The sequence below is a fragment of the Tamandua tetradactyla genome, chromosome 18 (assembly GCF_023851605.1).
Source record: "Tamandua tetradactyla isolate mTamTet1 chromosome 18, mTamTet1.pri, whole genome shotgun sequence".
Lineage (NCBI taxonomy): Eukaryota > Metazoa > Chordata > Mammalia > Pilosa > Myrmecophagidae > Tamandua > Tamandua tetradactyla.
The window spans coordinates 15,591,287-15,879,644 of NC_135344.1; the positions used below are offsets into that span (position 1 = coordinate 15,591,287).

Genomic DNA, 288,358 nt, shown 5'->3' on the forward strand with positions numbered 1-288,358 from the left:
TCATTTACTAATATAAGGCATAAATGTCTATCCCTTCAGGGAGACTTTCAATAAATTTTGGTAATAATTGTGCTGGTTTGAAACTCTTAGGTACCCCAGAAAAGCCATGTTCTTCTAATCCAATCTTGTGGGTACAGACTTACTGTGCGTGGGACCTTTTGATTAGGTTGTTTCGGTGGAGATGTGACTCACCCAATTCAAGGTAGGTCTTAATCCTTTACTGGAGTCCTTTCTTTTTGTATGCTGTATAGTGACCTCACATTTCATTATTTTTCCATGTGAGTATCCTGTTATTGCAGCTCCATTTGTTGAATTTTTTTGTTTTTTTATGTTTGTTTGTTTTGCTTTTTCATTTGTTTTTTTGGGAAGTATGGATCAGGAATCGAACCCAGATCTACCACATGGAAGATGAGAATGTGACCACTGAACTACACTTGCACCCCTTTCCTGGAGTCCTTTTAAGAGAGGTCACAGAGAGAAAGCACTCATAAAGAAGACACAAAAGGAGAGGTCGAAAGGACACAGGAGCTGAGAGAACCATTTGGAAAACAACCCAGGAGAGAAGGACAAGCAGACTTTGCCATGTGCCTTCCCCTGGATGTGATCGGCCTTACTTGAGTGAAGGTATCCTCTTGTTGATACATTAGTTTGAACCTATTTATGACCTTAGAACTGTAAATTTGTAACCTAATAAACCTCCTGTGACAGAGCCAACTCATTTCTGGTATATTGCATTTTGATAGCTTTAGAAAACTGAAACAATAATTTTGACTCTAACCATATGGTTTGATGGATGATGCTAATCATAGGCCACAACTGTGGAGATGAGCACATGATATAAGGTAAGCTAATCAAACTTTAGAGTCCCCACTCTCTACCACCACCTGTACATAAATCTAGAAATGGGCATGTGGCAGTGGGCTTTTTTTCTCTAGAATTTCTGACTTGATATCCCTGAAAAAGGTCTTATTATCTTTCTTGAAATGGCACTGCAGGGTTAAGTAGAAGTTATTTGTGACAACATTGACTCAACTCTTCATACACCGATGTAAATAAGAATACACTAAGCCTAACTGCAGAAAAAGAAAATGAGGTGACGTACACAGAAAGATGAGATAAAGAGAGGCATAACTTTGTTCACTTCCCGGAATAAAGCCAACTTCACTCCTGTCCTCCCTTTATGACAAATAAACTTCTAAATCTTGTACAAGTTGAGTTCCATTCACTTTCAATGGAAATCCTGATTAGTATCTTTCTATATAAGAAATTCTGCTGGATGCTTGAAAAGAGCCTGACTTCTCGGTGTTATGTGGTAATTAGAGAAATATTTTATGTAAAAATTAGCTCTTAATTGTGTTCTTGTGCAAGAAATAAAGAGAAGAAATTCCATAATGGTTCAGAGGAATTAGAGAAAAACTTGAAAGAGTCAGGACCCTCCCTGGAAAATCTGATTTAATTTGGGATGATGGAGTAATACTCCAAATTGGGTAGAAAGAAGAGAGTCATCAAATGCTCAGCATCATGACCCTTAGGTCTGATATATTCTGATAATAGCATAGAGGGATTACGGACACTTTACCCAGAAGTCATGATAACCAGGGTTTCTAAAGATGAGGCAAAGGAAACCAAACACTTTTATACAAATTTAAGGTCTTTAGAAGACCTGGGCCTCCGTGGAATCCTGAGCTTCTTTGCATAACCAGAGAGCTGCAGCATTCACTTTGTTCCCAAAAGAAAAGGAAAGAAGGGATATCCTCTGGAAGGCAATTGATTTAATAAGGCATCTGGATAATGTCAGTTCTCCCAGCATATGAATATATAGCCCAATTTGCTTGTATGAAGAATATTCAGGGTCACTGTGGTACAAGGCCAGAGCAAAGGCAGAACACAATGTCGCCTGATTAGACCTGACTAATCAGGATAGAAGGATCTTATGGTACCACACTCACAGTATGTGTGTGTGGGACACCAGGAAAAGGTGAGCCGTCTTTCTGTGGTACAGGCAGAATGGCTTAGCTGGAAGTTGTATTAATATTGACCTTATCCTTATTAATGTTTCCTCCACTAAATTGTGAATTATCTTAAATACATCACTTAAGCTCATGTCCCACATATCAAATGGAGATTTTGGATGGGATGTGCATTATAATATTAAACTGTATAAGTAGTGTATTATGAATATACTTGTGAATATGTTCATGTGTACTTACTGGCATGACATGTAAACACATGCACATTATTTGTGAAATACATAGACAAAATTTGGGAGTCTTTACAAAAATTAATAAGTTATCTTGAATACTAGTATTATGGCTTATTAGCACTGTGTTTTTGTACTTTTCTGATTCAGTTTAATTTTTATAGGAAATATATATTATGCATGTAATCAGAAAACATGTTTCTTTTACAAATCAAGAAATGCAATTAATGTTTATGTAATATAGCCATGATTAGTATTATACAATATGGTACCTTGAGTTTGCATGCATACATAGCTGTTTTCCACATCATTTTAGAATAGGGATTTTCTGGTATCTCTCAATAACTATATATGTGAAAACTCTAGCATGCTATCTAACACATACTAGGTTTGCAATAAATATCAGTTCACTCTAAATCCAAATCAAACATATTTTCAGATATAACTGTATTTTTTCAACCATAGTTTCATAGCTTGAAATTGCATAATAAAAATTGATATGTCCAAAAATCATGGAATCCATTTATCTTTTCTGTGATGCTTCAGGCAAAATCATTGCTCCCAGCCCTCTCTGTAGCAGCCACTGACATCTGGAATAGACTTTATCTTTTTACATTACTGAAGCTACCATTTCAAAACTCATCTAAAAACCTGCCTTTTCTACTTCCTGCTTCTATTATTGCATTCCATAATTACATTATTTAACTCTGTCAAATGTACTGGGATATAGCTTTCTATGAAAATGGCTTGTACAAAAATGTAATGTAATAGCATACTATTTTGAAATTAATTTCCTAGAGTGACTACCCCCAGGTTAGAGACACTATTTTGTTTATTGATATTCAAAAACCAGATATATACACCATGACAACTATTTTAAAAGATGGACAAAAAAGAATAATGTTGAAAGAGTGAAAAATTAAGATACTTTCCTTAATTCTAAAATGCTTTAAACATTGTTTTATGTTGATGTGTCTGTGCTTCTGGCCACGGACAACAAAAAATTATTTTGGTACTTAAAGATAGATGATCTAATTCTGGAGAGAGAGTTCTGAGTTCTGAAAGAATAGCATAGAGATAATAGGATTTCTCTGTATCCTTTTATTATTATTTCTATTATACAGGATGACTTTGGTCCAAGATAAAGAAATTATTTTCAACTCATTAAGTTAGTAATGTGGAAATAAACAAAAATGACTCAAATGAAAACAAAACAAACAAAAAACCAAGCAATTTAGTCAAAGCCTGCTATAGCAAGGGAGTCAGCCACTATCACTTGTGTTTCTCAGGGTCTCAAGGGCAGGCAGGCAGAGGAGTCGGAACACTATATGACAAAATGGAAGACTCCAGCAATGCTTTCACTTGATGTCATTAGCCTGGAGAAGCTGGAGGAAGGTAAGTAAGTGAGGAGCATCTTTTGTGGTTGCTTGGGTGAGCATACTTGGCTTTCTCTGGTGGGTCTTGAGTTAGAAGTGGGGACAAAAATCAAGGAAACTGGAAGTCACTGACCAAGTTCTAATCATTCAGGAATAAAAGTGCTTTGGATTTCTGGACTGGTTGCTGCAGGCTGTGGGTCAAATACATAGTCTGACTGTTGTCCATTTATATGTTCAGTACCTCAGTAAAAAGAATACATTCTAGGAACATCTAAACTTTTTAAAATAAAATGTCATATGATAAATGATAATGCTTAAGGAAGATTTCCCTAAAGAGGAGATATTTTAGCTCATATCTGAAGGGAAAGCAGAAACTAGCAAAGTGAAGAGAATTTGGGTCAGTGATTGGGGAAGACCTCCATTTGAGGCAAAGAGAAAAGTGTTTGCAAAGCTTGTGAAACAAGAAAAACTAGGCACATGGTTTGACAGAAAGGTACCAGTGTCATAATTACATCAATTCAGATTTGTACAAGATGAGTCAGCTGAGTTTCAATGGAACTGGATATCATAAGGCCTCTTGTTAATAGGACCACCCTGTTTTGGTTTGCTGATGCCACCAGAATGCAATATGCTAGAAAAGGTTGGTGCTTTCAAAGAGAATTTATTAGCTTACAAATTTATAGTTCTAAGGCCATGAAAATGTCCAAATTAAAGCATCAACAATAAGATATCATCATTCAAGAAAGGACCATTGCATCCAGGGTTTCTCTGTCATATGGGAAGGCATTTGGCAATGTCTACTGGCCCTTCTCTACTGGGTTGGTTTCAAAATGGCTCTCTCAGCTCCTGTGGGTCCTTCCTGCTTCTTTCCAGAGTGTTTCTTTCTTTAAGTGTGTCTGTGGGTCCTCTCTTAGCTCTCTGGGGCAAAAGTCCAGATTTCATCTCTTAACTTAACATCTCCCAGGACATTTTCTGTCTCCAAGCATTTGTGCTTTCTCCAAATTGCCTCCCTCTTAAAGGACTCCAGTAAGTGGATTAAGACCCGCCTTGGATATGTGGGGTCACTGCACCATGGAAATAATCTAATGAAAAGGTCCCACTCAAGAATATGTCTGCCCCCACAAGATTGGATTAAATGAACATGGCTTTTTGGGGGTATGGATTCAAACCAGTATGGGTACTATGTAGTTGGTGTGTGAATGTTTTTCCTAAGAACACGGGGAAGCCATTTAAGTGATGGGACACAATTAGAACTATCTTTTCAAGAGATAATTCTTTCTCCTTCTCAAAACATGGGATTGATGGAGGAGCATGAATAGAATGCACTTAAACTCTTGCAGAAATTCTGTAAAATATAAAGAACATTAGCAGTGGAAAAGGATGGTTTAGAATAGTGCTTTCCAAATACCAAGGTGAATATGAATCCTTGGGGGATCTTGTTAAAAAGTCAATTCTTATTCAGCAGGTCTAGGGAAATGGCCTGAGATTTTGCATTTCTAATATGCTCCCAGTTGAGGCCTCTGCTGCTTGCCCAGAAACTAAATTTTCATCTTCTAGAAGCAAGGGATAAGAGAAATAGTTTTCATCTGTGTGATATTTGACTATATAAACAAAAATTTTGCAACAAAATCCATATCCTGAAATATAATTAACCAATAAAATGATCTATCAAAACATGCAAAAATTTGAGTGTCAAAAAATGCCCAAAAAATTTTTATAAAAAGTAGAAATTAATTATAATAAAATAATGTGAATTTTTTAATATGAATATGAAAATATTCAGATATGACCATACTAGAAGGCATATAATCATTCCACAACATTAGTTAAACTCAGTGTGAATATCAGCTAGAAATGTACACTAAAGCAAATATATTGTTTTAGCAATAATAAAATTTGTGTTTACCATTGGTGATATATTTCTGCACAATGTTAAACGTATTTTGGAAAAGTTCTAGAGAAAACAAATTACCATCTCCCTCAGTTAAATTAGGATTTATATTTCTGGAGTATACAAATTCAATATGTATAAAATTATGCAAGCATTTTTATGTGTTTTTGTGTAAAATGGAGTATGATTCTATTATAAACACATATGCCCTATGCAGCATTCTAAGTTTTGTGCAAGAGGACAGAAAATCTTCATTATTTGTATTGCAGCCTTGGAATATCCATGGCCTTAGTAAAATATTTCATTCTTAAAAATCATCCTATTGATGGGTGCTTATTTGAGTTTCAGGTTTTTTGCAAGTACAAATAATACTGCAGTGAAAATCTGCCTGCACATGTTTTCTTGTGGCATAAATTGCTATGTACATGTGATGAACCCTACCAGGTGATTGCTACAAAACCAGCGTCATTTTACATTTTCATTATCACACTCCTGAATCTGAATCAACATTTTGAAGAGATCTTATTTATAATGGGTCCACATCTATAGAAAGGATTAAGTTTAAGAAAACATGTTTTTCTGAGGTACACAGCTCCATTTGAAATTCAAATAACAAAACAGCAGAAGACAATTCTGCATTTCAGTCATTACTTTTAAATGTAAATAGCTTCACCAATGAATTCACACCAATCTTGCTCAAAGGCTTCCAAAAAAATTAAAGAGGAAGGCTAACTTCCTGACTTGTTCTATGACATTATAACCTAATACAAAAGCCAGATAAAAAATACCACAAGAAAAGAAAATTACAGACCAATATCTCTTATGAATATAGAAGTAAAATTCCTCAAAAAAAAAAAAATAGTAGCAATTCTAATTCAACAGTACATTAAGAGAATTATAGGCCATGATCTAGGGGGATTTATCCCAGGTATGCAAGACTGGTTGACTACAAGACAATTAGCTAAGGTAATAAGCTATACTAATAGAATGAAGCAAAAAAAGCACACTTATTGTTAAGATGCCAATTCTACTCAAAGTGATTTAAAAATTCAAAGAGGGCGGGCCGCGGTGGCTCAGCGGGCAAAGTGCTTGCCTGCCATGCCGGAGGACCTCGGTTCGATTCCCGGCCCCAGCCCATGTAAAAAAAACAAACAAAACAAACAAAATACAATAAAACAAGAAAATGTTTAAAGATGTTTCCCTTTCTTCCTCCCTTCCTTCCTTCCTTCCTTCTCTCTGTCTTTCCTTCCCTTCCTCCCTAAAAAAAAAAAAAAAAAAAAAAAAAAAATTCAAAGAAATCCCGATCAAAATCTCAATAGCTTTCTTTGCAGAAATAGAGAGACCAATCATTAAATTTACATGGAAAGGTAAGGGGCCTTGGACAGCTAAAACCGCCTTGAAAAAGAATAGTGGAGTTAGAAGACTCAAACGTCCTTAGTTTAAAGCTTATTACAAAACTACAGCCATTAAAACAGGATGATACTGACACAAGGGCAGACATATAGACTAATGGAAACTTACTGAGAGTTTGGAAATGACCAGTTGATTTTGGTTATGTCCCATTGATTTTGACAATGGTGCCAAGTCCACTCAATGGGCAAGGGGTAGTCTCTTTTAACATATTGTGCTAAGGAAACTGGATATCCATGCGCAAAAGAATGAAAATGAACCCCTACCTCAACTCACACCGTTAAAAAAATCAACTCAAAATATGGATCAAAGACCTAAATATAAGAACCAAAACTATTAAATTTCCATAAGAAAATGTAGAGAAACATCTTCAAAAGAACTTTTATAGGCAATGGTTTCTTAAACTTTATATCAGAAGCATGAACAACAAAAGAAAAAATAGATAAAAGGGACCTTATCAAAATTAAGAGCTTTTATGCATTACAAAGCTTCATCATGAAAGTAGAATGATACCCACTAGAATGGCTACTATTTAAAAAAAAAATGAAAAATAGCAAGAAATAGGAACACTCATTCTTTGTTGTTGGAAATGTGCAATGGTACATCTTCTCTGGAAAACAAATTGGTGGCTCCTCAGAAAGTTAAATATTGACTTAACATATAACCTGGCAATCCAACTTTAGGAATAATCATCCCCCTCCAAATTGAAAGCAAACTCAAACAGATATTTGCTCACTGATATTCATAGTGGCATTATTCACAAAATACCAAATATGAAAGCAACCCAAGTGTCTGTCAGCTGATGAATGGATAGACACAATGTGGAATATACTTAAAATGGAAAAATAACTCAGTTATATAAAGGATACATGCAAATATATGGATAAACCCTGAAGACATAATATTGAGTAAAAATAAGCTAAATGAGAAATATTGCATGATCTCAATAATATGAAATAATTAGAATAAACAAAGCCATAGTATTGGAAACCAGAAAATGGGTTGCCAGGGGCTGAGATAGGGATAGAGAATGGGAAATTAATTAATTGTTAATGGCACAACAATTTATGCCAACAGAGTTTCTGTTTGGGTTGATGGACAAATTTTGATAATAGAAGATGGTGATGGTCGTACAACATGGTATATGTAATTGACCAGTGAACTATATATTTGAATGTGGTTAATGGGGAAATTTTAGGTTGTATATATGTTACTAGCATAAAAAATTGTTAGAAAGCCTATGTGGTAGCTAGAAGCTGGCCCCAGTAAAGGTCATGTTCTTTTAATCCATTCCTGTGTTGCAGAATCTTTTGTAGATGGGACCTTTGATCAAGTTATTTCAATTGAGATGTGACCTCCCTTACTCAGGGTGGGCCTTGATCCTCTTGCTGGAGCCCTTTTTAAGAGGATAAAACCATACAGAAGGGATGAGATTAAGAGTTCACACAAAAAGCCCCAGAGACACTGAGAAGAAGTCACTGAAGCCAGAAGCTGAAGCAACAACACCCGGGAGGGCAGGACCAGCAGACTTTGCCATGCAACTTGCTATCTGACAGAAGAGCCCAAGCTTTGGGCAAAAGGTCTTCAGAGAAGTCGTGGTCCTGTTGATGCCTTAATTTGGACATTTTCATGGCTACACTAATGCAAGTTGTTACTAATAGGGAAAACTGTGTGTGAAAGGGGATAGACGGGACCCATGTATATTCTACATGATTTCTCTCTAAACCCATAAATTCTCTACTGTAAAATTAATGAATCAATTATTTAAGTCTCAAAGAATGCTCTTTTTGGGATATAGTTGTGGATTTAATATGAGACCAGTCAGCATAATTATGTATTTTTTCCATACTTGTTTGGACATTTATCACAGACTTGGCATAGTTAGAATTAAATAGTGTTGGAGTTTGGCAAGTGAGTATGGGTATAACACATTTTCTAATGCTGAATAACTTCATAAGACTGAAGAAGGGATTTAGGAAATAGGGATTGACGAACAAAGGGGTAATGGCAGTGAGGTACATAGATACAGTGGGGTTGAGAGTACAGGTGAAGAAATATAAAAATTCAAGTTTTCCTATGTTGGCAAAAACAGGGAATTAAGTGCAAGATGCATTGGTTCACATTACCTCGAAGAAGAAAGTTCTAATGTTTAGCCTGGACACTGCCTTTGCAAAACCTTCTGTAGATCAGACTTAACCTCTCTTACAAAGAAATAGACCACCCTCCTTTCTGGAGGCCATATATAAAAATTCTGGAGTGTACTGGTCAGAAATGCAAGGCAGGGCAAAGCAGAATTCCAGAAACTTCAATCCCAATCATAGTGTTTGTAAAATTAATTTTCTTTTAAACTGCTCACCAAAGTTTTCTTTTTTATTGTGGGTTTTATTGTACATATCATATCTTTAGGTTTGGAAAAGTGTAATTAAAAAAATAAAGAAAGCAGTAATTCACTGACATAAGTAACTTTGAAATCATGGAAACTTCAGGACTAAGTGCAAAAGATTGAGCTCCAAGTAATTTCAAAACCCTTCTGTATAGAATTGAGTGCTCTTAATTTTTGTCTTTGAAATACATTGAAAGCCCCATTGTGGCCTGCATTTCAATTACTCCTTGTCAAGTTGAGAGCTTGTCCATAGGAAAGCCAGGGACAGCACTTGATTCTGAATACAAATGTGCTTGTGACCCAGAGGCAACCTGACCTTTGCTGATTCTTAATGTTTGAATTACTCTTTATAAACAAGTAAATTTACTATAGCCCTCTGTGAGGTTACAACTAAGCAGGGTTCAGCCTTTCCAAATGTATAAAAGCATTATCACTGCAGAGAAAAGGGAACTAGTTACTCAGAAGTTTCAGAGGAACAGAGTATTGTATGGGCTCACCTGAATGTTTTTCAGGTATTTTTCAAATTGAACCCAATTTCATCTTTATGTTGTCCTGCTCTTCAGTCAACATTTTATAGAGGTGGTTTCCTCCATTTAATGTTGAATGTTAAAAATCATAATTAATTACATAAAAAAATAAATATTTTTTCTTATTTGTAAGAAAGTAATCTCCTGTGGATTTTGTTTGTTTGTTTATTTTGCTTAGTTTTGTTTTGCTTTGGATAGAGTAATAAAGTTCTTTTCAGGAACCATAAATTTTAAATAGTTAATTATGCTTTTTTTCACTGGACTCATGGCTTCTTCTCCTATAACCTACCTCCAAAATCCCATCAAGTACAAATTTTCATTTACAGTAGTTGCTCAATACATGCTAGAATAGTAGATTAATGGGTACATGGTTGCCAAAAATGGTTTATTTAAAAGACTAGAATAGTTATAATGGAACAAATTTTAATTAATTTTTCACAGGGGACCAGAAATTCGTGTTCCATCCCCCCACAAAAATACATAAATAAATAAATAAATAAATAAATAAAAACATCCACTCGCAAACACATAAATAACTATGGGATTTGCATATTCTACATATAAACACCTTTAAAGGACGCATATGCCTTTGGAAACTCATAGGTGTTTGGGTTTCATCTAGTCCACAAGCTTTATTTTCAAAAATTCAACTAAGGCATAAGTAAAGATGCCCAGCTTCTTCGCCTTGATAGTTTCCAGTATCCAATATTCCCAGTATTATCCCATTCTCTCTATGTTCTCCTTCATTCTTGCATCTGAAAAATAAAGGGCTGCAGTGAAAAAAAGAAATTCAGGAAATTAAGTAGAAAGAAGAAAAGCAAAATTTTTTTAAAATTCCCCAATTTCTCCTAGATCTATGATATATTCCACTCTCTTCCTAATCAATAACAAAACAAATGCATCACCTACTAATTTTTAATTTTTTTTTTTGCATTTTCAGAACCAAACTGCAACTTTCAGGTCAAGCAGTCAACTTAAATTGACTTTCAATTACATTTTCCCTGGATTCCAAACCCTGCTTTCAGCACTTGATTATAGTGGTGAAAATTTAAGATTATTTTTCTAGTGTTATCATTTAGAATCTAATGAAAAAGCATAATTTTTTTTTTCACGAGCACATCTCTGTCAACCGTTATCTCGAGTGCAATGAAAGATTGAACACAGCTCTTTTTGTAAATCAAAGCGAAAGAAAGGTAGACACTATACAGGAGAGGCCACACACTTGTCTCTGTGTGACAAGTAGCATTTAAGGTGAAGCTTTCCCATGAGGTCAGAACGAGCATTAAGAATGTGTGGGTTAGAGGCTGATAATGGGAAAGAAGGGCAGCGGTATAAGAAACCAATGTTCTAGGTTAATCTAACGGAAAATAAAAACATTCTGAAGTGGGACAGAGTTTGACTCAGATAAAACATAAAAGGCATAATGAGAGGCATGGTGAGCAGCTAGAGGACGGCAGCTTCTGGGGAAGCAGGTGTGTGTGGTCTTAAGATGTAGGGTTAAGGATGGGATGTTATTTTGCTTTTAGTCCCAAGGAAGAAGTTAAAGATTGGAATCACAGTGACTTGGTTGGAGATCGTGGCAGCAGAATTGCACAGGTGTGGTGGGCAGGTTGAAAGTTCCATGCCCTTTAAAATGGTACTGTGAACTTTTTGTTCAATGTTAATTGTTGTGGGTTAAAAGAAACAGCCTCTAGTAATCTAGTTATATTACTTCTGTATATTCAAAAATGAGAGATACTTTCCATGTACTGTGCCAACACAATTTCACCCACTTGAAATTGATATTTTATTTTACTTCAGAGTTTCTTGTTTCTCATACATAGGGTTAGTCATTCTACTCACCAAGATCAGAGTGACTTAGATGAATCTAATCATAAAGCTTGTTTGAAACAGGTTTATGAATTATTTTATCTGGCTTGTCAGGTCCACAAAATATGCTCTGTAATTTGTAGTGGTTTTTTGCTCCAGTTTTAGTTGGAATTACTAAATAAGATACACTTGAGAAGTATTTTAAAGTATTTAAAATTTAGTCAATAAAATAAATTACCACTTATAGGTGTACATCACCTCCCATGGATGGCACTTTTCAGTTTAGAATTCCAAATAATTTTATTTATATAGGCATTTATAAAGATCCTGTAGAGCATTATTGAAGTTGAAAATTAGAACAAAAACAGTTCTGTAAAAAACAGTTACCAGTTTAGAGTTTGGTTAAATTATCCAGTTGCACTTTAAAATCCAACTTGGAGAAGTACTATGGAGAACTTGGTCAGTTCAGATAATGAATTTGCCTTTATTTTTTTTATATATCTCTGTCTGTGGTGGTTATGTTTTAATACCCCTTGAGCAAAGAATCTTCATGTTTCCCCACAGCTCCTGCCCTATTTAATTTGTCTCTGAGTGGTGGCACTAGTCATAAAGGTGAGTCTAAGAATTTGAGATATAACTTGGAGGAAATATTGCTTGTATTCTTCAGGATTTTCTCTGTGGATGTGGATAAGATAGAGTTTTCCTTAAGAAGATGAAGATTGCTTTAAATGATGTACATGTACCTTGTGAGTTAGATATAAAGTTTTGGAAAACTACATGCACATTTTAATTTCCAAATATATAATTTCTTATGAAGTTGTATAAGTTTGACCAATTAATAACTTTAGGGCAACCAAAAGCAATAATTTTACTTATATGGATGGAGAATCATTCCAGTGAACATGTTAAAATAAAAAACAAAACTATCAAAATGAACAAAAATATTTTGTAAATCATCCTTTGAGGTCACAATTAGTAATATGCCACAATTTCTGGTTAAGTTACCTGGTTTTAAAATGTTATATTTTATAAAATATTGTCAAATAAATTTTCCTACTGAAATAATAAGAATATAAATCTCCTATTACATAGACTTTTAAAAATTTCATTTATTTAAACTTGGCTTAAGTATTGAGAAAATCTTGACAATTTATGAGACATTGGAAATATAATTATATCAAGGTAAAATTTCTTGCCAAATTTATCAAAGAAGAGTTATTGAAAAAAAAGAAGAGCTTGGACATAAAGAATGCAGCTTGCTATGTTCTTTGGCAAATTGTTCACCATGTTATCACAGTTACTGGAGCGTTAAAAGTGTTTTCCATTGGTATATGCAATATGTTGTTTGGTCCATAGTCTTCTGCAATGAATCTTTGGTTAAAAAAAAGGAATGTCAATGCATCGCTCTGTCATGTAAGCCTATCATTTAATATTCTATATGATTTTGTTGTTTTATCAAATGGGAGAATAATTAGGTTTTATATTGACAAATACTCAGGAACATGAAAAGACTTAAGTTAAATCCAGGAAGTTGAGTTCAAGATTAGCAAATCAAGAGTTTGTTTTAAAATTCAAACGAAAGAGCCATACCTTGTCTTTGCAACAGAGTGAGAGGAGCACTTTTGAATAGGAAAAAAACTCAGAAGAGAGACCTAAAGATCTGGGAAGGTATAAACCAAAATGCAAGGGCACCCCAAGAATGTGGGTGGAAGCCAATAAAGGAGACCAAAAAATAGTGTCAGTATAAGCAAAAGGTCTAGAGAATCAGCCTCCACAGACATCCTTGCCAAAGGACGATTATGGTGAAAAACCTGTTCTTCTCTCCTCCCTTTCTTCGAGTCTAATTCAATTCATGGGAAAGTTTCTACCCTGAACCACCTTTCCATACTTGCTTCTGTGTATTTTCCATTCGGTTTGCTGCCCATGCTTGAAATTCAGTTTTCTTTTGTCTTATTTTCTTTTTAATTGATCCTTTTCTTCAGCTGTATAAAACCCATTATTATCTATTTCAATTTTTAATTTCAATTATTGTATTTTTCCATTATACAATTTCCAATTGATTCTCTCTCTCTCTCTCTCTCTCTCTCTCTCTCTCTCTCTCTCTCCTTCTCTCTCTCTCTCTCTCTCTCTTTTTTTTTTTTACATGGATTCTAGTTTTCTGGTGCAGATCTCTATCTTGTCATCTATTTTCTTCAGTATTATTAATCACAGCTATTTGAAGTCTGTTTTGGTAACCTTAATACACAGGTTAGCTCTGGGTTTGTTCTATTGTCTTTTTCTTAAACAGTCTTGCTTCTGGTTTTACTGAGTATTTTATTAAATGGCAGATTTATTTTATGGAAATTATATAATGATTCTAGATGTAGTTTTGTTCCTTCAAATGAGTGGATTTGTCTCATCCTCTGAAGGATGTCTGTAGTGGGGATAAGTCTTCTCAATCTCTTCCAGGATTGAACTATTTCCAGGATATGAGGCAGTCTTTGTCCATTTAAAAGACCTTTGATTCACTTCTGCTTCAGTGTAAAAGCCCTTCAGGAGTATCAGCTGAGAATGTGATCTAATTATTAGAGTTCTAAATTCAAACTTGAGGAATAATTTTCCTTTAATTTCCAGCTTACTTTCTACTTTGTATTTTAGACCTTCACCATACACAGTAGAAATCTCAAATAAATGTTGGGTGTATTTGTATGTATACATTCTGTATTTGTGTGTATACATTCTGTATTTGTGTGTATGCATTCTGCATTTGCATGCATGCATTCTATATTTGCACATATGCATTCTGTATTTACATGCATGCATTCTGTATTTGCATGCATGCATGCATTCTACCAAATGCAGAAATCAATCTGTGGACCTCTCACTTTTCCATGATCTTGGCCTTTCAAGTCATCCTCATCTTGGAAGCCACGAATTCCAGCATCAATCACCATGCTGGACTGCTAAGGCCTTGGCTGGTTTCTCTGCCTCTTATAAACCACTATCTCCCTGGCTTCTCAGACTCTCTCCTTAGCCCAAGTATTAGAAAATGCCCTGAGGAAAAGAGAATTATGCAGAATGGTGGGCTCACCTCCAGGAGCTTAACCTCTCTCACGAATCTCAATCCTGATGTCTGGCATCCAAACTGACTTCCACTGGATGTATTTTATTTAACTTCTCTAATGGCTACAGCCCTGGTCTGCTACAAGCTTCCCCATCATGCCCAGTGTCAAATTAGACTTATGTAATTATTTGCCTGTGTTTCTACTAAGAGATGCATTAGCAAATTCCTTTCTTTCAATTGCATTTGAAGCAAACTAAATAGAATTAGAGAAATCAAATAACTGAATCAAGTTGCAAAATCAAGTCACTGAGAAGAATCTTTTCAACAGATTTAGCATCTATATATGAACACATCACCAATATCTTATGCCTCCAAACTAACAGGCATAAGGTTTCAAAGGTGAACATACTGGGCTGTTTGCCTCATACACAATAGAGTTTATAAACACACAATATGCAGTAGGTTGACATACTATTAAGTCTTTCCACCGACAAGAAAGTTTTCACACGTACATCAGCAAATTTCAGTAATAGCAAATTATTAATACCATATTTGTCCATTTTATACAACTCTTGCTTATTTTAGATGGTCTGCAAATACCAAAACATCCATCAATCAAAAAGCTCCTTTGTAATGTCTTATTAAAATGAAGGAAGGCACATCTGCATATGTGAGGGGGACTGTAATTTTAACTTTCATTCAATGTCAATTTAATTTCAGTATCCTCCCCACGCCCAGTTTATGGTTTGTACAAATTACAGCATTGATGTGTTTGCTAGGGAAATGGTGATGATATGTCATTAATTCCCCAGAGCGTATCATATTTTCCGAACACATGGTGTAGGGAAGGTCACATTGAATACATTTATTTTCCACTATTGAAAATAAGCCATCATCACTAAGCTGCTGTGATAGAGGAAGGATACAGAGCAAAACAGAGAACACACTGTCATTGTGAATATACTTTAAACCCCCCATAACCTACAACAATTAGTTTGTGCTTGCATAATAATTTCATAAAGTATGACTATTAAATTTTCATAACTAAAAATGTAGGGGAAAGAACAAAGAACATTGGCTAAAAAATTTTTCTCAATCTATTACATAATCCCTATATGCTTTGATAAGGAAAAGAGGAAGTTATTTGTCACTTGGGCTTTGAATTGCAACAATGACAGATCTCCTACTGTTTTCATAGGCCTGTCAAAGTTCTCTACTGATCAGAGTCTGAATAGCATACTCATTGGATATATCTAAAAGGTTGCAACTTGAGGATCTTTTAGGTCTTCACTACCTTAAGCATAAGATCAATCTAAGCTCAATAAAGAGGGTTTGTAATGTCTTAATCAGCATTGCAATATCCCAATGACATGGGTCAAAATGATTTTTGCTAGGGGTATAGAAGTGTCCTTATTTCTCCTATTGACTAAGTTATGAAATTCTTGCTCAGATTTGCTGCCCTCAACTGAGGTGTAACATTAGAATTACATTGTTCATGACATTAGAAGCAGCAGTTTTGGCCTTCAAGTTACTCTTCCCTCTCAATTTCAGGCATCAAAGATTTTCCAAAAATGATGATGAAATTAATTATTCCAGAAAAATAGAGTTTACTAGCTCTAAGCAAATGAAAGCACAATAGAAGGCCTATTTTGGTTATTGTGATGTTGCTTATTAGATCTAAACAAAGGAAAACACAATAGAAGGTCTATTTTGGTTATGTGTGATGTTTCTTAAAGCTGTACTTACCCATAACTCTGCCGGGATGGGTTGGTGAACACACTGCATCAGTGGCCATTAATATTCCATTTGGCCTTATGGGACTTCACTAGTCAGTATTTGATTTATGTTTCCTTAATATGAAAAATCCTAAGTAGTCATGTCAGTTCTGCCTTTTTCTGCCATTATCAATGCAGTGTCACCATGGATAAATACTTCTGAGGATAAGGCCTTTGATGAAGCATGGGTACCGAAAGCCTGAACCATCCTTGGACACCTGCTTTATGATGGAAAAGCTTTGGTCTTATTCTCAGGCTGTAGTCTGTGACATTTCAAACATGTCCTATCTCCACTTCAACACCTCTTTCAACACCCAGCATTAGAAAGCCTGCCATTGTTCAGATCAAAGGCACTTTTACAGACAGAAACACTTGAGCTAATGTGTCGTTGACTGCCAAGGAGAGCTCCAACATATCACAGTGGCAAGGTGTCAGTGTTTTATAAGCCAATATGGGCCAGGCAGATTTTTTATTTTTTTAATGATTGAAATGGCATCTGATATTTGGTACAAAATACAGCAATTCAAGTAGAAATCCAATTTATGTGAGAAGACACTAGAGGGCAAGTAGCATGGTTCCGACTTCAAGTCTGAGGTCAAGGGTAGAGAATCAGGCTCCAAAAGGATTGGTCATAGAAAATCAGTGCTTCCATTTGGGGGTTACTAGGTAGACTCAGGGCACAATCAAGGGATCAACACTGCTAGTTAGCCATTCTTGCTGTGGTCCATCAATTACAAGTGCCCCACTCTCACTGGTGGGACAAAATATACCCCTGACCCAGTGCAAGACCTGTTCTCCTTCAGGTGATTAGTTTTCTGGCTCTAGATAGTTTCTACCCAAGGATACTATCATCAGTCCTCACCTGAAGATATGCAGAACCCTTTAGGGACAGGACAATCACAGGGCTCCGCTCATTTTCTCTCTTCTCTCAGAAATCACTGTGCTCTGCTACATGATGTCCAAAATTAGAGGAAAAAAAAAAAACTCATGGATTTTTTCCTGTAATTTTAGTTTTGACTGTCAGAATAAATCCAGTTCCCATAACTTCATCTTGGAAAATGCTCTAGAACACAGCTTAACTTTGGTTCTAAAAAACATTCAAATCTTACATTTCCTAAAATTTAATTACTTATTTTATAAATATACCCAAAATCAAGATATATAGTTCCTTTGGAAAAATAAAGGAATGTTTTGTCTGAAAAATAATTGCTTTCTAAAACCTGCTTTTCAACCAATATAGTTTCCAGTTACTTCATGTTTATTGAAGGTTAATTCCTTCTAATTTACTTTTTGAAGTATATAAATGACAACAGGTAATTTTGGACGATTGTTATTTTCTTCTTTGTATTATACAAAAAAAAATGTTAAAATGTTCAATATGAAGAGACTGAGTAACTCAAGAGTGGTATGGATGGTGATAGTACATGAGCCAGGAGATGCACTAAATATCTGTACCAACAGATGGGCTGTTTACAAAAGCCTTATGACCTGGACACAGGAGCAATACACAGTTATAGGTTGCCTTTTCTGGGGACAAGAATTGTGGAAAGACATTTGGGGCACCTGCCAACAATGAGAGATGACCATTTATCATATCCTTGCCCATACTCCCAACATGTTACCTGGCAATGTGCAAGCAGATGCACTCAAACACATTCAGAGCAGCATAGCTAAAGCCAGGGAAGCATGGAGTGGCTTCATTGGAAAAGTGGATACTCGGAGTATCAAACTCTGTGACATCTATCCCAGGAGTTCCAGCTGCCAATCATGTACCAGCAACAACTGGACATCAATAGAGACCACCTTTCATGCTCCCTGCATCAACCACATGGGCTACCACATCAGTTGGGCCATATTGGCAGGTCACAAATTCTGGCGACCTGGTGGCAAGTGGACTGTATTGGCCCCCTTCTGCTCTGAGATGGGGTGAGGTATGCTTTTACTGCTGCAGACATGGCTGTAGGACTTTTGTTAGCCCCATCCAGGACCATCATCAGGACAGCATGTGAATGTTCCACCAACCCCACAGGTGTGGACCTTATTGAAAGAATTAATGGTTTCTTAAAGGAACACCTAAAGGAGGTAGAGGTCCTTGCAGCAGTGGACTGAAAGGCTCTATCAGGCTTTAACTCCAGGGGCTGCAGCCCCAGCTCCTGTTGAAATGTTAACAGAAGGACCAATGCAGGCTCTGAAAGTACAAATGAAAGGGCCTCCTGCTTACAGCCTAAAAGGAAGAATAATAATAATTTGTTGTTGCCTGTGCCTCAGACCATACAAAATGGGGAAGCAAGGTCAATTGGCCTTGGTGCTGGCCTATGCAATTATGTTGCTTAAGAATCTTAAGTTCCTGGGGAATAGGAGTTACCAAATTATTGTAATAAGTCCGCAATTTATTCAGAAAGTACCAATTGAAATCTTTATCAATAATCTGGGGTCTCCTATTCCCATGAGATCTTTATGTATGACTATGTGGACCCTTCTTATGCCTAGATTAACAATTGATGTAACAGTGGAGGACTCTGTTTAAAATTTCCCCATGATGTGCTTCTGCCTTGTCACACAGTGGAACTCCAGTGTGTATAAGGTAAGACCCTTTATTATTCCCCATAAGCATCTTTCTTTTCACCCATACCACTCTAGCAAATGCCTTTCTGCAGTGGGCTGCAGCAATAACTCAGGCCCCAAAGCGTACTCAACATTGGGTTTGCAGAGACTTGCCATCTTCAGGTGCTACCAGCCTTTGTTGAACTGTGCCCCCACAAATTGGACTGCATGGAATACCCTCCTGGCCTGGAAGAATTCAATACATCAGAAAATCTGAAAAAGAATCTTCTCCTTTATAGGGCATTGTAAGTGGAGACAGCCCTATGTCCCTGCTGCCTTATATAACTCTGTACCCCATACTCCTAGTAATTAGGAAATGGTTTGATTCCCATTCTTGGCCATGGTGGCATCTCTTTGTGGGGTTGTTATCTCTATGCGGGGGTATTCCTCTAGTTCTGTTGTATATTGTTGTGGAATATGGATGCCATGTCTATCCTGTTGTCAATATCATCTGCTGCGTGGGTGTAGATTGTTAGAATTCAGGACCAAGTCTTCCCATCCACATTGAGAGCAGGTCATTGCACATAGCCACCTACATGACCAAGACAGACATCAAAGGTCATCAGACTTTCTCAGGGGAGAAAGGATGTACAAATGGTAACATAAACCATGCTTTGAAACTCCCATCCCTGATCACAGCTAACAGAAATTTCTTTGAAATTTCTTTGTCCTGAACTCTTATAATCTGCTCTCTGGCACCCCCTGGCTTTTGTGGAGCACTAACCTTCATTTTCCACCACCTGCTGCCACCATGGAAGAGTTTCTCCTGTTTGTAAGTCCTAATAAAATTCATGCCTAACTCTGTGCCTGATGTGTCCTTTGATCTTTGGGCTGCCTTGACCCTAGCCCTCCAAGGTTGGAATAGCACCTAAATTAATATGGCAACTAAAACAATAAGAGAGAGGTTAGAACATGCATTTATGAACTTCTTAAATTGTTGTAACATGGTATATCAAGAAATGGTGCCCAATATTTAATATTTTATGTTGTTTCAATGAATTTTACTTCTATGTGCATCACACTAATGTGTCCATGTCAATGTATATACTTAGAAACCTGCTCCTTTATTTTAGCGATACAATATCAATATTGACTTCTGTTTCTTTAATTATTATTATCCTGAATTTTCTTCCTTAACTACACTCTTCAACAATATTTTATCTTTCATTAATTATTCAACTTTCTCCTTGAAATTTTTCTATTAAAATTTTATTTAATGCATATATTTCTAAGGACAATAGAACATTGATATTTCTAATATTTAACTCTTTAAAAAATCTAAAAAGTAACTTTTATCTTTAATATGATATATAAATACATTCTTTTAAAAAATCTTTATGTTCACACATTTGAATTTAGAATATAACTCTTTTTATAAATAGAGTTTTTGAATTGTCGTTGTACCTTCATATTGATTTTTGATTGTTTAAGAAGTTAGGTTAAATAGAAAAATAATAAATGTCTTATCTATTTGCACATGCTTATACTATGAAGGGAGATGTTGCGTCTCATCCTTTAGAACAGTGGCAATTTCGGTGCAGAGGGCATTGGGTAATGTTTGGAGTCCTATTTGGTTTTCATGAATGGATGATAGGAGTTGCTACTGGCATCTAGTTGGCAGAGGACAGGGATGCTATACATCCTACAATGCATGGACAGGTCCAACAACAAATAATTATCCAGTCCAAAATATCAATAGAGCCAACATTGTAAAACACTGACTTACAACACGTGATAAGTAGTTCCAGTCAGATACAGATTCCAGATTACTAAAACGGGTACTGCTTTTAATATTCATTATAGTCATCAATTTATTAATTTAACTTAGCCTTGTGAAGTATCATTTTATTCTTTTAATATCAAAATCTATTATTCAAACCTTGATGTCAATAATTAAACATAGTAAAAAGATAATTCATGAATAACATGAATTACTAAAACTAAAGAGAAAATTAGTAACTGGAAAAGTTTTATATCTATTAAAGAAATTCAATTCTTAGTTTAAAATTTTCCAGTGAAAAAAATTCCAGAACCAGAGATTTCACAGGCAAATTCCACCAATCAAATAATAAAGAAGTAATACTAATTACATACATTGTCTTGAAGACTTTTGAAGTGCAGAGATATCTTTCACACTCACTTTGAGTACTAAACATTCAGACACTATTTTATCTGAGTAAATACATTATAACATTATATTCAATGGTATTTTTTCAAATTTTCTTTAATCTTTCTTCCATTTATTATATAAAATAAAGTGTCAATCTTCTAAATAAATATAGGGTTCATTAAGAAGCATCCAGGTAACAAGGTTTAAGACCTAAAGTCACATCTAATCAAAACCTGAAACAAAATAGAGAATTTAAACATAGCCATAAGAGAATATTGAAATAAATATTTTATGTGTTCAATATTTTCACCATTTTTGTTCTCATATTGTTACCTATTTGACTGACATTAAAACTCTTCAGCATCTGGCTTAATATAAAATTATATGATAGTCTTACAGAAAACATGCTCAAAAATTCTCTACCTTTCCCAATTTTCTATCTGGTCACATAGTAATTAACAGCAGTAATGTTAAAGATGAAAAACTGAAGTTCAGTACTGTAAGACTCTGCCTTATGATCAAATAGCTAATTGCAGAAAATCTCTTACTAGAAACTTTTATCTTTATACAATCCCAAAACCAATTTTGACAAAATTGGTAAATCAAGAGCAACATCAGCAATTCTGCCTTCCTAATTTGTGAAAATCTCTATCTCCTAGTGTATTCAGCCTGCATTAGATTATTGTATTGTTTTCCAGTAGTAGACACATTCAACTCTTGAATTCCATTTATATAAATGTATTTGATTTTATCCAATGCAACTATGTTCCTATGTATTTAAATTTTACTATTATCTGCAAAAATCTTTTTAGAATTCTTCCTACTATATCATGTGCCCATTAGGGCTGGAGTAGGGGAGCTGAAGCAATGATACTACAACTTTAGGAAGTAGATTTATAAAATAACTATAAGTGTAGCTATTTACACATAAAGCTGACTGAATAGAATAGAAACCAAAGAGGTTTTTGAGAGAGTTGTACAGCCAAATTATCCACCTGCCTATGTCTCAATAAATTGTGATTATTCAAGACTTAAAATGACTCTTTCATTTCCTGAGAAAGTTGCATAGTCCTGTTGGGGGTGTGATCTCCAATCCAATTTAGACACAGCCAGGAAGAATGGTGGAGGAGGGTGGGGCAGGACGTGGAAAGAAACTGCCAGAAGTGGGGCCAACATCCACAGAGAAAAATGAGTGGGAAGCCTCTACTACAGAGCAGAATTAAGGCTTATCCTAGGAGTATTTTGTACCTTTAGGGTAAGCGCCTTTGCAATGCCTACAAGAGTTAAGAATTTCTACATTATCAGTGACTCCTCTATATCACCCTTTTAGAAGATTGACTTATGTACCCCCAAAAGACATAATTAAATCTTAATCTGTGCTTCTGTGGGTGTGAACTCATTGTAAATAGTACCTTGGAACAGTGATTTGGGACAGAATTCCTAGAATGAGCTGCAACTCAGCATCAAGGAATTGAGAAAACCTTTTGACCAAAAGGGGAAAGTGAGAAATAAGACAAAATAAAGTGTCAGTGACAGAGAGATTTCAAACAAAGTCGAGAGTTTATCCTGGGAGTTATTCTTTTTAATATAGATACCCTATTTTTAGTTTAAGGTGTATTAGAGAGACTAGAGGGAAGTGCCTGAAACTATAGAGTTGTGTTCCAGTAGCCATGTTTCTTGAAGATGAATGTATAATAATATAGCTTTTGCAATGTGACTATGTGATTGTAAAACCTTTTGTCTGATGCTCCTTTTATCTATGGTATGAACAGATGAGTAAAAAATATGGATTAAAAATGAATAAATAATAGAGGGAACAAATGTTAAAAAACAAATAAAAATGGGAGAGCTGGGGCTAGAACCCAGCTCCCTGTGACTCCAGGATAAGTGCTCTTAGCCATGACACTGCACTGACTCCATATGATACATATTTGTGAGATGTTTTGATTATCCCTGTGGCAAACATAATTATATGTAAACTTTAAGAACAAAATATGTTGTATAAATGGTATATACAATGGCTTGCTATATGAGAACTCCAGGTAATATTGAACTACTTGTAGTTCCTCAATGCCTGCCTTACCTGCTTTCCCAAACCTTTAAGGTTTTCTTTCTATTAGCCCGTTTCATGGAATCACCTAAAAAAAACAAAAGAAGGGAAATGCAAAGTAAGTAAGAAAATGTCACAGGAAGAAATGAGATTCTGGAAGTGAGCAGAAACCAGAAGAGCATACACAGTGAAAGAGAGAGATTTCCATGTGATAAGAGTCAGAGATGCAAGCCAAGGAACCCCGAGGGTTATAGCAAGCCAGTACCAGAATTCTACTGGCTTTGGGGAGAATGGGTAGTCCTGACAGTGTCTTGAATTTAGGCTTCTAGCCTCCCAAACTTGGGACAGTCAAATTCCTGTTATTAAGACAACCATTTTTGTGGTATTTGTCATAGCAGCCTGGCAAACTAAAGCAAAGCTATCATTCTTTTCTAACTTATCGTGGTTTCTATCACTGTTCTATCATTGCATGTGGCTGGTTTGAGCTTTGAGAAGAGCAGATTTCTAATATGCAGATTTCTAGATGAGAAGACCCACATCTGGACATGACAAAAACAATGTCATTTAGAGTCCCCAGAACGTGAGTTGAATCACTGAATAGAATTTTGTATTGTCCCAGAGGCGAGAGTGTGTCTGGAAGTAAAGAAAGGAAGAGTGAACTGAATATTTAAAGTATAGCCAGATAGCCAGGGGCTGCCTCCCTAATATTGCTGGTTCTTCTTCTAGGAACCTAAAACTATTTCTCTGACCCAATCCATTGAAGCGCCATGACATGAGAACAGAAGTGCCATTTGCCAGGTCCAGATTGAGGTGGAAATGTGAAGAATCAGAGCATAAACCATCACTCTTTCTCTCTCTAGGGCCTGACCGAAGGCATCATTCAATGCAGTTATAACTGTTTTGGTTTATGCATCATTCAACATAGTTTTAACTGGAGTGAGAAGACATGAGACAAAGTACCAGCCTATTTTTCATAACCTGTAGGAGAAATAATCATTTGCTTTTCTTAAATCATTAGTTTCTAAGCTTCTATGATTTTGGGTGTCTGTTTTTTTTTTGACTACAGTCTAATTTTATCTGTCCTTATGGATATAATCATTTACTGAAAATTACTCACATAGTGCGGAGATTTAAAAAAGATGTATATTTTTATTCAGCATGATTTTCTTTGTTAATTAATTCAGGCATGATTTGTAAGATTCATAATAATTTTATACTTAGCATATGCCTCTATCACTGCATATAGAAGAAACTATCATAGAAATTAATTTTTATAGTCAATACTAAGGAAAAATACATTCATTAAAGGGAAAAAATTTGTTATAAAAGAGGCAATGAGTAGTGAATTGTGCTCTTGATAATAAGTGCAAACAAGCATTGATGATGCCCACTAGCCAGTGCAACTTTGCAAAATGTCAAATTCATTCGTTTTACAGAAGTTTTTTCCCCCAGTGACAATGTGATTTTTAGACACAGAAACTATCTCATAAGGTATATTTCCCACTTAAGAGTGTTTCTCAGTGAGATGCAATCAGTGAAGCAATTGTTATCTTGCTGCAACAACTCCTACTGAGAGAATATAGGAACAAAAAATATAGCTTATATAGTAGCTATCAATTTTACTGGTGAAGAAAACAACTACTATTCATTGGTTTAGGTTAGAAATACTTTTACTACAGATTTCCTTAACCTGAAAATGTTCTTCTTGGGATTTTCTGGAAGATGCATTGAAATGGAAAAAAGTAAGTGTTTGGATATGAATCAAGGTTTGTTGCTTCCGAGGAACTGAATTTATTTTTTATAATATATAGCAAAAGAAAAAAATTACTAAGAAAGATCAAAACAGTTTGTACAGTGAAATTAGATTTAGTTTATCAAAAGACTAAGAGCATTTCAAATAAAATGATTTCATCTGTGTCTCCAATAAAATTTTATGCCAAATAATAGTTGAATTGACCAGGAATTTAACATTAAGAACTTCTCAAATACCTTATGATTTAGCATGCATTTATAATGGTTACACATAAAAAAAGGTTGATATTCAGTTGCATTAGGTAAATTCACTCATACATGAATGTAGTTATATTTCAAATTTTAGTTTGCTGAATAGTAGAAAATATCAATTTCATTTTGAACATGAATGAAAAATGTGCTACAGTATTTCCTTGTCTCTGCAAGGAGACATACAAATATAAATAATTTTGAAGAATAATTTTATTTCTAACCTTGAATATTTATAGTAAGTGAATGCTTATATGGAAATACTCAAAAACAAGTCCAGGAAGCTAGGAAACTTGACAAGAAATCATGTTAGATAACCTATTAATGTTTCCCAGTGGGATTGTTCAAATGGCCCATTGCCAACCTTATAAAGTATAGTGTCGCAGCTTATACAGAACTGCCTTTATCATGTCCTATAAACTTTCATAGTTTTGATACTTTATTGAGTATCCTGGATGCCACTAAAGCAATTTAATTCTTTGCACTATCCAACTAAGTCAAGTGTCTTTTATTTAGTTGTAGAGTTCAAGTACAAATATCCAAACTAATGAATTAAGATGTGTGTGGAAACTCTGGTTATGTATGCTTTCTGAAGTGCACTGTGATCATTTTAATATGAAGTGCAAGTTAAGCTGGTAAAAGCACCGTTGACTGTAGTGAGAGTGCTTTTGACAATATTAGATATCAAGCTGAATTATAATCACGTACAATTGACAACTATAAACCTTGGCGATAAAAGAGCAAGATCAGAACTGAAAGAAGCATGCATCTTCAATTTAGGCAAATGGAAATGCTTGCCTTCCAGAGGTTTAAGGAAAAGCCCCAAGTTTTGAGATTCTTAATGCTTACCTTTCCTAAGTTTCAATTTGACACTAGAATTTCCTTTTAAATAAAGTGATGTTCATAGTCTATCTTTTATTTTAGCTTTAATTAGGCTTAAGGGGCACCAAAGCCTCTACTGTGCAATCCTCTCCGGCTTCAGCTGAAACAAGTGTCACTCCAGAGGATGTTATCAGAAAACACAGTCCTAAATAGTCAGGCCCGCCTGACCCTGTATCAAACAGAGAAATGATTCTCCTTATTTTGCTGAGAAGGTGAGTATATTAAAGATTGATCATCAAGGAACTGGAGGAAAGACTTTCCAAGACCAGTTTGGCGTGGGCAGGGTGGTTTGGGCTTTTATAATCCCAAACACACAAAGATATGGCAAAGATCCAGAAAAAGCAGAAAATAAATAAATAAATAAATAAACCTAAATAAAAGTCACAGGATTAATTAAAATTGGGTAACGGTCTCTTGCTTCGTTTTGTTTGGTCAGCATAGTCTGTTGTCTGGTTGGCCCTTCTTTCTTCGTTGCCCACTCACTCAGCCTTTAATCTTGTCCTTCAAGAGGAAGCTGCGGATATTAGTCCGTATGCTTCACTCTTGCAGCCAGAGCAAGCGAGGGCTTCCGGGAATAGAGTGTATTGAGATTAGACCAACAGTAAACTATTTCAACAAGGGCTTTTTATGCTGAAAATAACTCACAGCTCCTTGAGTGAAGTGATGATACTAAAGGATTATATATAGTATTTTTTATTTGCCTGGCCATCAACCTCCCCCCCCTTTTTTTTTTTTTTTTATTAATTAAAAAAAGAATTAACAAAACAATTAGAAATCATTCCAATCTACATGTACAATCAGTAATTCTTAATAACATCACATAGTTGCATATTCATCATTTCTTAGTACATTTGCATCGATTTAGAAAAAGAAATAAAAAGACAACAGAATAAGAATTAAAACAATAATAGAAAGAAAAAAAAAAAAAACCTATACCTCACATGCAGCTTCATTCAGTATTTTAACTTAATTGCATTACAATTGGGTAGTATTGTGCTGTCCATTTCTGAGTTTTTATATCCAGTCCCGTTGTACAGTCTGTATCCCTTCAGCTCCAATTATCCCTTATCTTTTTTTTTTTTTAATTAACGGAAAAAAAGAAATTAACCCAACATTTAGAGATCATACCATTCTACATATGCAATCATTAATTCTTAACATCATCACATAGATGCATGATCATCATTTCTTAGTACATATGCATTGGTTTAGAAGAACTAGCAACATAACCGAAAAAGATATAGAATGTTAGTATAGAGAAAAAAATAAAAGTAATAATAGTAAAATCAAAACAAAACAAAACAAAACAAAACAAAAACCTATAGCTCAGATGCAGCTTCATTCAGTGTTTTAACATGATTACTTTACGATTAGGTATTATTGTGCTGTCCATTTTTGAGTTTTTTTATCTAGTCCTGTTACACCGTCTGTATCCCTTCAACTCCAATTGGCCATTATCTTACCCTGTTTCTACCTCCTGCTGGACTCTGTTATCAAGGACATATTCCAAATTTATTCTCGAATGTCTGTTCACATCAGTGGGACCATACAGTATTTGTCCTTTAGTTTTTGGCTAGACTCACTCAGCATAATGTTCTCTAGGTCCATCCATGTTATTACATGCTTCATAAGTTTATCCTGTCTTAAAGCTGCATAGTATTCCATCGTATGTATATACCACAGTTTGTTTAGCCACTCTTCTGTTGATGGAGATTTCGGCTGTTTCCATCTCTTTGCAATTGTAAATAACGCTGCTATAAACATTGGTGTGCAAATGTCCGTTTGTGTCTTTGCTCTTAAGTCCTTTGAGTATATTCCCAGCAATGGTATTACTGGGTCGTATGGCAATTCTATATTCAGCTTTTTGAGGAACCGCCAAACTGCCTTCCACAGTGGTTGCACCCTTTGACATCCCCACCAACAGTGGATAAATGTGCCTCTTCGCATCCTCTCCAGCACTTGTCATTTTCTGTTTTGTTGATAATGGCCATTCTGGTGGGTGTGAGATGATATCTCATTGTGGTTTTGATTTGCATTTCTCTAATGGCCAGGGACATTGAGCATCTCTTCATGTGCCTTTTGGCCATTTGTATTTCCTCTTCTGATAGGTGTCTGTTTAAGTCTTTTTCCCATTTTGTAATTGGGTTGGCTGTCTTTTTGTTGTTGAGTTGAATAATCTCTTTATAAATTCTGGATACTAGACCTTTGTCTGATATATCATTTCCAAATATTGTCTCCCATTGTGAAGGCTGTCTTTCTACTTTCTTGATGAAGTTCTTTGATGCACAAAAGTGTTTAATTTTGAGGAGTTCCCATTTATTTATTTCCTTCTTCAGTGCTCTTGCTTTAGGTTTAAGGTCCATAAAACCGCCTCCAGTTGTAAGATCCATAAGATATCTCCCAACATTTTCCTCTAACTGTTTTATGGTCTTAGACCTAATGTTTAGATCTTTGATCCATTTTGAGTTAACTTTTGTATAGGGTGTGAGAGATGGGTCTTCTTTCATTCTTTTGCATATGGATATCCAGTTCTCTAGGCACCATTTATTGAAGAGACTGTTCTGTCCCAGGTGAGTTGGCTTGACTGCCTTATCAAAGATCAAATGTCCATAGATGAGAGGGTCTATATCTGAGCACTCTATTCGATTCCATTGGTCGATATATCTATCTTTATGCCAATACCATGCTGTTTTGACCACTGTGGCTTCATAATATGCCTTAAAGTCAGGCAGCGCGAGACCTCCAGCTTCGTTTTTTTTCCTCAAGATGCTTTTAGCAATTCGGGGCACCCTGCCCTTCCAGATAAATTTGCTTATTGGTTTTTCTATTTCTGAAAAATAAGTTGTTGGGATTTTGATTGGTATTGCATTGAATCTGTAAATCAATTTAGGTAGGATTGACATCTTAACTATATTTAGTCTTCCAATCCATGAACACGGTATGCCCTTCCATCTATTTAGGTCTTCTGTGATTTCTTTTAGCAGTTTTTTGTAGTTTTCTTTATATAGGTTTTTTGTCTCTTTAGTTAAGTTTATTCCTAGGTATTTTATTCTTTTAGTTGCAATTGTAAATGGGATTCGTTTCTGATTTCCCCCTCAGTTTGTTCATTACTAGTGTATAGAAATGCTACAGATTTTTTTTTTTATTATTTTTTTATTTTTTTATTTTTTTTTATTTTTTAATTTTTTTTATTAACGGAAAGAAAAAAAAAAAAGAAATTAACACAACATTTAGAAATCATACCATTCTACATATGCACTCAGTAATTCTTAACATCATCACATAGATGCATGATCATTGTTTCTTAGTACATTTGCATCGGTTTAGAGGAACTAGCAACACAACAGAAAAAGATATAAAATGTTAATATAAAGAAAAGAAATAAAAGTAGTAGTAATAGTAAAAAACAACAACAACGAACAAACCAACAAGCAAACAAAAACAAAAAAAACCCTATAGCTCAGATGCAGCTTCATTCAGTATTTTAACATGATTACTTTACAATTAGGTATTATTGTGCTGTCCATTTTTGAGTTTTTGTATCTAGTCCTGTTGCACAGTCTGTATCCCTTCAGCTTCAATTACCCATTGTCTTACCCTGTTTCTAACTCCTGCTGAACTCTGTTACCAATGACATATTTCAAGTTTATTCTCGAATGTCCGTTCACATCAGTGGGACCATACAGTATTTGTCCTTTAGTTTTTGGCTGGATTCACTCAGCATAATATTCTCTAGGTCCATCCATGTTATTACATGGTTCATAAGTTTATCTTGTCTTAAAGCTGCATAATATTCCATCGTATGTATATACCACAGTTTGTTTAGCCACTCTTCTGTTGATGGAGATTTTGGCTGTTTCCATCTCTTTGCAATTGTAAATAACGCTGCTATAAACATTGGTGTGCAAATGTCCGTTTGTGTCTTTGCCCTTAAGTCCTTTGAGTAGATACCTAGCAATGGTATTGCTGGGTCGTATGGCAATTCTATATTCAGCTTTTTGAGGAACCGCCAAACTGCCTTCCACAGTGGTTGCACCCTTTGACATTCCCACCAACAGTGGATAAGTGTGCCTCTTTCTCCGCATCCTCTCCAGCACTTGTCATTTTCTGTTTTGTTGATAATGGCCATTCTGGTGGGTGTGAGATGATATCTCATTGTGGTTTTGATTTGCATTTCTCTAATGGCCAGGGACATTGAGCATCTCTTCATGTGCCTCTTGGCCATCCGTATTTCTTCTTCTGGTAGGTGTCTGTTTAAGTCTTTTTCCCATTTTGTAATTGGGTTGGCTGTCTTTTTGTTGTTGAGTTGAATAATCTCTTTATAAATTCTGGATACTAGACCTTTGTCTGATATGTCGTTTCCAAATATTGTCTCCCATTGTGTAGGCTGTCTTTCTACTTTCTTGATGAAGTTCTTTGATGCACAAAAGTGTTTAATTTTGAGGAGTTCCCATTTATTTATTTCCTTCTTCAGTGCTCTTGCTTTAGGTTTAAGGTCCATAAAACCACCTCCAGTTGTAAGATCCATAAGATATCTCCCAACATTTTCCTCTATCTGTTTTATGGTCTTAGACCTAATGTTTAGATCTTTGATCCATTTTGAGTTAACTTTTGTATAGGGTGTGAGAGATGGGTCTTCTTTCATTCTTTTTCATATGGATATCCAGTTCTCTAGGCACCATTTATTGAAGAGACTGCTCTGTCCCAGGTGAGTTGGCTTGACTGCCTTATCAAAGATCAAATGTCCATAGATGAGAGGGTCTATATCTGAGCACTCTATTCGATTCCATTGGTCGATATATCTATCTTTATGCCAATACCATGCTGTTTTGACCACTGTGGCTTCATAATATGCCTTAAAGTCAGGCAGCGCGAGACCTCCAGCTTCGTTTTTTTTCCTCAAGATGCTTTTAGCAATTCGGGGCACCCTGCCCTTCCAGATAAATTTGCTTATTGGTTTTTCTATTTCTGAAAAATAAGTTGTTGGGATTTTGATTGGTATTGCATTGAATCTGTAAATCAATTTAGGTAGGATTGACATCTTAACTATATTTAGTCTTCCAATCCATGAACACGGTATGCCCTTCCATCTATTTAGGTCTTCTGTGATTTCTTTTAGCAGTTTTTTGTAGTTTTCTTTATATAGGTTTTTTGTCTCTTTAGTTAAGTTTATTCCTAGGTATTTTATTCTTTTAGTTGCAATTGTAAATGGGATTCGTTTCTTGATTTCCCCCTCAGTTTGTTCATTACTAGTGTATAGAAATGCTACAGATTTTTGAATGTTGATCTTGTAACCTGCTACTTTGCTGTACTCATTTATTAGCTCTAGTAGTTTTGTTGTGGATTTTTCCGGGTTTTCGACGTATAGTATCATATCGTCTGCAAACAGTGATAGTTTTACTTCTTCCTTTCCAATTTTGATGCCTTGTATTTCTTTTTGTTGTCTAATTGCTCTGGCTAGAACCTCCAACACAATGTTGAATAATAGTGGTGATAGTGGACATCCTTGTCTTGTTCCTGATCTTAGGGGGAAAGTTTTCAAATTTTCCCCATTGAACCTCCCCCCCTTTTAAGTGAAATTTTCTTATTCTTAAGAAACAGCGTTTTGTGAGCATTTCTTATAAAGGGAGAATGGGTGAGGGTCAAATTTTTCTGTAATTAATTCCTGCTGACCAAGGATGAAGAAGTTCTTATATTAATCTAGAAGATCCTCTGGACGTAAATTTACACACACAATACAGGCACCAGTAAGACAAACAGAAAAAAAGCCACACTAATAAAAGATATCCTCTATTTCATAGGTGAACTCATTAACCACTTAGGCAATAAGTCCAGTTTACTATAATCTTTAATATGATCCATATTATTTTGCAAATGACTTAGTGTTGTAGAGATATTGTTAAATTTATTCAGTATATATGTGCAACATTTAATACTAATTCGTGCACAAGTTTGTTTATTTCCTGAGTTCCGTTGGGTGTTAAGCTTATGATATTGCCTATGCTGGCCTCTCATAGAAGTAGGCTTTAGCATTAATTGTGTCTTTTTAGTTTGAACCACATCACTCTGGCAATCGTAGCTCTGGGAGGAACGTTCTTTGTACAGTTGTTGTATTTCAGCATCGTTGGTCTTCAGAGAAACAGGATGGTGGGCTCCAGGGTTCCATACACCTGTCTGACCGCACGCTCCAGCGTGATGCAACAGAGCAAGTCTGGAGGCAGTGTCCACTGAAGAGCTAAAACCAGTGAGCTTTTCCTGGCAGGCAGAGCTAAAGCTGTCTATGGTGGAAAGGTGTTTGCAGTTTCAGCATGTTGTCTTCTGCTTCTGGAACACACTCATGTAATGCAGCCAATACCTTTATAATTTTAGGGGCCACAGTAACAGGTCTAGCCAATAACTCAGGATGGTTCACACCATGCACAGCCCTAGGAGCCTAATCCACACATGGAAGCACTTCAGTTAAAAGCAAGATCTAATTTTTTCCCCTCATATCTTTACTAGCATTATGTTAGTTACTGGGTAGAACGTAATTTATATACTTGTCATGCTTTTTTCTCAAAATCTCTTTTTGGTTTGCAAGATAACCTGCAGCTGACTGCAAACACTTTTAGGGAAGCAGAGTAAAACAATGTGTCTGACAAGAAAATCTGGGCTTGATATTTTAAAAAAATCATGGATATGATAAAGTCAACATAAAGTATAAGAAGTTATTGTGATAAATACATATTTTTAAGTCTTTACACTGATTATTTAAGAAAAAACTTTTATAACATTTTTACCAAAACAGAACAATACTTTAAGAACACTTTGTCTCTGTGATAAAGAGAAAACTAAATAGTAGTTTGTATCAATATATATGATTTGATACTAAGGCTTTAAGAATATTTATAGATAAACCCATCAAATCTTTTCTAACTTTGACCATAGTTTCCTTTTCTGCAAACTTTTTGTGACTTACAACATTCTTTCAGGTTTTGCTTTACACTTTTTTTTTTAATTCTGCAACAATCAAGTATTTAGGACAAAATTATTTTTTTTCTCCTCTTATAAAAACACAACCATTATACTTTAAATGCTACAGTTATTTAAAAATTCTGGAAACTTTCTTCAAACAGACATCTTATAACATACAATTACTGTTAAGATCAAACTTTTGGCAGAATAATGCTAAATACTTAAAATCTTTCAATGTATTTTGAAAAAGTAATATATAATCTTTTGACAAGGATTAATGCAACATATAGGTATTACATTATTCTCCAAAAAAAAACTATGATTTAATTTTGCGTGAATTTTAAAATTCATGAAAGCATTTTGTCTTCACAGTTTTGTTCTTCGAGACATAACAGGCTTTCTGTATAAGTTCACTGCTATGAGGTACAGAACCAGGGTGATCCTGGAAACAAGCTTCATAATCTTGTATAACAGTTTTTACATCAGAGTTTTTGAGAAGGATTCCTAATATAACCCTGTGGCTGCTCCTCTATGCCCACTTTTTTATGTATTATATGGACTAAAGTATTTGCTTCTTGGTTACTCAGAGGAGAATTTTTTCCAATTTAATTAACTCGCCAGCAGAGTATTCCCTTATAACCATAGTTTTATTTACTGGCTAAACAGAGCTGTGAAAGGGACTTTTGCTGGTCTGACAATTTGCACTTTTGCAACTTTTTAATTATATCAATTATTTCTTGATGTCTTCCCCGGAACTCCAGGTTTTGTATCCCAGTCCTTTTTTAGCTAAGGTAGATTTAACTTATGGCTGGCTTTTTTTTTTACGACCTCCTCATTTTGAAATGGACAGACCGGCACTTATATTATTATTTCTTTTATTTAATTGCTGTGGAAGGAATGTCACTAAAGCAGGGCTGACGTCTGCATATTTCTTTATAACTGTAACTTTTTCTTCAACTTGTAGATTTCTCTGTCTTTCTTGAGGAGTCTGCCATAGCTAGCCATACTTCATGTAATAGTCAGCCAACTGCAGCAGCAGCACATTTGTTATTTTTGCTAAATTTCATTCTTTTATTCTCATAATACATTTTCATTGAATAATTACTTGCAGGTCAGAAGTCCCATCTCTGGCCATTCCGCCCCTTTCTTTAATTTATATTGTGGCCACACAGAGTTGCAATAATGTATTAATTTTTTTTTTCTTTAAATAAAAGTCTCTAAATTTAGACCAGTCATTAAGAATAGTTCCAAAGGGAGATGCAGCCAGAAAAAATTGAGAGTTTCCCATGGCTGGGCAATACCAACAGAAATCATGAAGATGGAACATCAGAGTAGGAGCTCCTTAAACACACAAATGCAAGCTGCACAACTGTGCAAAATCAAAAAGAGAACCACAGATCTGGGGTCTTGCAGAGTGGGACTCAAACCCACTGAGCCCACATGCATGACTCTATCAACTCAGTAACCTTTTATACAATAGGCTAATGGAGAACAAGGAAAGCAAAGTAAACACGACAGACAAAAGGTCACACACTTACCCAGCACAGGGTAAGTCTTTATTGAAAAGTCACCTTCACAGATACGCCTGGTGTCTCCACCTGGACCCTCCAGTCCTAGTCGTCCAAGAGAAATTCCCAGGCAGCTGCCAGGCACAAGCCTGGAGGTCCGGGAGAGCCCTGTGGCCTATGAGACATGGATCAGGGCTGTACTAAAAGCAGCAGGGGTCCTGCCTCGGTCACCAACTATTATCATCAGAAAGCATGGTCCTAAATAGTCAGCCCTGCCTGACCCTGCATCAAACAGAGAAACAAGTCTTTATGTTAGTGGGAAGGTGAGCTTATTGAAGACGTATCATCAAGAAAATGGAGGAAAAACTTTCCAAGGCCAGTTTGGAGTAGGAAGGATGATTTGGGCCTTTATAACCCCAAACAGACAAAGGAATGGCAAAGGTGCAGGAGAAAGTAGATAAAAAAAACAAACAAACAAAAACCTAAGTAAAAGTCACAGGATTCATTAAAATTGAGTAACAGTTGCTTGTTTCATTTTGTTTGGTCAGAATATCCTGTTGTCTGATAAACCCTTCTTTCTTTGTTGACCAACCAGACCTTTGATCTTGTCCTTCAAAATGAGAAAGGTGCGGATATTCGTTCATATATTCCTTTTCTGCAAGCAAAACAAGGGAAACAAAGAGTATTGCGATTAGATCAACAGCAAACTATTTCAGCAAGGGCTCTTTATGTTTGAAATAACTCAAGGCTCCTTGAGTGAAGTGATTATACCAAACAGTCTTTTAGCTACTGAAGACTACACTAAGTATTTCCCAGCTAAAAGATTATATTGAGTATTTTTTTTTTTTTATCCAACTATCAGTGATACACTAGACCTCTGGGTGAATAAATCCAACAATGGTGGGGAGTCCCAGTCTACTGGTGGAGTTTCAGGAGAAGATGTATAGAAGGTAGAAAGTAATGAAGTTACATTAGAATTAAACTCTGTTTAAACCATGCTATCTGTATAATGTGTAATGGTGATCAAGGAAATGACTTGATTTTTAAAAAATACTAAAAGCCATACTTGCTATTTAATATTCAATTTCACTATACTTTTTTTTTATCAAAAGGTAAAAAATAGGGCGGGCCGCGGTGGCTCAGCGGGCAAAGTGCTTGCCTGCTATGCCGGAGGACCTCGGTTCGATTCCCGGCCCCAGCCCATGTAACAAAAACGGAGAAACAGAATACAATAAAACAAGAAAATGTTTAAAAATGTTTCCCTTTCTTCCTTCCTTCCTTCCTTCTATCCTTCCTTCCTTCTCTCTGTCTAAAAAAAAAAAAAAAAAAAAAAAGGTAAAAAATAAAATCAGTGCTTCCTGCCAACTCTTTTGGTTATGGTCATTCTTTTAGCCACGGAAATGCCCTATGGAAACATGGACAACCATGCTTGTGTTAAGTCTCTGATTCCTCCAGGTTGCTCTTAGTCAATGATTGATCGTGAGAAGTCTTCTAGTTCTGTCCCGTTCTTGTCAGAAATGAGACTCTCCTAACAAGCTAGTTGGACTCAAAGTCCTTCCATGAGCCCACCAAACTCAATTGGAACTCTGCTGTCGTCTGATTTTTCTCCTATCAATTCCACTCTCCGTTCACAAGTATCAGATCTGCATTAGGGGCTGAAGGATCTCCTGCCTACTTCTGATTTCTCACATTTATCCTTCCCAGGGATTTCTTCCAATAAGCTGCTTGCAAGCCTAGTCCCATCTTGCTGTCTCCCTCTTAGAGGAGCCAAAGCAACACAGTCATATGTATCTTTAGCAAAATTCCGATAGGTGACACTTCTTTTGCCTTCTCATTGGCTATTGAGGATTATAAGTAATACCAGAATAAGTCAAAGTAAACTGACCATTACATAGTTGGTTTATTAACCGCAAAATATTTCATTATATACAATGTGATCTATATGTGTTAGTTGTTTTATCTGTACCTTAGTACTGTTTAGTTAACTTTAGAAATACTCCTACAGAAATCTATGCTTCAAACATGGTTAATATCTAACATCCTATAAAAGGGCTCATTCTCTAGAAGTGGCCAGAAAGGGTGCTTTAAATACTGCTATCTGTTTCAGGATGAGAGGACCTAAGCACCAACGTGGCAAAATTCAAACAGTGTTTAATGATAAAAGTTGGAAATGAATGGCACTCAAGAAATTGGTTTGTAAAAGGAATATGCAGGTGTGTCTACCCTCATGTGGACAAAATGTAAGAGTGTGGTAAATCCAAAACCTTAAAGCCTTCTGAGTCCTACCCCAATTTAGAATAATGTTCAGTCCAGCACACACCACCACTGCTCCCCCACCCCCCACTGCAAACAATCTTAATGAGGAATCTCCCTCTTTATTTTACTAGAGGGTTTTCTGATTTTGCATTAAACATGGTTGCAATTACTTAGATGTGAAACTTTTTGTAAGCTGCTTGGTTGCTTTCTAGGGGAAGAACATTCTATACATGTGGCATAGCAGTTCAAATGCTAGGAAGTAGCAGCATGCCTGCAGTGTGACTAAGAGCAAGAGGACAGCGGGGTTGGAACCCAGTAAGCAAACAGGAATGTAGTAGTGTATGAGGGCAAGTACTTTCTTGGAGTGGATGATATATCCCTCTGTGGTCAAAAGGCTTACCTAATTTTTTTGGAATTCCTGTTAGAATTAAGTAATCATGGGTGATGAGTAAGAAGAATAAAAATGTGAAGTTTTGAGAATGCAATTTTTAAATAAGATCATGAAAAGATGATAATTATTGGTAATGGCTAATTCTAGGGTATGGAAAATGCTGACATAAAGTGGAGAAGAAGACCATGAGAGGAGAGGATTTCAAGGTACTCTGTGGAGAAATTAGTAAGAGTAACAAAAAAGATCTTGTTGGGGGAATGGCAGTCTGATCAAGTTAAAATTCTCATGGTTTGAGAGAAGGTGACCAGAAAGGACTCACACATGGTCAGTCTGGGGTTGTGGGGTTAGAGTAGTGCTGAAAAACAATGAGGGACTCTTCCCTTCTTTGAAACATATTTTTTGAGGTATAAGGAGAAAAATGAAATTTGAGGAACTGCTAGGGAAGCAATTTCGTTAAAGCAGAATACTGAAGCTAGTGTTCACAAATGAGCATTTGGAGATTTTACTGACAATTGACTATGAGCTCCAGGAAGGATAAGGGATGGCAGAGCTGTGCAGTAACTAAAGTTGAGGGATAGGGACAATTCAGTAGTGTTTGTGTTCTTGTGACATAACCAGCGCTGGGCATGGTAGGAATTAGACTTAATGGCCTCCAAGCAGACAGAAAATGGTGGTGAGGCTGTCGGTGGGGTAGGAGGGAAATGGAGTGGGCAGGCAGATACCTGGTTCTCTTCTCTCCTGACGACGGCACTGAGGAGGCTGAAGGAAGGTGCCTTCATTCCGAGCATGAGGCAGTCCAGGGCTTACCCTTCAATACTGTTACTTGAGGCCCAGAGTCCAGGGGTGGAAGGGGCTTATCCATGAATCTCAGCCCTCCTCCTGTCACTGAGGATACCCATTTTTATACAAGATTACCCCACACAGTTCAGAAACAAATTGGCTTAGGTTAATTTGCACATCCATCCAATCTATCATAGCATGGGTAGCCAAAACATTTGCTTTTAGCCAGGCAAAAGTGGCAGTTTGTAAGCATGAGCAAGGTGCCTTTAACTATTTTATGTAAAATATGTAGCAGACTATTCACAGAAACACTGTAAAGAAGACTTTATTTCAATTTTACAGAGCACAAAAAAACCATGAGTCGCTCTTAGGAACCTAAAATATGACAGAGCCAGAGGTGAAATCTAATCATAACAAAACGAAACAAATGATAGGGCTAGAGGAGTGATAGGAATAATAATTTTAACACCTAAAAACCTCTCTTTTATTGGAAAACAAATGAAGGGAACTAGTGCCTGTGATTGCATAGAAATATCATGACATTGTTTTTAGCTAGATAATAAGAATAATTTACTAAGTAAGGTACTGGTCTCATGAGACCATCATTTCAAATTTCATACAATGTTCAACGGCAATACCAAGGTGGCTAGAAGAGGAGACGTGGGGTTAGGTGCTATAACCACCACAAATATACATCTCTGTTTAGTAAAAAGATTCCTTGGCAGTCAAATTCCTTTTTAAGTTCCACAGCACCATTCAGACCACCTTCTAAAGAGACTGCCACCTTGAAGCTCTATTTTTCAGAGGAGATCTGGAGCCTCCACAAACTCTGCAAATGAAGGCAATGGGCTGTTCTGTTTGGCCAGCCTTCTAAAAACTGTAGTTAAAGAAGGGAACATGTTTTCCTATTTATATGCATTTTCAATTCAGTGATATGCATATGCCAGGGTGAACTATTTGCCTCTTTATTGCCTTAAACATATATTAAACATCTGAACCACCTAAATTAAAAAAAATGATTTATTAAAAACATGAAAGATCAACTTCAATCAAATCAGAAAGAACAAATGCTACTTTCATCAGTTAGCAACATGGAATAGGTTAATTCTAGTAGAATATATTGATGTAGAGTATGTTGGCTGGCTTGATTCAATAGTCACATTTTCAGTTGGAGCTTTAAGAATGCTGAAATTAGAATACGTAGCAATGCCAAATCTAGCTAAAAAAGTAGATTTCATAGAAGCATGACTTGTTATAAAAATTATTCAGGTTTTAATACTAGCAGTGTTTTGGCTGTGTATCCAAGAACCTGATCCACCTTTGATTTGCATAACTTATTCTGGGCTGTGATACAAGCCTGGTTGCACCTTGTATGAATTATATGTGCGACATCAAATAAGTTACTGTGAACAATTCTTGTGTCAGAGATTGTTCATCACAGTCTCCCATTTTCTTATACTTCTTATGACAGACTTTCAGTTCCTTGGGCATTTAGGATTCTCCCAAAACAATCCCACCCTTAAGCTCGGTGGGTAGGGGCTACATCCAGCAATGTTCAGAGTCCATAACAGTCCCTCTTATGACAGGCAGCCCAATGGGGGGTTAGAGAAGAATAGGGATTTTGACAACTGAGGACAGTTGCAAATCTTCGGAGTCAGAAGACAAGGTTTGAATTTTGTTGCTTCAGTGTACCAGTTGTGTGATCTTGGGCAAATTATTAACAAATAAAATTTCTTTGTCCCCCTATAAAAAACGGGGAAAAAGAGGTGTGAATATTTAGTGAAATAACGTACTGATTCTAAAGCAGTTCGTGTGGGGATAGCGCCAGAGTCATGATTTAAAACTACTATGGCTTCGGTGGCTTTGATGTTGTTGAATCCTGTAAATATTACACATGGCACCAATAATGTCTCCCATTTAAACTGTCTTTCCTACAATGTGACTTTGACACTCTTCCCATCAAGAGCCGGGGTCTCTATCTAACCCCTTTAAACTTGGACAGGTTTTTGATGAAGCAAAACTGATGATACATGACTACTGATGCTGCATTATAAAAAAATGATACAACTTTGCCTTGTTCTCCTGGGAATGCTTTATTCTTGAAAGTTTTCCATGTTGTGAGCTTGCCCAAACCAGACCTTACGGAGAGACCACATGGAGAGGCCATATATGGGTGTTAGGGCAAACAGTCTCAGAGTCCCTCGCTGAGAGTCAGAAGGACCATCAGGCATGTGAGTGAGCGAGGCTTTAAATAATTTGAGCCCCAGTCATTCAGTTATCCTCAACCTTCCTCTCTATGCTCATTCTGAATTCCTGACCTACAGAATCTGTGAGCATAATAAAAAGGTTGTTTTCTGCCTCTGAGATTGGATTGGTTTGTTATGCAACAAAAATAACTGGAAAACTAGGGTAGTATTTCATTTATATCCCTGACTGGAGAGAGTGGATACAGTTAATAATTTTAAGAATTATTTATTCATACTATCCAGGCTGTTGATTGCAGTGGCACATAGAAATGTATAAACAAAGACACTTCTGTAATTTGAGGTGTTCACAATAGTACATAACTAACAATGTTAGAAGGATAGGGACAGCCTCACTTTGGCCAATTCACACTTATTCTCCATTACTGAGTTTTTATTTCAGCAGTGTTGGCTCTTTCATTATCAGGCACAGAGTGATATGGGACCAGAAAAATTAATATGTCTGGCCATATGCCCTGTTTGATCTCATATGAAGTCTGTGAATTTAGGCACTGTGGGGAGAGTTGCTACATGGTGCATTCTAGGAACACAGGATCAGACACAACAGAGATTCTCAAGAAATGACCACTTTATTACTTACACAGCACAAAGGATCTGGAAGAGCAGGGGAAGATGTCCCATTGTGGCCGGCCCCCCAGAGAGATCAACCACTTGAATTAGAATTGTTGGTTCATGGCTCCACATGCCCTGCTTCATATCAGAAATGAGGGTCCCTGTAACCCATGTGCTGGGTTTTTATACACCCCTCCCTTCTGCCACCAAGCTAAAAGCATGTATCAAGCAACTGTGAGCAGAGTCCACCCTGGCAAGCAGCTAGAGCTATCTATTCCCAGTTTTGGGGTTCAAGGGACATTCAAGCTGTTTCATTTCTGGGTAACTTCCTTTTCCAAACTGAGACTTAATATCTTCCTGGGGTTGCAAAATGGAAATATACTGAAATATCTGCATGCAAGTAAGCAAGAGAGGAAAAGAGGTGGATAGGTGGGCTCTGGGAGAGGACCATAGGTTGTGTCTGTGGCTTTTCCAGCAGGTATTTCACACAAAATGTTAGGCAGCAGACTAGACAGGCATCAGAAGCAACCACAAGGAAGAACGATTTTTGCTCAAGAGCAACATATCTTTTGGGATCTTGAAAACATTGAAGATGAGTAAAGTATTTTCTCTCACATCACGAGAAGGGACTATGAACTTCAAAGAAAGGAAAAAGAAAAGTGATGTACTTGGCCTGGGCATACTGGATTGCATATGCCTCATCTACCTTCTAAGGGTCCCACCTCTAGAACACATCATATTTATAGGGAACGTCCACATGACTATGAAACAAGAAAGTTCCTCAATCAGTTAGTGATCTTATTAGAAAGATAGACATCTAGAACTAAGGGGCTGAGATCGGTGTGCTCTTCAGCTGATATCAATCAGACCTTTTGAACTAGAACTCTCTTGAGTGAACAAGATGGGGAACAAAACAACCTTAAGTGGCCCAGGATATGTTTCATTCAACCAAGAATGAATGAAATATTTTCTTTCATATAGAGATTTTTAAAAGAAAGCCCTGCAATAGAGTAGATATCCTTCTAAATTTTTCAGTAAGTGGTAGTCAGTGATTTAATTTCTGTCAGTAATTCTCAAACATTTCCATTATAAGTATACTTTTCTAATACCAAAACCTATAAGGCACCACACCTTCAGTTCTGTCTGTTCTATCCTCTAACAATATCAGTTGAGTGACATCCTCTATCCCCCAACCTCCCTTCAAGCTACTACCCAACTCCTTCATTATCTCTAAGCAAAATTTCTCAAAAGACATATTTATGTCTCTCTTTTCTGGAACTGACTTCAACTAGGCTGTCATACCCCACCATTCCATTGGAAAATCTCTTGACATCATCAGAAATGCTTCTGATATACTTATCAACAATATTTGACACATTTTGTTTCTCATTTGACATTTGGGACCCCTCTCTTTTTTTTTTTTCCTTAACTTCTTATAACTCGTTGGACACTCTCATTTTTTCTGCACTTAATAGTATTGCTAAGTTTACTTTACACTTAACAGGAAATTATTTAATTAATTTATTTTTACTTTTCAAACAAATCAAAGTCCCTTTGTTCTGAAGCAGTTCTCTTAAAAATACAAGAATAAATTGGCTTGGGTAAATGATAGATTTCCCAAGGTAGCATAACATAAGGGTGTATACTTGGCAGCCATCTCTATTATTTCCTTTCTGATAGAGTCAATTTTATATTCATGATTACCTAATTTATTTAATTTCTCTAACTCAACTCCAAATTTTTTTTTAAAAAAAAGTCTGTTTATAAATTTTCTTAACAAGTCTTTTACCCTTTGAAAACTTCTAGGCACAAAAAAATCTGATTTTGAAACTGACTGGTTTAGCGCTTAAAGAAGTTGGCATGAACTGAGGGGGAAAAAGTTGGCAGGATTTTCCATTATAACTGAGCTTGCCATTTGGGTGGTTAACCTTGCATCAAAGGAAGGCTTGGTAACTCTTTAATGGAGACTCTGTCTCTTTTTTAATGTTTTTTTAAATTGTGAAACATAACATATATACAAAGAAAAGAAAGAAAAAGCAATAATATTCAAAGTACACTTCCAAAGGAGATACAGAACAGATTACAATGTTTATTAAGGGTTACCATTCCACAATTTCAGATTTTTCCTTCTAGCTGCTCCAAAACACTGGAGGCTAGAAGAAATATCAATATAGTGATCCCACAGTCATACTCATTTGTTAAATCCTATTTTGAGTCCTTTTCTTCATACTTGTTATAGAAAATGTGGTCTACAAATATAATACAATATTATTCAGCCATAAAAAGAAATGAAAGTTGTGTTTCCCAGGGCCTGCCCATGCAAAAAAAAGGAAAAAAGGAATGAAAGTGCTGATACATTCTACATGGTGGACCTGGAAGAATTGTGTTGAGTGATTAAGCCAGACACAAAAAGATAAATATTGTGTCATCTTTACTTATATGAACTATATATAATTTAATTTATATAATTAAATTATTCTAGGGACAGAAAGCAGATTACATGTTACTGGGGGCTTGGCAATAAGGGAATGAGGATTTATTGCTTAATGTGTACAGGGTTTCTGTTTGAGATGATGTAAAAATTGGGGTAATGAATGTTGATGAAGGTAGCACAGTATTGCAAATATTATTAATGTCACTAAAGTGTACACCTGAAAGTTGTTAAAGTGGGAAAATTTGAATTGCATATAAGTTACTGCAATAAAAGTTTTGTTTTGTTTTTATGAACGGTAGGGCTGTATTCCTTCAATTAGTTTATTGCTTTTAATGGATTGAATTGTTATTGCTGGTTTACTATCACCCTTTCTTTTTCTCAGCTTCAGATAAAACCATTAAATGCACACTATTTTTTGAATGGTTTCCTAATCAATTATTCAATAAATTTTCTTCTGACTTACTCCATGATTGTTTGTTTTTGCCAATAAACCGTTTTTCTGTCAATTTCATTCATTTAAAATTATGACTTTCTTATTCACTTTCAGATATGTAGGAATTTTTATTGACTCTTCTTTTTTGGGACTGTTCTCTAATATCCTTAACTATCATTCTATGGTGTCTCTATTATAGAAGTTAATTTATATCAAGAAAAAATTTACACTCTGAATTTCTGTTTAACATATTTGGCATAGTTCCAAATATGTTAAACAAACTAACACAAAAAAGTGAGCTGTAGTCATGAGAAATTACTTCTTTCTTATCTCTGCAAATAAATCTACTTAGCTATAGGCTTATCCTTTAAAATTCAGGGACTAAAATCCTCTATCTGTAAAGGATTTTTTTAAAAAAATGTGAACCAGGCTTATTTTGCTTACATAGTGTTTTAAAGCACTACAGCTTGGAAAACAATGTAAATTAGTAGAAGTCATGTCAAAAGTGAGAGATTTACTTGTTCTTTTTTAATGAGTTGTTAGAAAGATACAACCTATTCTAACAGGACAAATATTTTTAACCATTTCACTTCAGGTTAATGAAAGTTCACAAATAAGCAACTCTCCTCATTGAGGAAAACAGAAATCTGTTAATACACAAAAAGAACTGTATAAAAATCTATATAAATTTATTCCAGTTATATAATTCAGGGACTATCATTCCATAAATAAAGAAATCTAAAACTGAGGACAATAGATTCAGTATTTTAAGAAATGAAAATTACCTTTTTTAAAAATACATGACGAGGCTGATCATGTGGCTTAGCAGGTAGAGTTCTCGCCTGCCATGCTGGAGACCTGGGTTCGATTCCCGGTGCCTGCCTATGTTGAAAAAAAAAAAAAAAAGACCTATAAAAACTTGGAAAAATAACAAATTCCTAAATATTGGTTACACATATTATTAAATATAGTGGGGTGATGAAACATAACCCATTGCAAAGATAACCTCCAAATGCATTATCAGTTGATCTGTTCCAGGCCAGAAAGATTTCAGGCAAAATTAAGACTCTCAGGCAAAATTAAGATTCTTAAATCACATGGTTTATCTAATCTTTTTAAAATACACAGGTTGAAGCAAAGAGAAAGGCACTGATCAGGCCAGTATAGGCTACAAGTGCGGGAGACACAGCACACTGGTTGAAACTTGATTTATAGGTATTATTAGGTATTGATCCCTCTCTCTGACACGCCAGCCTTCCTTACTGGTTTATGGTTATGAAAACTGGGGTTGATGGGGTGTGTCTGGCAGTGTCACACTTGTTTCATCAGAGAGATGCAGAGCTAAGTTTGCCTGGTCTTAATGGAAGGTGCCAATTAGTTTGTATCTTATTTTTGTTTTTTGAGGATAAGGTAGTTGGGGTGAGAATGAGTGTCACCAACTGGTGGCCCAATAAAAACTTCAAACATTTGAATGTGTTCATGTTTCATGTGTACTGAATATAGCATGAATATTGAGTCTCTGGTGCCTCAGATTTACTTAGCATATAATCAATCTTCAGTGCTTATTGACTCTTTCATCTCTATCTATGTTCAGCACATATTTATAACTTAGCTACTTTACCTAGTCTACCAGCTCTTAATAGTTACTACTTTGTTATGTTTTCTGATAATTCTGCTTATGACTCACAAGCTACTTGCATTACTTAGTTTCATCTACCCTTCCTATTTTCTTGCCTTCTATAGAAGATTTGGTTATTCTCAAACAATGCAGTAATCACATAGTACATCTAGATAATATGATTTCTCAGATAAATGCAAATGATAATTTCAATATGATAATTCTACTCTTGTTTCTTTAAATTTTTTCCTGACTTTTTAAAGTGAAACTTTTAAGTTGGTAACAATAAAAATAATTGATTTGAAGTCTTATTGCTATATTTAAGGCTGAGTTTGGTTAGGTAAACAGAAAGACTGAAATATTTGGGAAACTACAGGGAAGTCAGCACTCCAGATATATAGAGACAAATATTCAACAAATACTGGCTTAAGTCCTACAATCCTAAGATTTCCCTGAACTATGGAAGTAAAAAAAAAAAATGCATTAGACAAATTATCTCCAACTTTGACAGAGATAGTGTTATGAATAAGACTCATCATTTTCTCTTTCTGGAAATACAGAGATGATACATTTCCCAGCCTTTCCTTCAATTATATTGGGGCCAAGTGACTGAGTTCTGGCCAATGAAATGCGAGTGAAAGTGTTGTAAGTCACTTTCTGGCCTGGCCCTTAAAAAAAGCATTTTACACAATCATCTATTCTTCTCTCCTGCTGCTATGAATTTGGAAGCCATTAATGTATTCAAGAAAACTTAGATGTAAGATAGAAGTACCCTGGATTCTTGAGTTAATACTTAGAAGAGAACTAGTTAGGAGAGCTGTGGATGAGCCAGAAATGATACACTTGCATTTCAGCAGAGCCTAGTATTAAATTATATTACTAATATACATCCTAATGCAAACTAGAAATTGATGTGGATTGTCAAGTACAGAAACAGTGCTGGCGAATTGAGAGCAGGGAGATTGTTCTTCAAGGGGGGGGTCAGATAAGGATTCTTAGAGGAGGTGTCATTTAGGAGTGTATTTGACAGATTTGGACACTGGAAATGGAATAAAAGCCACTGCAGAGAGATAATAGTATGAATAAAATAATATGTTGGAGACTGTAAGGTTTTTACTGAGGCTTGCCAGGATTCCAGTCAGGCAGTTGGAAAGAGGAATGTTTGGGAGATGCAAATGTGTTAGTGAATATCAGAGTACATATTTTTGTTGAGAATTTTTCTAAGCAAGAATTGGGAAAGATTAAGAATTCTTGAACAAGAGAGTGAAAATAGAGGTATTGTTAGTAAAAATAATCTAATATCTTCAGAACTAGCTACATTATTTGTAGAGTCAAATGCAAAATGAAAATTCAGGGCCTCTTGTGCAAAGATCATTAAGAATTAGAAAGAGCCAAACAGATAATTAAACCAAGTCAGGGGTCTTTCTAATTTAGGGTCTCGATGGGATTGAATGGGACATACTAATGAAGCCAGCCTCCTAGCTTTGTTGAGAAAGAGAATATGATGTGTTTATTTCATGTTTAGGCAGAGTTGCAACAAAAGGTAATGTGTTCATATTTCTTCTCTTAAGAAGAATAATATTTGCTAGTAAGAACTTTGTTATTAAGCCTCTAGGGTTATAGCCTCTGACACCAATATAGTAGAAAATGTCTAGACATAAATGTTTAACATTAGGGCAAAAATATGTTCATTATCCATCCATATGGGAGTAAAACTCATATATTTAATATGAGGAAAATGTGAAAACAAAATATGCTGCATGTATATGATGGAAACTGTAATTTCAATATAATTGCTATTGTACATTGAATCACTGAGTCGATGGGCTAATGGAATTCCTTTATATTACTGTTTCCCATACAGCATGTCATAAGACTGCCTCACCTGTATTCTAGTAAATTGGAAATGTTATAATATTTGTAAGCATGTCAGAACTGATGAAACGAGTTAGTTTGATTATATGGTATATCCTAAAGATACTGCTACCTTGGAAGGAATCTGCATATACACCAGAAAAACAGGTTCACAAGCCTAATGATTGTGAACCCATTGTAAGTAGGACTTTTTATGAGGCTACTTTAGTCTTTAAGGTGTGGCCCACCTCAGTTATGAAGGATCTTAATCTTATTACTGGAATTTATTATAATCAAAATGAAATTCAGACAGAGATAGAGAAAGTTACAGGAAGCAAGAAGCTGAACATTAATGGAAGCAAGAAGAGAGCAATTTCAGGAGATGGACACCACACGATAAGCTAAGAACCAAGGATCACCAGCAGCCAGCCCCAGAATGCCCCAGTCTTCAGGGAGAAAGCATCCTCTTGATGATGCCTTGATTTGGCATTTTCCTAACTTCAAAGTTATCCTTCATATGGTTTAATCCAACCCATTTCATGGTATTTACTTGAGCAGCTCAGGAAACTAAACCAGAAACTTCCACCATTATGCTGATGGGGTTAAGTTTGTGACACTAGCCAAAAATAACACAGACTCAAACTCAACTAAGAAAAGAAAATATTGAGAGTTTGATTCATTTATAAGAGTTATCTTTGTGCTTTCCAAGAGAATGTTTAATCCTTTTTTTTCTTTCTATATTAGTCTTGCCAAAATGAATTAAGTATGAATAATGCAAGAACTTAAAGAGATAACTTCAGGTAAAATAAACATATAATTCCTCTATATGTGCTCAATCAATCACAGAAAATGTATAAGCTTGATCATATAAATTGTTAAATGCACAAATTAGTTCAGGTGAAGCATGCTATGGGCAGATAAAATGATTATAAATATTAACATTTGCTATCACCCTGTTAAAAAGTCTTACCTTAGTGTATGATCCTTTCTTTTCATATTTTAATTCAAAATATGTTTAGAACAGTTTTTGGTTGTTGTGACATATTTCATTTCCTTTCCAATCACTAAAACATCCTCATTCTCTCTGTCATGGCGGAATGAACAGAGAAATATAGATGCCGAAGGGCAGATGTGATTTTCCTATTTTTCCTTAATACAAACTTAGCCACATGTAAAAATAAAAGTCCCAGAGGCTTTGCATTTTCTTATGAACAGATTATAGGAATAATAATAATGATTTTTCCCAATATCTGGCAAGCTTTCTAAATATGACATTATAGAATTGCCATAACAGATGAAAGAGTAGCCTCGTTAGTCTTTTTTTTAACATTTTTTCTTGCAAAATATATTTGCATAAAGGTGATAAATTTCAAAGCACATTTTAACAAGTATTTATAGAGAAAATTTCAAAGTACAGTATGGATTAAAGTTCTACAACTTCAGATATTTCCTTTTAGCTGTTCTAATACGCTAGAGACTAACATGAAATATCAATTTAATGATTCAGTAGCCAAAATCATTTGTTAAATCCTATCTTTTCTGTTATAATCTCTCCCTTTCATTTGAGCCTTCTCTCAATCTTCAGGGATATTTGATCAGTTACTCTTCTAACTTCTTCATGTTGAAAAGGGATAGCGATATCATGGGGTAGGGGAATGAAGCTAGCTGATGTTCTTATAGAGACTGGTGCCTCTGGGTTTCAGGGTTTATCTGGCATAGGAACAGTCTGGAAGTTTGAACTTTCTGAAAACTAAATTTGTTGAGTGAAACTTTTATAGAACCTCAGCTAGGGCTCTGGGTATTCTGTAGAGTTTTAGGAATACTGTTGGTTGGAGCTTGGCATACTGTGGCAATTAGCAATATCTAGCTGAACCTTGCATAGGCATAACCTCCAGAATAGCTTCTTGATTCTATTTGAAATCTCTTAGCCACTGACATGTTACTTTGTTACATTGCTTTTCTTCTTTTTGGTCAGGAAGGCATTGTCGATCCCACAATGCCATGACCCAGGCTCATGTCTTGGAGTCATGTTCCACATTGCTAGGGAGACTTACATCCTGGAAGTCATGTCCCACATAGGGATGGTAATGAATTTATTTGCGGTGTTGGGCTTAGAGAGAGAGAACCTCCAAAGAGGTTCTCTGGAGGTGATTCTTGGGCATAATTATAGGTAGGCTTAGCTTCCCCATTACAGAAATAAGTTACATAAAAGCAAGCCTCAAGATTGAGGGCCTGGCCTATTAACTTTGGAGTCCCTAATGCTTGAGAGAATATCAGGAATTTCCCAGGTGGGGAAGTTTAATAGTTTCATAATTTTTCTTCAGCCCTTCAAGGGACATTGCTGATACTTTTAAATTATCTTTCCAACATAATCGGGAATGTGGGAATTCATAATCTGGAATCAGGGAATTCATAAAATATACAGAATTACAAGATCTCATCCCCAATTCTACATTCCATGTGTTTACATTGTTTAAATGAACTGGCCAGACAGATTAAGTTAAATAGTCTGTTACTGAAAATTTAAGTTTTAGACAAAACAAGCATCGCTTTCTTTGGTCTCACAGCTCTTCCAAAATAAGACAATGTCATCCTTTACTTTATATTCTGATTTATCTTAGTCCCAACCACATCAGGTTTGTTCTTATCTCTAATTGACATCTCATGTCTTTTTTCAGCTTCTTAAACAGTTATTGTATGGAGTAATGCTGACTTTCATAGCTGCAAAACATTACCTCTGAGTCTTAGGTCCCACACAGCTACCCAAAGTTCCAGGGAAACTTTTTATTCCTAAATTTGACAGGTTAACTTTCACCCAAATGTATTTCTAGCAATACAGATTTGTGTACTCTCCAATAGTCTCTGATGCAGCAAATTCATATCCTGGGAATGAGGAACAAAGTATTATGTTTTAGTCAGAGGCAGTGAGATATTTTTTTGTCTTAATGTGAATTAGAGGAATTATGAAAATAAGGGTTATTTCATCCTTCAGTTTGGGCTTTTATTGTTCTCTTTGTATTGACAAGCACATTAAATATTCTTCTCACAAAATTAACAAGGCTAAAGCAGTGTTTTCTGATTTCTCTTCCAGTTTTCTTTGACTTTTAGGACTTAGCTTTTTCACTGTTTTTGCTGATATTTGCAAATAATTCCCACAGATTGTTATCCTTTGCTGTTTGGAAAAAACTGAGGAGACTTACTAAGTCATCTCCACTTTTAGGTTACATCCCCATTGTAAGAAATGCTCATGTTCCAGGGAGTGGTAACTGAAAATGAATGGACTTATCCATTCGCTTTCTTTCAAAGAAGAGGTTATACAAAGTACTGGAGAGCTGGGTGAGGGATATAATGTTAAACTCTAAGGAAATGCTCCTAAATGAGGTGAGAGAATGAAAAAGTGACATTTACTGATGGCAAGACACTTGGGCCACATGGTATGCTAAAGCTTTTATGCCAGATGGGGTAGACCTAGAGTTTATACTGTTTCATGATATTAACAAAATCTTTTATGCTTTGAAGAGCTATCACTACTTTGACACTGACACAGTTTTCATATGCAGCCACCAGTCTAGGCCTTTTATCATCCAGGGCTCAGAAGAAGACTATGACTTTGATTTTATTTGGATATATTTTCTATGCTGCAATTGAAATGTCATCATCTACTCTCCTTTCTTCTTTCCTTTTGGCTTGATGCATAACTTAATCCTTAAAATAACTGCCTATGATGTGATCATCATATAGGGGAAAGTGTTAAAATATTTTGAATCATGCTTTGATGCTTGTGATGAAGACTGAAATTGCAATTTGACAGCACAGTACCATGCTGAGCAGCTGTCATACAAACCCAATGGAGTCTATTTACACAGTATTGATGTGAAAGTGCCTTCAAGGTACGCAGTACACCACCTGAGGACCTGTTGAGTATTGAAATGATATTAATGATCTTGAATCCCCCAAAATATTGTAAACATGTTGACCATGATCAGAATATAAATGAACAGAAAAGCCTGTTGTTGTGATAAGTGATAATCAGGCATTTATGTGAGAATATGATAAGAATATAATAACGCCAGCCAGTAGGGCACATGCTGTAAAACTCAATGCAGATGCAGCTTTGGCAAGTGTCAGGTACGAAGTGGGCTGGCATGGGTGGCTGTGACTCCCTGTCCTGACTCCTGCACTATTTTGTGAAATTTGCTGACATGCTGCTGCCAGACCAATACCTCCCTCCATCAGCTTCAGAACTTCTGCTGAATATTACATTAGATCTGCCTCCTGAGACCTCTCTTAAAAGTTGTGCCTTTTTTTGTCCCTTGCCCTCTGGCCAATGGACTTTTAAGCCTCTGGTGTCCTCTACCTTTATAGGTGCTATGTGCCCTTGACCTCATGATTGTACATCAGTTGTATGGGCAGTTTGGGATTAAGCAAGCCAATACATTGCATTGAATGTTCAAAGTAGAGTCACTTTGGATCTGCTTTCAAGTGCTAAATTTACTTTTGGTTTCAATCTGCTTGGTTTGTTAAGACAGACACATTGACTTGACAGTATACAGTGGCTTAGCTCTAATTATAGCTGCATTAGAGGGGCAACTTGTTTAAAGCATTACAACTAATTCAGATCTAAGTCTGGACTTAAATAGTACATATGAGCATTATTGTCATCATTCCACAATCTACATATATTATTAACATCTGTATCCAGGTTCATGCAATTTCTGCTAATTCAATAAGGAGGATCATTTGAGAGCAAATTTCCTGTTTCTGATTGCATTCATCTTGCCTCTTCAGTACATTTTAACTCATTGATCACCCTCGATAAAAATCTCCAAAAGGTAGTAGATTTCAAGATTGCAGGTACTGGAATCTATCATTCTTCCTGAGCTTGACTTCTGATTCTACCATCTCCTGTATGAGTAAAAACATCTACCTAAAAGAACTGCTCTGAAGATTAATTTGAAAATCACATAGGGGCAGGCCACGATGGCTCAGTGGCAGAGTTCCGCCTGTCATGCCGGAGACCCAGGTTCGGTTTCTGATGCCTGGCCATGTAAAAATAAAAAATAAAAATAATTTTAAAAGAAGTAAAAATCATATGGAAGGAACTGGTAAGAGTATCTGGGTAAAATAAATATTCATTTATGTAATTCCTACCTTCAGGCTTTTATAATTTAGCTTATATCGTGTAAATTTAGGCAAGTTTTAAATGCCAGTCTTCTAGTAACAGCACTTTAAAATTTGGGGACAAAACCTCTTGCAAATCATAATTATAACATTATAATTTATATGGGATATAAAACTATATGTATGTATATTTTTGTGTCTCTGTGTCTGTGTATGTAGTGATTCAAAGCTTTGAACATATTAAGATTTTGGTACAACATATTAGAAAATATTCTGTAAAGAATGATTATGTTCAATATACTCAAATTTGTGAGATGCAACTAAGCAAGGACTTAGAGGGAAATTTATAGCTTTAAATTTTATGTTGAGTAAGACTGAAGATCTATAATTAATGATGTAAGCTTCCCTTTCAAGAAGGCTTCCCTCCTTCCAAAATGATAAATCAAATCCAAAGCAAGTAGAGAATAGTAAATAATAAATATAAGAATGGAAATCAGTAAAATAGAAAATCAGTGGAAACAAAAGTTTTTTTGTTTCTACAGACTCAAAATCGCAATACCTTTAGCTATGCTAAGCGAGAGAGAAAGAGAAGGCACAAGTCAGCTTACTATTGGGGAAGGAAAAAGAGATGTCACTAGAGATCTTAGATGTTTTTATATAATGAAAAAAATTATGTCAATAATTTACCAAATTAGATGAACTGAACAAATTCCTTAAAATACACAAATTACCCAGCCTGATCCCCAAAGAAATAGAAAACATTTAGTTTTACATCTACAAAATAAATTCAATTCTTAACTCAAAATCTTCACATAAAAAATATACATCTAATATTACCCAGATAATTTTTGTCGAACATTTAAGGAATAATTTATTCAAATCTTAAACATACCCATTCATAAAATGGAAGAGGAATACCACATTGCCATCTTGTTTTATGGGATCACTATGACTATGACAGCAAAACATGTAGAAGATATCAAAAGTAAAGGAAAGTACCTAGCATTAACATACACACAGAAATCCTTAACAAAATATTGCCAATTCTAATACTCCATTATATAAAAAGAAATAGTGATGAACAAGTGGGGTTTGTCCTGCAGCAAAGTTGGTTTTACATTGGATTATCAGTCAGCTAAATTATTATACTAAGAGAATAAAGGAGAAGAGCCATTTGATAATTTCAAAACATACAGGAAGAGCATCTGACAAGTTCCAACATCCATTCATTGCAATAACTTTTAGGAAACTATTGAATTGAAGGGAACTTTTTTTTCTTTGGTACATGATCTGGGAATCAAAGAAGGGAACATTTTTAACTTGATCATGAAAGACTAAATCTTTTCCTTAGATAAGAAAAGACAGGATTGTTTTCTCTCACAATTTGTATTACACAGTGTGCTGTAGGATCTAGTTAATGAAATAAATTTTGAAAAGAAAGTAAAATATTCACAGACTGGAAAGGAAAAAAAATAAAACTCTACTCACACATTACTATGTAATTTACATATGAAATGCTATAACACCTAAAAAAAATCCTAGCATACTTAATAAGTGGATTTGACAAAGTTGCAAAATACAATATCATTATAAAACATCAACAGTATTTCTCTGAACCAGCAGTGAATAAGTCAACACTGAAAAAAAATAATAGAATAAGCACCAAGAACTAGGTAGCAATTACAGATAAATTTGACAAAGTATATTCAAGATCCACACACCCAAACTATGTGCAAAACACTGATGAGACATATTAAAGAAGTCTAAGTAAATGAATACTGTACCATGTTCTGAACGTGAAAGATTCAATGTTACCGTGTTTTCAATTTTCCCATTTTGATTATAGATCCAATGACATTCTTACCCTTAAAATTCACTCCCATTTTATTCTCTTCTTACTCCACAGCCAAAATGTATTACCTCCAACTGTTCTACTGCATTCCATGTTTTGTTGAATCGTCCCATTCTCACAATTGGTCAATCCAGAAGACTGTAAGAAAACATTCTCCTTTCCCTCTCATATACCCACAATTAGTCAACAAATTCTAAAGAGCCTAAATAATGTGTGACTTGATAAATCCATTTCAGCACCATTACCACTGTCTTAGCCCCAGCTTTTATTTTTAGACTCGTAACTGGATATGCTGCCTTGATTCTTGAATCTCACGCCTCATTGTTGCCAAGGTAACATTCCTAAAATCCAAATCTAGTAATATTATTTTTGCTTAAAAAAGCTTTGATGGTTTAGAATTAAATCAACACTTTCATGTTTTTGTTCTGCTTATATTTTCTTGCTTAACTTCTATCATTTCTCAACATCTTTTCTAAATCCTATTTGGCCATTTATTGGGCATTCTCTTAATTTTGTCGTGGTTTTGCACATATGATTACCCTTCCTTGTCCAAACCTGGAACCAGCACCATCAATTTTGGGACTGTTTTCCTGAATACCCCCGTGCCACCACCTGCAAAACCTCAGTAAATTAAGCAATAGCTTTCTGTACCCCTGGAGTACCCCCTGATAAACATCCCCCAGCAGTATCACAGTATAGTAAATGCTGAGCCTGTAACTAACAGATGATGTGATTCTTACAGGCCAGGGTATAATGATCTTTGTTTGTTAGTTTGTTTTTAACCTACTCTCTAGCACAGTGCATCACATAGACTAGAACTCAACAAATATTCTTTAAATGTGAATGTTGCTGCAGGTTTATTTTTATATATAAGATAGTCTCTGGTGTTAAATAGAGAGAAGCTTGAAATTTGGCTGCAACACCTACTAATTGCATGACATTCTCTGAATTTTAGTTTACTTATGCCCTATAAAAGAATGAAAATAATAACAAGCAATATAAATCATGATACCTGGCTATCCCACACCTCCTCAGAAGGGCCAGCACATCCTTTATCCTAGCCCTGCTGGAGTAGCTGCCCTGAAAAATTGTGATTTGTTGCATGCACCACCATCTGTTTTGCTTAACCACAAATAATTGGAGAAGAAGTGGGAATTCAACAGACAAGTAACTGCAGTATGATTGCTGAAGTGCATAGAATAATTCGATGTCTTAGAAATGTTAACGGGAAAATAAATAAGAGAACGAGGTATTTACGAGTAGAAGTTAAAAATCTTTGACATTAGAATTTTGGAGGTGTAATAATCATCCATAAGAAAGATAAACAATAAATGGAAAGAAAACCTATATGCAAAAGAATGTGGGCATGATCTGGTAATGAGCGAGAGTTCAATCATATTCTCCTTTCTTTAAATCTCTCTGGTAGCTTCACATTTCATTCCTGATAAAGCCAAATAATCTAAAATAGTAAGACTTTTACAACTCTCTCCTGCCTCATTGGCTCTTCACCTCTCCAGCCACAATGGATGCCTTGATGATCCTTGAATGCTGTAGGCTTGCTTACAGCTAAGGGCTTTTCATTTGACATAACATTATTTTTTTGTCTAGATAGCTCCACTATCTCCTTTTCAAATAGACCTTTCCTGACCATTCTATACAAAATGCTAGGCCACTTAACCTACAACAGTCTAACTAACCCTCTTCCTTTCTATGTATTTCTATTTAGCAGTTTATGTCTATCTACTTATACAATATATTTTGCTAATTCATTTTTCTGGTTCCTGTGGCCTTCTATTAGACCATACATTCCATTTGGACAGGGGCTTTTCTCTATAGTACTCATAAATACATCTCCAGGATCTAGATGGGCGCCTGGTTCACAGCAGATGCTCAAAAATTTCTTGTGGAAAGATGGAATGAATGAATGGTAATGAGTGGTAAGACAGACATGGTTTAAATGTTCAATGTACTTGGTTTAACTGCCTTACAAATGGTGGCTACTATGACACTACTAGATTAAGTACGTGATAGTACTCTTAAAAAGAAAGGTTTCCTGTTAATTGCAAGTTTTTCTCTGTAAAAAGGGAATGTCCTATGGTGAGAACGGTACAGCATTTTGCATCAAAATCCCAAGCCTGTACATGAAACTGCCGTGCTATTTGTAAACTCTGTAAGCTTGGGCAAGATGCTTAACCTCTCTGATGTTTCCTTTAATATAAAAGGGACCCAACAATAGCTAACTGGAAGAAATATTGTAAGGATTAAATGATACAATGCTAGGAAAATTTTTACGAAGTGTGGCCGCTCCGTACGTGCTGTAAGTGGGATAAACAAGGCTTTCCACGTGCTCTGTAAAGCACGTTTCTAACTACTGCTCAGACCATCCTGAACTGCCCCATTATACCCATGTGTGTGTACACACTTGTGCCCCCACTCATTCAGATGTATGTCTTCAAAGGGTCAGTTACATATGTTTGCAGTCCCCTGCTGCAGGGAAAGGATTCTAATTTAATTAGTATTAAAATATTACTAAATTCAAAATATTAGTCTTCCTTAATTTAAATGTCCTATTTAATCAGGATTTTTCTTTGAAATAAACATGTGCAAATACGCCCATATAAATTTACGGGCATATGCCAAAATATTCTACAAAATGCAATAATGTCTTAGAGATATTTTATTTCAGGACACTTAAGCAATACACAGAACATCTGGTCACACCCACATTCCTGTCATATTTTTATTATTGTGAATGAGTCTTTACATATGATTAAAAATTAAACTTTGGTTGATTTATGCATTGTAATTTTTTTCTTAACACTTTTCTATTAAAGTTGCTGATGGTTTCTTTTGTATTTTGATATTTTAAATTTCTGTGTAGTGAAAATTTACACTTTTTTTCTTTATAGTGCCTAGGGTCTGTGCTAGTCTTAGATACTTCTCATCAGCAGTATTGTAAAAGGTAGACCCAAAATCTTTTCATATTTATTTCTATATTTTTTTCATTTAATATTATCCAACTGGATTTTATTTTTTTGTGTGTCATTTAAAACAGGATTTTAATTTGTTTTTCTCTGTAGAGATTTCCAACATCAAATTCTAAACATCATTTATTAAAAGATTCTCTGCTTGTTTAAAATTTTACTTTTAACATATCTAAATATCCAATCAGATGTAACTCTGCTTCTCGACTCATTCTTTTTATTGTTCTCTCTTATCTGTTCTTCTGGTTCTAATCTGGTGAAGTTCAGTGGTTTAGTTATCATTATTTTTCTTTTCAATTAATTAAATTACTATTATTTTGTATGTTGAAAGATTCTTCATAAGTCCTGCCTTAGATAATATAAATAAATGACAAGCTGTTTGTATCACCTTCCACAGCCAAACATGGTTTTATAAATTCCCTGGTCTGGGACTTGTAAGATGGAGTTGATCATTCAAATTAAATTTCTAAACAGTGGATTTCAATCAAGCTCAATCTATATTTAACGCAATTTTATATTGCTATAAAGATTTCCTGAAAATATTACATGTATTTATTACCCTTTTTAAAAGTAAACTAGCAAATGGTAACAAAAAGAGAAGCTTAATGGCATATAAAACTATATTAGCCTTTAAAAACTTAATTCCTTTATTGATATTAGATGATGAAAATGAAATGAGAAAATAATGATTGTACAATGAATGTGAAATTGTAAAAGTTGGCACTAAATTTGCCACTTTCTTAAGTCTTTCTCTCTCTCCACATTCCACCAACAACTTGATTATCTTTAAAATTTGTTTGTCATACAATACTTAATGTAGACTTGCTCCCCCTAGGAAAGTATTTTTATCACCCATTGTACTGCCATGGATTTAACTTTTACTCTTCTGGACATTGTCCACACTTCTATTTAAATAATTTGCATTTTAATTTATTCATATTTTGACTTTTTATCTTGAAATAATTCCAAACTTACAGAACAGTTGCAAAAAATAGTGCAAACCCCATATAGAAAACTCCAACATATAATGATCCCCTTTAGTACCAAAATCTACCAATTTTCACATTTTTCCATCTTTGCCATATTATTCTATTCTTCTATGTATGTATGCATACCATCTATCTATCTTTCTATCTATCTAATTTTCTGAACATTTGGGAGAGTTGTAGACATCATACTCCTTGAACACATAATACCTCTGTTCACATTTCCTATGAACAAGATTGTTCATTTACATAATTATCTTAAGTTCAGCTATCAAGTTCAAGAAATTTAACATTAAAATATAAGTTTAAATTCTATATTTCAATTTTTTCTTAGGTCCCAATAGCATCCTTTTGAGCCCTTTCTCCTCCATTCTTAGATCCCATACAGTATCATATATTTCTTTCAATTGCCTTTACCACTTTATCGTTCTTTTTTATTAAATTGTGGAAGCATATATAAAACATGAATCTTCCCATCCTAACCCCTTCCAAGAATATTATTCAGGGAGATTAATCATATTAACAATGTTGCAGTTCCCTCACCACTTTCCATTTTTAGATTTTTCCCTTTACCCCACATCAAAACTGTACACTCATTTAGCATTAACTTCCCACCGCCCATTCCCTCACCCCAGTAACTTGTACTCTACTTTCTTTCTCTATGAGTTTGCTAATTCACTGATATTTTCTTTGTGGTTAACATGGGGCTTAAGCATAACATCTAAAATCTTTACAACCTAGTTTACCTTGATACCAACTTAATTTCAATAGTATGCATAAACTATGCTCCTAGCTCTCCACTTTTATGTTGCTTTTGTCACAACTTGCATGTTTATATTTTATGAATCCCAAACCATTGATTCATCATAGCATTTTATGTATTTGCCTTTTGGATACTGTTGGAAGTAAAAACTGGAGTCACAAATGAAAAATACAATACTATTGGTATTTACATTTACCTATGTCACTATCCTTACTGGTGATTTTTATTTTTTCATGTGGCTTCAGTCAGTTGTCTAGAATCCTATTCTTTCAACCTGCAGTACTCCCTAAGCATTTCTTGTAGGACTGATCTAATAGTGACACAGACTCTCAACTTTTTTTTATCTGGGCATGTCTTAACCTCTCATTTTTGAAAGACAGTTTTTTCAGATATAGAATTCTTGCTTGGAAAATTTTGCTTTTAGTACTTTAAATATATATTTCCAGTCCCTTCTTATCTCTATGGTTCCTGATGAGAAATTGGCACCTAAACTTATTGAGGCTCTCTTTTATGGGACAGGTTGCTTCTCTTTTGTGGTTTTCAGAGTTTTCTCTTCATCTTTAGAAATTGATAAACTTATTTTAACATGGATGTAGTATGGGTTCTATTTGGATATATCATTTTAGGAGTTTGTTGAGCATCTTGGGTGTGTATATTAATGCCTTTTGTTAAGTTTAGGGAGTTTTCAGTCACTATTTCTTTGAAATATTATTTTTCATCTTCTGGGGTTCTCAAAATGTGTATATTGGTATACTGGATGGGGTCTCCCAGATTCCTCAAAGCTATTAGTTTTTCCTTATCATTTCTTCCTTCTGCTCCCCAAACTGGTAATTTCCGTTTTCTTATTTTCAGGTTCACTGATTCTTTCTTCTGCCAACTCCAACCTGCTTTTTAACCATTCTAAGGAATTAAAAATTTTTGTTAATGTGGTCTTCAGCTTTCATTGGTTCTTTTTCATAATTTCCATTCTCTTTCTATTCATCAATTATTTTTCTAATTTCCTTTTGTTCTTTGTGCATGCTTTCCTTTGGCTCTTTGAGCACATTTAGGGCCATTTTTTAAAAGTCTGTTGGAAATGCCCCAGATCTGATGAACTTCTTTGCCTGGGCCATCAATTCCTGTTTCTTTATATGTTGCAATCTTTGTTGAAAACTAGGCATTTTACATTTTAATTTGTTATCACTGGAATTTAGATTCCTAGTCATCTGCTCTTAAAGTTTTGTATCCAACTACTGTTATGACAGAGCTTTCCTTATGCTAGGAGCTAACAAAAGAAGAAGGAGGAGGAGAAGGAGAAAATGAAAAAAAATGAAAGAAAGAAGGAAACAAGTTCTTTTCCCAGACTTTGCAAATTAATCTCTGTGCCTGCTTTCTCCTTCAAGACTTATCCATAAAATGAATTTAGGGAGTAGCTCTGGGACAATGTAAGGTGAATTCTCTGGTCCTTTCACATGCCTCTTATCTTGGGCATATGCGTTTGCCCCCAAGAATTCCCCAAGAATTATTTCCAGTACAAGCATGTTTTTTTAGAAGCTTAGCAAACCTGGTAATTAGCAATATCTAGATGACAGTAGTCTTAGAGTAGCCACCAGAATAGACTCTCAACTTTATTCAAACTCTTTTAGTCACTCATACCCTATTTTGTTACATTTCCTTCTCCCCTTCTGGTCAGAAAGGCATTTTTAATTCCATGGTGCCAGGGCCAAGCTCATCCCTCATAGTTATGTCTCACGTTGCCAGGGAGACTTCACCTCTGGATATCATGTGTTACATAATGGGTACGGTACTGATTTTCCTTGCAGAGTTGGGCTTAGAGAGTCCACATCGGAGCAACAAAAACACTTTTCTGAAAGTAACTCTTAGGCATAACTATAGGTAGACTTAGCTTCTCCATTACAGAAATAGGCTTCACAAATGCAAGCTTCAAGAGTGAGGGCTTGGCCTATTGAATTGGGAGTCCCCAATATTTGAGACAGTATCAAGAGTTTCCTGGTGGTAAAGCTGAATAGTTTCATATATTTTCTCCTGTCTCTCAAGGGAATTTGCCAATACTTTTTAATTATCTGATTGACATACTCTTGGATGTATCTGGGCATTATATTAAGCTATGCAGAATTACAAAGATCTCCTTCCCATGGGCTCCATATGTTTGGATGGTTTAATTGCACTATCCAGGCAGGTTGAGTTAGATTATGTGTTACAGAAAATTTAGATTTTAGACAATCTAAAACCTCTCTTCCTTTGATCTCATGCAGTGAGAGAAGTTGTAAAATACCAACAATGTCATCTTTACCCCTGCATTCTGACTTACCTTAGCCTGATCCAATCAGCTTTGTTCTTACCTCTAACTGAAGTCTGATATCTTATTTAGTTTCTTTAACAGTTGTTGTCTGTAGCAATGCTGACCCCAAATCTGAGTCTTGGGTGTCACACAGGTAGCCAAAGTTCCTAGGAGATACCAGGTTATACAGATATAGCATAGCATCTTAAAATCTGGAAATAACAGAACAGCTCTGGACTAAATGTGACTGCTACAAGATCATACAATCTAGGCCCCAGTTTTTGTATAAATATTTCCTATATGGTATTTTCTATATGCAATATTTGTTCTCTTGTTTCTGGTTTATTTTGCACAACATAATGTCCTCAAGTTTCATTCACTTCATTGCATGCCTCGCTGCCTTACTTACTCTCTGTAGCTGCACAATATTCCATCATATGTATACAGCACAGTTTACCATTCTAATTCTCAGTCAATGTATACTTCTGCCACTTCCTTCCACTGGGCATCATGTATAATGTCCACAGTCAATAATCCATGTCACACATTATTCTCCCTTAGTTGTACAATCATCCATACTCTCAGTTTTAGACAATTTTCATTGCTCCAATGAGAAAAATAACCAATAAACACACTCTGACCAAATAGAAAATCCAAACCTACTCTTAACTCTTGCCTCCCTCCTCCATCCAAATTATTTACCCCAGGTATTGCTGTGGTACTGCTGACATCTTCCTGTTAAATATATACCATAGCCTGCAATAGTTTTCCCCATATACCCCTCTACTGTTTACTCTCTATAAAAGATTCAGACTTTTGAATTAGTTCATGCAGAAGCTTATTTATATTTGTAGTGTTAATTGGTAGGATACATGGCTCTATACATCCACTTTCAATCATGTTCACCTTTAATATGGCAATATTACTTATAGACCCACTAATGAACTGCCTTTACTTCTGTCCTTTTCCTTACGTTTAAGTTCAACCTCATTAGATAACCATTCATGCATCTCTAGCTTCTGTGTATCTCTAGGTCCCCTATGTTCTAATACAAAATCCTATATAGAGTAAATATAAATTAATAAATGATTAAATGAATGAATGAATACATACATACATATATATACACACAACTGTTGGTATATGACACCTCAAATCATTTTATGATAAAATTTCATATTTTCCAAATGACTTAAAAAGTAAAAATTAATTTAGAGTTCTCAGAGGGTTTTGTGAGTAGGTGAGAGTGGTGCCATTGACTTTTGGAAATACAGCCAGGGGTTAAGGATGACATAATCTTTTAGTTTTAAATTTTTTGTGCTTTTGCAAGTACTAGAACAAAGATTCTAAGAGACGTTTTTGTTATTTATTACTACAATAAATTTCATTTATCATAGGTATTAAGGTGTAGTTTAGTCAAACAAAATAATTCCTTGGATACAGAGCCCCATAACAAGGTCCCCTAAAAGAAACAATCATAAAGAAAAAGCAAGGAATAAATGGAAATGCATGACCAAATAGTTTTTCTTATATTAAAAAAATGACTACTATTCTAGTTATCCTGTAGTTAGAATAAAAAACAAGACTTTTAAGACCATATACAATGTTGTCTGCCATGTAAGAGAATGTTTCTTTATTCTGAGCCAAGTTTTACTGAGTTTGATAAAAAAAAGTATTTACCATTGTTTGAAATATATGAATCAACTGGTCTTTTTTATTGTTATTTTTTGTTGTCATTATTCTTTTTTAATTTACTTTTTTATTATTTATCATTGAAAAAATACAACGAAGAGAAAAATTAGCAAATTGAATGGAAATAGAAACAAATAACATCTAAAAGTCATTCATATACAAAAATTATTTTTTATTTTAGTTTTTAAAAGTTAATTTACATACACGTCTCTAGTAAGCACTGTTGGCTACCAACTAGAATCAATCTCCCCACCCTGATTTCAAAGAATGAATTATTTCTCCCAAGTGCACAAATAGCTTAATGGTTCTAAGCCATTTTCTTCATTATAATTTGTTTAGCTATGAGCAAATGATCATTAGTTAATAAGAACAAAGGTAAAGGTCTTTTGAGGGCTTCTTGAAAAACAATTACTTACTCTTAAGAAAATCTCAGGAGGACAGGAAATAAACCCAGATAATGGATTGAATTGTGAAGCCACTGAATCAACTCACCCAGAAGCTTACCTTATCTTTCTATGTATGTATCATGTTTCTTCAATGTTAAGCCAATTTTTGGATTTTATTTATTTATTTGTTGTTGTTGTCTCTTTGGCAAAAAAACAAATCTTAAATTGATATAATGACAGCACACTTTTACTACATTTAAAAACAGATTGTATCTTAATAATTTATCATGAGCAGTTTCTAAATAATTCATGAATATAATTTTAATGTGAGAATTAATATGCTCCAAGATTGTGGTGTCAGGGAAGTTGTAGACATTAGAATCTAGCATCTTGATTACAGCCTACTGAACTAACCTATATACCTGATTGAAGACATATGAATCATCTATGATGTGAAGACAAACTTTCTAATTAAAGGTCCATCTTCAATGGATGAACAAAATTTGCATCACATTTGGGTTTCCACTTTGCTTACTAAGTTGGAACTGACCTTCGATAACTCGTTCTTCTTGCAGTTAGTGACTAGATTTACATTCCTTAATAATCTCGTTTAAAATAGTAATTGGTAGCCCTTCAGAGCATTGATAAGTTATACTATTTTAATTCATGTCTTGATTTTAAGTTGCAATCAGCATAATCATGGTTTGGATGCTTTTGAATCTTCAAACTCTGTTTCTCAGCCTGTTGACAGATAATATTTGCAGACTTCTTCTAGCCAGCATCCAAAAGCTGACCATTGCTTACCAAAAGTTGCAGCACTGATACAAAGCTGCACCTGTACCTCAGGACTTGTTCACTCTACCTTACATTTCCTCCTTGGGAGAGATGGTCATTGACAGTAGCCTCTACCTCCATGGAGTGGAGGTCTCAAATAGTGCTCAGTGCAAAGGCTTTGACTCTCATAGATAAAGAGGGACAATTAATTCTGAGCTTCTCTGTTATTATATAGTCATGGACTGTTCACTAGTGAAAGTTTGTTTTGTTTTTGTTTTTCATTCCATTTACTTTTCTCCTGTTCATGAGAAAAATGCAGCAGTAAACCCCAATCTTATTGATGATTCCTCCCATCAGTGCAACAAGTTTCTAGGAAAGTCATTCTTGACTCTGTCTTGGGGATAGGGTCATGCTCTGCTTCATCCTTTCTGGTGTTAATCGTCTCCCCTCTTTCACGGATGAAAAACATTTCTTAAGGAATTGATAATATTTCATGGCTGGACTGAAAATAAATCCTGTTAGTCATTTTACTGAGGAGCCTTTTTGATAGGTCTTCCACTTAATAAAACTTATCATCTCAAAGTGTACATTTTTAGATAATTTAATCCTGTCTCAGTGTGGTTTCCACAGCCCTCAGTGCCCTTTTAATGGTATTATAATAATCATTGCAGCAATTGTTGACCTACACTTGCTCCTTTATGCCATAAAATAAGCCCCCAGGCCATCATGTAGAACTTGCTTTGAGTATGCACTCTCAGGGAGAAAAAGTATTATTGGAATGCAAAGTACAACCTGATATCATGTCAACATCAAAACAGGAAACAACATCCCATAAAATGTAAAGAGTGTTACATAAACACTAAAATATGTGCTAAAGCAGTGAACAACTTAAAGAAGCATTTCCTTACAGGAATTTCAACCTCTATTCCTGTATTTAAAAAACTTAAAAAGGAATATCTAGTAATTTCTCAGACATTCTTGGTAAAACATCTCATTCCTTCCTATTCACTAATATATTGAACTCCTAGAAAACTCTTTGTTTTCATAAATAATCCTTTTGTTCATATTATACTACAGATTAATGTGTCCAGGTTCATCTCTCCAAGATATGCTCACTTATTATTGCATACAGTTAATGACCCTAACATCATAGGAAATACAGTTGTATGTATGTGTCTATATGTCTCTGTGTTTATTTCATTACCCACGTAGCTTTTGCCTTTTCTGTCCTCAATGGATAAGAGTGTGAAGAAATTAAGAGGAAAATAAACAAGTACAATCTGGGAAAAGGTAGAGTAACTGCATCTCTAAGTTAATAATATTTTATGTTTTTATTGAAATAGAATGATTAAATTAATATTTTTGATCTGCTGCTGCTAAGACACTGGATGGATCTCATTTAATAACTTACTCAACAGTTGTTCTGCTCACACTGCTTTTAACAAGTGGTGCAACAGTACAACTACATAAGTGCTTTAAACAAAATAGTAATCTTAGAGCAATGAGCAGTGAATTTTGAGAGCAAGCTCCTATGTCAAGTAAATAGATGAAAAGTTTATCCATGTCTTATCACTTGGATGTTCATGTTGCACGAAAAGAACATGTTTTTAAATTTAATCCACACCTGTGGATGTAAACCCACTGGTAGTAGGACCTTTTGATTAGGCCTCCTCAGTTATGATGTGACCTGCATCAACCAGGATGAGACTTAATCCTATTACTGGAGTACTTTATACATGGAATGAATTCAGACCCGAGAGAGGGAGCTGTGAAAGCCAGAAGGTGAAATCAATGAAACCAGCAGAAGGGAGAGACCAGCAGATGCTACCCTGCACCTCATCAAGGGAAAGAGTAGCCAAGGATCACCAGAAGCTGGTCTTCAGGAAGATAGCATTACCTTGATTTAGGTGTTTTCCCAGCCTCCAAACAATGAGCAAATAAATTCCTATTGTTTAAGACAAACCATTTGTCATGGTCAGGCTCATGTGTCAACTTGGCCAAGTGGTGGTACTTGTTTGTCTGGTTGGGCATGTGCTGGCCTGTCTGTTGCAATGAGGACATTTCATAGAATTAAATCATGATCACGTCAGCTGCATCTACAGCTGATTCTATTTGTAATCAGCCAAAGGGGAGTGTCTTCTGCAATGAGTAATGCTTAATCTGATCACTGGAAGCCTTTTAAGGAGGATTCAGAAGAGACAGGCTCTTCCTGTTTCAGGTGGTAAGCCTCTCCTGTGGAGTTCATCCAGACCCTCCATCGAAATCGTCAGCTTCACAGCCTGCCCAGCGGATTTTGGACTGTGTGTTCCCGCGGTCACGTGAGGCACTTTTATAAATTTTATATTTGCGAGTGTTCCTTGTTGATTCTGTTTCTCCAGAGAATCCTAACTAATACACCGTTTCATGATACTTGCCTTAACAGCCTAGGAAACTAAAATGCCATGCTAATCAATAATGCAAAAAAAAAGCATTCTGCAGAGTATGGTGTGACTTTCAAGCCTATGCAGAAATAGATAAATAAGTACATTTAAGGATAGTTTTGAAACATTGTTCATTGTATTTGAAAAACTAGTCAAGAGACAAAAAAAAACAAAATAAATGAAGATTTTGATTAGGCAAAAACAATATATAAGAAAGGCACATGCATATAACTTTCAGCATATTTGGATAAAGACAAGGAGATGGGAAATATGGACTAATGGTTTGCCTTCCACTAAAACTTTAAGAAAGGGTTTTTAATAATTGTTTATAAAGAATTTGGAAGTATTTACACTTGTGTATCCTTCATAGTTTAATATGGGAGGGATATTTTCAGATAATAAGTTCTCCCTTTTTTATATTTTTCTTGAAGCTCTTCATCTAGCAAATCAGTTACATTTATTACTCTTGGGATAGGTGGACCCAAGTAAAATGAAGAAATTACTTGAATGACTTTAAAAATGGATTTTATTTTTGTATGCTGTATGGTGGGGGTCACATTTCATTCTTTTTCCATGTGACTGTTCCATTATTGCAGTACCATTTGTTGAATTTTATCTTTTAGGGGGAAGTTCATGGGTGGGGTATCAAACCTCAGTCACCTCATGGCAGGTGAGAATAAAAATGAATGTTTTAAATTCAAGCAAAATCAGTAATTTTGAAAGTCAGACATTTTGATATGCAAGAGTCTAGCTCAGTGAATTTTTTAAAAGCTATATTGCTCTCCTAATTCTAATTACTATTTTAGTTTCTGACATGGAAGGCTATAGATCATAATCTCTATAATTATGTGAAAACTAAATTTTACATTAAGAGGGTAGTGCATGGCATATGGTTTTTATTAAATAATTGCACGATGATATCACTGACAAGAGTTTACATTGCCCAAGGGTTGGGGTGGAGATTAGAAAAAAAGAAGAGTGCAAGAACTCAAGCTTTCTTCCTTGGGGTGCTGCCTCCGCTGGTCAAGTCTCACTGTGCTAGGGTGGCTATAAACACTTGATTTGAATGGGGTGTTTCAAAAACAAAATTTCTCAAACTGACTGGACACACTGAGAGACTCAGAGAGACACCAGGATGCCAATATGGCCACAAGTTTAAAAGTCAGAATGGCTTATTTAAGGACCATGCTGAAAATACCTGGCAATATGAGGCAATCAGCATAATATAACCCTCCTCACCTATCTGAGTCTCATTTCCAAGAGTTGGAAAGTGGCTAAAACCAGTTCAATGCACCCACATGAACCTGGGGCAAGAAAGAGGCATCTTCATTCCTAGCATATATTAGTACACAATCCTCCTATCAGATAGAGAAGAGTGAAGTGTTGTTTCCCAGGTGCAATGAGCTAAACTTTCATGGAGAAGACTGATGGGGAGGAGCTTAAACTTGGGCACTTCCTCTGAGGTCAGAGCAATATTTAAGTGGTCAGTCCTGGAAAAATGTGAAAAAGCATTGAGTGGAAGTACAGAGAGAAAATTCTTAGTTGTAAGTGGTTGGGTTGTTCAAATGGGCAAAAGTAAAGATCATGTCATCAGTAAAACTAAGGACCTATGAGTCAATATAGATTTAGCTAGAGGAATTAACATTGTTTTCTTTCATATAAAAATCCTTTGGACTATTGTGACTGAAAATTTGTGCCCAATTACACTGCCTCAAGTTCCGCCTCTGAGATTTCTAACTCCACTTAACCTACACTGTGCATGAATCCAGACATTCTTGAAAAACAAAAGCAAAAACAGTAAAACACTGGCTGTGAATTAAAAACTTATCCTGAATATTATTAAAATTAAATAAACTGTATTTGGCAATCAAAGTCAAGATAGTAGGAACTTGAATGAACAAATTTAGGTAAGTAGCACTTCCTGAAGAATGATTATTGGATAACCATTTTTTATTGGGTTTTGATTGGATTTGCTAGATGTTACAGAGACACCTGAAAGTTTACTCGGACAATGATAACTAATCAAATTTGGTTTATGTGAATTAAAAATGAAGTACTCATAAACCCTACATAATCCTTCTGGTCTCTATATGTCATTAGCTGCAATCACTGTCCGCCATCCTTTCCTCTTATAAAAAACACTGGATGTGCACATGACCCATTTTATGGAACTGGAGTGTATTTCTGAAATTGGAGGCTGTCTTTTCACAGTAATCACATATTTAAATTTTAAGAATATTAAATTTAATAGATATCAAATAATTTTTAACAAAAGCGAGTAAACAGCAGAGTATAAAATGGTGTATTGTACAAATTAATAATTATTTTACAACAAAATATACATATAATATAAATAAAGTAACATGTATTTTGGGGTAGTAAACCAAGGAACAGAAGAGTACATGGCTCTCTCATTCTCAATTTTACTTGATGCCTGAGTAGAAAGGACTGAATTAAGAAGCAGCCAGAAGGCACAGACTTACTGTGGAGATTTTCTTCCCTTTTTAGTAACTTTTGTGCCTGCTTTCAATTGGTCATTTGTTTCATCAGCTAATCCCCAAGTAGAGGGCATGTTCTTTCTACTTGTGGGATTCTCTTACATAAGTTGAATTCCCTCCTTATTACCCCAAACCAATAAATTCATTATTTTCTTTTTGCCTGTTGTTAGGAAAAAGGAAAAACAAAAATAAAAACAACAAAATGATCATAATCATGAGCACATACTATTTGCTGGGTCTGTCTACATTTTAAGCTCAGACGATGTACGAAGATCAGACTGCCCTTATGACATTTTATACAAAAGGCTCAGTGTTTGTGGGTCTACTCAGAAAACCCAAAATAGCCTTCAGTAAGCAATGACATACTGACAGTGTTGTACCAAGAGCACAAACGTCTGTATCTAGGAGCAAGTTACACATCTGAGGTTTGCTGAGAAGCCTGTGAAGCAAAAACAAAACAAAAAAGAACTATCTTGCCTATTATTGCTCATGTGTTCAATCTGAATTTTGAATGTGAATTTTCACAGAACTCCTAGAACTTGAAGCTACGCAGGTAAGACTGGGATAATTGAGCATATTTTGAATTACATAAATTATTTCTTAATGCAAATGTAGAAAAAGTACTTTAAAAAGCTGATGCTACTGTGCACTTCAAAAAGAAAAAAGAAACAAGAAATTCTAAAATCATGAAATGTGAATCGAGCACTCCCTAACAAATATTTGTGAAAACAATTCTACATCTTGTAATGCATATTGAGAAAAAATGTTGCTAATATCTTAGAACATTTTAAACTGAATTCTTCTGGGATGAATGTATTGCTACCACACGCTTTATTTTTGCCAGGATATTATTTTTACAATGTACAATGATGCTGTTATGATTAAAGTTATCAGAAAGATATTTGTTTACAGAGTAAATATTTTTACTATAATAAATGATCTCTTTTTAACTGTTAAGCAGTACGGAACTTTGCATATATCTGAATAATAACAATTATTTCTTTGGAGGGTAATCTAGTATCACACTGGCATACGATTATTTCTTTTTTTCCTCTCTGACAGGTTTTTGAAGCTCAAACTTTCTAATGCTATCTGAAAATTCATAGTATGAGAAAGTTTAAGAAATCAATAAAGCTATGATAACTTCAATAAAATTAAACCATTAAGCATAATTATAAATAAAAATACATTCATAACTCAACATATATACATATATGAATTTACATTATATATGCAATGAAAAGTCAAATTTATCAAATAAGAAAGACACAAATTGCAGATTGATGAAAATACAAACCATGTAAGGCATTTAATAAATTTGGCACATGCAAATTTAATTCAATTAATAATTTCAATAAAATTTTTCAAATTACTCCAAAAGGATTTAGTAAATCTATAAGTAGAATGTAACATTATAGTATTAGGCAGTAAAATGGTCTAAATAGAATGACAAATGTCCTCTCCATTTTGAAAATTTATGCTTTAGTTCTATGAATTCACTTTTGAATTAACATTTTTTTATGGAAGATATCTTTTAGATAAAGTATCTGTACATTTAGTAATATATTTATAGTTTGATGTATTTGTAATATCAAGGAATATAGTAAAATATTAATTTATATCATATTATTTATTCCAAATTTTAAGTATCTAAAATGTTCTAAATTTTATAAGTATGTAGATGTACAATTATAATACTTAAGTGAAAACATTTCATTTTCAACAAAAATTGAAAATTTCTGCTTGCCAAATTTCATAACAAATAAGTTTTTCTAAAAAAATCATAAAATTTAAAATCTATACATAATTAAACACATTTTTAAAATGATAACTTTCTGTAATCCAGGTAGAATAGACCTCTTATTCTTTATATATATTTTTCTTTACCAACACTGAATAACAATGAATGAAATGTATCAGATCATTATGTAAATTATAATTGCAGTTTTAAAAGTTCTTTACTTGTACCTTAGTGAATATTGATACTTTAATGATTAAATGAACACACAGACCCATTCACGCAGTTTGTAGAAGTCTTAAAAGAAATGCTATCTACTCAGGTTTTTTGTTTTGTGTTCCCATTTGAAATCTTTCAAAGAACTTCTCCCCAAGAAATTTTTTTATTAATACAAACTGTCATCATAAATTTAAGATGGTTTGAAATGGTATCTATAAATGCTTCTCACACATTTTTAGGAAACCAGACTTACCTTTTATAAATTAGTGGAACTATATATAATTTGATAAATGATATTATAGCTGTGTGTAATCAATATTGTCCTTTTAGCAGTCATGATTCTAACACATTTCCTTTAAATAGTCTTGTTATGTTCAAAGTATTATAGTGTAATGTGTAACATGTAATAGTGTAGGTAATAACTGGAATAAATGCGCTTCACTGTTTGGAAGGACACATTGATCTGTCTGCATACCTTCTTTTAGATTGGAATTTATAGCTCCCGAGTTAATGTCTGAGAATCATGCTGATGAAGAAGAGAAAATTATACTCTCATATTTTGTTGTTATGATAATTTCTCTCATTTTCAATAGACTTCATCACCTGTATCTTCTTTCTGGCATAATAGATGGAGGCTGAAGCATGATATAAATATGGAATCTAATAACCCATATGGATACTTTCTATTTCTCAGCACTGATGACAGTTCACTGTCTTGAATTATGTTTGCTAGTGACCAGAAATATATCTGAACCTTCTTAAAACCATACCTCAGAGTTTTGTTGCCCATTCTCATTACCATTCCATTGATAGATCTCAGTTAAAAAAAAATTGCCTTTCTAAAACTTATAAAAAATAAATTTATTTTTCTAATGGAACATGCCTACTTGAAGATTCTGGCATGTTCCATTAAGAATATTTTTGCCTCCCTGTAGATTTAGTAAAGCCAAAATATATTTGTTAGAATGTTGTCTCATTTATCACTCAATAAAAGACATTTAGAATCATGAGAGTATGTCATAAGTTAAATCATAGCATAATTTTCAGAAACCCTGTTTTAACATGCAATTCAAATTTGAAATGTTTTTATTGGACATTGGCTTATCAAAACACGGAACCAATACATTCAATTTATCTTCTCCTTCATTCCAAGAACTTACATGATAAATGACCTTTGTAAATTTGCAAAAGAACATATTAAAGTGGGTATAATTTTGGCACATCAACAGTCATGGCTTAAAATTGCCTAGGTAATTTTCTCTACATGCAAAATTTTAAAATATCACTTCTTTGGAAAGGATCAAACTGAACATAAATCACAGGAAAGGAAAACACAACCATTTTTCTGCCTGTGAGTCGGATTATAGCTAAATTGTTTCAAAGAGTGTGCTGTCTGTTTTATTCCTAAAAATCTCTAGTGGAGAGTCTGTGACCTTCTTTGAAAAAATGGTAATACTACAAAATTCAAAGACAAACATAAAATGTAACTAAAACATTAAATTAGATCAAGAGAAAAAGCTATTGATACACATCTCTGTTTGAATTTTTGAACGGAGTATTGCGTTTGTCATTAAGCAAATGTTTCTTGACAGTGCTTGAAATTGCTCTTGAACTGGTAAAGTCAAATATAACCCTTTCCCCAAAGTGTTGAGTTGAAAAGCAAATGGGCACAACATGAATTTTCAGTTAAATACAAATTCCCTCCATCTAAATACAACTTGTGTCTTTGGGACTGTATAATCATTGGTTTCTCCTTGTTTATTTATTCTGTCTTTTATCCAATGTCTATAAAATATGACAACTTTATGAGGATATCAGGATTTGACTCCAAAGTAATTGGTCAATAATAAATGAATATACACATATTCATATGCACATATGTAAGCGCATGTTTATGTATAAAGGCAAATACATGTCTGCATATGTGTCTATGGATAGATAACTTCAAATTTATTTGTATATGTCCTTTGATAATTTTAAGGCCACACGAATTATTTGTTAAAACCATGCCATTTTACAAAATGCAAGCTTAATGAAATCACTTACAAGAGAAATGTAATTTAACATATATTTTTTGTATACTATATGGTGGGGATCACATTTCATTCTTTTTCCATGTGACTTTCCCATTATTGTAGCATCATTTGTTGAATTTTTTTGGTAGAGGGGGACTGTGCATGGGCTGGGAATTGAACCCAGATCTCCTGTAATTTAACCTATTTTTAGTCTATCTCATTGTATATATGCATGTGTGTGCATTTCTTAAACCAGTTTTAAAAGTACACAGCTTTCAACTCTTAAGTATGTCACATTGATTACAATGATATCATTGAGCTTTTGTTTTGAGAAAAATAAAATGGAACAAGGGATACACTTTTAAAGCTGTTTGTGTCTGCTAATTAATTATTACAAATCTTTCAAGATATTATTTAAACTCTTTTTGTACATTATGAAACAAAATGATGTTTAGAGCTTGCAGTTAAAAAAAAACTAAGGTAAATATTTTATATAAGAACATCATGTCTTTACACATGAAATATTAACTCTCTCCCTATCCATTGCCAAATTGGAGGGGTCTTATAATTTACATATCCTAAAATTTTCATTCATTCTTCAATGATTTTTTCAAGGATGATATCAAAGCCTTCTTCATTTAAGCACTAAAAGAAAGCATGTTTAGCCCATCTGGAATCAATTTCAAAGGATTCAAAAACTTAAGAAAAAGTTCTTTTATAGTACATTCTGTATCTCAAAGTAACTACATTTAAGATGGGTTTCCTTCCTTAAATCTGTTATTTGTTTTAAGCCCATCCCACCTCTTGGAAGTATATATTTACTGTTTCCTCTGTTGAAAAAACACTTCTATTGAAAACATTTTTCCATTATGGTTGTTTCAGTTTGCTAAAGCTGCTGGAATGCAATATACCAGAAATGAATTGACTTTTTAAAAGGAGTTTTATTATTGCAAGTTACAATTCCAGGGCTGTGAGAATGTCCAAATTAAGGCATCAGCGAGAGGATACCTTCCTCTCAAGAAAAGCCAATCCTGTCCTGGGTTTCTCTGTTATGTGGGAATGCACACAGCTGTGTCTGCTGGCCCTCTGTTCCTGAGTTTTGTTGCTTTCAGTCCATGGTTTCAGTGGCCTTCTCCCTGAGCGTCTGAAAGCATCTGCAAATATCTGTGTCTAGGTATCTTCTCTCTGTGTCAGCTCTCTCAGCATGTCCAAGCATCTGTGGGCACTCAACTTCTTGGGGGAGAAACCTCTAGATTTTAGCTTTTAGCTTCCCTTGGCTTTCTCCAGGGTCCTTTCTCCAGCAGACCCTCCAGGGTCTGCTCTTTCTGTGGGTCCTTGCTTAGCACCATAGGTATTTCTGTCTGGCTCCTTTAGGACATGAGTGAGTTGTCTTTAAGGACTTTGGCAAATGAATGGGCAGGAGTCATATCTCCATGGTAACAATTCAATCAAAACACCCTAAACAATAGGTCTGGCCCTACAAGATTGGATTAGGATTAAGAGAGCATGGCTTTTCTGGGATACACAACAGTTTCAAACTAGCACAATGGTTTTCTTTGAAATTAAAATGATAAAACCAAATTTCCTATTTTGGGAATTATAGAGCAGGGATTTATTACTCTATATCCATGCTGTTCATGTTAAATAGATTTAACAATTTCACCTATGGGAGATTTCTATTTGACCTATGGGAGGTTCTATTTTTATATTTTCTAAAGCACATTATTTGGTCATTATACATAGCTTAAAAGCAGATGAGTAGAAAATAATGACCCTTGAAAATATAAAATACTAGTATGAAGCACTAGTATCAAACACTCTGCTAAAGTTGTCCATTGCCCTGGGCTCCATTGTTTTCAGACTCTGTTCCTATGCAGGTAACCTCACCTTGCTTCTCCAGGGCTGGCTTTCATCTCTTGGCTTCCCTGAGGTCTTTATAGGCTCTGTCTTGCTTAACATCTCATGGCATGTCTGCTGGGCTCCAAGCATCTCCAAACGTCTCTGTTTCTTTTCTCCATGTATCCTCATCTGTGTCAGCTCTGCTATGAAGTTTCTGGTGACTCTATGGATTCTGACATTTCTGTCATTTCTGGCTCTCTCCAAAATGTTTCTTCTTTTAAAGGACTCCGGTAACCTAACCAAGACACACCTGGAATGGGTGGGATCGCATCTCCATCTAATCAAAGGGTCACACCCATAATCATATCGCTGTTTCTATCCTAATGTATTGAATTAGAATTAAAAGAAGCAGCTGCTCCCACAAGATTGGGTCAGGATTAAAACTTGGCTTTTCTGGGTTGCATAATACTTTCAAACTGGCACAATTTCTATTTGGGTGGATTTTACGATTGAGTCTTATGTCTCCACTAGATATTTTTTCTGGTAATGACTAAAGGTGACTTCTAAATATCATTGTAGCTTTTCACCTGAAGGTCATATGATTCTTCATTATAGATAAATTGATAGTGTCTTAGTTCATATGGTTGCAAACTGGTTGTCTTAAGACAATAGAAATTTCTTCTCTCGCATTCTTGGAGGCCAGAAATCAAAATATCAGTAGGGCCACAGAAATCTGTGGGGGACAATCTGTCCTTGTTTCTTCTAGATTCTGGTGTTTGTTGGCTATCCTTGGGGGTCTTAGCATCACTGCAATATCTACCTCTGTCTTCTCGTGACCTTCACCTCTGAGTCTGCCTGTGTTTTTATGCCCAAATTTCCTCTGATCAGGACGCTAGTAAGATTGGGTTAAGATCCACCCAATCCAATCATTTTAATGGATATCTTTAAAGACCCTGTATCCAAATAAGGTCTCAGTTATGGAACTGGGTGATTAGGACATATTTTGGGGGTGAAAAGAATTCAATCCATAATAGGTAAATAGGTTGGCACATAGGTAGAGAAACAGATGAATATAGATGAGAAATAGATGTTAGTACATAGATAGAAACATAGACTAATTGATTTTGACTTTTGAATTATTAGAAAGCATAGTTTCTGGCTTTAATTTTAGATATGATGATGACATTCTATGCTAGAAATTTCAATCTTCTAATATCTTTGAACTGTGATTAGTCCTGTAACTATAATCAATTTCTATTTCTATCTCCTGCCAAATCCTGAAATTTCATATAATCAGATCTGTACATATTAGTCTGCCATATAAAACTGAATCAAAAACATTTGGAGATGGTCTCTAGCAAATTCTATCTGTATTTTACTTCTTTTACTGGAAATACCCCTTTCCTGCATTATTTGAACAACATTTTTATTGGAAGCTACTCTTTTGATTTTTGATTCTTGTAGCAATGGGATCTTATTAGAGATTCTCTCATGCACCCCAAGAATAGATTTAAAAAAATTATCCAAGGAACTCTGGGATTATATATACTGAAATAGATGACATGTTTCTATGACATAATAACATTTTATATGTTCCAGGTATAGTTCTAGTTATTTTATATGATTTGTCATAGTAGCCATAAAATTTAGAATGTTATCTCATTTTGTAGTTAAGCAAACTCAATCTCAGAGTATTTTACATAAAATACAATATTTACTTTACCTTGCATATATGTGCAAGTTTCATCTATCATCAATTCTATACTTTAAATCCTTCAAATCCATTGTTACCTCCTTTTACACCCGCAGGCTTATTTCATAACTTTTTATTTCACTCCTATGACAATGTCATATACAATTTGTAGTCAACAGTTATAAATACACCCAAACACCTTACTCACCCTTATTTCTCTATTCCATTTTCCACACTGAGAATTAACATTTCTGAAACACAAAGTGGATTATATTAAATTTTTGATGATTGCGTTTTGTACTTTTGTGAAGTTCAAATCTTCAGGGTCTTGGGGTATTCAGATTTCTTAAAGCAGAAACTTAAAATGGTTATCAGTTGTTGAAAGATCTGGTAAAGTGTACTATCCCAAAATAAAGACTTTCTGTCTGTCAAAATATGCTATAATTTGAATAAAAAGGCAAGCACAAGCTGGAATAATATGGTCCATATTCTATTATATGTTGAATTATATATATTATATATATATTGTTTCCTATACATACACAGTAACTCATATTCAAAATATGCAAGAATTCCTACAGATCACAAAGAAACAATGGGAAATATATAATTAAGAAAATTGACTAAAAAATGATACTTCACAAATAAAATATCCAAATGGTCAATAATACGTGATAAAGTGTCAATTATATTTAATCATGGGGAAAATGCAAATTAAAATCATAATAAGAAACTATTACATGCCAAAAATTAAAAAGACTGACAATGACTGCTGGCCAGAATTTGAGGCAACTACAATTTTGAAAAATGGTCTGGCGTATATTGACTAACAAGTTAAGTGGACCTTAGCAATCTCACATGTAATACTATATCAAAGACAAATAAATGCTGATATCTTCTAAAAGATGTGCACTCATAAATTCATAGCAGTGAATGTGTTCTGTAGTTTGACTCTAATGGGTTCAACTGTAAGTTTGAGTTTATTTAACATTCAGAATTCTAATGCATATTCAAAATTTTCTCACTCCATCTTTCATATTTTGTAATCTGTCTTTTATGTTTTACCCACGTCCCTTAATTCATGTTGCATAATTTCCTTGAGTTCACTAATTCTTTCTTTATCTGTGTCTAATATGCCATTTACCATCAGGGTAATCCCATTCTCACCAGTTTAATTCCATTCCCATCAGTTATTATCTATAGGGCCAAGTTAAATAACTTTGGTGTGCTTATTTACTGCACCTATTAAATAACAACACAAAAAAATATACCATAGAATTGTTGTAAGATAATTCAATTAGAGGGTATTATATTCTTTGTATAACAAATAACACACAGCAAGCACTTAATATATATTAGACAAGATGATGATAATGATGGTGTTCTCCAACTATTTCCATTCAAAATACCTTTCATGCTGATTAGGCCACCTAACTAGTAAGTCAACTCTGGATTGGGGAAATCTTAAGTAGGTTCTCAGTTGATTCTCATAGAAAATAACTCATGTAAACTTTTCTCCAGAAATTGACAGTTTGAACTAACCAAGTTATTGTTTATTTACATTTACATAAAGCTTGCTGTAGTCTTCATATGCAATGTAAAAAATTTAAACTAGAGAAAATATAATCAGCTCCAACATGTCAAATAATATTTTATTCATGTTTAAAAGTAATAATGATTATTACTATTGTCAAATAATATACTTCTACATATGTGGCTCAAATGTTCATTTTAATTTCAACTCTGTTCACCTGAGTCAGATACTATGTGGTTTTGTATTTACATTAGATTTCTAAATTTTTTACCAATTATACACCCAGAGAGATATAAGTAAAATGCTGATGTACATGATCTTCAAAAATGTTTGCCCATTTACTAAGAATTGCCATTTGTATAAAAACTGTAATTATGATTATATTATGTCACTTTGCTTCAACAAAATAATATTTCTATACCATTTGGCACTAGTGCTTACTAAGTATTAATTTTAGTGTTAGAATAAGTTTATAGATATCATAGCTATAGATAAGATGCTCTGAAATTGACATTTGTAATTGAATAAAGAAACATCTGGATGCTATCTTTGATGAGGTATTATGTAACTATTATCACAGCATCAGCAATGACTTTCAAATATAGTGTAATATAGGAAGCAGTGGCTACAAAGATATTCAACAAGTGAAAAACAAAACGATATTTATAAAGGAAATTGAAAACAAAAGTAATAAATGGTGTAATAAATTGTAGGGACAATAGAATATATTGTTAGAACAATTTTTTTCTTTCATTTGGTCTCTTATAATGTTATATGAGTTCAGTTAGCCAAGAATTATTTATGTGGTGAAAATGTTGCTATCCAAAACAATGTTATAGAAAAAAAGTGCCTCAATTTATATAATTCGATTTTTGTGGAGTTTCCCGCTCTGTAAATAGGTGAAAATTAATGGTTTTGCTAAACCGCCTTGTTGTATTTCATGTTTCATGTCTTCTTTAAACGTCTACTTCATTCATCAATTTTTCTTAAAGATTTATCTTTCTAAAGTTTTTCTTTCTTTTTTTAGTTATTGAAAACTTTTTTTAGTTATTTTAGTAATAGAAAATAATTTATTTTTGTTCTGTACCGTCTGAAAAGCTGTTAATTCGTTAGAGGCTAAGCCAAAAATCAAAGGAAAATTATGGTCTATGTTGTATTGTCCTAATTAGTGTTATATAAGCATGAATTCCGCTTTAGTCTTCAATTTGCATTGATTTTCTACATATATATGCCTAAAAATAACAACAAAAACGGCAATAAATGAATACACATATCTGCACACACACACACAAATAGCAACCTAGGGATAAATGTTCTTCATGATTTAGCTGCAACATGTGTGTGTAATGCAACTTGGCTAATTTTTTCATACAAAGTAAAAACAGGTACTGATAATCATAAAGATAAAATCTACTTGGGACTAATTAATAGACAAGTACTCTCTCATAAAACATAAACAGGGATCCGAATTTTGACAGTTCAAAAATTCTATTCAAAGATACATGATATTCCAGTATCAAACAAAGACAGTGTAGATATAAAATAATATAATAATATTGACTATATTAGTTGAAAAATATCATACACTATGTAATCTGTGTTTTATCTAGTATATCTTATAAGGCATGTTCTATGTCACATACTTTATACTATCTACTGTATATCATGTATCATAGGTCACATCATGCAATATTATATATAGAGAAAATACATTATATTTATTTTATTACATATAGATATTTATATAAATTAGTGCATATACCTCAGAAATGCAAGCATGCTTTAATATTATAGAATCTATTCACTCCGAATTGCACAGTTTTAGATCTACCTAAAGGAACGAAGCTACTTGGTGATCTAAATGAGTGGGATATTTAAAAATAATTTGGTACATTCATAAAATAAAAATTCTTTGAAAGCTAATGTAAAGCAACATCCCTTGCCTAATAAAATTGATATAATAAAACCCTCAGCAAGTACCCTGCTTAATGTTGAAACATTAAAAGCTTTCCAAAATGAGGGCAGGACAAAAAGTGAGAATTTCAGAATTTCATTGTGTATATATGCACTTTTGCATTATAATTACTTGCTATGTCTTCTTGACTAATTAACATCAACAAAAATAAAATTGTCTATGGGAATTAATGAATAAAGCCTTAAGTTTGAGACACAGAACTGGAAATTTTTGGAAGAAAAATAGAATAAAATGTGTTTATAATATTGGGGTTAGAAAGGATTTATTAAACAAGGCATAGAAAGCACAGCTGATAAGGGAAAATAATGATAATTTCAACTTCATAAATAGAAAATAGAAAATGTTCTGCATGAAAACATACACCAATAACTAAATGAAAAATCATTTCCCAGATTAGAAGATATGTATCTTTAATCAATGTGCCTACTATATAATTTTTCAAGAATATATGCATATAATGCCAACAAATTTATAAGTAAAAGACTTACAATTGATCGGAAATCAATTTGAAAATATCTGGTAAATGTGAATTACAAATAAGATTATAATACATCAGTTTAACTTCTTGATGTGTTTGCCAGAGAAGCACACAAACATGGATGCAAGAAAACAATTAAACACTTATCATAAACAAATACAAGGTAACCAAGGTACAGCTCTCCCAATAAGCAATGGATATATAAACAGTTTTATCGATATATTACTGTAATCTACATCATTTGAATTGAATTGTCGAGGTCTACATACATCACTGATTAGAAATGTAGGTTGAGCAAGGCTCTGCAAAACATACCATGTATGCAAATTCTAATTAACTGAATATTTTTTTATATATAAACACCTACAGAGAAATGAAAAAAAAAAGTATGTACATGAAGAACTTTAAATCCAGGGCAATGGCTATCTTTTTGGAGGCAAAAAAGGAGGATAGGGGTGTTTCAGAGATTCAAGTATATATGATATTTTGCATAATTATCTTAATATAAAATTGTACTGTACTAGTATAATATACTACTATAATGATTGTTATAATAGTATACTATATATGATAATATGTGCTATTATATAGAATATATTTGTCTTCAAGTATAAACATTAAAATACTGTAATATGTTAACTTTAAAAAGTTTTATAACACTCATTGTGTTCAATATTAAGATAATCATCAATGTCACATAATAAGTATCCACTGAATTTTGGATGGGATTCCAATTGTTTTTCTGACTGTGTATGTGCGTGTTTGATATTTTTATTGACACCAAACTATTCACATTGATTCAGTCTTGGGACTTGATTCACCACATATAATTGAGAGTGTTTATTTCACATCTTTAGGCACTTAAATTATATTTTGAGAATATTAGTATTTCCATTATGACATTATGTATGGGTGAATGTAGACCATGTATTTAGTTGCATGATATTTTTAAATTTACTACTCCTAACTAAATTTTGTCTTTATTACCACACATAAAATTAAGCCTTCCTTTATTAGTAGTAACAATTTAACATCTTCCACTTGTCTGGATTGCAACTATTAAATGCTAATATTTTAAGTGTCGATTAGCAACTCAAACAAAAACAGCTATCAAAAAGTGACTTGCAGCTTGCTGACTCTTAGGAAACTGCCAGGTTTAATAAGATATAGGTAAAAAATATAGAACAAAATAAAATAGTCAAATAAGAATCTGAAAGAAAAACTTAGTACCTCAATTAATTACTTGAGGGAGAAAATAACTCTGCACTTTAAAAAACAGCACAGACTACTTTCCAGAAAAGAAATTCATTGTCTTTACAACTAACATATCTTAATTTTAAAAGTTGTTCATTATAACTATGAAAATCTGAAGATTTTACCCAGGTTTGCATTTTTTTGAAGATGAATATCCAAAACTAATTTCGGTAATTTCAGGTGTTGTTGACAAGCATTTAGTTATCGGTGCCATTTTTCTGAGGAATGCACCAGACAATGAAGAAGTGAAAAGGAAAGATAAAATTCTAGGTGGAAGTGTCTGAGCATATGCTTGAAAAATAGTGAAGAAATAGCAGATAACTAATCCAGTAGTTAATATTATTTATTTATTGATACCTAAGCAAGTTTTCTTATTATAAAATCATTCTAGGGTAGTACTAAGAGGTAGCCTCTATGGATATTAACTGTCAAAATATATTTTACATTATAGAGGGGTATGGAAATACATGCGATTTTTTTTTTTTCCACATGGGCAGGCACCTGGAATCGCAAGAACTCTGCCTGCTGAGCCACCGTGGCCCACCCAATACTTACGATTTTATACTTTTCCTCTTCTTGCTGCTATTTGCCATCCTCTTTTCCATTTTTTTTTTCAATCTACTGTTAGATACATTAACTTCTTAATGAAAGGGAGAAAATGTTCTAGACTGGCAATATGCTGTTTGGGGGCTTCTAAATTCTTGGCTATGCTGCAAGAAGGAATTCAAGGGCACAGCCATTAGGCAAGCAGGTAGAAAATTTGTTTAGTGCACACATCAGAATGTGTGGATGTTCTCACAAAAGGAAAGAGACAAGAGGCACATAACACTATAGGAAGGGTGTGATTTTACAGTTTTTCTGTTCCTTTTGTAATTTTGTACTAGTTATTTCATTGCTTTTCCCCTCTTCTTTGCTGAAGCCTGATCCTAAAAAACTCCCTCAGGAGCAGGTGTCATTTACTGTTGCCAGGGGTTGTTTATTGCCCTCAGGGCAATAGTTTTACATAGTTTTACAGCTATTTTCCACAGAGATATCTTTCTCCTTGCCTGTTTGCAGGCAGGCTGCTCTCTGGAATTTGCCCTTTGTTTATTAGCCAGTTATCATCCTAATTCTAATTCTGCCTCAAATTCCCCCTCAGAGATTCCTAACTCATCTTAATTTTAACAGAATTTGGATTGAAGATATGTTATCAGTAGCTGCTTCAAGCTTCAAGTGGCTAGCAGGTCCTGCTTGTGGGAGTCTAGGAGTCTCTGGCTGTGATACTCAGGGTGGCTGGTTGAGCACGGGGAAAAGGAACACAGTTTCTAGTGAGGAGGAGTCTGTTGTGAAAGGCTTCTAATTTGGAAGAAGCAAACTGGGTGAGGAACTTTAGTATAAATAGTTTGAACAGAAGTAGGAGTGAGATGGAGAGTTTTCAGGAACATTGCTTGTTAGGGTTTGGCATACTGTAGCAGTTTTCAATGTTTGGCTGAAATGTACATAAGATAACTTTTAGACTTTTTTTTTTTTTTTTTACTTTATTTGAAACTTTGTTTAGCCACCGAAATTTTATTTTATTTTATGATTAGCTAATTTAAGATACCAGGATCAAGCTCAATTCTGGGAGTCATGTCTTACATTGCTAGAGTGACTTACATCCTTGGAAGTTATGTCTCATGTAGCGGGGATGGTAGGGAGTTTATTTGCAGAGTTTGGTTTAGAGAGATACTATATTTGAGCATCAAAAGAGGTTTTTTTTTGTGGGTGAATTTTAAACATTAATTATAAGTAGGTTTAATTTTGCTATTACAGAAACAGGTTTCATAGGAGCAAGACTTAAGATTAAGGGTTTGACTTACTCAATTGGGAAACTCTATTGCTTAACATAATAGCAGGAATTCCCCAGATAGGGAAAAGTGTTTTGTTTTGTTTTTTTCCTAATTCTTTAAAGGATTCTGCAAATACTTTTTAAAATTTTTTTCTTTAAGTACTCTGGATCTTTTATTTATTTATTTATTTATTTGTCTCATATATAAGTAAAAGTTTTAGAATGCAGAAAATATTATCCTCTAACTTGTATTCTGATTTACTTTATGAACATCATTCACATACGGCGGTATGGAGTAAACTTCAATTTTGAGTTTTAGTGTTATATAGATACTTAAAGTTCTAGGGAACTACTAGGTCATACAAACTGCAAAGCATTTTAGAATTTAGAAATAGCAGTTAGAGCTCAGGAGTAAATGTGATTGATGCAAGAGCTTACAAATTTATGCCTTAATTTTCTTATAAGAAATTTTAAATTGAGCTACTTTTAAAAATAAAAACATTTGACTTCTGTTTTACATTTGGGGTTATTAACTATAAACCATAGTGGAAGTTTTGTTTTGTTTCCCTTTTACACTTCATTAGGGTTATATTAATTACCTACTTGTCTCATTTCTCTTTTAAAATTCAATTTTAGAGGAGCCTAGAGCAAAGTGGTATAAATGACAGGTAAATTTGGTTGCTGTTATTATCTGTTACTTTTTAAAAGAAGAACTAAAACTGTGATTAACATTGTACCCCTGTCTAACATTATACAGCATAGTATTAGGATATAACCTTAACAGGGAGAACACTGTTAAGTCTTTAAAAAAAATTATACAATTTTTTAATATATGAAAAATATTTTATTTACACAAATTCAGTCATGAGAAGGATAGAAAAATTATTTTAATTATTGTAATACTTCCTAAACACTTTTTATGGGTAACATTAAATAAACTATTTTAGCACTTTACCTTTAAAGGGCAAAAGAACAAATCCTTTGTGACAGTGTTCCTTTAAGAGTGAAATTTGTCTTTTGAAACAAAGGATGAAGGTAACATAAACATTAATAAGGTCCTAGATAGAGCACCAAGATGGTTAAGAAAAATTTTTGATAAGCTTTTATTGAGAGTAGATCAATAACCTACATTATTTTAACAGTGAGAAAACATATTCATTCAGGTCTTGTAGTACATATTAAAACTAGCTCTTTTATTTTAGCTCAAACTACATTCTCTTTAGGCAAGCTTATTAAATTGTAGTCAGTATTAACTAAAATTCACTTTTACAAATATTTTATAGCTTTCAATGTTTATTTAGGGTTGTAGACAGCAGTGACTACAAACAAAATCCACTTTCTTAAATCTTCCACAACTTTCTATGTCCATCTACAGCTTGTATCAGCAATGACTACAAATGAAATTTACATTCTTAAACTGTTTATAACTTTCTATATCCATCTATATCTTGTAGTTAGCAATAACTATAAAAAAATTTACTTTCTTAAACATTTTACAACTTTTTATATCCATCTCTAGGTTTTAGTTGGCAATGACTACAAATGAAATTCACTATCAAACATTTTACAACTTTCTATATTCGTACAGGGCATGTAGTCAGCATGTCTACAAACAAAATTCACTTTTAGATAATGAATATGTTAGTTCACAAAATTAACTTATTTTCAAGTCTGCTTTGGGGCAGTTGGAGACTAGTAAGGTTTGTGGCTAAGGCATTCTTAAAGATATGGGAACTATCTTGATACTCTTGGAACAGAACTGTCTAAGTGAGCTGGGGAGAAATTTTGTTCTTTAGTCTCTGCCATTCAAAAGTAAATAGTAATTGAGAGTCAGGGTGAAGAGGTATATGAAAAAAAAATGTATTCTTAAAATCTAGGACTGAGAACTAGGACAGAAGAGTAGGTGTTGGCTTTCAAGGAATTTTTTTTTAATAGTTGCCTGGAAGCTTTTACACCTTTCTGTTTAAGGGGATGTTCCTTTTGATGGGGAAAGGTCACTCCAGATTTGACCTGAATGCAGACCAGGGCTTCTCAGCAGGCTCTCACCCTGGGTGGTCTTAATCCCATACAGACAGGTTTATTTGCTTAAGGATTTCTTTGGGGATGCTAAAATGCCTTGATCTAGTAGAGGCCTCAGGCCAAACCAGGGGGTAAACACCAGCTGGGTCTATTAGTTTTAAAGTGGCCCCAGGGAGTGAAGGAGATCCCTCCCTAGATGGGCCATGGGCATTCAAGGGCAATGAGAAATTGATGGGACACTGGATTGTCTCTAAGCTTAAAATGGAGGAGATTAGTGAAGGGTCTAAGTTTTGACTTTACTCTCAACTCCCATAATTATACATGTTTGTGGATGTAGGTCTAGAGTGGCAGTTTAGGGTAGAAGTCATTCTAGTATTAAGAAATTAATAATTTTACCTGCCACGTCAAATGTCACCCGAGGCTCCTCTAGACTGATGGTCAGATGTAAAGTTAGTGGAGCCATGTGTGGCCTTGGGCACCCTCAGTCCTCTTCACTTACCATACCATCCTGTCCCCCATTCATGGGCCCAATACTCATGTTTGTGGCCTCTGGGGCAAGGCACTGGTGGGTCCTGAGGCTGAGAGTTGTTTCAAGGTTTCTGGCCCTCTTCCTGCCAGTGGTCCTCTGCTGTACAGTCAAAATAAGGCCCTTGAGGCTTGGAGCCATGATTCAGGTGACTTCAAGGGACAAGGCACTGTTAACAGCAACTGCAATACTGGATTGTTTACTGGATTTTTGCTTACTTTCTGTACCTTCTCCTCCTCTTCATCTTTGTCCTGATAGAAGCAGCATTAGTGAAAGCTTGTTGGCCCATGGACAGCATTTGTAGCTTACTCCAAATATCAGGGGCAAACTGGTTGATAAAATGGGTGCTCCACAAAATCTGACTTTCCTGAGAATCTAGGCTTAAAATTACAGTAATTTTTAGTGCTTCCACTTCCACTAGCCTCCCCTGAATAAGGCCAGGTTTTCTTTCTTTTTTTTTGCTCATTAGAATTAACTAGTTTGGTGGTGCATTTTCTAATGCCTTTTAGCAAACAGGTAATTTTCCTTTAATGGAATTGAGACATGGGCATAACCCAATCGACAAGTCTGTCTCAGTGCCTTGTCTTGATAGAGAGCCAGAAACATCTGGGTATGGGGAACATATGATTGCTTTCCTTGACTTTTGCAGACTGGAGGATTGTATTGCAATTGAAAGTCTTATAGGAGGGCTATGCTTTCCTATTTTCCTAGCTTATGTTGACATTTGACAATTCCCATTTTCTCTGAAAAAGAAATAGAGAGCTTTACTAATATCATTGTGACTGCTTGGTATCCCAATGCATGTGAGAGCTTGCCATTTCCCTGTCTGCCAGCCCAATGTCTTAGGAACATGAGGAGCAAAGTCATCGTGCATCCCCAGGACACCTTTTCCTGAGAAATTCTGCACCTGTACTTCCCAGGTGTTTCCTGGGCCTTGCCCAGAAGAATTCCAGGACAACAGTCTCCAGGAGTCCTTCCTTTCTGCCAGCCCAATGCTGTGGGAACATGGGGACTGAAGTTGCCCGGTATTCTTAAGACATGTCTCTGGTCATCCCCAGGATGTTCCAGCCCAGGGGGTGTCTGGACCTACTCACCTGAGAGAAGTCTAAGGCAATGCTCCTAGGAATAACTTTGTCCTCTAAGTTTCCTGTTTTCTGAAGCCTAAAAAGCAATCATGCTCTAGAAGAAGGGGAGCTAGAGAACAGGGAACTTTCTGAGCAGATTCAGCTGGAGGAAATCTGGGTCCCCAGAAGGGAGGAGAGGAGAGAGTGTGGGGAAATCTTAAAGAGTTGAAGATAGAGAGAGAGAGAGAGAGAGAAGAAAAGTAAAAGCAGTTGGCCAAGACTCCCAGTCAATAACCATGACTCACCAGCCCAGATAATCAGAGAGGAGAAGCGTCTTTTGAATAAGAAATGCCAACATACATTGCCAGATTTGGGCTTCTAGGTTCTAGGCTCTGCCACAAGAAAGAATTCAAGATCACAGTGTAGATTAGGCAGGCAAGTAGAACATTTACTTAGTGCACACATGAGGAGAATGTGTGGATAGTCTTGCAAAATGAAAGAGGCAAGAGGCACCCAATACTGTGGGAAGGGTTTGTTTTTCTAGTGTTTCTGTTCCTTTTGTAATTTTGCACTAGTTATTTTATTGCTGTCCCTCTCTTTCTCCTTTGCTCACACCTGGTCTTAGATAATTCTTTCCGGGTGTGGCCTTGCTTCCTTCCACAGGGGTTATTTATTGCCCTCAGAGGCTGTTTACTGCCATTGTCCCTCAGAGACATCTTTCCCTTTGCCTGTTTGCAGCCAGGCTGCTTTCTGGAATTTGCCCCTTGTTAATTAGCCAGCCATCACCCTAATTCTAATCTCACCTCCGTAAGGGCTAAACTGAACTAGAGAAACTAAGTCTTGCTATATACATGGAAGAGAATTAGTTGAATGATATAGACTATGGAGGTTTTTCACCTATTCAACTTTACTTAATATTTTAACTTGAAAACAGCTTAGCATGGACTGCTCTCTAAAATAATGTTTCATAATTAATATGCAAAATTCCTTGTCCCTGGACACATATTTCTACCCAATTCTGACCTTATTCAGCTTCTTATATTCTTTTTTAGTTGTTGTTTTTATCTCTCCCTTTCCCCTGACAACTCTTTCCTCCAGGTATGATTTATAGCTTTCCCTTAGTATTATATATAGGCTGCTTTGATCTTCTTTCTTCTCTTTTTGAAAACATATCATAATTAGTATCTCATTGAATTACAAGGAAGATTACCAAGAGAATACATGGAATAACTATTATGATGCTAGAAATAGAGTCTATGATTTTATTAGTCGGGTTGCTGGGCTACCTTACATAACTAATTAACTCCCCAGTTCTCAGCAACCTTAACTGGAGGTATTTATTGTGAGTCATGGGGGATGAGGTCTTCATTTCCACTTAGTCTCTCAGTGACCCAGGCTTGCTGGGGTCTCCACCATTGCATAAACACATCACCTCCTTGCCCAATTAGGGGGAGATGAAGACAAAGAAATTACTCATAGTCTTTTTACTGTCTCAGTTCCAAAATGATATGCATTATCTTTACTCACATTTCCTTAGCAAAGCTAGTTTTATAGCTTTGACCAATAGCAAGAGGGATATTGACAAACAATAATGTCTTTACCACGGTGATCAATGATTTTAGTTCCTGTAGTGGCTTGCTGGGTACCCTAGGAAGACATATTCTTAAACGTAATCCATTCCTGTGGGTATGAACTCATAAAAAAGTCTTTTGGTGAGGTTACTTCAGTTACTGTGTGGCCCAGATGACTCAGGATGGGTCTTAGTCCTATTACTGTAGGCTTATAGGAAAGTTAACAGTGAGAGAGAGAGAGACAAAGCCAGAGAGAAAAGCAAGAAACTGGGTCAACAGAACTGACAGGGGAAAGGAGAAGCCAGGAGAGGCCACCATGTACTGTGCCAAGTGTCAGAAAAGCCAAGGGCCAGTCACTGGCAGCCATGCCCAGAATGCCATAGTCTTCAGAGAGAAAGCCTTGCCTTGATGATACCTTGACTTTGGAATTATTCTAGTCTCAAAGCTGTTAGCCAATAAATTCTTGTTGTTTAAGCTATCCCACTGTATGGTCATTGCTTTATCAAAGAGGAAATAAAATAGTTCCTTTTAACCTCTTCTTTCATATCTCAGTCACAGCTATTTCAGCCAACTAATGAGTCAGGGATTAGGGACAAACTATGAACTCTTAAAAAATTAAATCTAAGTTTTTCTAAGAGAAATAAGATGTAAGGTAGGAAATCATAATAACAATTAGAGTGATCTCTTCTGAGCTTCAGTCTGGATTCACAAAGTGCCCACTTAGTATCTTCATTTGTTAAGATAAGTACTAGGATATTAACCATAGTGTCTCCAATCTTCTCCTCTCTTGACTTTCTCTACTCCAGCAGTCACTTGTGACATGCAGCTGCTCATCAAGTTTGTTTGTCAGTTTGTCTCCATATTATCTGTGGATTCCCTTGCGTATAACAGCCCATTTGTAAATTGGGTTGTTTGCCTTTTTGTTGTTGAGTTGTAGGATTACTTTATGTGTAATAAAGTACTTACTGGATATGTAGTTTCCAAGTATTTTCTCACATTCTCCAGATTATCTTTTATTTTCATGATGATGATAAAGTCTATTGAACCGTAAAACTTTTTAATTTTGATAAAGTCCCATTTTTTTTCTTTTGTTGCTTATGACTTTGGTGTAAAATCTAAGAAATCATTGCCTACCACCCATTCCTGAAGATGCATCCCTATGCTATCTTCTAGGACTTTTATAGTTCTTATTCATGTATTCAGGCATTTTATCCATTTTGAGTTAGTTTTTTTATATCATGTGAGTTAGGAGTCCACCTTCATTCTTTTGCATAAGAATATCCATTTTTTCCAGCACCATTTGTTGAAGAGACTGTTCTTTCCCCATTAAGTGAACTTGGCACCCTTGTCAAACCATCAAATGGCCACAAATTTAAAGGTACATCTCTGAACTCTCAATTCAGTTCAATTGCTTTATATGCTTGTCTTTGTGCCAGTCCCATGCTGCTTTGATAACAACAGTTTTGTAATAAGTTTTAAAATTGGGAAGTGTCCTTTCTCCAACTTCATTCTTTTCAGATGGTTTTGACTATTCAAGGCCCCTTATTTTTCCATATAAATATGATGATTGGCTTTTCCATTTCTTTTCCAATCCATGAACTTGGAATTATCTTTCATTTATTTAGGTCTTCTTTGCTTTCTTTTAACAATATATCGTAGTTTACTTTACCTCCTTTGTTAAATTTATTCTTAAATATCTTATTTCTGTGGTTGCTAATGTATTTAGATTTTTCATAATTTCCTCTTCAGATTATTCATTATTATCTAAAAATCATATTATTTTTCTTTTTTTGCTGAATTTGTTTATTAGCTCTATATCTTTTTTGTGAAAGCTTTTAAAGACTTTCTACATATAGAATCACATCATCTGTAAAGAGGGAAAGTTTCACATTTTCCTTTCCAATCTGGATCCCTGTTATTTCCTTTTTTCTTCCCAATTGCTCTGTTTAAAACTTCCAGTAAAATGTTGAATAACATCAGTGATGCTGGACATCCTTGTCATGTTTCTAATCTTAGAGGAAAAACTGTCTTTCATAATTGAGTATGGTATTAGCTGTGGGTTTTCATAATTGCCCATTATGATGAGTCATTTTCCATCGATTCCTATTTTTCTAAGTACTTTTATCAAGAAGTGATGGTGGATTTTGTCAAATGTCATTTTTGTGTTGATTGAGGTGATCATGTATGCTTTTTTTCTCCTTCATTTTATAAATGTGGCGAATAACAATGATTTTATTATGTTGAATCAACGTTTTGTATCAGGGATAAGTCCCACTCCTTCATGTAGTACAATTCTTTTAGTGTTGTTAGAAATAATTTGCTGGTATTCTGTTGAGAGTTTCTAATCTATATTCATAAGATATTGTTCTGCAGTTTTCTTTTCTTGTGGTATCTTTATCTGGCTTTTCTATCAGGTTGATGTTGACCACTCTTTCAGTTTGCTAAATTTGTCATAATGCAATATACTAGAAATGGTTGGCTTTTACAATGGGAATTTATTAGTTTATAAATGTACTATAAATTTATTAGTTCTAAGGCCATGGAAATGTCCAAATTAAGGCATCAGGGGGAAGATAACTTCTCTGAAGAAAGGTTGCTGACATCTGGAGTACCTCTGTCACATGTGAAGGCACATGGCCAGCATGTGGTGGTCCCTTTTCTCTCTGAGCTCTCTCCAAACTTCTCTGGGTGTTTCTCTCTCTGTGCTCTTGGTTTTTCTCTCTTTTATACTCCCATAAAGGACCCCAGAAAATGAGTAAGACCCACCTGGAATTGGGTGAGTTACATCTCAGTTGAAACAACCTAATCAAAACGTCTTACCCACAATAGGTCTGCATCCACAAGAATAAAATAAAAGAACATGGCCTTTCATGGGGTCCATAACAGCTTCAATCCAGACAACCACATGAATGAATGAAGGAGTGTTCCTTCCTTTTCAAGTTTTGGAAAAGTTTGATCAAGGTTGTTGTTAATTCTTTTTGGAATGCTTGATTAAATTCACCAACGAAGCCATCTGATTCCAGGCTTTTCTTTGTTCAGAGGGTTTTGTTTTGTTTTGTTTTCCCAATTTTGAGATATATTCACATACCACAAAACCATCTAAAGTTTACAGTCACTGACTCATAGCCATCGCATGGTTGTGCATATATGCCCATGATCAATTTTATAACATTTTCATTACTTTAGAACAGAAATAAATAAAAAATCCTCCAATACTCTTTATTCCCCCCTACTGTTGATCCATAATATTGGTGTAGTCTATTTGTTACTGTAGATGAACGAATATTAAAATATTACCAACTACAGTCTATAGTGTGCAATAGCTATGTTTTCCCCCAAAATCCCTCTATTTGTATTATTATGTTTTACATTTATGGTAGTAGTTTAAGAGTTTTTTGATTACTGATTTGATTTTTTTTTTTTTTTTACATGGGCAAGCACTGATTCTGAATCTCTGGCATGGCAGGGGTGAGAATTCTGCCACTGTGCCATGGTTGTTCCACTCGATGCCTTTACTTTTTATTTGTTGGTTGATATTCCTCTCTTCTCGAGTCAGTGAAATCAGTTTGTGTGTTTCTAGGACTTTGTCCATTTCATTTATATTATCAGATAAGTTGGCATACATTTGTTCACTGCATCCTTTTGTAATCATTTTTATTTTTGTGGGTCCATTCTAAGGTACACCCCTCTCTTTTCTGATTTTAGTTATTTTCTTCCTCATTCTTTTTTTCACTGCAGCTAAAGGTTTGTTAATTTTATTGCTCTTTAAAAATAACTAACTTTTGGGTTTATTGAGTCTCTCTATTGCTTTTTATTTTAAATACTCTATTTCATTTCTCTCTCCTCTAGTCTTTACCTTCCTTCTGCCAGATTGGGGGTAGGTTGCTCTTATTTTCTAGAGCCCTCAGCCTGCTACCCAATAGATCGGCACTGACACTCAGTCACTGCAGTATATGCATAGGGGTTACTCTGCTCCCTCTGGAACAGGGCCAGGTACTCAAAATGGGAGCACCTGCCATAGAGAAGTTAGGGAATGGGCCAGCAAGTACTCCATGAGGTTCTCCTACTATATTTTTTAAAAGTTTTAAAATAACATTTATCCTTTTTAAGAAATTTTAAGTTAATTGTGCAATACAGAAAACTGAAAAGCACAAGAAGTGGAGAACACAAAAGTCATCCAGTTTCTAGGTTGGCATATTCTTCTAGGTACTTTATGTGTATGCACAGAACAGAGCATACATTTTTATGTGGTTGTGACCACACAGAATGTATCATGCTTTCTCATGACTATTTACCAACTCAAAGTCCCAAAAGCCATCAGTATTGCAATAACCAAGAATATATGACACCAACTCAATCAAAGGGAGAAAATGTATTCCTGCCTTTCTTGGGAATAAAAATTTCTTACAGGACAAAAATGGCAACAGGCTTCTAAAGATATTGGCAGAGTTACAAACACTGCATTCCCTTAATGCTCAATTTAAAATGAGACATAAAGTAAGAGTACAAAATGCATAATGCATCTAAGATAATTCATTGTTAGTTCTACATTGAAATAATAGCAAGGCATGTTTCCATTGAGTTATTTAGTAACATTTTCCTATGGTACAGCCAAGAGATGTGCAAATACAATGGTTACATCAAAAATGGAAATATGAATACATCTGCATACATCCCTCTCCCTGCACTGTCTTATTCCCTTCTGCAGCCAAGCTAATGAACAAGCCCTGATGCATACTGCTCAGAGGTGGTTTAAGTTCAGGCCAAACATGCTTCTTTCCAGTTAACAAAAAAAAATTTACAAATTCAGTAACTCACTAGCCCTATTTTTTATCATGCATTGTCACCTCAAGATATCTGAAAAGTTTAGATGTTGTGAAATAAAGAATGAATTTTATCCACAATAAACACATGTATTCACAAAAAAAGTATGTAGATAGATCTAAGGTTATAATCTGTTCTGGTTTGCTAGCTGCCAGAATGCAATATACCAGAAATGGAATGGCTTTTTAGAGGGGGAATTTAATGAGTTGCTAGTTCACGGTTTTAAGGCCGAGAAAATGTCCCAATTAAAACAAGTCTATGGAAATGTCCAATCTAAGGCATCCATCCAGGGAAAGATACCTTGGTTCAAGAAGGCCAATGAAGTTCAGGGTTTCTCTCTCAAGTGAAAAGGCACACAGCTAACACAGTCAGGGCTTCTCTCTCGGCTGGAAGGGCCCATGGTGAACATAGCATCATCTGCTAGCTTCCTCTCCTGGCTTCTGGTCTCATGAAGTTCCCTGGGAGGCATTTTCCTTCTTCATCTCCAAAGGTCACAGGCTGTTGGACTCTCTGCTTCATGGTGCCACAGCATTCTCTGCTCTCTCTGAATCTCTTTTCTCCAAAATTTTTCCTCTTTTATAGGACTCCAGTGAACCATCAAGACCCACCCAGATGGGTGGAGACATGTTGTCCCCTAATCCAGTTTAACAACCACTCTTGACTAAATCACATCATCCAGGGAGATGATCTGATTACAATTTCAAGCATACAGTATTGAATAAGGATTATTATACCTTTATGAAATGGGATTTTGATTAAAACCTGGATTTTCTAGGGGGCATACTTCCTTTCAAACCAGCACATAATCTAAAACTGTCTTCTAGATATAGAGAGCAAGCAAAGAGCCACTCCTTTCCCCCTTCTTCTTCCTGTCCCACCATTTCCCTGAATAGGTACAGAAATACCTCTAGCTCTGAGAGGTGGATATGCAAAGGACACTCACAGAAGACAGTCATTCCTATGAACTAACACAGAGACATTCCTATAGTGATTATGTGTCTACCTGAATTTTAATATATTTTGGACATTAGGGCTTATCCTTTAATACATAGCAATAACTAACATGCTTATATACAGAAATGGTCAGACAATCTGAACATTTCACATGCTTGTACTTTCTTCCCTGTCCCCATCTCCTCAGCATTCACTCTTAGATTTCTAGTATAACGATGGCAGTCCTACATATTAACAGAAAAATATTTAAAACATTACTTTCAAATCTCTACTTTTAATATGCTGTATACATATAAGCATCTAGAAGGACTAGATGTTTCAAATAAGGACTTAAATTCATCCATGAAACACACAGTAGCACTGAATGAACAATATACCTGTAACAAAGGATATAATCTGAAAGTATTTTTAAATAAAAAAATTCTGGCCTAGAACACTTCCCCTTCTTACCTTTATCAACCCAGTAGCTGCATCTGCAAAGCTTAGAGGATATTTTAACAATTTTGCTTCCACAAGGAAAATATCATAATTTTCAGAACAAAGTCTTCTTTCAAAATTTTAGCACTACAGACTTATTGGCATAGAATCCTTGGTACTTTCTTTTCCCTCTTCCCTGCAACAGCACAAACAGAATGTGTACTTCTCTGGAGGTGGTATGGCCATTCCATTTCCAAAAGATACGTCACAGAAACTTTGGGCAGGCCATGGTGGCTCAGTAGGCAGAGTTCTCGTCTGCCATGCCAAGAGACCCAGGTTCGATTCCCGGTGCCTGCCCATTAAAAAAAATATGTAAGTCATATGAATTTTAACAAAACAATCTCTACAAAATGTGTTTTTATTACCTCTACTTTTAACATGCTTTGTCCACTTCTAAATATCTAGAAAGACTAGATGTTTCAAATAAGGACTTAAATTTGTTCACCATATATACAATAGGGTTGAATAAAAAACACACATGTAACAGTGGTTATATCTGAAAGTGTCTTCTAAATGGAAGCATTCTGGTACAGAGCCCTTTATTCCTCCCAATTCCTTCTCTCTACCACAAATCCAGTGGGTGAGTTATAGGCACATGTGCTACTTAGATGTGGTTTTACAATTTCATTTCCAAAAATCATTTTCAGAAGACAGCCTTTATGTGAATCTTAAAGCAAAGTGATAAAATGTGCTAGTTTACTAAGTCTACTTTGTCATACACTGGCAACCTCTTTAACATCTAGAGGCTATATATTATAAAATAAAGACTCATTTGTTCAGTATGTACATAGTTAAATGAATTCGCATAACATACAGGGCAGTGAATAATCAGAAATTTTCTAGAACACGCTGGAAAAAGCACCTTTTGACTTTTCTTCCTTCTCATTTGCTTCAAACCAAAAGCAAGCACAAGAGTAAAATGTTCAGAGGTGGTTTAATAGTTCCATTCCCAATGACAATATTTCTCATCATATTTAAAAGCTATTTACAGTATTATTCTACTATCTCTATTTTTAAGCACATCAAGCACTTATAAACATTTAGAAAGACTAGATAGTTCAAATAAGAACATCCATGTTCACTGCATACATAGTATTGTTAAAACAAAAACTGCATGCAAATAACAATGGCTATAACGTGAGGTATCTCCTAAATATGACCATCTTGGCATCAAACCATTTCCTCCTCACTTTATCTTTATCACCTGTTCAGGGGACAAGTAGGGACAAGTGTAAAGTTTAGAAGTGGTTGAACAAGTTCACACCCAAAAGTCATTTACAGAAGCCAAGTTTTCCAATTAATTTCAATACAAAGTATACAAAACATGCTAACTTTATTGACTCTACTTTGTCATACACTAGCAACCTGTCTAACATCTACAGACTAGATGTTGCAAAATTAGGGCTCATTTGCCCATTATATACACTATATGTGGCCAAACAAAATGCACAGAACATATAGAATAAGTTTTGTCTGAACACACAAGCATATTACCTTTTGCAATTGCTTCCCTCCCACCTCCTAAAAACCACTAAAAGAGTATATAGACTGTAGTATGCTGCTCACAGAAATGGTTTAACAATTCCATTTCCAAGACACTATTTCCTATGAATTCAAACAAGACAACATTTAAAAATAATAGTTTACTACTTCTATTTTTACATCAGGCAATTCTAAACAACTAGCCAGACTAGGTGTTTCAAATAAGGACTTAGTTTATCCACTATATACAGAATAGCCTTGAATAAACCAACAGTTAATCTGAAAGTGTCTTCTAAATACGAACCTTCTGGTCTCGATCTCTTCCCTTTTGTCCTTCCTTCACCAATCCTAGAAGCCCTAATGCTCAAGGTTTCAGAAGACAATCTTTCCTGGGAATTTTAACACAAAATTTATAAGATGTACTAGTTTACTGATTCTATTTTTGTCCTACCCTGATAACCTCTTTAACAGCTAGAAGACTAAATGTAAATTAGGGCATGCTCATCCACTGCATACACAGCAAAGTCCAACCAAATCCACAAACATAGGGACAATGGCTAATCTTGCCTCACTATAAACACACTGGCATCCAGCCCTTTGCCCGTCCTTTTCCCTCCTCCTCCAAAACAGTGCACAAAATATGTATTACTCAGAGAAGTGGCTTGGCCATTCCAAAAAGCTTCACAATATTTCCTATGAATTTCTAAAAAAGATAATTTAAAAATACATTTTTACTACCTCTGCTTTGATATGTCAGAAATATCAAATCAGAAATCACACCAGACCTGAAGAGAGGGCAGAGCTTGAGTCCCCCAGCCCCGTGTTCAGGGCCCTCGCGTCCCCTGAAGACTCCACAGCACAGGGAGCCTGCTGTCCTCCTCACCTCACCATGCCCCACCTGCAGGTTTGAGCGGGTGGGCTCCAGGCTGGAGACTGTTCAGCCACAGGGGCACCATGAGGTAGCGGAGGGTTCCACAGCCTCAGGGCCTGGATGAGGTTCTGGGCAAGGCAGAGTCCCAGGCTGCCCCGACCCCAACTCAGCATTTTCACCTGGCTCTCTGTTGAAACTCTTCTACTATATTATAAAGCAGTGATTTCTTGTTTCTGCACTTGTTCAATTACTGCAACCCTTTAATTATTCTCCAGAATTCTGAGGAAGATGGCCCTGACAGTTCTTTCTAGTTTTTCTTACACCAACATCTTGGTGACCAGCCAATGTGTGCCTTCTTAAAAATGAATATTGAGATCATGTCTACATCATGAAAAAAATTCAATGTATAATCTAAATCTACCACCAAATACATATACTATTGCTTTTATAAGGAAGTCTAGAAGTATAGATATAATTAGGGGGATAAAAGGGAACAGTGTTACTAAGGTTAATAAGCATTTCAAAATTTTATTTTCTTTTTTTTTATACAGAATTCATCAAATTAGAAGAGACAAAGGTAGTCTCCAACTCCTACCCTTTATTAATAGCAGCACTGTTTTAGTTTGCAAACTGCCAGAATGCGATATTCAGAAATGGAACACCTTTTTGAAAGGGGAATTTTTTAAGTTGCAAGCTTACAATTCTAAGGCCATGAAACTGTCCAAATTAAGGCGAGGCTATAAACAATGTCCATACTAAAGTATCCAGGGAACATTACCTTGGATCAAAAAGGTAGATGATGTTTGGGGTTTCTCTATCAGCTGGAAAGGCACATGGCAATGTTTGCTAGCTTTCTCTCCCGGCTTCTTGTTTCAGGAGGCTCCCCCAGGGACATTTTCCTTCATCATCTCCAAATGTCTCTGGCTATTTGGGCTCTGTTAGCTCTAAAGCTTTTTTCAAAATGGTTCCTTTTCAAAGAGCTCTAGTAAGCGATCCCACCTTGAATGAATGAAGATGTATCTCCATGGAAACCATCTAAAATCAAAAGTTACCCCCCACAGTTGAATGGATCACATCTCCATGGAAACAATAAAAAAGATGCCACCCAACAATATTGAATGAGGATTAAAGACCGTAGCTTTTTTGGGGTACATAATGGCTCCAAACTGGCACTACCCACATTTTACTATTTATTTTCACACTGAGGATTTCAGAGTGTATATTTCCATCACACATTTAAAACCCCATAGAAGAAGGTAAAAATATTTCTTTGAAATGATGGTCAACAACTTTTTCTTAGTAACATTTTAGAAATCTTGATTTTAAGAGCTTTCCTGGAGGTTATTTTAAAAAGAACAAAAATTCCTGACTGACTCATAGTATCAGTCTTTTTACGTATTGTTGGGCCAAGTTTGTTCCATAGTTTTCTAAAGATGTAGATGTTACATTAATTGCCATCTGCTTTTTCTTACAAGAAGCTAGCATAGTTGGTTTCAGCTTCCCACAAGCCTTCCAGGATACATTATAATTTTATACGTTTTCACAGATGAAATAATTATCTTTATGTAACCAAGAAGAAGCATAGGAAAGATGCTTTCTTATTAGATTCAGCTTTAAACTATATAAGTGCATAGATTATATATTTTATATTTTTCACCTGTTAAGTCATAATTAGTCTTTTCCAAAAATGTAAATTGTTCTAAATCACACTGTAATCATTATCAGTTTATGTGTGTCATGCAATCCCATGTATTGCTTCAAGCATGACAGTGTTTATTAGTCATGTTTGGAAAAAATAATGACATTCAAAGAATCTGAAAATATATGCAGAACATATACATTAGGAAAAATGTATCTTAATCTATTTTGCAATAAGTAATTTATAAAGGGTTTAAATGTGTGTGTTGCTTGCAGAAATCAAAATATTTGAAAATTGAGAAATAATGACCTCATCAGATCTCGATAGTTGATGGTATAGCTGCCTATTGGTAGCTATTTTTATGGAGTTGGTTAAAGCCACTTACAAGTACTCAATATCTTCCAGATAATGTTCTGGGTGCATCGAGTCATTTAATCAAGATAACAGCTCTGCAGGAGAGGTGCAATCATTATTCTCAGTCTATGTATGAGACAATTGAGGCATGGAGAGTTTAAGTCATTTGCCCAGTGTCATTCAACTAATAGAAGGTAGAGCAAGTTTAGACCTTCAGTCATCCTTGCTCCACAGGTTGTGTTCTGAATGACAGCAAGCTGCCTGTAGAAGGACATTTGATTTTGACATATTTGGGAAAATGACTCCAAAGTCAGTAGATTGTAACATGCTTGACCTTCATGATGGTGCTAAATAATCCGTTTTTATATTAAGTACTTCACATATTATAAAATTATGTGTGAATAATAAAACAGAGGTGTACATAAGGAAAATTTAAAATTCATTTATAATACCTCAACTCAGAGATGATTTCTATTTGAATTTTACTGCATAATATTCTAAATCTTATTCTCTTTTTCTACAATTTTTCTTAAATTAATGGAATTATTTTGTATGTATGTATTTTAATGTTTTTATCTCACCTAACAACGTTACAGTCATCTTTCTATATCATTCAATTATTCTACAGCTCAGGTTTAATGGCTGAATGTAATCATATCAACATGAATTTTGAAACCTGTTTTTTTCACTTGCTTCTTTTTCTGTACCGTCTGTATATGCATATGATTAAGGTATATACAGGGCTTGGAGTGTTTCCAAATTATAAAACCAAACTGAAAAATTAACATACATGTGCATTTTACTTTCTGAAATTTTTAAAATTATGTTAGAATAATTTTTCAGGTATTAACATAAAGCATTGCTTTATCTATGTTATACATTTTTTCACAAAAACATTAAGAAAAAACATTAGAAAAACAAAATATTTTACAGGGCTGACATCAGTCACTCAGGAAAAACTTGAATTAGCTTATGGACATTCAATAGCTAAGTTAAAATCAGATTGCAAAATAGTAAATGCATTATTAAGTTCTATATAGGTCAATTATATTGGCAATATTTAATGCAGGATATGGTCCAAAAGGAAATTTTAGCAAATGTTTAACTAGGATTGCAAAGATTTCATCTGGAAATGCTAAGGAGAAAACATGTTTTGATCGCTTCTGGGGTAGGGACAAATGGGATACTGATTTAAGAAACTGAGATTTTGTCAGAGTAAACTTCCTGAACTTCAATCCACCGCTTCTAACTCTGAAAGATTTTGCACTCTCAGGCTCATTATAGTCGGTGAGAAGCACTCCAAAAATGCTGCTCATTAGTCATCATTCCAGCCCAGGCATGGAACAGCCTTTAAGTTCCCTATACTAGCACATCACAGAGAGGGATGCCAAGGATGGTGAGCCATCAGAAGAAGGCATCAGAGACTCTTACAAAGACAGTCTGACTCCATATTGCTTAATCTACAGCACAAGGCTTTTTTGAGTAAATATTTAAAATATTTATCTGAGAGCACATAAATAGGACAGTGAAAGACTTTCACATTCTAAGTTTGTGAACTGAGTGCTCTTGGAGAAAGAATTGGCCACATGATTTATGACGATTGTTGGTCGGAAATAGTGCTTCCTTCTTACTTATGTGTACAAGCTGGTCACTCGCGTTTCTTTCTATAGCTCTTATCCGGGTCTTGAGAAAGCCGTTTCAAAGACTTCATGTATAATGCCTCTCTAGGTAGACTGCCAACTTTCCCTTGATTTTTAAGAGATCACAAATAGGATTAGTTTCTATATTTATCCCATCCACATTTCGAAAGCTTTGACTTTTATCTTCCCACACAAAACTACCAAATCCATCATTCTGACTTACTCTTCCATTCCGTTTTCAACTGAAGAATCTTTAGAACAAGAGGAAAAACTGTGTCCTAAAAGCAGATACTAGAAAAAATTTATTATATCTAGTTTCAAGACTGATCCAAATGTTAAAATGCAATTTCTGCATCTTTAGTCAATTTAAATAAAGTGAACAATCAGTGACAGATGTCATGATATAAGATATGCATACATTTTCTTTATGTCCATTAAAGAAAAGTGTACAATCTATTGTACAATCTATGCACTGAAGATTAAGTTTCTAGTCCTAGTTCTATGCTAAATTATTTATTATTCAGCAGGTCACTTAAAATTTCTGAGTGTAAATTCCTAAATGTGTGAATGTCTTATCAGAAAAAATATAATTTTCAGTACCAAAATCATATAGGTTGAACACAATATCTTGATGATGCTTATGACAAGTACCTAATACAAATATTAACAAAATTATTTTGTCTAATGCTATGTTGATGCTATGCCATTTCATCTTCTTTGCATTACGTAGTTTTAAATGCATTGCATTCTACATTTTATTTAATATATATTTATTAATATACCTATGTATTAGTGAGATGAGAATAAATTTAGACTAACATAAGAAACAAAATTAGCCTTGTTGTTTCCATTAAAATATCATACAGGGTTTTATCAACATATTAAGCTGATTGGAAACTTTAACCAGGATTGCAAATGCAGGGTGGAAGCACCGCTGCTTATTTCTCTAGAGTCCATTTCAGACACAACTAATTGACAGCACTTTTTCATTATTCATCTGGACTCTGTCCAGAGTATTTCATTTCTAAGCCTAGCACTGTAGACAGCTGTCATCACTCCTCAGTCAGAGCAGGACCATTATTTAATATGTTTTCTCCTTCTCCTGAAATATATGACCATTATAGAAATTTGGAACATGGAAAAGTATGTAAAAAGCCACAATATTTCATTACTCACATATAACCATTGCTAACATTTCATTCATTTTTCTTGTATTTTTTATATAGAGGTTTCTATTAAACAGCATTCATAGCTGCTTTTGTTAAAATTTATTATAAAATTATATTTTAACTTTTATTTTTAAATTTTAATTTTGCAATATCTGTCATATACTTACACTGAAAATACATTACATATGCTAGAAAAATCACCCAGATTTAACAAATATTATTTGACATACTTTGTTTTAGAGAGGAAAATGTGACAGATCTTTCTAAACTCCAACCTTTATAACAATTTCCTTACCTATCATCAAATTAATTACTATAATAAAATGTGTGTAACTTTTCTGCTACTAGATTTAATATTCTAATAAATCTGTTTATGTCACATTATACCATGACTTTGAAATACTTATTTAATTTGTTTCATATAATATTCAATTTGTACTATCATATTTTATGATTTGTTCATTTTATCCAACTAACACTTGTGTCTCAATGAAATTGCCTCCCAGCATTTTCTCTCGGTATTAAACAACACAAAAGTGACTGCTAATTTATACATTAAATACACTTTTAAATCCATTAGATTTAGCCAAATTATTCCTCAAGATAGCAGTCCAAATTTTCAATTTCATCAGATGCTTACGAGTTCTGTTTTCTGTACGGTTATTAAAATATTCATTTTTGTCCAAGTGTTGCTAATAAAAATATTATATTCCTTATGTTATTGTTTAGAAATGAATATTTTAAACAGAAGTAAAGAAAAATCATAACTTTCCAAATACTCATGATCTAGACTGAGCAATTATTAATTTTCAAGCTTTTGTCATCATGATTTTTCTATTTTTCCTTTTTTTTTTCCCCCCCGAACTGTTTAAAAGTAAATTACCAGACATCATGTTATTTCCCACATGAACTTGCTCTAATATGCGTAACCAAAATATTGGCCCATGTTTTTATATAAACAGAAAGAAATTGCCATACCTACCAAAATAAACATTTTCTTGTTATCATATGCCAAATATACACTGAATTTTTCCAGATTCCTAAAAAATGCTTATAAAAATTAGGTTTCTTCAAGTCAGGATTTAAACAAAGCCTTGTTTTTACACTTCTTATTGTATCTGCTTAAAATCTCTTCTAAAAAAAAACTCTTCTAATTTAGGACAGCATTCTTCATAGCCCTCCTTTTTTTTTTTTTCCTCAAACCAGTGACATGTTGAAGAAATTAGGTCAATTTAGTAATAGGCTAATGCTATTTAAACATCCATGTGTATACAGAACACATCTATAATGTTATAAAATGCAGATTCCATCAGTACACCTGGGGTAGCTCAATATTCTGCATCATCAGCAGGATGTCGCTATTCCATACATCACACTCTGGAATGCTGAGAGCAGAAAAAAAAAAGGAATTGTATAAAATGTTCAATTAGAACCAAAGAAAGCAAAAGAAAAGGAAACAAAGAAATTAAGAAGAAAGGTAAAAAGTAGAAAATACTGAATAGTATGGAATATTTTAATTCAACTGTACCAATAATCACCAAATGTGTGTGGTCTAAATATAAAAATTAAAAGACAATAAAAAACAAAAACAAAAAAATTTTAAAAAGACAGTTTATCAGAATAGGATAAAAAACTAAGACCCAACTACCCAGCTGTATGCTGTCTATAAGAAATCCATTGTTGTGGTTTCAAGCTGTACGTACCCCAGTAAAACATGTTCTTAAATCTCATCCATTCTAATGGGTTTCTACATATTGTAGGTAGGATGTTTTGAGGAAGTTACTTCAGTTAATGTGTGCCCCACCGCATTCAGGGTGGGTCTCAATCCTACTACTGGAATCCTTTATGAGTGGAATTAATCCAGACATGAGAGAGAGAAAGACACAGGAAGCAACAGTCTGGGAGGGAACCCAGAAGAGAAGGAAGAGACCAGGAGATGCTGCCATGTGCCTTGTTATATGGCAGAGAAGGAAAGGATCGCTGGCAGCTGGTCTTCTGGGACATTTTTCCAGCCCCAAAACTGCAAATAAATTCCAGTGGTTTAAGCTGACCAATTTCATGGTATTTGTGGAGCAGTCTAGAAAACTAAACCACTCACTTTATATAAAAGAAATGGACAGGGTAAAAAGTAAAGGGATGGAGAAAGAGATATCATACTCATATTCATGAAAAGGAAGCAGTAGCTATATTAATTTCAGACAAAGCGGAATTTGAAGAAAGAAAAGGTTTTAGAAAAAAGAGAGGCATTACAAATTGATAAAGGGGTCCATTCTCCAAGAAGATAGAACAATTCTTATAGAATATTAAAATATATGAGGCAAAAGCTCACTGCAGAGAAACTATGAAAAAGAAATAGATAAATCCTCTATCAATAGATGATGGTTCCAGCAGGTGGGAAATTCAGTAAGGATATAATTGAACTGAACAGCATAATCAATCAACTGGGTCTAACTGACATTTACAGAATACTCGATCCAACAACAGCAGAATAGGCATCTTTTGTAAGTTCCTATTGAGCATTCACCGATATAGAGCACATTCTGAGTCATAAAATACACCTTGATAGATTTAAAAGCATATGAATCATTTAAGTAGGCCTTTAGACTACAAGGAAATTAAACTAGAAATCAATAAAAAGAAAAATAGCTAGCAATTCCCAAAGTATTTGGAGATTGAACATCATACTTCTAAATAACACATTCTCAGGAAAAAAAATTAAATATTTGAAATAATTAACAGTGAAAATTACAAATTTGGAGGATACAATCAAAATTTGGAAGGTACAATAAAAACAATGTTTAGAAGGAAAATTATAATATTGTGTAAATATATTAGAAGAGAAGGATGATCTAAAAATCCCCTAAGTTTACATCTTAAGAGACCTAAAAAGTGTATGCACAAACCTCAAATACAAAGTAAGCAAGAAATAATAAAATAAAAATGATATAAATAATAAAAAGAAAAAATAAAATAAATAAAAAAGAGCAGAAAGCATTGAAACTGAAACAAGAAAACCATAGAGAAAATCAGTGAAAGAAAGGTTGATTACTTAAAGAAATCAATAAAATTGAAAAATGTATATCTAGGTTAATCAAAAGAAAAAGAGAGAAGACACAAATTACTAATCTCATGAATGAAAGAGGCATCATCACAACTGATCCCATAGACATTAAAAGATAATAATATCACAAATCTGTGCCCACAAAGTTTGCTAAATTAGATGAAACAGACCAATTCATTGAAAGATACAATCTATCCAAATTCCCAAAAGGGGTAATAGGAAATCTGAATAGCACTGCATCTGTTGAAGAAATTGAATAGTCTATTGATGACTTTCCCAATCAGAAATCTCCAGGCCCACCTGGTCTCACTGGTGAATTCTACCAAAAATTTAAAGAAGAAATGATACAATATGCTCTACAATGTTTTCTGAAAAATAGAGTAAGAGAGAACAATTCCCAATTCACTGTGTGAGAAGAGCATTACCTTAGTACCAATTTCTGTTTTTTATTTGATTTTTTCTCTATTTACATTTAGTGTGGTTATTAATGTAATTGATACTATATTACATATATCTTGCTACATGCTGTATACGTTCCCATCTATTCTTTGTTCTCTCTTTCCTTTTTTATCTCCTTTTTTTAATTATATATTTTTTTATTATTTCATTTTATCTCTTTTGTAGCATCTTTAAATAAAAGTCTCTTATTTTAGTTGTTGCTTTAGGTTTATAAATATACACCATTATCCTTGACAGTATACTTGAAATTATACTGTATCACATAAGGTTTATTGAGCTTAAAACAGTATATTCTTTGCCATTGTGCTATTGTTTTCTTATATTTTAGCTCTACATATGGAATAATAACATACTTAAAGTTCATGATTGAGTATTGTTGAACTTCTTAACTAAGGGTTTATAATTTCGATCAACCATTTTTAAAATTTGTGTTTATGTCTTCAAATAGTTTTATTCTGTTTCCCCTTTTCTGCCCATTTTTTTTTTACGTCTGTGATTATACATGTATTAGGATGCTTGAAATTGTCCCACAATCAGTGTTAATTTGTTCATTTTAAAACCCCTTTTTTAAATCTCTATGCCTTGTTTTGGAGGATGGTTGTCATGTTTAGAAAGACAAGGTTTTTTTAGGACAGTGTAAAATGTTTTATGGTTTAAGATATTTTTATCCTTCTTTATATCAACATCCTTCTATTCTTTCCAACATTAATGGATATTAGCCAGGGTTCTCTAGAGAAACAGCACTAACAGGAGATACTTATCTTACTTTAAGGGCATATCAGCTCTCCAGCCCTATGTCATAATCTAGTCCACAGGAATCTTGATCATCTCTCTCTCTCTCCCCCACAAGACAAAACACTGGTCCATTATATTGATATGTTGATTGGATCTAGTGAGCAAGAAGTAGCAACTACTCTAGACTTATTGGTAAGGCATTTGTGTGCCACAAGATGGGAGATAAATCTAACAAAAACACAGGGGTCTTCCACCTCACTGAAATTACCTCATGTCCAGTAGTGTGGGGGCCTTTTGAGATATCCCTTCTAAAGTGAAGGAAGCTATTGTATCTGGCCTCTCATACAACCAAACAGAGGCACGGTGACTAGTTGATCTTTTGACTTTTGGAAACAACATATTCCTCATTTGGGAGTGCCTCTCCAGTCCATTTACTGAGTAACCAAATAAGCTGCTTGTTTTGAGTAGGGACTAGAATAAGAGGAAGCTCTGCAACAGTTCCGGCCTACTGTCCAAGCTGCTCTGTCACTTTAGGCTTCTCATGTCTCCAAATCAACAGGCAAATAAGGAAATTACTATACTGGCTGGGGAAATTGATCCTGAAAATCAAGTAGGACTGAAACTACACAACAGATGTAAAGAAGACTTTGCCAGGAATTCAGGAGATCCCCTAGGGCATCACTTTGAACTACCATGCCCTCTGATTCATGCCAATGGAAAACTACAATAGTGCAATCCAGGTAGGACTACCAACAACCCAGAAACTTCAGGGATGAGTTTTTGGGTCATCTACCAGACATGGCCAACTGAGGTGCTTGCTTAAGGTAAAACGGTCATGAAATACATAAGGGAAGAAGTAGTGATGCAAACAAAGACCACATGACCGGTTACAGAAATGAGGACTATGATGATTTTTTTCCTTGTTTTGAGAATGCTTGAGAAAATAAATCTTTGTTTTCTTCCCTATCTTATCCCCTTATCACATGACGTGAGTTGTATTAGGTCCATGCTGTAGGTTAAGTTATAGGATATCAAGTTTGAGTGAATATTACCCAAGGACTTGCACCCTATGATGGTTAGCTTCATGTATCAACTTAACCAGGTGATGGTATCTAGTTGTTCGGTAAAGCAAGCACAGGCCTGATTGTTACCATGACGGCATTCGGTGAACTTAAATCATCAGTAAGTTGATTATATCTACAATCACTTGGTCTTTACTTTCAAGTAAGATGTTAGCTGTAGATGTACTGTAGTTTCTTCTTACGAGAATAATATTCTTTTCTATTGCTAATTTGCTGTGAGTTTTTATCATAAATGGAAGTTGTAATTTGCCAAATGTTCTCTATACCTGTTCAGATGATCCCAGGGTTTTCTCTTTTATTCTGTTATTACAGTGAACCACACTGATAAATGCCTGAATGTTATTAATAGTAATTGTATTGAATTTACAATTATTTTGTTTGCCTTGTTTGCATTTGTATTAGTGAAGATTACTGGTCTTTGACATTAATATCTTGTTTTATTATTTCTGTTACACTGTCCTTATAAAATGTATTGGGACATGACCCTTTCTCTATTTTCTGAAAGACCTTGTGGAAGATTGTATTATTTTTCCTTAATTGATTTATAGATATACATTTGGTTCTGGAATTTTCTGTTTAGAAAGGTATATGTCAAATTTACTTTCATAAAAATTTTTGTAGTGCTCCCTTATTTTCCTTCTAAATTTGTAAGGTATATAGTGATATCCCTTCTTTCATTCCTAATAGTATTAATTTGCACCTTCTCTTTTCTGTTCCTTATCACTCCAGATAAATATTTATTAACTTTATTGATCTTCTCTAAGAATAATTTTCTACTTTTTAAAAATTTGCTGTAGTTCTTTGCAATATCTATTTTATTGTTTTCTGATATTAACTTTTTAAGTTTCCTTCTTCAACTTATATTGAAATTTATTCTTTTTCTCATTTCTTAATTTGAGGCATAAGTGTATTTTTTAACTTTTGTACATGACTGTATCCTGAAATAAGTTTATTGATATACTTTAATTTATTCTCAACAGAGAATAAACTTTTATATTTAAACCTCTGAAATATATTGACTTTTTTTTCATGGTTCAGCATATGTTCTTTCTTTATGAATGTGTCATGCTTACTTAAAAAGAATCTATACTCTGCAGTTGTTGATGCAATATTCTATGAGTATGAATTATTTAAAGTGAGTTGAGTATACTTTTTAAATCTTCCATATACTTAAGGATTTTTTGTCTTATTGATATATCAGTATTGAAAAAATCTTAAATACTCCTTATAATTATGACTTTGTTACTCTTCCTCAGCTGTAGCATTTTTTGCTTCACGTATTTTGAAGCTTTGGTATGAAATTCACTCACATTTGGGGCTGGTGGGTCTTTAGATGAATTTATATTTTATCTTGTCATCCTTTTGATGAATTTACCTTTTTATCATTGTTCTTCCCTTTTTACCTTTATCATGCTTGGTCCTTTGATTAATTTACCCTTTTATGCTTATAAAATTTCCCTCTTTACTTCAAGTAATACTCCTTGTCTTGAGATCTTGTTTCTGTGATGTTAATACAGCCATTTCAGTTAAATTATTATTTTGTGGCATATATTTTCCTTTCTTTTTATTTACAACTTATTGCGTGAATTTATAATTATAATGTTTCTTTTATAAAGAGTCTATAATTGGCTTAAGAGTTTACATCCCTTTTGACGATCTCTGATTTTTATTTGAATTATTTCAATTTGATTAGGTTTGCTCTGCAACTTAATACTGCACTTTCCTTCTACTTTCCACTTTTCCATTATATGAATCAATTATTTTTCTAGGACTCCAGTTTCTATTTCTTAGTATTTTCATAAGGCTTTCTTGTGTATTTTGTGCTTTAGTGGTTGATTTAATGATTTCAATGAGCCTCTATCATTTGTTATGATATTCTACTTTAATTATTATGACTGCTATTATTATACTTTATCTACAATGTAAAAAGTTGGCTACTTTTTACACGTCCACTTTTTTATGCTGGCATGAATTTTAATTGTGTGTGTCATATATTCTGTCTATATTCCATAATACAGTTATTATTGAATGAGCAGTAAATTACTTTTAGACATTAATATATAGCACATATATTTAATAGCTCCCTGACTTGTCATTACTTTGTGTAGATTCACTTGTCCTTTGTTCTGAAGACTTTCTCCTTAAGGTTTTGTAGTGCAGATCCTGTTGATTAATTTTTGGTTTATTTTGCCTTTTTTTGGAGGTTGCTTATTTAGAGTTGACATTATTTTCTCTCAAAAATTTAAGTATGGCATCCTATTATCATAAGCCTTACATTATTTTTGATGAATATTCGAAATATTTAGGTTTCTTTTTTTCACTAGTGATTTTGTTTTTAAGGATTTTTCTCTGAATATTTTACTTTTAGTGATTTTATTATAATGTGCTTAGGTGTTTTTTCTTTGTGCTCGTTCTGCCTGGTGATTATGGAGAGTATTTTGGAGGGTTTGCTATTGCTCTGAAAATTTGGAAAGCCATTGGTCATTCTTTCTTTTCTTTTTTTTTTTAACCTAATCTCTCTCGTAACTCTTTGCAACTACAATGAAACCTATTGTGTAACACTTGATATTGTCCCACAATAATTCTGCTCATTCATCTAAATTCTCTTTCATTCTGTTGCTTTCTTTCTATATTTTAATTTGGTCAGTTTATATTAACTTGTCTTCAAAGTCACCGATATTTTCTTCTGCAGTATTTGATCATTGATAAGAGCATTCTGAGATTTTTAAAATTCAATTCCAGTTCTAAAAATGTACTCTGGTTCTTTTTGTGTTTCTAATTTTTCACTTGTTTCACCACATGTTTATTGGAACATTAGATTTGGGCTATGATCATCAATGAATAGTAAAACTTCAAAGGAAATGGTGACTGGGAAATTCCTAACAAATGCATCTAGCTGGTAATATGCAAGTCCATAAGTGAAACTGAGTCAAAAACAACTGCAACAGTAAAAATAAGATGTGAAACAACGAGGTATTCTGTACTTTTAGATGTTATGCAAATTTGAGTGCATATAGCATCAGCTGATCTAATCAAGTCTCTACTAGCTTACAGGAAATATTGGGGATAAAGAAACTACACACTCTGGTAAATAGTATAGTCATATAACATTGTATTATCAACTGTAAAAAAGTTTCCAGACTAATGAGAAGTGTTAATAATAAGGACAACTTTGGGGGGGGATAGGTATATATGGGAACTCTGTGCCATCATAGATTTTTTCTATAAATCTACAATAGTTCTATTAAAAAAGCAGTCTGACATAATATATTAAATCACACTATCAAACTACCAACAAGGGTGCAATTAGAAAAATCCAGAATGTAAGAAATATCATATGTCAAATTACCTTGTTTTCCCAACATATAAGTGAAAAGTTAAACAGAGAGTGAGGAAATACTATGGAGTAAATGAGACATAACTATTGTATCAACAAACTGCATTATGTGAACATATATGATCCTGATTCAAAAATGTTTAAAGATTTTCTTAATTTGAACATTATAAATTTATTACGATAAAGTTATATATTCTTTTCCACCTGGCAGTGGCCATTACTTTTATCTGAAAGGTAAGCCATGAGTAGTGCTTACAAGTTTATCAGGAGCCATGGAGGAAGCAGTCCCGTGTGATGTGCTTCCTCCTGAATGTCCACGTGCTGCTGGCAGTGCCACAAGCTCTCTGTGCTCCACAAGGTCTTTGCCCCACCTGGCTTGAGAATGCCCACAGACTAGGATGTGGGACCAAACAAGGTCATGGCACCTCTTGCCTTTGCCCACTTCCTAAGGGTGCCATCAATGACAGGCCCATCCATGCTGGTGTCAGCCAGGTGAACTTTGCATGAAGCCTTCAGGCTGCTGCCAAGCAGTGAGCTCAATGCCACCGTGGGATCCAGAGAGTCCTGAGTTCTTGCTAGTTGGTGACAATTCTACATTCAAATTCTTGAGATAATCCTCCTCGATCCAGTCTGTATAGGATCAGAAGAAATCCCGACACCCTCTGGATCACCAAGCCAGCCCAAAAGCAGAGAGACGTGTGGTGGTTCTCTTATGGTTAGTGATTCTTTGTTGGTGGTTCTCATTGTGCAGCTTGGCAAAGGTACAAAACTCTCAACTCCACTAATTAATGTTGGTGAAGTTCATATCTAATAAACAATCTAAGACAGAAAAAAAATTTTAATTTTTAAGACTTGATTTTTATTTTCCAAAGGATATATAGAGAGAATATATATACATAGAATGCATATGCATATTCATCTGTGTGTATAATTACTGTATAAGATGATAGAACATCTTAAATTTGAGTGAAGTGGGTTTGGCTGTGTATTGAAAATTGTTGAGGCTGAAACTGAGTAATGGGGATATAAGAATTCATTATACTGTTTTCTCTATTTTTAGATGTTTGAAAATATAATAATATAAAGTCAATGCAAAGAATGCTATTCACCCAACATCGCAACTACGATTCATTAGCACGAATTTCCCAAACACATGAAAATGTACACATATTATCTTCCTCATAATAATTGTACTTATTCCAAATTTTTAAAAATTTTTCATCAGGAATCAGAAAAATAACATTTAACAATTCTTAAGCAACACGCATTATTTGAACTTCATATATTCAAAAGGATGAAATTCATCTGTAATTTTCACCTCTGTTGAATTTCTCCATGACCTTCATTAGATAAACGCATAAAGAAAAGCACATTTGCTTGAAGGGGCCACAGAGGGATCACAGAATCCCCATGCAGCAGAATATGTCCTTTCTTAATTAGATACTTTTTAGCAATGCTTCCTAATAAAAACTGATGACCTAAGGGGCTGTTAAAAAATACAAATATGGAAGATTTAAGACTTTGTGGAGAAGGAGCATACAGAAAACTCCTAACCATAGCTTTTCTGTTGATTACAAAGTATCATGTTTTATTGTAGATTTCACAAAACTGTATTTCTTCATGAGAGCCAAACGAACAAATCTAATTTGTTTATGTCATCGGGTACCATGTAAAGGTGGGAAATGCAAAGACAGTGATTACATATAAGGATGAGAATTACCCATCAATTCAGAGAGTTGCTAAGATGAGGTTTGGGCAAGGTGTGGGCAAACTGAAAGTGTTAAATGTAGAACTCAGTAGGTTGAGATTTATATTTGTGTTTAAATGTATATAAATGTATATTAAAGTACCAGAAGATTCTTTTCATCTCCATCTCACATATTAAAAACATTCAGCCATTTTTAATCAGTCACTGAAATTTTGTCAGATCTTACTTCTTTAAGATAAAAGATGTTTTTCCCATATCAATCATAACATGAAAGTGTAACTATCTTGCAGTCTTTCTATTCACAGTGTTTTATCACTTCATTTTAATTGATTATTAAGTCTCCCATGTTTCTAAGCTGATTTTTCCTTTTGTCTATTTAATTAGATACATAAAGCATCATAATTTGGAAAATAGGAAGAGAAAACTTTTTTCTGTTGAATACAAAAGAGAAAAATGACTTTTTTCCTTGTCTTGATGGTTGCTTTAACAAGATAGTATGAGTTTTACTGAGAAAGGAGGAACTGAACAGATTTACATAAACAAACAAAAAAATCTCTCAATGTCAGCTGTCAATCAAGGAGACTGTCAGAACAAATTTCGACCTTCAGCCAGATTTAAGACTGCAGCTCAAAATGAATGGTGCCTGAGTAGAAATTTATAATTATTCTAATCAAATTGTTGCTGAGCTACAAGATATAATTAACTAACAACAGAAAGAAAAATAAAATGTGTATATATTTTTCCACTTATTCATACTATTTTAAGGATGTAAGAGTTATAAACCTATTTAACAATTATGTGAAAAAAATGTTATTTTTATAATGTCTTTTTTTTTTATGTTTTAGGGGTATGAATTTACTTAAGAGTAAAAAAAAATTAGTAAAGGAACAAACAGTTTTTGTTTCCATCATCCACCGTTTCCTCTGAAGAGTACCTGTTAGACTCAAAACAGACATCACAATGAATTACTGGTTATTGCTACCTTTTATGTTGGGAATTCCTCTCCTTCTGCCCTGCTTTACAGCAACAGAAAACTCTAAACCACAGGAAGTCAAGCAGCCAATGGGATCTCATCTGAGAGTGAGGCGTGGCTGGGAGTGGAAGCAGTTTATTGTACAAGAGGAAATAAATATGACAGAGTATTTCATTGGCCAGGTACTTATTCTCCAAAAATATTAAAGTAAATATTTTGAATGAACTGTAAGTGAGTAAGTTACTCAAATTTTGGAATTTGATGAAATTCTATATTTACTCAGTGGTACCATTAGGACATACAGCAGCCTAATTAATGGTTTCAGATTACAAGCCTCTAAAACAACCAGTAAAAGCAGGAAGAAGAAAGATAGCTCTTGGTTTTCAAACTTTACTTCAGTCCCCATATGAAACGCAGCCTTCATTTATCAACATCTGGAAATTTGCTGGTGTTACTTTTCGTAATGGATCAAAGTAGCCACACTGTCATTTATCAATGATATTTAGCCTGATTTTCTATTATGCTAAGTAGCTGTTAATTTATCCCCAATTAATTTTTAAGGAAGCAGATTAATTCCAAATCCTTTTACAGTTAAGTAAAGATAGGGACCCACACACTTAATTTTAATTAGTGAAGTTGCAATACGAAGAATAATTATTTTCAATTTCTTATGCAAATATATTTTAGGAAAAGTTCCTTAATAAGACAGAAAAGCTCCTATTTATGTTGTTTTGCTTTTATTATTTGGTTTTCTTTAAACAAAGGTAATTACAATATCATGCCCTTTGCTGTAAGGCTCTTTCTTTAGATGAATGAACTGAAATAAGTTTAACTGCTAATTAACTGGCACTAAAATTTAATTGGGCCCAAAGGGTGAAGTGCTTAAAATTCATTAACTCTTTTTTCCAGTCTTTTCAGGAGAGCTGCAGTGTTGTATGGAATCCTGCTTCTTAGAGCTTCAGCTCTTCAGTCAGCCAAATACATATACGTACATTCCACCAAAAGCTTAGTTTAGAATTTATTTTCCAGCAAACAGATTTCAAAACTTTTTTTTCCTGTGCTTGTCACAAGTACTATTTGTCATCCTTGTTATTTTCTGTGAGTACAGATAAATCACATACACAGAGGCATAAATGAGGTCCATAGTTAAGTGTCTGCTAGTTAACTATGAGTCTCTCTAGCTCCGTTTCCAAAAGAGTCCGCAGCGCACCATATGCTCTCCTGTCAGTGAGTGGGGTGACAGGCTAGCATCGTGGCATCGCCTGGTGACTTTTAGTAAATAAGGCGCTGCAGGGAAGTGCACTGATGGATTCCGAATGGAGACTACCTCTGGGCTCACTGTCACATTTTCTAGTTTGTTAGGCTGCTTCTGCTCCTTACCCAAATTTCTTGTTTCTGCTTTACGCAGAGTGATTTTTCCTATTTTTTTCCATTCTCTGAAAATCTTCATGAAACTATTCTAACAGAAGTTTTCCCCTCTAAACAACCTGGATAGTCTTTAAACAACATACAGTTGCCTATCAGACGACTGGTTTAAAAGAGCAATAGCGGATATTTTGGTGTTTGCAATTAAAGAGCTAGTAAAGATAAAATGCAGCTGCTTTGCTCAAGATAACTCTCTCTTTTTGATCCTTTGGTCACAAGAAATTCAGTTTGGGAAGCACAAATAAGCAAAAAGTTTACAGTGAATTTTGTTTGCCAAATTGATGGTAGCTGCTTAATCTAGAAAATATTTTGTGAAGGGAAGTGTGGAGCGAATTGCTGCTATGGTGCGTCATGGGAACACAGCTTCCGGGCACAGCAGAAACTTTCAGCAAACGATTCCTTTATTACGTGCTCAGCAGAAAGAGTCCAGAAAGGGCAAATTACGACAGCACAAAGAGTCCAAAAGAGCCGGGGGAGAATCCCTTCAGGCCAACCTCCCAGGGTGGCCGAAAACCGTTCCAGGTCGTGGTCCACTGATGTGGCTCCACACGCCCCACTGCCCCAGGGGAAGAGAGACAGAGCTCTACTGTTCCAGTGTGATTTTTACAACCTTTCTATGGCCTTTTTTTTTTTTTTTTTGGAGGTTGGGGGACGGGGTGCATGGTCCGGGAGTCGAACCTGTCTCCTGCGTGGAAGGCGAGCATTCTCCACTGAACCACCCATGCACCCGGGTGTTTGCGTGTGATTTCCATCCCTTGGAGGAAAGGGAGGGGATTATCCCTGCCACCGAGAATCCCTATTCTGCTAAGTGTCGGGGCCTACAGGCCCAGGGTTTCTACACTTACGGTCTGGCCAGGCCTTTTCTTAGACTTAACATCTCCCCCAGGTGGTGGGATGGCGCAGGATCGAAAAGGGGTGGGGATAGAAAAGCCCCAGGATGGCTGCTTAGTGTGGTTCTGACTTTCCCAGACTAGGAGGTGGGCAGTGGGTGATGGCTGCTTAACTAGTGTCTGTGATTTCCTGTTAGGGAAAAAGAAAAATCACTATACTGGAGTGCAGGAGATTGAAATGTATTTAATACACGTCTCTTGAGACTTTTTTTTAAATTATTAATTAAAGAAAAAAAAGAAATTAACACAACATTTAGAAATCATTCCATTCTACATATGCGATCAGTAATTCTTAACATCATCACATAGATGCATGATCATCATTTCTTAGTACATTTGCATCGATTTAGGAAAAGAACTAGCAAAACAACAGAAAAAGATATAGATTGTTAATATAGAGAAAAAAAGAAAAATAATAAGAATAGTAAAAAAAAAAAAAGAAAAGGAAAAAGAAAAAAAAAGACAAACAAACAGACAGACAAAAAAAAACCTATAGCTCAGATGCAGCTTCATTCAGTGTTTTAACATGATTACTTTACAATTAGGTATTATTGTGCTGTCCATTTTTGAATTTTTGTATCTAGTCCTGTTGCACAGTCTGTATCCCTTCAGCTCCAATTACCCATTATCTTACCCTGTTTCTAACTCCTGCTGGACTCTGTTACCAATGACATATTCCAAGTTTATTCTCGAATGTCGGTTCACATCAGTGGGACCATACAGTATTTGTCCTTTAGTTTTTGGCTAGACTCACTCAGCATAGTGTTCTCTAGGTCCATCCATGTTATTACATGCTTCATAAGTTTATTCTGTCTTAAAGCTGCATACTTTTTAAGTCAAGTTTTGTTTTGTTTTAATCTGGGTTCTTAAAAATCTCAAGTACACTGGCCTATGAATACCGTACGGTAAATATATTTGAAATACTCGTATTCATTGCTCATTGTAACTTACCTTCTATTATTGTGTCAAATTTTAAACTACCTCAAAATTGATATCATTTGAAAAATATGGCCCAAGCATTGCCTTCATTTGATGTATTGATTGGAGCATACATTTTTTTCTTATTTTTTTCTTAACGTTATGGCATAGAGATTTGGTTTTTAAATTCTATTTTATGAGTAATGAAGTACCACCTAATTAAATGAGCTATAATCGGAAAGTTGATTTGAGCATTTATTTTTCTCAACTTGGTTGTTTCACAGCAAAGTACTATTATTCAATGCTTTATTAAAATGTTAAATTAGTTGATTTAAGTGTGTTCAGATGTCCTCCCAATCACATAAAATACTTATTGATAGGTCCAGAATTATAAATTTTAATTTGAGTCACCAACAAAGTGATATCTTTTGTTTAGAGTGCTATTTCATGGTTAATTTTGTAAATTTTCAGAGAAGGGACATATTCATAAGTAGTATCAAATAAAGCCTACATCCAAAATAATTAGAGGTCATGGCATGCTTCTTCAGTTTATGTAAAAGTAATTCAGGTTATGAGAAAACATGCAAATGATATTAACTATATCAAAATGATACTGTAAATTTTGCACACAATATCCTAGTTATAAATAATACCTTTTTGACACTATGAATGATGAGCACATTTACCTTGCTTTTGAAAAATGAAAATATGAGGGCAGACAAGGAAAAGGCTTTACCTGAGAATTGAGAAGATAATGTTGGCAGGGAGGATTTTCTGTATAAAACTCAAAGGTTAAAAACCCATGTTGCATAGTGGTTAGCAAGGGAGCACTGGGGAGCTAAATCATCCTTTTTTATAGAAAGGATTAATTATATCATAATATGCATCTCATAATGTTATAAAGATTGAGTAAATTAATGTAAAGCAATTATGTTTTATGACATGTGGTAAGTTCCCAATTGTTGCTTGCACTTATTATCTTGTCATTATGCTCCCTGTTTTTTTTCCTTATATTTCTCTGTTTTCATGTATTTTCAACCTGTTAACAGGCACGCTTACTTCAGTTTACCTAGATTATTATTTTCTTATTTCTCTAGACCTTAATATAAATATTTTAGGCATGGTTTAAGTGACCAAGATTATAAATACAGTGCAAATCTGAACAAATTTCATTGTGCCTAATTAATGAAAAATGCTTTATTTTTTTCAATTCTTGTAGTTTCTAAAGAGAATCATCTAGTTATAGTGTAGGTCTTTTCCTCTATTATATAGAATCATTAATTTGGGAAATAATTAACAGGGACTAATATAAAATCCTAACATATCTGACAACCAAATTGTACCTCTTTGCCCTTGCAGTTAAAATCTGATTTAGACAATGAAAACAACTCCTTCCAGTACAAGCTTTCGGGTGACGGAGCTGGAAGTATTTTTAAAATTGATGGAAAAACTGGTGACATATATGCCGTACAGAAGCTTGATAGAGAGGAACGATCTTTCTACACTCTAAGAGCCCAGGTAATAGACACCTCTACTGGAAGGGCTGTGGAACCTGAATCTGAATTTATCATCCGAGTTTCGGATATCAATGACAATGAACCAAAATTCCTAGATGAACCTTATGAAGCCATTGTGCCAGAGATGTCTCCAGAAGGTACTGCATATTAAATTACATCAAATATATATTACCAATGGAAATATTTCACATTTCCAGAATATTTTTGCATGTGAAATGTGAAGGGGAGCATTTAAAATATTAGATTTAGTGGGCTATTAATAAGCAATTAGGTCTCGGTAAGGTGATTTTGCCAGTGTCAATCCTCAGCTTACATAATACTGTTTGTTGTAAATACCTATTACCTTCACATGAGTTTAAAGAGCAGAAAATCAGGTAATTTATTTTCTGCAAATCATTGTCAATTGCTGCTAAAAGTGAATTATGCTTTAACAAGTTAGGTCACATGGTGTGAAACAAGAAGAAAAATGGATATTTATAATTCACACATTATAAATTCTCATTAATATTAAAAATTTTATTTAATAGCCATATATGATTATATATATGATTACATATAATTACATGTATATATATATATATCAGTGTGTGTATAAAAAGAAACTATGCCTGAGTCCTTTAAAGTTTATTTTTATAGATTTTCCTGCCTGTAGTAAGCAAGCAAAATACTTTGCCTACTAAATATCATCATTCCCCAGTCATTTTCCTTCTCTACTCTTGGGGGTTTTAGCCAATTAAATATCTTCTATCCACATTTTTCATAGCAGTAGTTACTGAGTAGTTTTCAACTCTAGCAAGTGTCCACCTTTCCTCACACTTATAAGGAACATTTTCTTTATTATAAAAAAACAGGATGTTTTTGAAAGTGAAGGAGATTACTCTTGGGTGAGATTCTTTGGTCGCCTTATTAGTTAAGAATAACTATTGCAGCATTTTCAGGTTTAAAATGTAATTAAATGGAGTTCTCTGAACTCTGTACTTTTTAAAGATAAATTTCAAGTTCCAGGTGTTTTCAGAAAAGCATGTCGAAAATTCGTTTTTAGTAATCTCTATCATCAATATAACATAATTATGCCATATTGTAGTCATTATGAAAAAAAAAATCAAAATTGTTTTCTTTTGCACAGGCAGGTACCAGGAATTGAAACTGGGTCTCCAGCATGGCAGGTGAAAATTCTGCCACTGAGCCACCGTGGCCTGCCCCCCCAAAAAAAATTTAATCTAAAATATATACAGTTTGGAATTGAATTGAATTAGACATTAACATTTTACAGAGATTATTCAGAAAATAAAATTCCTTATTTTTTTAAAGGATTTCAATTCATCAAATTTGTAAATTAGGTTCTATAAATCCTAGGCTTTTGTGCATATGTGAGTCAAAAATGATGAATTTGGGGTAGCTTGCTCTTTTTATTTTTATGATGTATTATTGCTTGCTATCTTTCACGCTGTAAAATCAATTTGACTTAGAGTCTATGATCTCAGATTATGCAAAGTATAGGGGTCAAAAATAAACACAAGAATAATTAGAACCACTTAATTATCAGGTGAGAGGGCAGAAAGAAACACAAATAAGTGAAAAATATTTGGCAAATTCCTGGTGACAAGTAAGATAATATGTGCTTCTTGAGTTTCACTTGAAGTTTTAAATTAGAAAGCATCAGCATTTCACATATAAAGAGAGTAGCAATGTCCAATTCCTACTTATAAATAAATAAAAATGTTCACACTAATCTAATAAGTTTTCTCTGTGAAGAAATACATGCACTGATTAAGCCGTTATTTCTATCAGGAAATCTATTTTCTGGAAGTAATAATTTCATTTGATCATTTAATTTACCTTATTTCTATATTTGCCATTACCCAAAGCATAAAATCAGAATGGTAGGCAAAATATTACTTCTTCTGTCCTGCTTTAAAGTTGACCAGTACACAACTAAACACCTCAATAAATTTGAGTCAGATTAATCAAAAAGTAGTCAACCTAAAGCTACCTTAAAAATAGCTTTTCTGCCAGAAAATGTGCTTGTTGTAAGAAAATCTGTTAATCTTCTTACCACTGAATTTAAAATGAGCATGGCTCATACTAAAATAAATTAATCATTTTGAAGTCTAGAATTTGGATCTCTGCCTTCTGTACCATGTATGTATTTATTTTAGCATCCTATACCATATCTAAGTTTTAGTTACAAAATTTCATTGCCTGGGGTTGCCTACTTCCCTTTTACCTACGTATCTGTGTTAGTTTGCCAGGGCTGCTATCACAAAATTGTTGGCTTAAATAAAAGGAATTACTTTTCTCCCGGTTTTGGAGGCTGGAAGTCCAAAATTAAGGTATCGTGACTGAGGCTTCTCCCATGTATGTAGAGTTCTCATGGTGACTTGTTGGCAATCAATTTCTGCCTCTGTCACTTGGCAGTTTTCCCTTTTCTATCACCTGCTGTGGTCTACATATCCTATTGCGAAGAATGGCTTTTCATTTAAATAATGACTATTCTTTTAAATTACTTTCATCCATTTATGGATTCTGTATGTTGTGCATGAGATATGCAAAAATGTTTAGCTGTTTCAGGTGAACTACCTTGATAATAATAAATGATGCAAGAATTGTCTTGATACCATTAAGTGCCACAAATATAAATTAATAAAATCCAATATTTATTGATTATCTTAATTCAAATTCTTGGAATAAATTAAAATTTTAGAGATTCATTATGTCAGAGGTGAAATGGTCAACATTATTACGAATGCATTATAAATTTATGCCAAACCTATAAGAAGGGAGATAAAAGTATTTAGTTTTGTGTGCTGATTTTACAAATACAATAGTGGCAAAGTAGTATTCTTCCTAAATTAAAATAAGTAAAGGAAAAGGATCATAGTTGGAGTTGGTTTTATTGTACACATTTGTTTTTTCAAATACAAAGCAATATCTTACCAATGAAAATAAAAGATATAAGGCTCAAAATTAAAAATATATATGTACTTAAATTGAGAATAGCATCTGAATTTCAAAATTTTTGTCACAATGCTGATATTGACAGCAAAAAAGTACCTTGACATGGAGGTAAAATCTCTCTCTCTCTTTCTCACCCTTTACTAATTAGATTTAAATGCTTAACCCTTTTTATAACAACTTTGTAAATCCTGCTAAATGTTTTAATGCGGCATGGATATTTTTGCAAACAAGACCACTAATTTTGGATTTTCTTCAAATTCTTTTAAAAATATATAATCAAATTGTGTAATGAATAGAACACTGAGAATTTTACATTTACTGCTTCTTGAGAAAGTTCATTTAATAATAATAATAATAATAAAACATGCAAGGGGAGAAATAAAACATTTAAATTAGCCCCACAAAAACAAGGAGAAAATAAATGGGTTAAGCAATGGGATTTCAAATGATATAAAGCATTTAATTTTGAAATTCTGTGTTTGTCTTTGGAATATCCTGAAAAATCTTCGGATGGATCTCCTAAATTTAATTGGTTATAACTTACATTTTATATTGGAATTGTTTGACATTATGATAGCATATGATTTTGAAGCATTTATATCTGGCAAAACTTTCAAAAGTATCAAAGTAGGGAAATATTTGACAGGATTTTCTTATTTAAAGATTATAACTATAAAAAAAAAGTTGAACTTTTTCTATTTGACAGAATTTTCTCTGAGCATATTATACACCTAAGAGTTACAGAGAGACTACACCCCTAATTATAAAGTAATAAGATTTAGTCAGTTCTATTCATGCCTGTTTAATGGATATCATATTTGCCCTTTAGTAAATGGTTTCTAAAACTGGTGAAATATATGAAGCAATTGATTTCAGGCATTAGACACTTAAAGCATAAGGCAAGGACCCTTGACGGACAGGAAACACCTAGGGTGAGCTCTGTCTTCACTTGCAATTCAGCATGGGGTACTTTCTAAACAGCTGTTTAGAACAGTCTCAGGCAGAGGAAATAGCAATTAGAGTTCAGTTCTATGTCAAGAGCTAGAATTTATGTGATAGGGTACTAGAAAGAGGTAATGGAAAAGAGAAGCAACTCAGATAGATGCATAGGGGTCCTTCTGAGCCATTGACTAAATAATAAAAACTGCAAAAAATACTGAATGAGATTATGCAAGCCCTGAGAGAAACTAAAGTGGAGCGAACTCCTAATGTTCTAAGCCTTTGATTAACACCCCAAGAAGGGTGCACCTAATAGGGTTCGTCTTTTACTAGCGTAAGAGCTACCCCAGATCTGTCCAAATGAGGTCTAAAAACAGACCTCAGTAAGAGGAAATTTGGTTTCTTAATCAGTAAGAGGAAATTAACTCCCGGCCAGAACCAAACTCCACTCTCCTTATAAATCCAGGCTCAAAACAACATCCGTGACATTTAGCAATAATATATATTTAAAAAAGACCAAAAAACAAAAACTACGCATGTCAAGAAAAGGAAATATATATATGAACATATAACTAGAAGAAAAAAGAATAGGTGCAGACACAGAATTGGAGTTAATGGACAAAGACTTTAAGATATAAATTAATTAAAAATTTAAAGGAAAATAGGGACATGGAGTGAACACTTGGAGAAATTCAACATAGAAATTGAAATTATAAAAATGAAAAAAAAATACAATTTCTGTTTCTACCTGGTTTGCAGAAAGAGGAGACATCAGACAAACCACACAAAACTCTTCTTAAACCCGGGAGCTGAGACCATTGAAAACCCAAATAGTCTGAAGTCCAAGAGATGGGCCATTCCACTGAAATGACTAATTCAGACCACCTCATCTCTGCAGGGTACAGGAAAAAAAGGAGCTGCCAAAAAAAAAAAAAAAAAAGCATATGAAAAATCAGTCAAATTTTTACAAATTGCCAAAAACTGAGTGTGGACTACCACAAGGATGTAGAAATCCTGGTAGTTCAGGAAACAACAGCCTTTCTGCTGAGTGCCATTGAGCAAATTGGGGGCAGAAGCAGGAGACAGGAGAAAGCTTCCCACAGCTGCGCAGGAGTGGAGGGGCTCAGCAGCTGTGGGAAAGGGGAAAAAAGAAGTTCCTTCTCTTCCCCCTGTTTGGAAAGTTCTCTGTATGGAACAAAAATCCTAAACTTCAGAGGAGGAGTAGCAAAACCCATTGTCCCAACCCAAAGGTAAAGCTTGTTATTTGGGAGTGAAAGTTAACAGGACAAAGTCTCTATTCATGGATTAGGGGCTTGGCACCACCCCAAGGCCCAGCCCCATTCAAGGTTTCTGATCACCAGGCATGCAACAGGAAGCTCTTTTGCACTCAAGAACTTCCACTGGCTTTCACAACCAAGTTGGAATGTCAAAGTCCAGGCCTATAAGATCTTCTAAAGACTGAGCCTGGAAGAGGAACACAAAGGACACCCCTGCCCTTCACCACTGGTTTAGCGAGCACCAAGTAACAATAACAGCAGAGTAAAGGCTGAAGAGGGGAAAGAGCATAGAAGGAGCCCCTCTGTCCTGCAGACATGTAGGAAATGTTGAAAGCAGAGAGGATAACATGCACAGAAGAAAATCCTTCCACTGGCCAATCACCCAATCCTAAACTTAAGTCTTCATTACAGCACTTTGAAGGTCATGGTGAACTGAAGGCAATTATATCAACTCAGAAAAATCAACCCAGCTCTGCTCATATTTGATTAGATTGACTCAGCTCCCCTCCCTGATGGACAGGAAAGCATTTCCAGGCCTCTGGGTTATTGTTTTTTACTTTAGGTTCTAATTTTCCTCAAATAATATCTCGCATTTAAAACAAAAGGAGAAATACCCAAAACCAAGCATAAATAGTTGTTAAAACTCAAACTCTGAGGTGACAAATATGTTAGAAATATTAGACACAAACTTTAAAATAACCATGATTCATGTTAAAAGAGCTAGTGTAAACAATAGGCAACATGCCTGAATGAATAGGAAATTTCTGTAGAGAGGTTAAAATGATGAGAAAAGACAAAAGCAAAAAGAGAATTCTATAAATTACTAAACAAGTAAATGAGACAGCAGAAATGAGTGATGGTTAATCAGTATACTTACCACTACTGAGTAGAGAATCAGGGATTCTGAAGAAGGGTCAACAGAAAATACCCAACTAAGGGGTTAAAAAATATTAAACAGAACAGAGCATCCAAGAGGTGATAGAAAATATCAAACCATCTACCAAGCATGTAATTACAGTCTCATAAGAAGAGAGGAATGTGAGGCCGTGGAAATATTTGACGAGAAAATGGCCAGAAGTAATTTAAAAAAAAAAAAAAAACTAGATATTATTCAATATGAGTTTTGAAGGAAAGCATTTCCAAGTTCCTCTTGAGTCCTCCATAATAACAGAACTTGAAAAGATCCTGAATTACATATTATAATGGATTGATTAATAGTTATATTTGATTATCTTAAATCCACATGTTTAAATTCTATGTTATAGTTGGCCATCGGGGCTCTGTGTATAAGGTTATATCCTCATTTCCATGCAGAAAGATATTAGTTTTATAATTCAGAAGAAGCAGATGGACTCATCTTTTACTTTGTATCATCAAGTTGCTTGCAAAGAACGAATACTAATTTATAGAGCGGAATTCACTGTTGAATATGACAGGGGTCTCAATTTCTTGTTAATAATTATTTCTCCCCAGGAACATTTGTCATCCAGGTGACTGCATGGGATGCTGATGACCCTTCAAGTGGCAATAATGCTCGTCTCCTTTACAGCCTACTTCAGGGCCAACCATATTTCTCCATTGAACCAACCACAGGTATTTCTCATTGAGGAGAAGGACACGATTCTCAAATAGGAATATGTCAGAGCAGAACTGCTGAAGGGTACCTGCTTACAAACAGAAGCATTAGATGTTAAGAATTTCAGTTGCAAATGATCTATTAGAGCAAAAATTAATTTACTAATCATTTAAAAAAAAGTTTGGACCTAAGTCACCATTTCTATATATCAATAACATATGTTGTCCTGTATACCTAATGTTTCAATAAAGACATGGTTTCAGTACCTAAACATTTAATTATTTGTAGTCTTTTAGCTGATTTTTATAAGGTTGAGAGGTTGGGTTTTCCACATCCATAGCACAAATAAATTATGGATGGGGTTTAAAATATATGTTAAAATTCTTACAAATCAATTCGAAAAAGACAGACCACCCAATTTTAAAATATAGGGAAAGACATACAAATAATTGACAACAGAAAATACTTAAAAAGACAGTAGATATTTAAAATCCAGTAAGCATATTAAAAATGCCAATCCCAGTAGTCATCTGGAAAATGCAAATTATAGCTACAATATGATATATCACCCAACTAGAGTGACTAAGGCAAAGATGGAGTATAAAGGATGGTTTAGGAATTAGAATAAGGGATTCACTTTCTGAAAAATAGAAAGCTATGTATTTCATGGAGTTTTGATTTAGGTGAATACAATATTGATTTTTTTCCTTTCATGGCTTCTACATTTGCATTAATCAACTGTCTATTTTAAAAAATGAACAGAACATATTCTCTGTCTTCTCTTAAAAATATCTGTTGAGTATATAAGAATTATATGACATTAATTCACTTAACAGGTGTTGATCTTTGTGATCAAAATAAAGATTAAACCCATATGAATCCTGCACTTAGGAGTTTATAGTCTAGAAAGAAAAAAAAAAACCATGACACCCATAAGTCTATAACTAAGAGCCCAAGAATGAGGCAAGTACTAAAGAAGTAAAGTTCTACCATTGCTGATAGAAGGAAAAGACTGTTTTCATCTTGGTGACACAAAAAACTTTCAAGTAAAGTATTTTGTTGGATCTTTAAATATTTCTTATCAATTAATTTTTTTCATCCAATAGTAAGTGCGGCAGCCTTTCCAATCACAGTTCCTTGAGAGAATGATGCTTCTGCAGACTGTGATAGCATGACTGTGTGCTCATTTATCCCAAGGATGGTACATAGTTTGAATTAGTCTAGATGTACAAGACAAGAGTTAATTTACTACAGGCAGTGGATGACGGAAAATATTAGGCTTATCTGGTTTTAATTCCCTCACAGAATCTCGACTGAGAAGGGCTCAATATATTCCAGGGGTTATATAACATGCTGGTTATAGTAGCACAAAATTACAACATTTGAAAAAAAAAAAACACTTGTAAAAGGAAACAAGAAAGATAAACCCGTCTCTCTTGGAATTTACAGATAGATATTAATCATGTGAATACAACAAAATAGATAAATTTGATTTCTGGGTATTATGAAGTGAAACAAACTTGCCCAAGAGGAGAGAGAAAATGAGGACTATTGTAGATTGTGTATTTAACGCAGAATCCACTGAGACCAGAATTCTGAGGTGAGCCTGTGGCCAAGGTGAAGAGAGAGGGGAAGCCCAGAGCACGTCCTGGAAGAACTGATGGGAAGTCCCTGAGATGGGAAAGCGCTTAAGCTCTTTAGATGAACTAGAAGCCAGGGTGGAGAAGCATAGAGGAGAATGGAAAGCGGGCTGTCTTATAGGACCAGAACTTTATGGCCACATTAAGCATTGTCTTTTCCCCACCTATCCATGGCTTATTAAATTTATTCAGCAAGTGAGCAAAAATTAGTAATTTCATTCATAGACGAGAGGAGGGATGAGCAATGAGAGAACACAAACAAGAGCCAGAACGCCGAAATGGGAAGTTTGGGGATAGATAAGAAGATCTGAAAATATATAACCTTTGTTGTGTCTGAACACTGAAAAGAAAAGCTGAAAACAAGATCAGCAAAGATCATCGAGGCCCTGATATATGGGGAGCAAAGGCTCCCGCATTCCTGTAATCACTGTTAGATTAACCTCTAAGGCTGTGGGTATATGTTATGACCTTTAATACTGATCTCCTTTGCTAATGCAAACACCATTCTCTCTTGAGTCACATATCAGGAGATGTTGACAACATCTGGTCAAAGATATTCAATGGTTTCTATTTTGATTCATGTAGTAAATTATAATTGTGAAGTACTTTAGTCCACAATTAAAAATCCCTTCACAATATGCTCCAGTTTACTATTATTTTTTTGCCACTATCACAATTTGTTTAATGTACGCTCTTTTCCAGACACATTTTGGACTGACCATTCTCTGTCTTGTATTTGTATTCATGTGATCCCCAAAGCCTTAGGACTGCTTCCCCTGCCCTGTGCAGCCATCTTAGATTTTTCCCAGATCCAGAGCTGCGAGGATAGTTCAGTGGTAGAATCTCACCTTCTATGTGGGAGACCTGGGTTCAATTCCCAACCTGGTCCATGCACGTCCCTCCCAAAATAAACAAAAAGCAAACAAAAATTCAACAAATGGTGCTGCAATAATGGGATACTCATATGGAAAAAGAATGAAATGTGACCCTGCCATTCAGTATACAAAAAAAAAAATTATTCCCAGATCCTTTTCAGTAATAATTTATTTTACTAAATAATTTCTTAGAAAAGAGGGATTTATTACATTTATTGCAATCTTACTATGAGTTTGAGTACTTGTACATATAAAATAATATTGTAATACAAACACATAAAATATTGTGTATATAGATGCCTGTGTGTCAAAAAACAGCCCTTCTTCATATCTGATGACTCTAAATAGGTCTCAACATCACAGATGCACTATATTTGTTGAATAAAGTTGCTAGTGTTATCCACACATTTCCCCTTGACAGACTTACTTCTTTGGGATTTGCAGGAAAATTGTTAATTGTAGCAAACTGATGTTACATTAGAAAGAATAGCAGAAAGTAGGTTAAGGTAAAAATATTACATTCCATTTCTCGGCCTGGATTATTTTAACATAATATTTTATTACCCGGCTTCCAGCATTTGTAATCCAGCATGTAGACTGTGGAAACCCCCCAGGCAGGGTTGGTGCTTTACTTATCATCGTCATCATTTTTATTATTATTAATTTTCTCTAGGGCAGTATCTGGCACAGTGTGGTGTCTCCAAATGTCAAAAGAATGATCGTTGTGCTTGAATGCTTAATGAGAATTTAACTAACTAGTGAGATGTCACGGCTAATAGTGAAATAATAATTGGAGCTTTATTACATTTTTAAAGGAGTCATACGAATATCTTCTGAAATGGATAGAGAACTGGAAGATCAATACTGGGTAATTATTCAAGCCAAAGATTGGATTGGCCAGCCTGGAGGACTGTCTGGAACAACAAGCGTATTAATTAAACTTTCTGATGTTAATGACAATAAGCCTATATTTAAAGAAAGTAAGTGGAAAACATCTTGAATTTTCATTATAATATAAGTATGTGGAACATGTGCAAATGTTGGAGTTTACATTTTTAAAAGCGCTGCAATGGTGTTAGAATTATATCAAGTAAAATTGTGGTAGGATTTGTTCTAAGGTGTAAATATTTTCATTAGTATGAAAAGCCAAATACAGATTAAAGAGTAATGTATTTGTTCTCTGTGGCTCCCATAACAGATTTTTACAAACTTTGTAGCTTACAAAAAGACAACTTTATTATATTATAGAAGCCTGTACGATCCCACCAGGCTAAGTTCGAGGCATCTGCGGAACTTGTTCCTTTTTGGAGACCCTGGAGGAGAATCAATTTCTTTCTCATTTGGATGTTGGCAGAATTCCATTTTTGGGGGGTTGCTGTCTGATATTTACCTTTGAGACATGCACACCTACCACCTCCACATTTCAGAATCAACAAGGGCATCAACTTCTTCTCACATCACCATCACTCTGACCTGCATTTCTGCCTTTTTTTGTTTTGTTTTTTTTTTTTTCATTTTAAGTACTCCTCTGAGCAGGTTGGGCCTCTTGGTAACAAATTCACAGATTCCAGTGGGAGAAGGACATGGATATTTTGGGTGGGTCATTTTTCTGTCTATCACAAGTAATGATTTAAAGTAATCATGTGAATTTTTTTTTTTTTTGGCAGCAAGAATGGGACACATCTGCTCTGAAAAATTAAGTAATAGATACAAATTAAAATCACACAATGATTTCATAAAGAGCTATTTTTTAGGGGGACTTTATTTTTTTAAGTGTAGGGGTTTCTATATTAAAAAGCTTAAACGCATTTCCAGAAAGCACAAACAAATTATGATGGTATGTGGAAAATTCGATAGGCATGGGACAAAGAAAGGAGCGGGTAAAAAATAAATATAGCAATTCTCAACAATAGCATGATTTCTCAGATAGTAACATAAAGAAATAAAACTGTTATCTCACTGTTTTTCTTCTTTTGCTTTTGGTGCATCCTACCTCATGACTCAATTGTAATGTCATTTTCACTGACACCCTTAAGGCAAAATAATCTATGTATAAGCATAGGAATTTGGTTTCAAATTCAAAATTCCATGTTTTCCATTCATTAAATGTATATACTTGAGGATATATATATACACATATACATGAGCACACATATTCAACATGTATGTATGCCCTCACGTGTGTACATGCATATAGACACATACATAACATGTCTGCACGTGTGTGCATGTGTGTGCGTAGGTAGGATATTTTTGTGTGTGCATATCCATCTGAAGGACACAAATACTACTCATCCAATTAATGCCAGGTCCAAGGTTTTAAAATCCTCTGACTTTTCAAGAAATATTAGAAATATGAACTTTTTAACTCTGTGCTACCATCTAATTTTAAATTTTATTCGATTAAGAAAATATGGACATTCCTTTTGGGTTAATAAAACAGTTCCTTCTGAAATGGATGCCAATGGGACCAGAATTTGTGACCCCCTCCCCATGAAATCTGCTACATATGTAGCTATCTCTACAACATAACTTCTGCCTCCCAAAGGCAAGAGAAGAAGGCATAATTTTAAATATCTGGGACTTTAAAAAATGTCTGGCATATGGTTAATGTAGAAGAATAGTGGTGTAATTCATTGAGTAAATTTAGTCCAAGTCTTATACATATTAAGGTTAAAATGACCAGCAGAGGAGTCTGGAAGTCAGGAGAAATCCCAAGGAAACTTATTGAGAAAAATGAAATAGTTTGAAATCTCTTAGTTACCCAGAATCTTCATGTAAGACAATTGCATTGTTACCTACAGTCAAATTTGACTGTGAGTGAATTCTGATTTAAGTCCCATAAGCTACCTGACTCTTCAAAATTACTGTCCCTCACATCACTCCAGAAATGCACAAACATATGTACTGCGCATTCTTCCAAAACAGCACCATGCTTGCCTCCTACTCTCCTTCACACTGCTTTCCCTTACTGAAATTCCAAATACGCTCCTCTCAATTTAAATATTTAATGTCTTCCCCTTCTTTGTGTGCAACATTTCCTCCCTTCTCACTTAATGAAGGATATCACTCAAACAATCCTTCCCTTCCCTTGACTTCTCAATTTCCCACAATGCTGATTCATTACTATTAAAATCCAAACATACTGTTTTTGAATACTTTTTTAAAAAAAGAGAGAAAATAAGCACTTTCTTGACTCCATTTTTATATCCAGCTAATAAGGTCTCACTTCTTTCTGTCTCTTCTGAGCAATATGTTACACACCTTCTAAATTCAGTATGCATGTAAATGAGTTCCCAGTATTGGCTTCCCCTCCTCTAAACCACCTCTTTCTACAGATTTTCCTATCTCATAAGAAGCAAATCCAGTCTTCATGTTGCTAAGGCTAAATTCTCATTCACTTTTAAACACCGCCATGTGGGAAGAATGATTGATTGATTAATTAAGGATCGAGTAAAGATCAACTTCAGATTGCACTAGGTCAAATCCAAGCCAGTTCTAATTTCTACCCAAGACTGAATTGATAAGTTCAGTCCAATTCCTAACAGTTTCTGATTTTCAGTGTTTTGTGAGCAAATATACAAATACATGCACACACATGTCTTCCGATAATGCAAAATTATTTTGTTTTAAGGTTCAGAAGTCATCTTTTCCTCTTTTTATCTCTCACACCTAAAATTCATCTTCTGCACATCCAACTTTAGTAATCTTGTTAAAATGCAAGTCATATTATGTGACTTCGCTGTCTTTCTGTCTTACCGTGAGAAAAAGTCACAATTCTTGGTGAGGCCCTTAAATGGTGCTAAATGAACTGCCACCATCCTATACTGTTCCATTATGACTCTGACCTCGTCTAATACACCATTCTACCCTTTGCCCTATGAAAAGTCAACACCTCTTGGAATTGTTTCCTCCAATACTCCTTTACTTACTTCAGTTCTCATCCAAATGCTAGATCCACGGTGAGGACTTTCTTGTCATCGTACAAAAATTTTTAGCCAATTCCATCACAGCACTACCTTGACTTATGGCTATCTTACTTAACTTCTTTATCATCCGCTTCATCTTCAAGAATATAAGAAATTATTTTCTACATGTTATTTCATTTTGTATCTCTGGCCTCTAGAACACAGCCTTGTGTAGAATTTATTAGAAAACACTTTTGAAGGAATGGAATTAACACAAAGTAAGTGTTGACATAGGAAAATGAGTTGTTTCTAATTTTGAAGGGCAATTGTTTAATATAAATTTCATAACTTGTAAGTCTAAAGCATCTGTTTGCCAGTTTATTGTAGTGTCACTGTCTTCTTAAGATTAACTTGTTGCCAATTTTTAATTTCTTTAATCAAATGAAGAATTCTTTCAATTTTCCCACAATGAAAGAAAGACTACTACAAATATGCACTGTTATTTCCATGTCTAAAAACAGTAAATTAGCAACTTTTGATTAATATTTTTACCACACAAATAACAACCACAAATTCCACAGATGTGATATTTTTACCACCCAAAAACCAACAACAAATCCCACAAGCCTATCTGTGAAGTAATTTCCTATATGCTTCTAAAAGAACTAAGAACGTCTTTTAAAATTCCTATTATATGTGCTCTTTTTTAATTCTAGGAAATTTCATTCTTTAGAATATTAGCATTTATGATTATTTCCTACATTTGTAACATAAATTATGAATAATGTATTTAAGAAGAGTGGTGCAGTTCTTCATGAGTTTTATGCAATTTATCCCTGAAGTATAAAGAAAAAAGTTAATTTATATGTATCAATGTATTTCAAATATAACTGCCATTATTTTCTCATGACCAAAACAATGGATTCCAACATGATTGTCCTACACATACCTACTATCTCTGGTGTATCTGTTTTTCTTTTCATTTCCACTGTGACTAAACTAATCCAGGTTCAGAATCTGACAATCAAGCCATTACTCATTAAGTTCATCTATTTGCCTTTATTCTCTCATAGTTTTAATTCATACTTTCCTTTATGGGTGAATTTAGGCATTGGGGAAAGCTTGAGTGAAAATGAAAAACCCCTAACCAAATTTAATTTTGGATTGTTGAAGGATATAATTTTAAAAAACCAAATATGTGTTCATTGAGAAGATATGCTTATCAATAGAAATTTAGAAATTATATATACTGGTGATAGGACTTCATATGATAGAATATATTTGAGAGAGGATAAGATATGCTCTGATGTGATATTAGATTCATTTTTCAAAAATAAAAGAAGAAAGTATATTTAAATAGAGATTTAGAACAAATTCTTAGAAACAGTCGGTATGGTTTTACCTACAGTCTGTAAATGGTTCTCTAATTGGGGTTTCTGATGATAATTCATGCAAAACATCTTGAATTTTGTTTTTAAAGGTTTCTACCGGCTGACTGTCTCTGAATCTGCACCCACTGGAACTTCTATAGGAAAAATCATGGCATTTGATAATGATATAGGAGAGAATGCAGAAATGGATTACAGTATTGAAGAAGATAATTCACAAATGTTTGACATCATTACAAATAATGAGACCCAAGAAGGAATAGTTATATTAAAAAAGGTATGTGTGTTAACATTATTTGCTTTGAGAGCTTGTACATACAATTAAATCAGAAATATGCAAAATTATTTTGTGTAGCCAATTAGTCTTTGCTTCATTATAAAACTGAAATGAGAACCTGTGATTTATGGCTTAGGTAGAAAAATAGTTTAGAGATGAGAGATTTCATTCTTATGAAATTTCTCTAATGATATATAGAATACCTCAGCTAAAAAGGTTTCCAAATAAAGACTATTTTTTAAGAAGATCTTGAATACCAGAGAATGAATTCTCAATTCCATAAGATATTTATGCTCAGAGAGGTATGCTTTCAATCCTAAAATAAAAGTATAGTTGTTATTTTAAAACATTTTACACAAGTGTAAATAACAAAATAGAAACAAGATGTTATGAAACTGCTTAATTTTAGTATCACTCAGAGGAATTCATGTACATGAAGATTAAAAGCTGATAAGCAAATGAGGCTTCATTTAATAACTAGCTCTTTTTCTAGTAACTTGGGTGACTAAAGCCATCTCTTTTGTGTACACTGTATTTCCTTGTAGAAAGTGGATTTTGAGCTCCAGAATCACTTTGGTATTCGAGCAAAAGTTAAAAACCTCCATGTGGACGAGCAGCTACTGAGCTATCATAGTCGACCTTCCACCACTTTCATTAAGGTCCAAGTGGAAGATGCTGACGAGCCTCCTGTTTTCGTCTTCCCTTATTATGTATTTGAAATTTTGGAAGGAAACCCACATGGATCATTTGTGGGCAACGTGTCTGCCACAGATCCAGATCATAGGAATTCTCCTATCAGGTGTGTCTGCAACGTCAGCTAATGAGAATTGCATTTAAAAATGTGTAAAAGTAGCTTTGCTTGAATATAAAATGACGCGATTTTTATGTAATTATAGTGAGATATAGTCACATGCCATACATTCAATTCATTCAAAGTATACAATCTGTGGTTCACAGACTTGTCACACAATTGCGCATTCATCACATTTTTAGAACATTTGTGTTAGTCCAGAAAAAAAAAATAAAAAGAAAAACTGAAACATCTCAAATGCCTTACCCCCTCCTTCTTATTAGCTACTAGTAATGTACTTTACGCAATTTTGAAACTTACAGTAGCGACTGATACTGTTATGTGATTTTAAGCAGGAATATAATTCTGTCTATACTCTTCTATATGGTACTTATAAAACCTTAACAATTTAAAGAAACAAGTACAAATAGGGAGCCTCAATATTGGTTAAGATACAGTGAAAAAGGCAATTTGCAAGCATGTGCAAGTGCGACATAGCACTCACCAACCAAAATTCTATTAATTGGGGTAAGAAGGAAAAAGAAGCCCTAGATTACCTCAAGACAGAGCAGAAAGAAAGTTAATCAAATGTGGTTTTATTTAAATGTGATTTATTAAAACAATATTCAATAATTGAGAAAGCACTTATAAGATACCATATAAAGAATAAAAATGACATAAGCAGAAATAAAAATAAATACAATAGAAGTAAATTTATGGGTTAAATTGAACAAATAGTTACCATCTTTTAAAATGGTCTGTTATTTTTAGTTACTATGCTTTGATTCTTGATTTTTTTCAGTATTACAGATACAGTCAGGTGGAACATATACATGCCACAGCCCAGAGAACTACATAAGCCTCCATGTATTCATTCATTCAGATGTTGGCTATTGCTTTTCTCTTTGGAAAGGCTGCTGGAACAGAGAAAACAATCTACTAAATTTTTGAGATAACAGGATGTTCCTGATTTTCAGTTGTAATTCCAATTCATGAAATGCTGCCTTCCAATATATACATAGAATTCTCACTTAGCCATAGTGGTTTTAGATAGAAAGATAAAGATAGATAGATAGATAGATAGGTAGATATATAGATAGATAGGTAAATAGATAAATAAACAATTTTAATCCAATGAATAAATCGTTTCAATTTTAAAAATAGTATATCTATTATTTTATTAATATTTCTGAGAATACCAAAGAAGATAGAATTCTAAAATTACTTTAATGTATTAAGGTACTCATATTATCAGTTATAATTAATAACAGAGTGCTGGAAGCAATATAAATATCTAATCTTAGGGCAGTAATTATGAGAATGAATGATGAATAAATTTACAGTGATGCTTTGAAATAGAAAAATACATGGCATGATTTTAAAGTGAAGTGAAATATTAAAAAGGCTATGTGTCCAGTGCATCTAAAAATACTAATACGTGAGAAAATATTGGCATGCACCCAAAATATTAACAGTTATATTTTTTTATAGTATTACCACTGATGGTTACTTTTTTCCTACCTAAAAAGATAATGATTTTTCATTTTTATGCTGAAGTATATATACAATATGTGATACCTCTCATAAAAATATCATTTAATGTCTTTTGCAAACTTTCTTTCATTTAGAAGTATCTTTTAAATAAGATTACTTTTCATACATTTCTTAGGAGCACTGATGATATGTGAGTTTTTCTCCCCCATATGGTATAGCTTGATTTAGCAAATACTCAAAATATATGATGAAAACAATAATAAATACACATGGAAAAAGCCACTTGAGTACATTTCAGGAGGGGAGCAATCTTTTTTTTTAATTTTTGTGTGAGCGAAAGTCCAGAAAATGTTTGAAAACAAAATGCAAAATAATTATTTCAATTTGAGCTTTAATTTGATAATATCACTTTTCCAGTTCTCCCACTATAAAAAGACCTATGGAAACCAGAGGAAATAAGTCGGACATTTTCCCTCAGGGATATACTGTTGTTTTGGAGGAAGCCTATGTCCACACAGTATATGAAATACTTAGATTCATAGAATTTGTGTAATTTAGCACTTCTTATTGATTACGAATTACCTAGTGTTTCTGGGAAGGTAGAATTTCCATGTTCAGTTTCAGCCTATGTGGGTGGGCTAAATAAACTGCCTTAGCAAAATATTCTTGACACGTTGAGGGCAGACAAGCTTGAGAAATAAGGTATGCCTTGATATTAATTATAAGAATCAAGTGCATGGTTTAAGAAAATATTGGGTGCAGATATGGAGGAAGAGTCCCGTATTTAGATCTGAAAGTGAGATGATACAATTGTTTGAAGGAATCTGGTGTTATGAGCTAGAGGAACCCAGGGTCTGTCTGTAATAGCAGTTCCATAAAAAAAATTATGAGGAATCTCATTTCCCTTAATATTTTGGTTTTACATTTAAGACTACGTAGTAACATAGCATTTAGTTTGAAATATTGAACTTTATTGTTTTTTTTTTTTTTTTTTTTGCTATTTCTGTGCATGATTCAGTCTTTTGGAATTATTGAAATTTCTTTTTTATCTCTTTTTTAACTAAGCCTATAGTAAAAGTTTGAAATATTTCATGTGAGAAACATCACGTTATGTTTTCTGTTAGAAAAGAAGAGCACGTTAAACCCAAAGCAAGCACAAATCAAGGAAAAAATAATTATTAGAGCAGAAAGCAATGAAAATGAGTACAATAAACAAAATGACACGAAAAGTTGGCTCTTTCAAAACACTAATGTAGCTGATAAATCTCTAGGCCGATAGACCAAAGCATTTAATTGGGAAGCAGTGATAAATATATATATATATAAAGCAGTTTCTATCTGATGATTAATTTTCAGATTTTCAGGTCTTCTAATATAAAAATAAAGTAAAAGGGATATATACATGTATATGTATATGTGTGTGTGTGTGTGTGAAAAATATATATATATATACATACACGCATATATGTAATTTAATGACTTAGAATTTTGCAATTTACATCAAGATCAAGGAGATTTCATCTGATAAGCATGGAACAGAGGAAAAACTATTCAAATGACTTCAAATTACCAGAATTGGTCGTTCTAGAAGGGACCCAGGAAAGGAGTATGTATTGCACATCAGTGCTAATAAAACAGTAAGCTTTCAAGCTTACCCATTCTTCCTAGAGGATTAGCCCTGTTTTTGTAATTTTTTTAATGGAGTCGCAACCTACATATTGGGACTTACTTCTACATTTCTAAAATATGCTTAATAAAATAGGAGAAACTACGAATTTCTGTCGCAATTTTTCTTTGGAATGATGTATTTATAGAAACAGGATATTCTAAAAGCTGTTTAATCCAAAAATAATTTAGTTTTAAAATGTTGTTTCTTTTTGTCACTGAATTTCCTAAGGAGGAAATGTGGCCAGTTGGGCATTTATGTAAATTGCTTATAAATGTTTCAAAAAGAGTGAAGTTAAAACTGAACTCCTCTAAACTTGAATTTTCTGTGATATCTATTTTAATCTCCACTGAACCCTCTGCTACAAATTAGTGAGATATTTTTAGAAACCTGTCAATTCAAGATTAAAATATTCTCATCTGATGCTGCATAATTATGGCAAACCTCATTGATGTCTCATCAAAGTCATCAGGAATCTGCATGCAATGAGAAGCCATCTCTGAACCTGCATTAGCTCTCTTCACTTTTTATGATTAACTGTTTGCAAGCAGATGTGACCTCCTGAGTACTTCAAAGACTTCTTTTCTTATGGAACATGAGATGATATTCAGGCTTTTGCACAAGTAAATTTTTGTGACCTGGCTTTTTTTTATATGATCTAAAAGGATTTTTAAATCTACTATCCTTTACTTTTTGGGATAAGAATGCCTAGGCAATGCCTCTTCATTTAGCTGGCTGGGCAGTGGAGGAGAGGCAACCCTAAACACACACACACACACACACACACACACACATGAATATATTTAACATATATATGTATATACATGTATTTGTACATGTATTTCACATTTTTTCTGAAAGCATGAGAGACCCATCTGCTATATAAAGGATGTTTTTATTAAAAACTATCAGATACTCCTCTTTAAATCAATAAAGACCAACTTTTCTTATGCACCAGCAATTATTAATTTAACAAGAAACTATGTGGTATAGGAAAGAGACTGGTAATGTGTTTTACTTTGTTTCAAAGGAATATAAAAGGTTTTACAATCATTTTTATCCTGACTTATTCATACTTATCTTCATTTTGCAAATGGTATTTTACCATTTGTTACTTTTTAAAATACTTTAATTCAGAATTTTAGTAACTAAAACAATAAGACAGCTAGGGAAAAATCTAACCAAGTATATATATTTATGGAAAGAAATATAGAACTTTATAAAAAGTTATAAAAAGATGGCCAAAATAAATGGCGGAATACATTCTGTTTATGTAAAAGAAGACAATCTTCCTGGAGTAACTGTAATGCATTACAGCTGAAGTCACTATCCAAACAGGGTTTTGATAAAATTTTACCATCTTACCAGATTATTCATACGGAAATTTAAGGCTCTACAGTGAAACAACTTATGATCTAATTAACTTAAAGGCAAAAGCACATGAAAATAAAAAAAATAAAAATACATCGAGTAAGTAATAGATTTTTAAAAAATGTATGAGAAATGAAAGCTATAGTCACTCTAGGAAAAGAATTCATACCTCAGTTGTTCTCTACAGTTTTCTTCCAGCAATATTATGATCCCAGCTCTTATATTTAGGTCTTTGATCTATTTTGATCCATTTTTGTATAAGGTGTGAGATAGGGATCCTCTTTCACTCTTTTGTGTATGGCTATCCAGTTCTCCTAGCGCCATATGTTGAAAAGCCTGCTCCATCCCAGCTGAGAGGCTTTGGCAGTCTTGTCAAAGAGCAATTGACCGTAGATATTGCCAATGTGATTGTCATTTACTTTTAACCAAGTCATTCACCTGTTAAAATTCTCTGTTAGTGATGATAATGGTTGACATGTATAGACTTATCATACAACAATTTAAATCTGAAAATTTAATAATTTTTTAAATCTCATTGAGATGACTCTTAAGTGTATAAATGCACCTTTTTGAAATATTTTATGCATTCCATTAACTATGTAAAGCATATTCTTAAAATTTGTTTTCATGTTGAAAAGAGCTTAGTGCATCAATGCTTTAGAGAAAAATGGTAACATTAAGGAATATTTTCTCTTTGGTGCAGGTATGCTATTACCAGAAGCAAATTGTTCAATATTGATGACAATGGCACAATCATTACAACTAATGTTCTTGACCGAGAGATTAGTGCTTGGTTCAACCTAAGTGTAACAGCCACAGAAAAATGTACGTACTCATCTGCAAACCACAGGTTGGCTCATAATATTTTAAAACAACATTTAATGCTCTTTAAAAGCAGGGACAAAATTTTGCTTCAAATGTCATTAGAAGTAAGGTGAAATGGCATATTACATGTATTTTCAGGTACATGTTAATTTCTTTTATTGTTTTAAATGACAATTTCTTCTCACTCGTATTGCAGTTTGTTTATATGCTTGGCCACTAAAAACTTTTTGTAAGAAAGTTTTTATTATGAAAATAAGCTGTGATCATGCAAAAAGTAAATCATAGGGAAACTGGAGGAATACAAAGAACCAAACAAAAATCATCTGAAATACAAAACCCATTTCTTACGCAGTAAGACACCTCAATAGTTTTCATGGTTATATATTCATCAATCCTACCGAAAATGGAATATACATTTTGCAATGTTTTTTTTTTTTAACTGACTGGTATTTCACATGCATTCTCCATGGGTTCTTTTTCAAATAATGAGTTTGATGGAAAAAGAAAATCTTGTCATCTTTTCAAACCATATTCACACCCGAAAAACAGCTATGGGTAGAAAGAAGCTATATTACTGATACTGTAGGAATTGTCTACTTAGATAGACAATTTACACTAAAAATTTAGTTTTATCTAAAAATTTAGATAGGAAATTTAGACTAAAAATTTCCATGAAGAAGTGCTTAATTAATATTATATATTTTTTTACTGCTGTGGGAATAGTAGTGAGACTATTGACTAGAAATTAAAATAAATTAAAATGACTGGGAATTTTGTGCCATTTAGCCATAATCAGATAAAGCTGACTTGTGGGTTCATGAGGGGATTATTATTGAAATCAAACACAGAATGTCTGTGCCTAATTTTATTTCTAAGATAAAGTTCACATTAGCAAAAAAAGGTTACAACCCTAATGTTGCAGTTGAAAACTAAGGCATTTAAAAGTAATCATATTTCAGTGTAATTATGGGGAAGGATATGAAGGTTTCAAACGAGTTAATTTCGCTGGTTGCCTGTACATGATAAACTCGTGTAAGGTGTTTTCCAATTAAATATAGATTCAGCTATGCTCATGATGACATCTTCAATGAGTAGCAATCAGTTTATTTTTCAGAACAGGCAGAGGTTTCCTTTTTCACATTGTAAAAACAGTTAAAATCATCCTGATTTACCATTTGGATATTGTCTTGAAAATTATCGAGGAACCAACTATTCAATTGGTCATATCTATCCTTGCTTAAAAGAATAGATATAAGACATTATACAATATACATACATTTACAAATAAGTATCTGCTACAACAGAAGAGATGCCAACGCTTTCTGTGTCAAAAACCACAAGGAGATTTATTCTTAAAATAGGAAGCTTTTATTCGTTGGAAAATTCTATGAAGACATATATTTATAGGTATATATGTATAATTCAATTCTGTGAGAAAAAGAACCCAAATCAGTTCAAGGAAGACAGGACATCTATATTTCTCTAAAAATAGCATTTTGCTATAAAATGATATTTTGATGAAGTTATATATATTAATTCTTCACTTTAATCTTATTTTATACATAAAGAATAGGATTATTCATAAGAAAATACCATTTACTTTCACTAAATAGATGTACTACAATGTGAGTTCATAGGCTGTCTTAAATATTGTATATCTTCGTAGACATAAACAGTCAAATCTTTTATGAATGAATAGAAGAAAGGATGAATGAATGATTAACTTAAATAGTTTGCAAGGTATTTTAATTATGTCCAATACCATCAATTAGATGATTAATAATTTTCAGAGCAAAGTTATTCAACATTTCTATGAGGGTAGATTTCTGCAGAAACTTTTAAGGTTTTTTTTTTCTCCTTTTGTTTTTGGTATCTTAGCAATGTAAAGAAATTAGGGTAGCATAACAATAAATTAAAATCAGTAATAACATTCTGAGGCCTACAAAAAGAGCAGCTATCCATAAAATGATCATTTCAACATAGGTATATGTAGTTATAATTCAATCAAAAGTAAAGTAAATGATGTAATAAGTGTAAGTATTTCAATGTATTTTGCAGTTCAAGAGTAATATTCAAAATACTTAATAGCACAGCACAACCCAAGTAATCAGACTAGACTTCAGCTCTTTACTGACCTGGTACTTACCAGCTTAATTAAAGAATTTATGACTCCACATAGTCTTTATAATTTTGTGACCTTACAATTCAGTCAGTAGAGTGTATATATTCACATTTTAAAAGATGGCTTATTCTGTAAGCTCGTACTAAGACCATAGTTATTAGAATGCTCTCTGTTGGGTAAAACCAAACACAAAATTACAAAAACTGAGTGTTGTTTGGAATACATCAGAAATAAAATCCTGGCCATGTTTTTTCTTATTATATTTTCAGATATTTGTTTGTAAAATATCTATTTTGCAAGATGGGAATAAGCACTGGTGATTTTTGAAGCATTAATATTTTTAAAAAAATAGTGCAACCCCTAAAAGATAAAGCCAGGGACCAGTCACAATTATATCTGATTCCAAAACCTGTCTGTTCTTAATCCTAAACTGCAGTGCTTCTTACTGAGAATAGGGAAAAAAGATACTGCTCTCCCTTAGTGTTTTCTGGAATGAATGTGGACACTGTACTCTTAACCAAAGCTTATTTTTCCATTTTTACTCCTAAAAGACCATCAAGTTTAATTGTAAATTTGATTCAATTAATGGTGCAAATGAAGGGTCTTAATCAGCTCGCATTTAGGACTTCCCCAGGTCAATCAACAGTAATCTCAGCAAGCACCTTTGTTAAATTCTGCTTTGAGGCCTCATTCCTAAGGTGCGCTGGCCTCAGGTTGAAGTTATTTTGTCCACGTTCATGTGACTATGAAAACATGTCTGGCGGCTAATATCATATTGATTTGAGAGGGTTAAAGAGATGATTGAAATTTTGAATAGGTTTTAAAAAACATGTCCCTGACTTGCTAAAATTTGCTAATAACATGTCTTATTATTATTACTATTAATATTTTTGGCAAGGGCAAGCTACGGGAACCAAACCTGGGTCTCTGGCATGGCAGGTGAGAATTCTGCCACCGCGCCACTGTCGGACCGCCCAACGTGTTTTTTAAAAAATCAATTAGCTCTTGAAAGATATAGTTGGAGCATATTTATATGACAATTATCATTTTATAAGTAAGAAGATAGGAAAACAAAAGAAAGCACAAAAAACAAAAGCAAAGGAAAGATGATCTTGAAAACATTTCACTTTTCTTGAGCAAAAGGGAGGATATAAGCCATCAAAGTATGTTAAGGAAAAAATAAAGCTAGAATAAATCAGGAGAGTTTATAAAAATAGTTAGAGAATATTAGAATTAGAAAACATGATTAGATCAGAGTGACAGGTTATCATTTGACACAAAAATATTCATTTATTTAATAAATTTTAAATTAAAAAATATTGTTCAATATAAAATAATTTCAAAACACATAAATACAAGATAAAAGGAAAGTTAAAGGAAACATCTTTTCAATCTCTGTGAAGGCAAACTGGAAATGTGCCAAATATATTTACTTTACATATAAAATAATACTTAGAAGTTCATTATTGTTTGAAAAATCAGTTATTAGAAACGTTATCAAGCATAGAAATTAATTGAATTATGCCAATCAACTTCTTGTGCTATACAGTATTTACTGTGGATAAAAAAAAAAGTCAAACTATTTTAAGTAAAAAATTCCCAATATTATTCTAATCTTAGGGCACGCAAGTTCAACACGGGAAATTAACTTCCAAAATAGAATATAACTGGATAAAGACTCTTAGAAAGCTGATTTAATTCATTTCTGGAGCCATATTTTCAGAAAAAATTGTTTCAGTTTTAAATGAATATTGGTTAGGAAAAAACTGAGTAAATAATTACATGATTAAAAAAAGTACATCATTAAACTCACATTAGGACAGTTTCAAAGACAATATTTTTGAGTGCCAACTTCCTATTCCCATGATATCAATATTAGAAGTAATTAAGTTGAGCCATTTTATCTTTGATAATAACATAAACAAGCCACCTAGGGAATGGAAAATAGACCATCATATAGAAATACATATAACAACACTAGTTACGTATGTTAACTACCTTAATAAGTTTGCAAACAAAATACAGACGGTAACAGGAGAGAGATGTTCTAGTTTATCATTTTTTCCTAGCGAATGAAATTCATTCTCTCTCCTGGAAAGCTTCCTAAATTAAGCACCTAAGCTATTTATCATTATACCACTTAAGTGAATAAAACTACTAACTACTTTCAAATTAAAAAGTATGGAAATATATGTATGTTTTGCAAAATCATGTCAAAAGCTTAATTTGAACTTAATTAAGCAAATTTTTCAGAAGAAAATAAAAACTCTAAATGAATTTTAAATCAATTTTCCTTAATTTATTTGTCCCTAAAATTGCATTTTTCTATTTTACTGACTTAAGAATAAAAGAAATTCTACAGTGGTATTGATATGTTTAAACCGTCAATAAATTATATATATATATTTTTTAATCATTTCAATTTGAAATTTTAATGTTAATGTGTTATCTTTTTAAGCCATGAATATAATGCAGTAGAGTCCGAGAATAATTCTTGAATGGCTTCCACATTTCCTAATGACCAGGGATTTCTACTTTTGAATTTTGTAATTTCCAAATTTTAAAGTTTAAATAATTGAAACTTACAATTTCTATCATAATGGTAACTGTAACTGCAATTACAGATGTAACATTTTTCTCTTAACCAAATAGCATATAAATTATGAATAAAGACATTAAGACAAATGAAAGACACTCCCACTGCCACTTTTTAATGCTAACTTTCTGAGCTAAGGACATTGCAGGCATCTTTCCACAGTTCATTGAAAGAAAAACACAGAGAAGGAAAGATATAAAATAACAAAGAAAAGAATAAACTGCATCTTATGGCTATAACTTGCTTTTAAAATTTCACAAAATGTCTAGTATGTCATTTCTGGTTAGTAAATAAAACAAAAAAGTTTAATATATATTGTCCACTTATATGACAGTCTTCGAAGTGCTTTATATGAATTAATTCAAATTAACTCTTTACGATGGTTATTCGTATCATTCCCAGTTTACAGAAGACACTTCGGCAAGCGGTAGTTAGGCATTCTTCTCAAACTGAGAACCAGGATTCAACTCAGGTCGTCCAGCATTGGAGCTCACAGTATTGACTGAATCATCATTTGTGCTAAATCATCATTTAAAAAAAATCTATGAAAAAAAAAAAAAAGGATGGGCTCAGCAGGCAGATTTCTCGCCTGCCATGCTGGAGACCCGGGTTCAAGTACCGCTGCCTGCCCAGCCAAAAAAAAAAAAAAAAAAAAAAGAAAGAAAGAAGAAAGAAAATCGACGTAGAATTTCATAGTATGGCTGTAATTTTTCCCCCAATCCCCTTTTAATGTACATTTAGGTAATTGAAGATTATTTGAGAGTGTTTCAAACAAGCTAAAGTAGATATGATGGATCACATCATCTTAGATACTGGTTCTGTGAACTGTAGCTTAGAGGTCCCCAACAATCCGGAATCAAAGATTTGTGTAGTTTATCTTACTTGCTACTGCCAGATTAAAGTTCCAAAAAACATTGTAATAATTTATAGCCCTGTGATTTTTCAGCTCTCTGCCATCACTGACCACTAATGTATCTGGCTTAACACATCTCTATTCCATGAACTAAATCATCACTTTCTTCACTAACTGTATGCGAGAACCTGTGTTCACGCCACGCTCTCAAAGTGGAGGAGGACCATTCACCCCCCAGGGTATATTTGACAATGTCAGAAGATAGTTTTGTTTGTCACAACTCAGGAGGGGGGATGTTACTGTCATCTAATGAGTGGAAGGCAGGCATGCTGCTAAATATCTTACAGTGCACAAGGCAGCCTGATCTAGACTAAAAGATCAACAGGGCAGTATCACAGTATTTTGGCAAGCTCTTTCATAGAACATTTAGATTTCTGTTCCACAATTACTAATTTGCAACTGTTTCTTCCTGAATTGTCCTTTTCACGTCAATTTTCAGGATCTGAAAGTTGGATCTATTAGTATTTCATCCTATGATGCTAACATTTTTCCATATAGTGTTTTGTTGGTTTGCCTTTTTTTTTACATTATTTTTGCCATATTTTATGTGTATTTAACCATCTTTCTATTCCTTCATGACTTCTGGATTCCTTCGCTCGCATAAGAATGTCTTTCCAATTCAAAGTATATATAGAATGTCATCTTTACCTAGCAGTAATTTAATATTAATATATATTTAGACTTTTACTCTCTGTGTTTTTTGTTTGTTTTTAGAAGTACATTGTACCTAGCAGTGCTTAAGAGTGCTAAAGGAGCTGGCTTTTTAAGCTGTATTTTTTCACTATAGCTATGCGCTTAGTGGTAATTTGTGAAATTAAGTGGGTTTTCAATGTTTTTAACACTGAAGTTGGGGAAAACAATGCAAATATGATCATGAGAGTTAAAAGAATTAATACAGATGCTTCAAACAGTTCCTGGACTTTAGCAAAGTGTCAGTATGCCTAACTTTTCTTTGCTACTTTTGCTCATCAGCTCTTTCAACAGCTAATGGACGATACAAGGCACTCAGTAGATACTGGTTGAGTTGAATGTGTTCAGCGCAGCATTTTTCTTTTAGGCTGTATTGTTGACAAATAGATTAATCATATGAGGATTCTGCCCTCTGGTAGCATTTATTGAAAAAAAATATGTACCACATAGACTGTGATGTGATTTTAATGATTATTTTTTCTGAACCTGGAACTAAAATCCTTTATTTTCACTCAGTTTTATTCTATTTGCAGACAATTTACAACAAGTTTCTGAAGTCCCTGTGTATGTGCATGTTCTCAATATTAATGATCACGCTCCTGAGTTCTCTGAATACTATGAGACTTATGTTTGTGAGAATACAGATTTTGGTCAGGTAAGAACCCAAAATAAATAGCTGGAGTCTAAGCAATGCCCGTTAGGTTTATTGCAATTTTTGCTGTGTTCACTCCATTTGATGTCTACAAAATATTTTAACCACATTTATCATATTTTTTATGCTGTGGGCTCTGTAAAATAATTTAAATTTATTTATTTTTAAATAAATAACATGCACATCTCCGGTTATGCATTTCCAAATGCCTCAAATATTTTAAAGATCTTCTGCCAACGTGAGGAATTTGACAGTTTATCATTTATCATTTGTCAGTGCAATAAAGAATTTTTTTATTTCTATTGAATGAGCATATTTTTGTTAGTTTTTCTTTCGGTCATCATGTTAAGTGAAAAATGGTATGTAAGCATAAAAATATGGAGTGATAAAAAAGTTGGAAATTTCTACATAGTTTATAAGCACTATGTTAAATATGTCAACCCAATAGAGTTCCATGGGAATTACTAGATATGCAAAGACTTACAAGAGCATAGAGTATACTCATTTTGAAAATAATTGTCATTACTCCACAATTTATTGCACACATTTTCTAATCTGAAGCTCATTTTTTTTTCATTTTTAAAATGTAGAGTTTAAATCATAGTTTTGTGGGGCATATATCTCATCTCTACATTACATATTTCTTCTACTAATTATAATTTCCAACATTATGTTTTATTTCCAATTCCCTAAAACATTGACAATACCTTCAATACATTACTCAGACATGGAAGATATTAAAGAAAAACTAATGTCCAAAAAATTTTTCTTTGAGGAATTATCGGCAAATTGAACAGATATATACAACCTGCATGCATACATCTTAACAAGGTAGAAACACAAAATTTATACACAATGATTAAGTTAACCTTTCATAGTTAATATTCTACCATGTGAAAGGAAAATGATGAGAATTGAAACATATATTTAATGTAAAAAATATGTCGTGTAAACATTGTTTACTTACTATTTATGACAAAATCCAGTTTACATGAAGGAAAATCTTAACATGCAAAATATGGAAATGCTAAGAAAATGATAGAATATGTATAAGCATTTTAGGACTCACTGACAAAACTATTTAGCTCAAATATATCTCTATCATCAAAGGAGAGACAGAGTTTCCCTCTACTAGTTAGTCATAACTAATATACAGTTAAATACTAATATATAGGTAAAATACTGTCATAATTCAATAGTAGGGTGGTGGTTTCCAAGTCCTATATCTCTTGATTTTAAATTCTAAAATATTTTATAAACTTTTAAATCATTTCTAACTTTCTTATTCTGCATAGAAAAGGTGAAAGATGGGTTTGCCCCATATCACACAGTTCTCATGTCTACCTCCAATATACGTTTTTATTCCTGAAGCCTTCCTATAGCAGTGGCAATGGGCCCCCGGTAATTTTCCTGGGGATAATTAACGATTTTTGAAGTAGCCAAGAAAATAAGTCTATGCAAATATAAAAGTAAACACATTCTGATAATTCTTAATTGACCAGTTTGTCAAAAATTACATATCTCAAACTCTAATTTTGAAAACTGCAATATTTGTAATATTTAAATGCAAAGTAAAAATTTTAGCATTGAATTTTGGGGTTGTATATGTATTCCTGCCTTAAATCAAGTTTGAAACAAGCAAAAATAATTTTGGTTTATGCACAAAATGTTTACAAATTTTATAAGCTTTCCTCATAGTAATTTTTGTATTCTTTTAGTTTTATCATCTAAAAAAAGATAAATCCCAGTAAACTGTGTTTATATGAAAATTTCTAATTTCTTCAACACCATTATTTAAAACACTAAAAATCTTGAATTTAAAGCAAATGACCATATAGAAACAAATAAAATATCAGATGTATATGTATATTATTATTACATGTTTATGAAACACTCATTTTTCATAATTTTAAATGATTTGATGGTACATACACTATTTTGAATGCACGGCACATGAATGATGACATTTAATAAAAACGCATTTGTTTGCATTTAAGTTAGAGATAAGTTTATTCTAGATGTATCACTTATTCATCTGGCTTAATGTTGCTGGTAAAAATGGCAAAAAAAAAAAAACACCAAAACTAATAAAACATCTTCAATAGACATTATGTATCTTGAATTTCTTGGACTTAAATATAAGATTGCCAACTGGTCAAATTCTCTTAAATACTCTGGGAAATTGTCCTTAGGGTGAGCGGGTTATGGGACTTGATCTTTCCTTCTCTGTTCTTTGTGAAAATGCAAAAGTGCCCCCAATTTCCATATTCATCCCCCTGTGGGACAGATGTTCTCCTAGCTCCTCATCGCAAACCTGTGCTCTATTTCTGCACCTTTAAATGTTTTGCAGGTCTACTAAACTTTAAAGAATTTTGTGGGCAGGAATAGTGGAGAGTGTTAAACTGAGAAGCACAAATATCTTTAAATTTGACTTTAGGAATCCTTCTTCTTAGAAACTTTTTAGCCTCAATACTCAAGAATTTCACTGCCTACTTGATCTTTCACCATACGCCATCATATTTTTCACTTCCATCTCTTTGATTGTCTATACCTCCAGATTTTTCCTGCATATTGACAACTAGCTGTATTCACTTTTGTATATTTTACAGTACATTTTAGCAGACAGACCTGCTCTTGAAGTAAAAGAAGGGCAGGTAAATATAGCCACATACCAGACAACAGACATGAGGTTGAGAATATGAATTCAATACTGCAGAATGAGTGATGGAGTATAAATTAAAATCTTTATTTCTTAGCCATGACTTCAAAGTCTCTTCCCTGTGGGGATGTCAACTTCAGTGCAATATAGGGTGAATTGAGTATGATTTTACTCATGGTTACATTCATTCAGACACTTGTTAGCTCATAATCCATCTGTCCATTTTTGCATTAGATACCAGGATAGTAAAACAGGGATTGTGAAACCCTCATGTGCTTTGAGCACCCTGCATGTGAAAAATATAATTCACAAAGATAAATAGTAAAATAATATTTTTTTATATTGAGATTATATCAAATTCAAATTCCATTGTCCATTAATAAAGTTCTATTTACAGTTGCAATCATCTCTGTGTTGCCTGTGGCTTCTCTGGCTCTACAGCAGCAGAGTTGGATAGTTACATGTGCAAACCTAAAACATTTGCATTTGGATTTTTACGGAAAGTGTGTGCTGATCTGTGCTCCATAGTGGTGCTGTCTAATGTGGCAGTCGCCAGCCAATGTGGCTATTTAAATTTTAAAGTAAAATAGTCATAATAAAATAAAATAAAAAATGTAACTTATCAGTAGTACTAGGCACACTCTAATTCCTAAATTATCAATATCTGACTGTAGGCTACTGTATTACACAGATGCAGACCCTTTCCAAATGTGCGGAAAGTTCTATTAGACGTTGTTACTCTAGAAATGTATTCCATCAGAGTTGGACAAAACACTAACTTATTTATAATTTAAAACAATCACATATGTTATGGAAACATTTAACCTGGGTATGTAACTCAGTCTATGGAAGCAATCAGCTAGCTTTTACTAAAAACTTTATTAGCAGTTACTGAAAATGTATTCTTCCTTGTTTCTCTTGACCATATACAAAAATGGTATGTCTTAATTTGTTTGGGAACATTGCATTGTAACATATTGGAAACAAATTATCAATATTTTTATTAAATTTCTGTGTTCAAATACATTTTATTCTGGAACTCTTGTCTGTAAATATTTCCAAAAAATATTTTTGAAAATAATAGTGAAATGATTATAGATATGTAAATAAATTTTAAATAATGAACTACTTGTTTCTAATGAGGGAAGATCTAGTTTTCTTGAGCAAGTGAAAGGTGAATATAAATATTCAGAGGTTTTTCACTGCTCTACACTACCCCATTCTTCCACAATTAAGTTAACTTGGAAACCTGTAGCCATTTGATATACAATAGAAAGGCTCACTAAAAGAAAATGTAAATGAACTGGAACCCATGACTCCTATAAAAACTAATTGAAACATTTCTTTGAACTTGATACTATAAGCAGAGTGTATATTTAGAAATTTAACATCTGATTTTCTCAAACATCCCTAGCACATCTGCATGCCTGGATGGATCCGCAAATATAAGAACTTCAAAAATTTCACTTAAGCAATTCATGTTAATCTAATCAGTGATACTCTAAATGGGTAAACAAGCTTCCTTAACATTCAATTAATTTTGAAATTAATCAATGCATCTCACAATTATATTTTTATAATTATTATTATGTTTTATAGGCATACAATTATACATTTCAAATTTAAAGTATACAACTAGCATGGCAAAATATTGTAAATGATTTATGTAATATAAGTGTTTCCAACTTACCCCAATGATTAGACAACCTATTTCCAAACTAAACTGGAAGATTTCACTTCATCTTCCACACACTTATTTTTTATTAATGACTTGGATGACAAGGACAGTTGATTGACCAATAAAGTTGCACATCCAGTGGCCTCAGTCAGGCTAAGGATTCTTGGCTAGAAGATGTAGGAAGACCACTCAATTGCATAACAAGAGAATCAAGACCAAAGTACTGGATTTGGGTGATAAATACTTCTCTGCCTGAGTCTCCTGACCATAATGTACCCTTTATTCTAACTCCCTAACTATTGCGATGTCAATGGGAGCCCTAAGCTAATGGCACTCAGTAAGTATCTGAACTCTGTGCAGCCTAAGTCCATGGTTCTCTTCAATGCTTATAATAACCTCTTTCAGCCTTTTCATGATGTGAAAAGGTGGAAATTTACATTTTTAGTAGTAATTAGTTTCTTTCACAACTTCATTAGAATTCATTAACATCTGTGTGATGAATAGATTGCTCATACTTTTCACAGATCCTGACTCATAGACCACAACTCAGAAGTCATTATATTTTTAATATAGTGAATAATCATATTCTTTGAGAATGAGTGTTAGATTTTTCTTCTCACTGCACACAGAGTGACATCATCAGCATAGGAGACTTTGGGCATCAAGCACAGATTAAATAATGACAGACAGCAGAGCAAAGTAGAATTCCTATGGCAAAGTTCTTTGATTTCAATGCTCAAAAACTTCAGGGACTTTCCCAATGCCAGTACCAGTACCAGTAAATATGAAGCCTGGCATTTAATACTCTCTTTGATATGGTCACAACTTTATCTTGATTTTCTTTTTTTTTTTTTTTTAATTCACTTCTTGATTTCTCATTCACATTCTGAAAAATCTTTTTTCAAAGGCATAGATTATACCTTTTTACTTTATAGTTTCTTTCATACCAACCTTCCTTCTGAAGTATCCCAATCTAATCCAGTTGAAATTGTAACTATATTAGAAAATTGAACTCAAATGCTTCATAAATCAGCAAACATTTCTTTAAAGAGAAACTTAACACTTATAATGTCCTAGACATTGTTCTAGCTTCATTATAACCATGAACCCAAAAAATTCCATGAGGAAATAATGCTTCATTTTACAGGTGAATAAACTTATGCTCAGATGAGTTGGTTACTTCCTAGTCATTCTATCAGTTTCCTACGAACTGAGAGATATTTTAACCCAGGTCCTGGCATCAGAATCCTTGCATCTAACTACCATGCTATGATGCCACTCCATTGCTTGTGTGCTAGTTTGAGTTTATCTCCTATGTTTTGTCCAGTAAATCTCTCGGCTTCATGATGTATTGCATACCTTCTAGAGTATAAGTTGTTTTGTGTAATGAATGCTTCTACTTTTTATTTATTTATTTATATATTTTTGCATGGACAGGCACCGGTAATCGAACTCGAGTCTCCAGTATGACAGGCAAGAATTCTGCCAATGAGCCACTATTGCACTGCCTTGAATGCTTTTATTTTTATATTCTTTATCAAAAACAGTGCAATTCCCAATAGTAACTAGTTGAATAAATGAATACAATATAGATATTATATTTCCCCAAATAATTATAGTATTTTATTTCTATAATTCTTCATCATATTTTATGCACAGAAACTCAAGTCCTTTATAATACGACACTTCAAGGAAAGTAGCCACCATTGTTCTCTCAAAAATATTTCCTCCTCAGCCATCTTTGTGATGTGAAATCCTTGCTAGTCACTGTATCAGTTTAGAACAGAATTTTTAATGACTCTCACACAATGTTGAACACTCAGTAATCAAGAGTAGAATTGCCCACTCTGTCAGCACCAATTAGTTTATGAAAAGCAGGATATTTAAATGATGATATATATGGTGCATAGTTTGACATAGAAGGAATGGTTTGACCCAGACTGGGTCACACAGGGGAGAGGCTGCAGAGTCCCCGCCCCAGGAACCTCTTCCCAGATTTCTTCTCCGTAGAGAAGGATGCACACAGACAGGCTTGTTTGCTGCAGAGGCAAAGTGGATGGGGGGGAGTGGCAAAAACCAAAACTGTAAATGATTTAAACTAATAATAGTCATTAAAAATCAAGAGTCTTTTTAATATGTATGAATACACAGTGGTCCCCAGATAATCTCTAGAATTCATGAGGCAGATGATGCATGTGGTCCTGGGATTTAAATTGGGAAGTGTTACGGCATGCTCTGGAGGAGGAGAGGGTTTACGGTGCTAAAGGGAAGAAGGCTGAGTGCTGCTGTACGAGAAGGAAACTGGGGATCAACAATTATTAAGACAGCGGGTTAAGTAGAATTTCTGGACACAGAAACCAGAATAATGAGAACAAACTGAAAAAATACCAATGAATTTGAGAGGAAGAGAAAATATGTTTGTAGCATGGAAAGGAGCTTACTGAGCTTGAAGTAGAACTATGAAAATAAAGTACAAACTTACGTTACAAATCCTTGCAATTGCCTTTCCAAATTGAAGTTTCATTTAGAATGCTGAACCTCATACAAAGTAAGAAATTATAATGATATATTTAATTTTGTTTTTCATTTGACTGAGTGCTAATGAAAATATCAAATGCCTTTATTCATAGACAGAAGCAATAAGTGGCCAGCAATATTTGAATGAGTGTTTTAAGTATAATTTCAAACCAGGGACATTTTATGAGAGTTATGGTTTTGTAGTATAAATATTGTCAGCTACTTAAAAAATTTGAATAAAACATAATGAAAACATTTTCAGTAACTATTAAATAAGGGAACTATCTTGACAATTAGGTTAAGAAATGGCTCTGGCAACAAAGGGATAAACAAAGTGTGGTATATACATACAATGGAATATTATTCATCTATAAGAAAAAAATGAACTTATCAGACATACTGCATCGTAGCAGAACCTTGAAACTATCATGCTCAGTGAAATAAGCAAGGAACAAAAGGACAAGTATTATATTATATTTATATTATATTATACCACCGAAACGAGATGACTAGAAATACATCTATAGAGGTAGAATGCAAATTAAAGTTTACACGGGAGGGAGATCTTGAAAGACGAAGAGTGTTTGTAAAAATAAATTCAAAAACTTTTTTTTAAGTAAAAAAACAAGGCCATAGATTGGGAAATTTTTTGTACAATACATGCATCTGATAAACAACCTATATCCAGAATATTTGAAGAATCTTACAACTCAATTATAAGATAGAACAACTAGAAAACAATGTGAGCAATAGATTTGAATGGATTCTTCTAAAAGAAGAAATATGCATGATTAATTAGCACATGAAAAGATGCTCAACATGATTAGTCATCAGGGCAATGCAAAGGGAAACAATAAAATGCTGCTAAATACTCACCACAATTGCTAACATTAAAATCACTTTTACAGTATTAATTGATGGTGTGGATGTGAGCAAGTGGAATCCTCATACATAACTCATGGCAGTGTAAAATTGTACAATCACATTGGGGAACATTTTGACCCAGTAGGCTATACGCTTAGTATTAACCTAAAAGAAATGAAAATATGCATCTATACAATGACTTGATATTAATATTTATGGGAGTTTTATTCATAATAGCCAAAAATTAGAACCACCCAAGTGTCCATCAAAAGATGAAAGAATAAATAAACTATGGGACCAGGCAGGAGCTTGCTGGAAAAGGGACGAGAGCAAATTTTGACGGGATGGAAATGTTCTATATCTTTATTGTGGGGGTGGTTACAGGAATGTATACATTTGTCAAAAGTTAAAGCTATAAAGCTTCCAAATTGACAAGGCACTAAGAAGGAAAGAAGGAAAATTTTAGCAAGCCAACAAAGTAGAGAAATGGAGAGGGATGATAAATGGTAAATACGAAATAAGAAGGAATTAAAAAAAAGAAATGTCTCCAGTACATTCAATCTGTATATTGCAATGTTACTTTTTAGTACAGTTAGCACATACCACCCAGCTCAGTCATATGTTTTTTTCTTGTCAGTATGATCTCATAATATTAATATTGTCTGATAATATTAATGTTGTTTTACTTTTTCATATAAAAAGCAGTCCCTTGTTTAGGTTGCATATGAATAATATTTTTTATGAATTGATTAGTTATAATATCACAGATCATATCTAGTGCTATTTAGTAGGTATTAATGCATCATTATGGAAAGGGTTCTAGACAATGAATTATTAATTGTATGGATCAGTTATTATATACTTATTGTGACATCACCTTAACAAATGATACAGTATCATATCCATATATTAAGATATAGAATATATGTAGTCATATGCTTGTGAGATTATGAGTTGATTTGTTTACCACCATGCAGGAGAACAACAAAAGTAATGAATAAAAGAGCATACACTGCTTATACATTCATTCATCCAATATATACCGTACGCCTCTTAAGACTCACATACTTTCTTAAGCACTATATGTTCACACACACACACATGTATAAACACACTACATATTACATGGGTACTATATCCATCACATCCCATGGAATTAAGTAGTCAAATCCTTGCCACTATAAATATAATTTTCTAACCTAATGAGGAGACACCAACATTAAACAAAATAAGCAATAATAGCTTGGAAAGAACTGAATAGTTGGAAAAAATAAGGCAGGAAATGTGGGAGGACAGAATCAGGGGCTTACGTAGGATGGTTGGAGAAGGCCGTACTGAAAAGATTACCTTATCATTAAGACCTGAAGACGGTAGAAGAGAAAGTGAGGATGTTGCAGTAGGCGTCATCCTAGGGGAAGAGAGTGGGAATTGCCTGAGATGCGAGTGTGCATGGAGAGAGAGGTCATGAGTATCCGCGCCGAGGTGGCTGGACAGGGACAGTCACAGCAGGGAAAACGCTGCAGAGGGGCCAGAGAATTATCCGTGGCTGGTGCTGGCGGGTCTGAAAGCTCTTTTTCAGGACTGGGCTTTACTCTCAACAAACTAGAAAGCCAGCAGAAGGTTTTAATAAGAAAAATCACTTAAAGCAACAAGGTGTTTAACGTGGACTTTCTGGACACCATTTTAAGTGTAGAATTCAGGGGAGCAGAGTTGGTAGCAGAGAAACACTTAGTTTATTGTGATAGTCAATTTTCTGTCAATTCTCATTTCTTTGTCTTAATTTTCAAATTAACCTAAATCAGACCAAAAAGATAGTGTAGTGGTTCTTTTTCAAATCTTGAGAGTTGATGAACTACTTGGAGCAACACAGTAAAATCAAACCAACCAACAGAAAAACAACCCACAAATGATGATGCAATGGTGATGATTTATTGCATTATTTTATCATCCTGCTAGGCCAGTCATCATTCTGTTTCCTTAAGTCTTTTAAAATCATATTTGGAAAAAGGTACGAGTAACAATGAAATAATTCCCAAGATGATGAAATAGCACCATGTTCAAGACATAAGAAACATATCACTAAATTCCTAGATTTATATAGTGCATCCTAGATTTATAAAAGTGCCCTTGTGCCCATATAATAATGAAGGTAGAATCCATTTCATCCTATTAAAAGAATTAATGTTCTTTTTTCTTTGGTGGTCTTCTCAGAAAGAAATCAATGGAATGTCAAACTTTACAAATAGGTTAGAACTGCTCAAAAAGAAACTTAAATGTTAATTTTTGGTGCAATTTACCCTGATGGTATACTCTGCTGGATATAGTGACATAGGGTTTTCTTGTGAAATTCTAAGAGTATAACTTTAAATCTATACAGAAATATCTATGAAATAATGCTCTTTTAATGATTTTACAAATGCGTGTATTAAGTTGCAAAAAGCTTAGTTGGCTTCCTAACATACAGGGCTTGTAGTAGTTGAGTGAAGATTATGATTTTTATAGGTCTACAAAAACCATGATGATTTTAACTAAACCATACTAATTTGAACGGCTAACTATCCTTAGATTATTTGCATAATTGAAAAATAAATAGGAAAATGAATTTTCTCTTTCTGTACTTAGGAAGGGAATTACATTTACAATTTTTAAGGGCAAAAGTAAAAATAAAGTCAAGATGAGAGATTCACATCTCCTTTCTAGGAGGTGTCCTGCTCAAACTCACAAGTTGCCACCTTATTTCATTTGGATCCCTTTAAGAAGGAAGGCCAGAATTCATGAGATATTTTTAGGAGGACTGGCAGATATCACTGCTGAGATCTAGAACGTGGTCTCACTCCTATAAGTATCTGAAAGAACACTGTATAATAGCATCATGTGACTACATGTAATGTTCCTCTACTCGGAGCCAAGAGGAAGTAAAAAATTCCCTCGCCTTATTGCATACTTAATGGTTTATGAATTGAAATCAGTGTGTGGGATAATTTGGGTGTTGCCAATGAACATAAAATTACGATAGATCCATTCTCCCTACCACATGGTGAAACCTTGTTCTAATGACTTGCACACTGAGGATATGCTGGCGACTGGATTGCCATTGCTTCTGCCACCTGTTTCTTCCGATGCTAATGGTGGAGTCAGACTCACCTGAGTTCAAATCTCTGGTTCAGAATTTATTAGGTAATTTTCCTTAAGCCCAATGAAGAATGAAGCACCTAATATTAATATAGGTCCTGCAAAGTGCAACTAACAACCTCTGAAAGTGCCGTTAATGTCTAATGCATTCCTAAAATTTAGATGGTAGTATGTAGACTTTGATCCTGATAGAGTACTCTCAAAAAGCATTAGCTTTAAAAAATAATAAACATATTTCATGTATCAAAAATGTTTTGATATGCAGAAGCTATGATTATCTCAAATTCAATCGTTATAAAATTATGTTTTTTAAAAAATTTACAGAGATAGTAAAAGTGATTTGATTAAGGTGGCCATAGACATTTAGGGCATTGCATTTTTAAAATTTTGGAAGAAATGCATTTTATTCTGCTTAAAAAAGAGAGGAAAAAAATAGGTAATTAATAAAATACCTATCATTAAACTACTACTACTAACACCATCAAAACACCAATTCTGAAATACACATGCCACATAATATAAATTATTGATTAGGCCAAGGGAATACACAGAGCTAGAATATACTTTCTCTGCTTTTAGGCAGGGAAGAGATTTCCGCAGCCCTGACAGGTCACTCCAAAGATACTCTGATTTAAAAATGTTGAAATCCATGTGGTAAGTGGGAGGAGCGAAGAGAACAGAATGCCTCTCCTCTGCAGGCTGAGAAGGAGAAATCATCCATGATGCAGCTTCTCAGGCCGAGATCTCCAAAAGTGGATTTCTTTAAAAGACGATTGGGAATGAATTAAACAGAGAGAACAGGTAATTTAAGGAATGTTAGGGTAAAACATATGCAACTTCTTAATCCAAGTATCGAAAGGGAGACTTTACCCAAAGATAAAGGGGTCATAGCCTGTTGGGAACGTGTTTTTTGTGTTAAGAACCCCAAAATTAATTTCACTCTTTCTTCTCACCACCCTTTGCTTCTCCACACTGCTCTTTAGAAAAGAGGCCCCTTTACTGTTTAAGACAAACAAAAACAAAAAAACAGCCCAACAGTATTGGTTAGAATGCTCACCATTTGCGTTTGGCTGCCTTCACATTTTCTGTATAATACTGTGTGCTAGAGTCTGTCACTTATCAGTTTGTTGCTTCTCAGTGGCACATTCATCTGCCAGTACCTCCTTAACATGTACCTCCACTGTGAAAATGGAACGATCTCTTTAGCGCATTTCTCCTTTGTACTGGGTTCAAGGTTTGCCCCTATCATTAAATGGCACTGGATGGACATTGCAGAAGAAATGGGACATCTCTTCCTGCTTCCTGGATGTGTCTTTTTGCTTTTCCCTTCCTCCTGCTTCGTAATCTGTGAGTTGAGTCAGTGTGCAGGGATTTGTGTAGTTTTGCCTCAGCCACATACCCAAAATTTATAGTCCCTTGGCAGCTACCGAGCTCTGGTCAGGCCGGGTGGATGGCCACACCCCAGCAGCCCTCCCCTTGTGAATACTGTGTTCTTCAGACCTCACACCTGCAGTGGTGTCGTAACTCCCTCTGCATCCACCAGCAGTGGCAGTCTTGCCCTCTGGAAGGCTGCTCCTGCTGGCTTGAAGAAGGTAGACTAGTACTCGCCCAGGATTGTCCTGTGCTGTGAGCTGTGCTGCAACACCAAGTCCCCCTATGAGACCCGAAGCTGGTCTTGGCGGCAGGGTCTCCCTTCCAATCTGTCTGTCCATGGATATTTTTACTCAGCACTGGGGAATTCTTTAGAGTTCTCTTTGCATCTTTATAATTACTCTTCTATTATAGATCAGTAACTCCTATATTAAAGTTCCTCCATTTGAATTACTATGTGGTTTCTGATACCTAGACTCAATGTTTTTTATTCCTTACCCTGGATCTGGTATCTCAGCCATTTTTTCCAAGATTTTCTGCTATTTTTAGTCAGGTGTTTCAGTTACAGACCACAATTAGAGAGCTAGGGGTGTCAGAAAGATTTTCAGTAGACAGAGTTAGGAAATAAGTAAAACTGTCTTATACAAAAATATTATAGTATGTGCACTGCTCTCCACCTTGAGGTTTTTCATGTATATTTATACCCAATAGATAACTTTTCATATTTCCTTACCATTTCCTTAGTGATTAATTAACCAGTATACTTTTTTATGAATCTGAAGGTTTTATTGAGATATATTTACATACCATATATCCATCCAAGTATAGAATGTCTCACCATATCATCACTTAGTTGTGCAATCATCACACTCAATTTTAGACAATTTTCTTTGCCCCAAAGAGAAAAAAAAATTACATAGACACGCATAAAAAAAAGGACCCCCCCCATATTCCTTATCCACTTATTGACTCTTAGTAGTGGTGTGGTACACTTGTTACTGATGAGGAAAGATTAAGGTATTGCTGTGAAATATAGTCCATAACTTACAATAGATAATTTTCCCCCATATCACTTTATTAATTCTTTGCTCAAGTGTCATACATTTGTAGTAGTTCATTTAAGAACTTAATTATATTTGCAGAATTAATCTGTGATATATATGACTTTAAACAACCACTTTCAAGGAAATTCACGTAAAATATGGCACTATTACTTATAATCTCAAAAACAAGCTACCATCTCCTCTAACCATTCCCAAACATTTAAGTTCAACCTCATTAACAATTCTGTACATACTAGGTAACTACTCCCCTTTCTCTAGCTTCTGTGTATCTCTAGATACCCTATAATCTACATTTTAAGACTCTTGGGTTTACATGCTCTAGTTAGTTCATATTAGTGAAATCATACGATACCTGTTCTATTATGTCTGGCTTATTTCACTCAGCATTATATCCTCAAGGTTTATCCAGTAGTCACATGCTTCAGAACTTCATTTCTTCTTATTGCTGCATATGTATATACCACATCGTATGTATATATCACATTTTATTTATCCACTCATGTACTGATGGACTCGTGGATTGTTTCCATCTTTTGGGAATTATGAATAATGCCACTTTGAACACTGGTGTGCACAGGACTATTCTTGTCCCTGCTTCTGGGTATATATTTAGTAGCAGAATTGCTGAATTGTAGAGCAACTCAATATTTAGTTTGCTGAGGAACTGTCAAACTGTCTTCCAGTTTATGGCTATACCATTTACATTATCACCAGCAGTGAATAAGGGTTCCTATTTCTCCACATGCTATCCAACATTTGTAGTTTCCTATTTGTTTAATAGCAACAATTCTTATAGGTGTGAGATGATACCTCATCGTGGTTTTGATTTACATTTCTCTAATAGCTAATGAAGATGAACATCTTTTCATGTGTTTTTAGCCATTTGTATTTTCTCTTTGGAAAAGGTTCTATTCATATCTTTAGCCAATTTTATAATTAGGTGTTTGTCCTTTTATTATTGAATTGTAGGATTTCTTTATATATCTACTGGATATCAAACCCTTATCAGATATATGGTTACAAATATTCTCTCCCACTGAATTGGCTGCCTCTTCTTTCACTGCTCGTGCTTTGGGTATAAGATCTAAGAAGCTACCGCTATCACGAGGTCCTGAAAATGTTTCCCTTTATTTTCTTCTGGAGATTTATGGTACTGGATCTTATATGTAGGTATTTTATCCACTTTGGGTTAATTTTTGTATAGAGTGTGAGATAGGAGTCCTTTTTCATTTCTTTGGATATGGATATTCAGTTTGCCCAGCCCCATTTATTGAAGAGAATATTCTGTCCCAATTGAGTAGATGTGGAGACCTTGTCAAAAATCAATTATCTGTAGATTTGAGGGTCTATTTCTGAATTCTCAATTTGATTCCATTGATCAATATGTCCATCTTTGTACCAATACAATGCTGTTTTGACCATTGTGGCTTTATAATAAACTTTAAGCTTTAATATCAGGGAGTGAAGTCCTCCTACTTTTTTTTTTTTTTTGCATGTTTTTGGCTATTTGAGAACGCTTTCCCTTCCAAATAACTTTAATAACTAACTTTTCCAAGTCTGAAAAGAAGGAATTTTTATTAATACTGCACTGACTCTGTAGACCAATTTGTGTAGAATTGACATTTCAATTATGTTTTGCCCTCCTATCCATGAACAACGAATGCCTTTCCAACTATTTAGGTCTTCTTTGATTTCTTGAAGCAATATTTTGTAGTTTTCAGAGTATACGTCCTTTACATACCTGTTTAAGTTTATTCCTAGATAATTGATTCTTTTAATTGCTATTGTGAATGGAATTTATTTCTTAATTGTCTACACGGTTAGGTTATAACTACTATATAAAAACAATACAGATTTTTGCATGTTAATCTGCTTTGTTGCAGATTTCTTGGGATTTTCCAAATACAGGATCAGGTCATCCACAAATAATGAGAATGTTATTTCTTCCTTTCCAATTTTGATGTCTTTTATATGTTTTTGTTGCCTAATTGTTCTAGTTGACTAACAATGCTTCCAGTGGGCGTGCTTTTCTTGTTCTTGATCTTAGGCAAAGGCTTTGTATCTCACTGTTGAGTGTGGTACTGGCTATGGGTTTTTCATATATGCCCTTTATCATATTGAGGAAGTTTTCTTCCACTCCTATATTTGAAGTGTTTTTATCATGAAAGGATGCTGAATTTTATCATATGCCTTTCAGCATCAATTAAGAGGATCATGTGATTTGTCCCTTTCAATTTGTTAATGCCTTGTATTACATTGATTGATTTTATTGTGCTGAATCACCCTAGCATGCCGGAATAAACCCAACTTGGTCATGATGTATGATTTTAATGTGCCACTGTATTCTATTTGCAAGTATTTTGTTGAGAATTTTTGCATCTATATTCATTAGAGAGAGATTGATCTGGTGAATCTTTCTTGTAATATCTCTATCAAGTTTTGGTATTAGAGTGATATCACTTCATAGAATGAGTTATAGGTAGTGTTCCATTTTCTTTGATTTTTTTTTGGGGGGGGGAAGAATTTGAGCAGGAACAGTGTTAGTTCTTAGAATATTTGGTAAAATTCCTCCTGTGTAGCCATTGGGTCCAGGGCTATTCTTTGTAGGGAGGTTTTTGATGATTGATTGAATCTTTTTACTTGCGATTGGTTTGTTGAAGTCTTATATTTCTTCTTGAGTCAGTTTAGTTTGTTTGTGGATTTCCAGGAAATTTTCTGTTTCATCTAAGTTGTCTAGTTTGCTGGCATAGAGTTGTTCATAACATCCTCTTACAATTTATTTTATTTCTTTGGGTCCTTGTCTCTTATGGCATCTTTACATTAATGTTTATTTTGTCTGATATTAGTATAGCTACCCCAGCTTTCTTTGGGGTAACTACTGCATAGAATATATCTTTCTATCCTTTCACGTTCAACCTATTTTTATCTTTGGGTCTAAGATAAGTCTCTTGTAAGCAGAATCATCATGTTTCTAAATCTAGTATGCTGATCTGTATCTTTTAATTGAGGAGTTTAATCTGTTAACATTCAAAGTCATTACTGTAAAGGGAATTCTTTATTCTACCATCTTGTCCTTTGGTTTTTGTCAGAACTATTTTCTCTCTCTCTCTCTCTCTCTCTCTCTCTCTTTCTCCCTCTTTTTATCCTTGCTAATAATCTTCAATTCTGTGCCCTCCTCAAGACCTCTGTCTCCTGTCTTTTCTTTCAGCCAACAGAATTCCCTTTAGTATTTCCTTGATCTCTTTGTAATAAAAGCAGATGTTTATGTCTCTCAGCATCTGTATATCTGTGAAAAGCTACAACTTTACCTTTCTTTTGAAGGACAGCTTGACTGGCAAATTTTCACTTTCAAAATCTTCAATATATGGCACCATTGCCTTCTCTCCTCCATGGGGCCTAATGAATAGTCAGCGCTTAGCCTTATGTGGCTGCCTTTGTGTTTAATGATTTGCTTTCTCTTGTTGCTTTCTTGACTCTCTCCTTCTCTTCAGCAGTTGACAGTTTGATTAGTATGTGGCTTGGAGTGAATCTATTTGGATTTATTCTATTTGGAGTTTGTTGGGCTTCCTTGATTTTCACATTTATATCTTTTATAAAGGTTGAGAATTTTTCCTCAGTTATCTTCTCTATAATCGTCTTAGCCCTTTCAACTTCTTTTCTCTTTCTGGGACACCAATTAATCTTATATTTGTGTGCTTCATGTTTTCAATCATTTCCCTGAGATCCAATTCAAACTTTTCCATCTTTTTCATCATTTATTCTTCTGTGCATTCAAATTCAGTTGCTCTGTCCTCTAGTTCACTTATTCTTTCTTCAGCCTCAACAAATCTACTATTGTACAATTCTAGTATATTTTTAAATTTGATCTGTAGTAACTTTCATTTCAATAAAATCTGATATTTCTAATTATTCTTTGAAATTATTCTTCATGCTCTTTTAGTGTCTTCTTGATATTATCTCTTTAGTCAACTCATTGCAGTTGTTTAGGAAATTTGTTTGAATGATTTCAATTAGAGATTCCAAATTCTATATCCTCTCTGGCTTCCTAATTTGGTCACTTGGCTTGGCCATTGTCTTTTGCTTCTTCATGTGCTTTGTGAGTTTTTTGATAGTTTCTCAGCATTTGATTATCTTGATAAGGTTATTTTTAAAGTTGATTTCCCTTGCTTGTCTTAGATTTTGTAGTTGCTTAGGTTTGTATTGAAGGTCTTCTTTACCACTTATTCCCAGCCAAACCAGGGCTGGGGCAACCCTTTCTGGAAGTCTTTTTGAGACTGCAGAAAAGCAGTTTTCCAGAATGCACTTTCCCTGTCTTCCCAGAAGAAGGCACTCCTGGGCTATCTCTTCCCCACAACATTACCTCTCCATAAATGCAGCTGCCCTCTGGTCAGAGAGCTCACCAGGCACAATCCAGTCAAAGCTGCAGGTCTCTGTGCTCGCTGGAAGCTACTGACCCCATTGGTGGTGGGTGGACAATGTGCACCTTGGATGTGACCCCACTTGTAGGCAGAATATGGTGATTTCTAGACTCCTGTGTGAAAAGACCTTGGGCAGCAGGACTGAGAGGTTCAATTTTCTCAGCCTGCCACCAGTTCAGGAGTGCTCTGCTTTTCACCAGCCACCAAGACCTGGGTTTGGGTTTGTTTTAGGGCACTGCTTTGACAGTTGACTGGTCCATATTTCTCAGCCAAAACAGGGCTGGGACCCATGCAGGTGGATGTAGACTAGCTGCAATGGACCTGGGACAGGTTCTGGAGGAGGCTGTGTCAAGCCCTGCTGTTCCCCTGAACCTGCCAATATTCAAAGCAGATAACACTATTCACTGATGTCATAATCCCTAGAAGCTTTACCTCCTAGAGCCCCACAGTATCTGGCCCAGCAAGGTTGAACTATGGGTTCCTGTGCCCTCACTTTGGCAGTCAAAATCTGGCTCAATGTGGGGTGTGTCCCCACTTTCCTTGGGCTGGTGAATCCCTTCATCTGCCCCAATCTGGCCATCCCCCAGGCAAGGATCAGCCTCCTGCTACTGTTTCCCTCAAGGGTCTGGGATGGGCACACCAGGACCCAGGACTGGAAACAGAGATTCTATCCATGGTTTCTCAGACTCTTCATCCTTTACTGATCTAGGCCTTGAAATGTTATCTCCTGTCCCCTGGATCTTCAAACAGTTGATTTAGGTATTTTCTGCCTGGTTACCTCTGATTTTAAGGAAGACTTTGTGATACCCAACCTGATCTCCATTTTGGAAGCTCTTGCTTGCTGACCTTTTTTATTCCACTCTCCACCATGGCTTAAGTCTTGCTGTGGGTTTCTGTGGACTTCAGTCTATGTTCAATATTATATCAGTAACATATACATGGATTACATAGTATTATGAATCAGTAGCGTTGTTAAATTTGGGGAGAGATGGTCATAGAGAGCTGCCTTGAGGAGAACTTCCATGAAGCTATTATATTTTTGATTTGGCTTCTTCCGACATCAGTGTATTTGTCAGGTTCCAGCTTAAGGATCAGTCGCTCTGATCCGGTAGCGAATTGAAAGAAAGCACGAGGAGCTGCTGGCTGAGGGGTCATCCTTTATTGGTTCCCTCCACTCTAATCTTACAGAGCAGTAGTCCCTTATATACTAAACTACACAAAAGTCACATTTTACCAACAGGTGATGGTAAAAATGATTTTACCATCATTCATATGATGGACAAATCTGAATACATGATTGGACACATGTATATTACATCATTGGTTGCATAACAGGTGCTGAATCATGGTTACATAAGCTATGCTGTGTCATGCTCCCCTGGGACTTTGGACCCAGATGCACTTATGGCTGCCATCTTAGCAGGATGTTTATGATGAACAATTTTTCTGGGCCCCCCAGTGTTTTCTTTGAAGTGTTCAATTGTTAATTGTGCACTTTCCTGTAGATATGTTATACATTAATAAACACCACTAAAATTTCCAGTAACATATTCATAAGAAACTAGAAGTCATTTCATATTTATTTAAAATGAAATGTGTAACCTGAAAACCAAAATGTCTCATGTTACATGCATATGCCATAGTAATAAATAGATAAGACAGTAATAGTTGAAACCATTTTAATTACTATTAGGGAATCATAGCTAAATGAGTTAGAACCAAGAAAGATACATGTAATAATTGTTTGCATGGAATATGTAAGATTTCATAATTATGTGTAAATGATGCAGGTATTTTTTAGAGAATCCAAGAGAATAAATTAAAATATTTTTAAATTTGTGAAAAATCTGTTTAAGGACAACTTGAAAAAGTAGATTCAGGAACCCATATGTAAATACAAATTACAAATTTAAGAATAATCAGGTTTGATGTGGAAAAAATTAAGTTGAAAATCATATTCACTAAGTAATATATTTAATGCTACAATTAAATAAAACAATAATTGAAACAAAATATAACAGGTTTTCTCAAGGAATATATAGAAATACTGAACAAAAGATGATAAAATAATAAAACAAATACACCCTAAATTTAGAATGTGAAAATGGTAGAATTTAAATCAGTGGGGAAAGATGGAACATTCAGTAAATTAAATTGGGATACCTGTCCCAGAGAAAAGCTGCTCTCTCCTTCTCATTCTAAATTTCTATCACTCTTGTTCTCTTTCCTTTCATGTTAAATAATGTTTAGGCCACAGGGAAAACTCCCTGTGTTCTATTTTTGTGATTTTTCCTCTATTTTCTTCTGTTATTTGCAATTAATACATTTTAGAGAAAGATATCTATCATAATTCTTAAGAAGGCTTCTCTTTTTGGGGGAATACTATAATTTTGTTTATTTTAGGTGAAGAATTTGTCCCTCAATTATGCAAATATAACCCTATCTGTGGTTCATTTCCAGTTAGAATTTGTTCAGTTGGGCATTAAAATGAATAATTTCTTCACTATTAGAGATACAGTGTATTAAAAGCATCATATATAATCCAGAAGACAAAGCCCAAAGTTATGAAAATTTATAGCAAGAAACTGTAATTCTTAGGCCTTAGTATTTTATGTAAATGCCTAATAATAGAGTTGTAAATGCTAGGATTCTCTTAACTTCAGTGTGCTAGAATTAATATGGAAATATTTAGAGGCAAAAACCAAGCCAACTTTTATGCATTAAAATCATGAACAACATAAAAGATAAAAGACAAAGGAGCAGTTTCCATAACAAATTAAATGTTTGAAAACATTTAGTATGTTTTCAACTATTTTCTACTATGCATAACTTTATTTACAAACTCTATAGGGTAGATCAATACATTTTTTTTTTTTTAACATGGGCAAATGGGGAATTGAAACCAGTTCTCCAGCATGGCAGGCGAGAACTCTGCCACTGAGCCGCCATTGCAACCACCCAAGTCAATACATTTTAATAAAAATAAAGGCAAATATTTATAAGTCCTGAAACCTAGAGGGGCCAGCCTTCTCAGAACATCAGCTAGTTCCATCCTCCTATGTCATATTATCAACAGCCCCTTCCAACATGAAGAAGTCAGAATGGGCATAGCCTAAATACCCATAAAGACAAGGAGAAAGATCAAAGGTGATGGTGAAGCTATACAGAGAAAGTCAGGTTTAACAAAGGAATATGAGTGCTGAATCATATTGATATTTCTTTTAGCCTCTAGTATCTTAGAGCAACTAGAAGTAAAAACCTAAAATTGTGGAATTGTAACCCATACCAAACTCTCAAATCTGTTCTACAACCAATTGTTGTGATGTGCTTTGAAATTTATTGCTTTTCTATATCTATGTTATTTTTCACAAAAAGAAAAAAAGTGGGTGGGCCACGGTGGCTCGGCAGGCAAGAACGCTTGACTGCCATGCCAGAGGACCTGGGTTCGATTCCTGGTGCCTGCCCATGTTAAAAAAAAAGAAAAAAGTTAATTGTGATTATTAAAAAAAAAAATCCTTTTAGCCTTCAATGTTCTGGAGCAACTAGAAGGAAGAATCTATGGAATGGTAGCCCATGACAAACTCTGGGATCTGTCCTGTAACTACTTGGTGAAGAGTGCTTTCAAAACTATTACTTTTTTTCTTTCTTTGCTTTTTATATGTTATATAATAAAAAATTAATAAAATAAAGGCAAATATTTGTGGGGAAATCATTATTTGTAAAAACTTGAGAAAGTTATTCGATTATTAATATACAAAGACCGCTTTCTGGATGGTAAGCAAATATCAGTTTGTTTAGAACCAATTCCTCCATGGTGATGTACTTTCTGGAAAATATTATAGGTGTTTTAGTTTGCTAAAGCTGCCAGAATGCAACAAAGCAGAGATGGATAGGCTTTTAATAAGGGGATTTATTAGTTAAAAAATTTATAGTTCCACAGAGGAAAGGCAGCTAGCTTTCATCTGAGGTTCTCTGTTACATGAGAAGGCACACTGCGACATCTGTTGGCCTTCTCTCCTGGCTTCTGAGTTCCAAAGGCCTTCCCCGGGGTGATTTCATTCTGCATCTCCAAACATCTGGGCTGAGCTGTGAGTGCTGAGATGAGGTATGCTGAGCTGCTTGGGCTGTGCTGTGCTGAGCTCCCTTCTGACCTCTCTCTTTTAAGCCTTCAGCTAATCAAATTAAAAGTCACTCATTGTGGAAGGCACTCCCTTATCTGACTGCAGATGTAATCAGCCATAGATGAATTTCACGTACTAGTGATTCAAATCCGCAGCAAGAGAACTAAGCACCGTCACCTGGCCAAGTTGATGCTTGAATCTAACTATCACAGCGAGTTTGTCAAAGAAGAAATAGCCAGCGGCTTTTTTTTTCTGCAGATGACCTATGAATTATTTATCAATGTGAATGTTTCTTCCAGGATATGTTGGCCCTATTGAAGATTTTCTAAGGCATTTTCAATAATATGCACAATAGAAATGATCATATTTTTCCTTTTGTATCACATACTGAAACTACATTCTAATATACATTCTTATAAGATATAAATATCTATGAATGATCTTCTTAGAGAGAGCATTTTTGATAAATCGATTTTTAAAAATTGTTTTGATAAACTGCTTATATGTATAGCAATGCCAACAAAATGACTATGTAACTTGAGAATAGAACCAATTTATGCATAAAGATGATTTTAATAAACTAATGAATAATAACCAAAATAAAGGGTCTTTAGGGATGCCTTTTACCCTATTAAGCCCTCTACACACAACTTTTTTTAAAGCAGTCTTTGAAATTAGATACTAGATTGTTAAAGCAACCAGATTAATGAATGGTGAAGTAGCACAATTCGTGGCCATTAGATTTCAGAACAATCAATAGCTCATTCAATAAACGTCATACTTTCCCTTATTACTTTTTAAACTTTGAGATCATTAGTTTTAAAAATGAGTATTTTCAAATAATCATGGAAAGTTATTTGAAAGGTGAAATCTTTTCTTAAAGTTTGTGATATGACCATGGATGTGAGACTTTATGAGATTATCCACGAGTTTTGTTGTTTATTTATTTATTTATTTTTTATAATGTAAAACTGTGACTGGACAGAAGGGCAAAACTATAATTTTAAAACAATTTTATATCCTGCAAATGTATTTTAATGAAGATATACATGTACTGAAACCATATTCTTCTATATGCAATATTTTCTTGACTATTTTAAAAGGGATTAAACTTGTTTCTGAAAATAGATGGTAGTTTTTTAATGATTACTTTATTTTGGGATATTTGAGGTTACTAAACTGTCCTGCAATATCAGGAAACTAAGTAATAAGCCATTTTTCTTCCAACTAATTATCATTCTTGGCTTTAAAGTGACCAGAAAGTGAGAAAAAAAAAAGATAGGTATTTAACAAATTCAATTTTCTCTATTTTTCTTTGAGTGGCATATCTACTACACTTTTAATTTGGTCTTAAGCCATAAATAGAACACAGTTTTCCAGTAATAGCTGAGAGTACCAGTGTGAATTTGATGGGTTTGCCTCTTTTACCCTTTGTGAAGAAAGAACATGATAGTAAAATAATTTTTGTTCCCTTTATGGTTAACTGTTTTGCCTTTGTTTGTATTTGTTGTTGTTCTTATTTGTTTTATTTCCTTTTGCCCCCTGTTTTTTAGATACAGAATAGTTCTTTAGAGGGGTTTGAAATGAATATTTGTTTTCTAAAGTTAATTTAGAGGAGTGTGTCTTTCCAGTTGTTTCTCTCAGTCCATTCTAAGGGCTGATCAGTATACTTGTTTTTTGTCTAACAATCTGTGTGTAAGAATTCGTGGACTTTTATTTAAATATGCTATCCATCATATGGGGATAAAACTTCAATGACAACATTGAGCAACAACTAAAAAGATGGCAAGAAAAGTCTACTGGCACTTATATACACTTTTCAGTTTGATCTCCTAACCATGCTGAATATCAACTCCTTATTTGAAAATAGAGATTCTTCTACTATAAAATTCCAATCTCATAAAGATTTGTGTAGATAAAATACAATGAAATGAGAAAGTAGGTAGAATATGATTGTGCTGGTTGGAAGTATTAGGTACCCTGGAAAAGCCATATATTAATCCTGATCAAATCCAGAGGGAACAGCTGTTTCTTTTAACCCTGATTCAATATTGTCAGCAGGAAATTTGATTAGATTATCTCCCAGAGATGTGGCGTGTCCACTTGGGAGTTGTGAGCTTTTGATTAGGTGAAGATGTGATTCCACCCGTCCCAAGTGGGTCTTCGTTAGTTTACTGAAATCCTTTAAAAGAGGAAACATTTTGGAGAGAGCCAGAAACAACAGAAATGACAGAGCCGATGGAAATTTCAGAGCACAGCTGACACAGATGCTGACACTTGGAGAACAGAGACAAAGATATATGGAGATGGTTGGAGCCCGACAGATGTTGCCATGAGATGTTAAGCAAGCCGGGACCTGAAGAGAGCCAAGGGAAGACAAGAGATAAAAGCCAGCCCCGGAGGAGTCAAGTGGGAGCCACCGTGGGAACAGAGGTGAAAGCAACAAATCCCAGGAGCAAGGAACCAGCAGATGCCAGCCTCTGACTACCAAGCTGACGGAGGTATTCTGACCCATTGGCCTTCCTTGAATTAAAGTTTTTCCCTGAATATCTTAGTTTGGACAATTGTGTAGGCTCAAAACTATAAACTTGTAATTTATTAAATTCCCCTTTTTAAACTCTGTTCCAGTTTTGGTATATCACATTCCAGTAGCTTGCAAACTAACACAATGGTTTTGCTCAGAAGCAATTTGTTAATATTGACAGTAACTGTTGAGAGTAGTGTCACGATGGTAAGTTTCAAAGTTCTTAATATGGAATCCATTCCCTTCTAAAGAGATTATGAGTCAGTTCTCAGGTGTCTATGTACACTTGATATTACAGTGTTTATTGAAGATGAGAGTAGGAACAGGTTAATGTCTTTCATCAGAGGCTCAAAGGAACCCATTATTTAAAGTTAAAATGAAAAGGAAAAAGTCCAGTGTTAAAGATATTATTAAGGCTGGTTTTGTTATCTGGTTGGTCTTTTGATTTTGGCAGGTTCTGGATTGATTTGACCAGGTTTTCTATTAAAGCATCAGTTTAAAAATATGTTTGGATAATAAATTGCACTTGTGATTTTTCCTTTCTTTATAATTTAACACTCGCTTATATTTTTATTGGATTATTTTATTATAAAGCCACTGTTCTAATATGTTGCTTTAGGTATATTTAAGACTGGTGATGGGATGGAGAACAATATTTGCCTATAACATATTTAAGTTTAGAGGGGCAGGGTTTTGGATACAAAATTATTAAAGTTTATAGAAACCTCTATGTCAGGAAGGAGGCTTATATTGAAAGGAATGAGGGAGCTATTTTGACATGCAAAATGGGTCAGTGAGAAATGTATAGCATTTTAGTAAACGATAAAGGAAAATATCTAAACAAACCATTTAAACAAAAAAAATAAGTAAAGATTAAAAATACAAGTAAATGCAAAAAAATAAGGAAATAATGAAAATAAAAATTAAAATAGCAAATAGAAAATAGTTCCTAAGTATACATATATAGAGATGTACTTTCTTGATAAGAACAATAAAAGTGATGTATTTGAATATGCTGAAAAAGTCAAAAGAAAGAATAGACAAGTGAAGCTATCTTCATTTTTATTCCATGAAATGTGCTGGAGCAATTGGATATCCATGGGGTGGGTTGTGCGAATGAAACTTGACCTAAATTTCACACCTTATACAAAAAGCAATTCAAAATGCATCACATATTTAAATGTAAAAATAAACTTTTAGAAGAAAACATAGGTGAAAATTTTCCAGACTTAGCAATAGGCAAAGTGTTTCAAAAGCACAGTCCCTAAAAGAAAAATAGATAAGTTGTACTTTATCATAATTAAAAATTTTGCTTTAAGAAAGGCCCTGTTAAAGGGATAAAAGGACCAACTACAGACTGAAAGAAAATATTTGCAAACCAATGTTTAGCCAAAGGAGTTGTATCTAGAATCTGTTAAGAACTCTTCAAACCTAAAATAATGAAAGAAGCATTCCAATTCGAAAATAGGCAAAAGACATGACCAGACATATCACTGAAAAGTATGTACAGATGGAAAATAAGCACTTGAAAGGATGTGCAACATTATCAGTCATTAGGGAAATAAAAATTAAGAGCACTATGAAATATCACTACCCACAGAATGGCTAAAATAAAAAAATGCTAATGACTCCCAGAGCTGGAGCAGAAATGGAAAAGCCAATCTCTCATAAATTGCTGATGGAAATAAAACTAAAAATGATCCTTACCATAGAACCTACTAATTGTATCCTTGGGTATTTGTGTCAGAGAAATGAACTTATGTTCACACAAAAATCCTGTATAATATGGCTTATAAAAGTTTTATTATTCATAGCTCAAACCAGGAGACATTTGAAATCACAAGTGAATGATTAAGAAAATTGTTGTCATCCATAGCATGGAAAGTTACTCAGCAATTAAAGAAACTATTGACACATGCACAACATGGAGGGATCTCAAAGTCATTATACTTAGTGACGAAGGCAAATTTCAAAGCCTCACATATTCTGTGATTCCATTTATATAACATCCTCCAAATGATAATAGTACGAGATGAAAAGCAGATAATTGGTTGTCATGGACAAGAACAGGGTTGGAAAGTGAATGTAACTAAAAAGGGGCAATATGAGGGGGCTCACATATGGTGATAAAACTTTTCTATATTTTCATAGTGATGGTGACACTGATCTTCAAATGGAGTAAATTCATGTAGAACTACACACACACACACACACACATGCCTACATGCACGCTTGTAAAAACTGGTGAGAATCGAGTAAACTCTGTAGTCTAATTAACAATATTATACTCATGTCAAATTTCTTGTTTAATATTTTGTGTTTTACATGAAGTGTTGCCATTGGGTCAACTGGATGAAAAGTTTGAGGAAAGCTAAGTAGTCTTTTTACAATTTCCTATAGGCCTACAATAATTTCAAAATAAGTTAAAAAAAATTACCAGACTGGATAAATGGAAATAAAATACAAAATTAATGATGTAAGAACAAATAAAAAGGGGATTAAAATAGTAAATGATAATGTTATTGAGAATGTATCACAGAAACTTCCCCAAAGAATATGTGTCATGGTCAGGTTCATGTGTCAAGTTGGCCAGGTGGTGGTACCTCTTTGTCTGGTTGGGCAAGTGCTGGCTTGTCTGTTGCAACGAGGACATTTCATAGAATTAAATCATGAGCACATCGGCTGCATCCACAGCTGATTCCATTTGTAATCAGCCAAGGAGAGTGTCTTCTGCAATGAGTGACATTTAATCTAATAGATGGAAGGCTTTTAAGGAGGATTCAGAAGAGAAAGTCTCTCTTCCTGCTTCAGCCAGCGAGCCTCTCCTATGGAGTTCACCCAGACCCTCCATTGGAGTCATCAGCTTCACAGCCTGCCCTGTGGATTTTGGACTCTGTGTTCCGATGGTGAGACACTTTTATAAAGTTTATATTTATGGCTATTTCCTGCTGATTCTGTTTCTCTAGAGAACCCTAACAAATACAATATGTTAGACCAGGTGAGCTGCAAAGTTGGGTCATTTCAAAATTGTAAATTACAACTTATATCATGCTATGTAAATCTTCCCAGAACTTTCAAAAGGAGAGAAGTTCCCTAAGGTGCATTAAGTAGCTTTACTCATAGCAAAAAATGACAAAATTACACACCAACACACATATGTTCAAGCACAAGATATTCACTAAGCTTATAGATATCAATTACACATACAAATTATTATTTAAAATGATGCATGAACATATGAGAATATGCTACCCAGGCAAAATGGTTGTTTTAAGCGGGTTACTGAACAATACTTTGAAATCTATTAGTATTTTACATTTTATCACTAGGTTGTGGGAACAAAATGACATGTATCGACTTTTCATTTGATGCTCAAAAGCCTTTTGATAAAACTAAATTCACATTCTGGGTTACAAAAAAGTCAAATCAAATACATACATTAAATATAAGATTAAAGATCTATAACCAGTACCCAAATCACTTAATCACTTAATACCAAAACACTTGTACTATAACTTAAGACAGTAAAAGAGAAAGAAATACTTGTTTTTACACTATTATTTCATAGTGTTCTGAAGATAAGGTCCATGCAATAACAAATAAAATAACTATGAAATAAATTTATTGGAAAGAAGGAAAAATATTTGAAATGATAAGATTGTTTGTGTATTGCTGCCAAATAAATATAATATATTTTCTTAAAGCAGCATTAAAAATGTAAAAAAGAGTTGAAATTAATTTTAATAATATTTATTGAGCACAGAATACTGAGGATATTATCACTTGCAATTAATTGAAGTAACATTAAAGATGTGTTTTAAGTTCTTATGTTCTTTCACACTGTATCTTTCAGTCATCATGAAATTTTGACACAGAACACCTGAGATTGAAAGTCCATGTTTCAGGTGCTCAATAGTTGGTGGAAGCTGTATTGCCAGCCTAGATCTAGAATAACAAAGTTGATCAATTACAAATTGATTAGTGTATATAAAATAATTCATAAATATGATGTGAAATACAGAAAAATTAATAATAAACATTTGGATGTTAAAATATGTGTAGAACAGTGTCCCAAATTCATTTGATGATGTGAAGAAAGCAGTATGAAGCGTTGTGTGTGTGTGTTTTGTCTTTGTATAACAATTTGCATAAAATATTAGCCCATTCATGAGCTCTAGGTTTAGAATCCTTGTTACATATACTAATAATTGATTAAAAATCTAAAGAAAAATGGCTTTATAACAGGAAAAAATGTACAAATAGCTTGGAATTTGCTAACTAGAAATGCCAGATCTACATAAGGAAAACTACAAAAAGTATATAGAGATGGAAAAATATAATTGAAAGTAGAACTAATGCACTTCTAGATGAAAAGAATGCATATGTGAAATTGTAAATATATATATTTTATTGTATATCTTTCTAAAGTATTATGCAAATTGTAGGAATATTTTAGTTGTGATTCCAAAGTACAATTTGAAGTAAAATTGTTGAACAATAGTTCAGAGATAAATATACAAGATCAAGAAGGGATATTCATCATAGTAAATAGGTATTTTCTTATTAATCTGCAAAAATAAAAATTCTCACACTAACGTAAAAATTGAAAATCAAATTAGTTGAACTGAACTATAGCATTCATTCATTCATTTATTTCACAAATGTTTATTAAGTACATACCCTGTGCTGGCAATAATGCTCAGTATGGAGAAGATAATGAAACAAAAAATACCATATCTTGCAGCTTAACAAGATACTGATAATCACAGGAGAAACCTGGTATATATTCAAATAGTGTATACAATAAACGTGGCAGGAAGAAAGAATAATATAACTGGAAAAACTGAAAGAATTGACTGATTATTTTTATAAAGGTAAGTTTAGGTACCTTTCACACCAAAAAAAGAATTGCCATCTGGTTAGTTAGAAAATACTTTTGAAACCCTAAAATAGAAGAGAATATAGATAAATTAATAACTGATAATTGTGCAGAAAATATTTTTATTGCATTAAACATTGAAAGAAAGCATAGAAGAGAAAGGATAGATGAATGCAATTATGTAAGAATTATTTCAGGAAGATCAACAAAATTGGCCATCATATCTCATATAGGAACTTGTGCAATAGTCTCAAAAAGACTATTAAACCATCATTTAATAGCTTATTAAATTCTGAAGCTCAGTTCCATAAAATCACATATTGAATATATATGGTGTGCATTTATTGGAAAAATTAACAAGAAATTTCAGGAACAAATGTATGCGAAATATATAACTGAGCTTATGGAACATCCAATTCCCAATAAAAACTGGAAGGATTCCTTTCATGACATTATAGATCAAGGTCAATAGCGTTAAAATCAATGATTTGTCTTTTTTGTTGTTGTTATCCAAGTTATAAAGTTGTTGTTCATGAAAGGCACATAGTAAAATAATTAAGTGTATTTAATTATTTTACACTTACAACATGTTTCTGCCTGAGTCAAATTGCAGCTTTGCCATTTGCTACTTGTGACCTTGCACAATTTATTCTATTGTATCTCTGTTTTGCTATCTGTAAAATATGAGAATAAATATATTTCCATCTGTATGGGATTTTGGGGAAGATCAAACATGCCTTTATATGTAAAATACTTAGAATAATGCTTGGCACATAATAAGCACTGAATATGGTGCAGGTATTTTGCTAGTTAATGCTGTGTAACAAAACACCCTAATTTTGTGCCTGTGTGAATACAGCAGCTAGGCAGGTCTGCTGAGTTGGGCCAGGCTTAGCTGGCCTCAGCCTGCTTCTCATATGCCTCTGCAGTCATCTGGCTGGTCACATGGGACCAAACTTGTCTAGGATGGCCATATTCACGTCTGGCAGTTGTCATGGTTCGGGCTGAGTCCTTGAGAACAACTGAGACATATACATCTTTCATTCTCCTGTAGGCTCGACATGCTTACCATTCACATAGGAATTGAATGAGTAGACCCTCTTTAAATCCAGGCTTGGAACTGACACTGTCATTTCCATCCCATCTTATTGACCAAAGCAAGACCGAAGCCACGCAGATACAAGGAATGGGGAAGTGGATTTTACCTCCTTATGGGAAAATCTTTATTGTTCAGGTTCTTTGGACCATAAAACACAAATGGTCCTATACATAATTCTGTATTGCTTGCCTAGACTCAAAGACAGTTTCCTAGATTTCAAGACAGTTTAGAGTACATATAGGGACTGATGGACTATTGCTTATTTCTTGCAATATTTCCCAATTATTTATATTCCACATACTATTACCACTTTTCAATGCATGCGAATTCACTGGTGTATTATGGAACTCTATAATATAATGAAGAAAACCCTGTGAAGTTTTATATTTAGTGTAACAATGGTGTTGAAAATATTCACTATCTTTCACTAATTTTTTCATGAGGATTCATAACAGAAATATATTTTTGATACAAGTCCTAATAGCTGTTAGGCTTCTCATGAATAAGTAGCTTGACTTTACCTCTGAATTCTCTAAACAAAGGCAGTGATTGTGCTTCCACTTTTAATGGTAACTGGAAATATGAAAAATAGTGACTTTCTACTCACAACTATGCAGGAACATAAGATAGGCATGTGTTAGTTTAGCCTTACTCATGGATTCAACCTGTTCTTCCACGATTTATCCTCTCCTGGTTGGGGTTCCCTCTGACTTTGTAAAAATCTTATTTCATATATTATTATTGTAAGTTGTCTGGAATACGTTTTGAAAAAAAGCAATAATAGAATTCTGTCTTTCCTTTGGATATTGCCTCTATTAATCTGTTGCTCGAAGTCTCTCTTCTCCAGCTGTGTCCAGTTCAGGGTGGGTTCTGTGCTTTGGGTCTTTTGTGGTGTCGGCTATTTATTCTACATCTGTGAAGCTTAACTGTGGTCTTCTTTCTCAGTCCATGACAACCTTTAGGGTTATAAAATCTCTAGTTGTTTCATTACCAGGATTTAAATTATGAATGCCATTGGACTCTGAAAATTGATGGCTTTTTTGTTAGTGATTTGCTTCTAATCTCTGTGTAGTATTGAAAGAACTCTACCAGTAGAGAGGGAAACACAAAATATTAACAGGATTTATTCTTTGTCTCAAGATTTCTTTGCATCTCATTTCCCACAGGTTTAAAAATCTGGACAAAATGGCAAGTTAAAAGATGCCCTATATCTATTTTCTTTGGATCTATTGATAATGTGTATGTTATTAAAACTTAGAATCCCAAAATAATTGTACTCTGTTCTGGAATAAGCCAAACATTTCCTCAATGACCCCTGTGGGTAAACGGAATTTTTGTTTTTCTTCTTAATGTTTAAGTGGTTAGGGTGGGAGGGAGAGGAGGGAGAAACTTTTAGTGGTTTGCTATAATATATTAATATAATAAATGAGCTGACATTAGGGTAATTTGCCTTTCCTGCTTGGTAGAAATAGTTATCATTTTTCAAATCAAAGATTCTCATTATCTTCACTGATATTAAACATCTTTTCCACAAGTAAAATATAATAGTAATTTTTAGATTCTGTCATACTAGTACTATGTCCAATATCTCCCTGTAAAAACCTTCTCTTGCCTAAGTTTCAGTGATTTCACATTATGACCTCTTGTTTTTCATTTTATCTTGCCTCCCGTCTTGTGTTTCTTCCTTTTTATTTTTCTCAAGCCCAGTTTTTCTGGTTTCTCATACATCCCTTAGTCTCAATTATAGTTCATAAGCAAATGACTCCTAGATCTGTATGTCTAGCTAGTTATTTCTCCTATAAGCTATGATGCAAGTTTCCACAGAAAATTTCTACTCACATGTTCTAAAATTGCATCAAAGTTGTTCTTAAGCCTCACCTTTTCAGTGTTCTAGCAAAGTTACTATAATTTACTATATTGTTTAAGAAAGACATGTGGAGATCAACCTTGATTCCTTCCAGTCTTTTATTCTCAACATGCAATCAATCATGAAGTTCTGTGGATTCCTTCTCCTAAAGATCTCTTAACTATGTCAATCAATCTCCATTTTCATCTTCGCTGCCCTAGCAGAGATCAACCATTTCTTCTGGAGTGGGCCTCAGACAGTTCCATGGAGGGATGTTCCAATAAAATCAAACTTTGCTTCACCATCTCATAGAAAACACAGATATGTACTGTGGTTGCTTTTCGTCCATTATCTTTATTAGGTAAGGCTGTAGGCATGTAGTCAGTTTGCAGAACAGTCAGTTTTTAGTGCTGGGGTAGTGTCCAGAATAATATATAGCATACACCATGGGAATGGTGAAAAGACCTTATCTGGGTGACATCATAGGCAACTCATCATGCCCTTAAGGAAATCTTGGGACCTGGGAAACTGTATCAATCTAAGAACATGTCACACCATCTTGAGTTTTATGAAAACACTTTAGCAATTTTTGTCCTTCATTGTTAAAAATAACATGCATCCTAAAGCTCTGATTGCTTGTGTGCTTTTGTCTATCACATCAAGAAGTTTTGATTCCCAAGTGCCCACTCACTGGGATCATCACAACAGTTTTCCAGCTGGGTTCTCTATTTCCAGACCAACCCTGAGGACTGCCCGGAGAATGAGCATTCTAACGTGCACATCTCATCAGGCTTCACCCTACTTAGAATGTATGAGGGGCTTTCATTAAAAAGCCCAAACTCTCACATGCCTTCTGGGGATATCCATGGAGTGCCTCCTCTTTGTGCCTGCAGGTTAATCATCACATTCCTGCTTAGATGTCAGGTTCCTGTTTCCTGAAAGTTTATTTTAGGTAATACGCCTTTTTGGTATTCATTATGTAATTTTAGTCTGATTTTAGATATTATGCCATTTTATTCTGATTTTAAGTATTATGTACTCATTCAACACTTACATTTGTAATTCTGCTTGTCACGTTCCTCCACTAGAATGAAAGCAGTGATTTCAGAGACACTTTTGGTCCTTCCCACCCACCAGGAATTGTGATTGCTTGGTGTGTACTAAATGCCAACCAAATCTTTGTAAAATGGATAGATTTGGGAGATTAACCAGTTACTTTTAATAATTTAAACTTTTCATTAATATATGCTGATAAATTATTTTGTGGAATTTTATATTATATTTTTAATAAATTATGGCTATTTTACTTGCTGAGGTAAACAAAATCAGAAAATATATTAAACATTAGAAAAATAAATATAAGAATATACAGTTTATAATCGACTATAGGTATGTTTCTAAAAGTTAAGTAAAACATTACAATTTCTATGCACTTAAATAATTATATCATCTTGCAAAAAAATCCTTTTAGGAAACTTGAAGTATCTCTGTTTCCATCTGTAAACAAAATGTTAGAATCATGAGCTCCCCAACATTTTATTCTTAATATAATGATAAACAAAGAAAGTAAACAAAATGCATTGCAATGCACATTTTCTCATTGTCTCAAATTTTATTTATTTTATTAATTTGCACTTCAACTTAAGCACATATTTGATAGCCCTTTTGAAAGCCTATAAGTTTATTTCATCAAAATTGGTCCAATTTGGAATAATTTTCTCAGTGGATTAGTACAAAAACTGACTATCCCATTCAAATTCGTTTATAATAATTTCTTGAAAGTGGGAGATAGAATTTGCATCTATATCCTCATTCTAGGTAAAATATCTAGATAAATTAGATAAACAAGTAACTGAGACGAGATCTTTAAAATCTCTCAACTTATTCATTTACTACAAGCCCAATTTTATATTTAACATTTTGTGTATTGTGTGGGTCTATTTATTAAAACTTTTGCAAAGACTTTGACATTTATATCAATTAATTCTCAATATATTGCATATTAACTTATAGTTTAGAATTCAAATTATAGTATAGAGTCTCATCTAACAATTTACTCCTCAGCTAATCCCAGCAGTAAGTTTCAGTGCTACTTGCTGTACAAGTGAGGAAATACAGCACCAAATGTGCTAAATGAATGAGGCTTCCAATTGCCTCTTTGATTAGCTGTCAAAAATAATGTATGTTTAATAACAGCCATACCTATCATCCTTGGGGAAGTGAATATTAGATTGATTTTTTAAAAAATAGGATAATTAACTTGGGAGTTGCATTAAGAAGCTGGATTTATTTGTATTCTCTTTTCTAGAGAAAAGCCACAGGAAAAAGTAATAGACAGCAGGAAATGGTTAGCTTTATTCCCTTGATTATCTTTAGTCAAATGCTATGAGTGGTTCCCTAAAATGGTCAAGTTGAACCTTAGGAAACTGCCAATATTTGACCATTTTAAATATACAAAATATCAATTTTATTCGTTTTGATCTAATATATGATTTCTCTTCCTTTAAGGTTTTCACATGCTATTCTTTTTCCTGAATCACACTTTCACAATCAATTCATATGTTAAATTTAAATATCAGCTCAATTACTGTGCTGTGAAACTGGGACATATTTTCTTTTTCCGATTTCAAAACTTCTCTTCTTTTTTCCCCAGTTTTTAAAATGAAAACTATATTAATTATTATAACTCTATTTCCCTGTCTATTATGAGGTATGTTTTTGCTTGCTTTTTTGTATTTCCACTTTCTTGCTTACTTTTTGTACTTCCGCCTTTCACAGTATCTTTTCGAATGCACGTCTGCCTGGAAAATCAATCTATTGCATAACAGTGAGCCCTGGAGGTCATGTGTATGTTTCATGGCCCCAAAGGTTGTCAAACCAGCTGTGCCATCAGCTTGCATTCCAATTCTGAACCAGCAAAACTACTTGCCTAAAATACTGAGATAACCTAAATCTTAATATAATTGTATCTAAAATGAGAATGATAACATAATTTATTCCATGTGGTCAGTGTGAAGATTAGCTAAGACAGTATACGAAGAGTTATCTAAGAACAATCCATAGCTAAATTTGCCTTCAAAAGTGGCTATTTTAGATTCTCTAGCAGAAAAAAAAATGTATTTTCACGATAGATTCCAATGTACTATAAATAGGAAATAGAATGTATTGGGTGAGAAAGACATTGGACAAAGTCTAACCAGAGAATAAAAAGAAAAAGTAATCATAATTTGGAATTATTTTTATTGCCTATTTCCAAGTCTTTCAAGCTGTGGCTGTTCTTTGTGTAGATTTTTGATATATAACGTAGCTTTGCTCCTCTCATGAATATACAAAACTGGTGCTATGTCCCCGTTAAATAATTTAAAAAATCTAAGTATTGGGCTCTCTCTCTCTCCTTCTCTTTTTCTTTTTATAAGTGCAGCAAATAAGGAATCTTCTCAGGATTTTATTTGTAAATTAAAATACAATTTTTCCATGGTTGTATTAAAAAGAAAAATGGACAACCCTTGATTGAGACATGTGGAACCATCTGTGATGACCTCTTTACACTATTGATTCCTCTGTATTTTCTTGAAAAGTGCACATGTTCAAGAGTACTAACAATACCTGATTTGTGACTGAATCTGCTATGTCGGTGGCTTTCAGTTTTGTGTAGTAAAACATATAATGTTACTGAAAACGCAGTTTTGGAAGTAAATGGAACTGGAGCTGTACTCATTGGAAAGGGGACAGAGTAATGAAATCCTGCTTATTCAGTTACCTATACATGGGTTAAATTAATTTTAAAGTAGAATGTATACATAGCCAAAAGCTCTCTAGGGATCTCAAGCCTTCATACATGAAAGGGAGACATTTTTTAGACATTCATTTTGGTGCCGATGTTTAATGGAGAATCTCAGGTAGTAAGAGAGTGTGTTTCTTTATCTAAAAATCAAGATTGCATATGCCAACCAGATAAGCATGAATTTAAAAATTTGCCCTTAATCTCAATTCATCAAATGGACATACAATTTGGCAACTCGCAATTGAAGACATTGTCCTGTGCAAATCCCAAGAGAATGTTTTTGTGGAGAAAACACCTAATAGACATGCTGATTGTGAGACAAACTGTTTGACAAGTTAAGAAATTTAGTCCTAACAATGCATCCTAAAAAGTATTAGTATGTGTATTATTTCAAGCTTATAAAATAAAGCTCAGAAAGAGTAAATACATTTCTTAAAGTCATAGCTCAAGTAAGTGGCAAAGCCAGAATTGGTCTGCCACACCCAGCTCATCACCTCCAGATTCAAAATCTTATGATAATCCCACATGAAATCATAACCTGTGAAATGATACCACATCTACCTTTACTATTTAAAACATGGATTGAAAGAAAATGTTTTCTTTATTAGATTATTTAATTAACAGTCTATTATGCTTTAATATGCAATGTGCTATCAGGAGAAAGGCAAATCAGTCTGTAGAAATAATGAAATAATGCAAAATTTGCACTAGTTTCACAAGGCTGTTTTCTCCAGTGGAGAGAGGGCTATTCTTTGAATGATATAACCTTATAAATTCGGGTCTGTCATCTTGAAACTGAGGATTTTTTTGTTTGACACATTGTTAAAAGCTCTTTAATTCCTGCAAATGCAAAACAATCACTTCTATAATCAATTTACTTTAATTTCCAGAATTAATTAAAAACTCACTATGTGATCTTGACAGTGTATCTGTTCTTTGACGATAATGAACTACTTGAGTGGCATATTCACCTCTTAAAAGAAAAGAATTGGAATCTGATTTGTTCATATTTGCATTCCTTCATTTTTTTTTCTTTTTTTTTATGATCTGGGATACAGAGAAGAGCATTTCGATGTGGAACGCTTACCTATTTTACTCTTTATTGGTCAAAGGAAATCATGTACATTGCCCTAAGCTTCAAGTGCATTATTTCCTCAAATTAAGAAAAAAACCTCATTGCTTTAGCAAATATTAGGTAAGCCAATAGCTCTATCACAGATATGTTATCAATATTAGCAGGAAATATATAACTTCAGCAAACCATGGTGGCTGGCATTCACATTGGGTAGACAAAGAAAGGTTGAAAGGAAAGAATGGAGGTAGCAATGTAGGAATAGAGAAGAGGAGGACTTGAATTATAGACAGCAGAGCTTTGAGAACTTCTAGTATGGTTAGTGAAAGGAATTCACTTGGTCCTTCAGAAGGAATCTGTATATCTTTTAATATCATCATTTCAGCCTATTTTTAGCCTGACAGACTATAATCTCCACCAATTTGGTAGTTAGCCATCGCAAAGTTCCTAATGATCATAGCAAAGCAATGACAATAAAAGAAAATATAATAATCATCTAAAATAATGATATTGCTGATCTTTTCCCAACATAAAAATAGTTTCCTTATTTATTTATTTTAGGTCATTCAGACCATTAGTGCAGTGGACAGAGATGAATCCGTAGAAGATCACCGCTTTTACTTTCATCCGTCTGTGGAGGACACAATGAACTCCAGTTTCACAATCATAGATAATCAAGGTAATGGCATTGCCTCATAATGATTTTTGATTCATTCTTTGTAAATCATGTTTGACTTTGATAGAATTTATGGCATTAACTATTTTACGGGGTGCGACACTGAAAATGGAAAACAACACTCAAAGTCACGGCCTGAAAATACTGGCCTCCTTTCTCCTTGAATTTCTTCAAATGAGAAGCACTTTTTAAAGTCCTTAGTGACTGCAAGTCCTTGCACAGTCTGAATGACCCAGCAAATATAATTGCAGTTCTGACACAATGTTCCCTTCATATCCTCATATAGCTCAAATTTCAATCTATGTCTGGGGAAGAAGATGATATATACTTAACTTAGAATCATGTTAGCCTCATTGATTCAAAGATATTTAATGAGGAGCTATAAATATATGAAACTGGTGTGAGTTTTTTCTCTTTCCTTGAAACTTTGGAGGTTATTTTATCCATCTAAAGAGAAAAGCATTCTGGAGGATTTTGTGTGGAGAGCAGGATTTTTTCCCTTCTTTGTGAGAGTATATTAGCTTTATACAAAGCAACTGTGTTCTTTTGTCCATAACTTCAGTAAAATACTTTTTGCCCTTATTTTAATTTTTCTTTATTTCTCAAGTATTTGAAAAAATGTAAAGGTTCTTACTCATGAATCTATAAACAAATGCAGAAAACTGTTTTTCCTTATGACTAAGTAAAGCCTTTCAAATGGGGGATCTTCCGTGGAAGAGAAGAAACATGCATGCTTGTTTTTCTCCCTTTTGCCTTTGTCAAGTTCCCCACTTAGGGGAACCCAAATATACTTAGGATAAAGCATGCAAATATTAATATATGAAATAAGCTCTAGCTTAGATTTGTTTATATTAATTTAAAAATTATTAGGGACAAAATAAATATATTACAACATAAAAAATGGTTGATTTGCTTTAATGATTGCAGTTACAAATAATTTCATAAATTATATATTGAAAACAGTCTAAACTGTCTCTCACCTCTTAAATCTGCCAGCGAATAAAATCAGATCAGTTTTATAATCTTCGAGAGAATGATAGAGGCTTGGCTTTAAAAAAGCGATTTGGAAAAGTTTTAAATAGGCATACACTTCCAAAGGTTTCCATTTCTTTGCATTTTACTGCTATTGTCCTCGAAAGTTTGTCTGTGATCTACAGTAAAAAAATGGAGGGCTGATGATAAAAAAAAAAAATCCTAAAGGGAAAAGTAGTTCTGAGACAAAAGAAACTGTACTGAAAGAGATTACTTAGTGTTCAAGTTTGCTAGTTGCCTGAGTATGATATACCAGAAAAAGAATGGCTTTTAAAAGGGGGAATTTATTAAGTTGCAAGTTTACAGTTTTAAGGCTGTGAAAATGTCTAAATTAAAACAAGTCTATAAAAATGCCCAAATTAAGGCAGCACCAAGAGGTTACCTTCACTCAAGAAAGTCCCATGAAGTTCAGGGTTTCTCTCTTAACTGGAAGGCACATGGCGAACATGGCAGTGTCTGTTAGCTTTCTCTCCAGGCTTCTTGTTTTATGAAGCTTGCTCGGGGGTGTTTTCCTTCTTCATCTCCACTAATCTTTGGCTGCATGGGCTCTGGTGGTTCACGTGGCTCTTAAGGGTTTTCCGAAATATAAACCAATGGAGACCAACCTGGAATGGGTAGAGTCACATCTTCTTATCAAAGATTAATGCCTGCAATTGGGTGTCACATCTCCATGGATATAATCTAATCAAGTTTCCAACCTACAGTGCTGGATAGGGATTAAAAGAAACAGCTACTTCCACAAAATGAATCAGGATTAAAACATGGTTTTTCTAGGGGACATAATCCTTACAAATTGGCACACAGTATATTCTGTAATTCAAGAAAGAAAAATTTTAAATATGCTTGAAGAATATTTTGTTCATTTTGGCTAATTTTAAAAAAATTCTGTCTAGATGAATTAATCAATAGGACTAATATTTAAATATTCTCTGAATTTTAAATAATGAGTCTATAATGTCAAAGTGAAATAAAAGATTCTAATAGGATCTTTTCTACCAAGTAAAATAACCCTTTTGTCTCATTAATAAATACATTATTTGAGATCATTTTTGTTGTGATAGATAGTTTTGAAAATCTCATGTATTTGCAGTATTTGTAAATACAATGAGTTCCAGTTATTTGAAAGAAACACTGGGTCATGTGTAATTAATCCAAATGAATCTGATACTGGCATCCTAAATTTAGTATTGGTAGCTCTTAAAAAAATATTGGAATATAATTTAAGATCTGTTTTATTTTTGTGTTCCACATATGGTCCCTACTTTTCTCAAAAGACAAGTTATAATTGATTTAAATAATTCATCTAATGACATAATTAGAATTTAATTGCAAAAACATTAAAGCTTTGTTTGGTGGATCTTCTGATAATTTCTTTTAAATCAGAAATTTTCGCTTCTTTTCATTTGGCCTTATTTGCTCCTATCCCTATATTATTGCCTCTAGTACATACAACTGGTATGAATCTTTTTATACTGTAAAACAATTATGAACATGGGTTTTTGTTTTAGATAACACAGCTGTAATTTTGACTAATAGAACTGGTTTCAGCCTTCAAGAAGAGCCTGTCATCTACATGTCCATCTTAATTGCTGACAATGGAATCCCTTCACTTACGAGCACAAACACCCTCACCATCTTTGTCTGTGACTGTGGTGACAGTGGCAGTACACAAGCCTGCAGTAATAGGGAATTTATGCTTTCCATGGGATTAAGGACAGAAGTCATTGTTGCTATTCTGATCTGCAGCATGATGATATTTGGTAAGTAGTGCTGAATTGAACACCTCTTCATTATTTAAAAGCACATGACACTTCTATACACTAGCTAATTCCAATATAGCAGTTTAGTACGTATGCCTGTTTGCATGTGTGCATTTGAGTCCATTTGCTTTTCCGAATGCATTAGAATTCTTAAACCAAATGGGGAAATGAGAAATGGAGTGAATAAATGCACCCTTCAAGCTAAAACTCAATGATCCTGAATTGCACAAGTATGTAAGAATGTGCACGTCTGTTTATGAGCATTTTGCATGACGGCCAGCCGCTGTTGAGTGTTTACTGCATCTAGGAATATCTTAAGTGCTTGTGTCTTATGCTATTTAATCCTCACAATAATCTTATGAAGTAGCGATCGTTATCACCTATATTGTAGAGATGAGAATGTGAAACTCAAAGTTATGTGTTCGGCTAAGGGTTACGCAGTAAGTAAACTATCCATAAAACTCCACTTGTTTTGTTTTCTGTTTTGTGTGTGTGTGTGTGTGTGTGTGTGTGTGTGTGTGTGTGTGTGTGTTTTTCACGAAAAGATATTTTACTCAATTCACAGATGAGGTAGCCGAACCCCAAAATACCTTAGTCAGGCTTTCTGGACTATAAATAATTCTTCTAACATGACCCTCTCCCTTTTTTTAGCACACAAATACATAATAAACCAAGCCCTGCTTTTGCTTCCCTTGTAACTTCATATCAAATCCAACACAGTGATTTGAGTGTTGTGAGAATTATTTCTGCCACTGGTTCTGGAATCTCAACCTCACCATTCAAGCTGACATGATAGATACATTTCAGGACTTGCTTTATCTTCTCTCTCCTTATCTTTCTCAAAGCTTCAAAACCATACATTCCTCTTTTCCAACCCAACCTTATCATTCATCCTTTAGTTCCAGCTCCAGTTTTTCCAATTGTTTTTAATGATCTATGAACATAAACCCAAATTTAGAGCTAAATACCAGAAACAATAAAAAGTAAAAACACATTTTGCTTGGGGGACTTCAACTTATGAACTACTTAAATGTTCAGACCTAAACGAAGCCCTGATTCCCTACAAGGAAACTAGGGGCAGGCAGCCTGGCAGGCAAAAGTAGGAGTAATATTTAGAGGGTTGAAAGTACATGTCAATCAATAGTTAAATTTCCATTACAAGGTTTATCAGTCCTTTCTCTAATTTACAAATTGGGAACTTATTTTTTATGCTTCCTGTTAATGATATATCGCAGATGAATTTTAAATTACAGTACCTGAATTCAGAATGATGATCTTAAGACCATTCTTTAATTATTTAAGTATTATTTTTATATAAACTATGACATAAGCTATTTCTTTTGTGTTGTATTAATGAAATTGCTTCATGTTTGCTTCATGAAATTCTGAGCAGCTCCAGGAGATCCAAAGTTGAGTGCAGGTATGATCTTTTTGACACACACACACACACACACACACACACACACACACACACGCAGTTTCTTTAAAATAAAAAAAAAAAGTGCTCTATCTCCACATGATATTAAAATTATCTTAATGTAATACTTATTGATCCTGTACAAAACAGTGTTCTAATTCAAAGCCCTGATTGTATGGGATGTCTGAAATTAATGTGATATCACAGATCACAGGCTCTGAACCAGCTTTCTAGTTTTGCTCATGGCTCTTTGTTTCCTAGCTGTGTGACCTGGGACAGGTGACTTCAGGTCTGAGTGAATTTCCTTATCTTTAGTAAGAGGCAATACCAATATAAGGATTAAATTAACAGATAAATGCAAAGTTTTTAGAGTAATGCCTGGTATACTCTTTTCTGCCAATAAATGTTAACTTGAAAAGTAATTATGGTGAAGAACTTTGCCTCAGTGGATGAATATCAAATTGGCATGTCATGTTTATCATCTACTAACATGAATCATTGGCTACTAAGAATGACAACTGCATAAAGACTGGATAATTCCCCTCTATTCTACTTATATTTTAACATGTAAGAATAAAATAGATTTTTAAGTTTATAATTTAAATTGATCATCGAAAACAGTTCTCTATATTTATTTATTTTTCCTCTAGATCACCAGCCAAGAAGGTTGCTATCTTTCCTTATGTAATTTGCAAGTTCCTTTTGTAGATTTTCAACAGCAAACATATATTTTTCTTATAACCATAAAATCCTAGCTCAGTATATCAGGGTTTATGTCCTGAGCTTGTCACAAAAGCAGCTTTACAGAGATGATAACGTCCCACCTGCCTTGATTAAATCCTGTGGTATGTCTTCTTTGTCAGGCTTTATTTTTTTGACCCTGGGTCTAAAACAACGAAGGACACAGACTCTATTTCCTGAGAAACGTGAAGAGTTCGGGGAGAATATCTTCAGGTATGATGATGAAGGGGGTGGAGAAGAAGACACTGAGGCCTTTGATATTGCAGAGCTGAGGGGCCGCGCGGTGGTGCGGGGACACAAGGCTCGGAGAAACGCCGCCGCCGAGATCCGCAGCGTGTACCGGCAGTCCCTGCAGGTGGGCCCCGACAGTGCCATATTCCGGACATTCATTCTAGAAAAGCTCGAAGAAGCCAATACGGATCCTTGCGCCCCTCCGTTTGACTCGCTACAGACCTATGCTTTTGAGGGAACAGGGTCATTAGCTGGATCCCTTAGCTCCCTAGGATCAGAAATCTCTGATCAGGACGAGAATTTTGATTACCTTAATGAATTGGGACCTCGCTTTAAAAGGTTAACATGCATGTTTGGTTCCGCAGTGCAGTCACATCATTAGATTTTTTTGTTGTTAATATTTTATAAACGCTAATGTGTGTATGGATAAATTGGGAGGCTCTTGGTAAATAGGCAGCCCATGTGATAAAATTCCCAGTTGTGTGCAGGTAAACCAATAATCTGGGTGGTGATGGGGGGTCGATTTATTTTTATAGCACTGCTGATTTCCTTTGAGTAGATACCATGGCCATTTCAAGCTACTCACATGATATCACTGAATTTTAGAAATGTTAATATCCGTTTTTGGCATGCCAGTGCCAGCCAGCTGGCATCCCTGTGAATCATTTCTCTACTTTTTTTTCAATACAATCTAATCCAAATGCTCCATTTTTTTGAGAGGTTAATGTGGGAACGCCACTGAGTGAGCTCATTTTAATATTATTTCATTCCTTTAATTTTGAAAAATTTACAAAGTAAGAATATTATGGTTATATATGTTAAGTTCCTGGTTATTACAGACATAAACATCTGTGAGTATCTGGATGACTGTTTAAAAGTCTACAAACGATTAACATATATGCATAAGTAGGCTTCGGACTTCCTACTTTGATATTTTAAATTTTTTGTCAAGTTCATAATTTAAAATTGATTTCAAATTTGGAAAGATATCTGGCATATGGCAACTAATCAAATCTATGTTGTATACAAATTTGCATTGTTTTTCATATTAAAGGTTTGTTAAAAGGGAGGCATGAAATTATGTTTAAAAATTTTCACATATTATATCCATATACCACCCAAATGATTTTTTCGTGGCAAAATACATGTCAGCATTTATTCATCATTAAATATAAACTTTATGAAACTGATGGAAAGTGTGTAAAATCTTTAAGTTAAATTTTATTGCTTTAGAAAATGATAACAAAACCTGAAAGAAGCAATAAATTCATGCTTGGATGAATATTTATCTTAAATATGAACAACTGCACTCTCTTACCATGTCAAAACATGCTACAATTCTTAGTGGTTCTTTTTTCGTTAAGAGCTTTGAATATGACTGATCTTTGGGTGTCATTTTTTTTTACTATGGAATATAAAATTAGGTGCAATAGTTGGTTTTATGGTAACATTATAAGGAAAGTAAATGCTAAACTGTTAGACATAAAGCCTTAAGGTAACATTAGATAATAAGATATTAAAACACTTTAATTTTGATTCTCCTATTGAAGTACGATCCTTATTCTGTCCAAATCAGGGTGGGATTCAAATTTCAGAGTTTGAATGGAAAGAAATTAGTGAATAAAATGTCTTCAAAATTGGTTTATATAATTATTTCTGATTACTAGTATGTGAGATTGAGTTGAATTAAATTGGCAAGATATGGTTAAATAAAATATTTTGAATATTTTCTGAGGTATGGCTAGATTAATTGAGTGAATACAACATTTTTTTCTATTCTCTGTACTTTGAAACTTAAACATCCATAGACTATAATAGAATAGAGTTTGTCAAAGATCTGTATCAGGTTCCTTTATGCTGGCAACACAGAAACCATTTTAAAGAAGCCAAATAAAATCTGATTTACTATATAAAAATTTAGGAAAATATTTTTAAATAGATGAAACAGCATAAACAGTAATAAGTCCTTATGCATTCACATTGTTCTTTATTTTATAACAACTATTAAGTTGTTCCTAACAACTGAGCAACAACAACAACAAAAACTTACAAAAAATATTGCTAATAAATAAAACTATGAGAATAGAAAGAAAATGTTATATTTTGGTCACCTTGACATATAAACTGAAAAATATAGTTAAGAAATTTTTCAGGTTTATTCCACCCTGCAATTAAAAGTTAGTGCTATGTGATTTTGGCTGAAGAAATTGTAAGTATGATAAACAACACATGAAATGATCCACAAAATATGTATTAGAAAAGCAAACAAACAAACAAACGATGTTTTCTAAGGATCAAAGAAGGTTCTGCCATTGATGAAAAACCTTATAAACATCTTAAAAACTTGGATGAACAAGTTATGCAAAGTACACATTGATGCAATATTTCTACCCAAGGCTTTAATACTACAAAAATTTGTTACAATGAATCACATTTAGCTAATGTTAGGAATGTTAATTACATAGCTAGCACATAGGAAAAAAGCCTTAATGGTTGCATGTGTATTTACTAGGCAACAAAATCTCCTTTCACACCATGTTGACAAATACTTTCTGAATCTTGTAAAGAAGTTGAAATTTCCTCGAACTTATTCTTGGTAATTATTAGTAACTATTTCATCTTTTTTCTAGTCACACAGATGTTGCAGAAATACAATTAGCTGTGTTCTAATAGCTAAAAACATCACATAAAATGTATTCTATTTGTAGATTTTCATAAAGGCTAAATCTATGGAAATATTTATGAAAACAGTACAGATGCATCTTAATACCTGCAGTAATGAAATACCACCCTTAGTTGATTCACAAGTTTATACAGAAGCCTTAAATTACTGATGGCTAAAGCAAAAATATTTAAAGCCTTTATAGGAATCAGGTAATATTAGCAATAATAAGTCTGCTTGGCACCCATGCTTGAGTCTTATGAAGTGAGTTTGAATTCGTTCTCTTTTCTTAAAATAACTGCGTGAAATAATTGAAAGCAGAAACCTGGATATTTATTTGCACACTAATGTTCATAGCAGTACTATTCACAATTCCCAAAGGATGTAAGCAACCCAAGTGTACATAAACCAATGAAAGGTTAAACAAAATGTGGTGTGTATATATATATACACACAATACAATATTGTATATATACATATATATATATATATACACACACAATAGAATATTATTCAGCCATAAAAAGAATGCAGTTCTGATACATGTGACAACATGGATGAGCCTTGAAAACATCATCATATTGAGTGAAATAAGGCAGATGCAAAAGGACAAATATCGTATGATCTCACTGATAATAAGCAAATCAGAATCTAGAATGTAAATTACCAGGGGATGAAGTGGAGATAGTGAATATGGAGTTAAGGCTTAAAATGCACAGTTTCTATTTGGAATGATAGAAATGTTTTGGTAGTGGATGGTGGTGATGATAGCCCAACATTGTGAAAATAAGAAGTGCTGAAATATATATCTGAATGTGATTAAAAGGGGAAATGTTAAATTGCACATATAGTAACAGAATAAACGTTTTAAAAATAATCCATGGAACTATACTACACAAACAATGAACCTTAAATTAAACCATGGGCTATAGTTATTAGAGCAACTGTGAAAAAAATAGGAAAATCAAAAAAACAAACACAACAGTGCTATCAATTGTAACAAATGGTCCATACCAAAGCAAGGTGTTAATGATAGGATGGTATATGTGAATCCTGTATTTTATGTATGATTGTTCTGTAATTCATCTCTTCTCTAATAAAGAAAAATAAAATGCCTATGCAAGCTTGATAGGTTGTTTAATCTTTCCAGGTGTCAGATTTTAATCTGCAAAATGCGTTCAATCTACCTAGTTCACATGGTTGTTGTGACAATAAGCAATAAGATATGTAAAACAAGTGCACAAGTGGAGCCTGACCAATCCTAAGGGCTCCATAAATACAATATTATAACAGCTGATGCTTTTCTTTGCAGACACTTGGTGCTTTCACTTCTAGCAGTGAGAGGTCCCAGTGGCTTCCTGGAACGTTTGAAACATAATTCAACCCCCTGACAAGCCCACAATTAGGCCATGTCTTATCCCATTGCTGCTTGCTTCTTCCTCTCAACTCCTCCCACTTTCAACATCATTTGCTTACCTCTACTTCTGGTCGATCTTCACACACAAAGCTGGTTCAGTGCTCACAACCTTTAACAGGATGTGTTCTAGTCCTGAAACAATCAACCCCTGAACGCTCGTATATTTCATTCCTTCACTTCCCTCAGATCTATGATCAGAGAGGACTTCTTGACTCCTGTCCACCTCCTGTGGCCCTTGTTTTCCATCAAACAGCTTATCCACCTGGCATTATTTTATTTATATATTACATTTTTTCATTGCCTCTCTCCCTTTTTAGTGTGTAAATCCTAAGTGGACATGGAATTGCCCATCTTGTTCATTTGTTACTGCCTAAAACTGTTTCCAGCTCATAGTAAGTTACTAATCAATATTTCATGAATGAATGTAATGATGAAAATCAATCTATTTTCTTACATCCATGGGCAAAAGTCACCTTAACTCCTTTTTTAATGTAAATATGGAATTATGGACTTATCAGAATAGGTTAGCACTGTAGCTATTGGGTACAGTAAAGAATTTTTAGAATCTTTCTAGAAATGACATGAAGTAGGCATTTCAACTTGGTTCTGCTTATTGACATCATAACATATCATATAAAGAGGTTGAGAAAATTATGTGGTTCAGCCAAAAGATGTTCTTTGATGATTGCTGTAGGACAACTTTCCATGTGAATAAGTAAGATCTCACAAAGTAAGATGAATGTGAAAACATGCCATGGTGTGGCTTCTATCCTTTTCCCATTTTAGAGTACAGCTTGGTCATATATGCATTGCTATGCTTTCAGGGCTACTCAAAACCTATCAAGTATCTTCAACTTTTTCTATATAATATAGAAGGATATTAGATATCAAGTAAGAAAAAGGCAGGGAGAATAGAGTGATAAGTGGAGGAAAAGGAATATGTGGAATTTGATATATACAAATATGTACATATATAAAAAAGAAAAAAGTGTGTATATATTTCTGTATGTATCTGTCAGTCTATATCTATCTATCTATCTGTCTGTCTATCTATCTATCTATCAATCTATCTAACTACCTAAATATGTTGTCCTGAAAGAGGGGAGTCTAGCATGTAAATGACAATGTAGACCCTGAATTGTTGCTACCTTTTTGCCTGGAGAGCTCTACACATGGGAGCTGGCTGACCCAGTCTGAAATGGCAGGCAAAGAGAGAGGGGGAAACAACTGAACAAAATGCAGTGCCCAGGCCTCAAAATGGAAAATCCGCATGAGGTTCTCATAGATTAGGCTAAGAGTAGCACAGAAGGTAGAAGTGAAGGGGCAGCTCTGTAGAGAATAGGTCACACAGAACAAGTAACACAAGTCCCTGAGGGTGTTTCTGAATACCCCACACGCGTGCCCCAGGAGAGGGGGCTAGCAGTTGGATATTTAACATCAAAAAGGACACTGGCTGTTGAATTATGACAGCCCGGGCCACCAGTCTGTTCATTTTGCCCCTTACCTGTCATCTCACCAGCCCACTCAGATCCTGGAAGCAACAGATTGGGAAGGAAAGGGGAAGGGTAAGAACCTCACATTGGATGCGACTGTATGTAATGTGTGAATGTGTGTGTTTATTCGTACATATGTACATATGTATGTGTGTATATATGAAATATGTGTAAGTGATCAGAAGCTGTAAGAACTGTATGAGACTTGGCCAATGTGGGCATCAGAAAGATCAGTGCAAATATATCCAAAAATTATTTAACATAAATAATTTTCCTGATGGTTCCTTTCATGTTATAAACAAATCAATAAACTGGGTATATTAACATATCAATACAATCTGGCATTTCATATAGTTCAAGTAATAATTTAAAATCCCATTTTGTAATAGAACCCTCAAGCAAGATAAATAAAACAGTAAATATAATTTAAAATGTGCTTAAAACATTTGAGAGCACATTAAAAAGGATTGCCCAAACTTTGTTTCTTTCATTTCCTTTGTGCTTCTTTATTTTAATATTTAAACTATGATTTTTTTTATTGATTTCTACATCAATAAGTAATTTACCTCAGCTAAAACAAGGTTGTACATGGACTTTACAATATAGTTATGAATATACAGAAGTACAACTCTATGGAATTGTCTTTCTAGAAAACAGAGTAGAGATGATGTATGATATTCACATATAGTACATTTTTCCAATAATTACTCTAATCTGCATGCCAGAGAAAGTAAGTGATCTATGAAGTTTATTTTAAATTGTTTTCCAGTTGCTAACATTTCTTTGCTGTGTAACCTTTGACAAGTTATTTAAAACCATCTTTTTTGGTAGCTTCATCTGTATAATGGGGATATTAAGAATAGAAACACATAACTAATAGAACTGTTGAAGGAATTAATTGAAATAATGCATATAAAGAACTTGGAACCATATCAGGCATATAGTAAACACTTGATAATTTTAGTTGTTGCTATTGTTATAATCACAATTATTATTGTTATTTACTTTATCTTCAATAATCATAATTATTATTTAACTTTAAGATTGCCTATAGTTGTACCTCCTTACTCAAATATAGCATTAATAAGAAAAAGAAGAAAGAAGAAAATCAATTAATCCAGGAAAATAATTAGATTTCTGTTATTCACTCCAGGGAAATGTTCTATTATTATGAAAGGAAGAAATTAATTGCACGACTTATACATAATTTATTAGGTATTCTGATTGAAGGTCACTTCTCTATTGGCATTTGGGAAAAAATGCTAAGTTAAGTAGTAAACAACTTTTTGTGCAACTTTTTCAAGTTATAGGTTTTTTAAAAGAAAATTTGTCATAAAAGAAAGTACTAGGTTTTCTCACTTTTTGACAAATGAAGAAAATATATTATTTCTATGTTATATTAGAACATGAAAGAGAGAAAAAATAAGCTAATAGCTCCAACCAAAAGTTTTGCAAATGTGTTGTTAATATCTAGCATGTGTCATCAATACTTCTCATTTTATATCAAGAAAATAAATTGCAAAGTGGATTGTTTTCATCACCTCTGACAATACAAAACAAATAGCTTTGCCTCTGTTTTTCCTGTATGTTTTTCTCTGTCCTCTCTCCTTCTGAAAATAAAAATTAAGGGTGGGTTGCCATATGTGCTCTGATGATTTTTTTTATTATCTCTCTTCATATGTGAGCCAATATTAGGGCTCAGTCAAGTTCTAGGCAATTGTCCAGCACTAAATGATAACTCAGTTTTCAGAAACTCCTTTCTTATCCCAGTTGACCTCTAGAGTATTCCAGAAGCTTCCCCTGAAGAAGTAATTAATTAATTTTAACTCTTTTTAAAACTCACATGTACTCACACCTGACATATTCTATTTACATACGGAGGGTTTCACCCAATTATTTTACAATATTTTGTTTCACTAATTCTAGAAATAAAATTAGCTAAATCACATAGAATGCTTATTTATTCACAACTTACTATTACCAAAAAAGTGTTAAAATTATTTGTCCCAATAACATGGTTTTCAACAGCAAAATCTCTCTTTAAAATATTATAAAATATTATCTACTATCATGTTACTTTATTTTCTTTATAAAATCGTCACAAGGGGATACAAGGAAAATATATGAACTGTGAAAATTCTAAGAGTTTTCTAAGGCCATACAGAGTGATTCATTTGAATTTTATATCATCATGAGCAGAGGAAAGAAATAAGGTAAGGTAAGAGTAAAGGAAGAAACAGTAAATTCACATTGGAACATTCGGAGAAATTTCCCTCTATTTGCAACGCTTTTGCCAGTTTCTTCTGCTGCTTCCTTTGCTCTTCCATATGTGTGGTCATGTTGTGTGTCATATGAACTTTTTCTATCATGTGTTTGATTTTTTTAATTATTTCCATAATTTAATCCTCAACTGGAGGCAGAGATCATCTCTTTTCAAACAATGATTTTTGAAATTACTATACACTGAGAACAGCACCAGCACTTATACAATTAGCAAATTAACTTGATGTTGTTAGATAGCACATTGTCAGAAGGCATAAATAAACAAATTAAGTTCCTGAGTTATTTTTCAGCAATAATCTGTGATTTGAGAACCAGAGCAAGTAAATAAACACATTGTCTTCCCTTTATCTCCCCCATCTTAGTTTCAGGACTGCGTGGTCTCTAGCACTTGCAAGAGTTCAGCACTCCTAGATTAGAGAAGAGAGGAAGTAACCACTAGAAGAGTTCAAACCTCAAGTTAATAAGCATCATCGCTTACTGAGTGCCAGGTCAAATCTACTGGTTTTGCCAGCAGACTTTCTTCCACTTCAGTCAGGATAAAGACAAAGGAAAGGGTTACATTTCATCTACAGCAGTGTGTGAAAGTGAATGAATAAGTATTGGGATGTAGGATCGTGATTTAAAATTAGCAACACACCTAGAAGCATATCAATCACCCAATTTAAGAAGATTTCGAGTCATAATTTATCAGACTTAGCATTAATTTTTTCAGTTCATAATTTTTAGAAAAGATTTGCATTTTAAAGAAAACTTTTCTAAAATTTGCATTTTGGAGAAGAATTGGATTCTAGCAAGCTCCAAAATCATACACTCTCATATAGTTTCTCGGTATGTAATTCTAAAGCTGTTCATTAAATTCTGAGCAAACCAGGGTTCTCCCATAAGAAAACTGGTTTTATTATACTTGTTGTTGTAGCCCTTTATATGTGATTATACAAAAACTATATATAATATAATTAGGTTTTTAATTTCAGAATATGATCAGTATGGTAGTTGAGGGTATTTAAGGTAGTTTAGGTAGTTTAGAGGAGAAATATGATCAGTATGGTAGTTTAGGGTATTTAAAGTAGTTTAGGTAGTTTATGAGAGAAAATGTCTTAGAAGCGTCTGTGGAGATAAGTTTCTCAGAATTCTTCTAGTATGGGCTAGAATTCAACATAATAGACTCTCAATGTAATTGCACCCTTGGATAATGTTTTCCACCTGATAGATGAAGATGTTCTGTAGACATCCAAAGGGCCCTTTCAATCATATTCTTACCATTTTCAGTGAGTGAAAGACATAATCCTTCAGATATATTTTCTGATTAATCATTAAAACCCTGTTGAGTGGCATGCTTGTGGTAGTCTGCGCTACTCATCTGTTTTGATGATTTGGCATTAGCCTGGCTCTCCCTTGATTGCTTACCAGTTTCCACAAAACACCTTGCACTCTGATACCATATTTATTGCAATTATGCAGATATGCCATGATTGCATCAGTTTTCAAGATATTCTCCAATTCAAGAAGAGTTTTCTTTCTCAACCAACCTGAGCATCACCTTCTTGTCCTTGATAGTGAGTTCATCTGTCTTTTATATACTTTGGACAGTCTTTGAGGATGCACACTCGTGGAAGAAAGATGCCTCTTCCAGCTTTCATTGACTTTGTGCATAAACAAATTATCAAGTTTATTTTACATTTTCTTGTGCTTTCTGTTTGACTTATTTCTCTTCACATTGGAAAAAAATTTGACCACAGAAATTGCACCATGAAGAACAACTGGAGTATTAATAAACAAACAGAGCATTAGTAAAGAGGTAGAAATTACAAAAAGAAAGCAAACAGAGATCCTGGATCTGAAAAGTATGTTAATTGGAAGGAAAAATTCACGGAAAAATGTCAAGAGCAAAATAAGCACAAAGAAGAATAAGTTAGCAAACTTGAAGAGACATAGATTTAAATGATCTAGCCTAAAGAGTAGAAAGGGAAAACATGAAGAGCACTGAACACAACAGTCTAATAGACCTGTGGGACAGCACCAAGCATACCCATAAAACAAAGTCTTGAATCAAATGGCTTCATTTGTGGATTTTATCAGTCATTTAAAGAAGAATTAACACATATTTGAGTTTTTCCAAAAGAGTAGAAGGAGAAAAGACTTCTAGACTCATTCTATAAGGCCAGCATTATTCTGAACCAAAAACCAGAAAAAGAATGACCAAAAAAAGGAAATAAAACTATAAGCCAATATCCCTTATGGATATATATGCAAATACCTCAACAGCATTCTAGCAAATCAAATCAGTCAGAATGTTAAAAGGATTATGTACCATGAAAAAGTGTGACTTATGCCAAGGATGGTTCAACATGAGAGACAATTTAATGCATCACATTACTAAAAGGATAACCTCAATTGATGCAGAAAAGGCATTTGACAAAATCCAACACTTGTATAGTTAAACATTCAACAAAATAGGAATATAAGGTAAGTTATTCAACCAGATAAAGGATATTTATGAAAAGCCCACAACCCACAACCCACAAAGGATATTTCTATGCTCAATAGAGAGACTGAATATTTCTCACCTGAGGTTAGGAAAGACACAAGGATGCCCAATTTCACCACTTCTGTTCAAGACTGTCCTGGAAGTTCTGACCAGAAAAGCAGAGAAAAATAAATCTCAGGAATCTGAATTGGAAAAGAATAAGTAAATCTATCTCTATTCACATACAGCATGATCTTTTATACAGAAAATCCTCAAAAAATACAGAGAAATCTTTAGTGCTAATAAGTGAATTCAGGAAAGATTCAGGATACAAGATCAGTGCAGAACTTAAGTTGATTTTTCTATACACTAGAACAGTCTGAATAGTAAATTAAGAAACTAATTTCATTTCAACTACTACACAAGAATAACATACCAAAGATTAAATTTAATAAAGAAGATAAAAGACTCATGTACAGAAGTACAAAATATTGTGGAAATAATTTTTTAAAATCTCTAAATATATGGAGAGGCATTCCATGTTCATGGCTTGGGGGACAAATTATTGTTGAGAAGTCAATACTCCCCAAAGTGGCCTACAGATTCAGTGCAATCCCTATCATTTCAAAAGAATTTGTTTTTGTAGAACTGGAAAAGACAATCCTAAAATTCATATGGAATTGCACAAATCCCAAATAGCCAAAACACTCTTAAAAAAGAAGTTCAGAATACTCCCCTTTCCAAATTTTAAAACTTATTTAAAACTACAATAATCAAATCAGGTGGTACTCATGGTATAAGAATAGATATATTGACTATAGTAACAAAATTAAGAAGTAAACCTACATATTTATATTATATTGATTTTCAGCAAGGCTGCAAAGACCATTTAGTGTAATAAGAATAGCTTCTTCAAAAAATAGTGCTTCCATAGAAATTAGTAAATATCTCGAGGCGAATGAAAATGAAAACACAACATATCAAAACCTATGGGACGCAGCAAAGGCAGTGCTAAGAGGGAAATTTATTGCCCTACATGCCTATATCAGAAAAGAAGAAAAGGCAAAAACTCTCCATAACTGGAGAGTTACATAAAATGAATGAAGTCACACCTCTATCATACATGATATTCAAAAATTAACTCAATATTAACCAAAGACATATATTTATGTAAAAACTAAGAAATAAAACTCTTGGAAAAAAACACAGTGTTAATATTAAATACCTTGGATTTGGCAATTGACTTTTTGATATGACACCAAAAGCACAAGCAACAAGATTTAAAAAAAATGGATCGCATCAGAATTAAAAAAAAAAAAAATTGTACATGAAAGTACATGAGCAAGGAAGTGAAAATCAACCTATAGAGTAGGAGAAAATATTTAAAACCATACATGTTTTAAATATGTTCTGGTGTCTTGATTCTATGAAGAATGGTACAAGACATGGTCAGGTCTTTTCATGAGACTTAACTTCTCCCCCAGGCTGTGGAATAGAAACATGTTAAACTGTCTGCACAGTAGAGAAAAGGGCCTGGGGTAGGTGAAGGCTGATAGGGGACTGCTACGTGTTACACTCACTTCCCCAGCAGTCCCACAGTAACCACGAGGAAAATATCAGACAATATGCAAACTCATATAGAAAGTAGAATAGAGTTTACCATGTATGCTGGTTTGAAAATGTTATGTATCCCAACAAAGCCTTGTTTTAATCCTGATTCAATCTTGTGGGGGCAGCCATTTCTTTTACCCTGATTCAATATTGTAGGTAGAAACTTTTGATGAGATAATCTCCATGGAGATGTAATGCGCTCAATTGTGGGTGTGATCATTGATTAGACGGAGATAGGATTCCACCTATTCAGGTGGTCTTGATTAGTTTACTGGAATCCTTTAAAAGAGGAAACACTTTGCAGAGAGTCAGATATGACAGAAGTCTCAGAGATGACAAAACCCAGAGTTGACACAGATGTCTGGATGTGTGGAGAAGCTTGGAGCCCACTAGATGTCGCCATGAGGTATTAAGCAAGCCAGAACTTGGAGAGAGCCAAAGGAAGTGAAGAGAAGAAAGCCAGCCCCAGAGAAGCAGAGTGAGGAACCCCTACAGGAACAGACACTGAAAGCATTGAAGCCCAGGAGCAAGGGACCAGCAGATGCCAGCCACATGGCTACCCAGCTGACAGAGGTATTCCTGCCCCATCAGCTTTCCTTGAATTAAGGTATCATTCCCTGGATGCCTTAGTTTGGACATTTTCATAGGCTTAGAAATGTAAACTTGTAACTTATTATTCTCCTTTTTAAAAGTCATTCCAGTTCTGGTATATCATATTTTGGTTACTTGCAAACTAGAACACCATGGGTTGGGGAAAGGAGCACTGGGGAGTTACTACTAAATGAGTACAGAGTTTCTGTTCAGGATGAAGGGAAAGTTCTAATAATGGATGATGGGGAGTGAAATGCAACATTATGAATGTAATTAATCCCAGTGAATGGTATGCTTGAGAGGAGTTGTGACAGGAAGATATATGGTGTTTATATGTTTCCACAACTAAAAAAGAAAGAAACTTAAGTGATCATGACAATTAAATGTAATATGGGATAAATGCATAGGTTCTAAGAATGGAGGAGAAAAGGCTCAAGAGGACATCACTGGAACATATGAAAAATTGGAATATAGAATATGCTTATATCAATAATATATTTCTTGAACTTGATAACTGCACTCAAGGTGATTGCATAAGTGAATATCTTTACTTGTAGGAAATGTGCATGAAAGTATTATATGTTAAAGGATTATGATGTTGCAGCATGCTCTCAAATATTTAGGAGATAGATAGATGATAGATATAGATAGATGGATAGATAGATGGGCAGATAGATGGATGGATGGATGGATGGATGGATGGATGGATGGATGGATGGATGAATGAATAGATGAATACATAGATGTGTAAGGAGATAGAATGAGACAGAAAAGGTGACAAAATTCTGTAATTGGGGATCTGGTTATCTGGAAGGGTGAGGACATGTTGGAATTCTCTGTGTTGGTTTCTATTATTTGTGTAACTTTTCTTAAGTTTTAAATTACCCAAAATAAAAAACAATGATCTTGAGAAAAAATGTATACTACATTAGATGGCAGTATGTGTGATGGAGAACAATATAACAGGGAAAGGAATGAGGAGGTGGGAAAAGAAAAGTCCCACTTTCAAATAAGATGGCCAGAAATGGACCTGATGAGCAGAGAACATTTGAACAAAGTCCAGAAGGCATTGCTGAGTAAGCCTTTATGCACACACCTTGGGGAGGTGAATCTCAGAGAGATCAGTGCCAAGGTCCAGATTTGGGAATGCACCTTGTGTATTCATGGAATACCAAGAATACCAGCATGGGTGAAAGAAGCTAGGTGGGAGATGGGGAAGAGAAACATTCTCAGAGGAACTTTGCAGGCCACTGTAAGGACATAGGATTTTGCTCTGGGTCAGTTGGTATCACTGGAGAGTTTCATGTCAGCTGAGAAATGATATGATCTGATAATATAGATTGAATAAGAAAGTAATTGACACAAATCCACCCCCAAATAAAAAGAAAATAGTGGTGAGGATGGGTAGCATGGGCCTGCTTTCTACTTGGAACTCTAACAGAGATCTGCGAACCCACGGTATCCCAACCCTCAGTCATCTTCTGAAGCCACACAAAGACCACATGGCATGGCAGGCATGAAGGGACATTAGATTGTTTTCCCTCCTCCTCATGTGGCTTCCAAATACTTTGACAAAGGTCCATCATTCACCTATATTTTATAAGGAATGCAGATGCTGGTGCTAAATGGAAATCTGTGTTCAGTGAGTACCCAGGGTGTTGGTTGACTGCCCATGTCAGACATTGAATGTGAGTTATTTCCCAGTCTGATTTACTGTTGGTGTCCATGAGGACTGGAGAGAAGCTGATTCCATCTTAAGGTATTGACCAGCCACATGCCCAGTGGTCAAATAGTCAAGAGACTCAGTAGCCAAGACCAGAGAAGAAAAACAAAAGCAAGGGTTTGCACAAGCATGGATGCAAGCTTCCCTCTTCCTTACCCACATAAGGTAATTCAAGCTTCCTCTGCATGTATTCAGATACAAAGGAGGGGGATAAAGACAAGAATATGCATTTATACAGCAGGCTTAGCTACTCAAAAGCCCCTGAGGTGGAGATACAAGAAAACTATGTGATTTAAAAGAAATCATAAGGCTGATGTTATCTATTTGTTTTTACACATCTAGATTGTAATTGATTTTGTTTTTGACTTTCCAACAGTAATGTCAAATGTGGTATTGATTTTAAAGGTAGCCAATGCAGAAAGATGGTTTTCTCTTGAAATTCCTTATTTTAAAATGTCTTCTGTTTCAATTTAGAGCCAAGAAAACTTTCTGAAATTTGAACTGATAAGCTTACCAAGGGTGAAAATGATAGAGAGGGAATAATTCAGGAGATTCCTACCTAGATCCATTTTCAAAAGACATATATGTGTGAGTGACTGCTCTCCATATCTTTTCTACTTCCCATAGTGGAAAGCCAGAAATCTTCGTCTCAATGGTCTCCCTTCCTCTGTAATCCTCTGTAATCCATTTGAGAAATTATTAGAACATGGGAACAGTTATTAGATTGAATCACTATTATGATCTTAAACCAGGTAATGAAAATTACATGTTCCTATTGCTGAACTGTAGCCTGACCCAGACATAACAAAGAAAGAGTTGGCAAGTCATCAATGTGATGCACCCTAACAGAGGGTGCATTCTGTCTATTTTTACTTAGGTTGAAAAATGTGGGTTTTTCTGTATTTTGTTCCTAGGCCCTGAGCAAAGTAATGGAATTAAATGTGAATATGAAAGCAGCAACAACCCACCAAAATTTATGTTGCCTTCAAATCTTAAACTTCCTATTGTTTTATTTCTTTTATTGGCTTACAACATTAATCATATTATTAATCAATTAATTAATTACTTTGTTATAATACATACAATTGGCTAAGACTCAGAATCTTAGCTTAGAATTTTTGGAGCGAATCATATTAGAGTATTTAGTTAACATTCCAGATTGCAAAACGGTTCCTGCCCTTGTAAATCATTCGCTACTTATATAATGTGTTCTCTTTGCTAATTAAATCGGTTGCATAAAGCTTGTGGAACCTGGGGATTTGAACTCAAAGAGCATTATAGGGCATAGTTATTCATTCTAAGCTGGCTCTGGTTTTGCCACATGCTGCACAATTCTAAAAGCCAAATGCTACTTTATGTGGCATGTATGCTACTCCCTGAGGCAGATTTCAGCCCCCAATTTTCCCTTCCCTAATCACTTACATTTATTTTCATACTGTATACAACATTAAGTAAATCAGAGTATCCGTTATGACCTCTAATTACTTTTGTGTAAGGTAGAATGCTTAAGTGTATTAAATATGTTAAATATGGCAGTAGTCCCACTGAGAGACCCAGGAATTTCAACAACATCACCTTTATAAAGCAACTCAAGATTCTTCTCTGCTTTCAAGCAGCTTCTTAACTCAAGTAGAAATGCTCTGAGATGCGGCTTGCAATTAGCCTTTGACATAAGACATTGCCCCAGATGAAAGAAGAACAGAATAACAATGAAGTTCTCAATAGCATATCTGCACTGCTTTCCATTAATAATAAAATAGTAAGGAGTATTGGCTTAAAATACTCAACAAGTAAGTGTGTATTCTTTGGGGTAATATAGAGTTTAGTTAGCGCTATTCTTTATTTCAATGTTAAATCTCATATAGGTAAATTACTGTTAAAGAATCTATAAAACAATATGTCCCCAAAGTGTCTCTCAACTACTGAAAGTAGCATGAATAAGTAAAAATGCAAATTTTATATGATATTATGTTAGGTGAAAAATTATTTGCTTCAAATAGTACAATTATAATAATATTCTCTCATTAATCATAACAAATGTACCACACTAATGCAAGATGATCGTAATAGTTGAAGTATATGGGAATTATGTATTTTGGGCACGCTTTTTCTGTAAACATATACTTTCTCTAGTAAAAATTATATGTAACAGATCCCTTTGCTGCCTTATCCAGGGTGGGGATTCTGTAAAGGGTATAAGAGAACTTTCTGAGGTAACAGAAATGTTCTATTACTTGCCTGCAATGGTGGTTACACAGGAATATGTATTTATTAAAACTCATTGACTTGTCTGCTTACTATCTATACATTACACTGTTAATAAATTTTACTTCGATAAAAAATAGTTACATAACTCAACTTTATACAGAAAACAGATCTCTTTGACTAATGACATTAAATATCATTAGAATATGATATCCATATCCTTCCTATATTGTTTTATTTTTAGGATGATTTGCTACTAGTATTCTAAGAAGAGCATATTTATGTGTGTGTATGATTTGCTACTAGTATTCTGACTAGAGCATATTTATGTGTGTGTACATACATTTTACCACTACTTTCCATTGCATTAGGTCATTTACTTGGCACAATTCTGTGGACATATTATAACAAATGTGGTGAGTATGTGTGTACATATGTCCATGCATGTGTGCACTCCATAGTGAGGAGCTGAAGCCATACACAACAGAGAGAATCCATACCGTTATATTCTCATGCAAAGTCCTTTCTAATTCATATGAGAACAGCACAAATATTCAATTTTCATTTATTAAGACAATCAATAAACATTTATTAAGCACCTATTATATGCCAAATACTTCAGGAGAGGTTGAGTAAACCAAGGAGAATATCTCAAGGTCAAGAGACTTATTCTCACCAAAGATTTTTATTCTAATCTAGAGACAAGTGTGCAAGAAAACACTTGTCACAATGCAGATGCTAACAGAGGCAAATAAAAAGTGGGTCTTCAATGACTCCAACAAAAGGCATGTTGTTAATCTTAACTACCATTCTTATAGGTGTGAACCCATTCGTAAACAGAATTTCTTGAAGATGTTATTTTTAGTTAAGATGCAACCCAGCTGAATGAGAATGGGTCTTAATCCACATTACTGGAGGCATTTTAAAGAGAAGAAATTGGAAGCCAGAAGGCAGAGAAAGCCAGAGGTCAGATGAAAGTGGAAGAGCAGAAAGGAGAGGACATTGGCATGTAATAGGAGGTAAAGATACAAGCCAAAGAACCCCAAGGATAGCCAGCAGCCAACTCTACAATGATATAGTCTTCAGGAAGAAATCAAGCCTTGCTGAAATCTTGATTTTGGACTTCCAGTCTCAAAATCATGAGTCAATACATTCTTGTTGTCTAAGTTAAAATTTGTTTGTGGCATTAGTGATAGCAGCTCTAGTAAACTAAGACACAGCCATGCACTGAGGAATTATACCCATAGGGTGTGCAGCAGAAAATGTGGTAAGGAAAATCTTTAAAGGAGATGATACTCTAGCTGGGTTTGAAGATTGATGAGATGGTACTTCACATTATCTTTGGATACTTAAGATCATTATGCTATACATATTTACTACCACATAGCATAATTTCTTTGGAGATCAGGCAGGACGTTTTATGACACCTTGTTGAGCTTGCAAGTACATGAAAATGACTGAAAGTTGGGGTCAAATACAGAAGAAGAAAATCTGAACTGTGGCATCTATATTACATCACCCAAGATAAAGCAGATGCCTTGAGAGGGAGCAAAGTGACACAGAACACTCATTTTGAAGGGTGCCGTTCATCTTGTTGTCAAAGTTGTGTAATCAAAGACAAGTAGTATTTGGCTGTGTGAGATAATTCTGGAAACAAATGCCTCTCTCCCAAGAATTATTTTTGATATAGTTAGTTTTTTTAACAATTTTAAATATACAGGCTGTGAAGATAGTATAGAGAGTCTCCATATGTCCTGCACATATTTCTCCCCATTATTAACATCTTACATGATTGGGAATTGAATCATGCCCCCATAAAGACATGATGAAGGTAGTACTGTAGGGGTGAACCCATGTGTAAATAGGTCTGTGCTGACTTGAAGATGTTATGTACCCAAAAAAGCCATGTTCTTTTAATCCAATCTTGTGGGGACAGACCTATTATTGGGTGGAACCTCTTGATTAAGTTGTTTCCACGATGACGTGACCCTGCCAATTCAAGTTGGGTCTTAATCCACTTACTGGAGTCCTTTAATTGAGAGAACTTTTCAGAAAGCACAGATGCTTGGAGACAGAAATTCTCCCAAGAGATGCTAAGCTAAGAGATGCAATCCAGAATTTTCCCTGGAGAAGCCAAGAGAGAACCTAGGAATCAGAAGCTGAAAGCAATGAACGGGGAGCAAGGACCAATAGATGGCAGCCAAAAGTATTCTCAACTGACAGAGATGTACCAGATGCCAGTAGCTTTTCTTCAGAATCTGGGCACCATCTTTGTGAGGCCTTAATTTGGATATTTTCATGCCTTAGAGCTCTGCATATGTAATATAATAAATCTCCTTTATAAAAGCCAATCCAATTCTGGTATATTGCATTATGGCAGTTTTAGCAAACCATAAAAAGGATCTTTGAAAAGGTTGTCAGTAATTGCGTTGTGTACTCTTTTGTGAATGAGATCTTCAAAGATCCTATTTAGATGAGACAAAATTGAAATAGAGTAGGCCTTAATCCTTATGAAGTTCTTATGAGGTGATCTAGAGAGAAACATGGACAGCTGAGCAGGAATAGAGGCCAGAGAGAGATTGCCATGTGATCAAGGCAGAGATGCAAGCCAAGGAACCCAAAAGATTGTGGCATGTCATCAACAGACTCCAGGAGAAAGCACAGTCAACCCATAGTGTGATATTGAACTCTAGCCTCCAAAACCACGAGATAATAAATTTCTGTTGATAAGCCAACCCAATATGTCACTCCTTTCACTTAGAAATATGTAGTTCGTGTCTTGATAGCTCTTTCATTTTTGTCATTGCATGATATTCCATTCTATGGATGCACCACAGCTTGCTTATCTATTAACCTATTAAAGAATATTTTGGTAGCTTCCAGTTTTTGGCAAGTCTGAATAAAGCTGCTATACATGTCCACATGTATGTTTTTGAGTGGACATAAGTTGTATCTAAGTTGGCTAGAAGTATAGGAGAATGGTAACTGGATCATCTGGAAAGATTAGTAAGAAACTACCAAAAGGTATTAAAAAGTAGTTTCACCATTTTGTAGTCAGTCCTTGGAGGAGAGAATGAGAGTTCATACTGTTCCACATCACAACTGCAATACCGGAATTTGATATTGTAAATATAAATTGATTTTAAACATTCAAGTTGTGTATAGTTGCATCTCATTGTTTCAGTTTGCATTTCCTAATGGTAGATAATATTGAACAATTTTTCATATTCTAATTGCTATCTGTGTTGTTTCTTCAGTGAGGTGTACATCCAGATCTATTCCCTATATTTAACTAGGGTTGTCTGTTTCCTTACTTTTGCATTTTAAGATGTTTTTGCATATTTTGGATTCAAAACTTTATCAGACTTGTATTATAAAAATATGTTTGCCCCATCTGGTTTGTCTTTTAATTCCTTTAAAAGTGTCTTGCAGAACAGAAGGTAAAATTGTAATGGTTACATATTTTTTCTCATGCATCATGTTTTTTGTATATCTAAAAACTTTTTGGCAATCCCGAGGTCACATGGATTTTCTGCTAGAAATTTTGTAGTTTGGATTTTTTAAATTTAGGCCTGTAATCTATTTTGAGATAACTTTTTGAAAGTAAGGTCTGTGTCTCAGTTCATATTCTTTTGTTATGGACATCTAATTGTATCAACACCATTTGTTCTAAAGACTGTCCTTTCTGCAATGAATTGCCTTTGTCCCGTTGTCAAAGATCAGTTGAAGATATTTTTGTGGATCTATTTATGGGTTCTCTATTCAGTTCCATCCATCTACGGCAATAAAATTCTCTTGATTACTGTAGCTTTACATTAAATCCTTAAATTGGATAGTCTGAGTCCTCTGACTTAGTTCTTCACTCTTGCGTTGGCTGCTCTAGATCTTTTGCCTTTCCATATAAAGTTTAGATGCAGTTTGCCTATAACTACAAAAGAGCCTGCTAGGATTTGTACTAGGATTGCCTTGACTCTATAGACTAAGTGGGGATGAACTGACTTCAAAATATGATCTTCCTATCATTAAATGAGTAATACCTCTTCATTTGTTTAGATCCTTGATTTCTTTCATCAAGCTTTTTAGATTTCTACATATCTTGCAAGTTTTATGTCTAAGGATTTCAATTTTTGGTGCTATTCTAACTGGTAATGTATTTTTAATGTCAAATTTCAATTGTTCCATACTGGTGCATAGGAAAATAATTGACTTTTCAAAATTTAACTATGTAACCTCTGACCTTCTTATACTTGCTTATGAGTTCCAGGACTGTTTTTGCTCATTGTTTTTGGTTATTTGTTATTTGTTTTTGTTTTCAATTGTTGCATAGGCAATGTCATTTGTGAATACTGATATTATTTCTTCCTTCCCAATCTTTGTACCTCTCATATCCTTTTCTTGACCTATTGTTCTTGATAGAAATTCTGGGACAATATTCACAGAATATTGTGGGAGGGGATGCCTTATCTTTCCTTCACCTTCATTACTAATGATGCTAATGTGGGTTAATATGGGTTTCTGTAAATCCACTTTATCAAGTAATAAAGATATATTCTATCCCATATCTGTTTTGTCATGAATAGGTGTTGATTTTCTCAAATGCTTTTGCTGCAATGATTCATATGCTTTTCTTCTTTAGCTTGATAATGTGGGTTGCATTAATTGATTTTTGAATATTGAACCATTCTTATATACCTGGAATAAATCCCCCTTGATTATGGTTATATATTTTATATGTTATTTAGCTAATACTTTGTTAAGGAATCTTGCATGTACATTTATTTCCTTTTTAGATAATGTCTTCATATAGTTTTGGCATTAGATTTATATAGTTTTGGTATTAGATTTATAGTATTCTTATAGAACAATCTCTTTTTAAAAAAAGAGATTGTAGAGCATTGGAATCATTTAAGGAAGAAATTATTCATTGTTTTGGAAGGTTGTTATTTGGCCTGGTTCATTCTGTTTTGGAGGGTTATTAATAATTGATTCAATTTCTTTAAGAGATATAGATCTGTTCAGCTCTATTTTTTTCTAACATGAATTTGGTAGTTTGTTTCTTCCAAACAGTCAGTCAATTCCATCTAATTTAAAAAATCTGTGTGCATAGAGTTGTCAGTTGTATTCTCTAATTATCCTTTTAATATTCATGGATTAGTACTGATAATACCTTTTTCATTTCTGCCATTAGTATTTTGTATCGTCTACCTTTTTCTTGTTTGGCCTGAGCAGATCACTTTTATTCATCTTTTCAAGTAACCAGCTATTGGTTTCATTGCTTGTTCTCAGTTATTTTCCTATTTTCAATTTCATATCTAATTTGTATTGTTTATTATCTTCTGCTTGCATTAGGCTTAAATTTCTCTTCTTTCTCTAGTTTCCTAAGTAGAAGCTTAGGTTATTGATTTAAGAAATTTAATGATTTTCTGCATGCTTGATCTGTCAATTACTGAAAGAGGAGTGTTGAAGTATCAAACTAAATATTGAGCTTGTCTATTTTATCCATTCAGTTTTATTAATTTTGCCTCACATCCTTTGATGCTCCTTTGTGTGATGCATACAATTAAAGATTTTTATGTCTTCTTAAAGAACTGACAACTTTATTGTTATTATGTGTAATCCTTATTTATTCCTGACAATTTTCTTTGTTCTGAAGTCTGTCCTACTGCTGTGCCAGTCCCCTGCCCCCAGCACATGTCAGGGAGGGCAGGGCAAATTCTTAACACAATTCCTGATTCTTATGGAATAATGCAATATATTTTAGCAACTACTGTTATTCTTAATTTGGTTTCTTCTTTGACATTCTGGTTACAGATGTAGTAGAAAAAGTTGAAATAAAGGTAGAACAAGGTATCCAAAAAAAAATACATTACATTAATACACAAAATCCAGTTTTTTGTTTTAAGTAATGTACATCTTTCCATTTTCCTTACTTTTCACCTGAGTCTTTACATTTAATATGGATTTCTTTTAGACTTTTGTAATGGGTCCTTTTTTTTAAATCTACTCATAATCTTTCTTTTTAATTATTATATTTAAGCCATTCACATTTAAAATCATTGCTGATATAGTTGGATTACTGTCTACTGTATTTATATTTATTATTTTTTTTTTTATTTCTTGCTTCAAAATCCTTCAGTATCCTTCTTTTTATCTTCTCCTTAAATAGTCTGTGCCTTATAGCTCTTCCAGCTGTAATCCACTGTTATTCTACTGGGAAACTATTGATGTGGTGATGAGATGTGGGGTAGAGAAAGAGTTCTAGAACATCAGGATTAAATCTCATTCTTCTAGTGGGCTATGAAAAGCACAGGTTTGTCTTAGCCAGCTTAAACCAAATTAGGTGAGATCAGAAGCTAGCAGCTGTTAGAGCTGGAGAAATGAACTTCCCCTGAGTGGTACTGTTCTTAGTGAATTCTTTTTCCCATAGAGTAGACATTTGGAGATATGCTATGGGCCTATAGAGCTCTGCAAATCTATGTTTCACAACACTCAGCATATTTCATAGCAGTTTTTTACCCCTTCCCTTGCCAGACACATATGGATTCCAACCTTGTGCCCTACCCCTCTTCACCATGAGAACACATGGGATTCTGAGAGGTGTAACCCACAAAGACTGCAGCCCCCATGAGTTTCTCACACTCATGCTAGTACAAATGCAAGACTCCAGAAATTCAGCAAATTATATGGTTGCTGTAGCAGATTCTGCTCCAGGTGTGCTGATCTCAGCTAAGATCCTTTATAGCCTCCTTTCTTTCTGTTTTTCAAGATGAGGGCTTACCCTGGAACCTCAATTACTGATGCATCCAATAAAAGTACTCAATTTCCAGTTAGTTAAGCTTTTTGCTTATTTTAAGCATGGGATGATGTCTTGCAATCTCTTCTTATTCTATTTATGATATTTCGGAACTGAAAATTCAATAATAGAAAATCTTAATTTGTCTTCTGATAATTTAATTTTTTTGTCATTTCTGAGTCTGGTCTGTATACATATTTTGTCTCTTGGGACTATCATTTGGTATCTGTTCTTTTTGTTTGCTTGTTTTTCTATGTTTGTTTTTTGTCTTTTAGCATATCTCATAAATTTTGTTATAACTAAGGCAAGATATGTTGGATTTACAATGAAGGTTAAGATTTTTAGTGTGAGGTTTTGTGTGATTGAGGCTAGGAGTCGGACTGTATTCAGTGTTGTTGATAGCTGTGGGTGCCAGAGGCTTCATATTTCTCTAGTATGTGTATTTATACATATCTCTATGTTGTTGTCTTTGGGTTTTCCTAAACTTTCTCCTTAGATCAAGTCTGTGGCTTACATACTTTTCAGCTATAATCCATGGCTATTATACCCCGCTAATATGATGGTAAGGTATGTGAGGAAGCATTCTATAATAACACCATTATTATTTTATGTCTCATGCGATTTCACATTAAGCTTCTATTCATCAGCCTTGCCATTTAAGTGTTTCTACCATCTTATGGCTCCAGAGGTCTCTGCTCTAGTTAAGCAGATCTTGGCTGTACTTTTCCAGATTCCTTTCTCTCTCCAGACTTAGGGGAGGCATTTACCCTGTGAACTTTGTTCACCCATGAGTCTAAGAATAATTGTTTGATTTTCATTTTTTTCAGTTTTTGTTGTTGTTGCTTCTATTATAAGAATGGGAGGGATAACATCCATGCTTTTACCTTTCAGAATTTTAAATCTCTACCAAGAATTTTAAAGTTGAAGCTGAAATACATTCACAGGAAGCTTTGGAACAAGACACTAATTAACAAGAACAGGCATCAATATACAGTCCTTGTAGTTTTTTAAAAGCAAGAATATCTACTCATAGAGGCAGATTAATCATCACAATTTAGAATATGAATAAAAATTTAAAATTAAAAACACCTCAGTACTACATAAGGTATAAATGTGAGACCACAGTCCGCCATGGTTCTTGTTCATTGCTGCTTGTCTTGTGAGCAGAGGCATGGATTTCGTTTTGTTGTGGACTATCATTTCAAATATGTTTTACAGCAAACAATCTTGCTGGATGGAGATAGCGCTTCAGTCAAGTTTTCGATTGTTTGCTTACAGGCTTGGAAGACAAGACAATATCTCCATTTGGAGCAGAGGACAGTCATGCCAACTATCTAGTATAAAAGAGTAAGGTTTCCTAATTGCAGGATTCTTGTGATGAAACACACTGAGTTTGCAGATGGCTCTGCATCACCCTGTGAAATGAGGATTCAGGAAATGGGTAAAAAAGCTGACACTCTGGCTATTGCTATAATCATGGGTAACAAATTCTGTTGTCCTGACACTGAGTATTCTAGTTTGCTAGGTGCCGGAATGCAATATACCAGAAACAGAATGCCTTTTAAAAAGGGGAATTTAATAAGTTTCTAGTTTACAATTCTAAGGCTGAGAAAATATCCCAATTAAAACAAGTCTATAGAAATGTCCAATCTAAGGCATGCAGGGAAAGATACCTTGGTTCAAGAAGGCCAGTGAAGTTCACAGTTTCGTTCTCAAGTAGAACGGCACATGGTGAACACAGAGTTTCCCTCTCATCTGGAAGGGCACATGGCAAACACGGCATCATCTGCTAGCTTCTTCTCCTGGCTTCCTGTTTCATGAAGTTACCTGGGAGGCATTTTACTTCTTTATCTCCAAATATCGCTGGCTGGTAGACTCTACATCGTGGTCCTGCAGCATTCTCTGCTCTCTCTTTTCTCCAAAATGTTTCCTCTTTTATAGGACTCCAGAAACTTATCAAGACCCACCCAAATGGGTGGAGACATGTCATATATAACGTAATCCAGCTTAACAACCACTCTTGATTAAATCACATCCCTAGGGAGATTATCTGATAACAGTTTCAAACATACAGTATTGAATAGGGATTATTCTGCCTTTATGAAATGGGATTTAGATTAAAACATGGCTTTTCAAAACATCCTTTCAAACCAACACACTGAGGACTCATGTGCTCTGTAAAGTCCATAAAATTGTGACAGACTAACATTTGGTCCTGCAAAAAGTATAAAATCACAGCATAAAATAGTATGGAGAATTTCATGAACTGAATTGTCTTTAAAATGTTAACTTTCATGATATATTGATAGACATGTTTTATATTGTGTTGAATATTTAATGTTATATATCTGTATATGTAATGTACTAATAGTATTAGTTTGAGTTCTCTAGAGAAATAGAACCAACAGAAGAGATCTGTAAATATGAAATTTTTTATAAGCACTGTATCATGTGATTATGGAGATAAGCAAGTCCAGAGTCCTTTGGGCAAGTGGCAAGTGGCAAGGTGGGAACTTGGATGAAGGTTTTCAATGAATTCTAGGAGAAGCTGGCTAATGGAAGTAGAGATTGAAATTCTTTCTGACTACTGAAACCATCAGTTCACCATTTAGGCCTTCAACTGATTGGATGAGAATTCTCTTAATGTTCAGGGCAATCTCCTCAGTTTATTGTAGATGTTATCATCCATAGCTGCAATTAACGTGCTGATGATTTAAATGCACAAACTGTCTTCACAGAAAAAGCAGGCCAGTGCTTTTCTGACTAAACAACAGGGCACCATAACCTGGTCAAGTTGACATATGAACTTAATCACATAATACAACTTCAATTATATAGGATTAACAAAGAAAATAAAAAGTTTTCAACCATATAATTTATGACTTCCTCAAAAAAATCATGTTTTCATATTATCTTGAGATTAAGGAAATTTTAGATAAAATTCTCAAATATTTGACTCCTTATTATGTGCTCTAAAATTTAAAACACCATGATCATTTTTGTAAATATAATATCTTTAATACACCTAAATTTGATCTAAAGTGAGTGCTATAGGTAAAGTTATATAGACATTACTTTGAATTGAATATATTATCAATAATGAACAGAAAACACGATAAAGTAAACCTAAGCCTTAAACTAGTATCAGCCCTCTTTGGTCTGATTTCCATAGGCTGTTTACTATACAATTGAATTCTAATTTGAAAACTTTGTGGCTGTGATGATTAAGTTCCTGTGTCAACTTGGCCAGGTGATGGTGGGCTCTTGTTTAGTCAAGCAAGCACTGGCCTATCTATTGCTGTGAGTATATTTTATGGACTTAAATCTTCAGCACACTAATTATATCCCAGACTAATTACATCTTCAGTCAGCAAAGGGGAGTGTCTTCTGCAATGAGAGACATTTAATCTAATCAGTTCAAGGCTTTTAATGGGGAGGTGATAGCTTCAACAGTCAGAAGAAAGAACTTTCGCCTCTATTCAGCCAATCAGCCTCTCTTGAAGAATTCATTGAAGAGCTTCATTGGAGTTGTCAGTTTGCAGCCTGCCCAGTGGAATTTGGGTTCATACATCCCAGCAGTTACATGAAACACTTTTATAATATCTTGTGCTATTTACAGATATCTTCTACAGGTTCTGTTCATTATAGAACCCTGCTAACTACAGCTGTGGTACTTGGGGTGGTTCTTGAGAAACAATGTTTAAAATGTATTTTTTGCAATTCATTTTCTATTCTGATTAGACTCAAACGCACTAATGACTCTGTTTCCAATAATCAAGATGGCACCATCAGTCCATGGTGTGTGTTGACAATAGAGATACACAAAATATCACCATTTGATTCTGCTAATTGATAGACTTTTCTGAGGCAGGGTTCTGGGTAGCAGTGTTTTGACCCCTTAACAAAATTTTGTGGAGTTAAAAGTTATAGTGATGTTGGCTAGTTGTTCCTAGATACTCTCGATACAGTTATAAACAAAAAGGATGAGTTGAAGGCTTTAAATCTGCAGCTTCAGTGCCTTATGTAGAAGTTTCCTGTGACCATGGGCTTGAGATCTCTGAAAACCAGACCCAGAGTCAGTTTGTGTGAATAGCAGATTTACAATGCAAATTAAATTCTCAACCTTGCAGGGTGTTTGCTGTTAAAAATGAGGGCATTTACTGGAAAGGAATGGAATCCTGAAAATTGGGATGGGGACATAATGGATTAATAATGATGCAGTGGGGATACTGAAAGCCTAGATTCTGCTGAGTCTTTGCCAGATAAACTTATAATGGTCTGCCGTGAAAAAACAGTCATTCCAGCCAGCCCTGAAGAAACAGCCTCCTGACCTCCATCTTCCCTGAGGAGTCTGAGATCCAAATTCCACCTGAGAGATTAATCCTTCAGTGCCAGCTAAACCTGTGACCACCTCCCCCAAGGAATCAGCCCTCACACCTCTGAAGAGAATAATCCTGTTTCAGCAGATGAAATTGTAAGAGGAATGCCCTGAGGTAATTGGCTTGAAAGACACTTCAAATTCTTTTCATAGATTGAAGTACCAAGAAGCCCTGAAAGGTGAGGCACAAAGGTGTGACCGATAAGGAGGTATGCTGTACTCCAAAAGAACTGTGTAAGTTTTTCAATTTATATAGACCAAAATCAGGGGAATATGTGTGGGGATGGATATTAAAGATGTGGGAAGATGGTGGGAGGAAAATAAAGCTGGATTAGGCTGAATTTATTGATACAGTTCCACTAAACAAAAATTCTGGAATCAGTGTTGTAGTTTGAGGTGTTAGAAAGGGCATTAACAGTTTGTTTGGATGGTTGGCTAAAACACGGATCAAAAGGTGGCTGACATTATCTGAGGCCAAAAATCCAGAACTACCCTGGTATAATGTAGATAACGGGATCCAAAGGCTTAGAGAGATTGGAATGAGAGTGGATTTGTCATGGAAGACATACTCAAACACTCCAGAGATGTCCAGAGGACACACCTTTTACAAGGACTGTGAGGAATAAGTTTGTGAAGACTAGCTCCATCATCCCTGAAGAGATTTGTAATCACCCTTCTCTGTTTGTTAGGTATCACTGGAATCCTTAAACACAATGGAGATGAGATGATTGGATCCCAAGGTGGCATAAACCATGTGGCAACACTTAATTGTCAAAGACAATTTTGGCATGGTTACCATAATGGACACCAGACTCAAAGCAGCAGTCAAAATGCTCTGACTCACAGAAACCTATGGCATTGGCTAATAAATCATGGAATACCTAGAAGTAAAATAGATGGGGAGTCTATTGAATTCTTATTTGATTTGTATAAGTAAAGAGTTCTAGCTCAAGTGAATGGAAGTCTAACTTGAATTAGAAAAACAGAGCGTCTCAGCCCCTTAATCAATTTTCTGACTTGAAACAGTTTACAGACCCAGAGATCCTTACATGAGGGGAAGTCCAGGTTCCCTTCAGAAAAGACCCTCCTACACTCCTCAAAATTTATATTGTTAATCTTCCTCCCAGCCTTCCCCAAAGAGATCTACAGCCTTTTACCAGGGTAACTGTTCATTGGAGAAATGTAAATGATCAGATATTTAGAGATTAGTAGACACTGTCTCAGAAGTGATTAATTCCAGGAGACCCAAATCATCATTGTGGTCCACCAGTTAGAGTAGAGACTTATGAAGGTGAAGTAATCAACAGAATGTTAGCTCAGGACCATTTCACAGTGGGTCCAGTGGGTTCCAGAACCCATTCTGTAATTATTTCCCAGTTATAGAACACATAATTGGCATAGACGTAATTTGCAACTAACAGAATCCCTAAATCGGTTCCATGAATTGTGAAGTGAGGGGTCTTATGGTAAAGGAAAGGCCAATGACAAGCCACTAGAACTGTTCCAACCTAGCAAAATAGTCAATCAGAAGTAATACTGGATTCCTGGAGGGATTGCATAGATTAGTGCCTTGTTTAAGAACTTAAAGTATGCAAGGGTGGAGATCCCCACCACATTCATATTTGGCCTATGCAGAAAAAAGATGGGGTTTAGATGATCACAGTGGATTATGGTAAACTTAACCAGGTGATAATTCCAATTGCAGCTGCTGTTCCAGCTGTAACATCCTTGCCTGAGCAAATCAAGACAACTCTTGGTCCCTGGTGTGCAGCTCTAGATCTGCCAAGTGCCTTTTTTTATCAGTAGCTTCTAGTAAGGACCACCAGAAATAGTTTGCTTTCAGTTGACAAGGCCAGAAGTATACCTTCACTGTCCTACCTCAGGGGTACATCAACTCTCCAGCCCTATGTCATAATCTTTTCCACAGGGAACTTGATCATTTCTCCTTCCCACAAGATGTTACACTGGTCCATTCATTGATGAAATGTTCATTGGACCTAGTGAGCAAAATGTAGCAACTACTCCAGACTTACTGGTAAGAGATCAATTCAACAAAAATACAGGGACCTTCTATAGTTAAAATTCCCAGTGGTACGGGGCATGTCAAAATGTCCCTTCTAAGATGAAGGATAAGCTGTTACACCTGCTCCCTCCTATGCCCAAAAAAGAGGCACAATGCCTAGTTGGCTTCTTTAAATTTTGGAGACAAGATATTCCTCATTTGGGTGTACTTCTCCAGCCCATTTACTGAGTGACCAGAAAACCTGCTAGTTTTGAATTAGGACCAGAACAGGAGGAGGCTTTATGATAAGTCCAGAGTGCTATATAAGCTGCTTTGCCCTGTAGACCATATAATTCAGCATATTCAATGATGCTGGAAGTGTCAGTGGCAAATAAGAGATGCTGTTTGGGGCCTTTGACAGGCCCAAATAGGAGAATCACAGTGCAGGCCCTAGGGATTTTGTAGTAAAGCCATGCTACCCTCTGCAGATAACTGTTCTCCTTTTGAGAAACAGCTTTGACCTACTACTGGGCCTCAGTAGAGTCTGAACACTAACCATGGATCACCGAGTTACCATGAGACCCGAGTTGCCTATTGTAAGTTGAGTGTCGTCTGACCCACCATGCCTTAATATTGGGCATGCACAGCAGAACTCCATCATAAAATGGAAATGGTATATACAAGATAGGGCTGAAGCAAGTCCCAAAGGCACAAGTAAGTTACATGAGGAAATGGCCAAAATATCTATGGCCACCACTCCCACCACATTACTTTCTCTTTCCCAGCCTGGAGCTTTGGCCTTTTGTAGAATTTCTTATGGTCAGTTGGCTGAGGAAGATAAAACTAGGGTCTGGTTTACAGATGGTTCTGCTGATATGCAGGTACCACCCAAAAGTGGACAGCTGCAGCACTGCATCCCCTTTCTGCGATATCCCTGAGGACAATGGTCAGGGGAAATCCTTCCAGTGGGTGAAACTTCAAGCAATGCATGTGGGTGTTCATTTTGCTTGGAAGGAGAACTGGCCAGAAGGGCATTCATATACTGACTCGTGGGCTGTTGCTAATGGTTTGGCTGGATAGTCAGAGACTTGCAAGGCACATGATTGGAGGATCAGTGACAAACCAGTCTGGAGAAGCGGTATGTGGACAGAACTTTCTGAGTGGGCAAAAAACATGAAGATATTTATAACCTATATGAATACTCACCAGAGGATGAATTCAGTAGAGGGAGATTTTAATAATCAAGTGGATATGATGACCTGTTTTATGAATACCAGTCATCCTCTTTCCTACACCACTCCTGCCACTGCCCAACAGGCTTATGAAGAAGTGATCATGGTGATAGGTATGGAGGTTATGCATGGGCTTAGCAAAATGGATTTCTATTCATCCAGACCAACCTGGCTATGGCCACTGCTGAATGCCCAACCTGCCAGCAGCAGAGACCCACACACAGCCTCCAATATGACACAATTCCCTGAGGTGATCAGTCTGCTACATGGTGGTAGGTTGATTACATTGGATCACTACCATCATGGAAGGGGCAGTGAATTTGTTCCAACTTGACTAGACGCATGCTCTAGATATGGATTTGCCTTCTCTGCATGCAATGCTTTTACCAAAACTACCATCCATGGACTTACAGAGGCCTTATCCACCCTCATGGTATTCTACACATAATTGTTTCTAATTAAGGAATCCATTTCACAGCAAATGAAGTGCAGGAATGGGCCCATGCTCGTGGAATTCTCTGGTCTTACTGGGTTCATCATCCTGAAGCAACTAGATTGATCTCACAGTGGAATAACAACTAGGTGGCAATTCCTTCCGTAGCTTGGTCAATATTTTCCAGGAGACTGTGTATGTTTTAAATCAGCATCCCCTCTATGGTGCTGTTTCTCCCATAGCCAAGATTCACAGGTTTAGGAATCAAGGGCAAATGGGAGTAGCCCCACTCACTATTCCTAATGATCCACTAGAAAAAATTTTGCTTTCTTTCCCTGCAACCTTAAGCTCTGCTGATCTACAGGTCCAAAAGGAGAACTGCTTCCACCAAGAACTCCAACTATTCCACTGAATTAGAAGTTAAGACTGGCACCTGACCACTTTGAGCTTTTCATGCCTCTGAATCAACAGGCAAAGAAGGGGATTACTGTACTGGCAGGGGTAATTGATCCTGACTATCAAGAGGAAATAGGACTTCAACTGCACATTGGAGGTAAAGAGTTTTCCTGGAATACAGGAGATCCCCTAGGGCGTACCATCCCTGTGATTAAAATCAATGGAAAACTGCAACAACCCAATCCAGGCAGGACTACCAATGGTCCAGGAACTTCAGGAATGAAGGTTTGGGTTACCTCATGAGGCAAAGAACCATGGCCAGCTGAGTTGCTTGCTGAGGGCAAAAGGAACATGGAATGGGTAGTAGAAGAAGGTAGTGATAAATATGAACTAAAACCACATGACCTGTTTCAGAAATGAGGAATGTAATGTATAAATATTTCTTCCTTTTTGTATGTTTGTATTTGTACATAAAGCAAATATATTTGTTTTCTTCTCTTTCCTATCCCCTTATCATATGACATAAGTTGATTTGTTCATGTCATAGTATTTAAGTTATAGGACATCAAATTTAAGAGTGAATATTATCTAAGGTCTTGAACCTTATTCTGGAGAGATTTAGTACATTTCTGGTTGTATGGAAGACAGTTGCATATTGTTAGGTGGAAAATATGTCTGTTATTGTTTTTTATTTAGAGGTTAAGCATGGTTTAAGGTGATGTGCACATCTGTCAAGTTAACAAGGGATGACTATGATGGTTAGGTTCATGTGTCAACTCGGCCAGGTGATGGTACCCAACTGGTTAAGCAAACACTGACCTATCTGTGGCTGTGAGGATGCATTGATTGCATGTATGGCTGATTACATCTTCAGTAGGCTAAAGGGAGTATCTTCAATAATGATAGACATTTAATCTAATCAGGTGAAGGCTTTTAAGGGGGAGGTGAAAGCTTCAGCAGTCAAAAGAGAGAACTTTCCATCCCTACGTCAGCTAACCAGCCTCTCCTGGAGAGTTCATTGAAAACCTTCATTGGAGTTGCCAGTTTGCAGTCTCTCCTATAGAATTTGGCTCATGCATTCCAGCAGTTGTGTGAGACCCTTTTATAAAATCTTGTGCTGTTTACAGATATCTCCTGTGGGTTCTGTTTCCCTGGAGAACCCCAACTACTACCATGACCCTTATAAGATTCGAGGCAGTGCTCAGCAGTTTTTTTTTCTTAAAGGGATTGATATTAAGTTTTTACATTTGCTGTATATTTGGTCTTAGAAGTATTTGACTTTTTTTTTTAGAGCATAAAAGCAGTCATAGACAATATGTAAACAAATGGGTGTGCTGTGTTCCAATAAAAGTAAGTGTATATAATTAGGCAGTTGTCCTATGGGCCACAGTTTTCTGACCCCGTTTCTAGGGTATTATTTGAAAATTCAACATACTGATAGCTGTATTTTAGCACTCTTATGCTTTAGATAATTATTTCTTTTCAATGCCCTGGGAGTTAATGCAATGTGAAATTTGCCTGGATTATGCTCTGGAGGCCAGATTTTAGTACTGATTCTATCACTTATAGGTAAGTAATTAAAATTACCTACTTCAGTTTATTCATGTGCAAAATCAATTATAGTAAAATATATTTGAGAGAGGAGGGTATAATCGAGGAAACCAAATGAGTTAGTCAGGACTGCCCTATGCCTTTGTGAGTTTCTCTAGAAATAAGAATTTATTTAGAAATACTTGTTATTTAAATTTATTAAAAGCACATGGGCTATTTTTGAAGCTCATTAAGGGATGTACCAGATAATATCTTATGAATGATGAACTACATATCTAATATTTTATTGTTATTACAATTAGCGAACGTTCTGCCCTTTATATCCGGGTAAGTTTTTTTCAGGCAGCTTCCAGTGGCTTGATGGATTATTTGATCAATTAACTAATCAACAGTGATTTTTCCTTTATCCCTGGTTTTCTAGCATTTTTCCCCTTAAAGGAAATGTTTTTTATTGGACCGTTTTTGTCAGTCTGCTGTGCTTTAACTTGGCTTGGTTCAAAGAAGTGTATGACTTTGAAATAACCTAGATTTCCAGCATGTAACTCCATATTTCATCTAGAATTTCTCCCAATGCAGTCATTCCTTTGAATGGACACTTCTCGTAGAACGATTATCATATACAGTACTTCTCATAAGATACAGATCTTATTTAAGTAGTGGCCATCCCTGCCATCTCTTTAAAGCAAAAGCCCGTAGATCATTTTATCTTATATAATTTAGCAGTGAAGTAGGTTTACTGCTTTACTAAAGAATTATGGAAACTTTTGTAAGGCATGAAATTGTCAGGATGTAACTGCACTGTCCTTATGGACAAATTTATTTTGAAACATTGCCTGGCATGAATCAGCCCACTTGATTTCAAAATGAACAGCATCAGAGCATATTCGGAAATAATTTTAAAGCACTACCTCTATCCAAATGCACTTTTTGAGAAACTTGTAAATGCATAGGCAAGTACATTAGAGAAGAGATTAAATGCTAGTCATTTCATTTGCATAATCCCATAGTGATAGTTTGCAGGTCATATGAAGATATAGTGGTTCCTTATCTTTTTATCTCTGGCTAAGTTTGATTTTTTTTTTTTTCATTCTTATCAGTTACTCTTTCTGAATTGATCCTAACTCATCATGGCAAAAAAAAAAAAAGTTACATCTGTGTTAATTACAGGGCATAGTACAGAGTTGAATGCTTAATAGGTGCTCAAACAAATAATAAATTAGACTCTTGGGATAGGTATAAGTTATCCTTACAAAAGTCTATTATCCAAAAAGAGGAATGAATAAAGCTGGGCTAAGAGAGGCAATTGCTCTTTTTGGGTCATAGACTTCTCCTGTTTCAAGTTAATAAGGACTGACTTTACCAAGACAGTCTGAACTCTATCATGCATTCATGTTTCATGCATTTACGCAAAGGTGTTTTTTATGTCTGTATATCAAACTTGGGAAAAAGATGGCAAACAGGTGAAAGGTATTCAGTAATTCCTCATAAATTAACTAAACATTTGAATTTAAAAAGTGTCAAAACTTAAATTGAAAATAGTTGGCTAAAATCATAAGACAAAGAGAATCTTAATGGTATACAGTTTATTCTTTCTATCTCTTAGCCTTATTGCATCTAATAATATGATAGCATATCTCCTGTCTCAAAGTCACAAGCAAACATTTTTAAAACTTTTGAATCAACAGCATTCATGTGTGAAAAGTCATTAGTATCATACCTAAGAGTATCAACCGATGAATTCCATTTAGGCACTTCCATTAACACATTATATACCTTCTAAAATCACAGAACCCATATTTCTGAGAGTATCCACAAGAATAGCATAAAAATATTGTCATGTGACTAATCTTCTGCCAAAACTCAGAGGAATTATTTTCGGACTCCATGGCTTAATCTTGTAATTGCTAAACAGAAATCAAGGACTGAGTGATTTACATATTGAGCTCTGATTTTGATCATTCTGATTGAGATAAAATTTAATTTAGGAAGTTAAGATATATAAGAATTATTGGAAAAAATTGTTTCAAAGGTATAGAAGAACACTTCCTAGCTAGTTAGCTATTATTTTTTAAAGGAATTTCAAAGTTACTAGATTTGCAGGAAACCAGTGTTGATGATCACAGCTACTTATAGTACTGGACAGAAAATTTCCAGGGGAATAAAAACAACTAAAGCCTGGAAGACTTTCAGAATAGTGCTTCCTCAGAAGTCCGTGACTCTGCCCCCTCCTACTGAAATAATTGCTTTAGTTTTTCTCCATTGACATTGAGATTTCACAGAGCTACTTCTTCTGGGTGGAGTTATAACTTGAACGATACTGATTAAGAGACAGTTCAGCCCACTTCTGGTATCAAAATGAGTTGGTTAGAATCAGACTGAAAGATGGAAACCACTATTCTCCTTTCCTGCATCTAGGTATACAATACAGGGTGTGGTAGGCTTCAAATTCCTTTAAAATACTGGAGAAGTCAAGATCAGGAAAACCATTGCTCTCTCTCAATTTCATTCCAAAATTTTAGAAAGCCAGTAACTTGCCTAATATCAGGAAATTTCTGACAATCATTTTAACTGCATATAAAACCAGATGGGCAAATTTTCAGGGCACCACCAGAAAACCAGCAAAACCTCCTGTCTACCAAAGCACATTCTTGGGCCTGAGACCACTGAAATAGAAAAAGTGGTTTCTGTTTATCTTTTGCCTTCCAAATTGATTTTGTCTTTCTTCAGTTCAAAGCATCTCATTGACAAAACTTCAACCAGAAGCTTGCTTGGAATGCAAAGCACTGATAAGAATGATTGCTAGTTGAAATACATAATTTCAGCATGATTGCTAGTTGAAATATATAATTTCCCCCATTTCTTATTTGTCCATGTCCAATCCATTATCAAGTTTGTTGATTCTACTTAAACAGATCTCACATCTATTAACTTATTTCCACAATCACCAGTATTCTTTTATTACACACCAACATTCTTTATCATAGACTGTTGCATTGATTCTCAATTGGTCTCTAAGTACTTCTGTTATTAAATTCGTCTGCTGTTCTAGTTTGCTAGCTGCTGGAATGCAACACACCAGAGATGGATTGGCTTTTAATAAAAGGGGATTTATTTTGTTAGTTCTTCAGAGGAAAGGCAGCTAACTTTCCACTGAGGTTCTTTCTTACGTGGAGGGCACAAGGTGGTCGCTGCTGGTCTTCTCTCCAGACCCCTGGGTTCCAACAACTTTCCCTGGGGTGACTTCTTTCTGCATCTCCAAGGGCCTGAGCTGAGCTGCTAGTGCTGAGATGAGGAATGACGAGCTGCTTAGCTGTGCTACGTTGCGATCTCTCATTTAAGCACCAGCCAATTAAGTCAAACGTCACTCATTGCAGCAGACACGCCTCCTAGCTGACTGCAGATGTAATTGGCAACAGATGAGGTTCACGTACCGCTGGCTTATGTCTGCAGCAACAAGACTAGGTATGCTCACCTGGCCAAGTTGACAACTGAATCTAACTAACACATCTGCCTTAAATTTGCTCACTCACCAGAGCTATCATTCTAAAATCCACACTGTACCATGTTACATTATTACTAAAACTGTTTAATCTATTCTCATACATTTCAAATAAGACAAAATTCCTTAGAATAATGTCCAATAATATTAACCAACAGTTATTAAATATTTACCATGTGCCCAGAATGTACAAATAATGCTTCATTTGATATCTCATTTAGCCCATAGAAATACACGAGGCAGACATTCTCAATATCCCTATTTTTTGAAAAATAAAATGAAACATAGAATAGTTAAACAACTTATTTATTCTCACTCAACAAGTAGATGTTAAAACTACTGATGGCCTGACATATTGCCACCTTCTGCCTTTTTCCCCAAGCTGCACAGTACTTCAGCCCCAATGGACTTTTGCCATTTTCTTACACATGACAGTATTTGTCTCGATACATTTCATTACACATAATTTTCCTTCTTCATTGAATGGTTTTCCTGTTACATCTGTATGACTTGTATCTTATTTTTCAATGCATTATTTAAATATCTTCCCAGAAAAGGATTTTAAGGCCATTCTCTTTAATGTAGCACCTTTACCTTTATGTTCTATGCACTTTTTAAATTTCCCATAGTACTCTTCACAGCTTTTCATTATATATTTTCTTGTTAACTTACTTACTGCACGCTCCTGCAGAAGTTCCCTAAATTGCATGATGACAGGCCTGGAGTCTGTTTCTTAACCACTAGCAATAACTAAGATGGGGTCTTGCACAATACGGCCACTCAGTAAATATTTATTGGATGAATGAACAAATGGAAGTCTCAGCTGTTCAAGTTTGGAAATCATCCAAAATGTACACAAACAATCATTCAATTGCTCTTAAAATTATACTGGTGTTATAGATTAGATGTGTCAATCCCTCCAGAAATTGCCTTTCTCAAGATGTGAATGAGATTAGTCTCTTTTCTGTCATCTCAAATTCAAGCTACTAATGATCATATTCACCCATCCTCCAACCCTGGGTTGTAGAGATCCATTCAGGTCTTAGTCAAATTCAATAGCTCCAACATGGCAAGAGAGACCAATCCTGTATTGTCCAATATGGCAGCTACTATGCACACATGCCTACTGACGCCTGGGCTGAGGCTAGCCTGGAATGAGATGTGGTATATGTGCAAAATGCACGTACGATTCCGAAGACTTAGTATGAAAACAAATAATATACAATATTGCATTTGGAATTTTATTCTGATTTCATGTTGAAATGATAATACACTAGATATATTAGGCTAAATAAAATAGAGTATTAAAATTAATTTTAAACTTTTTTTACTTTTACTGTGTTTAATATGGCTACTAAAATTTTTAAAATTACATTTGTGTCTTTTGTTTGTGGTTCGCATGATAATTCTGTTGGCCAATATTGGACAAACCTATCCCAAAGGATGCCAGTTCAGTTTGATTCTTTCTCTGCATTTACTTTTCCTAAGTGCAGGCATTTGCTGAAATCAGTTACCCCAAACAAGTAACCCTTGGCTAACCACAACCCAGTGAAACCTGTATGTCTGAAGAATCTGTGTATGGCCTCAAGAATGCAATAGAATCTGTACCTCAGGTACCACAACCAAGCCCATTTACTTTTGTGGTTGTGTATTTGTTTTGGAAAGTGTTGTTCATATCTTTTTATATTAGAGGGTTAACTGTTTACCTTTTATGAACTGAATTCTGTGGTCAGAAAATAATTTGGTGTCAAGTTGTATCATATTCATTCTGAGTCACTGAAGGAAATAAACATACGTCCAACTGAATAACAAGACAATAACTAGACTGATGATACCATCTTGTCATGACTATTCAATTTAGAAATATATAACTACAAAGCTTCCTGTACTGACAAACATAATTTTTTTCTTCTAAATTAGCCCTTGTGACTACATGTCTGCTATTTCTCAGTGCCACTATTACCTTTTAGAGAAAGAAATCATTTTAAAAAAAATAAAAACAGAAAAAAAAATACTTCTTTGACCTTAGACGTATATTTCTGGGATTTAATCAGAAAGAAATAAATACACAAGTATGAAAGGATATAAAGAATTACGTTATCATTATTTCCATGTTTTATGCATTGAATTTTCTCAATTCAATCTTAATGGGATGATGCTATACTGCTGAGTAATTTGCCTCCATCCTTACCTCTTGTCAAAATACTGAACATTTCAATCACAGTCAATATGTATTAGACTAAACTCTGTATAATATGGATGTACAATTGTTTATACAACTATGTACATGTATCTTTTTCTTGCTGTTCTTTTTAATTTCAAATGTACTGCTCAGTTTTTTGAGGTGAGACATGACAAAAAAATTAGCATGAGTAAAAGAAGTACTAATTCACAAAGGATTTATATGCTATGTTCAAGAATTTTGAATATAGAGTTACATTAAGGTCTGATGAAAGAGGTCTTATGATCAAATTTAGATTTTAGAATGATCCTTCCAACAATATAGAGTAATATAGAGAATGTGCTATATTTTTGTAGAAAGAGACCTAGTGACCATTTAGTTTAAGAATCTTATAGGAATGAGATGATGGTGTTCAACATGGGAAGGCTATATAGTGGTGCTGAGAAAATTAGGATATTTAACCCCCTTTCTTTTACATGGTGAACAATTATTCAAATGCACACATTTAAAGGCATGATCCTGAGAGCAAGTGGCAAAAGTGAAGAGAGGTTGAATCCTATGTATTCAGATACTAAACATCTTTAATGAAGTTAAGATTTGGGTAAAGAGAAAGGATGTGACAAAAATGGCGGCCATGACCAGGAAATTGGTAGTGATAGACGGAGTAAGAGGTGAAGAAGTCAAATGTTCACTCCATAAATGATCCTGGACTATGGGCAGTGCGAGATGTGATCAGCAGCCTGTGCTGTAGGGGATGGCTGGAAGCACCATGCTTCTGCAAAAGTCAGTTATATTCAGGAGGGGGAGTAGGGAGCATTTCTGAACAGCTAATTTCACAGAGTTGAATTTTGTATAAAGCAGTTGTTGAAAGGAGACTGTGGATTCCTTAAGAGTGATTTAAATACCTCACATTATGGGTCATGACCATGGAAAACATGGAGATGAGCTTCAAATTAAGTGCTGAATTGAAGTCGAATAAATGAATACATCAATTAACTTATACTGCCACAAGTTTATCCCTTTTAATCTAATAATTATATCAGGCTACCTCACTGGCATGTAAAATCCCTCTGCATTTTATTAAGTACAACAATTGTACACATAACTTACAGGATTTGAAAGTGGCCTGACCTTAGAAACCCTGTAAGAGTTACCCAATACATACAGTAGCAACGTTGGCTATTCATAATTAAATTGGGATTTCAAATTGAGGTTCTAAATTTATCATAGATGCAAAATGAAAATCTATGAGAGTACCCTGAATTATTTATCAGGGCTAGAGGATTTTTTATACCCTGATATAGTATGGATATTGAAATGGTTTCCATACTTAAATACATAGATATTCCCATTTACAGTGAAATAGAAAAATGCCTCAGTTAAAACATGGAGTCAATCTTCATATATTTCCCCCAGTCAAATTCCTAATGTTTGGGAATAGCAAGTTTAATTATGTAAAATGCAAATTCAAAAATATTATTTCTTTACATTCATCAAGAGGCATTATAATGTAATGTAAACTAAAATATTTCCTAGTATGCATCCTAGAGCCAATAGTCTGAGTGGAAAACCAGTTCGATTATTTCCTGGTGTAAGGAAATAATAATAATATTAATAAGACCTTGAGCAAGTCTAAACTTGTCTGCCCCTGAATTTTCTCACAGTTAAGACAGAGTTTATAATATAACCTACAATCATTTAGTGAGGCAATGTATGTAACATAAATGAGGCCATCCCTAAAATAATAATATTTTATAATTATTTGTTCTTTAATTTCATTTTGAAAAGGAATTATGATTAAATTTATTTATATCCTGTGTTAGTTAGATTCAGTTGTCAACTTGGCCAGGTGAGGATACCTATTTCTGTTGCTGCAGACACAAACCAATGGTAGGTGAATTTCATCTATTGCTAATTACATCTGCAGTTGGCTAGGAGGCGTGTCTGCTGCAATAAGTGACGTTTGACTTAATTGGCTGGTGCTTAAATGAGAGAACGCAATGTAGCACAGCCTAGCAGCTCAGCATTCCTCATCTCGGCACTTGCAGCTCAGCCCAGGCCTTTGGAGATGCAGAAAGAAGTCACCCTGGGGAAAGTTGTTGGAACCCAGGGGCCTGGAGAGAAGACCAGCAGAGACCATCCTGTGCCTTCCACGTAAGAAAAGAGCCTCAGTGGAAAGTTAGCTGCCTTTCCTATGAAGAACCAACAAAATAAATCCCCTTTTATTAAAAAAAGCCAATCCATCTCTGGTGTGTTGCATTCCGGCAGCTAGCAAACTAGAACATATCCTCACTGCATTTTTGTGTATTTTTTGATTGTCATATTGAAAAGGTTATATATCCTGAAGTTTTCTAATAAGCGAGTTTATTTCATAAATATGATCATATTTATTTTACTACATTAATATTATTGAAAATTAAGAACATAAAAGAACACACTTTTAATGATCCACAGTACCTAACAAAATATGTAATTCTGAGTTAAGACAAATAAAAATCACTTTTCTAGTAAAAGTTATGTAAAGAGTGAAAGAAGTGGCAAAAAGGGGAAGGAAGAACTGGAAAATCATGGAAATAAAATATTAGTATTCTCTTGACACATTTTAATATATTTCCTGTAGGTACCTAGCAAATTTATAATGAAATGTTTTTAAGAGCTTAGGTTTATACAAAGTCATCTAAATAAAGACAATAAAAGAAAAAAATGTAAAAATTTGCATTTATCATCTATTTTATATAAAATTTAACTGAACTCTGTTTAAAAAATCATGTCCATACTGGCATAAACCCCATCCTCTGAATGTCAGTATTATTCAAATATTTCTAATAAACACCAGTAAATAATTCATGTTTTTAACACTGCCAACTTCTATAATTCTCCCCAGTCTCAAATTTAGTTGCCAAGATGACAAAAAGTTTAAAAAGTTTTAACTATGCCAAATATTTGTAAATTCAGAAAACAACATTATGAATAACTGCCTCCCTTTTGAATGTGAAGAACAGGCTCAAATCTGCCACCAGGCCAAATATGTGAAATTTGGATCTAAGATTTTACAGTAGCAGAGTAATAATGGTCCAGAACCCCTTGAGTTAAAACTTTAAAAGTGAGTAAAGTAAAATAACACAAATGCCACATGGTTTTTTTTCGCATAGGCAGGCACCAGAAATTGAACTCAGGTCCCCAGTATGACAGGCAAGAGCCCTGCCTGCTCAGCCACCATGGCCCAGGCTGCCACATGGCTTTTCCAGACAGACACATTAGGCTTGGTGTATAGGATAGGGGTACATTCTTGTATGTAAAAGCCCTTCAGATATTGGGAAGTCAGTCAGCTGTCACGTCACCCACCTTACTCTCCAGTCTGCTTCAAGTCTTCTCCTCTGAAAATTAAGCAACTTTCTTTGTCCAAACCTCCTCCATGCTAGCAATGTCAACCTGACTCTGTGTGAATATCCTGCCATTCTCTCTCCCTCTCCAAGATATATTACATAAAAACAAATGTATAATTCCAGGTGTAAACTCACAAGTATGGAGAGAAAAATGACAGTAGCCTCATTCCAGAGCAAAGATGAGTGCAAAGTTTATTTTAGGCTTTTTGAGTCAGATCATGGTGTCAATTTCCTTTGAACATCATATCAAATAGAAGCATTATATATTGTTATTTGTCATACACCTAAGACAACTCTAATTCAATTTTATGGTCATAATTATGGGGATTTGGAGTCATTCATACTAATTTTCTTAATTTATTTTAATACTGTCTTTTCTGATTATTTTGCTCAACATTTTTTTTAATACTTCCAGACCACTTGTCTTCCAAAAATGTTTATACTTTCTTTATTTCAAATACAATGAAATTAGTTTAGATGGGGAACAGGGAGAAGTTGAAGTAAAATTGTCTTTATTCACAAATGTCACAATAGATCATGCTGAGATTCCTATGAAATCTATAAAAAAAGCTATTGGAACCAATAAATGAGCCTCGCTAAGCTGCAAGATAGAAGATTAGTGTAGAAAACTCAATCTTATTCTACATACAGCAATGAACAAACAAGTTGAAATTTTAAAAATTATCATTTGCAATCATATCAAAAATGTGAAACATAGGGAAATTTCTGACAAAAGATATGAAGCATCTATGCAATGATAATTACAAAGAGTCCTGAGGAGAAATTAAAAATTTTAAATGGAAAATAACTAATGAAACTGGGGATTTAAGTCAAAGCAATTGGAGAGATATGCCTTGTTCTTGTTCAAAATATTCAATATTATTAAGGAGGTCAAATATACAATAATTCAGATTAGATATATGATGTGAATACAATTTATGCACTTTCTTCAGTTTTATACTCAAGACCAAATACCTTTTCCATTATTTTTCAATAAATAGATTTTGAATTTTGATACAAAGTACCATTAGCTACCAAAATTTTTCAGAGCAAAATTGGAATTCTGAGTTCCTATGATGTTTTTGCCAAATCAAATGTTGTTCTCTGCGTCCGTGGTCTTTTGATACTTGACTAACTTACTCCAGGTACTTCATTTTCTCTGCAGAGAAATTAGGAATCTTTAGTGGTATGTAGGTTTGGTAAGTCTTGAGAGGTTCAGTTGCATCTTGCTACATAATCTAAGAAGAGAGTATACTTTTACTTTGATGTGGTCTATGTAATTTCTTCTTCCCTTTTCTCTTTTCCTGCTTCCTACCTTATTTCCTTTCTTCCATCCTTCCTTTCTCATGTACTACCCAACTCTATCATGGCCCAAAATGCTATTTTCTCCCTGAAAACTGAGCATGTTTTATTGTGTTTCTGCTCATTCTTACAGTGAAACCTTTTTAAAAAATTACCTGCTTAACTAATTCTGAGTAATGGATTTTATACCAATAGCCAATGAATAGGTGTTTACATGCTCCCCAAAAAAGTCTTGTATTCTGAAATATAACCAATAGATATCATCACAGGAGGGAACGTATTAGGCATCTACAGAAGTTACCACTTAGAGGAAAATGACTAATGCAATTGGGGATTTAAGCTAATATAATTCAAATAGATTCAAATTGCAATCTGTTAGAAATAACAGTATTTTTAAAATGTTAGGTATATTAGTATAGAGTACAGAAATTGAGCAATGATAAAGGAGGGACCTTTCTTCATGCATTTTATTATTATTTTTAAACGCAATTAAGCCCAAGTGTAGAGAAACAATATATGTGTCATTGACACATGAAAATATTCCTTGATTTTCTCACTTTTTTGTTCTAATTTTTTTCTCATTAAGCAACATTATGATCTATAATTTGGCCTCCATCATGATTTTCTTTCAGGAGATAGCGTCCTGATTAAAACAAGAAAATGTCTTATCCTAAAATAATAAATTAATCTTCTTTGAAATAAATAAATATCTTAATATTTTGGTTCAAATATGTCAGCCTCTTTAGATTCTTTGACTCTCTAACTCAATAAAAGTGAAGAAATAAAATTACACACATATGAATCACAGTTGATTTGTGCTTACTCTAATAAACTTACTTACAATTTTATAATCTGTACGAGTGTCCAGTCTTTTCCTAGATATTTAGCTATCTGTTTATTTCCAACAATATGCAATGCAAATTGAAGAAATACAGAGTTCTCTCTCCTCATGCTATCCCTTCATTCTCCATCTTCATGACTTGGAATTTGAGCTTTTCATCTTCTTCATTAAACTCATTTTGGGTTTTGTTTGTTTTTATCTCATCTATGAAAAAATCTGCATGACATTTTAAGTTTCTTCTCAATTGTGTGACAGAATTCCAATGATAAAAACAGAAGTCATGTGGGTCAGGAACAGATATTTCATTTATTAGCTCATGGTTCAAGAGGGTGAAATAAAATTACCCTTTTAGTACCCTTGGATAATTTTTACTCAGATTTTGATGCCGATTTCCCTGACCCTAAATTCAATATTTGTATTAGTTTGTTTTCTTCCATATTATCTTCCTTCCTCTAAGAAAGAAAAATCTTGGATAATTGCAGAAAAATTGCTAGGCAGTTAATAATACTTACAAGGATCTTCCAAATTTTTCAGAACACCTAATTGACTGCAACCCACACAGTAAATAAATGGAAAGCTGCAGAGCCATTTATGTATTATTAAAAACTGCATAATTTTTCCCACAAAGTTTATTATTTGCAGCCAAAGTTTTCATGCTACTCAACAGTATCGATAGCTCCAAATATTGAAATTTTGCAGTGATTTATCTGTCCTTACATTCCTTCAAGTTAAACATGAAGTGCCAGAATGTATTTTGCCTAATAGTTTGGTATAATTATGGAGAGAGATAACCCTAAAAGATCGGCGGGGTGGGAGAAGGGATTTGGTAAAAGAAATCTAGAATAAAGTTTGCACTTTGTTTTCTTGTAACTGACTTATGGCTTCACTTAAAAAGAGGAAAAGGAGAAATTGCAACTGATGCACTAATAGCATTCTTTATATTAAAAAAATTGCTGAACATCAGTGATGGGACCCATTTATTTTAGATTACAATAAAAATAATAAAATATTTTATGATCTACCACATTTTAACATTGGATCAGAAGGTTCTTACTCTATTTAGAACTGGATTTGTTGGTACCTGTCTGCATAAATGTATCTGTTAGGTATTAGAATTTAGGTACCACTTGAGGAATATTCTATTTTGACATAGTGTTTTATTAACATTCTAAGATTTGGCTTTTGTCTAGTCTTTCGCTGCTTTTTGGTCTTTGCCAGTTCTTTGTCTCATCACAGCTGGAAACTACAGTATTATACATTGAGATTCTATAGCCAGGTAAATTAGGACAATATTTTTAATGAACTTGCTGCCGGAATACTTCATGCCTTCTGAAATTTCTTTAGGAAATTAGAGCTAATTTTCTTTTCCATCAATCTTTGTGTCTCAGAAGTCCAATTTTCAAGGAGTAGTCAAATAACTTCGAAGTCAATAGTGAAAAGCTAAGTTTATCCCCGCAGCAGTGACTCTATCAAGTAAGAGAAAAATATTTTGCATACCTTCTTATAGCTTACATTTAATATTTTTAGTATTTCTAGAAAGTCATATCAATAGAACCATAAAATTATACATGGTGCTTAAAGATTCATTCACTAAAGATATAACTTTTGGAATTCATCCACTGTGACATGTATCGGAAGTTCATTCTCATTTATTTCTGGGTTGTATTATATTACGCTAAAATATCATACTTATTCACTTTTCTATTGATGAACATCTGGGCTGTTTCCAGTTTTGGGCTAATATAGGTGTATTCTTTGAAATGAAATTGCTGGGTCATAAAATTGATGTCTATTCAGATTTTTAAGAAAATGACAAAAAAGTCTTCCAAGGTAGTTATAACATTTTACATTCCTTTTTAATAGACGTGTGTCATCTATTTGCTTGATCCTTGCCAGCGTTACATATTCTCTGTCTGATTGTTAGCCATTCTGATGGGTGTGTAACTGTGTAGTGCTATCTTCCGGTGCATTTAATTTGGGTTTCCCTGATAACTAAAGACATTGGGGTATTTTTTATGCTCATTGGCTATCATTTTATGAAATGTGTGTTCAACTATCTGTCCCATATTTTTTAATGATCTTTTTATTGCTATTGTAGTTATTCTTTGTATATTCATTATATAAATATATTCTATATGTACACCTATTCTGTGAATATATTCTCCCAGTATGTGGCTTGCCTAATTATATTCTCAATGATGTCATCTGTTGAACAGAAACTTTTCATTTTGAAGGAGTAATTATAAGTATTTGATTGTTTGGTCTATGAGCCATTTCAAACAAATTGCTTAGAGTGTGCACAGGGTTGAGATTCATTGATATCCAAGAACCTTGCTCAAAGGATTTTCCTATACCTACTGGACTGATTGATGGCTTGGTCAAAAATCAAATGACAACCAGTGTGGACCTATTTCTTCACTCTCCATTCTACTACTTTGAAAATACATCCATATGTCAGCACCATTCTCTCTTTTTTTTTTTTTTTTTACCGTTCTACATATGCACTCAGTAATTCTTAACATCATCACATAGATGCATGATCATCGTTTCTTAGTACATTTGCATCGGTTTAGAGGAACTAGCAACACAACAGAAAAAGATATAAAATGTTAATATAAAGAAAAGAAATAAAAGTAGTAATAATAGTAAAAAACAACAACAAGCAAACAAACAAACAAGCAAACAAAAACAAAAAAAACCCTATAGCTCAGATGCAGCTTCATTCAGTGTTTTAACATGATTACTTTACAATTAGGTATTATTGTGCTGTCCATTTTTGAGTTTTTGTATCTAGTCCTGTTGCACAGTCTGTATCCCTTCAGCTTCAATTACCCATTGTCTTACCCTGTTTCTAACTCCTGCTGAACTCTGTTACCAATGACATATTTCAAGTTTATTCTCGAATGTCTGTTCACATCAGTGGGACCATACAGTATTTGTCCTTTAGTTTTTGGCTGGATTCACTCAGCATAATATTCTCTAGGTTCATCCATGTTATTACATGGTTCATAAGTTTATCTTCTCTTAAAGCTGCATAATATTCCATTGTATGTATATACCACAGTTTGTTTAGCCATTCTTCTGTTGATGGACATTTTGGCTGTTTCCATCTCTTTGCAATTATAAATAACGCTGCTATAAACATTGGTGTGCAAATGTCCGTTTGTGTCTTTGCCCTTAAGTCCTTTGAGTAGATACCTAGCAATGGTATTGCTGGGTCGTATGGCAATTCTATATTCAGCTTTTTGAGGAACCGCCAAACTGCCTTCCACAGTGGTTGCACCCTTTGACATTCCCACCAACAGTGGATAAGTGTGCCTCTTTCTCCGCATCCTCTCCAGCACTTGTCATTTTCTGTTTTGTTGATAATGGCCATTCTGGTGGGTGTGAGATGATATCTCATTGTGGTTTTGATTTGCATTTCTCTAATGGCCAGGGACATTGAGCATCTCTTCATGTGCCTCTTGGCCATCCGTATTTCTTCTTCTGGTAGGTGTCTGTTCAAGTCTTTTTCCCATTTTGTAATTGGGTTGGCTGTCTTTTTGTTGTTGAATTGAACAATCTCTTTATAAATTCTGGATACTAGACCTTTATCTGATATGTCGTTTCCAAATATTGTCTCCCATTGTGTAGGCTGTCTTTCTACTTTCTTGATGAAGTTCTTTGATGCACAAAAGTGTTTAATTTTGAGGAGCTCCCATTTATTTATTTCTTTCTTCAGTGCTCTTGCTTTAGGTTTAAGGTCCATAAAACCGCCTCCAGTTGTAAGATTTGTAAGATATCTCCCTACATTTTCCTCTAACTGTTTTATGGTCTTAGACCTAATGTTTAGATCTTTGATCCATTTTGAGTTAATTTTTGTATAAGGTGTGAGATACGGGTCTTCTTTCATTCTTTTACTTATGGATATCCAGTTCTATAGGCACCATTTATTGAAGAGACTGTTCTGTCCCAGGTGAGTTGGCTTGACTGCCTTATCAAAGATCAAATGTCCATAGATGAGAGGGTCTATATCGGAGCACTCTATTCGATTCCATTGGTCGATATAGCTATCTTTATGCCAATACCATGCTGTTTTGACCACTGTGGCTTCATAATATGCCTTAAAGTCCGGCATCGCTAGACCTCCAGCTTCGTTTTTTTTCCTCAAGATGTTTTTAGCAATTCGGGGCAACCTGCCCTTCCAGATAAATTTGCTTATTGGTTTTTCTAATTCTGAAAAATAAGTTGTTGGGATTTTGATTGGTATTGCATTGAATCTGTAGATGAGTTTAGGTAGGATTGACATCTTAATTATATTTAGTCTTCCAATCCATGAACACGGTATGCCCTTCCATCTATTTAGGTCTTCTGTGATTTCTTTTAGCAGTTTTTTGTAGTTTTCTTTATATAGGTTTTTTGTCTCTTTGGTTAAATTTATTCCTAGGTATTTTATTCTTTTAGTTGCGATTGTAAATGGGATTCGTTTCTTGATTTCCCCCTCAGCTTGTTCATTACTAGTGTATAGAAAAGCTACAGATTTTTGAATGTTGATCTTGTAGCCTGCTACTTTGCTGTACTCATTTATTAGCTCTAGTAATTTTGTGGTGGATTTTTCTGGGTTTTCTACGTATAGTATCGTATCGTCTGCAAACAGTGATAGTTTTACTTCTTCCTTTCCAATTTTGATGCCTTGCATTTCTTTTTCTTGCCTAATTGCTCTGGCTAGAACTTCCAACACAATGTTGAATAATAGTGGTGATAGTGGACATCCTTGCCTTGTTCCTGATCTTAGGGGGAAAGTTTTCAATTTTTCCCCATTGTGGATGATATTAGCTGTGGGTTTTTCATATATTCCCTCTATCATTTTAAGGAAGTTCCCTTGTATTCCTATCTTTTGAAGTGTTTTCAGCAGGAAAGGATGTTGAATCTTGTCAAATGCCTTCTCTGCATCAATTGAGATGATCATGTGATTTTTCTGCTTTGATTTGTTGATATGGTGTATTACATTAATTGATTTTCTTATGTTGAACCATCCTTGCATACCTGGGATGAATCCTACTTGGTCATGATGTATAATTCTTTTAATGTGTTGTTGGATACCATTTGCTAGAATTTTATTGAGGATTTTTGCATCTGTATTCATTAGAGAGATTGGTCTGTAGTTTTCTTTTTTTGTAATATCTTTGCCTGGTTTTGGTATGAGGGTGATGTTGGCTTCATAGAATGAATTAGGTAGTTTTCCCTCCACTTCGATTATGTTGAAGAGTTTGAGGAGAGTAGGTACTAATTCTTTCTGGAATGTTTGATAGAATTCACATGTGAAGCCGTCTGGTCCTGGACTTTTCTTTTTAGGGAGCTTTTAAATAACTAATTCAATCTCTTTACTTGTGATTGGTTTGTTGAGGTCGACTATTTCTTCTTGAGTCAAAGTTGGTTGTTCATGTCTTTCCAGGAACCTGTCCATTTCATCTAAATTGTTGTATTTATTAGCGTAAAGTTGTTCATAGTATCCTGTTATTACCTCCTTTATTTCTGTGAGGTCAGTAGTTATGTCTCCTCTTCCATTTCTAATCTTATTTATTTGCATCCTCTCTCTTCTTCTTTTTATCAATCTTGCTAAGGGCCCATCAATCTTGTTGATTTTCTCATAGAACCAACTTCTGGTCTTATTGATTTTCTCTATTGTTTTCATGTTTTCAATTTCATTTATTTCTGCTCTAATCTTTGTTATTTCTTTCCTTTTGCTTGCTTTGGGATTAGTTTGCTGTTCTTTCTCCAGTTCTTCCAAGTGGACAGTTAATTCCTGCATTTTTGCCTTTTCTTCTTTTCTGATAAAGGCATTTAGGGCAATAAATTTCCCTCTTAGCACTGCCTTTGCTGCGTCCCATAAGTTTTGATATGTTGTGTCTTCATTTTCATTTGCCTCTAGGTATTTACTAATTTCCCCTTTGACCCACTTGTTGTTTAAGAGTGTGTTGTTGAGCCTCCATGTATTTATGAATTTTCTGGCACTCTGCCTATTATTGATTTCCAACTTCATTCCTTTATGATCCGAGAAAGTGTTGTGTATGATTTCAATCTTTTTAAATTTGTTAAGAATTGCTTTGTGACCCAGCATATGGTCTATCTTTGAGAATGATCCGTGAGCACTTGAAAAAAAGGTGTATCCTGCTGTTGTGGGATGTAATGTCCTATAAATGTCTGTTAAGTCAAGCTCATTTATAGTAATATTCAGATTCTCTATTTCTTTATTGATCCTCTGTCTAGATGTTCTGTCCATTGATGAGAGTGGTGAATTGAAGTCTCCAACTATTATGGTATATGTGTCTATTTCCTTTTTCAGTGTTTTCAGTGTATTCCTCACGTATTTTGGGGCATTCTGGTTCGTTGCGTAAATATTTATGATTGTTATGTCTTCTTGCTTGATTGTTCCTTTTAATAGCATATAGTGTCCTTCTTTGTCTCTTTTAACTGTTTTACATTTGAAGTCTAATTTGTTGGATATTAGTATAGCCACTCCTGCTATTTTCTGGTTGTTATTTGCATGAAATATCTTTTCCCAACCTTTCACTTTCAACCTATATTTATCTTTGGGTCTAAGATGTGTTTCCTGTAGACAGCATATAGAAGGATCCTGTTTTTTAATCCATTCTGCCAGTCTATGTCTTTTGATTGGGGAATTCAGTCCATTAACATTTAGAGTTATTACTGTTTGGATAATATTTTCCTCTACCATTTTGCCTTTTGTATTATATATATCATATCTGACTTTCCTTCTTTCTACACTTTTCTCCATGCCTCTCTCTTCTGTCTTTTTGTATCTGACTCTAGTGCTTCCTTTAGTATTTCTTGCAGAGCTGGTCTCTTGGTCACAAATTCTCTCAGTGACTTTTGTCTGAGAATGTTTTAATTTCTCCCTCATTTTTGAAGGACAATTTTGCTGGATATAGGAGTCTTGGCTGGCAGTTTTTCTCTTTTAGTAACTTAAATATATCATCCCACTGTCTTCTAGCTTCCATGGTTTCTGCTGAGAAATCTACACATAGTCTTATTGGGTTTCCCTTGTATGTGATGGATTGCTTCTCTCTCGCTGCTTTCAAGATCCTCTCTTTCTCTTTGACCTCTGACATTCTAACTAGTAAGTGTCTTGGGAAACGCCTATTTGTGTCTAATCTCTTTGGGGTGCGCTGCACTTCTTGGATCTGTAATTTTAGGTCTTTCATAAGAGTTGGGAAATTTTCAGTGATAATTTCTTCCATTAGTTTTTCTCCTCCTTTTCCCTTCTCTTCTCCTTCTGGGACACCCACTACATGTATATTTGTACGGTTCACATTGTCTTTGAGTTCCCTGATACCTTGTTCAAATTTTTCCATTCTTTTCCGGATAGTTTCTGTTTCTTTTTGGAATTCAGATGTTTCATCCTCCAAATCACTAATTCTATCTTCTGTCTCTTTAAATCTGTCATTGTAGGTATCCATTGTTTTTTCCATCTTTTCTACTTTATCTTTCACTTCCATAAGTTCTGTGATTTGTTTTTTCAGTTTTTCTATTTCTTCTTTATGTTCAGCCCATGTCTTCTTCATGTCCTCCCTCAATTTATCGATTTCGTTTTTGAAGAGGTTTTCCATTTCTGTTCGTATATTCAGCATTAGTTGTTTCAGCTCCTGTATCTCATTTGAACTATTGGTTTGTTCGTTTGACTGGGCCATATGTTCAATTTTCTGAGCGTGATCCATTATCTTCTGCTTGCGTCTGGGCATTTAGTCAAATTTCCCTGGGTGTTCGACCCCACAGGTTGAAAGATTTTTCTGTGCAATCTCTGGGTTCTGTTTTTCTTATCCTGCCCAGTAGGTGGCGCTCGTGGCACACGTTTGTCTACGGGTTCCACCAGTGAAAGTTGCTGTGGGTCCTATAACTCTGGAAAATTCTCGCTGTAGGGGAGGTTTGGCAGCCAAAGCGTCTTGGAAGAGTGCCACCCGGCCTGGGGTTCCGAATGCAGGGAGGGTTGCCGGCCGCCGCAGCACGGGAGAGCGTCCGGCCAAATTAGCTAGTCGGCCCGGGGTGCCAAGCGTGGCGGGAGGGCACCAGCTGTCGCAACCCGGGAGACTGCACTGTTCCCAGCCGGAGGGGGGAGTCACGTGTTTGGAAGGGATCCCCCGGTCACTGTTCTCCGCAGTCTGGGGATTTCCAACCCAACTCTCTCAGTTGGTCCGGGGGGCCTCGCGTGGTGGGGGCACCAGCCGCCGCGGCCTAAGGGGACCGCCTGTCCAATTCTACCAGCTGGCTTGGGAAGGTGGAAGGGAGGGACTCCGGTCGCTTGCCGTCCCACCCAGGAAAGCCCGTGCCCCTTGGTGATCTCACCGGAGCTGGTTCTCCCAGATAGTCAGCCGTTCCAGGATGGGGTACGCTGTCCCTTTGATCTCCCTCGTGGCTCCGGGAGCTGCTCTGTATTATCTCCACTCCCCCAGTAGCTGTTCTGGAGGAGGAAAGGTGAGGGTGGCAAGGCTGTCGAGGCTGGTGGCGGAGGAGCCGGTGAAGGCAGAAGAGGGGAGAGGAGGGCGGGCGGGTCCGCTGCTGCAGGGCGTGGGCGCCGTGCAGCGGGCCGGCGGACAAAAGAGGGGAGAGGAGGGCGGGCGGGTCCCACCATTCTCTCTTGATTACAGTGGCTTTATTGTGATACTTCATATCAGTTAGTGTAAGTTTTTCAATTCAGTTCAAATTCTTGAAGATTGCTTTGAAATTTCATGTTCCTCTAAATTTCAGTTTCTTTTTTAGCAAGTTATACAATTTCAACTAATATGCCTATAGGGATTGCATCAAATATAAAATCAGATTAGAGAGAATTAGCATTTCACAATATTGCCTCTATATTCAGGGATATTTTCTGCAGCTTTGTAATTAAATATTTGAACCTGTACTCTTCCCCCTCTGCAGCTTTAGGGGCATTCCAGAAATTTTGAAATATTTTACATTCATTATTATTCATTTCAATATATTTTCTAACTTCTCTTGAGCTGTTTCCTTTGACTCATGAAATATTTATAGATTTGATTTTAATTTGAAAATGTTTTGAATTTCTATAGATACCTCATTTATTTCCAATGTAATTTCATTTTATTTAAAGGATATCAAAGTGTGTTTGTTATATTGATTCATAGACTGTTCTCTATTTCACTGTGCTCTCATGAGGCACACATTTTTCCCCTGATTGATTTCCTCTCAGGACCATAAACAAACAACATAAATAAACCAGCAGATTCTCTCTAAGTTCAGAAAGAAATGGAATTATTAGTAAATGGAGTATAATGAGCAACATTCCCACCTGCTGTTGAGAATAACCAATTGTTCTAGTTTGCTAGCTGCTGGAATGCAACACACCTGAGACGGATTGGCTTTTAATGAAAGGGATTTATTTTGTTAGTTCTCCAGAGGAAAGGCAGCTTTCAACTGAGGTTCTTTCTTACATGGGAAGGCACAGGGTGATCTCTGCTGATCGTCTCTCCAGGCCTCCGGGTTCCAACAACTTTCCCCAGGGTGATTCCTTTCTCCATCTCTACAGGCCCGGGCTGAGCTGTGAGTGCTGAGATGAGGTATGCTGAGCTGCTTGGGCTGTGCTATGTTGAGCTCTCTCATTTAAGCACCAGCCAATTAAATCAACCATCATTCATTGCAGCAGGCACGCCTTCTAGCCGACTGCAGATGTAATCAGCAGCAGATGAGGTTCACATACCATTGGTTCATGTCCACAGCAACAGAACTAGGCATGTTCACCTGGCCAAGTTGACACCTGAACCTAACTCCCACACCAATTATCAGACTAAGCAGATTTCTCCTGGCCTCAAGACCCAAATATTTGAGTCTGAAACCTGGATATATTGGATTGTTCATGATAATCACACAAACATAATAAACAAACAGGTTTTTGGTTGTAGGTTGTCTGTAACTTGAATATAGTCTTGTGATGCTATTGGCACTGCATCTACAACAGCAACTGGAGAAATAAGAGACTCAGATTTCCCTAAGGAATAGTACAGCATTAAATAAAGAGACAGTGTATTTGCAATGAAAAGCTCTATAACAACGTGACTGGATGCATCCTGTGAATAGATAAAGAATACCCTGTGCAATAGATAGCTATAAGGTTCAATTCTGGGCATCCTGATGGAATTACTAGTTATGAAATGACAAATAAATGAGTTGAGAACAAAAGTACATTCACTTAAAATCGTTTGAAACGTGGTCTAGAATAGCTGGTCATGCAAATCAACAATATAAGACGCCATGTACCATAGGAGTCATGTACCATGTTGCCAGGGAGACTTACTCCTGTATGTCATGTCCCATGTAGGGGGGAGAGTAATGATTTTATTTGCAGAGTTGGGCTTAAAGAAAGAGAGGCCACATCTGAGTAACAAAATAGGTCCTCTAAAAGTAATTCTTAGGCATAACTATAGGTAGGCTTAGCTTCTCTGCTACATAAATTAGCTTTATAAGAACAAGCCTCAAGATCAAGGGCTTGGCCTTTGGCTTGGGAGTCCCAAATATTTGAGACAATATCAGTGGTTTCCCTGGTAGTAAAGTTTAATAATTTCATATTTTTCCCTCATCCTTCAAGAGACTTGGACAATGCTTTTTAATTATCTGCAAAACACACTTTGGGATATATTTGGGCATTACATTAACCTGTACAGAATTACAAGCCCCGATTCCCATTCTGGGTTCCATATCTTTGGGTTGTTGAAATGATCCATATCAGATAATGTGCTACAGAAAATTTAAGTTTTGGACAAAATACACCTGTCTTCCTTTGATCTCATAGAATAAGTGAAGTTCTAAAATCAGGCAATGTACTCTTTATGCTGTATTCTGATTTACCTTAGTCCCAACCTGATCAACTTTGTTCTTATCTCTATTTGAAGCTTGATCTCTTTTTTCAATTTCTTTAACAGTTGTTGTATGTTGCAATGCTGACCTTCAGAACTGCAGAACTCCTAATCTGAATCTTAAGGGAAATACCAGGTTATACATATGTAACACAGCATCTCAAAATCTAGAAATAACAATTATAGCTCTGGGCTAAATGGGACTGCTGTAAGAGCTTACAATCTAGGTCCCGATTTTCTTATAAGTTTTCTAAATGCATTTGGAAAGGAGCATGTAAGGCTGTTTGTACTCACTGGGTGGTCTCAGGTTTTTTTGTGTTTCATTTCACATTAGTCTATTATTGATGGAAAATAGTTTCCCTACCTGTTTATTATATTTGCAACTGGTGTTACATATTGTAATATCTACTTGAAAATATATTCACATAAGAATAAAAAATATTTTGCAATGATAATTGTCAATGAAATAAAACGTTATTATTCCAAGTTTTTTTTTTTCTTAGAGATTATTCCATTAAAATGTAAGGTCAAATATTGAATTACAGTATCATATGGAATGATTATTTTCTCAGTATGATTACTTATTGAGCATAATGTTAGGTTGATCAGCTTCAGTTTTTATTTCTCTTCCTTTATATAGTAGGAGCTTTTTCCTATTGGACTTAATGTTCTTTGTTTGAGTCTGTAAAATATTTATGAGAATCCAAAATTGGATATATCAAATGTATATTCTTTTGTTCACCATTTTACTTCCTCAAAGTTTAGCTTCTTATTTTTTTATGAGATTTTAAATTAAATTTTGGTTTATCTTTTCACTTTTTCTTTGTCCTGCGTGTGTGAATGTATGCCTGCATATGCTATCTCTTTACATAAAAGCTTACATATCATGAACACTTCCTGATATTACCTTTTCAATGTACATATCCTCCAGAACATTTTATGTCACTTTGAAATCACTGTCTCTTTGACATGCCACATATTCTTCATTGCTTTTCAAATCTGAAAACTATTCAGCAATGAGAATATTCTGGAATTTATACAATCAGTCCCCTATTGATAGGCAGTTAGATTTTCCAGCCATTTGTTGCTTAATAAAATGACAAAGTTAATGATTTTATTCCACTGTAATTTTTTTAGCCTGTTTATTAGACTAATGCAAGATAGATGGATAAGTCAAAGGGAAAATATTTTGTCATTTGGACCAAGAGTATTTATTGTAATATTTTTAATAGTTTTCAAAAGTGTATGTGCAGCATAACAAGACTGTTTTAATTTTCATATGACACCGTTTTCATACAGGCTTTTAAAACCGTTTTATTGAAATATAATTCATTTATAAAAATTTATCAATTTGAAATGTGTAATTAGATGGATTTTACTTATTCACAGACTCATGCAATAATCATTTCAATACAATGTTATTAATTATATCATTTATTATTACACAAACACTATATTTTATTGACTGTTGCTGCTATTTTCCACACCTAACTTTCCAAATTTATACTATTATATTTTTACTTTGTTTTATTGAATAAGTAGTCTGTGTTAGATTGTTTTTTTCATGTTTTATTTTTCTTGAGCTCCACATTTGCTTTTTATACCAGAATTTGGTAATCATGATCCAGTATGGGATTTAAAAGAAGAAAATGGGAACTTAAAAAAAAAACCTGAAGAATTTTAGAGTATTACATTTTTGAATAAAAAATTTATGATGATGATTATTATTTTTTGTGTGCATCATATTTCATTCTTTTTCTATGTGAATGTCCGTTATCATAGCACCATTTGTTGAATTTTTTTGTTTGCTTTTGTTGGTTTCTTTATTTATTTGTTTGGGAAGCACATGGGTCAGGAATTCTACCTGGATTTCCCACATGGCAGGCAAGAATGCTACTGCTGAACTACCTTCGCACCCCCTTTATGATTATTTTTGACACATTAAATAATCCTTTGATTCTCAACCAATTAATTTTCAGCAGCAATATCATTCATTAAAAATTTTAGAATCCAAAATGACTTCACTCACTTTTTATGGTACTTTACATTTTTGTTAATTAATGACATGTAAGTAATTCATATTTTAAATGTATAAATACTTATGTTCAATATTTGCTCACTTCTCATACTAAAAGTTCAGAAATTATATCAATTGTCCACATAAATTAATGTGTATAGTCCATTATATTCCCAAACAGTTATTAGAAATCTATAAATATAGTGACTGAAAATAAGTAATTTTGTCAATAAATGTATACTAAAAGAACATATAAACTTATCCTAAAATTTGGGCTCTCTCCTCATTCATACCTCATTCATTTCTATATTCACCTGCTGGGGAAGTCAGGGACACAGTTGTGTCCATCTCCCAGCCCTTGCCTACCAAGACCTCCTTTTCTATCCTGTGCAGATGTTTTCAATATGTTTCCATTCTACAGCCAGGGCAGATTTTTGGCTTAATTAAAAAGTCTGACCATACTGCTGGTCAAGGGGGGAGCTTTAAGTGGGCTATTTAAATACTCAGCACTCCAACAACACAGGTTCTTTCCTTTCTAATGCAAAGTGAGACCTGCAGAGCTGCCATCCACCATACTTGACCTGAGCAGGTGGCCTGCTGGAGAGACCAGCAAGGATGGACTTTCTTCACCTGCTCTTTTGGATCCTTTGTGCTGGGCGAATAATAAAGTGATCATTTGCTAATAGTTTTTGTTGTGCTTGAGACTGTGCTCTAATGATGTACCATGTAGCAACTCACTCTACATCACCCATTTGAAAATATGTATTGAGGTCTTACCATGTCTCATGCTCTATCACAATTTTGCATTATTTTTATATCTAAATTAAACTTCCTGATGACAAAATTCATAAAGCAAATCAAATAATCTATCTCTAAGCTGTTATTTAGTGTGCAGAAGAACTCATTTTCTCTACATTGCAATTAGTTTTATACAAAAATTATTTTGTGGTCAGTTTTTTTTAAACAACTGGAATTTATTTTTGAAGAAAATTTTGCTAAACAGAAAAAATTTAAGACGTACATGAAAGATTGCACCATAAAAGTATTCATTTGCTTAGTCTTGCATTTTTTTTTAATATGAGCATGCTGCTGCAAGAACATTGCCCAACTTTATACAGTATTTATTGTAGCATTTCAACATTTTCACAGAAGCAAAATGTTTTCTTATGAACGAGCTTTTCTTTCTAATTTTTCTTTATTATTTTCACTTCCTGAAAGGAAACAGAAGTGAATAATTTCATTGCTTTCAATGAGTTTCCTTAAAGGACTCTGTGTTTTCAATAATTACCATTTCTTCAAGCACTTATTATGAAAAATAAAACCACTAAGGACATTAATTTTAAAAGGCCAAAGCTCCATGTTTATTTGTTTATTTTGAAAATGGAGTTTGACTATGAGATTAGCCACTGAATTAAAATAAAATCAGAAGTTATTGCTTATATGTCTTTCGATGTAGCTATTAATTTTTTTTTAACTTTTCCTTATTCTTGTGAATGTCTGTTTTGAAACACTTTTCTTCTTGGGGTTCAATAATTCAACATGCAACCAGTCATACTTTTATTTATGGATGTGTTCATAGAAAAAACTTAATTGCATATATAAAAGGTAACAAAACAAAATATAATGAGACATTTTTTGAGTAAAGTCCAGAACAAGCCAATGGCTTTGGATAATTAGGTAAATTCTCATTTTCCAGAAAGTAATGTAGACTAACAACACTTTGTTTTCCCTATGAAAAGACTCTCATTCATCTTTACATATACACTGACTTTGTTGTTAATTAAAAACAAATTGTTTTATGCCTACCTTATATTCAAGATCAGCTATTTTAAATAACGTATTCAATAATTTAATCTACACTTTATATATTAGACATGTTACCTCAAACATTGAAGTAAATGCTTTTTAGTAATATAATACTCTTTTAATAGACATTTAATTGGCCATTTCCATTTTAATTTAATAAAAGCAAAACTATGAATTTTGTAGTAAGTTAAATGTTCTCACCATCCTGGTCAAACCTGGTTTGGTCAAGCTGCTTTTGAATGGAAAACAATTGATTTGTTTATCTAATCTTTCTTTCTCTCTTTCTTTCTTCCTATATATCCATCAATCTATTTAACATCTATCTATATCTATCATCTATCTACTCTTTTTCTTTTCAAATATTATAAACTGGTCCCAAGTCTTCCAAGTTTGAGGAGGAGAGAGAGAGTAAAAGAAAAAGGAACGTGTCTGACACTTTTGACTCTACTATCAGCCTTCATAGACACGCTCCAGGCTCGTCAAGAATTGAGCATTAACCCATTCTCCCATGTGGGGTGCCTTTGTAAGTTATTGGAGTCCACCCTCTTCTGAAGATCTCCTCTTGAGGTTCTTTGACACAGGGACTTTCTTGCTAGCTGACTGTTTTGGTTACCAGTTAACCATTTTCCATATGTATATATTTCCATGTGTGTATATATATATACTCCTGTATATATATATATATATATATATATATACTCCCTATTTTGTTAATCCATCGTATTTCCAGCACATTCTTGGGAGAAAATTCTTACAGGGTGATATAGACTGGTTATGTGTCTTTACTTGTTTCGTCTTTTTATCTTCTTCTGCCTCTCCCTTTCATTTTACAGCCTTGGCCTTCCCTGGGTAAGCAATACTATTGTCTACTTCTCAGATGCAGCTGGCACATTTTACTTTATTATGTGATAGCGAAAGTCACTAGCTTTCAGTGGTTTCCACAGTGAATATGTGAGAGAAAAAGGGACATAGAGGGAACAGTGGAATTAAGAGATATTGTTGATTATTGATGAAATAAGAAAATGAGATTTAAACATTTAATTATTAAATACATCATATACAATTATAAACAATAAGGAATTCAAATATAATGATATAGCTATTAAATATTGGGCAGTTACAGGAAGCAAAAATTGAGTGGAGAGCAAAATAGATAGCAGAGGTTCTTCTGTAGCTAAAGAAATCTGTCTACATCAATTCATTTTATTAATTCTGTTGTACAAACAAGGTGCCTTTATATTCATCCTTCCAGACAACTCTCCCTCCACAGGAGAGCTAACATAAAACTATCTAAGTTGGCATGCTTTTAAAGTGTATATTAATAAAAGACATTAATTTGCATATGGCCACTAGAAGATGTGTCTGGGATCACTAGAAGACATGTGATATGGTGTCATTTCCAGGTTTAGACCTCAAAACTCATGCATATCCCTCCTCTTGGGACCCTGACCAGATGCCATGTGTAAAAGCCGTGACTATCGAGCTGGTTGGTGAAAGAAGATGAGCCAGCATAACTGAATCTTTCCTAGAATAGATGGCTCCAACGAAAGCTGCTCATGAGGGTACATACCTCACACAGCAAAGATGTGGTCAGGATTGTCCAGAGCAAATTACCAACCGACAGTGAGGGAGAAATAGGTAGTTGGTTTTAAGCACTAAGTTTTGCTATGGTATATTATGCAGTAGAGTACAGCTGATGTACATTATAATCATAAATTAAAGAACAGAAATTAAATATCTTGCAACACAGGGCTTCTGGTTCCAGGAAAAACTGGTAAGAACTCACAGTACTTTGCTCCTCCCCTGTGAATGAAACTAACTATATCAGAACTTTAGAAATTATAGTGGGTTTCTTTAATTTCCTTCGTTTTAGGAGAGATACACCCCAGGCTCTTAAACTGGGCACCAGGGAGGCCTGCAACTCAGAATTCCAGCAGGCATAGATGAAAGCAAACAGAACACAACAAATAATTCTTTAAATGCCTCCCAAGAAAGAGGCAGCCCAGCAGTAAGAGGGGAAGCCATCCTCTGATCCCAAACCAAGGTAGTGCTAGACCGATCACAGCTTCAGCACTGTCATTGGGTTCCCTGCCTTTACCCAGGTCAATGGCAAGCCTAGTCCATGGGGTGAGCAGTATTGTGCTCCACCCACAGAGCAGTGTTTGTCTGATCCACATAGGAAATAGTGTAAGTAGGAACTCTATTCACAACTGGGCCAGGAGGTGGGCTCAGCTCATCACAGCAAAACAAAGTCTGCAGGGTCCTGACCCACACCTGGGCAGGGGAGGTCAATCCACTGCAGCCTCAGCAGCGCTGGAGGCTGGGCAGCGACCCATCATCCTACTTGCCACCTGGCAACGTTAAGTGGGTCAGATCTACCAGTATTCACATAACCAAGTCTGTTATCTCTTGGCTCTCTACTCAGCAAATGAAAGACTTCTTGGCCCAGTGTTTCATGAAACTTCTGCTCAACAAAACCAGGCAGCATAGTCAGCACTTTCCAGTGAATGAAGGTGAATCATGCCAAGGAAAGAACAAAGCAGAACAGAGGAGCATTGCAAGGGCTCTGGAAGCTAACTGTCACTGTAACTACAGTTTACAAAAGTAGGCCAAGGCTACAGATAGGCCAGTACATTACTAATTGCCTAAATGGGGTGATTGTCTGCTAAAATTGAAGATTTAAATAGAATCAAGAGTCTCCTATAATAATTTTATAAAAAGGATCATAAAATTTCTTCAACAAGAAATTACAAATTCTCTTGAAACAAAAATAGAAAATCTCAGCAAAGAAATAGAATTCACTTAAAAAATGAAAATGCGTAATTAAAAATGAAAAAACATCAAAAAAAATTTGTCACCATGTAGGACTAATATTAGAGTGGAGGATAAAATCAGTGAACATGAAAACAGATCAATAGACTTTATTCAATCTTAACAACATCCTTCCAAAATTGAACTTTTTTTTTTTCTTTTGGCATGGGTAGGGTCTGGGAATCGAACCCAAGTCTCTGGACTGGCAGGCGAGAATTCTGCCACTGAACAACCATTGCCCAATCCAAAGTTGAACATTTTTGAGAAATACAAAGTAAAATATAAATCATTATAAAAATTCAGTTTATTTGAGAATAAATTGGATAGGAAATCCTCTTGTGAAATGAGCATTTTTATATATAAGCAATGTACATCTATGTAAAACGGGAATTCATAATATAAATTCTAAGAGAATTGATGTGCATTTTGTATTTATTTTTATACAATAAGTGATCTATATGCACTCTAGTCTGTGAAAAGGCAAGGGAACAGAAAAATACACTATGCCTTTTTAAAGTACGAGGGTAACAATGGGATAAGTGTTAGCTTGGATTAAAAACAAAAGGAAAGTCAAAGAAAAGAGAACAGTAATCATAAGATAAACTTGACAATACTAATATTAGAAAACATGTCATTTAAAGAAAAAAAGTTAGAAAAGAAAAAGAGACAATGACATGATTTTAAAAGTTACAGAGTTCAGAGAAGATATAAAAGCCAACAAAGAATCAAAGAAATAAATAATTACCATAGTGCTGTGAAGGAGACTGGATTGTAGAACCTGAAGCCAACACCTATTTGCCCTGCCTTCCTTCCTTTGCACAGCATACTGTGTGCAACGAGGCAGAAGGCTGTCACTACTCAGGACAAGGGAAGGCTGAAAGTATTGCAAAGCTAAACAAAAACTTTGCCATCAAGAGCTATTGGAAGCTGCCATTTTGTTTAAATGTATATATTCAAAAGAAGGGTGCAGGAGAAAAAAACTCTCCAGCTGACTAAATTAAATGAAAATTGAAAAATAATGCTAAATAACTTTCACATTGACTAGCAGTTTTAAATATTTCAATTACCTTTCATAGAAATATATAGTATAAAAAACAAAATAAAATCGGATGAAAATGAGAATACATGAATCTGTAACAGTAGGTCTTATGCGTCAACTTGGCCGGGTTATGGTCCCCATTGTTTTAATTAAACATTGATGGAGGTGTTCCTATGAAGGAAATTGGTAGATGTGATTAAATTATATACTCAATCAATCTATAGATATATACAATCAATCAATAAAGGAGATTATCACAAATGTAAGGGTTAGGACTAATTCAATCAATTGAAAGCCTGAAAAGCCAAAGCTTCCTTGAAGATGACATGGTGCCTGTGACAACAGCTTCATCCTGTGCCGGAGACTTCTGTGTGTCCTTGCTGACAGCCTGCCCTTAAGAGGTTGAGCCTGCCTTGGCCTCCCTACACTTGCATATACCAATTCCTCGCAACAAATCTCTCAATAGTTCGCTCAGAGGGGTCTGATTCTCAGGTTGAACTCTGCCTGATGCAGATGCAGATAGGAAACTATGTGATCACATAGGAAACTATGTGACAGGATCACTGTGGGCAAAGTGATCAGACCTCTCCTTTCATCTTATTATACTACAATACTGAGAACATCAAAGCTTGGAATAAGTATGCATATGTAAACACAAACACATGAAACACAAGCTTTAAGCATCCATATCAGGTCATCACTGGATCAACAAATATCATGATTAATGGTGAAGACACCGTTAAGATAAGTTGTGACATATGCTATGTTGTTTTACTGAGCAACCTTTCAGATGATTTCTCCCAGGGTAACATTTTCATGTTCAATGTTGTCATATCTCATTCATATATCTGTTAGTTGTTAAAGGAATTATTTTCAGATGAAAGACTATTTAAAAGTAAAAGAAAGGTCTAGCTATGTAGAATGAATGATAAATGCTTTAGATTTCTAATATTTGTGGAACCAGTAGTTTCAGTGCAGCCTGCAGACAAATATATTATATTGCTAAATATGCATCTTTGATGTATTTATCACATGATAGCAAGCTACCAGAGTCAAAGCTGATAAAAATTGCTTGGTGAAATTCATTTAGAAAATCTGAAATAAATATTTAAAGTCTTCATTTTCTTGTGGCATTTTACAAATGGTGTTTTGTTTAAAAACTTTAATCGCTATTATGCCCAGCAAAGCCAAGTTTTATAGAAGCAGAACACAATGAATAATGTTGGTTTAGTTTATTTAAGTTACATTAACATTGATGAATAACTGTAGGAAATAAGTCAATAATGAATAAAAGGTAAAATGAGGAAAACATCAATATAGCTCAACCATGACATGTAAATACTTTAACATTTCATATTTATTTTTATAAATGAATCCATACTTGTAGACTGTTCTGAATTTTTCAGCTTATATTTATTTATTTTCCTGGATGAAAGTGTTATATACATCATGGTACAAAATGATTTTAACAAATAAATGCATGTTATATGTGTGAATATTTCCTGTCAAAGAAAATATTATCATGAATTAATTATATCATATAATGGAAGCAGGTAGAATAGTAAATAATCTAAAGTTAATCTAAAGTTAATATATTGGCATAATGTCCAGCTCCACAGGAGTTCTATAAATTTCCTCAACATAGTGGAGGAATGCCTATGTTACCTCTTTCAACCACCTCTGAGGTGATGAAAATAAAACTGCCCTAAAGAAATTAAGGTAAATTTATTAAAGAGTTGTTTTTTAGAATATTAGACTAGCAATACAGAATTTTCCTCACCATGATTATTTTCCATTAATTCTATTCTTTCATGTGGAGCTTTATTCAACACATTCACTTCCTCTTACAAGAGGACCATTTCAATTATTTAAAGATACTTGTCATGTCCCTCTAATTATCACCTTCATCAGGGAAGATTATTTCTCATATATAACTTTTTCATTTCTTCACAATTTTGTTCAAACAAATTGAAACATCTCTATATTAGTTGTTTATTTTAAGTTTGACACAAGTTTCAACATAATTGCTGGGGAAGTCAGAGACATGCCTACCAGGCATCTCCCAGTCCTTGCCCAACCCACTTCCTTTACTTTGTGCAGATGTCTCAATATGTTTCCTTCCCACAGCCTGGAGAAGAAGTTAAGTTTAATGGAATGACCTGGCCACACTATAAACCTGAAACCAGGCATAGGTATCTCTCGATGTTTGCCGTGGCTGGGAAGGCTGCGCATAATTTGCTTGATGCATGCTTTCTGCTAAGTGGCAGGACCCCCTTCTTCTGGGGTAAACAAATATCCACTCTTAGACAGGTGACTCTGATCCCTGACACAAAGCTGGCATGCAGAGCTACAAAGCTGGCATGCAGAGCTACCACCCAAGCAGTTGGTCTACCCAACGGACCAGCCACAGTGGAATCTCTTCCTTTTCTCTTTTGGACTTTTGGCATGTGTGAGGAATAACATGGCCATTTGCTGAAAGTGTTTGTAATACTTGACCCTGCGCTCCCATGATGCACTGTGTAGCAACTCACTCCACAAAGATATTCCATGAACCATCAACTGTGTGTGTGTGTGCGTGTGTGTGTGTAAGAGAGAGAGAGTGAGTGTAGATAGAGATGTAGACAGACATAGATGATGTACATAAAGATAGATATAGATAAATATTACATAGACACATTTTGGATCTATAGATTACTGAATATTGAGACACCAGTTGTTTAGTGCTGCTTTTATTTAAGCTTTTCAAATATATTTTATTATGATTTCCATATTTCATATCTAGAAGCTGAGGCATCAGGAGGCTTAACTCATAACCAATAATCCCATGCTTGGTGAGTGATAAAACTGGGATTCAGAGACCCTGTAGGAAATGAGCTGTTAGACATTATTCCAAGCTGAAGGGTGCCATTCTGGCTTTCATGGGTGTGATCATGTGGAAACTATCTGGTGTTTCTTCACTAGTCTTATCACTTCTCAGAAATTGTGAGACAGAGGGCTTACATGGCAGTGCTTGCCCTCCAGAGATCTGACCACCACAACTTCTCCTGGCCACAAATGATGTGGCCACATCTTTGCTGGTGTGGTGGAAGGGGCATGATAACGGTAAGGGGAAATACGGGCTGCATTCCAAAGCAGCTTGGTAATTCCTTCATAAGAATCAGCAGAACCTGGGAAGCAGGTCTGTGAGTGGACCTTGAGGTCTTAACTGAAGTCTATAAGGGGAAAAAAAATGAAGAGTGAGATATGGTAAATGAGAAATTTAATATAATAAACTGTATAAATATATACTTGCTCTCCTTTTTTCTCCTAACTTCTCTAACTCTAACTCTACTTACTCTAACCACCTGGGTATGAGCTGGATGTCTTAAAATAAGTCCACCAGAGTCAGAGGGTCTGCAGGGAATGTTTACATGTGCTCAGACAATAGAGGAAGGAATGTACCGGCAGGCCATGCTAGGACTGGCCCACCCTCCAGAAACTTTGGATTTTGTTGAATACGTTGCAAAAATAACCACTTTAATACAGATATAGCTCTCTTTATCAAGTTTTTTTTTCTCAATGGTTATAAGACAAGAAATCTGGATGTGTTAAAAGGGAAAACATAGTTTGTGAAATCAAATCAAATCTTATTATGACAAGGAAGTATTTTTTCTGTTAAATATATTAACATTAGATGTCAGTTGAACAAAATGGGCTTATAGCTCTTTCTTAGGACTGAAATCTATTCTTTACTAAGCATATTTCTTATGAATATTCTTATTTCATATGAATGAAATAATTCATAAGAATATTTCTTATGAAATATTCTGAATAATGATGCAGAGTTACATGTTATGATACAAGTTTGAAGTAACACCAAAACGTGAATCTATTGTTAGTTCAAAATATTTGCTACATAACATAGCTGAAAAAATTGTGATTGATCAAAGAATGTTTCAAAAACTCATGCAATGTATTTGACCATTACACAAAAGGGAAGATTATAAAATGATTTATTTTAGATGTAAAATATGTTTTGTCTTCATTTAGAAAATTACACTAAGAGATCTATAGTTCAATAAGAATAAATTAGGTTTTATAGGTTACTATATGAACTAATAGAGTCATACTTTATAGAATATTATTCAATTTATATCCAATATATAGTGTGTGTATATGTGTATGTGTGTATACATGTATAGTGTATCTACGTGTGTGTGGGCACTAAACATATAGACATATATTTTGAATATATATACAAAAATAGGCACTTGTATTCAGGCAGAGCTTTAATTGAGTTATTTCAGATTGTTATTAGATACATATAATTATCTAATGTTTAGATATGAATTCATACATTATCTATATAGTTTTATAGCTGCATGTATGTGGAGGTGTAGTGTGTATCTTACCATATTAAAAATTAGCAAGAAATTTGACTCTGTAGTTAAATGTAGGTCTTATAAGAAATGGTCCTCTCCAAGAATATTTTCAGTTGGTGGCAATTTCGAACTTAAGGTTGTTGTGGATGCTGTACTACGCTGCCTGGAATTCTCCTTCAAGACTAAGGCATTCATTCCTCTGAAGTGCTAAAAGTGTTGGCATCTCAAGGCTCTCACCTATCACTCTATGGGAATTTCTCTCCAATTTGTCCAGATTAATGCCCCTTCTTGGAACAGTTTGTATGTCTATGACTAGTCATTGGAGGAGAAATGAAGACACACTCCAATTACCTCTAGGTGAGGCAATTCTGAAGGGCCATATCAGCTCTAGAGGACCTGGTAAGATCATCTAAAGTCTTTGCACCAACTTTAGGGTATTTCAACACTTCTCTTCTTATTCCTACTTCCTTTACTTCCCCATAGGCCTTCATCAGAAAACACAACTTAGTAAAGTTCCTGTACACATTATCTCAAGGAGTTTTGTCTAACCAACCTAAGGCAGAGGTCAACATCATCATCTGTTAACTTTTCTACTATATATCTCTGAAATTCTCAGTAAATTTTTATGAAGATGTAGACAATTATTTAAAACACCATTACCAAGACTGGAAACTGATGAAATACAAACATTTATCAAAATCTGGATGAGCTGTACATGAGCTTCAATTTGAAAAGATTAATTGCTATGCTGGTTTGAATCTGTGGTGGACCCCAGAAAAGCCAGGTCCTTTTATCGTCATTCAGTATTGCTGGGTGGGAAAATTTTGATTGATCCCATGGAGATATGACCCATCCAATTGTGGGTGGTAACTTTTGATTAGATGATTTCCATGGAGGTGTGTCTCCACCTACTGAAGGTGGAGTTGCTTACTGGAATTCTTTAAAAGAGGAAACATTTTGGGGAGAGTCCCTTTTGGTAGAGCCATGAGAAAGCCAGCAGACGCCACCATGTTTGCCATGTGCCCTTCCAGCTTAGAGAGAAACATTGAACGTCATTGGCCTTTTTGAACCAAGGTATCTTTCCCTGGATGCCTTAAATTGACCATTTCTATAAACTTGTTTTAATTGGGACATTTTCACAGCCTTAGAACTGTAAACTTGTAACTTGTTGAATTCCCCTTTTTAAAAGCCATTCTGTTTCTTGTATATTGCATCCTGGTAACTAACAAACTAGAACAATTGCCAAACACAATCCTTCAAAAATAAAAAAGAACAGGTAATAGGCTCAAAGGATAATTGGCTAAAACCTTGATTTTCCCCTTAAATCCCAGTCCCAAAGAAAAGAGAAGTGATCAGAAACCTAGGTAGCATCTTGCATTAGAATTATTTTATTAGGGGACTGCGTCACCCATTTTTTCATTTTAGTTGCTTCCCAAGAAACTAATCTTTCCAGCTATTTGGAAGTCAAAGGTGCCAATGTTTGCTGCATAAAGACAGGAATGCCGCAGAAAAGGAAGGACGGTGGTAAAATGCATCATGGGATATGTATTCAATACAAGACAAATATGGAGGGTGGAGATGGATGCATTCTCACCATTGTCTCCACCCACAATCAAACAAATAATAAACAAATAATAAATCTTTTATACTAAGCAAAATGATACAGCTTTAATATGCATGTTTATGTTTATTGTATTTCCATATATCTTGCACGCTGATATTGAAACATGTTTCTTTCCTATTCTCTGTACACACCTGAGCCATGGAGAATTTAATGAAAATCAAGGGAAATGCTTTTGTATAGCTTTTCCCATATGCTTACATATTTTTATTTTATCTGCATTTGACTTATGTTTTCAACATATGCTTTTCTTTAAATGTGTAGATCACTTAATACACTTGAAAAAAGCACTTTTTCCTGTGGCATTGGAAAATGGAAACTCTCACAATACTGGATGCAATGAGATGCATCTTAGCTCCATTTGGTTTTCTTAATATTGTTTCATTCTTGGAGAATTAAAATTTATGGTAAGCGTAAATGAAATAAAAAATGGCTTATCAGTTTCACTGTGACATTTCATTTAGCTATGGAAGTTAGAAACATGAGTATTTACATTGTATTATATTTTTATTTGTGTTTGCTTTTACTTTTTCTTTCATTCAACAAGCTAAATATTGTTGGGTGTCATCAAATTCAAGTGAGAATGCCTTGTGTTTAGATTATTGTTGAATTTTTTTCTATTATATAAATTTTAAAGAGAGTCAGTAATTAACTGACTTTGAGGTACACATCATTAAAAATGAGTTAGGTGCAAACTGGATAAAGCCAGAAATTTCTGGCATCTCTGTTTCATGTTTTTAAAAACATTTATAAAGGGGCCCTTTGCAACTGTAACAATAGAGACATTATAGAATCCTCCAAAAGGACTTTAGAACCTGATTTTAACCTATGTGTGAAAATACTGTCCATGTTGGCATTTCTGGGACAGTTTATTAAATGAAGGAGTTCATTTAATAAAGATTTAATTAATAACTGTAACATTTAGTTTATTATGAAGTTGACAATTTAAATGTGTACATTAAAACATGATTCCCCTATGTATAGGAAAATTCTGTATTTGTTTCCCAAATGTTTTATTTTTGTGACTGTGTTTCTCACTAAAAATTTGGCTTTAACATATAAATATTATTAGTATGAATAATAAATCCAGAGCTGCACAGCTTTGCTATAAACAATTTATTATAAACTGTTTGGTCTCTAGAATCACAATTTTCCTTTGTCATTGCCACAATATGAAAATTCTTTTATTGGGAATCAATAAAGCATACATTGAATAAATACACACTAATATTTCATTATTATTAAAACACAACTCTATTGATTCACTTGAAATTAATATGCTAAGTTAAACTTCTTTCTGCTTTTAAATAACAAGCTACTTTTGAAAATTATTTAAAAGTTGCTGTTTTTTATAAACTCCAAAGTGCATGTCCTTAAATAGCACAGTGGTGTCCGGGAAAAGTGATCGGCTGCAAGGAACAAGGGGACAGAAAGGCATTTGTTAGTAGTCTATTATGGCCAAAATGGAAAGAATTTGTAGTGAGAAGTGAAATATGGTGGTAGAGATATCCAGAAAGGAGAGGTCTTGTACTCAATGCTAAGAATGTTGATTATGAGTCATTGAATATTTTAACATGGGAATCATCAAGCATAAGTACACACCCCTATCAGGTAATGCTTCAATAATGGTTGCACCTTGTTTGTTTTTCAATAAAATATCAAAAGATCCTTATTCTTTCCCTCAAATGACTTGTATTACCACATCCTGTCTAAACTTGCATATTTGTCTATAACTGAATGCCTTTATTCAGAAGTGACTAATAGAATTAGAACAAAATCAAACAGAAAACAAATATCAAAACCCACACCAAATGCTACTACATCATTTGGTTTCCTCTATCTCTCCTTACTGTGTCTTCTACCTGAAACGTTCAGGAGACATCACATCTAGTGCCTCAATAGACACATAGCTGGAGAATGAGTAGATAACAATCCCGAGCAAGCATCCCCAATCTTGATAAGTGATTGTATCTTAATCTGGTTTGTTGCAATATGTTGCTTTCATTACACAGGTGAAAGGGGTTTGTTGAGTCACAATATCCCCTGGAGTTCTAAAATGCATGCCGCTAGTTCTCACTGTATCTTCATCTAATCAAGCCCTTCCTCCAGTCAGCTGCTCCCAAACATAAGGACCCTGCAGAGGAAATATGGCTGTGGTTCTGGGCAGGGTAGCAGAGTTACTTGCTTTTCAGGTGATAATCTCTGAAGGACATTTATCCCTGTTTGCAGCTTTGTTTAGAATGTAGGATTGTGACATGTTCTCTGTCCATAACCATATGCCAATTACCAAAGTCACAGTAACATAACTCCGTCAATATCCTATTACACCTATTTTTATAATTCATGTCAAAATTTTTGTTTTGAATTGTTATTTGGAATTGATATCAAGGCTACTATTTCGTGGAGATGGAAAATGTGCCCCCCTTTAATGTTGAGACTATGTTTGTTCTTTTCCATCCATTATCAGACATGGCTTTTTGTCCTTGCTTTAGCCCCTCTTTAAAAGCAGGATGGAGGCCTGGAAGTCAGGATTGATGATGCGTCACGCACACACACACACACACACACACACACACACACACACACACACACACACACAGAGAGAGCATGATAATTTTTATTGCTCATGTAGATGAAGTATCTGGGGAGAGCAGGGCAGGGCTTCCAAGCAGGCCCAAAGTGTCCTGAGAGAGCGAGGCAGGGACACAGGGTTCTCAGGTTCATAGGTGTGGCCGAGGGGAGTTCTACACGTCGGTAGGGATTAGGGCTGTTTGACCCTCCTACAGTGCTGAGGCGAGGGCTCGGGGACTTTCCCATCAACTCGCCCAGACCAGAACAGAGGAGAAGTGGGACTCTGAAGCTCTCAGTAGCCGAACACCAATAAATGGAGTCAAACTCCCAATTGCATTCGTCTGTCATTTAAATAAATTTACCGGAAACCCAAGTGTTCTTGATGATCTCACCACCCCTGGCCACAAGAAAGCAAACAACAATATTAATTCAATTTTCGAAGTTGCATGTGTTCTGGCAGCGGCTTCTCCCAGGAATGAGCATATAAAGGAGTCAGGCAGAACTTTAGGGCTCTGGGGGTTCCTTGGCCTGAACTCCACCCTCGGGGCATGGAGAATGGTATGCCCTGCTCCAGCCCCCTCTCCTTTACCACATCTAGTTTAACTATCAAAAATCTTGCCCAAGGGAGAAAACATAAAACTAAAACTGATTCCACCCCACATCCTCCCTGGTACATCATCACCATTGATCCCAGTGTGACTTAAATATCACCTTACCTGGACCATCAGAGAAGTTCAACCTCCCTAATCCTTCATCCAATTGCTTGGACACTCAGTTCCTGGGCAGCACTGCAGGGTGACCCCTTCCCACATTTATAAATCTTCTGTACCCGCTGAAATGCCCCGGTCTATTATTTGCAAATTTCCCTTTGTCTTTTCTTCATTTTCTTTTACAGGGTGAATTTTAACCTTGCTTCTCTGATTGAACCTCGCTATTCCCTGGCAATATTGCTTTTTCTCCAGCCTCATCAGAAATGTCCTTTCATTTTCCCGTATGCCCCATCCTATGCTCCAAGTACCGTAGGAGGTAGGGTGAGTGTCTCACATATTCACTTGTTGTGTTCTCAGGTGACCAAATGTATTTCTTGTTGCTGCACACACAGATAAACAACAGTGTGAAATGCACAAAACCAATTGTACCATCTGCTGCCCCTCCTTAGAATAATGGTCACTGAGCTAAGGATAGCAGTTTGTGTGCCAGGGATGTTTTTAAATTTCTTTTTTTGCTATATTGTTCATTCCTTAAATATACCAATAATGAACTTCTAAAAATAAAATCAATGTGTTTATAGATTTTCAAAAATAGACATATTTCAACTATCACTAAATGATTAACTATATTGTCCTTGTATGTGCCCTTGAAGTATATTTGGGAGTAATTTTTCATCCTGCATGTTTTGAACAACTGACTGCTAAGAGGCACAAAGAAAATAAAGATTAATTGTTTTAAAATTTACTGAATCTTCAGAGAATTCAGAAGTGCTCTTGATTTATTTTTTGTGCTTCTTCATAAGTTCAAAATATAAAATATTCCATCTGCATTTGGAAACATATTTTTCCTTAATCTTTTAATATGTTTATATATGTCTCTATGGCACAATCTAAATATAAAAGGCCACACATTTTTAAAGGATTTTGAAGTTCTAATTTGCTTTACGTAAGAGTATAATATTCCAGATGTGTAATTGATTTTAGGACTGTGATCAGAATATGTGCACTTAAAATATTGAACCTGAGGCTTTTAACCTCGCTTTGCTTGGAACACAGCGCAAACATGTTTCACACCTGCTGGAAGAGACCCTGGCAATGCACTGACACTGACTCAGATAAATACACAGCTCCCAACTGCTCTGCCTCAGAAACCATCCAAGCAATTTTAAAATCAATTTGGTATTTGACAGGGAGCCATTGCAGCTCCCATAGGAAGGCACTGACATGCTGAGGCCACTTAGTGTGAATAAAATTCTGTCAGCAGCATTTTGCTTGAGCTGGAGCTTCTGCAGCCACCACCTCCCTTTTTTTCCCCCCCTAAAAGAACATTTTTAAAAGGGCATGATGATAGACTAACCTAGAAGTTAAAGCAGCATAATCTATTGTCTCAGCATCAGCAGGAAGACAGTTGGTGGATGATTTCTTTTTTAATGACTGTGAAATTAAATTCTTGTCAAAGATCTGAAATTATGATACAAAGACAAAGGTCGATTCCAAATTAGCTGCCAAATGTTTAGCATAAGCAGAATGACCACTGCCATTAGGCTCAGCAGAGACAGGACGCTTCAGTACATAACATATATCAAGCAGCAATTTTAATGTAACAATTCTGGCATCGGCCACATCCTATAATATATATTGAAGGATTATACTAAATCAATATATTTTGTGTTACACGTTTCTTACAATCCATAGAATTTTTTCTATATATTTTTAATGAAATCACCAGCTATATATTTCACAATCAATACTAAAGTTGTGGCATTAATCTTTTTGATCACTAGACATTAACTCTACGTACTCTAACTTTAGTAATCTGGTATAGAGGGTATATTCCCACTTGTCTGAGAATCACTGCATTGCCTTTAATTTGTGGATAAAATACAATAATGCTACTCTAGTTAAACTCCTTTTTTCTATGTTATTAAAATTCTTAGCTTTCATTCTAAATGATCTGAACCATTTTAAGTATAATTTTCTTTTGTAGGCAATTCGTGATTACAAATATAAACTATCATTATTTCACTACATCAAATGAATATAATGATCAGTGGATGGGCAAAGTTAATTTTATTTTCAGTATATATAATTAACATATGAAATTGATTAGGAAAACAACTAATTAAATAATACCTTTTCACATCAATTCAATTTAGCCAATATTTATATTATACATAATAATAATTTCTTCACTTTTCTGTCTCATGAAGTCAGGTGAATCCTGGTGGGAATAGCTCTAAAGTAGCATAAATAATTGTTTTGTCTTTAGGTATCTGCAATAATATTGCAGGCATTATAATAGGAAGGATAGCTGTGGGTAAAATAATGTGGGCAAACTGTGAATGCAAATAGGTAAAAACAAGTTAAAATAACCTTCTGTTCTTACCTCCAATCAACCAGAAGCCTACTCATTTTAAATGTATAAAGGTACCACGGCCACCACTGAAAACATATTACCTGTCATTCATATCCACTCTCAAGGTCTGTTTAGTTCCAAATTTTCCATTTAATTTTGGAGGACAAATGCATACATTAGTTTGATTATTTTTATTAAGGTAAAATTCACATGGCATAAAATTAACCATTTCAAAGTGTAAAATTCAGTGGTGTTAGGTACATTCACAATTTTGTGCAACTGCCACTTATATCAAATTCTCATCACCTCCCCCCAAATAAAACACTGTACCTAATAAGTAGACACTCATCACTTCCTAGCCCCTGGGAACCTCCGATTATGCTTTCTGCCTCAGTGAATTCACCTACTGTGGATATTTCATACCAATGGCATTATGGGATATATGACCTTTTGTAACCTGCTTCTTTAACTCAGATTAATGGTTTTTAATTCCACTCAAATGTAGCAGGTATCAGTGCATCATTCACACCTGGATTTTGTTTGCTTTAACTCTTTAAGAATATTTAAGTCAATCGAGTTAAAGTTATTGTCTAGTAAGTTCAATGCCTATACGTCCTCTGGTCATTATCTACGAATTTCTCCTGGGAATGGGCCGCATCTTCTTGTTCCTTGGTATCTTTCATATTTTCTTCATTAGAAACTGGATATTTAAAAAAATGATAATGTGTTAACACTGGAAATCGGATGCTATCCCTTCCTCATAGTTTGTTTTGGTTATTTGCTGTGTATTTTACTGTTATGTGTGTTTAGTGAATTTTGTAAATGATTCTTGTATAGACAATACTCTGTGTCATGTATGGCCTCTGAAGTCTCAATTAATTCTTTCACCTGTTGTCAATTATTATTTAGATTGAGATGTCCTTGAAAGCCTGGAGCAAAAAGAAAAAATTAACAAAACAAAAAACCTTCACGCTGTCTTTCCAGATATTCTCTTTGTTAGAGCACTCATTTGAAACTTAACCCAGCTGGTTACAACTCTGCCTTAGCCTTCATTTCCTGCTTGTATTGAGCCTAAAAATCAGGGTTAGGCTCTCCTCAGGTCTCTTCTATCATGTGTACTAAGCTGGGCACACGTACTTGTAAATTCCCCAGTAAACACAGAAGGTTTTCAATGCCCTGGTTTCACTAAGAATATCTTTTCCTCCCAGGCTTTTCATGGCTATTGTTTGCTTCAACTAGAATCCTTTACCCAGTAGCAGCAGGATGTACATTTACCATTCAATATTTTCAGGAAACACACTCTACATAGCCAGTTTTCCACCTTGGGATATTTTCAATCAAGTGAAATAAAGCAAGCAGCTTGTGTCACTCTTTCAGGTAGTCCCATACAGGTCAAAACTGACAAACACAATTCTTTAAGGAAAAAATTGACTCTGCTCTCTTTGGAACAAGGCACCAGAGTTTTAGGATGGGTAGGTACCTCATAAGTCACCTTCAAGACCACTGCTGAGCCAAGGAGGGGGTAGGGCTAGAGTAAGTAAAAACTTCACGAGGTTCTCTCCTATTTAAGTCACCTTTTTCTTGGTTCAGGTTTCAATTGATTGCTTTAAACTTTTGCATATTTTTTAGTGTTCCAATAAAGTTGATTCTGACAGCTTTTGCTCAATTTTCAATGTCTCTGTGGAGGTACAAACACTTGTACTCTCTATTCTAGCATTTTCTCTCATGTAACTCAGTATAATTTTCTTGGTCAACAATCAGTTGCCTTTGACTGACAGTAAAAGGGAAAGTGTGTTCTAGACTATCTTTGATTAATTACAGTAACATCTATTAAAAAGCTGATTCTTCTAGGTCATCACAGAAAGACAGAATAGTAGCTCCAGGAATCGCAGAAACAAATTCACCAGGAGGAGGTCACCATAATAATAATTCAAGTAATAATTCAGATCAATCTTCTTTCCATCTAATTATTCCTGCTAAATATTTAAATTCTAAGGATTAAGGATCTTCCTGAACTCTAACCTTAACTTATTTGGATAGTTTTGTGGTTAACTCTCATAGCAATCAGAAGGAGTAGAAAAGTTGGACATTCCCTGTAAGAAAGAGTAACACTCAGAAATAAAAATGAAATGTCCACTAAAACACAAGGGCTTAGAAGAAGGGAAGACATGTTATGCAAAATTCTCACTCTAACTCAGGGATCTACTGAATAAATGTGCAATAATTTATTAGGTCGGTGAGTAGAGCTGCAATTCCTTTGCTATTCAGTTTCGGATCTTCTCTGTGACCCAAGAAGTGAAGTTGACTGTTCAGTTAGATTCTGAAGGTAAACTGGTCTTAAGACTCAGTCAGTGCCTCAAAGCCCATCATAAGCTCAGAGCAGTGCCAGTGCACATTTTCAGGGCAAACTTTCGGAATGCTACTGAACCAAACTACTAGAATTTTGGCAATAAAATTTTCAAAGCTTATTTAAACTCAAATTTTACATTCTTAAGTTTGTTTAAAAAGCATGCATGCTAATCTCAAATGTTTTGTTGTTGAAAATAAACCAAGACTGCTAGGGCATGGTAGAAAATAAATTAATCTAGGAAATACTGTTTTATAAAATGACTGAAGAAAAGGAAAGTGTATTAAGGATAAATTTTCAACCTTTACTGGTAATTTCCCTTCAGAATAACCAAAATTATCATTTAGCATTTGTTATGAATTATTCATGCTGTTCTCATACTACCCATTTATTATTCCATGATTTTCTTCATTATAATATATTATTTTGAAGATGTTACTATTTCCACAACTGGGGTCTAGTAAGCGTATTTTTCTTCTTTCTTGGTATATTTCTGTCTTACTATTCTTACAGCAATTACAAGTGAAAATGTTTTTCTTTGCCATACAGAATAAATCAAGAAATTCAGTTTTTATATGTACAAGCTAGAGATTTATTACAAGGAAGGAAATACATTAATTCCACGATATTTGGCTTTCAATATTTCATATGTGTGACTTTCTACTCTGGATATTCATAATCGTATAACTCAAGAAACGTCTGGAGAGAAAGTGATTAATATATTTCGTTTCACTTAAAATATACATGCCCGACTCCACTCTTTGTATTTAGAAGCCTATCCATTATCATTTAACCCTAATAATAATTATTGGAAAGAAAATTTAATCAGTATTATATACTTAATGGCCAAGTATGTATCAGAACAATGGTTCAGTTATAATAAAAAATAAACTGATCAGTTAATAAAATAAAAATTTATTTGCATTTTATTTACTTGTGTCATAGATAAAATTCATTACCATAAAAATAATTAAGATGTAAATATTGAGGTATAGTAATAGTCAATGTATCTAACAATCTGATTTTAGAAGGCAATCAAATGAAGCAAAAAAGTAAATAAAATAACAAGCTAAATAATCTGTGCACCAGGGAAAACTCGTGTGTATCATCACATAAGGAAGGTAGGGTAGGGAACAGCTTTCCTCATAGTAAAGGACAGAATGTATTTTCTTGAAGTCAATTTTAGTTTGAGCATCTGAGAATGGGGGAGTTTTAGGGAGATGATTTTTGATTCATGTCTTCTTTTCTTTTCTTTTTACCTATCAACATATTAAGCAGTAATTTAACTGATCAGAAAAGGACAGACTCATCTCAACTGGGCTATATAAATTTGGTCACCAAACACACGTTTAAAGTAGTAGGCCTGAGAAGATGCAAATTTTTGCATAAATACAACTCTTGAGATGCCTCAGACATGAAAGGGGGCTCTCTGTCTATCTGAGAAACACACCTAAGCCTGTGAGAGACTCCTGAAGTGGGCAAATGGGGTTAGGGAATTAGAAAAGGACATAACTCTGTGGGGAAAGATTGTTTGTGGAATATCTGTTTAGGTATTCCTTTCTCTCATCCATCTTGCCCTAGCCACATCATTTTCTGACCTTTCTTCTTTTCCAGTCAAAATAAGAACACTCCAGGTTGGGAGTATGACCTCCTGTCCCCTGCCTGTGCCTTCTCCTTGGTGCCCTTCCAGTCAGAAGTGAAAGTGAACGAAGCTGAGAGAGAGAGCAAGCTCTTGGCAGAAGACAGTTCCCAGGGGAGAAGAACAGAAATGTTCCCAGATAAGCAATAATGCCCAATGTTAGAGGGCAGTGTCCTACCCTAGGTATTTTCCACCTGGAGGCCAGCAGACAACTATCTAATTGCAATGAATTAGTCTTATAGCTGATGCCTACCATGGAATATGTGCTAAAAGAAATAGGATATGACACAAGTAAAGAGCTACTAGAGGAGAGTGTCAGCAAGCAGATAAAGAAATCAAAGAAGCAGGGAAAAATTAATAATTCATCATGAATATATTAAACGTCCTTGGAGAGTTGTAAATTCAAAACATAGTATTGGAAATATTAAAAAGTGTCAAGAAGTCTTAAAGAACTAACTAGAGATGACACTAGATGTTAGGCTAAATTCCAAACAAGAGAGTAGGAAACAAATAGAAATAGATGGACAAAACAAAAGCTATCAATGACAAAGAGAAAATTCAAAATACACAGAGGGAGTAAAGAGAAGACAAAGGAAACAGATGGACAACAGGCTTTCAGATGGATACAAGAAGACAGTGAAGTCTATTTTCAAAATCTTGAAGAAAATGAATTATATTTCATAATTTTAGCCATTATTATAGCAACATAACCACTGCTATGACATTAAAGGACAGGGCACAATAAAGATTTCCCTAAACCTGCAGAGCTTTAGAGGATTTTGAACAGAAAAACCAGCTGATGCAGGCTCTTAAATGAAATAATCCAGTAAAAACCAAACCGAACTCTCAAGGATGCAGAAATGTAGATGGGCAGTGTGTGATTAAATAAACCAGTCAAATTTGTTATTTGGAAAAAAAAATGCAAGGATCACACGCAAAAAAAGAAATAAAGTCATGCAAAAAATTATGAGCAGAAGAGGAAGCAGAAAAGGGTGATAACAAAGCTTCATTTGAGACAGCTGAGTGATTTAAGGGATTCTAGATTCCACAGTGGAAGTGGGAGATAATGAATATGAATTGCATATACAAGACAAATTGCAGCTGCAGTAATAGGAGAGGGAGAGGAATTTAGGGTGGAGAATAGAAGAGGGAAAAGATGAGTTGAGGTTTAGAGACAAACTGCAGCAGTGGAGATTGTAGTTTGTTTCAATACCCTCCCTCTTCTGAGTTACCCCTCAGCAAGAGAGGCCCACTGGAATCCTGGAGGGAGGAGCTGCCATGCAAGAGGTGAACTGCGGTAGCCAGAATTTCCCTTAAAGAAGGAATTTAACAGTCAGCTGTGCTGAACGCAGTTAGCTGACGTCTCCAGCTGAGAAAGCTTTTGGGCTATTATTGCAGGATTTGAGGCTCTCCTCTTGCTAGTCAACTCCAGCCACTAATAAAGCGCAGCAGGGTTACCAAGGTGTCAGTGACTTGCCTAATGATGTGATTCAAGCCCTCACTCTTTAGAGGTCTGAACTCTTGGTAACCATAATTCTTAGATCAAGATAGGATCTAGTCACAGTCACAGTGGGCAAGCGAGGACCCGGAGATATTCAAGAGGTTTACTGGTGACCCACACAATCTTTGCATGTAAGAGCAAACTTATCTTTTCTGGATGCTCAATGTCAATTATCACTGCTAAGACAGTGAATCCTCTTCATGTCTTCTGTTCTCTGAGCACCATGAATGCAAAATGTTCAGGTAGCAGCTGATGCTTTTTAAAATAGGAATCTTGCTTCATCTTCTCGCAAGTGTGGACCCTTTTAAGAGACCAGACCTCACTGTTTATAGCACCCAGAAATGCATGGGTAAAAAGCACAGAATTCCCCAGTTGTTCATTAGGAATGACTGTATTTGGGGCAACTCTAGTTTACACTTCTGAGTTTCTTGGCTTATATATTCTTCTAGTTAAGGACACAGCAACTTTTATGTCTAAGGTGTCCTAGAGAATGGCATCTCATTCTTGCAGAGTACTACCTCTGAGTAGGCACTATTGCTAGTTCTTCCAAAGGCCATTACAATGCTCTATCACCCTGCAGCTTCTGGATGATACAGTATGTGTGGCATCCAGTGAATTCCATGGTCATGAACCTAGTCCAGAATTTAGTTTACTGCGAAATGTGCCCCATAGTATGATATGTGAGATGCCATTCAAATATAACAAGCCCACAGATAGTAATACTGACTGACAAAAACGGGAAGGAAAGACAATGATATTGTCTATTTCTATGAGAATAAACCACTGGAATCTACAGATCTGAAGAGACAATTATATTCCACTTGCCAGCAAGAAGTCAGTTGGATTCCTTAAGGATAATGCCATCTTGAAGTCTAAATACTAGTCTCTGATTTGTGCGGTTGCATAGTCAAAGGTGTAAGCATCTAAATTTGCTTTGGGTGCATGAATTCATGCTGCTGGCCCTATGTGTAGCCTCCATCCCTGCCAGCATGCACCGTCATTCATGTTCCACCATGCTAGTCTCAGGGTGGCCAATGATAAAGACTAGCTAATGTCAATGGGCTGAACTGCTTGTCCACTTGATTCATCAGTACTTTTTCATAGTGACTAATTTCTTGGGGGCATTTGATGTGATATTAAGAATTTCTTACTTCATATCCACATCCAAATATCCATCAGCATGCTTCTCCCGAGATGTTCTTTCCCGTGATTTTCTTTTCAGTCTCTGACTAGCTGGTCAGGTCATTCACCGCTGTTCAGGAGTCCACTTATATTATAATGGAGGACCATTTCTTCTTCCAGGCAAAGTGGATGACAAGGTACACCATTTCAGAGGTCCACCTCCCAGCTGCAAGATATTCCCTCCACCGCTGTGTCTCAGTGTCCGCCAAGAATGTCTGTAAAGCAACCAACATCCTTTTTCTCTTTTTACACACATGCTAAGTTTATCCATTCATAACAAAGTTTGGTATTTCTTATTTTTAAATTGGTCAATGGGACCCCCATATGGACTTGAATGTAAGCTGAGGAGACCCCAGTACAAATGTGAGGGATTTATAGACTGTTGAGAACTTTTCTGATTATGTTTTGGCATAGAAAGAAAGCATTAAAGTAATCCCTGACAAAAGTGTAAGTGTATATTTTGTCTATTCCAAGTGAATGCAAACTGTTTCTGTTTCTCTTTCCTGATTGCCCACTAAGCACCTACACACCTTGTACCTGAGACCATAATAATCTGCTCTAACAAAGGTGTGACTCCTAGCAGAGCAGTTTGATTTATTGCTGCATCTTGTTGAACCTGGGGTAGATTATAGTCATTTTATAGGATCCATCCAAATCCTGCAGGAACTAGTGAATTAAATGGAATGCAATGGGAATCACCACTGCTGTATTGCCTTCCGCCTTTCCTTTTCTGACATATAGTCTGCATTTAGACTCCAACCTTTCCCTGACTCCAATTACTCCCTCTCTCCTTTATCTCTCACAGGAGTTTCCCAAGAAATCAAATAATTTGCATATTTAACACTGTTATGTTCTGGCGTTTAGAGGATACAGCTGACACAGTTGACACTAAAGGGGTCTAAGCCACAAACAACAATAAGGGATTTGGGGATTATTTCCCATCTGATTAGGAGGACATCATCACAAGGGGGATGTGGAACAAGGCAGCATCTGTTTGCTAAAAATGTTATAGATGGTGACTTCCAAGAGTGTCCTGAAGGAAAAGACCCTGGTCATTGTGACACTCAGTGCTTTGACAAATGCAGTGAGAAGACAAGAGTTACATTGTCACTCTTTAGAGGAAAATACAGATTAGGAAGAGTGTTAGCAAACAAATAAAAACAAGTGCAAAAGCCAAATGGCCTCTTGGGCAGGGTACAAAGAAACACTTATCTCTTTCTGTAGACAGTACACAGATTTAAGAAGCCATCTCAGGACCTGTAAATAAAGGTCAGTTGACTGCTCAGCTGAGGCAGTTCAATAACTCTAACCAATAATGCCCAAGAGAATCTAAGTAAGTTGGACAAAGTATTTTTTTTATTAATTAAAAAATTAACTAAAACAACATTTAGAAAACATTCCATTCTACATATACAATCAGTAATTCTTAATATCATCACATAGATGTATATTCATCGTTTCTTAGTACATTTGCATCGATTTAGAAAAAGAAATAGAAAGACAACAGAAAAAGAAATAAAACAATAATAGAGAGAAAAAAACAAAAAAAAAATAAAAAAATTAAAAAATAAAAAAAAACTATACCTCAGATGCAGTTTCATTCAGTGTTTTAACATAATTACATTACAATTAGGTAGTATTGTGCTGTCCATTTCTGAGTTTTGTATCCAGTCTTGTTGCACAGTCTGTATCACTTCAGCTCCAATTACCCATTATCTTACCCTATTTCTATCTCCTGATGGTCTCTGTTACCAATGACATATTCCAAGTTTATTCTCTAATGTCGGTTCACATCAGTGAGACCATTCAGTATTTGTCCTTTAGTTTTTGGCTAGTCTCACTCAGCATAATGTTCTCTAGGTCCATCCATGTTATTACATGCTTCATAAGTTTATTCTGTCTTAAAGCTGCATAATATTCCATCGTATGTATATACCACAGTTTGTTTAGCCATTCGTCTGTTGATGGACATTTTGGCTGTTTCCATCTCTTTGCAATTGTAAATAATGCTGCTATAAACATTGGTGTGCAAATGTCCATTTGTGTCTTTGCCCTTAAGTCCTTTGAGTAGATACCTAGCAATAGTATTGCTGGGTCGTATGGCAATTCTATATTCAGCTTTTTGAGGAACTGCCAAACTGCCTTCCACAGTGGTTTCACCATTTGACATTCCCACCAACAGTGGATAAGTGTGCCTCTTTCTCCGCATCCTCTCCAGCACTTGTCATTTTCTGTTTTGTTGATAATGGCCATTCTGGTGGGTGTGAGATGATATCTCATTGTGGTTTTGATTTGCATTTCTCTAATGGCCAGGGACATTGAGCATCTCTTCATGTGCCTTTTGGCCATTTATATTTCCTCTTCTGAGAGGTGTCTGTTCTAGTCTTTTTCCCATTTTGTAATTGGATTGGCTGTCTTTCTGTTGTTGAATTGAACCATCTCTTTATAAATTCTGGATACTAGACCTTTATCTGATATGTTGTTTCCAAATATTGTCCCCCATTGTGTAGGCTGTCTTTCTACTTTCTTTTTTTTTTTTTTTTTTTTAAGGAAAGACAGAGAGAAGGAAGGAAGGATAGAAGGAAGGAAGGAAGGAAGAAAGGGAAACATTTTTAAACATTTTCTTGTTTTTATTGTATTCTGTTTCTCCGTTTTTGTTACATGGGCTGGGGCCGGGAATCGAACCGAGGTCCTCCGGCATAGCAGGCAAGCACTTTGCCCGCTGAGCCACCGCGGCCCGCCCTCTTTCTACTTTCTTGATGAAGTTCTTTGATGCACAAAAGTGTTTAATTTTGAAAGCTCCCATTTATTTATTTCTTTCTTCAGTGCTCTTGCTTTAGGTTTAAGGTCCATAAAACCGCCTCCAATTGTAAGATTCATAAGATATCACCCTATATTTTCCTCAAACTGTTTTATGGTCTTAGACCTAATGTTTAGATCTTTGATCCATTTTGAGTTAACTTTTGCATAGGGTGTGAGATACGGGTCCTCTTTCATTCTTTTGCATATGGATATCCAGTTCTCTAGGCACCATTTATTGAAGAGACTGCTCTGTCCCAGGTGAGTTGGCTTGACTGTCTTATCAAAGATCAAATGTCCATAGATGAGAAGGTCTATATCTGAGCACTCTATTCGATTCCATTGGTCGATATATCTGTCTTTATGCCAGTACCATGCTGTTTTGACCACTGTGGCTTCATAATATGCCTTAGAGTCAGGCAGCGCGAGACCTCCAGCTTCGTTTTTTTTCCTCAAGATGTTTTTAGCAATTCGGGGCACCCTGCCCTTCCAGATAAATTTGCTTATTGGTTTTTCTATTTCTGAAAAATGAGTTGTTGGGATTTTGATTAGCATTGCGTTGAATCTGTAAATCAATTTACGTAGAATTGACATCTTAACTATATTTAATCTTCCAATCCATGAACACGGTATGCCCTTCCATCTATTTAGGTCTTCTGTGATTTCTTTGAACAGTTTTTGTAGTTTTCTTTGTATAGATCTTTTGTCTCTTTAGTTAAATTTATTCCTAAGTATTTTATTCTTTTAGTTGCAATTGTAAATGGAATTTGTTTCTTGATTTCCAGCTCAGCTTATTCATTGCTAGTGTATAGAAACACTAAAGATTTTTGAATGTTGATCTTGTAACCTGCTACTTTGCTGTACTCATTTATTAGCTCTAGTAGTTTTGTTGTGGATTTTTCCGGGTTTTCGACGTATAGTATCATATCATCTGCAAACAGTGACATTTTTACTTCTTCCTTTCCAATTCTGATGCCTTGTATTTCTTTTTCTTGTCTAATTGCTCTGGCTAGAACCTCTAACACGATGTTGAATAACAGTGGTGATAATGGACATCCTTGTCTTGTTCCTGATCTTAGGGGGGAAGTTTTCAATTTTTCCCCATTGAGGATGATATTAGCTGTGGGTTTTTCATATTTTCTCTCTATCATTTTAAGGAGGTTCCCTTGTATTCCTATCCTTTGAAGTGTTTTCAACAGGAAAGGATGTTGAATCTTGTCAAATGCCTTCTCTGCATCAATTTAGATGATCATGTGATTTTTCTGCTTTGATTTGTTGATATAGTGTATTACATTAATTGATTTTCTTATGTTGAACCATCCTTGCATACCTGGGATGAATCCTACTTGGTCCTGATGTATAATTCTTTTAATGTGTTGCTGGATTCGATTTGCTAGAATTTTGTTTGAGGATTTTTGCATCTATATTCATTAGAGAGATTGGTCTGTAGTTTTCTTTTTTTGTAATATCTTTTCCTGGTTTTGGTATGAGGGTGATGTTGGCTTCATAGAATGAATTAGGTAGCTTTCCCTCCACTTCAATTTTTTTGAAGAGTTTGAGCAGGGTTGGTACTAATTCTTTCTGAAATGTTTGGTAGAATTCACATGTGAAGCCGTCTGGTCCTGGACTTTTCTTTTTGGGAAGCTTTTGAATGACTGATTCAATTTCTTTACTTGTGATTGGTTTGTTGAGGTCATCTATTTCTTCTTGAGTCAAAGTTGGTTGTTCATGCCTTTCTAGGAACTTGTCCATTTCATCTACATTGTTGTATTTATTAGCATAAAGTTGTTCATAGTATCCTGTTATTACCTCCTTTATTTCTGTGAGGTCAGTGGTTATGTCTCTTCTTCCATTTCTGATCCTATTTACTTGCATTCTCTCTCTTCTTCTCTTTGTCAGTCTTGCTAAGGGCCCATCAATATGCTGATTTTCTCATAGAACCAACTTCTGGTCTTATTGATTTTCTCTATTGTTTTCATGTTCTCAATTTCATTTATTTCTGCTCTAATCTTTGTTATTTCTTTCCTTTTGCTTGCTTTGGGGTTAGTTTGCTGTTCTTTCTCCAGTTCTTCCAAGTGAACAGTTAATTCCAGAATTTTTGCCTTTTCTTCTTTTTTGATATAGGCATTTAGGGCAAAAAATTTCCCTCTTAGCACTGCCTTTGCTGCGTCCCATAGGTTTTGATATGTTGTGTTTTCATCTTCTTTCGCCTCGAAGTATTTATTAATTTCTCTTGTAATTTCTTCCTTGACCCACTGGTTGTTTAAGAGTGTGTTGTTGAGCCTCCACATATTTGTGAATTTTCTGGCACTCTGCCTATTATTGATTTCCCACTTCATTCCTTTATGATCTGAGAAAGTGTTGTGCATGATTTCAATCTTTTTAAATTTGTTGAGACTTGCTTTGTGACCCAGCATTCATTCTATCTTTGAGAATGATCCATGAGCACTTGAGAAAAACTTGTATCCTGCTGTTGTGGGGTGTAATGTCCTATAAATGTCTGTTAAGTCTAGCTCATTTATTGTAATATTCAAATTCTCTGTTTCTTTTTTGATCCTCTGTCTAGATGTTCTGTCCATTGATGAGAGTGGGGAATTGAAGTCTCCAACTATTATGGTAGATGTGTCTATTTCCCTTTTCAGTATTTGTAGTGTATTTCTCACGTATTTTGGGGCATTCTGATTTGTTGCATAAATATTTATGACTTTTATGTCTTCTTGTTTAATTGCTCCTTTTATTAGTAGATAGTATCCTTCTTTGTCTCTTTTAACTGTTTTACATTTGAAGTCTAATTTGTTGGATTTTAGTATAGCTACTCCTGCTCTTTTCTGGTTGTTATTTGCATGAAATATCTTTTCCCAACCTTTCACTTTCAACCTATGTTTATTATGGGTCTATGATGTGTTTCCTGTAGACAGCATACAGAAGGATCCTGTTTTTCAATCCATTCTGCCAGTCTATGTCTTTTGATAGGGGAATTCAGTCCATTAACATTTAGTGTTATTACTGTTTGGGTAATACTTTCCTCTACCTTTTTTTGGCTTTTGTATTTTATATATCATATCTAATTTTCCTTCTTTCTACACTCTTATCCACACCTCTCTCTTCTGTCTTTTCATATCTGACTCTAGTGCTCCCTTTAGTATTTCTTGCAGAGCTGGTCTCTTGGTCACAAATTCTCTCATTGACTTTTTGTCTGAGAATGTTTTAATTTCTCCCTCATTTTTAAGGACAATTTTGCTGGATATATAATTCTTGGTTGGCAGTTTTTCTCTTTTGGTAATTTAAATATATCATCCCACTGTCTTCTTGCCTCCATGGTTTCTGCTGAGAAATCTATACATAGTCTTATTGGGTTTCCCTTGTATGTGATGGATTGGTTTTTTTCTTGCTGCTTTCAAGATCCTCTCTTTCTCTTTGACCTCTGACATTCTAACTAGTAAGTGTCTTGGAGAACGCCTATTTTGATCTATTCTCTTTGGGGTGTGCTGTACTTCTTGGATCTGTAATTTTAGGTCTTTCATAAGAGTTGGGAAATTTTCAGTGATAATTTCTTCCATTAGTTTTTCTCCTCCTTTTCCCTTCTCTTCTCCTTCTGGGACACCCACAACAAGTATATTTGTGCGCTTCATATTATCATTCAATTCCCTGAACCCCTGCTCAAGTTTTTCCATTCTTTTCTGTTTCTTTTTGGATTTTAGATGGTCTGTCCTCCAGCTCACTAATTCTAACCTCTGTCTCTTGAAATCGACCATTGTAGGTTTCCATTGTTTTTTTTAATCTCTTCTACTATATCTTTCATTCCCATAAGTTCTGTGATTTGTTTTTTCAGACTTTCCATTTCTTCTTTTTGTTCAGCCCATGCCTTCTTCATGTCCTCCCTCAATTTATTGATTTGGTTTTTGAAGAGGTTTTCCATTTCTGTTCATGTATTCAGAATTAGTTGTCTCAGGTCCTGTATCTCATTTGAGCTATTGGTTTGTTCCTTTGACTGGGCCATATCTTCAATTTTCTTGGTGTGATTTGTTATTTTTTGCTGATGTCTGGACATTTAATCAGATTTCCCTGAGTGTGAGACCCAGCAGGTTGAAAGATTTTCATGTGAAGTTACTGGGCTCTGTTTTTTTCATCCTGCCCAGTATGTGGCGCTTGTCTGTCTGCGGGTCCCACCAGCAAAAGATGTTGTGGCTCCTTTATTAATGCCTCTATTGGTGTTTGGTTGGACCCAGTTCCTGCCACTGTCGGAAACTTCCTCCTCTCCCTCCGGGCAGCTGCCTGTGGGGGAGGGGCACTGTTCGCCGGCCGCCACGGCCCGGGGAACTCGCTGATCCGAGACTCGCTGCTGGACTGGGGAGTTGCCTGTGGGGGAGGGGCACCGGTCGCCGGCCGCCTCGGCCTGGGGAACTCACTGATCCGAGACCCGCCGCTGGACTGGGAAGCTGCCTGCGGGGGAGGTGCGCCGGTTGCCGGCCGCCGCATCTTGAGGAGCCTGCTGATCCAAGACTCTCAGCCGGTCCAGGAAGGAGGGAGGGAGGGGCGCCGGCTGCCAGTGCCACAGCCTGGGGAAGCGCACGCCGCTCAGGGAGCTCACCGCCACGGAGTCTCGCAGATGGTCCAGCCAGTCCAGACTGGGGTATGCTGTGTGTCCAGTCCCTGCCGTGGTCCCGGGAGCTGTTCTGCACTGTTTCTGGTCACCTAGTAGTTTCTCTGGAGGAGGAACTAAGACGCACGTACCTTACTAAGCCTCCATCTTTGCTTTTTGCCTGGACAAAGTATTTTTAAATAATGAAGTGAGAACATCAAAATGCTGATCAAGTTGCTAATAAATATTGGACATGATTCAGGAGACAATAGTAACAAAGATCAATGAGACTATTAACTTTCCTTTGTCAAATTGGACCAGGCTTTAAACAGCACTGGGCAGAGAACACTGGTTCTCAACGAGGGGTGATGTTGCCTTCCCATAGGCTGTTTGGCAATTCCACTTGGTTATCACAACTGGGGTGCTACTGGCATCTGGTGGAAAGAGGACAGTGATGCTCAACACATCCCACAGTGCCCAGGTCATCTTCCCAAAACAAAGAATTTCTTAGACCAAAATGTCAATTTAGTTTGAGAGAGCCTGGCCTAGAAGGACAGAAGTTGAAAAATCTGGTATCCATCATATTTGGTGCCATCAGAAACTCCATGGGTTTGATGTTGGGCCCTAGAAGACTGCACGACAGATAGTTAGTAATCCTGAAGCTAACCAGCCACCATCACAGGAAATGACTCCAAAATGCCCATAAAAATCTCAATCCTAGACTTTTTTCCTGGACAATCCTAGACATTGGAGTCATGTCATCCCAGATCAAAATTATTTCTACTATTTTTTCAAATGAAACGTCCTGGACAAACCAAATATAAGCATGGAATGATGGAGAAAAAGCAAACCAGAATATGGTTTATGTCATGTATAGAATGATAAATCCATAGATGTTAAAATTTATCAAGCTTTATCTTTGTGTTTCCTGCTTTGTGTTATATTTTCTCAACAACAATAAATAATAAAAGTGTGAAATAAAAGACAATACATCTTTTCATGTGCCCGTGGATGATTCATGAAAACAAATTATGTATATGTCCACCCAAAATTTCCAAAAATTCCCTCAAAATACAAACCATCCAAACCACATTGTGTTATATTAATGCAATAAAAATAGGAATTAAAACATGTAGTTAGAAATAATAGGTAATTTCAATTTTTAAATTTAAGAACTCTACTTAAATTTAAAAAAAAACAGAAAAATCCTGGGCTCATGGGGAAATACAAGCTGAAAAGCATAATTTCTAGAAAATAATAATAATAACATCTCTCATTAGGACCTATAGATAGAGCTTAAACAATATTCAGAGATAAATGGTTTGAAATACTATGTCAATTGCATAAGTAACATATTAATGGCTTTAAATATTTTTATGAGAATACATGAATTAGGCATGTGAAGCAAGGAGATGCTTAAGAAAGCTAGTGAGAAAGCTACAATAAAGAAGAAACAGAGATAAAAAATGTTATGAGTTAGAAAATAGAAAAATTGCAGGTCATATATATAAATGAAAAAGGTTGCTGCTAGGGAAAACTTTGTAAAACATATCTATTTCTGTGTGATGTATCACAATACATAGGGAAAAAGTACAAACACAGACAATATGAAATAGTAATGGAGAGATAAACATCAAAATAGAGCAAAATAAAAAAATAAAATAAAAAATTTCAACTTTGTAATAGTCCATACAAATGCATATGAAAACCTGCTTTAAAATAACTTACCATAACTAGATAATGGAAGAAATAAAAAAATCTAAACACATGAATTTCCCTTGACAGAATAAAGAAATTTTTCTAACATGTCCCAAAATACCAGACTTGAACAGATGAATTTTCCCCAAAATTCAAGAAGCAAATTATTTCAAAACTATGTAAATCATTCTGTTGCATAGTAAAACAAGAAAAATATTCACTTTTATTGAGTAAATATGACCTACGTATAAATTCATTTAAAATTTGTTACAAGCAGAAAATTTCAACTATTCACTCACACACATTAAGGTAACATCAAACATACTCACTTATAAATATTGATGCAACAATCCTAAGACAACATTAGCAAACAGAATCTAATGACATAGTCAAAGATTAATATACCATAATTCAGTAGAATTAATTGTAAGAAAGCAAAGTTACTACAAAACTTGGAAAACTATTAATATAATTCCTCATTTATATTATTCCAAGGGAAAAAGTATCACCATATATGATGAAAAATAATGTACGATTTAAGGAAAGATGGATGGTTCTTTAATGTGATTTTATAAATATAAGTATACTAAAACATTCAAAATCCAGCCTCTTCCCTATTGGGAAATCAGTAGACATGTTTTTGTAAGGTTAGGAACAAGCAACCATACTTAACAATCTTTATTACTATTTAATATTTAATTAGAGGTATCTGTTTTTATTAGTAGATATGATATTGAAAGCAACTGGCAGATTATATGATGAGCAACTGAAAAACTACTGTGAAAGCCAGAAGAGAATTCTTCAGCAGCAAGATATAATACTAATATTAGTTAATAGTAATATATATATAGTATTATACATCTATTTCTGTATATACAGAAATAAATAGACCTTACACATACTCCCAAAAGACAGACTACATAAAATACTAAAGAAGTGCCTTAACAAGAAATGTCCTAAAGACAATAAGATATCTCAAAGTACTCGTGAAGTGCTCAAAAGTAAACTTGAACAAATGGGAAGTTCTGCCATGCTCTTGAAGAGAGAAACTCAGCATCATAAAGATGTCCCCAAGTTGCTATATATATTTAGCATGATTTGAATAATAATATCTTATTTTCCTTCTCTGGAATTAGGCAAGAAGTTTCTAAAGTTTAAATAGAAATATTATGCAGTTGCATGAATCCAGGCCAACAGATAATTAAAAACAGCTATAAAGTTGTTAATTAAAATAGCATGATATTGGGTGGTGCAACGGTGGCTCAGTCGCAGAATTCTTGCCTGCCATGCTGGAGATCGGGGTTCAATTCCCAGCGCCTATCCATGCAAAAAAACCAAAAACCAAAAAGAAAAACAGTATGATGTTGGTTCATAAATAAGTAGAGAATAGAATAAACAATCCTGAAAAATTCCTACATATGGAGAAACTTAGAATTTGATAAACGTGGTATTTATAATCAGGAGCATGTGAAATGGGCTTTGATAAACTACAGGTGGACAATAATTTGGAAAAAGTCCAAGTTGAATCCATTCAACACATGATGCCACAATTCATTTCAAGGGCATTACATATCAGAATGTAAACAATGATTTCATAAAAGATCCAGAAGCAAATATTGGTTAATCTGAAAACTTTTAAGTGTTGAGAAGACCTATTTTTAATCCAATTAAATATATTTCAAAGAGAAAATCTGAAGTTATAATCTTATCCACAATGATCCAGAAACATGTCATAACTCATTCAGAAATCAATGGAAGTAGGTTGCAGAAGAAATTCCATGAGGAGATGCAGATGTACATTTTCAAAATCCATAAAACTCTCTAACCTTATTCTTACATAATACATAGTAACTAGGATAAAGTAATAAATTAAAATATCAAATACTCCCTACTTCATGATTTAAAAGCCACAATCTCAACAATGTGAGACTTTGAAGAAATGAAAAACATATACTATTATACATTATTTTTTTTAATTTTCAATTTGATACAGCTTTATCTATTTTAATGGCAATAGATTAAACAATCCTTTTCAGATATTTTTAGTTAAACCTATTAATTGTTTAAATTTTTGTTCTGAACTAAACTTTGCCAGGCTGAGTTCATATAAGAGGTGGAAACCATGCTGTACCAAAATAGCTGGGCCACTGATCAAGTGTTGAAGGGTTTACAGAAATGGGTGAACAAATTCTCATCAGATTATAAAGATCTGAGGAAAGAAGAAAACCAACAATATTCTTTTCAATGAAGCAGTCTTTTATAAAAGAATGGGTGTACCACTTTAATATCAACGTACACTGTTGGTGGGAAGTTGAGAAGGAAGGGTTTAACTGAACTAGAGATTCTCTCTTCTCAAACCATTTCCTGGAAGTACTTGGGTCCACACAGAGTTGAAAGGCAATCAAAGATACCATCACAAAAGAAAAATGTGCTCATTGAATTGCGAACATAGAGCTTGTAGGAGGGCTACCCATTGTGCACATAGTTTCTTGGTTACATTTTACAACACGTGCCATCTTTATATCCTCTGTGATTACTCTAATTCTGCTTTGCCTAATTTGATTTCAAGGCTTTCATCAGCAATTCTCTAAAACCACAGCACTGGATCTCCTACATCTCTTCTGCCAAGGGTACTGTAAATTGATTTCCTTATTTCTATCAGTAATCATTTCATACTGTAGAATGATATATAAAGGGAGCTGGGTAGTTCTGATGAAGTGGATGTATAAATTCAGCCTCAAACTTCAGAATTCAGCATCACAAGTAGCAAGAAGAGAATAACAGAATGGTAAAGAAAACCAACTAGAAGCTTCCTGATTATTGATTATCTCAGGCTTTAAAATTTGTTTCCCATGATCCTGATCACTACATATTCAGTATAGCCTAGACCCTAAGTATTATTTCTCTGCTCTGAGTATGGCTTCTGGGTAATGAACGCATAACTGGCTTTCTATTTTGACAAAGGAATTATCATTTGTCCATTCATCTTTTTTGAATCATACTTTTTTTCAGTTTATCAACTTTGAAGATGATAAATTATAGAAGGTCACCTTAAAACAATATATGTGTCAAGTTTCTTTAATGAATAGTGAATATTTTGTTCCAGTGCACCACCTTCTGATGTTTAAATAAAGATAAATTGAGAAAGTCATCTTTTTTGAGTCCTTGCATAGTTAAATATAGCCAAGGAATGGCTTACCTATTGTCTATATCTGGTCTATTTTCTATATCCCACCATTTTATCTGACAGCTTGGAGCTTTCTGATGTGAGAGACTTGCCTAAGGGGTCACTGAAGATCAAAATCTGCCAGGTCACACGGAAAAAAAGCCTTATAGAGGACAGAAATCAATGTAGAATAATGGTACTTTTTTATTGTTGTTGTTTTGTTTTGGCTTGTTTTCTATAATGAATAGAGTTTCAGGAGAATAACACTTAGACTGATTTCTGAGTCTCATGTGTCCTGATGCTTTGGCTTCATTGCTGGATTTAAACTAATTAAGTCTAGCTTAGATTTGAGAGTCAGCCCATGGCCTAAAGAGACCTGTCCGAGGGGTCAGTTCAAATCTAACTGGTCAGCTAAAAAAAATGCTTAAATGATACAATCATATCATTAAATGCCCATGATAATAAGTATATCATAAATACCTAATAAGAAGATTATTGAAATAAATACATTGTGAATGTTTCATTAAAATGAAACGCTACTTTCTGATATGGGCTCAAAATCATCTTACTATCACAGGTCTCATAAATTTTGTCATGAGACATTTTATGGAATGCTCTGGTGGCTAAACGCCTTCTGTAGCTTTCTCCATAGTGGCATTTCGGGTTCTCAAAGATTGGCCACTGAGCAGAAGCATCAGCATTACCTGGGAGCCTGTTAGAAATGCAAATTCTTCACCTGCCCTCTCCATCCTGCACTTTGCTACCAAACCTACTGTGTCAGAAACTCTGGGGGTGGGACCTAGTCATCCAGTCACATGACCTCCAGGTGATTCTGATCCTGCCAAAATTTTAGAACATCAACTCTAAATAACCTTACCTTGTGACTAAAGAAAAATCTGTGAGGCTGTCATAAATAGACAGTTCCTAGGGAAATGTCTTTACTTTATTAATGACTTTATTTAAATACTTAATTTTGAGGGCCTGCTCAACAGGTGCTTATATTGAACCGATTTAAAGATATCACTGAAACAAGTCTTTATGAACATAAAACTCTGTGATTGCCAGTTTAGGATTGGCACCTGAGGAACATGGCAAATCATCTTGCTTGGCAAAATAAGTTTATATTTTCTCTGAGGTTTTTACTTCACAAGAGTGGCTAGTAGCTGATAATTTCTTTCTAAAATTAATTCCTTTCCTTAACCTGCTTATCAGCCTATACTGAGCGTATTTAAGTATTGAGATTAAAATAATTCTAATAGTGAAAACAGTTCAATTTGAAATAAGACGAATGATATACATGCCCTAAATGATGAAAAACATAAAACAAAGTTATTTTGTGATGGTAACATAGCTAAGTTGTTCTATAAAAATTTTATTTTAAGATAGCAAGAAACAAAGTTTTTTTACTAAGCTATTTATTGATCTCCTACATTTGTGCTTTACCAGCCAGGCATAGTTTTTAGTTATTCCTTTGGTTATGTGGAAAACAAGAAGCTCAAAGAATCCAATTCAATATACTATATTAAAAATGGTAAAGTAGTACAATTGATCCCAATACCTGGATGCTTTCAATACACTGAGAAATGATAGCTCTATTAATTAGAACTTGAAACAATCCATCAAAGTACCCCTTTAGATACTTGACAAGAACATGAGTCTACAAAAGCGATCACATGAGTTATCTTATGTTTGCGGGATCTTATGGGTTCATAGAAGTGAATTACTCATGGCAGCTGCCTAATCATTTCCAAAGCATCATATGATATCCCAGTTTTCTATTTCATTGTGCCTCTGTAGTCCTTTCTCTTTAGGTAACATAAGGCAGAAGAGGAAAATTGCCATGTTTTGCCACATCAGTATAACTCTGGTTATCCCTCCATTTCCCATTTTTCCACCCACTTTGAAAAACATTAATTTTGGAGGTTAAGTCACAGACACCTGGAGACACACCATGTTCTTCAAGTGAAAGAATCCTTACAATATAACCCAGCCTTAGAAACTGTTTTTGCATGTAACCAAGTGTCAGTGATGATGTAGCAAAGAAAGAAAGAGAAGGAGAAACAACTTTGAGTCAAATGAACTTCCATTTCTTTGGCTTATTAAATTTAAACTCTCCTAGTCTTCTTGGCTTTTCCATCTGTAAATTGGAATAATAATGCTTACTTTAAATAGGTCACTGTGAGCTTTAATTTTTGCAATCTTAGTTTCTCTCTTTCCTATAAATCTCAGCACCTCCGGGGGAGTTTTTCTGTGGTTGTCAATAAAAGCTATTTCTCTTCAAGGCTATGATCAACACATTTTCATTGGTCATGGTTTTCTAAGAACAATGATTTTAGTTTTTATTCTCTTACTCTGGTGCTGCTCTGGTGCTGTAGTTTGGATATGTTTTTGTTGTATTTTCTGATGCTCTTCTCACAGAATAGAAGCTAACTTTTAACAGCCTTTCAGCATTAAATATTTATTGATGTGTGACTACTCATTTCTTACGGTTGTTTTGAATTATTCGGTAAATACACTCATGCAAATCATCAAAGTTTAGATCTCTACTACTCCCATTCTAAAAGAAAAATATTCTCATTCCTTGAGCATTCACCATGTCCCTGTTCTATGCCCTCATGTTTTCATATTTGCCTTTAGCTCAAATATGCTTATATCTGTCATTAGTTACCTTTATTCCTTCAAGTGTGATTTATAAATAATCTCAGAGGAATGACTTCTTACTTTAATCTCATTTCTTCAAAACTAAGATTAGCTAAATGTTGCTGAAGGCTTAAGTCTCTAAAATACAAATCCTGCTCTTTACTTTTAAGTTGACATATTCTTGATTCTGGCTAACTGCCACATTTTCTACCTCTTCTCCCTTTAAAGGCCTGCATTTGATGCTCCTGTGTACAGCTTGCCAGCTCATTTTTTGTGTATAGCTCTCCAAAGACTGCCATAGCAACATCAAATGATGGCTTAACTTAGGTTTTATATGAACTTTCATGAACTGGAAAAATAGTGCTTGATATGACATCAAATATTTGTCTATATTTATTGGTTCCCCGTTCTGGTATAACCTGACAATTATGAATAGGTTGTCCCTTTTCTCTTTTTTCATAGATGGAGGTCAAAATTAACTGATATGATTCATTCTGACCTTCTAACATCAGTTTGAAGTCATAATCCCTTGGTACTCAATTCTGCGTCTGAACAGAGAAGCAATCAATTTACACTGAGCAGAGCAAACAGAAATGGAGGAAAATGAAGAGTGTGCTGAAGGGATGCATTTGGTTGATTATCATTTAGGTACGTCTCTTCTCAGAAACTGGACTATAAATACACAGTGTGGTGAGCTAAACAATGATTTACAATTAGTTCTAATTTAGTCTGGCTAACAACTATCCTTCATGGTCTAGGATGCAAATAAATGTTAATATTATATGTGTTTCTGATCTCTGAGTTATCATCATTTTATTTAATCTATCCATTATTAACCTAGGAGTTTAGTAAAGGCTAAATATAAATCACTTTTAAACCCAGTTCTAAATTAATTCAATGCTATCATTTGTTTTTCACAAACTTTTGTAATCCTATTCATTTCAATAATTTAGAACTTAAAACTAATATATTTGGCTGCTATCTCGAAAATCAAATGGCAAAATAAGTATATATTTACTTAAGTAGGGAACGTACGACTAGACACATAAATTCTGAGAATATATTTTGGCAGTCAGTATAAATCAAATGCTTAACCTCCATTATGGTGAATATTTGTTTGGAACTGGAAAATTTTATGCTTCATTTGCCATGGTAACCAGGACAGAGCTCCAGAGGGAAGAAGACAGCCTTCAGTTCTGCACTATTTTTTGGATATACGGATGTCTATACGGATATCTTTCAGAGGGGAACAAGAGGCAAATGTTATGAATGTTCTATCCTTAAAATTTTGGTAGTTTATTTTAAGGAATGTTGATATGTATAAGAGGTTTGAGGAGAATGGAGGTCTGGAATGGCTCAATAACAAGCTGGCTTCTCTTCTTACTACAACTACGCAGACCAAATGGTCTTCTGACCTTGTCATCAGCCATGGATGCATCATCACCAGGTTTTTGTTTTCCTACCTGGAGAATATTAAAAAGAAAGACCAGAAGTGAGCATTTGTGTAAATAACAGGTTCTGAGATATTTGGTGATTTCTAGAAAGTGAAAAGATCAAGAGGAGGATGAAGATGGTGGTGCTAGTGAAGATGAGGGTGATGGTGGTGGTGATGGTACTGCTGACGTTGGTGAGAGGGGTGAGTGTGATGGTGATGATGGTGGTGATGGGGTTGCTGCTGGTGATGATGATGGTGGTAGTGATGGTGCTGCTGATGGTGATGGTGGTGATGATGGTGAGGGTTATGATGATGATGGCAGTGGTGTGGTGGTTATGATAGTGGTGGTGATGGTGGTGATGGTGATGAGGGTGATGGTGGTGGTGATGGTACTGCTGATGTTGGTGAGAGGGGTGAGTGTGATGGTGATGGTGGTGATTGTGGTGGCAGTGATGATGGTGGTGATGGGGTTGCTGCTGGTGATGATGACAGTGGTAGTGATGATGCTGCTGATGGTGATGATAATGATGGTGCTGCTGATGGTGAAAGTGGTGATGATGGTGAGGGTTATGATGACGATGGCAGTGGTGTGGTGGTTATGATAGTGGTGGTGATGGTAGTGATGGTGGTGATGGTGATGATGGTGATGGTGGTGGCAGTGATGATGATGATCCTCAGAATAATCATGGTAAAAATAAATTAAATTTATCGAAGGCTATTATGCACCAGGGACTCATGTAAGTGCTTTTACATATATTATCTCATTTAATCCTTCTAGGATTCTAAAACCATTCTATAATGGAGGAATTTATTTCTCAGAAAAAAATGAGGAAATTTATCTATGTAGGGCTTAGTATTTGGGCTGGAATATGAATAAGAAGTAGACCTAAATTTAAGGATGTCACTCAAATGTAGGGGACAGGTTTGTGTTCTGCTAACTATGATATCATTTAGACTGCAAAGAATATTACACATTTGAGGACTAAAATGAAGGCTGAATGAAGTGAAAGAGGAGCTGATGTAATTTTACTGAAGATGGTGAGAATCAGGAAAGGGAAATACACACAGAAGGAGCAGTTTGGAAGAGTCAAGAAGATGTGAAAATACATCATATGTTTTGAAAAGAGGAAGAATATTAACGTAGGTAAAGGAAATGGAGGTAAATCCTAGGCTGGAACAAATGGTGAATGAAAGCCCTTGAGTGCTGATGAGCACCTTCTGAATCTGAACTCTGCCATTGCACACGGCCTCCTCTCATTTCTGTTCAAGTATCCCAGAACAGCAGTCCAGTAGATGGAAGAAGCCATACACTCCCTGCTTTCTGGGGACTGCAGCACAGTATTTGTTTTGTCTGAAATTTGCCTCATGTGTCTTCTCCCCTAACTTCCACATCCTACTCTTAATTTTCCTTTTCACATGAAGTGTCTTTCCCACGGTGAGGTCTGTCCAGACGCCCAGATTTAAGTAGGCACCCCTCGTACACTGATTATGCCCTATCTTTTCTCTTTCATAAATGCCAACCCTCTAACAAAATACTTGATGCATAGATGGTGCTTAAAAGATAATTTTGGGATAGATGGATATTAACATAGGTGAATCTTAGAAGAAATGTCAAAGAATGGACTCAGGAACCTCAGATGAAACCAGAGACAACTTAGTGTAGTGTTTTATATCATGGGTTTGAAGTGACATACACCTAAGGGTTGAAACCTAGCCCTCACTGTGTGTAGGATAAAGGAATAATTACTTTAATCTGGATACCTCTTAGTTTTCACATAGGTAACCTGGTACTAATAATCATTAAATTATAGGAT

At 34.7% G+C, this 288,358-nt stretch overlaps 1 protein-coding gene and 2 long non-coding RNA genes across 4 annotated transcripts; 2 read left to right on the plus strand and 1 right to left on the minus strand.

Annotated features, from left to right (window-relative positions):
* Positions 1-34,546: 34,546 nt before the first annotated feature.
* LOC143662528 (uncharacterized) lies at positions 34,547-54,163 on the minus strand. The gene is made up of 3 exons (XR_013165388.1): positions 54,091-54,163; positions 44,419-44,515; positions 34,547-35,178 (listed from the first exon to the last, which is right to left on the minus strand). It is a non-coding gene; the product is annotated as an uncharacterized LOC143662528 (long non-coding RNA).
* Positions 54,164-69,094: 14,931 nt separating this feature from the next.
* On the plus strand, positions 69,095-192,732 carry CDH19 (cadherin 19). 2 transcript variants are annotated; one of them, XM_077135276.1, is made up of 12 exons: positions 69,095-69,415; positions 113,232-113,541; positions 117,952-118,246; positions 124,757-124,876; positions 128,190-128,354; positions 132,763-132,947; positions 133,493-133,746; positions 138,972-139,093; positions 145,948-146,069; positions 183,656-183,773; positions 186,311-186,562; positions 188,843-192,732. In XM_077135276.1, exons 2-12 carry the CDS (start codon positions 113,347-113,349, stop codon positions 189,331-189,333), a joined length of 2,319 nt encoding a protein of 772 aa, XP_076991391.1. In that variant the 5' UTR covers positions 69,095-69,415; positions 113,232-113,346; the 3' UTR covers positions 189,334-192,732. The 2 variants fall into 2 exon arrangements, with proteins under 2 accessions (XP_076991391.1, XP_076991392.1); XM_077135277.1 differs by having other exon boundaries at positions 113,411-113,541.
* Positions 192,733-194,535: 1,803 nt separating this feature from the next.
* On the plus strand, positions 194,536-217,453 carry LOC143662529 (uncharacterized). The gene is made up of 3 exons (XR_013165389.1): positions 194,536-194,595; positions 216,728-216,808; positions 217,264-217,453. It is a non-coding gene; the product is annotated as an uncharacterized LOC143662529 (long non-coding RNA).
* The last annotated feature ends 70,905 nt before the right edge of the window (positions 217,454-288,358 follow it).

Excerpts from the sequence above, each read along its gene's own strand:
- CDH19 (XM_077135276.1), top strand. The coding sequence starts at position 113,347 with ATGAATTACTGGTTATTGCTACCTTTTATGTTGGGAATTCCTCTCCTT. Across the intron at positions 113,542-117,951 it reads CAGAGTATTTCATTGGCCAG|TTAAAATCTGATTTAGACAA; the intron begins GTACTTATTCTC and ends TTGCCCTTGCAG. Across the intron at positions 139,094-145,947 it reads TGTAACAGCCACAGAAAAAT|ACAATTTACAACAAGTTTCT; the intron begins GTACGTACTCAT and ends TTCTATTTGCAG.